Genomic DNA, 233,245 nt, shown 5'->3' on the forward strand with positions numbered 1-233,245 from the left:
CTGAAAGATACAAAACCAGATGAATCCCTGGCAGTAGAAAAGCAACTCAGAGAACATCATGTATTAAATACTCACAAAAAAAGAAGATACTCAGTATCCTTTGAAAGAAATCAGTTGCAAAATGCCTCTGAACTATTGTCACTACCAACTTCCAAGATCCATAATTTGCCTGTGAAGGTTCTGAGGTTACCATTAACCCAGTTTCAGTTACTTCTCAAGCACAGGCTGATCACCGCAAACAGCAACCAGAACAACAGATTTCTGTTGTTCGTAGAAGTAAGAAAGCATGACGTGTATGAAGTTCAAACCTATTGCCATAAATTCCTTCAATTTGAAATACTTCAGGTCTTCATCTGAACACAGGACAGTTTTTAGCAGTCTCTTCCCCTCAGTAGTTATATGACAGTTTTGTGAGCTGTAAGTGGCAAAATTTGATATGCAAAACGAAATAGTAGAATATATTCCTAAACTGTAACTTTGAAAGCATAGACTAACCAAAGCTCAAACATGAATTGCTTTAGGTAAACAATGTTGGGATGATTTTAACTTTTTGATTAAAGCTTCCTTACATCAGGTGTTTACATGAACTGTCAAGAACTGCCAAATGCCAGATAAGACAGCTTCCCTTGCCTACGGAAACAGCACTCACATAGAGATACATATATCTAGTATATATACAATGTCAAACAAAACAGTTACAACAATGAACAAACTATTTTATTTTTGTTGATAGATAAGAACATCCCATTGGAAATAAAGAATAAAAAATATATTCTGCTACAACACTGAACACTTGAATCTCACACTACAGCACACTGTGAAATCCAGGCACTGCAACATCACAGTAATCCCTGTGCATATGGGTGTACAGAAAGCCTTGAACAAATATTTATACTCAAAACAGTGCCATGTACAAAAATGTCATTCCATAAAGGCCAAACAGAAAATTTAAACATCTTTGTTTTTCTTATGCCAATGGCAACGTAAAAAATGAAAACTGTTTTCAGTCAATTACTTCCACTTAAATTGTGTGGGATCTTTTTACACTGAAGAACTCTGAAAATCAACATAATATAGCATGGAAGAAGTAAGGTATAGACAATACACTGAACATGTGGGGCACGATGTTTTCGTCAGCATATAACTAACTTTCATATGGTTATGCCGACAATCAAGTCAGGATTTTCCTAACAGAAAGAGAAAACATTCTGTTTCTTTAATCAATGCTCTGACCTTTTCTTACTAAAAAGGGCATGCTTGTATTATTCATCTAAGCATATATGCACCACAAAAGATACACAAAACAAATCGATATAGATAACCTTTAGTGTCAAATGATGTAATCATAAAAACAGTTCTCAAAATCCAAATGACTTGATAAATTCAAATTACAATGCAGTCACTTAAGCTAACAAAATACTTGGGACACTTACGAGCCACAAAAATTATTCTGCAGCAGTATCTCTGCTCAAACCTGAGGAATATCAGACTATTGGTAAAGCAAGGCATTTTCAGAAAAGGAATTTGTAAAAAATACTTTTATACTATATGCTTTCATATAAAAAGGCAGTAAGAAATATAATAAATCTACCATTTTAAGACTAGACCTTCCCTAGGAAATAGTTTTTATCACTCACACTATTACATACAGTACATTCAGTTTCCTACACAGAAAATATATTTTCTTGTCCCTGATGTACATTACAATCGGCAGTGACAACAAACTGCTATATTATCACCACTCATTCTTGCAGCTTATACAAACAGCACCAAATTTACCCAAAAAAGGCTTATTAGTTACATAGTAGCACTTCCTAATAGGAAATATAAGCCCAAACCACTGGAACCAAATGCCTCTTTCCAGAAATATACCAGAATATATGGCTCAGAGTTAAGGGATGAATAACCAAGAGTATTGCATAGTACAGGAATCCTGCCTGTATGAATAAAACCACCCTTTGATTGTTTGTCACCTTCTGACTCCAAGAATGAACAAAAAAAATTTAAACAGGTGCTAATGAGTATGGAAGTAGTACACAACCAAATTTACTGGTAAACAAGAAATTGTACAGTTTTCTCTGACAGAGTGCAAAGTACACATTAAAAAAACTGAATACATACATACAGTGTGTATGTATATTTATATATATAGTATATATTTCCCTGACACATACAAATGTATATATAAAGAGCATGAACACACATATCCATGCCAAACTTGGCAGAAAGATGGAATGTTTAAAATGTGGATGCGCTGTTCCAGTGAAATCAGTCTGTCCCAGAAATGGCTGGTTTAAACAGCCAATATGCCCTTTCATGAAACAAAAGTATTTATTCCCTGCATAAATTGACAATATGTTGTCCTCATAACTTAGCAAAGGACTGAGAAGCAAACTTTATAAAAGCTTATATTTGTATTAAGCCCTATCCTCCATAACCCTAACCTCCCCACACCTCCGACCCCCATGAACAAATCTTATGGCTACTTCCTTTACAGAAATCTAGGAAGAATAATCTAGAATAATATACTTGAGTCTTACACTGCTGGAGGACTAGACACAGTATTCATTACGGAGATGAGACCTTCTGTTTTAAATTTTTCCTGCAAAATAAAAGTTTATAGCCACCCTTGTAAAAACTGTTAACACCTGATGCTGGTTTGTTTTATTATTTTGCTTTGGGATTCAGCTGTTTTGGTTGTGAATACGAACACGTTGGTTGAAGTCTGTAACAGAGATCACAGGATTGGAAGAGCACTGTCACCTGGCCTGCCTGTCCCCAGTATGATCCCCTGTCCTTCCCTGCAAACCTTCTGAAGCAGTTCACAAAATACTAGTGTAATACAGATTATATCCCTCCCCAATTTATCCTGAATGTCTTATTTACATTGTGAGAGCACTTTCAAAAAATCAAGATGATTTAGATCAGCAAAATTGTTCCAATGGCTATGGCTGTAAACCTGAGAGCTTAGTGCGAAACAAACACACGTACTTGTGGTGCATCCCCACAGGCTAGTACTTTCCTTGTTTAAGTCTTTCAATGTGGTAGCACAACTTTAGGGCAGGCCCCAGCTTCAGTCCCATATATTTCATTATCATATCACTCCTCAGTAAGAGTAGTGCCTTCCCATCGATTTCCTACAGAAGGAAGAGAAGAAACACAACACACAACTACTTTAACAAGCTGCTTGGTAAAACTGGAAAGTACGTTACATTTGTTTATCCTACAGTATAAGGTTATCTACTTTATATAAAACTTTGTAACGTAGTACAATTTGATATTTAGAGGTAACCACTGAAACTGAATTCATGTTAGTATTTTTTTAATGTATGGTTGAGGTATTTGATAAGTTAGAGAACATTACAGTAGGTAAAAGAAACAGACCAAAGAGCCCTCAAAATTAGGTACTGGCTGGGAAAAAAAGTGAATGGGTCAAAGGGAAAAAAAAAAGGAAGCTGCAAAGGAAGGGCTGTGCAGTTAGTGATTAAATGATCCAAGCACTGAGGCCTTGCACTGAACCTTGAACACAGCTGTGGGAGGATTCTGGCATGCGCATGCAAACAGTCACACAGAGAAAGGGGTTACAGACCATCTAAATCTGTGAAGTAAGACAGATCTCTGTCCAGGTTAAACTAGACAGATTGTTAGGATCAAGACCAACGACAACTTAGTCAGATTTCAACAGCCGGGTTGAGAAGCTGCTGAAATGTGACAGTACTAAGCTCTTGCCAGCATTACATACTGTAGACAGGCAATTAGTTCCTTAAAACACCATAAAGAAAACCACTCTGTCTAATTTTTTTTAAACATAAACCTGACAAAACAAGTGACATTTAGTCTTGTTATACAACTAAGAATAAAACATAAGACAGGAAGCTCCATTAAAAGTTATTTTCAGTTTTCTGTCCAATCCAGCTTACCCTGAGACTTAGCTGTTAGTAGGAGCTGGTGCAGAACATGTGTGGAAAATACTAAAGAGAAAGCCAACCTCTTTTTGAGGGCTGTATATACAATCAAATAAGCAAGCAGTTTTTTGCTGAGCAACGTGCTATAGAAAAGCACGGTGAGAAGGAAGAGGAGAGACCAGTAATAGCACAGAGAAACTGACAAAGTTCATCTCTCTAAAGACAACATTTAATCTTACAAAACCCTACATACTGTTTTTCAAAACAGCTGAATTCAGCATTTCAACTGATTCTCTGAGTTCTAGTATTAGTGACCAAATGTAAAGTTAAAGAGGCATAACAGCCTCTACTTTAGGATAATCAGTCCTCAAAACAAACTGTCTTAGGTGACATCTAGGTAGGCCAAATGTCCCAAACTGTACATGAGAATGCCATCTCCTCTAGAGGTACCAGGGATGACAGGGGCACTATGGATGCTGGTCATTAGAACTTGGATGCTTCTAGTATCAGTGTTACTCCACAGAAACTGGAAAGCAGTGGATATTTAGTGTAACAAGATAGGAGCACAGAGAAGATATACTGCAGGAGGAGTTTCAGATGGAAAAATAATTTTCAGCCTCCCTCTAATATATGAGTAGAGTCTATTCTACCTTCAATTGCAAATAGAGTGATAGAGATGGAAGCTGTATTTTAGGAGATTAATGTGACACACAATCTACTAGAACAGAATGGATATGCATCATACATGTCTCCTAAAGAGTTCTGCATGTGGAGCTAGTGCCTGTGGATCAGCTTCTTTCACAAAACGCATTACTTCTTCTATTGACCAGGTGGAAGGATCCTTATTCAATATTCTTGAAGGTTCCCTTTTTAGTGAATTCAAATCTGGCCCAGTTGTGGAACTTGCAGCTTTTAGTATAAAAATATTGTGAAAAGAAGAAGTATCACTAGTCTATACAGGGATAATACATTTCACTTTACATAAGACATTCTTAATATTAACATGTGGCTTTTATTATGCATTCTTTGTAGTATATAAAAATGAAAGATGTTTTATTTTCCCCCAAACAACATTGAGCTGTTCCATTTCTCTTTAAATGCCTTATATAAATACACATATTTACAGCAGCATAAACATTAGCACTATGACACACCTAGAGGAATTAGTTTGAGTTATACTTGGCTCCTGGGTCCCAAGATGCCATTAACTGGGAACATAGCAAAGGCAAGTTAAGCTGTGCAGACAGAGGGAAGGACAGGAGGAAACCCTCTCCCCATATTTCAACAACACAGAAATCGGCAACAAGATGCTCAGGAAGTGAGCTGCATATAGCTGGTCCTCTCCAGTTTGCCTTGCTGCAGGGGCCATAACAGCAGTGAGAGGAAGGTGCAGCAGGCAAGACCCCTCACACCAGCTTGCACTGCAGTGTTAGTTCTAACAGTCTTCAGTTCTGTATTTGCAGTTACATTACCAAGCCTGACATGCTTGGCAATAGCACATTTCATTCCATATGCAAGCTTTTTTATGGCAAAGAGCTTCTTTATTCATAACTCACAGACTTTGTATGTTAACAAAACCATTTACGTATTTAGGAAAATTTAGTTATATAGCATACCTTCAATCCGCCTCTGCATTCGATTCCTACTAACTTCATAGTAACCGCTGCTCCCAGCAGAGCTCAAGGACAGCCTGCGCAGGACTGGGGCTGAATTGGAGGTAGCATTCACTGACTGATGGGAATTTCTGTAATATGGTGCACCTCCTGAAGCACGATACTCTGTAGAATTTTGACAGGTTGGGCTTGAAGGATTTACAGAATTGTGTGCAGAGTCCAGAGAGTCCTCAGAAAATCGGTGTTCTTTGGAAGTGCTGTTTTCCTCTATAGGCAATGTTTCTGCTACGCAAAAAACAAGTATGTGTATGTTCAAAGTGATGGACATTATATCATTGTTATTGAACCCCTTACTATATTCTCTTAAAGATACTGACAGATTGTAAGCCTGTTAACAAATCTCCTGTGAGGACATTACTGTTGCTGAATGTTTGCTCCTTTTCCTCTACTAATCACCGAGCTCTTCCTGTATCTTTAAAACCTTTTTTTTCAGCAGAAGATTTAATATGTCAAGTTTGTGACGGTCTTCCATAAATAATTCCAGTTGTATTTGTTAAATACTATGAACAGCGAAGTGACAGGAATTTTTTTTTTAGGTAAAACTGTCCAACATTAAAATTGATACATCAAACAATTTTAGTCAAGCATTTTCATTATCTTTTTTTTACACTATTCTCAAAAAGCTAAGCATTAAGAATGTGTTACATTTATCTTGCAAGAAATCTTTATTATAAATAAAAGCTCATGCTAACTAACAATCGTTTAATTTGTTCCAGACAGCAGAGGGAGTCACTAACTTCATAAACAAGTGGACAGTTATCTTCTATAGATCCCAATGCATTCAGACACAGAGGCCATCATTAAAAACTGAATAGGTTAGAGACAAAACCATTACAACTACAGCACTCTAACATAACAAGTTTTGACTAAAACCCTTTCTCTACATACAGTTAGTTCTTGGCACAGGGCAGGGTCTCTGAGCACAGACTCTGGAAAGCTAAAAAGATACATGCGAATTACTGAATCCACTAAGCAAGTTAAAAAAAAAAAACAAGCCAAAAACCCCCACATAAACCAGGTCTCCGAAGGAAGTATAACAACATTCCCGTTTTTAGTTCCTAGCACTTCTCAGCTGATTTCTACTCTGCAGAACACAAACAACACCCACTTAGAAGACTCATGAATTTTTAGAGCCTGTCAATACAGTTTCTAAGCCAGATGAGCAGAGTTCAGCTGGTCCCTTTCCCTGTGCCATGAGACATGAGGCAGGTTTGCTTGATTACTGAAAATTCCGCTCTCAGTCAACCAAATTCGGGTCTGACTGGGAGAAACATGCTATAAGAGGAATAAACCCAAACCCAAACAGATCAGAACACCACTCTCTTCTCTAGCAATCATATATATTCTACTCCAGGCCAATACCTAGCCCAAAAAAAAGTTGGAACCATGATGTATAAATCTGTACGAAACAAATGTTGCTTTGGCAGGAGACTTAAGAGCTGGAAAAAACAGCTAACAGGTTCACATAAGTGTTAACCCCACACTACCATCTTGAAAATTACTCTAGTGAAGTTATAAAACATATGCTAGCGAAGCAGCATACTCTGGCATAAGAGCTGGCATGTTCTGCAAAACAAATTCCTGAAATGAGCTTTTTACTACTCTTCTTATATGATAAAGTTCAATCATTTTTTGGGCCAATTAAACCTAAAGGAAGAGTATTTTCCTAAAAAACCCTGTGAGGTTCTCAAGCATGTTTTCAACTTGCCTCATGAGGTCTTAAGTTCTCTGAGTGAAGAACTGTTAAGCACATTCTGATCTTCAGACAGCATAATCCTGAAAGGCAACCAAGGGCACTCAGAGCCAGCTCCCTACTTAGTGAATGTTAAGTAAGTGAAAGATGATGGAATCACAGAACAGAATCACAGAATCATTTAGGTTGGAGAGGACCTTTCATTAAGTCCAACCATTAACAACCACTGCAAAACTTTCTAGGCTGTTAGATCTGAATCCCAAAAGCAAAGCACTGAAGTTTTCAAAGAAAACAAACAAGAAAACTAACTTTTCTACATTTGTCAGCTTGAAGCAGTTGCAGCAACTTATCAAAATGAAAAGAAAACCCCATCATTCTATAGAATTTCAGAAAACTTTAGGAGATGTAGCCCATGATATGCATTATAAAATTAAAGGGTAGCCAACCAAGGGACAATTAGAGCCATAGAGAATGAAATCAGTAACAGAAATCTCAGTCCAAGACCAAAGGCGGAGGTGATAACTTTAAATAGTTACAACAAAGCTATATAAAAGAGCCTAACACTTAACTCAACCTGCAAACTCAGATTTCTGAAGTCATGAATGCTAGGATGAAACAGTGGAGACAATACTCACCAGCAGAAAATTTCAACTAGGGTATTTAAGCATGTACCAGCCAACTCCATGTAATGTAGTTATTAAAAAAAATACAAACAACTTCTTGTAGTTTTAATAGTAAAGAAGCAGAGGTCCCAAATATAGGTGTTTTTTTTTAATAATTGTTTTACACAATCCTTGTCAAGATTTCAGAAGACAAAAAGATTTTTAAAACTGACTGTATTACAAAAGAATTTCATTTTTTTATTCCAGTTATATCCCAGATTTCTCTATAAAGTTATACATCCTAAATTAAACAGTAGTAAATAGGGCTGGGAAAGATCAACTCTGCATTTTTCCCCAAGATACAAGCATTTGAATTTATCCTACTGTAAATTCTCATTTCACATACACAAGGTGGAAAAGCGGGCATAATTCCTATCATCTTTTTGAGAAGGTGTTTCTGTTCAGCAACTATACCGTCCAGTCCACTTTCCACCCATTTAGCTTCTCTTCTAACACAATGCAGCTGCAATCTGATGAAAAAGTGGTCAACTGGTATGACAGCTGATTCAAAATTGGCAGCTAGCAAATGGAGCTTCGCAATGCATGGAGCAATGAATGACACGCTTCTCCTGCCTTGACATTTTGAGCAGTTGTGAGCTATAGTGGTATGGAAAGACATGGGAGGTTCCTCTGCAGCATGCCTGATCTCTGGGCAGATTAATAAAAGGCCAATAAAAGGCCTTATGTTTCAAATGTAAGGATGACAACAGACTGTTTAAACACAGACGTTTTTGTTTTCTCAGAGCTCTTCTGGGAATTAGAACCCAGTTGTTCTGCCTCATACATGAGGGGAATGATGTAATCGGCCGCAGTAGTAAGAACACTCTGTTTTCAGGGGGAGGGAGACCGAATAATTCCCACCCAACCACCCTTTATTTTTCATAACTTAAAGAAGAAACTGTCAGTGAGCAAGAAACACAGCAAAATCTGCAAAACGTATCCCTGAGCACATCAGAAGGAAAATGAGCTGTTTAAAAGACCCTTTCCCACAATTATTCCATTTTGCCTTCAAATGATACTTCAAAACTATTTCAAAACAACTGTGTCTCAGTGGAACCAGAACTTTTTTGGGGCGGATCTTCTCTCTAACCAACCCGTGACTGACCACTACAAAAATTACCTCCAGATTTTTAGCAGAGGACCTTACCCTAATGGGAAACACACAACACTGGAGAACACTTGGCCCCTGAAACGCACAGAGTACAAATTCAAGCCTCTGAAACCCCAACAAAACACTTAATTATCTTTTTTATTATGCACTTTATAATGAACTATTGATCTTAAAATGTATTTTAAGGAGTACACTGTCTTCATCCATAAAAGGGATCCATTAGCAAACACAGATTAAAAAGCAGTATGTGCATACATGTTCACTCTGAGGAAGATTTCTTACGAGATAATGCAGATCTACACCAACATTTGTTTTGCTCCAACTGAAACAACTTCATTTTAGTATAATTCAGTGTTCTACACTTACTAAGTTACCTATAAGAAATATATGACTCAGGTGTACAATATATCTGTGGAGTTAAGCAAGTACTTCTTTTGGAAAGACACAGAAATCAATAATCAACGCAGAACTGTATTTTCTGAGGCTGTTATTATATACAAAGAAGTGAATACCCTACATATATATCTATAAAGTAATAAGATGTACCATTTTAAATAAGCTATCTTTTTGAACATTTTAATTTTATACCCTTTTCTGCTCTAACTGTACTCCTATGAGTTTTTAATCTGCACAGAAGAGATCATCACTCTGCCCCCACTGGTCCTGACAGACACAAAATGACACCAGGATCTCAGAAAAGAAGAAAAAAAAATGAGGAAAGAAATAACTAACTGCCATCATATTAAAAAAAAAAAACAAAAAAACACAAAATAATAAAAAATAAAATAAAAAAAAAAGCCGTTGGAAGCGCTGTGCAAGTATCTTGCAGCAAGGGAAAGTATGTATCAGACGTATCAGATGGGATGAGTCAACACCAACAAGTTACCCTGGTTTAACCAGTTAAGTAGCAAATGCAGAGTAAAAAACCCCACATTTTCCTAAGTCTCTCTTGTTGAGGCTTAAACCTAGATGCTTTATGTTATCTGTGAGGCAGCCTAAGACTAGATACATGTTCAGTTACTGCAGCTGAGCCGCAGCACAGGAAAAGATGCTATTCATCAGTGAGCTAAATCGATCTACAGCTACCCTGGCCACGGCTGCATTTTATTCAACCCTTTCCTGTGCTCATGCAAGTGCACAGTGAATCAGTCCAGAAAAGGAAACTGCAAATGACTCTTCCCTTCACCAAAATTATGTAGCAAATAGAACACAGACTAGGGACAATGTGGGCCCTCTCCGGAAGCTATCAGAACTGGCTACCCTGGATTTGGGGTAGGTTCTGAATGACGTCTTTCCCTCAGTCTTCACTAGCAAATGTTCCAACCCACCACCCAAGTCTTGGACGGGAGATGCAGGGACTGTGAGAATTAAGACCTTAGGCCCACTGTAGGAGAGGATCAGGTTTGAGATCATCTTAGGAACCTGAATGTGCACAAGTCCATGGGACCTGATGAAATCCATCCATGCAGCCTGAAGGAGTTGGCAAATGAAGTTGCTAAGCCACTGGCCATCATATTTGAAAAATCATGGCAGTCAGGTGAAGTTCCCATTGACTGGAGAAAGGGAAATATAACCCCCATTTTCAAGAAGGCGAAAATGGATGACCCAGGGAATTACAGACCAGTCAGTCTCACCTCTGTGCCTGGCAAAATCTTGGAGCAGATTCTCCTAGAAGGCATGCTAAGGCACATGAAAAACAACAAGGTGCTTGGTGACAGCCAGCATGGCTTCACTAAGGGGAAATCCTGCCTGACCAATTTGGTGGCCTTCTATGATGGGGCTACAGAACTGATGGACAGGGGTAGAGCAATTGATGTCATCTACCTGGACTTGTGTAAAGCGTTCGACACTGTCCCACACGACATCCTTGTCTCTAAATTGGAGAGACATCAATTTGATGGATGGACCACTCGGTGGATAAAGAACTGGCTGGATGGCCGCACGCAAAGAGTTGTGGTCAACGGCTCAATGTCTGGCTGGAGACCAGTAACGAGTGGTGTCCCTCAGGGATCGGTGTTGGGACCGGTCTTGTTCAACATCTTCGTCGCTGACATGGACAGTGGGATTGAGTGCGCCCTCAGCAAGTTTGCCGATGACACCAAGCTGTGTGGTTTGGTTGATACCCTGGAGGGAAGGAATGCCATCCAGAGGGACCTCGACACGCTTGTGAGGTGGGCTGATGCCAACCTCATGAAGTTTAACCGTGCCAAGTGCAAGGTCCTACACGTGTGTTGGAGCAATCCCAGGCACAGCTACAGGTTGGGCAGAGAAGAGATTCAGAGCAGCCCTGTGCAGAAGGACTTGGGGGTGTTGGTTGATGAGAAACTGAACATGAGCTGGCTTCAGTGTCCAGTCGCAGCCCAGAAAGCCAACCGTATCCTGGGCTGCATCAAACGTAGAGCGACCAGCAGGTTGAAGGAGGCGATTCTGCCCCTCTGCTCTGCTCTTGTGAGACCTCACCTGGAGTATTGTGTTCAGTTCTGGTGTCCTCAACATAAAAAGGACATGGAACTGTTGGAACAAGTCCAGAGAGGGCCACGAGGATGATCAGGGGACTGGAGCACCTCCCGTATGAAGACGGGCTGAGAAAGTTGGGGCTGTTCAGCCTGGAGAAGAGAAGGCTGCATGGAGACCTCATAGCAGCCTTCCAATATCTGAAGGGACATATAAGGATGGTGGGGAGGACTTTTCATTAGGGACTCTAGTGACAGGACAAGGGGTAATGGGTTCAAACTTAAGCAGGGGAAGTTTAGATTGGATATAAGGAAGAAGTTCTTTACTGTGAAGGTGATGAGGCACTGAAATGGGATGCCCAAGGAAGTTGTGAATGCTCTATCCCTGGCGGTGTTCAAGGCTGGGCTGGACAGAACCTTGGATGACATGGTTTAGTGTGAGGTGTCCCTGCCCATGGCAGGGGGGTTGGAACTAGATGATCTTAAGGTCCTTTCCAACCCTAACTATTCTATGATTCTATGAAAATGTTTTCTGTGATTCTGCTCACTGGTGCAGCTCACCACTCAGCCGGAGGGGCTGTTACCCACTGCAGAGACAAAGAGGCAAGGAAAGCAGAAGCAGAACAACTTTTCACTGGCAGCTAGCCATAAACTCAGCTGAATTGTATCATCAAGCTACACCCTTACTCACTTAATGGCCCCAGCCTAGAGTTATTAAGAATTGCTTCCAATTTATCTCCTAACTCATTTTGGCACAATTGGTTTTCTGCTAAATTGTCATATATGAAGCAGGAGGCTTCATCTGTCACCTATCTGCCTGAGCCCCTTCACAAAAAAAGACTAGCAGGTTTAGGAGGAGGACTGCTGGAACTCACACTAGATCTTTCCTAAGTGCAAAATCTGCACCAGTGATCAATAATTAACATGCTTTCACTCTGACCTGTCAAAGACTAGAGACAAACCAGACACATATGTTGTACTTGGTCCTCTTTGATTGGAAATGCTGAAACCATAAATAATCCTCATATATAATCCCGACATAATGTAATTACCTTCAGATGGATGAGCATCATTTCTGGGAAGCTTAGGGGAAAGAGGAGCACTATACGGTGGAGAGTCCTGGGAGTATCGTTTAGCAATCCTGTTTTCAGGCATTTCTTCTTTTGCTATGAAGAGGAAAGTCACCAGCTATTATTCTAGCATAAAGCTGCTCATGGAGAAAGTTAGGGGACAAAGACAAAGACACACATCAGCCATTCATCACATTACAGTTCAGCTTCTTGGGTCACACAGACTCAAGTCATTTTGATACAAACTTCCAAAGCAGAAATACAGCTTAGTCTGTACTGTCATCACCCAAATTACCTTGACCCTAGCTACTTTTCTAAGAAAATAAAAAAATAAAGAAATAAAACTAATGACCTTCACATGACAGAATTAGAAACATAATTTCCCTCTTGAAAAGGCAGTGGTGGGGAATTCTACAGTAGCACCCAGAAGACAGACTCGGCTATCAGACAGCTATGAGGAAGCTTCACACCCAATATGAGTCTTCTGGTATTGCTCTGATGTTAAGGTTTTCTTAGTTATGGCTCCTGGTAACCCCCAGGCTGGAGCTTGCGATACCAGGCCTGGCAAACAACCTGATGAGAGATCTTGCACCAGCCACTTCATTTTGCCCTCACTCTATGCTCCTGGTGCAGCAGACAGTTATTGGCCTCATACGAAGTATCAAAAGCAGCCACCTAAAAAACCCACCTTTTCTACTAGAATGCTGGACTGTACACAGTAGAATGTAAACAGTTTGGAGCCACCACTGAGTAAGGTGAATGAAGAGGGAAGAAACGTCCTTTTTTTGGTGTGGGAAGGGCCAGACTGAATACTCTTTCAGGGGAAGGCCCTTCTCATAAGGCAGTAAATATCTTTTTGTAAGTTTATTTTATGATCTGAACATAAATTTAACAAATGAAATGTGAAGTTTTGAGCTTGTCCTTTTAGTAGTATCACAGTGATACATGTTTCCTGGCTTGGCTACAAGGAGGGGCTTGCTGAACAAAATGATTTTTGCACATGTGGTATAAGCTATCCCATCCTGTAAAAGCACTGTGACGCTGGAACCAATTCACTAAGAACTGAAGCATATTCATTTCAATCAACTCACGTCATAGAAAGACAGATTAAAAAGTTACATGTGACGAAGTCGCCACATTTCTCAAAAATATCAGCACTTGAAAATAACAGTTGTTTTAACAGTACCTGGTTTGTTCCTATCATACTCCATAGGACTATGTGCACATCCCATGTAAGGGCTGAAGGGCTGGCTACTAAAGAGATTATCACACTGCAGGCTGTGGCAGAGTTTCTCCAAGAAGCGCAGGACAAACGATGCGCTGTTTACAGAAGGAAGATTGATGGCGTGCTTTTCCCCATCAAAGGAAGCTGTGAATAAGAAGATGATGTCAAACACCCTCCAAGCATCATGAAGTATGGTAAAACACCATTATTAACTTAAAGGAGAAGACATGCAGATTTGATTTAAACTACACAAGACAGGAGAGGCGTAAGCAATCATTCTGGTAGTTTAACAAATTTACATCCAAAGGACAGATTTTACCTTCCATGCCAGTTTAAATTTGCTCTATGGGAACTTTTTTTTATAATTTTTTTAATTGAAATAATTTTGGATTCACACACCAGCATAACAAAACTTGCAACTATTCCCTCATCACCAAAACCTTATGAGTAATTTCTGTTGGTTGCTTATAAAACAGCAAGTTCTCCACCACCTACTTGCAGGAGATAACACCAAAAAGATGCTTTGCAGTACTTGCTAAAAAAGTAATACAAAAAAAGGGGGGTGGGGGAAGGAAGCAAACAACTTTTTAGATTTTTTTTTCTTTCCTCAGTTTCTAACTGAACTGAGCACACTTGTGGTGACATGCTGGAATCCATTACCATTGAAATTCTGATTACAGAAACTGTTTTGCCATTTGCTACTTTATCACTAGAGAAATCTATCCTGCTGTCAACACTACAGTGGTCAAGCTCCCATTTATTTCAACAGGAGCTAGGTGTGAGAGATACCACAACAGCCACAAATGGATCTTGTGTCTTTTAAAGTGAGTGATTACAAAGAGCCTGGACATGTGCGTATGTCTTTTGCTTGTTGACCTCCTTCCTTTTCCTCCCAGAGTGTTGCAACTGACCACATTTTCCTTTATTTTTTTTTTTTGTGGAGATTAGTAAGACTTTGAAAGACTCACTACTACCAATATATGGACAAATAGTTACATTAATTTCATTAATTACACTAATTAATTACATTAGCTGAAACTTTTAGTTACTTCTGATTAGAAAGACATTACAACAAAGCAGGAACAAACTTGTTACTTAATCTCAGGGCTAGAAAGAAGTGGCATAAACACCAGGTTTATGCATCAATTTGTCTTCTTGATTTTCAGCTTGTCATGCAGCTTTCTGTTGTTAATGTAAGTTTCCAAATGATAAGCAGAGCTTTAAAGGATCACATCTCGTTGGTAGCAGATGCATTTAAAAAAAAAAAAAAGGAAGAAAAAGAAACACAAAAAAAAAAATCCAAACCAGAAATGACAAGAAAGCCTTTATTCACAGATCTGAATTAAGGAACACTTTCATATTGTGTTACAAAAGAGACACATAATATACACAAAACTGAAGAAAATGCTGAAGTTTAGCATATTTTAGGCTTCCTGATGAAATCATAAGTGTCAATTACTTACACCACTGATGTAAGGAAGCTTCTGATTAGAGTTAATGAAAGTTAACCAGCTACAATCAACAGCAACATGGTACCTCTCTCATCTGCTTTCACGACAGACTGACCCACTGCAAGCGCTTAAAGTTTAAGAGTTAATACTACAGGGACAAATCCCAGACCAATGAGTTTCCATGGCCCATTCGGTTTTTCCAGGCTCCAATATTCAAATGAAATACCAATGATTCACAGTCCCATATGTGGCTCAGATACAAGGCCCTCTACCTCCTGTTTGGCAAAGGGGTCTCTAAAGGCAAATTTTTGCTTGGAACTCAACCAGTTCTGGAGAGCAAATGGGCTGTGAGACCTAGCACAGCCTGATCTCCTGACAAATTTACTGCAAGGTAGTAGGCAGCTTCAGCAAAAATTTAAAATGCTTTATAATAGCTTTATGGATCTTCTTATATGACCTTGGGGAAATCACTTATTCTCCATGCCTTAATTTCTCATTTTGAAAAGAAGCACTGAAAAGAAAAATATTATCTTAGAGCTGTCAGGAGGGTAAAGTAAGGAACAGCTGAGGCAATGAGACTGCCCCAGCAAGACATGCCATGGGAAAAATCCACAAATAAAGGTTCAGTGCAAACACAGCTCCCTTGTACTCTGAACACCTAGGGGCAACCATGTGAACTCCAGCCAAGGGTGTGAGATACAGATCCATATGCTCAACTATCTGCTTTGCTTGGGGACAACTTAAACCTCTTGCACCCAGACAAATGCTAAGGGAAAAAATTAAAAGGAGTACTTCAGAGGTGTAGTAACCTCAGCCTTCAATGACAAGTAAACAGGGAATGGACCTCGCATATACAATCCCAGCCCCCAGGATGAAGAGTCTTCTTATTTCTTCACCTTTCATTGTGTAAGTATGTTTTAAATACCAGGTTCAGGACAGGAGAAAGGCTGAGAGCTAAACTATCAGAGAAATGTGTGTGTCTGACAGTGAAGAAACTCACCCAAGAGTCTGATTTTAATGTTCTGCTTGAGAAGATTTATCTGAGCCTCAGTCTATTCCATCCCACCAAACGCCATAGTCTGCACTACAAGGAGAAAAAAAGGGGCTGACACCACCACTATTAGTGGGCTTGCTAATCAAGCCTTCAATTTCCTTTCAGTTATATTTGCCTGAATCGAAATCTTACGCATCAAGCAAAAATACAACGGTTTGTGCTTTTGTTTGAGTAAGAAAAGATGGAAAAATCCTAAATTCAATTCTATTCAAAACAATTATTTTCTTTGGCAGCTGAACCAAAAGAACCTGCTAATTATTGACATGTATTCTAGCAAGATTATTTTATCCATGTTCTCATCAGCATACAGTTTCCTCCTACTGCAGGTATAATACTCATCATGAAAGTATCAGTCCACAAAAGGTTTAGATTTCTTTGCTTATTCTCTGTTGCAAAAATTTTTTTCTTGCCAGTCAAAAAAAAAATAACAACCCAAACAACTGCACAAATCACACTCCAAAACCAATTACAAACAAAAGCTCCACAAGAAAACACTCTCACAATTTCATTGTATAATTCCTCTTTTTATTCTGCTGAAGCTTTCCTTCCTTACTGTTCACATGCACAGCTGGTTGTCATGTGCTACATTAACCTAAGTCACATTTTATGCTTCTCAAAATAAAACATACACAAATTTTTGATAAAATAACAGGGAGCATTTGGTCACCCACTTCTCAGCAACCTGTTTGACAAGCTGATGAAAAGGCAGGGACTTAAGAATATTGGAAACCTTGTGGGGTCTTGTGCCTCACTACCACCTGGACCAGGACTCTGCTTCAGGAGCAGTCCACAGCACTAAGTTCCTCAACTCCAGGGCTACAAAGCCAGTTGCTCTGAACCAAGGCCTTTCGGTGAAGCCAGGTGCAGAACAGTAATTCCTTTTCATACAGATTTTTTGAATGTAAGCAAAATACAAATGCATTAAGATTCTGAAATTTCTCTCTCCTCTGTGAAAGAATTATTTTCAACTACTCAGTCACAGACCAGATATGCCACTGACCTACAATTTAGTCCTTCATAATAAATAAATAATACAGGAAACACACATCTCTGAGCATTTTGTTCTAGAAAAATTACTACTCTGAATTTGGTACAGCAAGGAACTTTCATGTATCTTGCAAAAATAAAGCAATATAGGTTTCAAAACCAAACATATGCAATGCCATTAAACCTTTACCACACAGCAGAGAAGCTGCATCCATTTTGTAAACAAACTCATGGGGACACATAAGCAAGGCTTACTGTAATTCTGCTGCATGTGGGTCAGGGTGCTGCTTTTTAAATATTGTTAGACAGCAACATCTTTTTGAGTATTTAACTGAACTTGTAATCTACTAATCATGTTTCACATCTGGTGTTAATATAAGAAGATTAAAAGTAACACAGTCTTTCTATCACCAGTGATGGAATTATGAATCGATGTGCTAACTGCTATAGCCTAGAAGGAAAAAGAAATGTGAAGAAGCAGCTATTCACTTTGAGATGTAGAAATAATTTATATTTCCACAAATTTTATAATTTGTAGACCTGCCATTAATATGTAATAGAAATAAACCTATTCCATAATAGTGGACATAGGTGGATGGACAGTGACCCAAGATACTGCTACAATTCTGGGGTACGCAGGAAGGGAAGAAGCAGCAACTTTAACATGTGGAATTACTTGCCTGGAAGCTAAACAGATTAGTTTGAAACTTGTCACCCACTTGGCTAGGGCATTAAGAATACAAACACTATGTATGGGTAAGATTATGCAAATGACTTGAATTAATAAAGCTGATTATTTCACTCATACTGAGTTTACTTGACATATGTTTGGCTACAGCTGCTAAATGAGGTGCACAAGCTCTACTTAGTACAAGAATCTAAGTGCACTGTGTATATCATATATGTAATTGTATATGTAACTGTGTGTATCATCATAAGTTACTTAACACTGCTATTACTAAATTCTAATTTAAAGAATTGTTGAAATCATTCTGGTCCCAGAGTAAGATAAATCACACAACACCAATACTCTCTTAGTAAAGGAGTTCACAAGTATATGTTCTTGACTGTTCTTAAATAGTTACAGAAGTGATAAAAACTCATTGCAGCTACTTCAGTTGTTCTGCCCTATCTCAAGTTCGCAACTAACTGAAGAAACAAAGCATCTTCACATACCAGTTATCATTTCCCCTCCGTGATGGCCAGATTTCAGAAATCCAAAGACTGTTTTGGATTGATAGGCACAATCCACACAAGCCTGTACTGCCTGCTGAAGTACCACGTTGACAGGACCTGGTCCAAAGTGATCTGGAAGCTGCTGAACCTTCTTCTTATCCAGGTGAGGCCCAGAATTTCCATGCTTGTTGACATAAACACACACTGAAAAATAACAAGACGTATTTATTGCCAAGGAACCATCTTTTTAGTTTTAACCTTGAGGAAAAGATGTACTGGACAACTCAAGAAGCTGAACATGCATACATACTTCCAGAGCATGCAAAAAGTGCTCTCTCTGTCTTCTACCAAGGTTCTCCTGCCTGAGTCTTAAAACACTCTGCTCTTTAAAGCCCTTTTCAAACCACTAATGTAACAAAGATGTCATAAACTGTGCTTATCTTTTGTTTTGACTAACCCCGGTTCATATACTAGTTCAGATAAAGTAAGAATTACTGGCAGGTACTGTAAACTAACAAGATGTGATTCTAAAAAAGGTGGCCTTACCAAGTTACTGCTCTATTTTTTCTCCTGTTTGAGAAGCTGCAACCCTATGGTATATATCTATCACTGATGCTCATCCTGAAGCACCCATGTAGTAGTAACCTGCGCATGTTTTATTGTCCTGTGTGCATGTATAATGGTTACTGAAAGTCCATACCTTAAGAAGCACTGAAGCACCCATGTATGATTTCCACGCTGCAACTTGGCCTTCTCCGCTAAACAAACACTTTTCTAGAAACACTGTAAGGTGGTTTAAACCTTAGCACAAACCAGTCAAACAGGACTTCTGAAATTAGTTTTATAGAGACTACGCAAAACTCTCCTTCGAAAGGGACTGCAAGGCAGAAAAAGGGACTGCAAGGGGAAAAAAAGTTGTAACTGAAAACAGATTACCATACTTTCTATCCTGCGGTATTACTTGGGCTTAGTTAAAACCCTGGATTTTTAAAAATGAAATACTTCTGTGTTTTAATGATCTTATGTCTTCACGTGTATCTGCTCTCTCTGACATCTGCAAATGGGAGGAAGCCTATGTGTACAAATAACCAAAGATACAAATCAGCACAAATAGTTTCCATTCATTTTTTCTCTGGGCTCAACAACATCTATGGCCTGAAAGGTTTATATTCTTAGGAAACGCACACATATTTTTCCCTCGTCCATGACCGAAGTCAAGAGTGAGAAGAGCTTGTAAAAAACAGTTTTTAAATGCAAAAAAGCACCCCAAACAAAATGATCATAACTTATGGAGGTTTTACAAAGTTACGAGATTTCAGTTAACAACATACAAATTGTTTCACTACGGGGTTACAAGTTACTAAATGAGTTAGTTCATTTGATAGATTATTTCTCTTTCGCCAACCCTTTTCAAGACACATTTCATTATCTTTCAAAAAAAAGCAAACATTAAGAGGAAAGAGGAATTTATTTCCTCTGATTGCCTTTACTTGGTTTAAACAGTCTTGATTTTTTCTTTTAATGTAAGGATATTCAGAGATAAAAATCTCCATTTTGTTATATTACACTACAGCCTCCATGATATCAGAATATCATATGGGGTTTTAGCTGCATCTATTCCCTTTTCATATATTAAGGAGCGGGACAGACATGAAGTAACTGTAGTTTCCTTCAGGCAGGAACAAACTGCCCGGTCGATCAGACCTATCACAAGTCCCTGTGCTCCAGCACTTCTTGCTATAACAGAGGCATCAAAATAGTAGTTCCACTAAGTAATACTGGCACCTACAAATGTCTTTAAAAAATAAGGTAGCTAGATAGTGATTTACAGTAAGAACTTTCAGCACATTCACTTGCTTGAAAGGGATGCCATTTAACACTAAAAATATCATAATGTTTTTTCCTTTGTCTTTTACCTGTGGATATAACTGCTGCAGTTGCACCAGACAAACTAACTCCATCTTTAAGTATCTGTGTAGTGCCACCGTCCCTCTCAGGAGAGGAATGAGGAGAAGGAGATGCAGGAGTCAATTGTTCTGGCAAGATTTTTTTCTGTTTAGAGGGAAAAAAAACAAACCAAAACCAACCCAAAATCAAAACACTGAATGCATTTTAAGGAGTCTGCAAAACCTTTCTGCTATCAGTTACCATCTTACTGAATGCAGGTGGTTCATTATTACAAAAATACTACACACAGCAGATAAAAGTCCAGGAAAGGAAGATCAGAAAATGTCAGTTTGCATTTACAGCTACTTAAGTAAGACAGCAGAACACAAATTACTTAAAAAGGAACCCACTTCTGAAAAGTGGGAAAAGAATGAGCTTTATATACTAATTCATGACTCTCCTAAATCTCACAAAGCACCAGAGGTGTTTTGGATTATTTTCCTGTCCATACCCTTCCAATCATCTGGTTTTATCACAGCTCAAAGCAGTTAGCTGGACTACGTGTATATTCCCATGTAGAACTTGAGTCACATCTAGGTGTGAACTACAGTGCACTTAGATTTTCCCTCAGCTTGTTTCAAAGGGGCTGAAATTTTCAAATAATCACTTTCAGGAACTGGTGCTTTACACAAGATATTAAATAAACCAGTAGTTATAATGAAGTCAAGTGAGTCCCAAAAATCTTTTCCTTTCCAAAACTAAACTTATTTGCAACTTATCATGTAACAACCAGATTAAGAAATTGGTCAGTGCATTATTTTTCACCTGAGGAGGAAAGAATTTTATTGTAACATTGTTTGGACTGGGGTTTAGAAAAGAGACATGCACAAAGAAGGTGTTTCTAATGCGTTTTAAGGTGCTACATATGGAAATAAAAGAAATAATGAATTAGAAAGCAGTTCATCACCTCACCCTTCACCATTTATTCTTGTATGGGAACAGATTATGTTCTCATTCTCTTATCTACCAAAAATAAATTAAAAAAAAAAAAAAAAGGAATCCAAGAGATTACCCAAGGTCTTGACACTGCTGAAGACTGCAGACACTTTACTACTCACATGGTAAGGGTTTACTGGTAAAATTAATCTACAGTGGAGTGAAAATTCAGTCAAGTTTCTAAGGAAGGCTAAGCCCTCTTCCATTTAGCAGTAGTCATCCTTTACCTTTTTAGAAACAGCAGATTTCCCAAATATTATGTTAAATGACATGTAGAAAGCAAACAAAATTTACACCTTCCTAAAAGCAGCAGTGCCTAACTTCTTCATAACACCTAAAAAAAACACTTAAAAAGAATAAATTAGCTTTCTTCTGGAATCCAGGAAAGTTTAAAGAAAATTTCTGTGCCCCTTCTTACAGTTCAGAGAAGACAAGTTTGGCTGGAGAAGCTACTTGACAATATGGCACTGGGTGGAATTGCCATAACTGCCAAGGCTTGGCATTGCATTGTGAATGAGATGAGGTGGCTCAGGTCAGACACTGAACTAAGCAGTGATGTATTATTCATCAGGAATTGCCTATGTATCTTAACACTGGATTAAGAAAGGTTTCTCTCCATCCTTAATACTGAGAGCCAAAATGCACTTGGGAAGACTGAGCTTTTGATCTGAAGTCAGACATTCCTGAAAACCCAGGAAACTTTTGGCTTGGGGGCAGTTGTCTGTCACCATGCTGCAAAATATGGGTGGTTGAGTTGAGGGGAAGAGGAAGAAACGGAAGAAATGTAAGCGTGAAAACAAAATACAAACACTGAACTGACGGAGGAACTAGCTGCCCTCCACACTAACACATGAGGGTGGTGAGGCTAGACAGCCATTTCCTACCTCCTCCTTCAGAAGGAGAGCATGCATTTTGGAAATACAGCACATTATGCTTACTCAGCTGAGGTTCCCATTTTGCAACCCCAAACGGAAGAGCAGCAAACTACCACCCCAAAGCCATGCTGCTTGACAAGGTAGGTCGTGTTCTTGGCAGGTCTCATGCATATTTGCTTAGTCAGGGTGTTGCTGGCTGGTCCCTGCAAGCTGGGAGGGTATACAAGCTCAGTTTGCCTGCAGAGAGCACGGCTCACAGCCTGGCACCACATGGCCAACTTCACAGGCTTCCCCTTCACGTGTAGAAAGTCTCCTCTTGTGGGATCGAATTTAGGGCTATGATCCACACTCAGACCAAAGCACTTCCTCAAGAAATTCTGGAAGGAATTCTGTGTTGTTATGCAAAGTGTACTTTTAAAAATAGTGAAAGAGATATAAAGAGATTTCTTCTTCATTATGACAGAATAAAAACATACAGTGCAAACACGGGGAGGGAGACACAAAACAAAACCTGACATGCAACTCACACTGCCAGAGAAGCTTAGAAAACTTCAGTAAAGGAGAAGGATGACTCAACAGCTCAGTATTCCTAGCTGTATAACAAAAATTAATACATGCACAATGATAAACATTGCAGCATAACAAGCATAAAAGGACAAGGAAAGTCAAACATCTCTACAGAGTATCAGGTATAGACCAATCTCCCTAAACACAGAGTTTTTTAACTACCACATAGCCACCTAACACTTCGAAGCACAATTACTTAGTGTGAAAGCTGGAAGGGAGTTTTTTGATCAGTCTTGGGAGGGAAAAAAGCACTTTCAAATTTCTACGCATATACCACTTCCATAGTATTTATCACAGAATCATAGAATGGTTTGGGTTGGAAGGGACCCTAAAGCTCATCTAGTTCAAATCCCCTGCCATGGGCAGGGACAACTTCCACTGGACCAGGTTGCTCAAAGCCCCATCCAACCTGGCCTTGAACACTGCCAGGGATGGGGCAGCCACAGCTTCTCTGGACAACAGGCTGTATGGCATTCCATCTGACACTCGCTTTTGTGCAGAACTCCCACAAAGCTCCACCTCCTCTCTTATGCAAACAGGTGTAACAGTCCAAAGATTTTGCACGTTACGTATAACATCTCAGCAATTTAACCACGTACCAAAGCAGTAACAACCATCCATGGATTCTCAACAAGAGCTAATTTTTAAAGCTTTTACTGCAAAGGTCAATGGAGTAAAACTCCCGAGTTAGATATATCAAACTTAGATTCTACAAAACCTAACTCTTGTTTGCCATGTCCCACAGAGGACATCCTGCGTGCATACAGGTACCTCAGATGCACCGCCTCAAGATAAGGGACTGTCAGCAGTAAACCCTTAAAATACAGATGTCCTGTGTTCTCCTTTAAAGCCCCCCCTGATTTCTGGAGAACACCCCATCCACCAGATGAGTCTGGATGGGAGCACCTTTCTCCTCTTTAATTCATGTCTCTCTGATACACATCAAGCAAGAGAGCTGGAGACCATTTACACCAGTAGCCTACCAATGTGGATGTCTGACTGGAAGGGGCAGGTAGTAGAGACAGCACTTGGTTTTCAATTTCTGGTCCCCAGAAACATTTCTTACCTTGTGGTCATCATTTCAACAAAGTGCCTGCTCCCAGTTTTGTGCTACAGCCTTCTGGGTATGCCCTAATAATGCCCTATTAAAAGAGGGCCACTAATCTACCCCTTTCCACACATAATTAGCAATAGATCCCACACGAAAAACTTCCAAAATACAACTTTTTGAAATCTGAGACAGGGAGGGAGAAAAAAAAGCAATCCAAACCAAAACAAAACCCTAACTCAAAACAAACTCGGAAAACACAATGCCCCCATTGGTGCTAATGCAAAGGAGGGAGGACCATAAGGAACTTGATGATCTTAAGGTCCTTTCCAACCCTAACTATTCCATGATTCTATGACAGACAAATCATTTAGGGAAGGACATTGCAGGATTGTTACTCCTCTTTGGCAGCCTGCAGTGGGTGAGAAGCCTCAGAAAAAAGACTGTACTTCCACAGCAATTCAAACCACCCTAAATCTGCCCTGCTGTGATCCTATCTTTCCTTGCTGCAGATGTAGCTTTTGTGCTTTTTTGGGGTGGAGCAGGCAAAGAAGATAATAAGAGGTATGGATGCTGGGTCAGTTGTCTACCAGTTTAGCTCCCTTAAGTAGCTCATTCTGGGATTATACAGCCACCAGTGCTGGTGTCACATGGGATTGGGAAGGGGGGCTTATAGCAGTGCTCATTTTTACCTTATCAAACAATTCCAGAGGAGCTGAAGCTGAAGCTGCCAGCACTCTAGATCTGATGCAGCTTGGCAGGCAGAAAGGCAGAAAGTCATCTTGTCTTTCAGACCAGGGCAGAATTAGGCCCACACCTGGAGAAATGTATTGCCTGGAAAGAAGCTTCTTGCTTCATGCTAGTAACTTCACAATTAGAGATTCAGTTGGCAAATTCAGCTGTATGCTTAAAATGCCTAAATTCTGCAACAAATCCCTCACTGTTCTTAATCCCTTGTTTCCAAACATGAAACAAACAAAAAAAAAAAAAGAAAAATATTCAAACTATATATATGATTCAGTACCAAAATAACCCAGACTAAAAAGTCTGAAGGCTCTCCTGGCTCTTGTAATTTTACTGGAAATGGCTATTCCAGGATATTAAACACCAGCAACTCACCCATCAACAAATCAGTAATCTTGCTCTGGAATGAAATAATCCATAGTTTATACCGACATATTCCAGAATAGCTATTCTAGACTTTTCTTGTAATCAGTTGCTGAAAACAGTAAAGCCCTGAAGGCTGAAGAGAAGACAGAAAATTAAATGGTAACAAAAAAAAAAAAAAAGTCTCACTACAAAATTTTTCAGTAAAAAGTAAAGTAGTAGATAAGGACTAACCTTTTTTCCAGGTTTTAAACTTTTTTTCCTTGTTTTAAGATTTTCAGTATGAGAGATGCTTTTTGTCAGGGGAATATTTTTAGGAGACCTGCCCTTCTTGGGAACTGCAGACTGTCCAGGGGGTTTGCCCCGACCTGGTTTCCTGCCCCGTTGCGCTGGTACCGGAGCAGATTTCTGTGGAGACTGCATTGAACGCCGGGTCACTTTGGAAGGGGAAGATTGGATTTTTGCACTGCTCTTTGTAATGGAAACTGAGGAAAAACAAAAACAAAAGGGAAAGGGGGGAAAACCTCAAAATGAATGATGGAAAGAAACTTTTCTAACAAAAGTTTAAAAAGAAATAAAATGTAGTGCACAATTTACAATGTAAAATAAATATACTTGGATATTTTGAACTTAAGTGGCTGGCATGTAACTACAGAACTTTATTAAAGCCAAAGACAGAGCTCTTTATACCTGTTCTTTTAGAGGGACTGTTTAGAGGAAAAAACATTCAAACAAAAAATAATTAATCCACTCACCTTATAAATGCTTCCTATAATTTAACTACAATATTTATAAAGTGCCATTCATCAAGAAGGCCTTCAAAATACTTCAGAAATTATAGAGCTCATAATATATCTATTCTCTAAGAGCAGTTTCCACAATTACAAGACATGCCAACTACTTCTAGGGAGCTAAAAAAAAAAAGCAAAGAAAATCATCCCACTAATGAGGAGAAACTAATGATAGGAAATGTATCATGAATGAGTATTTATCTAAGATGCCTGTTTAGAAACTTAAATTCACATAACTATACCCAGATTTTTCTACCTGGAGCTACTGAGACTTAAAATTTTATTTGCAAGAAGGACTTCCAAAAATCAAACACAAAGTATCATTTTAATTCAGTCTTAACACTAAACCAGTTCTCTGTTGAATCTCCTATCGCAATACAAAATTGATCCAATATGTATATGATGTGACTGTATTATAACCTGGTATAAAGCTGCAAGACATAATCAGAATTCATTGCATAGAACTTCCTAGTTAGGAATGTTTACCACACAACACACTATTCTCTGAAGTAATAATGATGATTTTGTTTTAATAATTCCCTTCACAATGGAGAGATTAAAACACCAGAAGGATGTCAAACAGAACCCACAGATAAGGACAAATCCTCAATGCAGAGATGTACGACACCATGCTACAGCAGCACCTGCGGCCAACGAAACACAATTACTAAGTCCAAAAATACGACAAATATTGTGTTTTGTTGATCTGTTTGCTGGCAAGCAGATCAACTGAGGAAGAGGTAAGTTGAAAATGAAAACCAGAGATGTGACAGCAAACCATCCTTGTGACAGCTATAGGAAAGGATCACACAACAGGGTTGAGATAATCTGAAACCTTTAGACTATGATCAGATGGCTTTCTAGTTTCACACTGCCCCCACTACAGACTTTTGTATCTCCCTGATGATGAAACTCCCATGATTCTCCCTAACCCTAGGTACTAGAACTTAATGTGACACAACTCAGAAGTGTTGCAAGTGAGGGCTCAAGTGGGCTTTCACTGTATCATTCACCAGTGCCTGATCCAAAGCACTACTGCAGACTGAAAGTGAAGCACAGGGGGCTGCCAATAATTAATTTCCAGGATTTCTGTGAATTTGGAATATTTCTTCTCCTAAAATATTAGTATGTTGAGGCTTTCTGGTAGGCAAATAAAACATGAAATAAAACTCAAAGACACATTTGAAATGAGATCTTGAGAAAAGAACATAGTTACAGATTGAGTATCAGTTTTAACGTCTAGCTCTATGAGTGATATTCGCCTTAACAGCCCAGAAGCCAGCTTTACAACTGTTCCTTTAACTTTGAATTTTTATTCAGGAGTTCACTGTTATTAAGTATTTGCAACAGAGAATGTCACAGTAAGATGAAATACACACTGCATACAGACTTCTAACAAAATACACGTACTACTGATACACATTTTAAAAGCTGTAGGAGCATTCACATACATTGCTATTTGATTCTGTTACTAATCTAATATTTCTGACAGCAGTTCAGAAAAAAAATCTCTTCATTATAACCGCCTGCAATCGTAATACATCAAATACAGACATGATATCCCTAGGTATCTGAGAAGGACCACCTCCTGGATGTGCAAAGTGATCACTTCCATTTTATTTATGTATGCCAAAACTTGCTCTCATATGCACTGACAGCTTAAAACAAGATGAACAGGATTTTAACCAAATGCTGGCATAACATTACTCAGAGATCTCTGAATTGCTGAATGACACCTCGCATTAAGCCATACATCTGGAAAGCAAAACACTACCAACTGAATGCTGTACAATTCAGTACTACATATTGCGTCCTGTATAACGCTTGCACTAATGTAAAATGAAGCTATTTTTATTTGCGCTACACAACTATGCATTTAGCAAAACAATCATGACCTCCAAAAGAAACGTTTCACAAATTCTTTGTGCCCCTGCCTATGCTGAAATCTAATACATGCATTTCTGTTCTCACACAGTAAAGACAGAGCTAAGGTTAAATACACAGCTAATTGCAATGTCAACAGGTTCTAGGAACACAGGTATGAGTTTCAGGACACTGGGTAATCCCTACTGCCTTCCCGAAGGACATTTACCGGACAAAGAGTAACAATGAAAACAGCTCCAACCACTTCAGGCTGCCCTCTTGAACCACACACATCAAGTACCCTTATCTCAGTATCTTCCTACCTGCATACTCCAGAGAACCAAATATTAGCAGCATTAACCATTAAGGGGGGGAATCAGGTCCCATTTGATATTCTTTCTTCTGCCTAGGGCTGAAGCTGCTTTTTTCAATAGGCAGGACTGCAACAAAGCCCATGCTGTCTGGGCAGCCTCCCAGAGATAGCAGCAAATGAGGAGGCTGATATTTGCATTTGTTGATTTAAGAGAGGATGGGGGGAGCACAAGGGAGTGGGAGACTGCTAAAGTAATTCCCATATTGTCTGCAGGCTGTATTGACAGTAATCATCAGTCACCTGCTCATACTTTCTTCAACCCAGCCTTCAGAGGGAGACCAAAGGTTACGCTGGGTCACAGGATCTGAAGGGAAATGAAAAGACATGCAAAAATCGAGCTGCCAACCCACTGCATCTGTAGGCAGAGTTATTCCCACTAGGCCACATGTTCCAAAAACTAAGATGTTTTAATAGTCTCATGAGAACTTGTTAAAATACAACGATGAAAAGAATAGAGAGGAAAAATGCCAAGCTCTGCTTGCAATTACTGCAGTATTTAGCTGGGATATTTACAACCAAAAAAGCACATTTGCCTTTTCAGGCTGCTGCTTTGCATCACAAAGACCTTCTCATTTGCACAAACAAAATCAAGCATTTGTGTCATGTTGCTCTTCTACACAAATTTCCACTGCTCCAGTTTCAAGAGAGGGATGCATTGCATGGCATTCTTTCCCAAGTCTCTTATTTACACCCTAAACCTACTGGCATCCTCAATAACTGAGGAACAGACATCTTGCTACACAAACATACTTTACCATTGCAATGTTAGCAACTAAACAGCATTTTCAACTACACACAGCTCCAGTTATACTGTCATGTTGGTGAGGGCTATAGGTGACTACCTTCTCACAACACACAAACAGCTTCAATACTTTCAATCACTGCTCATTCAAAACCTTCTAATTTTCTCCCCAAAACTATTCGGTGAGAACCCCAACACCTATAAACTTTGTATCTAACATATGTGAGAGAAACCCCAAATCCACTATCTTGGAACTCACAGCTTAAAGATGCATTGCCACAAGTCAGTTCTCATTCACACAAGCAGATCATCCACTGGAGCCAACCAAACTCATTTGCATGAGAAGCACATGAAAGATTAGACTTTAGATGAGGGCCAAATTCTGCTGGTAGAAGCAGAAAACCTGCCCAGACACATGCAGGACTACAAAATTTGACCCCAGAATGTTATCCCAAAGATCTCTATCTAGAATAAGTCAGATATTTAAGACAACTGTGAAATCCGAAGCTACTGAAAGCTCCAGCACCTGGGAAGGGGATGGGGCAGATGACAGCTTTGAAGCCTGAATTCTCATGCAATTTTAATTAGTAAAATTCCCTCAAATAATCCACAGTTATGTTTTCACTCCATGCTTTTATGCAAAGCAAAGGGAAAAAAGGTTCAGGCTAGTAGTAATATTTAAACATTAGAAATCTACTATTCAGTTAGTGTCACAGAACAGCAATTACAAGACAAGACTTTAAAAAGCTTTAGTTGAAATGACACAAAACAATACAGGGGCCCATTCTGCTGTACATTCTGTGAATACAGCATTGCTACCTTAGGTGAAGGTGCCGATTAGGACTGTAAAAATAGTAAATCACTGTTTAAATCAGCATTTCTTTCAAGACAGAAAGAATTCATTTGTACTGAAGTATTGTTCCTATGCCCCCACTGAGACACAAGCCAAATGTTCTTCTGAGAACCTAAAAGCCCAGCCCTTCTCTCATCTATAGATAAAAAAAATGAGGTGAAGAGATTTAGCAGATTACCCTAAATCCATGTGAGCATTTCACAGCAGAAGTAATGGAAACATCCCTCCTCAGTTCTAGATGGGGATTTTAACTATAAAATTAACCTTCTTTAATGCAGTAGGTTATTATCATGATAGTTTTGACAACTGGCAAAGGAGGTGGAAAAGATTAGCAATTTTTCTAAACAGCTTACTGTCAAGGATTATAAAAACTTATGTCCTTATGTCTCAACTGAACAAGAAAGCCATACAAAAGCATAAATATCTGTAATACATGACACCTCTTTCTATCTGTGTTTGGATTACTTCTGGTTAAGAGGTAGCTGTGAGATACTAATTGATATGTTGCTATGATACAAAGTCATCATTTTGGATCTAAAAAGCAACAGCGCATTTGGAAACTTCACCATCCACCTTGGCAAGACATGGACATTATGGCTTGCAATTTTCTTTGTTCTGGATTTTAGTTTCTGCTACCTGCATAACAAAAGAAAAGGAAAAAAACCCCAACAACAAAACCCAAACAAAACTAACCACCAAACAAATTACAAAAAACCACCAAACAAAACAAACCCAAACAAAAACACAGAAGACTCCTGCCATATCTTCTTTAAAAAATCCTAGCCTTCCTTTCACAGGCCTGAAAGGTGAAATTGTGAAAGGTGAAATGGGTAAAAAGGAGAGCTCTAAGTGACATAAAACAAAATTAGAGAAGGGCCACAAAGATAATCAGGGGTCTGGAGCATCTCTCCTATGAGGAGAAATTGCAGGAGCTGGGCCTGTTTAGTCTAAAGAGGAGTGAAGACTGAGAGGGGATCTCATTATTGAATGCAAGTATCTCAAAGGTGAATGCCAGGAGGATGGCACCAGACTCTTTTCAGTAGTGCTCAGAAACAACATGAGGAGCAATGGCCATAAGCTAAAACACAAGAAGTTTCACCTTAACATGAGGAAGAACTCTTTTATGTTGAGGGTGGCAGAGAACTGGAACAGGCTGCCCAGGGAGGTTGTGGGGTCTTTCCCTTTCTGGAGACATTCAAAACCCACCTGGATATGTGTAACCTGCTCTAGGTGGCCCCGCCTTGGCAGGAGGGTTCGACTAGATAATCTCCAGAGGTCCCCTGCAACCCTAACAATTCTGTGAAAGGAAAGCATTTCTTTTATAATGACTTCCCCAGGCAGTACTGTAGCACCTTCCCACATTTTCAAGCACTAGGCAAACCAGCACTTACAAAACAGTCCTGTGAAAATACTGATCAAGCTCCATTAAAATTCACTGCTAATCACACACACACACACACACACACATTACTTCCAAATAGAAACTTTTAATAGCCTGGCTGGGGCAGGGGTTGCGCAGAGTGGGGACTATAAGCAAAACAGAAGAAAGGCTCTTGAAAAGATCTCTCCAGTTGATCTCCAGAAACCAAGAACTGTGAAAAGCCAGCTTCTAGTGTCACCCCTCAATAAAACATTGCTACTGTAATTACATTAACAAAAAAACAAAAACCCAACCCCCCTCCAAAAAAAACCAAGAAACACCCCCCCCCAAAAAAACCACAAAACCCCAAAACAAACAAACAAACAAACAAAACCCACAACAAAAAACCACAAAAGAAACCAAACTGAAATTAAAAAAACCCTGTATTTTGTTGATAAACTGAGAAGGAAGAGAGCAAGTAACTACCAAATAAACTATCAAAGCAGCAGAAACTTGAGTTACCTGAAAATAATTTAGGTGTGCTGATGATGAATCTGTCAATAAGCCTGCCAAAGCCTAGCTCTATACATCAGGCAAGAGTTTTAACATCCTGATTCTTCACCCCTTCATTACTAGTTTTGCACAGGTTTTGCTATTATTTTTCCCCAAACAGCATCAGCATCAGGATGAAAGATAGGCCCAAAATGAAACAACAAAATGCAACAAGCCTCAGGGGAAGAAAAAAATAAACACTGAGTGTGGCTAGTGCAAACCACAATTTGTTTTGCCTCTATATCTGAATGGCAGCACTGATATTCTTAACATAGCTTATAGGTACTAATATAGGTTTGGAGAAAATCCACTCAATCCCATCCACTGGTTGAGGAACACAACCACTGTTGACATTAGCACCCTCAAGACCTGAACAAGAGCAAATAAAAAAAAAAAAGTATTTTCTATGTATCAGTCAAAAATACATGTGTTGGAATATTTCCAATTCAAAAGAAAATTACAACTACCTTATAAATAAACATGGTAAAGATGGTGAGGAAATCAGATTGACAATAAGCACACAGCTTTGGGAAAGGCAAAACCTTTATTTTTTCATTAGTGATTACTGCCCTGTAGCAGCACCATCCAGGCCTTACTGCAAGATGCCAAGAAACATTAATACCAAATAAAAAAAGCTTAACATGTGAGAGAATGTGGCAAATCAGACTTTAGCCTGAAGCACTGAAGAGTTTTTCATGTACAGTTCTGAAGACAGCATAAATCTGCTTACTGTATGTGCCTGATTTAACTACTGTGACCTGCTTGTGAAAAGAAGCTGGCTGCACTGAAATTGAAACCTCCAGCAGTATGAAATTGTACCATTTCAGCATTTGGTTTTTCCTTTAATGAAACTTAAGATTACCATGCTTATCTGACTTTGGTTTTGGCTACTTTAAATGAAGCAGAGTCTTTTCACAGATCTAACTGTAGCTCTGTCTAAAGTTTCAACAATTCTTTTGTTTCATATGCAAACATACAGAGTAGTACTTAAATTTATATTGGTGTTGCACATTTGTGTACAACTCAGCTGAATATACAGTGCACCTATTTTGACATAATTTCATTATCAATAACAGAGAAGTGCATCTCCAGTAGCTAGTTTAGAAAAATATGCATAAACAAAGCAATGAAAACACATCTGAAAAATAAAAGAAAACCAAACTAAAAAAATCACAAGACAGACAAATAAGATACTTTTTAATATCTGCTTGAGCCTGTACTGCTGTTACTGCTGCAGACAGCTTTTGAGGGAGATCTTTAATATCACAGGCTGATTAGCGTAATGAAAGAAGATTGCTCTCACTGACAATAAATGCACTGAATTGTGAGAAAAGCGATGAGGGAACAGACGATGAGGGAGGGGAGAAGGGAAGAGAGGCTGGCTAAAGATTAAAGCTACAGTGTATCACTGTTTTTATTTATATTACTACATCATCTTCCTTTAGTCTCTCCTGTACAGTGCAGAGAGTAATTCCTCCTTCATTAGTTCTTGCGTCACCTTTTTCAGTCAAAGATCTGGCTTCGTAAGACCATAGGATCAAGGGTATATAGCAGATGCTGTTCACATCTAAATGATGGATACGACGTTAGACTGAAATCAATCTTTGCAGATGAAACTACTTGTCATTTCCCACATGGCTTGTCCCCACTTGTTCTTTTGTTTTCTTTCTTTTCTGGAAAACGTTTTATAAATAAAAAGGTGGGCTGCCTTAGTAACTGCTATTTCCATTTAAAGACTAAACACCAAAATTATTTTATATAGAAACAGCAAAAAGAAACTGCTCTGACAATTTTCAGTCATCTGCCATCTACTTCAATCATAAGCCTCAGCTACAACTAACTACAGTGCAATACAAGAATATTCTTAGGCATAGTAACAGTTTTTGGATAATTCCAATTGAGTAAAATTAAAATTACAGTCTATGGTGGGTAAACAGAAATGCATAATATGTTTGGCCTAGAAAAAGGGTGAACAGAAAACATCAAAAAGATATCAAACATAAAAAGCCTTTTTTAGATAATACTAAAGCAATAGGGCTGAATGTTTGTTTGCATTTATACTGACTCCAAGGAAACTCATCACGTCAATTCCCGTATCAGCACCCCTCTTCGTAAGGGCCAGAAACAAGTTCTCTGACATGAAGTACCAGCAGCAGAGGCCAGAAAACTAAGACAAAAGAAGCAGTAGAGTGTTGGCAGAACATACAGCACTTAGGAGACTTAGGGAAGCCAAAAGATGAAATGCCCAACCTACCGATGGTGCTGTGCAAGTTTGTCCTTAAAATTGTCTCAAGTTCAGAGACCTAAAAAGGTGCTTAATGCAATGCCAACACTTTAATGGCAAGGTGTAGAGAGAACACCTGATGTTAGTACTGGCAAAGTTGCTAGAAACTCTTGTACAGAACAGAGGTAGCAAACCCAAAAAGAAATGCAACGTGTTGGATTGGAAGAACCAATCACAGCTTTTGTAGGGAAACATCACATCTCACTGAAACCATTTCACTATTTTTTTAAGGAGTCAGTAAGCAAGCAAGACAATGGAAAGTTAATTAATGTAGTCTGTGGATTTGCATTTGACAAGATTTCACACCATAGCCTCTCTCAAAACAATGCTTAGCTGACACTGAGTAAGAGGGAAGATCCTCATGATCCTTCTAAAGAATTTCATGGAAAATACCTAACAGCAGCCAGGAATAAACAGACATGTTTCCACAGTCGAGAGAAGACTCTAGAGATTTCTGATGAGATTTCTGCTTGGGCTTGTATCATTTGATTCATATATGGAATCAAATGGTAAACAGTAAAGCATGAAATGGCAACAGTTGTTAAAAAATTATTTGAGTCAGTAAAGTTATGTAAGAAGATCTTGTAAAGCTGAGCAGTTGCTCCATAGAGGAAGTGACAGATGAAACACAATGTCAAGAGATTAAAAATAATACAGCTTCCATGATCAGTGTTGGGCTATTAACCCAATTCTAAGATTTACAAAAATGGTATCATAGAATTGAAATAAATATTTCTATGACAGTATTAGTTCATTGCTTGATAGGTAGTCCAATAATCCAAAATCCCAATTCATGAATCACAGAAGGAAGAGAAAACAACACAGAAACCACCACTATGCCACTACGTCTTAAATACTTTGTGCACTTCTGGTTCCAGTGGCTTAAAAATGCCTTAACTTCAATGGAAACAGTACAGAAAGACAAGGCATTAAAGTGATCCCATAACAATGCAAAATGAAACAGAACAGGATTTTACAAGTTTGGAGTAGAGTTAGCTGACAGAAGCTAGAATCTAGGTCTACAAAATCACAATGGATATGAAGAAGACAATTAGGGAATGACTATTTACTGTCACTTCCTGTACAAGCACTGGAAGTACAAGAAGCTATTTCGGTACAAGAACATGAGGACAAGAAATGAAGCTACCATCAAGAAAAAGCATACCACCTTTTCCAGAGGACATATACTCAAGTACAGAACTCCTAAGTACAGGATGTTGTAGGTGATGAAAGTGCAGACTGCTCCAAAATATAACTGAACAAAATAGATTGAGCTCCTCCAGAGGTACTCAGCATAAAGTGTTATTCTGGGCTCAGGAGGTGCTGGGTTGTAGACAGACAGATATTAGGAATACTCCTGCAAGCCTCTCTCCTATGTGCCACTGCTGGGAAAAAGCCTGCTAGAGCAGACGATCCTTCAGATTGATCCAGCATAGACACTATCATGCCGACTTCCTTCACCAGCTATAGCTCACAATGATGTTCTGAGTGACAAGTCATCTCTAAAAGCACTTAAGTGACCAGGAGACAAAGAAAACAGTCTACTGCATCTGTAAAATATTAACCGTGGGCCAGCAGGCCAAGCCAACATAAAGCACTGTTGTCAAACCATACATAACAAAAATTATCAGAGATATTTCTAAGGAAATAAACTACAACATTGGCTAAGCACAGCTTCTGCTAATATAAATATTGAACACTACATTTCATACCACTGTATGCATACCCTGGCACTCAGCCAGGTCCACTTACGTCACATCTTCTGATAAGGATTAAAGACAAAACATCAACATGAAGATTAAGGCTTGAATGCTCAAAACAGTTAGTGCAAAACAACTTTTCATCTACCTTCTTCATTTTATCTTCTATTAATTGCATCTTAGTTCCTGATCTTATCTGTCTTAAACCAATGCAAATTACAGAGATATGACTATAAAGACTAAATATATCACATAATCTGGTGTAAAGAAATTTATTCATATCTAAGAAGACTGTGTTTAAACTGTTCTTCAAAACCTCCCATGACGGACTTCCTACATTCTCTCTGGACATCCTAAATGGCTAAGACAGTAAACAGCTGAATTAAACTCTTCCCTAATTTTCATATTGTCTCCCTTACTGCATTTCATCTCTCTTTCAAAAAGCTAAATTAGACCTTAAAATGCATGTCTCATGGCATGAAATTGTGATAGGTATGGATCCTTTATTGCTTTCATACTCTACTGGAGGGTATTGGTTTTCCTTGTTCACTAGAACCTGAGAGGTTTTTTTCTGTGCTTTAACCAGTGTTAAATGCTTTCAAGAAAAATAGCTACAAAATCCAAGAATACTTCTCATTATATTCACTGTGATCTAAACTACACTTGATTATTTTCACTTTCTGTTGTGGAAATCCAAGGCAGAAATACTAAACTCACTGGAAAGAAGTCCAGGCCAGAATACTGCTATAATATTTCAAGTGAATCTCTACAATATACCATCTGCCATACTTTCTTCCTTAACAGGAGTAGTCAACATAAATGTGACTTACTGAAGAATCCTGACAACATTATCATATTTCTGAATTGAAATGACTTGATTACACTCTCCTTGAAGCTATTATTTACATCTTAATAAAGAATTATCATTACAGTTCTTTAATGGTTCAAAAGCAATCAAATAACAGTGAAAAACATAACCTGAGAGCAAAAAAAATTTCACCTAGTTATGTAGATTTGATAAGTGTGTTTAGCGTGAATAGCTCATAAAAAAATGAGCACATGAAGCAAAACTGAAAGAAAATTATTTATGCTCAGAACGAGGAAAAAAGGAGCACACAATTTTAATAAAAATACGGTTAACTTTGGGTCCACTGTCAGAATTAAAAATAACGAAATCCACAGCCTGCACCTCCCTGCCCTCAGCTTCTATAACATGTCCAAAATTCTTAGTTTTGACTGCAAATCTTTAAGGACCTTGTTTCAGGTTTTATTAATTCCCAAAGTGTTAATTATTTTTCAGCTCTGTTCCCAGGCCAAAAGTCAAAACACAGCACTGCACCAGCTACCAAGAAGAAGAAAAATGACTGCTACTGCTGAACCCAGGACACAAAAGCAATAGAATCCCTAAGAATACCTGGCTATTTCTAGCCTTCAGCAGATTTGAACATACTCAATTCTGTTTGTTTCATTACATGAACAACTGGAATATATAATAAACTTTAATAACTGTTAAAGAACTCTTAGATCTCTATCAAGCAAGAAAAATTCTGTACATATTATCTCAAAATATTGCTAGTTTTGCAGCAGTGAAAGTGAAGCAGACTAAACAAGTTAATAATACTTCTATTCAGAGGATGCAATTGGACTCAGGATTCTAAACAAGAATATCTTCTAAAAATTTTACACCACTTATTTATACCACCCCTTTAAGATAAAGCCATTTTATGTTATCACAATTAACGTAATTAACTTACCATAATTACACATCTTATTCATGATTTCTCAGGACAAGGTCAACCTTCTGAAGAAGGTAAGAAAGACACTTTACAGACTAGGAGCACAAAACCACTACAACCGAGGTCAGCAGGATACCTATTAGATGACTTCTGCTAAATGTAGTTTGTCCACACCTGACTTCCCCCTGCCTTCTCACTGCAGGTTTGTACCGGCAGATCATCCTGGACCTATCCGTAGAGCTACACACATAGTTCATCACTTGCTGGAACCTGCTAAAGTGGAATAAACTAGATTATGGGTACTATGACCATCTGCAGTAACTGCAGACAGTAACTACAAACAGGCAGGTGAGAGCAAGGATGCAGAGGTACCCTTAATTGATTTCAGTTATTTTTTTCATACAGTTCTTGACTTGCTGGCAAAAGAGTGAGAGAAAAAATTGGGATGGAGAGGGCAGGAAACACGACTGCTTTCTTCCCCTCTTGCTTCTGTCCCTTTGGTACTTTCAGTGAGAGTTCTGTGATATCAGTCTACTTGTTTTTACTCACTTAACAACAGCTGTGAAAATGCACATCATAAGAACAAATTATTCTGGTTAACAATATTGAAGTAATTAATTAAAATATGGTTCCCCTCTTTAAAAAGCTCTTTTCGTGTGAAATTTGTATGGAGTGACAGCAAATCTAGTTTAAGTCCAAGACTCTTCATAAGCACATGAAAATGGAAGATTATCAGAAGCTCTCCTAACAGTATTAAATAAAACACATTCTCAGAGTTAGTATGAACCAACAAAAATTGTTTCCCAGAAGGTATCCTATTAACTTGAAACCACATAAACAAAATTTGACAACATTTCATCATCAGCAGCTACTCACAAATCAAATCTTCAGTCTTATCTGCATACAGCCAGCTGGTTTTAAAATTCTGCTGTAATTGAGGGGGAAAATAATTAAGCAATATTATTAGTCATCTTACCATTGTTCCCTGGTGGTTGTAATGCATCTCCTGTCAAGCTACACCATCCGACTGGGAAAATATCTCGAGAATCACATCTGCACCAATAGTCAAATGCTCCTCTCCAGCCATCAAATGTAACAAAAACTTCATCTCCTTTAACATCTCCTATGGTTGCTGGGCAAATCAAGTATGGGTTCTTTCTATCTATAGCTTCAAGTTTCATTCCAACTTTAAAGCAGTTTGGCACAGGTTTTGGTGGTTCCTACAAAAGAAAGAGCGACAGAATATTTGCATTTCTATGGCCTCTTAAAAAAAAATAATCACAAAAAAGAAAACCATCTATTTTTCCTCAACATCCTTACCTCTTACACTCACTACTCTCAAAAAGTTATGGCAGACATTCAAGAAAACTTACTTGTATTTCAAATGTGCTTCTGCTTTTCTGTATTATAAAAATCTAGATTCTGTTCCCACAGACACAGCTGGGATAATTAGCAAAATTCTCCATGACAGAAAGACCCTGCTAGAAATATTTACATAAGCAATAGGTTGCACCCAATACATTATGTCTGGGCAGCAAGACAGCAAAGACACTAAAAGGAAATTATTACATGCTAATAAAGAGGAAGAGATTTGCAGGGAATGAATATTTCTGGGGACTGATAACTGTCTGGTAAAAGCTTCACCTCTCAATCCATGAAAAATTCATTAGCATTGGACATTATTTATAAGCCTCAGTTAGTTCAGTTGGCCTCATACCAATTCCAAGTGGACACAAAAAAAAAAAACAAAAACCAAGTCAATGTGATGAGACTAAGTGTACCCCCACAACAGGAGTTGTGACCCAATGTGTCCTGGGTTCAGCAGTAGCAGTCATTTTTCTCCTCCTTGGTAGCTGGTGCAGTGCAGTGTTTTGACTTTCAGCTCGGGAATTGAGCCGGTAACAATGATGTTTTGGTTTGGCCAAGGACTTTGTGAGCCTCATGCTCTGCCAGGGAGGAGGGGAAGCTGGGAGGAAGCAGAGACAGGACACCTGACCCAAACTGACCAAAGAGGTATTCCATACCATAGCACGTCATGCCCAGGAGGTAACTGGGAGTTACCCGGAAGGGCTGGGGGACTGCAGAGTTGGAGGAGGTATCAGTGAGAGCTTGGTCAGGCTGGGGGGGTGAGTTATCGGTCGACTGGTGGTGAAGTGATGTATTCTCTTCCCTTGTTATTTTCTTTATCATTATTATTACTGGTGGTAGCAGTAGTGATCTGTGTTATACCTTAGTTACTAAACTGTTCTTATCTCTACCCGTGGGAGTTGCATTCGATTATCCTCTCCATCCCTCTGGGAGTAGGGGAAGGGCAAGAACGGGGAGAAGTGAGTGAACAAGCTGTCTGGCTGGGTTTAAACCACGACACAATGGAACCTGAATTACGACCTCAGCCTCAGTAACCTCATTATCCAAAAGCCATCTCAGATGTGCTGGTAGGTTAGCACAGGGAAACATGGCTCCTCACGCCTCAGGAAATCTATACAATCTTTTATTAAAAAAAAAAATTACTTAATTATATAAAGGTAACAGGCAAATGATGTGATTGCAGGTCTGAACCCAACTGTTGGATTTGCTGACATACTTGTCAATGTCTCTCTCAGTATCAAAAATGAAGTCACTCAATGTGACAGCAAGGTTTTACCACCTCGACAAAAGATTAAACCAACAAGTCATTTCAATATTACTGCTGGGGTTATATCATTTTTTTAATTTACTCAAGGCATGTTTAAAAAAAATGAGCAACTGCTTCTGCTATTTTCAACTATGTTCTCACTACAGTTAAACTGATGAAAATGTTTAACAAAACCTTTCCAAGCACCACTGTATTCCAATGACTTATTCCCCATTGTTGTATTTTTTCCTTCTCCTGTGCACAATCACATTAATATGGTGCTGTTAAGAAATGTGATATGTATTGTACTGACACAAAAAATGAGCTAACACAATTTTTCTAAATAATACACCATACTTCAAAAATCTCAATTCAGGAACAGACATGCCCATCTCAATTGACTAGAAGCAGATCACTTCCTGTAGCTTGCCAATCCAGTTCAAAGTAATTTTAAATAGTCTTCCCTTGCCATGCTGCAGACAACAGGAAAATATCTTGGCATCCTCATTTAAAAAATGGATTCATGGGCCAATTGATAAAAAGTTGTTTATTAGCAGTCCCTTTCTTCTTACCTTCTTAAAGAATGTTGCCGGTGCCATTTCAGCTCCATTGAGGGTTCTTAAGAGAAACATTGGCCAAGAAGATGCATTCATCTGGAACCCTGAGTAACAAAGAAAAAATAGGCCTACTTTTAGTTTGTAAAATGAAATAGAAGGATATAAAGTCGGCTTACTAATGCCTCATTGCCTCTGTTTTCGATTTGGCCAAAATAAAAGTAGCCAAGAAGGAACAAACAGGGTCACTGTAGGTGCAGAAACCCCTGCAGTGCATTTCCATTCCGATTGACTTGCCTGCAGAATCACTCATCATAATTTTTGACACTACAGAGAAACATCTAGGACTTATTGACATGCAGGCTCTAGTACAGGAGATCATAAGGTTGTCACCCACAGTCCTGGGTCCAGTGGAACTTTCCCAGCACTTGTGCCTAGCTAACTTTTCAGGTCTGCTTTTTGCTTACATTCTAAAACAACGGAATCACAGAACCATAGAACAGTTGGGGTTGGAAAGGCCCTTAAGATCATTTGGCTCCTGCTCCAGCTCCTCTCATTTGAGATACGTTTTTATGTTCAAGACTCTTGTAATTCTTTCACCAGGCCACAGACAAAAAAAGAACAATCGGTTTCTTCCCCCTCCCCTATTAAGATAAATAAATAGCCCTAAACCCCAAAGAAATCATAAGAGGAAAGAACAAATACACAATTATTTTTACAAATGCATATATAATATTGGAAAACAAACTGGAAGAGGTTTCTACTTCAATATTCTTCAATAACAAGAAAGTAAAAAGCACAAAAAAGAATCACATTTGTTTAGATGAACTACCTTATTCAAGCAGAACAAAGGTTTGGCTGAAAACATTCTCATGCCAGATAATTTTCCCCCAGAAGCAACTACTTTCCAGTTAAAAAATAAAACAAAACAAAAATCCTTTTGCTTTCTGTGCTTTCCAAATGGATGTTTCAAAGTAATAAGTAAGATAACAGAGATAGTGGACATTTTCTTCTGTGTCTTTAGCAGTTATATGTCTGGCACAGTTCTACAGAAAATAGACATAATAGAGCAAATTGGAAAATTTTCCACAAAGCAAACAGTAAAAGAATCTGCCAGGAACTGATGAGCTCTCTTGCAACTGAGCCTTGACAATTCTCTTAAAAGAATGAACTAGAAAGGTGGAACATATCTGCTATTCTCAATCAGTTAAATCATTAAGTCATCTAAAATTGGATTATATACTATAATGGTTCTTTAACTAGTAGCTTACGCTATCTTGATTTGAATAAACAGTTTTCAAGTTGGAACTACCTATGCAACACCTACATGAATACAAAGCTCCTATTTGATAAATGGTGTTGTAATTTGAGGACTGCTGAGCTGATTATCAGTTCTGGTTTGATACCAGAGTCTATACAACCTAAGCATGTCTGATTACTGAAACACAATATTCCTAACCAGGTAGCGCAGAAAAGATATATATAGGAATGTCAGCTAAACAATAGTTTCAGTTAATTTCATTTGGCCTTTAATTCATCCTGGTAAAACAAGAGAAAATGTTATCCTCAATGTAATTTGTTGAGAACATTAAGCTCTCTACAATAAAAAAAAGTAAAAAAAAAAAAAAATCACCTGGCTGGATCAGGAATGCTTTGCTATATTAATCGCTTTCTCAAAACCCTTATGTAACATGCATAATTATACCTATATAAAAATCAAGTAGGAGGGACTATTTTAGCTAGTTATTATGAACAGAAGCAGAGCATTAGTATCCAGAAGGTTCCATAGCACTCAGGAAAAAAAAAATTAATCAGTTGCTTAAATGTCTAACAGGAGGTAATTATACACCCAATTAGCTCCCAGCTTTGCCCAGGAACAGGATGCTGTAGAACTGCCAAAGAGGATTTTTCAAAAATTTATCTAGGTATGCCAGAACATTTTATTGCTGGAATTTAGCCTATCTCTAGAAATATCTAGGGCAGAAGGGACAAAATAATGGCACTCGCATTCTTTTCTGAATAACCAGCAATTGTTCGGAGGGCAGGTAAACTTACACGCCTAGGTACAGGGAACAGCTGGTTGTTTGGTGCTGCACTACCAGCAGCCTGACCAAATAGGAGGAACAAACAGTACTGCTTCTGCTGATGATCATGGAAAGTTTCTCTTCTTAAGAGATCAATTGCCTCCATTATACATAACCAGAGTTGCTTTATTCATCAGACTGGTTTAGAAACACGTTTGAAAAAGCACTATGCTCCTCAACAGAAGCCATATATTTAGCATGGTACATATGTGCAGCTGAAGGAATAGGTGTACTTTTCTCTATTACAATCCTGTTTCATACTCATATCACTGCTTTCACTCTACAAGGTTATACCAAGAACTTCAGAGAAGTTAAACTGAGTTACTTCTCAGAAGTGACACACCCAGGGGTCAAGAGCTTCTAGGGCTTTCATTCAAAACCTCTATACTCCAGAGAAAAGAAGGAAAAAAGCCCTTCCGGGTTCAAACTTTATCTATTCTATGATTCTATGATTCTATTTATCTATCTACTTATCCATCCCAAATGATATTTTTCTAAAAGACACTCTGGTGGCATTGCTTTTTCTTGTGTTTCTAAAGCAGCACAACAAAACAAAAACCTACCATTATAATTTCTGTAAAGTGTCATAATGGTTATGTCAACTGCTCCTATGTCTGTTTGCCTTTGTATATGCAAATCAAGTTTCATACCGTAGTGAAACGATACTTTTCACTTCGTGTTAACAAATTGGGATGACAAGCTTCTGAGAGGCTACTAAGAGAAAGCATACCTACCTTACGAAATCTCTGATGAGAAATCTGTATACTTACTAATGACACCAAACCAGATGTAGGTTCATAACTATAAGATGGGAAAACAGCAGTAACATTTAATTTCTTATATTAAGAATGTTATTTCTTGCATCTTCTAAAAATTACAGGTCAACAGGGGAGGAGATGTTGCTGTTGTGGAGGCTTTGGGGGTGTGTTAAGATAAATTCTGGTCATTACTTTTCCTTCTTTTTAAAAGCTGAACTACTTTCAGACCAATGTGAAAAATGTGTTTCTTTAAAGACTTCCACACCTACAAGTTCAAGCTATAACAAATATGGCACAAGAAAGAAGATCTAAGTATACAGGTTTATCACAGCAAAGAAAGGTGATATCCCAGTTTACCACCCCTAGCAGTTAGTCAAAGTTACCTCTGACTATTCACCACATAGCAAGGAATTCCTTTGTACAGTTCCCTATTTAAAAAAACTTCCTCAGTAAGACTAAGCCCCTCAGTTTGGGGAGATACATAATGTTGTCACCCATATTGCTTATGGAAGGCAAAAAAAATTCTGCATACTATTTCTAAGCACATGAAAGCTACCTCTTGTTCCCAAGCATTTGTTGTGATCACAAACCAGCCATGCCAAACTGCAGATGTCCCACAACATGAGTTGGTTTGAGGAGAATCACGTATAATATAAGCTTGCAGTCTGGTGAAGCTCTGGAGTGCTCTTTTTCCTGCCGCAGAACAGAATGCTGCAATACTGCCGTTAACCCACCCTTTGCTGCCTTTCCCAGACCACAAACCAATTTGCTCAGTGCCCGTGAAAACACTCAGGCCGCCCTGAGCTGCTGCACCTCCTGCAGCCCTGCTAGGCGCTTCACAGGTCGGTTAACAGCCAGCGCCTTCTAGTGGACTGCTCTGATTTACTGGGTAGAAGAAAGGCAAGTCAGCTTTCCCCGCTTTTTACGAAGGTCTGACTAAAAGAAGTACACACAGCATCAAGCAAGAAAACGTTGTAGCCATACACACTAGAATGGGCACATGGCAGCGTATCTCATCATTAAGTGTAAAATAGTCCCATTTATTACTAAGGGATTATTTTAAAAGAATTGAAAACAACAGAACTCAAGCTAATTATTCATTCTGCTCATTCTTACGTCAAAAGAATCCAAAAAGAACAAAAAGCCACAATTCACCTTACCTGAATTAGCTTGCTTACCTCTTTTTCAATTAAATAATAGTTTGGTGAAATGTTAGTACCACTGAATTTGCCAAGGCTCAAATCAACTTCATGAAAGCAATATTCCCATGCTTTAGTTGAGAAGCTTTGTTTCTTACCAAGTGGAGGCTGGAGCATGCCCCCTTTCTTTTCACAGGTTCCGATGGGCTGTATGTCTGAGGAATCCACAAGCCTCCAAAAATCATTTTTGTTGTCACTTCCATCCAGACGCAACCTCAGCCTGGCACCAGTAATTCCAATTACTGTAGCTATACAAACTGAGGTAACATTGCGAGGATCACGGGCTTCCAGTTTCATCCCAACTTTGAAATCGTTCGTAGGTGGAATTCTAGACTACAATAAAAGGTAAAAGGCTTTTTCTTACTGTTGTTAGTATGGCTAAATTTACCAGCCAGTTCAATATGCAGCTTTCATGCACCCAAACATATCATATAAACGGTAGATACTAAAAAAGCCTTTGAACTTTGAGTGTTCAGCAGCAGGTCGGAAAAGGCAGTCGGATAACCTACCAACAGCAACTGGTTTAGATACTTGATGTTCCTACTGCATAAACATGTCTGATTTCTAAGAAGATAAGCACGCCAAGAAGGGTAAACAAGGGAATCCTGATGAAGATATGAACATAAAGGTCCAATGATTAATACTTGAAAGGAATGGAAAACAACGACATTGGGAAACATGACATTCAACTAAAAAAAAACAAAACCCTAAATCACTCAACCAAAACAAAGCACCCCACAAACCAACCTACAAAAAAAAAAAAAAACCAAAATTCACAAGCTTTCAATTGAAAAGCAATAATTATTATAGTAATATCTGGGAAACTTAAACCAAATCTGGACCCTACACACTAAGCACTACGAAAGTTCAAGGCAAGAAAGAGTTTCTGAATCAAAAAAATACGCCAATACAGACAACAGAAAAGGGAGTTAGTGTTAACTGCGTTAACAGAAAGAAAACAGACAGTCCTAAAGTCACATAAAACTTTAAAGTTCTAAGACAGAAATTGCACCTGTTGCTTATTCATAGAGAACTGAATATATCCATACACATACAATGCAATGCCAATTTAATGATCACAGGGAAAAGAAACGTGATGAATGCGACTCGGTCTTTGAGCAGAACTTTTTGTCCCAAGCTAAACGAAAGATAAGGAGAGTATATTTTACTCATGTGTCAACATATTTCTGGCTGGATCTCATTCTGATACTGTAATACTGTAGGCAGCAATATCATCTAATGGTGTTCAAAACTTCATATTGACATTAACTGGGACTGAATGCTTCTCACTATTCTCTTCAGATGACTCCTCGTTTCCAGCTTAAATTTATGAATGGCAATTTTTGCCAACACTGTAATTTAACTTAAATTCTTCTTGCACCTTTGCAAATAACAGCCTACAGTGTATTTACAGAAGGCCCTTTTCCAGTACTCTTTCAACAAATTAAATAAGCCAAACACTGAAGTTTCTCTTATAAGAGGATGACTATTCTTCTATCATCCTGGAAGTCCTTTACTGCAACTCTTCCAGTACAAATCTGGTCTTGAACACAGACGCTGACAACTACAGCCAGCCTTCCCCATGACATTTATACCCAGTACCTATCGCATGTAAACACATGGGAACACAATCTGAATCCTAACATGGGAGGCAGGTAGAAAAAACAAAACCATGGGCATTCACACTCACAAGATTCGTATGACCCCTCTCCTGCCTGCCTGACCAGTCCAGGTGAGGATCCCACAGTAAGCAGAGAAACTGCACGTCTCTATCAGGGTACACAGGAAAAGGCTGAAGAAATATGCTACTTCAAAAAGTGTTAGTGGTATTTTCCCCTCCACCACACTTAATTTTTTTATTAATACAATTTATTAATAAATACATCTTGCTCTGCTTGCTATGGTGTGCAGGTGCACTATCTACAACACATCCTAGATAAACACCAGGAGGCCTGGTGGAGCCCAAGCCCAAAAAGCAGAGGCACTCAATATTCAGTGAACACTGAGTGTAGCATCTGCTAATGTTGCATTTAGACAACAGGCTGTCTGAAAGGGGAGCTTTAGCATATTAAATTTAAAGGGCAATTCAATTTCAGGATATTGCTTGTCCAGCTGTTATGTTCTACAACCATGAAAAGCAACTGAAATGGAGAAATTGAGGTGATTGATTGTTTGTAGAAAAGGTGAATTGCTTAAATACCAACAACTCCAGGCATTCTATTAAAAAGGTAACTCCTCCATGCCACTCTGTCCTTACAGCAAAGTAACAAAACCTATTTCGTAAGGGCCTCTTTCTAAGCTCTGTTTAAACCACACGGGACTGAGCTTTTTTCATTTAAAGTTTTCAACTACTTGGAAAAAAGTTTCAGGGCATGAGAAAGGGATGTGGAATGCTTCAAAATTTTAAGTAGCAATTATAAACAACTTAGAGCAAAAGATAAAATACCTTCTAAATTAAGATAAATACTTTAATAAATTTCCATTAGCAGTCTGTGCCTGTATCTTAATTTATGATACAGGCTTTAATTTATTGCTCCCTGGGTCATTTTTAATTACTACAAAATTTAAACTTTGTAGAATTCCCACAGGTCACAAACTCTAGATATAATTCTCAAATAAAGCTTTTCTCTGCTACTTGTTTTCTGGTTAGCCACAGCAGTGTATTCCCTTGCATTACACAGGGTGATAAAGACACGTACAATTCATGTGTAACCCAATAAAGTCAAATTAGTCCCACACAAAGCTCAAGCACTGTAATTTCTAAAATCTGGGAACATTCTGCAGTGAGAGGAGCTAGCTCTGTACTAATTAACATTGCATATCACTTTCTTCTTAAAAGGTCAATTCTTAGAAAAACTGAGTCTGCACATGTAAATTGTTTCAAAATTTGTTATGCACAGAAATTAAAGCTCTTCTTTCCAACCCACACACTCCTTAAGCAATACAGGTCACCAGGATTTATCTATCTTGGTCAATTCACACCACTTAAGCATCTTTATTTAAGGTGTTACTTTGTTGTTCAGTTTGGACCTCCTGACCATTAGCAGGGAAGAGGAAGATGTAGGAAAGGAAAGGCTTCTGAGCAGCTTTCTGCAGTAGCTACACCTCTCAGCAGTGTACACTCTGGTCATGGCAGTCTACCATCTGAGTATGGCAGTAACATCAAAATGATCCAGTAATATGCTATTGCCCTCTGTCTCTACGTAAGCCATGTTTGAAGTCTTTGCCTTGAGCTGGTATTCACTGTGAAAAACACACACTGTAGAATTAACCTCTGAAGCTCCACTCACAGCTACAGACACTGCTATTCTTAGCTATCTCTCACTGAAAGCAGCATGTAAGGGGCTCTTTGTCCTTTCATCTGCAAAAAGCAAGATGAGATTCAAGATCTAATACAAGGAAATGCTACCACCTGCACTTCTCGCTCCCTGTTATCCATACCCGCAACTACTTCAGATTCACCAAATAATGGTTCCGCTTCACCTCAATGACATTCTTGTTGCGTTTTGTCTGACCCCGACTAGAGGCCAGTATTACTTACAGTACCATCAGACTACCAACAGACCCTACAAGATACCTTTCTGAACATGCTCTGTCTGCTGAACTAGACATGCTCCACCTGTCACACCTATTACAGTTCTATTAACCTAAACTATCCAGTTCCTTCAGCATCTATCTTCCTAACGCAGTGAAAGCATACAGGTCAAAACTCATCCTATTTAACTTTACACAGCTAAGATACTCCTCAGCTTGGGAAAATACCAACTCCAGCTTCCTCTACTGAGAGAAAGATACCTGCAGAGGTCAACTCAGTCTCCAGAGGGCTGGAGTCATTAGTTCACACAAGATGGCAAATTTAAACTCCATCTGCAAATACATACTAAACCATCTGGCAGTGGGGAATCAAACTTGTAGGGCACAGTGCAAAACATAAAACAATACATTAAACACCTTTCACTATAAATCCAGTGTTTCCTTTGTATTCCCATATATTCCCCTTGATTTTTTTTTTCTAAACTTCAATATCTGTTACTACTTAGCAAAAGCAGTCTGCTCAGAACCTATTTGAGAGATACAGAAAAGAAGTGGTGAACAAACTCTACTACACACACAGACACACACATCTTGTAGCTAGCCATTTTTGAAAGGACTCTTTAAACAAGGCAGGAGAAAGGCTCCTCTGATCATCAGCCATATTTTAATTCTCACTAAAACCACGGTACCTCTAAGATTACTGAAAAAAAATTAGAAAATATTTTTGAACTCTGATAAGACTGTTTTCATTAACTAGTCAATTTTAAAAGGAAGAGTCCAAAGCTACAATTTTAATGAAACCCTCAAAGTTTGGCTTGAGGCAGAAAGCAAGAATGAAAAACTTCAGTAGCTCGGATCTGCCAAAACTGTAAGCTACTGATAACTAGAGATCAAAAGGAATCGAATGGGAAGTTTGCGAGCAATCTAAACATAGAAGTTGCTCTAGAATCATCACCCTGTAACATGCATAAATACATACACACTTGCAAAATAGTATCTGGCATACCTGTCTGAAACAATGCAGAGGGGCAGCTACTGTTTCAGTCTCTTTCAGATAATCATCCCAATTAAACTGCTCTGGAAGACACAAGATAAAAAAACACCATACAGACACTTTTTAAAGGGAACTTAAATTAAAAAGGAGGGGTGAGGAAAGAAAGGGTCAGAAAAACTCAACTACCTTGTAGATTTTTTTTTTTCAAGAACAGGATTACTCTCAAACAGAAACTCCAGCTTTGAAAAAACAAACAACTCTTGAAAGAGCTTTAAGAGTACTGTTAATGCATAGGGGGATCACACAATAGACAAAATCAATATAAACCTTCCCCTGCATACAAAGATACAAGTCAGGCTTTCTAGATTCAATTTTCTGCATAAGGACCTCCCAAGCATCCTTGTACAAATCATGTTAGCGTTTCTGTATCTTAGTTCCCCTGTCAGCAGCACTTACATGATAACCTCGTAAGAGTGCTGACATGATGCATGCTGAAAAAGCACAAACACATAGATTCTGTTGAAATATATGTTGAGAATACTACCCCCAGTCCACTAGAAAGGAAAAGGATTAGCACAGCCTTCCAACTGCATCTTGCTTCTTTTCATCTGAAGTCTGATAAAGATTTCTCTTTGCAGGGTAAACATTATTATGGCAATGTTCAGCAACAGCATCATAGTATGCTTTCCAGTGCTGACATTGGTACTGTTTACATGCATGCGTGACTGTAGTCTGCATTTGATTTAATCAGTGTTATCAGTTTTGCACAAATGCAACAGTATGAAGTACTAACATATAAGACATAAGCAAGCATTACTTAAATTAATATAATGGCAAAAGCTAATGCTTTTGTTCTTCAATTATCTAAGTGAGCAATTTTGCTTATTTTTCTTGTTTGGGCAGCTGGCATCTTTCCGATGTTCCTGAAGAGTAAATCACCCATGAACCCCAAAATGACGCACTGATGCCACCCAGTGGCTCAGCAACGGCCATTCACACAGCCTATAGCAAAAATCCCTGGTGACAATGGAGAGACTACACTGGCTTTATACTAATCTTCCCCAAAACACCACCAGGCACAGTTAAACACACCTCTGCAACATTAAGGAGAGAGGAGACGCAAATAAATAATCTGAATATGGCAGCATTTTCCAGCACTCTCACATGGCTTCTCTGAAGGATGCACAGTGGCTCAAACAGAGTCTGCCTGCATTAGCACACCATTTAGTTGAAAGTATACAGTGCTGCAAGTAGAAGAGAACTACCCTCCTGGCCTGCCAAGACCCTTTTTGGCATAACAAACTCAAAAGTGTACAAGTGATTTGTCCCTGGCACTGCAGAGGCCATGTGGTTGTTAGCTATGTAACAAGTCAGTAAAATCTCAAAAGATGTTCATTTGGTGGTCTGGACTGTATGTAGGCCAGTAACAAAGATGTTTCCATGCAACATCTTAAAAGTCTGCTTATTTTGGAATGAAAATTTCCATCACAAATTTATACCATTACATCATTTTTGTATTACTGACAAAAGTCAGGGTACATTAACTTAAGCGTATGTTAGGTATTTGTATTTCAGGAAGGCATGCTCAGGAAATGGCACTTCAGAGCTTTCTCCAGAAAGTAGCCTCCAAATCCATTGCTCTTTTCACTGACAGGCCAAGGACACTGCAAAAATTAACTATGATGAACTGCTATAGAAGCTTCATTAATAATAAAGTTGTTGCTTACGTTTGACTTCTGATTTAAAAATAAATATATAAAAAGTTATTTTAATCAGAGTTTACCTTAGTAAACTTTAAAGTACCAAATTCAGTAAAATTAAATGTACCAAAAAGAAAATGTTAGCTATATCCCAGCTATCTCTGATGTAAAATGATGTAAAACATGATGTAAAAGCTGTAATTATGAATCAGAGCCTCAAGATGTTAAGGGCCGTATAAAAGTAGATATTTTAGACACAGCACCTTTCACTAGGATTAACCTCCAAAATAATTACCTGTATATACCATCACTTCCCAAATGATCTCAATTTTTTTAACAGGACTGTAAATTTGGTGGCATGACCAAAAATCAGAGCAGAAATAAACAGATTTTTTTTTTTTCCAAGGGAATATTCACTAGAAAGACACATAAGGTAACATAAGCACCCAGCTGCAGATAAAGCCAAGAGGAAAACAATGTTGCCTCACTCTTTGCTTTAACTCCTGGCTATCAAAACCTCTTTCATCAAGCACAAATGACCTGAAATTTAAATTAGAACCTCTCCACCTGTGAAAATACGCTGTATTAAATTAAAACCAAGCTCTCAGAGATGGTGCTAATTATCATTTAATTACTGCACTCATAGAAACAGGAGATGAATGTATGCTTGCAACATGTAAGATGCATGTCTAGGAAGATAATCACATTGAAAAAAAAAAATCTCTGCGCAAAAAGCTTCTCTGTATTCTCAGTGTCCACAGGTAAAGAAGTAGTTGTTTTATATATATTTCTAATTCTAAAGCCTTTGAAAACATGCAACTTCTGAAAAATAGAAAACCTTAAGAAAATTAGCTCTCACTAAATGACTCGCATTTCTCTTCCCACTCAAATCCGCAGGCTGAATTAAAAGGCTTAAGAAAAAACCATTATGCAACAAGCACAACTTTATAACCCATCAGCAAAGTGAAAACTAGGGAGAAAGGAATTTTAAGGCTGAAGAACATGCCAGCATATACTGGAAGCAGGAAATATGTTATACCACAATGAAAACAAGACCTTTTGTAAACAAAACGAACTAACAAACCCCAGTTTTTATCAACACAGGACTGAGACTCTAGAACAGTGATCCAAGACAATCAGCATGGGCAAACAGCCTAATTTGAAAATGGAGGAAATAAGTTTATGCCATAGTTGCCAGCATTCCTGGCAACAACCCATGGGTCAATGACCCTTGATGCTCTCTGCAGTTCTGTATCAATACCCTATCATTTCCTGTCAAACCTGCCAATCACAAAGTAACTCAAGCTAAAAGGGACCCCAGGAGGTCTCTAGCTCAGTCTCCTGTTCCTCCAGGGTTCCATCACCCTCAATGTGTTTTTTATTTCCATCAAGGAGGAATTTTTCATGCTGCAGCCACTGTTTGTTACTTCCCATCCTTCCACTGTGCCTGTGAGGGAATCACAGAATGGTTTGAGTTGTAACAGACCTTAAAGATAACCTAGTTCCAACCCCCCTGCCATGAGTTCCAACCTTCCACTAGACAAGGTGGCTTAAAGCCCCATCCAGCCTGGCCTTGAACACTTCCAGGCATTGGGCAGCCTCAACTTTCCTGGGCAAAGCCTGGCTCTGACCCCCTGCACCCACCTGTCAGGTAACTGAAGACAGCAAGCCCATCTTCCATAAGCTTTCTCTTCTGGTTGAAGAAACCATTTTTCTGGTTTCAGTACCAGTTTTCTGCTTACATCTTCATTTCAATTCCTTCATCTATTTTGCTGGACTGCCAGCCAGCTTGCTCCAGTATAGAACAGTCTTCCTTGTACTGGGGAGCTCAGAGTCAGCTGAGACACACCTGTACAACACAGCACTGCAGAGATAGTCTCACAAATATCAAAAAGCAGCAAATCCCTTCTCTCAGCCTGCTGCCTACAGTTTTGCTGTTAGGACTCGATTTGCAGTTAAAATCTTTCGCCACAAGAGTACACTGCCGGCTCACACGCAGCTTGCTGCCTGCCAGCATTCCAGTGCTTTCCCTGCAGAAATGCTTGCCAGCCAGCCAGCTTCCCGACTGTGCTGCTGCAGGACTCGAGTCTGCCCCGAGGCATGAGGAACCCTCCATCTGCCTTTGACTCTTAACTGGGTTCCTGTCAGAACAATTCTCTAGGATGGCGATGTCCATCTGAAGAGCAGCCCTGCCTTCCAGCCCACTAGATAGTTCCCCAGTTAGATGCTGCCTACAAACTAGCTGACAGCATGCTGTCCAATCGTCCCTGTCTCTCGGTAAGGCATAAATAGCATCAGCCATACTACTGACCTCTGAGAAACGCCACTAGGTACCAGCAGATAGGTAGACCTTGTACTGTCTGGCAGTCAGTCAATTTTCCATCCACCTATCCAAACCACACCATACCAGTTTTGCTGAAAGGACACTACAGACACCCTACAGAAAGCCTTGCTAAAGTCAAGACAAACAACACCCACTACTCTCTCCTTGTTTACACGATCACTTACGACAGAAGGCAGTCAGTTACACATGGCTCACACTTGGCAAATCCATACCAGCTGTTCCTAACCTCATTTTTGTCCTTAATTTGCTTGTAAATGACTTCCAGGAAGAGTTTTCTCCATAGTCTTCCTGAAGGCTGAAGTCAGGCAGGCCAGGCTGTAATTCCCCAGGTGATCCCTTCTTGTGCTTCTTGATGCTGAGCATACTCTTCATTCTCCTCCAGTAATCATGAAACTCCCCCAATCACTATGACCTCTCCAAAATGAGAAAGAAGTCTCACAGTGACATTGGTCATCTATCTCAGCACCCTTGGAGACATCCCATCTGCTCCCAGGAATAGGGGAATGCCCAGTTTGCTAAAGTGCTCACTGTCATCTTCTACTGTACATAATGCTTCAGTTTAGTTTAAGCCAAAGTTTCATAAAATTTAAATTGAAAATTTAAACTACGAGTTAAATGTCACTTCTACATAGGTAAAATTTAAGATCCTGGTTTATTTAGGTTACAATACAGTATCACCATAGCCTAAATACTGTTTAAGCAGACTGAGCACCTCGTGTCCTCTGATCTCATCCTTAGGTTCCCTTGGCACACATGTATCTGAGACTTTTGACACAGAGAGAGGAGATTTAGATAAGATATTACAAAAAAATTATTCACTGTAAGGGTGATGAGGCACTGGCACAGGCTGCCCAGAGAAGCTGTGGGTGCCCCATCCCTGGAAGTGTTCAAGGCCAGGTTGGACAGGGCTTTGAGCAACCTGGTCTGATGGAAGTTGTCCCTGCCCATTGCAGGGAGGTTGGCACTTCCAACCCAAGGGACCACTTAAGGTCCCTTCCAACCCAAACCATTCTATGACTGTATGACCACTTCAGCCTTCATCCCACAGTCCCTCTTTGTCAAAAATGAGGCCTCCTTTTAAGTTTTCTTTGCATACTCTTTCAAACATATTAGTTTAAGTGTCAGGGTATTTCATACCCTGCTTTATACCTTGAACCTCCTATATGCTGTGATCATTCCATTAGACTCTTTCTCCTCCTCCTGTTGTCTACCTACTTTAGACTGTTTTTTCACCAGTTTGTACATCTCTGTATTTCGATCCTTTTCAGCTTTTCTTATCACACATCCCCCTGGTAACTCCAGGATTTCCTGGATGCTAGCCCAGAGCATTGTAAGACATCTTTCTTCATCCAACTTCAAGAGGCTCTTTCCTCTTCCTTGCCACCAACAAGTAACAGCACAGGATTAAAAATAAATAAATAAATAAATCAGAGATCTTCCATGATCTTGAGCAAGGCACTCATCTCTAAGTGTTTGACACAGCTGAGTCTAGACTTCACAAGTAAATGCAGTGCTCAGACACTAGATTAACAGCGTAGTCTTGATTGGAAGAATACAGATGACAGAATAAGTCTCGCCTGCTTAGCACTACTTCTCCACAAAGCTTTTTCAACACCTTGCAGAAGGAAGCAGTGACGTTTTCCAGTGACTCATGAAATACAGTTATCTTATCCACAGCACTTTGCTGGGGGGGGGGGGTGGTGGTGATCTATGGGGCTCCCTCTGTTATGTCAGACAACATTATTTTAAAACGCAGACATGCTATCCGACTCCAGTTTGGCTGGAGCTCCTCTTACACTGCATAAGAGGGAAAACAAGACACAAACATGCTTCCTTTTCTGTCCCAAAGAAACAGGGAAGAATAACAAAGATGGCTACTAGGACTCCAAGAAACTGAAGAATTAAGTCTGGCAAATGTAACAGCAGAAAGCTGTACTATGGCTGGTGGTAATAAGGTATCATTTCTTACTGCCACATATTCAAGCAATGTACATGAAAATATGAAAGGTATATAAGGATGCTGCTGCCCTCTCGATGCAGCCACAAAAGATAAACTGTCAGCAATCCCATGTATATGCTGTTCCATGGCACCTGTGGAGGATGGCAGAGGCTGTCTTAGTTTGATAAGAAGCTGGATCATTTCTGGCAAGTGTGTAGTTTATTATAAAAACACATTTATTTGTGTTTCAAAATTTATTTGAAAACAATTTGCTTTAAGTAAAATTAGAATCTCAGGCAATTTAATCCAGTTAGCAATCCCAAAAACTCAAGGGTATTAAACTGAAAATCCTTTCTTTGGCATGAGCAAACACATTAAGGAAAGAGAAAATAGCTGCAGCACCAAAGTCATGAAACTGTGAAATACAGGATGAGAAGAAAAAATACCAGTAATCATCTAAGAAAATTATTGCTTACACAATATCTTTGATTATATATACAAAGAGTACTTTGTCTTGGCTAGTAAAACTATCAGGCTTAAGTCAAGCAGTTTCAAACATAATTTTCGATACCAAAACATACTTTTATAACAGAGTTAGATAAAAGCAATGGTATGTTTTTAACTACCCACCAGTAATAGCTAAAGTGATTGCAAAAAAAAGCCTCAGAATATAGTACAATCCAAATATACGTTTTTCCTTTTACAGTACTTCAACCAATAGCCTGACAGCTGCAATACCTACCACATTTTAAAGACGGGTTGTTTGCCTGCTGATTCTTTCCATCTTTCTCTTTTTTAATATTCTTTGAATCTAAAAGACAAGATTCCATTACATAATAAATGCAACATTCACATCGTAACGATGTCCAGCATAACACAGAATGTTTTCATTCAATACAGAATATCTTGTTCCAAATATTGATTTCCTTTACTCATTTCAGTGCATAATCAAAAAGGTACTTGTACTATAAACTGAATCACTGCAGTACTATTTATGACTACTTTATATGACATTATCAGAATAAATCTAGTTGCAGAAAATGGTAGTGTTAGCCTCAGAAAGAACAACCTTATCCTAATTTTTTAACAGCTTTACTCAAGCTACACACAATTTGAGATCCTCAGAATCACTGGTTATCTTTTTAAATCTTACCTAGACCACCATGTACTGAAAACCAAGAAAAAACAAACTCACCCTAAAAGCATATTTCCAAGTTAAAGATTGCATTCTATATTTAAATTCTTGAATATTCACATGCAAGCAGTTATCTCAGTGCACACATCAGTTATTAAAAAAAAATAATTCATAAGAATCTACCTTCTCTATCACTCATCTCTGACACATACAGCAAGGAGTCTGCAATATTTCATTCCGGGGGGATTTAAGTATGTATGAGAGACCCAGGGGACTGGGAAGGTACAAAGGAGAAGACTGAGGCAGCTCCACTCATTCCTTTCAGTCTTTAAAATACTGGTTTGATGACCTGCTTTGGACACTCATAGACTCAAGCGCAATTCAAATACAACACTGAGTTGGCAACCAAAGTGCAAGTACATTTTCAGATCTAAAAAGTTGATCAAGCTCTGTGTAGCAGAATAACTGGCTTGGTTTGTAAACACCTCAGCACTATGAATGGGACCGCTTGTCTGGGAAAGCACATGCCTTAGCTCACGCCTTGGGCCATCCTAGTTAGCCCAAACTAACAGGTGAAGAGATGACTCACTTGAGACTCTGTTGGTAGCGATTCTTGTATTCATTCACACTTATGTCTTTCACTATTGACTGGTATGTGAAATAAAAAACACTTCTAACGTAGAATAAGTAGCATTTGGTGACCAGAAACACATGAGATCCAGGTTGTTCTGCAGCAAATATTAAGCCCTAATAGTGTTCCCAAAGAAAAATCCTTAAGTAGGTCAACTTTAGATGGACCTGCTGAAATGCTTCTGGATGAGGCCCACAGAGTTCTAACCCCAGTACTTCATCAGGAAGGGTGTTAAGCCACACAAGTGGACACCCTATGTCCCGACAACAAATAACAGTGGGAATCTGAATGGGGCTAGCGTTATAGATAGTTCAGAAAAAATTACTAGACACAAAGCTAACATTCCCTTCCAACCCTAATGATTCTGTGATCCACCTCCTCCCTTCTACAGACCAAAATACATTTCATCCAGCCTCTTCAGGATGAACTGAATCCAGCTAGTTTTCTACTGGCGGTGGCAGTCTCTACCAGCAGAGCCTTTTGCCATGTTCTTCAAGCTAAATTAGTCAGGTTTTCCCCAAAACTATCATAAGACTATTGCAGACATCAGACTGACAGCTTACAGAATGGATAACTTCCAATTGGCTTATTTCCGAAAAGGAAATCCAACAGAGTCCCACATAAGAGACTTACTGAAGAAAAGAATTAATAACTGCTTCCTGTGAACACCCAAAGCTTGAAAGGGTACAGTCATGAAAGAGTATCTACCCAACAGTGCCAGATTTCAAACAACATGACAGCCTTTCGTGGTGAGAGACATCAAGAACAGGTGAAGGAATGAAAAACCACAGCCTGGACACCAGATGAGTTTCACTGACAACCACCACCCAAATTATTTATTTCATTTGCCACTTAGGTTTAGTGCCTACCTCACAAATATCACAGCTAATACAAATGCTGAAATGGAACACTTGGCAACACATTTTTCTTATCATCAGCCATTATAAAACTACAAGAATAAGAAGAGGTAATGACATTAATTAATGAGAAGAAATGGATTCCTCACTAGCACTTTAAACATCTGTTTCATTTGAGGTGGAGGTATCTTCATTCATAATAAGCCCAAAGCATCATTAATATCACTTGGTTTTGATGGCCAGAAATCAGAAATTTACATTATAAAACACCAAGGTAAAACTCACCTAGCACATGCAGAAGCATCCAAAAGTAAGTCTGAATAAAACTAAGATCAAAAAGATCACTGAAAACAAAGCTAAGACATGGAAGACTATTGAATCACTGGGCTTAGGAAGATGACTCCCTCAGCATATGACCCTCAGCTTGGTCAAACTTTGAGGTCAAACTTCAAAAATTACGTTATGAACGAAGGAAATGCATCTGCAGGTACAAAGGGTATTTTCTTTTCATCTCCTTCACCTAGCCACAGTGAAACCTGAGAAATGGACTTGAAGATAGGCACTTTATTCATACACTGGAGACAGAACAAACATCAGTTTTAGAGTCTTGAAGCTCATGGTGACATAAAAAAAGGTCATTATATATTTTCCTCTATTCATAAAGTTCATTTTCAAAGAGACAAGCTTCAGTCTAGTTTCCAATATAAAACACAGTATATGTGTTAGACCATTTTGTCAAAGCACAAACAAAAATGAAATACTGCTGCTGTGGGCTTCATCACATGCTACTTGGCTCAGACGAAAGAACAGTATCCCATTTTCAAAGAAAGTTAAAAAAAAAGTTATACATACAAGTATATAGAATTTTTACATTCACTATGTAAATATATATACATTTAGCCTATAATACTAATACAAGCTAAATACTTATTTTCAAAACCCCATGAAAGATTATTTTCTTTTAGGTAGTGATATTAGAATACAGCATATACTAAAATTACAAAAGTAGCATGTTCTATAGTTCACCAACTACCTGTTTTTCTGTGGTGCACTTCATAAACTAAAGCTGTAAATACAAAACATAGTGAGAGATCATTTAAAACAGTGTTTTCTGCTTCCCAATTCAAAACTTCATGTGTTTACATTACTCCCACCCTATCTGTAACCACAGAATTCTGCTGATAAGATTACTCAGCAGAAGACAGGCAGAACCACATCTATCATGCAAGAAATTAGAGACGAGGAAGAAAAGAAAAAAGCTATCTTAACTGAGTTTGAATGCAAAAAAAAAAAAAATGCTCTTTTAGTATATAAGGTCTGGTAAAGATAATCCTGGTGACCAATGTATAGTTCCTCTTATAAACTCCCATGTTGAACTCCAGCTTCTCATCTGAGATGCTTTAAAAATCCACAACACTTCTTTCTGGGAAAAATTAACCTTTCAACAAGCAAGATGACATCTTCTGACAGCATTAGTTTTTACCAGAGGATGGTGTACTACATGAAGAAGCATATATGTGTTATCTTCTAAGACTTGCTATTTGCTTGCTGTCCAACGTAGGCAAAAAGCAGTTTACTGTCATGCTTCTGAGATTTTCACAGCTATTTCTTAGCCACCTTAAAATCTTCAACTCTGATGGATGTTCAAAGCATGGCAGGAGACCACTTTTCTCAAAGAAACCCCTCGTCTCTTCCTGAAGGATGTGAAATGCTTTGGGGTGACTGAGACATTTGCTCTTTCATGCCACATAGCTACCCACCATCAGATGAAATTTACTAAGACTTACCACTGCTCAGGAGGAGGCCTTCTTCACTCCCTTCCACCCAGGGTTGTGAGCTAAACCTACCCTTTGCTAAGCCTCAGTGCACACAGTTGAAGATATATAGACCAAGTTAATAAGAAATGTCTCCTTTCCCTTCTTTTTGCACTTCCTTAGTGGGTTTCTTATCTTATCTGCCCGGAACAGTGTCTCTTTTAGTGTATTTAGACAACAGCCATACAGAAAACCTACAAGAGAAGGGGACAGACTTCCTCCATAAACTCTTGGTGCAACAATTAAACAGATAACTCCTGCCATTACAGAAAATCTATTATAACAAAAGCAATTATTTACCAAGGGAGCATGCAAGCACATAAAGCAGCTTGGGCTGAAGATGGAAAGCTCAAGAAAAATACAAGTGTTAGCAGCCTTTTCTGGGGGAGGACTAACCGTCTGAAAGCTTTGAAAAGCAGCAGCAACCTGGTTTCAGTGTGTCTTTTTTCACATTCTCTTTGTTTCACTAACCCAAACACCCTTGTTTTTTCTTAAGCTTCACTCTTTATTTTAGCAGTTATTTCATGATTAACTTTGGCAGACCTGACACTGCAGAAATCACACCTTTGTAATACGCTGTGCATTCATGGAGAAATTTCTTTAAAAATGCACATTTTGTCTTTAAGAGACAGCTGCTAATGCCATTCATGGTGGTAAAATGTTATTCCTTTTACTACTAAGTTATTGTCTTACTGAATTATATGCAACTACAGAATGAAACACTACATTTTATTTAATATCACACCCAGACACATTCTTCAATTTTAAAGTAGTATAATGGCTTCAAAGATGTCACAGGAAAAAAAATGCTTTGGTTGGACTTGTAAAACTCCACGATAAGCCAAATTTAGCATATTTACTCTAAAACAATATGAAGTTTGAACTTAACCTGTATTCAGTACATATCATAAACTGTCTTCTTTATTCTAACAGTATAGTAATATTCAAGTAATATCCCACCCACCTTTAAAATGAGAATTCAGCAGGTTCCTCATTTTCCTTCCTCTTGGAAAAAAGCTACCAAGCCTTACCTTTAGCTGCTGTTCTCCCCATGGTAACACTTCTGTGATCTCCCCTCTCACAATAAAAAGGCTGAAGTTGAAAGACCAGTTAATTCTTCCTTTCAGCACAACAGTTTCCTGTGGAGTAGTAATACAACAAGTTAGGGGGGAGGTTGTTGTTGGGGTTTGGGTTTTTTTTTTTTTTGAAAGGAGGATTTTATTTTTGTATTGGTGTATAATTATCTTGCTGGTACTAAGTTGCAAATGTTTAACAAACTATGTGTAGAACAGCATGTAAACAATGGACATAGCAAACTAGCAAGGGTACAGAACCCAAACTTTTATTTCATTGTTTTAGACCATTCATTGTATAATAATTTGCATTTTCCTGTGGATTTCTAATACAAAGATACAAAGCATGCTTTATCCCTTTCTTCACCAACAAACATTACTTGAAAAATGAGTGAAAGACTTCTATATACAACCCACTCATCCTGCCTCACTTGTTAAACAATTATCAACTTAAACACCTTTAGGTAAAACACAGAGTCTTGCACAACTATGGTAAAAGTGGGAACAAAACACTGATGTAAGAGATCTACACAAAAGCCCAAGTGCTCACTGATACCCCTGCCCACTATGACTTGTAATAGAGCAGAAAGAACCTGGTAGGGAAACGGTTACTGCAGATGAAAGTAGCAAGCCACATTACTGTAATGTTTAGAAACTAGAAGGGCCAGATTAAACTATTGCAAAAGAGCAAAACCAACCTTTAATTTTGTGTGTGTGCACGTCATTACTGTGATTAGTTTGTAATGTACATTACATTACAAACTCCAGCACCTAGTTTTTGAACTCTGTGTTCAAGTCCCATGGCTAAAGCTAATTAAATATGGCTTTAAAAATGCCATTGACTGAAGAATTCATTTTTTGTGTGTGTGAACATGGTAGACCATTATTAGAAATATTCTCAAGATTGAGACTTGAAAGCAGTTATAAATAAAACTGAATCCTACCATAAAATAAGCAGGTTTTGCTACACAATCTCATTCATAGCATAAGTGGTCATCAGGATTAAGACCAGAAATCCTTTTAAGCCACAAGATAGATTTGAAATACTTGATACTTTCATAAACTCCCCCAAAAATTCAAAGCTTTTCCACTGCAAGTAATAAATCGTGAAAGGTGATGCAGAGTCAAAGTAACTGTTTTTACAGATTACTTTAAAAGAGTGCATGGTTTTTATCTTTTTGTTCCAAGTACCAGATTGCACTTGGTGCAGTAATAAAGATTCCAGCCCCGCAGTGATAGTCATCAAGTTTAGCACAACCGGAGCGTCTGTCAGAACATAAAAAGGATTCCAGCTTTTCATTAGCTTGTATTGTACCAGATAGGCCGTTTTACAGCATGCCCACCAGCCTGTTAAAAATATAAGATAACTGAAGTTTTGAAAGTGCTGCCTGAAATGCGGCAAATCCAACTGCAGAAATAAAATACACCACTGTTTCAGAGAGGTGCTACTTAAAACCCAGTTACACCTAAGTATTCAATTTAAAGCTGCTATTAAATTAGCTTGTAGATAGCGCTGTTTATCACAGAAAACATTCAAGAACAGTATTTCTGAGCCTCTGTTTAACAACTGCTCATGCTGCTGAATTAGAGCAAAATGAAAACCAGTTACCTCCAACACAGAGCAGGGTCAGTCTGAAACAAAGCATAACCTCTTTTGCAAGGGAAGACCTAGAACATCTTTCCATCACCTCACATAATTAAGCAGCAAACCATAAGGAAGGCAGTTACGTCCTTTGCTAACCAAGACAGAGATCTCTTACGCTGCACTCACCATCACCAGCCTTGCTCAACTCACAGTACACCCACCATAGGAGAGAACTGCCAGCAAATACAAGAGAGAAACTTCCAGGGAGTTTGGGCAAAATTACGTAGCAAGGACAGAACTTGTGGCACTCTTGTATGTGCACCTCGGCAAGCAAGCTGAATGATACAGAAAGCTGGGGTTAAGAAATTAATCTAGCAGCTTCTAGAAACTTTCTAGAAATGAAAGGGAAAAAGCGCAAGAAAACCAGGTCAGGAATATACCAGCAAATAAATGTGATGCAAGGCTGAAGCATTATGGCATTAGGGTGTGCAAAGCAGCAGAATGAAAATCGAAGTTACAGGGATCAAGTTAAGCATAGTGATCATCAGAAAATGGTCAAACACCAAAAAGACATGAACCTAGGATAACACAGCATTCATCATCAAAACATCTCCAATTTAAAGAGTAGTGGAGGATCTCCACACTCATGAAGTGTATTATTTACACAATTTACATCTCAATTCATCCTGTAAACTGAGGTGTTTTTTTTATCTCCGATTAGCATCCCTTACATCAGTTACTTTTCAAAAAAATCAAGATAGAAAGCATTCATCTGCCCTTAATCCCTCACTGAAGTTTTTATTGTTAATCCCCAAATCACTTCCACTAGCCACCTCCCACTGTGCAAGCCCTTTGTCAGAAAGCAGTATATTAGTAGACAAGCTGATGCTTTCACCTTCTCCTCGTTGCTACTGCATAATGCTAGGTGTCAGACAACAGGATGGAAAACATTTTTCCTCTCTAACTTTGCTCTTCTGATTTTGAAAGAATTACTCAAAGGACATGCATGGCTGCATTTCAGAGAAGCTAGTGTTCCAGAGATGTCAAAAACATTCTCTGTTTTGCCTGCAAGATCTCTCCATTATCCTTCTCACTGTAAGACAGGCACTCAAGTAATCTGAAAGTCCTCAAAAAAATCATGCCTATTTAAGACTTCCCAGTTTATAGCACGCCTGCTCATAAAAAATACAAAGCACAGAATTACAGAGATAAACACAACATTTTTAAAAAGCCTAAGTGACCAGCAGATTGTTGGTTTAGTCCCCATCAAAAAGATTAAAGGTTTTTCCGTCAATGACTGTATCTCATTCTTGGAGGTAAAAGAGAGACACTAATTTCAGAGACAGTTAGCTTTTTGACTCTACTGGTGGTATAAGTGCAATAACTCAGACCTCATCACTGCCATCCTCCAGGGATGAAGGGACAGCTGTCAATGTGCAGCCCCCACTGGATAAGGACTGAGGCTATTCTTTTACATAGATACACAGCACAGAAGAGAATCCAACAAAACATCCACTCTGAAACATAGATTAAGTTCTCCTTAATCTTAGCTTGAAATACAGGCAGACATTTTTCAGGCTAAGTCTGAACAAGAAGTTTTAGTTGCCCCTCTCTTCTGCCTTTTTTTTTTCTTTTACAAATGTTTCCAGATCAAATTTCCATACACAAGGAGGGGAAAGGGGAAACACACAGTTTGAACAGCAAAATCAGCCAGAGACAGAGAACAGGCACAACGTAAGCAAAAAAAATTATTCTCCCCAAACTCTTTTGTACGTACAAGTACTACATTTGCTTTCACCACCAGCATTCACATGCTGTCAGCTTTAGAAACACAAGAGGCACCATTTACAACCACTGGCCAGTATCATCATGCTCCCATTGCTGTAACTGCTCCTCACCTCATTCTTGCTATTTGTTACGGCCAATACATCAGAGTATTTCCTCAAGAAAAGGACCTGCACAGCCTCCTCCATGGACCAAAACACAGACCAGCAGCTGCAGATCCCTCTCCAGCTTCCACACACAGGTAACATGTACCTAACAGGCACCACTCACTTCTCGAACACATGTGACTTGACTGCACTCCTTGAAAGTTATCCTTCATGAGTCTGGAATACATTTTTTTAAACCTAATCATCTACTGACCAGTTATCTCTTGAATAAAAACCCTACTTCATACTATTTTCACAATTCCCTAAGGAGGTTTAAAGAGGCAAATAAAGAGAGTAAGACTCAAAAGGAGTATTTCTATAACATGCAATACTTTCAAATTTCCAGTACTTGAAAATTTACTTTCCAGCAAATTATCCAATGTGTAGACTCACTGAGTACACTTCAAAACACAACAGCATGTACTTCCTCATTTCTGTAATAAAAATAATTGGCACCTTTTAGAGCATACTGTGGCATCATCATAGAAAAGGAAGATCTCAAAGACTAAAAGAAAAAAAACTTACACAAATGTATCAGAAGCTTATAAAATGTAACACAAGCTATATAGTTCTTTCAAGGAAAGCAAATTAAACTTTCATGTTTTCATAAAGCAGAACTTGCAATGAACTGATGTATCTGAACAGACCTAAGAGAGACAGGCTTTTGTCAAATTTACAGGCTCTCAAAAGAATAACTATTAGCTAGCTATATGTATTATTACAACAACTAAGTTGAAGTATTTCTTAAGTTGTTAAAGGAAGAAAGTGGGTACTTGGTGCTTTACAAGTATCATTTTATAATGTCACTTGCCTTAACATCAAGAAGAGAGTTTCTACACTTGCAAAATTCCTCAGAAAGTCACCAGTAGTGTACTGCTCACTATTTACAAAGTGATTAGCATAAACAAACTTTTAAGATGTCAGCAGTAAAATATTGCCTGTAACTGTTCAGCCCTCTCTCCAGGTAAGTTTATGATCTACTTTAGAATACGAGCAACTGTAATTACAGTAAGTCATACATTTCAAGACTACAAAAGCCTCTCTAAACTCTGAAACCATACTAAGTGTATTATTCAGTACAGAGCAAGGCACTGTGTATTTTAAAAAGCAACGCAAATAGGTTTTAGACCAAAGATGCATCCCAAAAATTCCTGAAACAAGAAATACTTATAAATGAGAAGAGAGGAAAAGTAAAGCCTCCAAACTAAACAGCATAGCTTTTAGTGTGTATCAACACACAACAGAAACAATTTATGTCATGTAGATTCAACAATTACAGATTTCACAGTAACTTTACAAATTAAAGTTTAAAGCTGCTCTATGGCTACCAGTGGAAAATAAGAATAGCTTTTCTCTTTCCCTCTCTCCCCATCCTGCTTTAAAAGTCAGAAGATGCAGGGTTGTAAAACCTGAAAAAGGAAATGGTATGTGTGAAGTCAGCAGTTCAGCAAAGCGGCTGACCAGCCATTAACAGCTTTAAATATTCTTAAAATGCCAGTCTTCCCACATGAAGGGGTATTTTAATGTTATAGTCAAATAAATCAAAAATACAGCTCACAAAGCTTATATTTCTATTTTAAGCTAAACTGCCCATTTTAAGTAGTTTACTAGTACTTATTTACAGTAGCACAAGAGTTTGACAAATTGCTTAAACATTTTGGTGAATTGAGCTCACTGAAACCTCTGTGCTGTTTTCCACTTCCCCGTTCAAGCCTGAAGTACTGTTCCTGAAAACATTCATCATCATTATTCAGCATGGCTTTGTTCAAGCTGCCTTATCTCAAATTTCGTTCATAAAGCAAACAAATTTATGCACAAAAAAACACAACAATTTTGTATCATTAGCACTAACTAAGAGCTACATACCTGCATGAAATTCTCTCTACACCCCAAAACATATCCTCTGCCTTCAGCTCAGCCTCCCCTGACAGAGAAGAGAGCTCTCAAATTATTTGTTCTGTGAGGCACCAAGCATACTTCTAGCACAGTGTAAATACAGCAGGTAAGGGAGAAAAAAAAAATGCTGTTGCAAACATAGTAAGAGATTCCCAGGTGCTAGAGATCCCTATAGAGCTTTTCTGCGCTTGTCTTTGGAGAACAAGCAATTGCACTGGCTTTAAAAGCGGCAGTCAGAGAGAGTATATGTACATAAGTGGACAAGGGGGAGGAAGACAAGCAGAGGAGGGATGGTGGAAAAGGGATTTTACAACCTCTTAGGCAATTCTGCCTTCCTCCCATCTACATTGCCTCCAAACTTAAAAAGGGCTGTGGAAGCTCAGTTCAGATATTATCTAGAAGATGTCTACCCACATACTATGCAGCTGGCAAGCCCACCTCTGTGGTCCAGATTCTTTATTCATCCAACAGATTATCTAGAGAAACACCTTTAGTCTGGTGCAGAAATCTATGAACATCAAATAGCATGCACAATTTCTTCTTCTCTTTTTTTTCATTGAAGGCATGGAGAACAGCCTTTGGACGTTCCTGCACAGGATCAGTCTGTTGCCAGCACCCCAGTGGAGTTAGCTTGTTTCAGAGCAACACACTTGCCTCCCTTTGCTCATTCTCAATGCCAGCAGCAACATACTTCTGCTACCATCCTCTTCCAGTGCTTAAAGTATCTGTTTCTCTCTCCCTACTTGAGAATCTAAACAACATAATGCTAGCTGGGACTCCTGCCACTCTACACTAACAAAGACAGAACCCTCCTCACCACATCTGCTGCTGAAATGCTCAGTGGTGTACCCTGGCTTATGTAATGGGACAACTACATTGGTCCCACATCCTGATGTCTAGTAAGGGCACAAAACCAAACCAACCAGAACCAAATAAACCTTGAAGCAATTTCCCGGTAACTCCCCCTTCCAAAGGTGGTTTCTAAAGGGAAAACCCCAAAGAGCTGCTTGCAGTCTCCAGGCTGACCCACATTCCTGCCCTAGGCTCACCTGTGCTGCAGGTACCAATGGCTGTGCTGTTTCCCCAGCTTCTTATTTCTCAAACTAAAAAAGGAAATCCTTCTTTAATCCCCTCACACAAAGGAGGGAATTCATCCTGCATGCAGATGCCACCAAAAACATCTGTCCATTTGGACAAACATTCCTAAGCAACATTCAGTGCTGCTGAACATTTCTGCAGCTAACAAAGGGCTGACAGGTCAGAAGACAACTCCTAAGTGCTCAAGGGACTTGACTGCTGCCAATACTCAGCTGCAGTATTTATTTGTAGTATCTTCCATCTTCAAAAATGGAAGAAGATGAAAGACCCAAAGCATCAGTAACATCCACAGCAAATCCATCTCTTTTTTTACCACTTAGCAGGACAACATTTCTGATTATTAATTAAAAAAGCAGGCTATAAGAAGGCAACCTCCTCCACCTCTTCCTCAGCATGGCTGCACAGCTTTCACTGGTTGCATGCAGCTCCAGCCCAGGACAGAGGCAGAGCATCTCCCTTTCTTTCTGGAGATCTCCCCTCACTCCATCACGCAGCGCTCACACCACTGAGCACTGGAGAATATTCAGACAAGGACCTATGTAGGTCCTTCCTACAACAATCTGGAAAAAGAAGATACACACAACATACAAAGTTTTTCCACTAATTACAACACTGTTTATTTTGTTATTAAACCCAGTACAAGTCTTCCGAACTTTCCAGAAAAGCACTATCTGCCTCTTTATAACACCCCAGTGCAGGGTACACATACAAGAGATACGGTATGAGAAGTGCCATCAAACATGCTAGAGCCCTTTTAATCTCTGAGCCCCTGACAGATGATAGTGACAATAAGGAGTTTCACCAAATTTAGCAGCTCTGATACCCTTTCACATTCCTTCATGTATAAGACTCACTTTTACAAACTCTGCTTTCTAATGGGCTTTTAAAAGTGCCCCAAGAATGGCACTCCTTGCACTGAACCTTCCTGCATTAATCTCTGATGGATTCCATACAGTACATAAATAACGGTTCATGCTTCATTTTAGGTATGCACCTCATTAAAATGGTGCTACCCTCTTGTAAGTTTTATAAACTTCAGATGCTCCCTAAGCTAATGTATGCTAGAGATGATGAAAGGCTCAACCTGGTCTTTGCCCTGCACTAAAAGGGATATCATATTACCTTGAGAAGACAACAGATTTCCATCAAAGAAGTTCATCCCTTTCATGAAAGGCTGAATTCCCTTGATATCTTAAATAGAATTTGACCTGATTTGTGACCACCTAGAGTCAAATTATTTAAGCAGGACATCTACCTTTAATGCAATGTCTTGCTTAGTTTTAGATGACAACATACAAATGGGGAGCTGTGCAGAAAATATATCGTTTAAGGGTAAAGAAATACCAAACCACCATTCATACTTAAGCTGCACAGAGCATTATGCTAACAAATCAATAAAAGAAAAAGTACTTTAGGATTATTTTGGACATAAGCTATCTAGACAGCAGCTTCCCTGGGGAGCAGAAGGGTTACCTCCCTGCTGAAACAAATGGAAGAGCATTAACATTCTGTTAAAGGTTTCAGTATTTCAGAAAGGCTTTGATATTAGACTAAGTAATTCAGAAAGGCACAAAGAAAGCACATGGAAAACCCACAATAAGCACACACTTAGTACTGGAGCAATTTGAGGCAACATGATCAATCACTACTCAAAAGCAGGCACCTTTATTGAAGTCCAGAACTACGAATGAGTCTTGAATCTACACTGCTAAAAGAGACACATAACTTGCCATTGCAAAGAAGTGTATACTTCTTCAATTTCATTAGGTCTAATATAAGACAACACTGGGGGTTTGGTACTATTCCAAGGGAACAGAAACTAAACTCATTACTTTTTGTGACAGGGATCTTGGGAGGAGAGTCGCTAAGAGCAGGAAACAGTACACCCCCTCTGCCACAAATGGTCCAGTTGTATGTACCTGTGCCCAATGCCTACTGCATACAAGATAAATTACCAGAGCAAGCCTGAATAAAAGAGATAAGGCAGCTTGTAAAGACAGTTGCTACCTTCTGAAAGGCTGTCATGCAGCTCTGACTCTCCTATATCGTTGCTGACCAAGCGAAAACACTACAAGGAAGGAATACGAGTGCCTCTTAGGGTCATCACCACCATTTATGCATTGGTTACTCTTTGTCTATATACCTGCTACAGATAAAAGGGGAGTCTGCTCAGTGTTGGATAAGCTACTTGAAGCCAGCCATCCACTCCTGCAAGCTCCCCCTGCCCATCCCAAAAGACAATAGGCAGATATGCTCAAAGAAATCAGACATGCGATGCAAATTTTGGGCAATGTGCAGAGTTTACACACACAACCACACGCGGTCTGAGCCGACCGCTCACCAAATCCTCTCTCACTGCTTCCACGAGCAACAGGCAGCGCTGCTGCAGGGGTGAGAAGTCGTAGGAGCTGGGCACACACCCTCAGGGCTCATTGCCTGTGCAGGCCAAGTCAGCTAGCAAGTGAAAGAAGGTACAATGGTATTCACACAGAAATATACTCTTAAAATAAACAATTCCCTTAAGGACTTCACTGTTTCACTTCTTATAGGCTTTACCTCAAGCAAATGAATCATCTCTCCACTTAGAGATGGAAAGTAAAACTGTTCACACGTGCACCTCACCATTATCACTTTGCTACAATGCGAGAACAATCTTAACCGCATATAACTAATATTAAAGGTTCCTACAACTACATCATGTTATCACCAAATTATAGGACACTTGGACCTTAAAAGGAGTCTCCACAGAAGCTGTACAAATTGTACTGAAAAAAACACTTCAATACACCAAAACACAAATCACAGTGAAAAAAAAAAAAATAGAATCATATAGCAAATCATATCAGAATATTAACAGATTATTAACTTCAAATTACATTGAGCCAAACTGCAAATCAGAAGTATTTGCAAAAATACCAGGGCTACCACATGTAATGAAAACACCTGTAACATTCAAGTACAAATAATTTTCTATTTAACATTTCCATTGTTTTATATTTACAAATTGCTCTATTAAGCCTCAACAACTTTTAACAGATTTTCTAGCTCTTTCCACAGGCTAGAAAACTCTCGGACTTCTGGGCTATTTATGTTTCATGTCTTACACTTTGAAGAACACAAAGGTTATTGTCTTTTCATTAAGATTTTAATCTCTGGAAGAAGCAATCAGCACTGAGGCTGGGTGCCTAAGGCTATTTCTTTCAAATGGGAATGAAGAGAACTCTAAATGCCCTGCAGATGCGGAGGTCAAGAAGTTGGTTAACAACCTCCCTTGCGTAGGCTCCTGGAAGCAGTGTCCTGGTCTCTACCTGTAATTCGTTCTATATTTAGAAAATACAATAGATTGTCAATGACAAATGTTATTTCCTGTTAGCGATGCTATTTAGTTCCAAGGGATAGTTACTGAGGACTTGATTTCTCCCCGTACATCCACTCCATTATGGATTGACTACAACAGGAATGGGAGTAAACAAGGCTCACTCACGCTCTGAAAAGCTACTGTCGTATCTACTGTCTATGTTTTTTGTTCTACTCTCTAAGCCGGGCTACATTAGTTAGAATATATATGAGGCACATGTAAGATTTATACTATTAGAACTCACTAATATAACAGTATTTCACCTCTTCATTAAACTTTTAAGGCTTTAAAATTATTTCTAGCTATCTCCTACAGCCTAATTAATCAGGTGAAAATCAAAAGTAACTGTTTCGGGTAAAGGCTTCAGCTTTAACTGCAGTAAGCAACTAGTTAAAGATGTTTAAAAACGCTTAAAGCATCTCTCCTAAAGAATAACTGAGCACAAAATTTAACTTGAATATTATTAAATATTAATTTAACTACTAAAGCACTGCAATCTCCTTCACAGTTTGTCCCAGCCGCTACAGACAACGCTGATGCACAATACAGTCAGAACAGAACTTTTCGTACTGTAACAACTTTCTCTGGGCCATCCCACATTAATGGAAAACAACGATCCCCATGCAAGACACCCACTTTAATTCAGCAATCAACGCATGCCACACGCACCGTTCAACTGTTCAAGAACCAGGAGCGGTGCCGCCGCACGCTGTCAGCCAACCAGTGCCCCCCCCCCCCCCACTGCCACTGACTGGCCCCCTTCGGCCGCGCAGTCTCCGGCCCCTACCCAACACAAGTGCTCGCTCCCAGTCACGTAAGTCCTAACGCGCATCCACTTTTATGAGTTAACGACCGCTCCCCAGGACCGCGCCACCCTCGGCGCTGGCCGGGGAGGAGCGGGGCAGGAGCAGCCCCAGCCAAGAGGGCGCGGAGCCGCCGCCGCCGAGTTGGGAGGGGGGGCCGCTTCGGCCAGGAGAGGCGTGTCCTCCTGGCGCTGCTGTCAAACGCCGCCGGCCCCGCCGCTCCGGCGGGCGGCAGGCACTGACGCTCCCCGGGATCTCCCGTGCTGCACTCACCCGTCGGGGCTCCTGCTGCCTGGCAGCCGCGACCACCCCGTACACACAGACACAAAGTCCCTCCGAAAAGGAGCTCTGTTGGTGCAGGGAAGGAGAGCCGCCCCGCTCCTCTCGCCCAGGGAACAGATCCCGCTGCCCGCTCTTGCAGCTGCGCCCCTGACCCAGCCATCAGCGGTTTTTCACCGCCGCGCCGGGCGCTCAGCCCGCCCAGGAGGGGAGCGGGCAGCTCCGGGAGGCCGGGATGCAATGTCTAAGCATGGGGCAGCCCTGTCCTGACCCGCTGCCGCCTTCACCGAGGCGGGGCTGGCGAGGGGTGGCAAGTGGAGGCACCACAGAGAGGAATGCGGGGGACAGGAACGAGGGAACTGGGCCGCTATTTTCCTTTCCCCACGGCGCCCGGCGCGGCTTCGGCGGGCGGAGGTCACGGTGGGCGCCCAGGGAAGGAACACGACCCCCGCCTCAACTCCCTTTACTCTCCCGCTCCTCCCTGCCTCCCTCTCTCTTGCCGCCCGCCACTGCAGGAGGGCCGCCGCCACTCACCGAGCGGGCGGGAAGCGGGTCCGTTCAGGCTCACGCGCCTGTCAAGCAGCTCCTGCCGTCGCCCGCCTCACGCCGCCGCCATGTTCCGGGGGCACCGCGCATGCCCGGCAGCTGCACCGGGGGCGCGGGCCTCCCTCCTGCCGACCACCTTCCGCCCGCAGCGGAGGAAGGCGGCAGCGGAGCCGAGGGCGGCTGGGGCTGTGCAGCCTACGCCGGGAGCAGCGCGCTTCGCGGGGGTCGGGGCTGCCGGCATGCTTGCACTTTCGCCCCTACCTGCGGGGGGCGGCCTTGCTTGAGCCGGCACTGTACGAGTCGAGCTGCCCCGTCCGGGGGGCCGTGAGGCAGCGCCGAGCGCAGCGCGTCCGGCGGCTCAGCGGCCATTCGCGTCTGCAGTCCTCCCACGTTCAGACCCGATACCGGACCCTCGTGGAGCTGGGGGGAGCCTGGCACCCCGCTGCCCCGGAGCCATCTTGCGGCGGGGCAGGAGGCGCCGCGCTCCCCTTCGCTTCCTGTCGCAGGGAGCGCTTTGTGAGGGGGGGAAGGTGACACTATGGCAGGTGTTTCTGTCGGAGACCTCCGTGTGAGCGGTTAACGTCTGGAAAATATGTGAGGAACTAAAGGCAAGGCTTTCAGCAGAGAAACTCGAGGGAAGCGCAGCGGTGCGCTGAGGGCACACCTGGCCTGCCGGTGGTCACCCTCGTGCGGTGCATGCACCGGCTCCGCGTTGGACATGCACGGGGATTACAGAGTTGTGCACGTCTTCTTGAGATCTCATACACCGTTATTTTACCGAGATCCGTGCTTAAAAATAACTGCATAACTGTTGAAAAGTACGTCCTTGAAATTTTAGGGGGGTACGTTCCTGTGTTATAAGCAGTGGGTGCTAAGAGGCATATATATCCGCAGAGATATCCATAGGGATATCTGGTGAGAAACAGCCTCTTAAATACTCTCAACTTTGGGGCATTTCATGCCCAAGTTTCATTTTCACTATTTACATCACTGGAAAGTGAAATCTTAAGCTCAAAACTGCTAAGGTCATGAGAGGGATTCTAGGATGGTTTTCAATGAAAAAAAAAATTTAAAAGAAAAAAAAAAAAAGGAAATCCAAATACATGCTTGAAACCCCCTCAAACTCTTCTATGTGAAAGTGAAATTCATACACCCAACTTTTGTATCTTGCACATATTGCAAGTTACTACTACCAATTTATTTTATGCACTCTCATAAGCAGTAAATGGTTTTCTTCAGAAACAAAGAAAACTAGTCCTTGCCATAAATGATTTAGTATTTAGATAACATGGGAGAAATAAAAATATGCTAATTTGGGTGATTAAAAATATACAAGAGAAAGACAAATACTGAAGCATGCTTACAGAAAATCTTTATAGCAAAGTACGGTATGCTCATAACCAATGCAGATGGATGCTGCTTAATTTGAAATATTTTCCCCTTTCTGTCATACTGAACTTTTGCAGGAATACGAGAGATTATGCTCATTATGAACGCAGAAATGTGCCAAGCATCACAGAATAAGTCCTTGTGGGAGACAGAAACAAAAAAATATTTTAAAGATATCCTTTGTCAGTGACTGATACAACATCTGAGGAACTTGTTCCCTGTGAGCCAGCGGGATGATGTGAATTGGCACAGTTCTCTACCTGCTCAGAATTTTCTTGAGAGGCTGAAATCAGGAAGCAAGTCCAACATTAATCCTATTTCTTAAGCCACTGGTGCGGTGAAACAGAGAATAAACAATAGATGTAAGAATAAATGCCTATAAGATCACAGGTACATCTCTAATCCAAGAGCCAGATGGGTCCATTCCATCTTCACATGTTCTCCACCTGTGAGCTATAGCTGATGTAAAGAAAAAAAATTCCTTACAGGATTATTAGAAAAGGAGTAAGTAGTCCTGCCTGCTTCCATTCTCCATCAGAATGATGAACTTTTTTTCCCGTGACACACCCATCATCTTTCATTTTCTATTATAGGTATTAAACTGAATCATTTGGGTCAGAAAAGCCAGGCAATTTTTAAATTCTCAGTGTTTTTTTTACAAAGAGGGAGAGAGAAGTGTATGCATGTATATGTATATCTCTCTATATACAAGCGTATACACAGTACATGTACATACACTCTGGCTTCACAGGTTTTTTTATAGGGTGATTCCATAATTTTAGAAAGAACCAACAATACCAAAACAAAACTGAAATATTTCATGGAGGTAGACTGCAATGACATTGTACAACCAGTCAATATAATGTTATGGAGCAAGTAAACAGGATACTTTTAAGCAGTTAAAACACAATGAGCAACAGCCAACACAGGTTTGTCAAGAACAGCAGATGTCAAACAAATCTCATCCCTCTTACAACAAAGTAGGAGGAATTGTCAGTGGAGGAGAAACATTGGATGTCATGTTGGATGTCACTTTAGTTAGATTTTTGACATGGTTTCATGTGATATTATTTAAGTAAACAAGAGAATGAGGATGAAGGTATTTAGGGAGCTGATGCGAGCAGCTCATTGTCAGAAGGATGTTAATGAACTTGGGAATGGTACAGAAAACATGTTTACATAACTGTAGATCATACCAAATTGAGGGGCTTTAGCATGCTGGAGAACAAATGTACGATTTAGAAGGATTTTCACACACTAGAGATTGGGTCTGAGAAAAGGAGGGTACTATTCAACAGATACAGCAGATATGATCAGCTGTACAAATGGAAAGGGGGAATTATCAGGTGTTCTGCAGGGAAAAAAACTTCAATTATGTGAAAAAGTAAAAAAAAAAAAAGAAAGACCTGTAGTTCTTTGAATCACAATCTGTACGAAAGGGACAGTGTCAGGGACCTGCAGTGAGAAAGTCAAATCACATAAAACAATACAAAAAGAAGCACACTTCACTTTGTGAAACAGCCTCATTTACATGGCTTTAGATAAGCTCAGTAGCTGTGGTCTGGCTTCAGTAAATATGTAGCTCACTAAAAGTGTAAGAAAGAACAACCTAAATGATAGGACAGCTATAAAATATGCCCTATAAGGAAATTCTAAAAAAAAAAAATCAAAAAAAAAAAACCAAAAAACAAACAAAAACAAAAAACAAAAACAAAAAACAAAAACAAAAAAACAAAACAAACAAACAAACAAAAAAACAAACAAAAAATTAAAAAAAAAAAACAACTAACCCCAAACTCAAAAGGTATTTATGTCGAAGGGGGAAAAGTGGAAGAAGGGAAAATAACATACGTAGCTATACAATACAGATATGAGTGTATATCCAATATATGAAAGATTGCTGTAAAGGGAAAAGGATGGATTTGTTCTCCAGTTCCACAGGTCAAGAGAGAACAGGTTTAAAACACAGCAAGGGAGATTAGAAAATAAACATAAGTTCAGGGAAGAAGATCATATGGGTGGTTCTGGAGCCTCTAGCTTCGGACTCCCTAAAAAGAGCTGGGGACCACTGCTCATAGCTGGCACAGGTAGAATGGTCCTCAAGCACAGGGTGGACTCAATCCCCTTGCATGGTCCTTGCCAGAAACATGAGTCAATGAACATAAGCTTTCTTTAAGACTACTGGTAAGTGCCAGCTTCCTCAGGAAGAGGATTTTATTGTTTCTGCAATGAGCATGCCACTAGCTTCCAAAAATAAATTGTTTCAATAAGAATTTTAAACTGGCTGTCTATTTTCTGAGTCCTCCTTCATTCAAGCTGTCACAGTGTGATTGTCCTATGTAGCAAAGTACATGACAGATACACGCGAGGATGCACAGTTTCATTACCTGAAGAGAGACATAATTTAGACATAAATAGGTCTGCATTCTACTCACAGTTATATGAATTCAACAGATATTATAGATTTTTATCTGACAGCAAGTTTAAAGTTTGTGCTTTGCCAAGAATGAAGCCTCAAAAGTCCTTCAAGGCATATGAACTGTGACAATGACATTCTTTTAATAACATCTTTTTTTTCTTTTTTTTTTTTTTCTTTTCTGCTTGCTTGTAGAAAATGCCACCACCACCTTCACACCTTTTAAACTGTGTAGATTAAGAACAGGAAGAATTACAGATGACAAGTGTAAAGAACACTCACCACGACTATATTAAGTAAAAATATTCAGACATTCTAAAGCAGTTTCATCTAATGCTGTAATGTTACAGTCTATGCATAAGGTGTTTAAAGATGTGTGTACGAACTGGTAACACTGAAAGAAAAGGAGTTATTTTTCATTTGCATGGCTGCAAACCTGAAAATAACTTCTCTGAGGTAAAGGATGCTCACAGCAATAAGTGGGAATAGAGTTTTGGCCACACAGCTGTTAAAATATTTGCCTGTAATAGGTAGAAATTGATTTGTAGGGGAAAAGCAGCGAGGAGCCAATTTCAGGTAAGATAGAATTCAGCTGTGGATAATCTTTTGCCATTGGATGGATAGTGATAAAAATTGCCCCATCAAGGGAAAGCAGATTGGTTTGGTTTTGTGTTACCTAAACAAGTGCTTCCTGCACAGTGACAAGCAAAAAGAAGAAAAAAGCTCTGCCTCCCAAATTGTTGTGGACAAAATACTGCAATAGATTTGTATTACCAAAAAAAGATAAAATTTGAAATGATGAGGAGACTTTTTTCCTAACATTTATCAAGTCCTTCAGGCTGTGTGTTGGTTGGATAAATTATATGCAGGGCTGGACAGAAAGTTGATATTCCCTCCATATGAATTTTCCATTTCTATTGTATATTTTTCCATAGCTGAAACATCAAAATCCTGACACATGATCACAGGCTGTCAAGAGTTAAACTGTTTCAGTAAATGGCAATGGTTTGTTTCAGTATTTCTAAATCCCCCATTTTCACCCTTTGTTTCTTTCTTTTCACATAAATTGCATTCTATTTGAATTGAAACAATTCAATGATCTTGAAACAGATGTTGTCAGAACTTTTAGCTCTATCCTTTCTGAGAGTTAAAATACCCAGCCTTAGCTTGTTTTTTCTGTTTTGTCTGTTGTTTTGTTGCTGTTTGGATCTAGGAATGGCAGAAAAATTATCCCTTTACGGAAATTTCAGTGAAGCATAACTACTTGTGTAAATGTAGTAGGAAGCTTTCCAGCTAGTCTAAAAGTTGTGAATAAATGAGAGAAAACATTGTATGGAATCAAAATAAACATGGGATTTGAAGTAGAGCAGCAGCACCAGGAAACCTTCTGGATCAATAATAGTTCAAATCAGTGATTTGTATTAGGGGGCCAAACTCAAAAGCTATAATACCAACCCTAAATAATCAGTCCTGGTGCATCAATAAATATTTTAGCTATGGAAACAGCATGGAAGGTGGCATAATTTATCCTGTTTTCTCTTAATGCAGTTCTTTTCTCTGCATGTCTGAGTAAGATTGAATCTCTTCAAGGGGTACCACAAGCATCATCCAACACAAGTGGTTGAGCTCTTTAGTTAGAATTGTAAAATCGTAGAATAGTTGGATGGAGTACCTCTTCTATGAGGAAAGGCTGAGAGAGTTGGGGTTGTTCAGCCTGGAGAAGACTCCATGAGGACCTTATTGTGGCCTTTCAGTACTTAAAAAGGGTCTATAAGAAAGATGAAGACAAACTTTTTCTCAGGTCCTGTTGCAACAGGACCAAGGGGTAATGGTTTTAAACTAAAAGAGGGGAGATTTAGGCTGGATGTGAGGAAGAAATGTTTTACAATAAGGGTGGTAAAATACTGGAGCAAGTTGCCTGGAGAGGTGGCAGATGTGCCACCCCTGGGGACATTCAAGGCCAGGCTGGATGTGGCCTGGGCAACCTGATGCAGTTGAAGATGTCCCTGCTCATTGCAGGGGGTTTGGACTAGATGACCTTTGAAGGTCCCTTCCACCCCAAACTATTCTGTGATTCTAACCACAGAGGAACCGTTCTGGCTGCAGGTTCACATTTGAGCAAACAAAAGTAAACTCTCCTTTAGCATACTAACATTTTTCCTTCAGGTGCTCTTTAAAATTGAAAATGAAATTCAAGTAACATAGAGCACCCACTTCCCTAAGAGAGAGAGCGCAAACAAGATGCAGTGCTAATAATCCTTGGTTTTGAATTCAGCGGTTGGTGCTAACGCTGCCATGTCCACCTGTCTGGGGGGATCACTGCCCAACCAAGTCCCAGGTGTGCGGCAGGAGGTCTGTCTGGGAAGATTTGACAGCTTTCTGGGTGGTTAACAAAAAATAAACCTCCAGCTCATCAGACTATAGGAAACTTTGAGAAAATTAACAAATTTAAGCAAATGTACTGTTTTCTGCCAATATGTTTAGGTAATCTGACATGTCATAAAGATACATGTGAGGGGTGATCTCTCTCATATACAGCCTGCGGACTTCATGATCCCACAGCTTCCATATCCAGTACAGTTTCTGTGATGCCACCTAACCAAGCACTTTTGCCATGAGATTTGCCAGATTTGCAGATAGCTCCCTGACATTTTCTTTTGTCTCCTCAACTCCTTTGGTCCCCCAGCTCTGCTGGTACACCAGGAGGCAGAAGGGAGCCAAGACCCAAGGTATCAAGGGGTAGCCCAGCTGGCAACTGGGGATGGGGGAGTGAGCCAGAAGTGCAAGCTGGCCACCGCCTGGGCTGCCTTTGGGCCTGGGCAGCAGTTCAGACCTGGGGGAGCCATGAAAAGCACATGCTCCAGTTGGCAATGGGATCCCAAATTCGCCATCAAATGAATCAGGCCTCTATTGTGGTTGTGCAAGTCCTGCTCTTGCTATACCCCTTGGTGAACGTGCCCTGGCTGAAATGCAGGTGATAGGGAGTGCATAGGGTGGGTGAGGGGCTAACTGTTAAATCAATGGGCTGCATGAGAATAAACCCAAAATTGTGCTTTTCTTGAAGCCAGGGATATCATGATGTTTGAGCTGGGTTGCTATCTCATTCAGTTAATACCCTGAGACCAAAAGAAGAATTAACTGATAATAATACCATTAAAGCACTCCTGAAAATTTAGTTTCAAGTCAAACATTGTTTGGCATGATGAGGCCAACCACATACACTCTGAGAGGCCACCACAGGCATGAATAATATGATAAATGCCATTCTTCGTGCAAACAACACTTATTCCCATTTCAGTGCAATGAAACCTGAGATGCCAAAGTGACTAATCTTGTTTAGTGCTATGATCAAGTCAGAGATCAGTCAGTGTTGTGTTTTCAAATGATGACAGACATGCAGTTCTTGGCTTGCAAGCTCACAAACACCAGTGACTTTTGCTTTTCTTAAAATGCTGTTCTTTGTAAATAGAATGGCTTAGTTTAAATAAAAAACATGAAGTGCTGTTTTATTTATTCAGCTTCTCAATCATTTATTTATTAATTTATTTATAGTTTCATTTATTCAGCTTTACTAGGAATAGCTGCTTCTGCCCATGAGGGTGCTCAACACTGATCTTTGGTAGTGATGTGCGTACCGGTGGTGTGCAGGGTCTCTGGCAGGCACATGCCAGGCACAGCCTTTGTCAGCTGTTTGTGAATGGAGCCCCACCATGTGGAGAAGACCCTGGGGTGTACCCTTGCTGCTGGAGAATGTGGAGGGAGAGCAAAAGGGCAGTTAACTGGGGAAAGGGGGTAGGTCAAAGGCAGGGAGCAAAAGAAGCAGCGGCCAGCCCCTCTTTTTCCCTTTCTGCACGATGAGAGTTGTTGTCTCCTGCCACCCATCCCTGTCCTCCTTTGGGTCTGCACCTCATTTGCAGAGCAACGAGAGCGAGCAAGGGAAGGACAGGGAATGTCTCAAGCTGTGGAGAAGCGTAACAGTGCAAATGGAATGTTCTTGTTAATATTCATAAGTAAGGATAATTTTTCCCAAGGCAACTGTTTGAATTAATAATAGACAACCCCAAATCAGCAGTACATAGAGGTAATGGGGTTTTCTTCTCTCTGTGTCAAAGCACGACTATTAAATACTTTGAGTAAATACATAGTTAAGTTTGTTAGTATAAGAAATGATGTTACAGCAGTTTTTCTTATAAAGATACAGAAATGATGTGCTTTTACGTGCTCATCTGTATATATATCACCTTCAGCTTTCAGCATTTGTGTGAAGAAAATGAAGTATTTCAACTATTTTAGCTAGCTTTGAATTTTAGGAAGATCTTTCTTTGTGTTACATACTCAAAAAAAAAAAAAAGATTATGGAAATGTTCTTTGTTAAAAATATGAGAATATGGGTAGATAAAGTTTTGGTGTGAAGGAGGGTAGAAACAGTGACAATGTCAGAATAGCCCAACAGTATTTCTGTTCTACCTTCTGGTAGTAAAGACAAAGATTGAGGAATTGGAGGGAGAGGTGTTGAAACAGCAGGATACAGTTAAGGACAAGTCCTCAGGGTTAAATGGTACATTCAGACAGTTTTGAAATAAATGGTGGAACTGCTAATATAAGATGCACTCACTCTTAGGCAAAACAAAGAGATACTTCTCAAGAACTTGTTAGGAAGACTTTCTTTGCCTAAGGTATTCTTTTCAAATATTTCCCAGCAAAGGGTCAAAGATGCTAATGGTCCCTAAGGCAAATCCTTCTACACTTTGGAAGTGTCTGCATAAAGTTATAATTATCAAGAAAGGCCTATAAGCAACATTGAAAATAACACTGAAATTATACAAGCATTATTTAAATCAGAGGTGTTCTTTCTATTGTGGTTAGTTTGATTCTATCCATCTCAATACAATGCAAATAAATTTATTTCAAAAATAGATGATAAAGCAAATCAGAAATTCTGTTGAGACTTTTATATAAGGAGAGACCATATACATGGGGCTTAATGTAGAGATGAATGAGAGGCAATAAATATTCTTAAAAAAGAAAAAATACATAGAATGTAAACTTACATAGTCTTTTATTCCAAACATAAGAACATACACTGAACTTGAATATCAGGAAATGTGAATACTTAAAATAGAGTAATCTATGAAACCCCTTACCACAATACAACATTGCTGTCAAGAGTTAAGAGGATATCACAAAAGAATAGACCTGTACATGTTAAAATAGGCCTGACCATCTTATGATGATAATAACAGAAATAATTTTAAATAGGGAGTGTCCCTTCAGGTTTTTCTTTTGCAGCTGACAGCTGCTAAGGGTGACAAAGAAAATTCTTTTTTTGCCTGTATAATTGCTTGTACTTTTTTTGCAGTCAGTTGGGTTGTCATTGTCAGAGGGAAGTCATGGGGTTGCACAAACCTCTGATCTTAACAAGTACAAAAATGCCTTTGTTCTTAAAGATGAAAAACTGTCATGACCAAAATACCAGCTGAACAGGAGGCAGGGGTGGAGAATCATATTTCTAACGGAAACACCAGGGATGTAAAGAAAATGAGTTGCGTAAGAATTAAGATATCAAATATCTGAATTATCAGAACACAGTGTTTTTCTTTCTAGCAGTTCTTTTTTGTGCGTGTAAGTTCTTACATACTTGGTGTTAACACCTTTTTCTTTATTCCTTCACTATCTATGTCTTTATTCTTGTGCTATGTCTTTATTTTTGTTCAGTTGCTTGTGAAGTTATTCCCAAAATAACTTCACAAAGTAAGCTCTAATGGAAGAATTCTCATGCATTCAAAATAAAAGAGGATACTAGCACAGAGACAGAGCCAAAACCTTTTCAAATGAAGCCCTTGGTGCTTGCACCCAGTTGTTGGTGCAGAGGCTGATGATCCCATCACAAGTGGAGTGTTCTATACATGCAGCAAGGATACTTTTTGTGTCACTACTGACTTAACATGCTTGGGTGGAGAATTCTTTACAATAGGATACCTCTGCTGCCTGGGACAGCAACGGTGCTATATAGATATGTACGTATCAGTACATACAGTGCTATATATATAGTATTTTATATATGTAATTTAAAGTTGGAGAGAGCTGGGACAGATCAGAATTGCAAATGGCTGGAAGGAGGAATGGAAACTGAGAAATGGAAGAAAATACGGTATGAGTACACTATATGACCATGTAAGCTGACACAAAATAAGATGCAATGCTAGTTTTGCAGTGCCAAATCTGTGCTCCACTCCTGGTGGCATTACCTGGTGTGTGTAGCCCACTGGTGACTGTTAGCCAGTCTTGTCAGTTACAGCAGTTGGTATGAGCTATATAAGTAGTCAAAGCACCCCTGAACTGTAACTACCTACTGGTCAGTGCTCTCCTCTACAGATGTGAAGCTCCAGCAAGGATTTGGGCCCACTGATCTGGCATTTCTTTGTGTATAGAAGAGGGATTTGCCCATTACCTTTTTAAAGGACCCCAGCCTCTTAGAAGGAATGTGAAGTATTAGCCCCTTGGCCGCAAACTGGTCAGAAATGCATCAGTCCCATCAGTCTTGCCAGCCATCTGCGTGAATCTGTCTTAGTGGGAGCTGAGCATGTCTGAACAGAGTTTGGACATTTTTGTGCTAGGAATTGTCTAATCCAGTCAAGAGGCAGTGTACTGAAGGGGTTCCAGCTAAGTGAAGTGGCAGGTGCGATGCTATAGCTGTTATAGATGTTTTCCTGCCTCTGTGGAACACACAGAGTTAATTTCTGGACATCTTCTTTCTCAGATTAAAGATGCCAGTAGCTAAGGAAAGAAAAATGATTTACCTTCAAATAGTTCAGCTGACCTTACACATTTGTCACTTTACAGGATTTCATTTTTCAATGGAGTCTATTGTTTCAACACCATTAACTCCACTTTTAGCAGACAATTACAGGGCATTTATTTATACACCAGAGACACATTGCTTAGATTTTTACATTCTTTTCACTTGAAATAGTTCTGTCACAAAACGGTTGTTTGTCTCAAGCAAATATTATTTCTCTCAAAGTTCTACTTAGAAATACTCAAATGTCTTTTTATTTGCACAAGACAAAGACCTTTTTCACTACCTGTGACAAGTGAAGAACAAGTTGGGGTAATACACTGACAAGACATGGATTATTTAGCTAATGTCATACCATTTCATGAACAGACTTTGAAGGTTTGGGGTTTTTTTCCTCTCTTAGTTGGACTAAAAATTATCTTTATACCAGACAACTCATGTAAACAAATAGCAATTTTCTAAAGTCCTACTTACAACTACTTTGTCACAATGAAAAATACAGTTATTTTGGATTTTCAAAAGATTTTACAAAACTCTTCGCTCCTCCCCAGCCCCCTGCACCAGCCCTGTGAGAACTAGTGAATGTGTATGGTCACCTAAATCATTTAAAGATTTTAAAAACCCCGCTTTTTTCTTTGCTTTTTATTTACAAACTGTCATGTTTCCGTGTGTGGAATAAAGTCTCTTATGCCTGTCACTTTTTGTTCACAGTGAACTATTGAATTTCATGGCACCGTTGCTGTTTCATGCCATCTGCCACTCACTTGGCCATAGCCAGCAAGCTTTGGTGATGCTCTGGTTAGACACACCACAGCAGCAGCGTAATTACAGTACCCTCTTAATTCATAGTGGCTGGCTGAAAGCTGTCCCTTAAATACATTTATAATATCCTACATGTACTGGAAGCATGCCAGAGAATTAGCCCATAGGAATCATTTGAACTGTGATCATTCTTTTTCTTGTAGACCCAGGCTCACATTTTAGGGTGTTTCATGCTTCCAGCTGAAAAAAGCCCACCATGGAATAGCATATAGCTGTGATTTATCTGGTTCACTTTACTCATCTGAGCTAATGTAGATATCTAAAGGAGGGATTTTGAAGGAACAAGAGAATGCTGTAGTGCTCAAGTACTTCTGAGATCAAGGGATGGGAAAAAGGTAATGCCACGACACTGTACCCATCCATGTTATCACTACTTTATCCAGTCCTGGTCACAGGAAAATCCCTTTGAAAGTAGAAAGCTTTCACTACCAAAGAGACTGCAAACTCAGTTTATTTTAATACACAAAATCAGGAACCTTTATTTTTGATGTTTCTTGTTGCTAACTCAGAAATAAAACATCCTTTGGAAAATGGTGCCCTTGAATTCTTTGTTGAGACAAGTTTAATAAATTGATGTTCCAAGATGCCTGAGGCATTTGGAGAAATTACTGCTACACAGAGATGCCACAAAAAAGGGACATTTTCTCTTCCTTTAGGTATAATTAAGCTCATGTGCTGCCCTTTGATGAAATGTGCCCTTTTGTGCACATTTTCAGTGCTTTGGCAGCTTTAGGAAACAAGGATCTAAACAAAATACAGGAGCAGGACATAAACTTGCCTTACTCCAAAAAGCCAAAGTAGCTACGCAGAAAACAGGAAGGTAAACACTGAACCTGAAGATTGGACTAAAAGCTCTTGTCAGATGGTTTATGCTTCAGCAGAAGGAAAAAGCAGCATACAGAACAGCATCAAAAGGAGCTGCTGTTTTCATTTTGCAGCTTTGGAAAGCCACCACTCTAGCTTAGCACATGTTAAAAATAAAAAGAAGAGGTAAACTAGGACTGCATTGAGAATCAGATACTGAATTTGGTCAAAAAGATGCATATATTCTGACAAAGATATATTCACAGGGAGAATAATAGGATCCAGCCCAAATTAATTTTCCCTCTCTTGTGAGTCAGGGTTATGGTAACATGGGCTCAGATAACACCAAAACTGAATCATGTTGCTCTGAACAACTCCCATGTAGTATCAGCCCTGACATGCATGATGTTACAGGTCGTGGTGACCCCACCTTCAGTCTGAGTACAAGCAAACCTATAAAAAAGGGTAGATTAATATATGGTTTTGTTTGGCTGTGTACTTTTTGCCTTTAGCTGCATTTGAAGTTTATGAATAGTAGATTTTCGTATACATCAACACTTTTATTATCAAGACACTTCCTTACATATTCTGTGTACAATCATGTGTGCACTCATTCTTAGGGTTGAAAAATTACTATACTGACCCTTAAAATACATGGCTAGCTAGTGTTTGGGGCTTTGTTGGGTATTTCTACTAGGAAGATAGTTAATTACTTTGATTACATGAGTATTTCTGTGTTGCTATCTTTCCTGTGCTTTACAGAGACTTTTGCATATCCCTGTTGCCCTAACCAGGGGAGGAGTCTAAAAGAAGGAAGCTGGTCTCCACAGTTCCAAACTTGCCTTTTCCAAAAGCAACCTGATGAGGCTTTTTGGCTCTATCGCATACAGGTGTTGTTGGGTTTTTTTTGCTGCCCCCTATTTCTACATGGACTTTTTAGCTGCCATTACCAGAGTCTCAGCAGAAGACAGTACCTTATTTTTGGCTTTGTCCCTCAGCAGTGGCTCCATTTCTGAAGCTGCTGTTAAGCAAATGTTTTTCTTTCAACAAAGAAAGAGCATCATAGCCAGCATAGTCAAATAAATCTGGAAACCCCAGATAAAGAAATTCCTGTTCAGAACTATTCATGTTGCATATAATCGACAATTCTTATCAATGACTTTAAATACAGCATTGTGCAGATTAAGTGGGACGTTTATTACTACAGGCCAGCTGACTCCCATGTGTTCAGCACCTGTTCACACAGCAATACAGAATACAAATTCTTAATATTTTAGCATATACTTGATTTGCCTGCTGTAGTTTTCCAGGAGTCAACAATTTGAAAATGCTCAAAAAGCTACTAAAAAAAATATTAATTTTGGACAACCTTAACGGCATTTAGACTGTTTTTCTACATCACTGAAAAATCCCGCTGGAGTACAAGAAGCTAATGTGAAACAAATGTTCCGTTGAAGGTGCAATTACAATTACTAAAAGCAAAGCAAGAAAGAAAGCATCAGAAACATCAATCAATGTATGACTGAAGTAAAATAGAATGAAATTGTCCTATTACAGTGTGGGGAAAAAATGGCAGACATAAAATGAAAATTTCTCCTCATTTACTGTGCTGAACAGACAAGAAAGCTTTAAAACTGTAATACAATGATGACAAAAATAATAGCAGGGATTTAAGGTGCTAAAAAGTCCTTAGCAAAGATACAACATTATTTAGAAACATTGTGACCTCGTTAAAATTACCAGGAGCAAAGATTTTAATTTAAACAATCATAACGCAACTGTGGCAGTAAATTTTAATTTTTTAGGTAAAGAAAAATAGTTGGGAGACTCAAACAAGCCATATTTCAGAGGCCAGTTCTGCATAAAGGAGTCACCATGGCAGATGTTTCAATAGCCACTGCCTTTAGGCACAGGTGCAAATGTCCAAAATACAAGACAACATATAGTGCAAAATCCTGTTGAGCAAATGCTTAAGAAGGGTGTTTCAGGTATGACTTGGATGAAAACTTTCACAGCTGTACACATTGAGGCAGACTAAAGCTGGATCTTCCATGAAATGAGCACACTATATAAGAATATGAATCAGGATGATTTTGTTTGTAAGGTTAGTAAGCATTTTCAAAGTGCTGTATGCAGTCATTCAGCAAAACAATGGAAACCCAGAAAACCCAGGAAGATGCATATGATAATGTTACGAGCAACAAAAAATATGAGCAAATAAATAAGGTGCAATCTGTGCAGAGCTAACAGCTTCATCCAACACATAATTTTCCATGAGAAAGGCACCATTGAAAGTGACTCTTAAGATCTTTTTTTTTCATATGACTCCATATGAAGAAAAGCAAAACAAAGAGAGGGTAGCCTTATAAAAACTATCCTGATTCAACAACACTTCTGTTTTCCTGCAGTCAAGGACAAGATGGCTCAGAAACATTCATCGACCAGCATCAGTTTGGCATTCCTCCCAGAACTGTCCACTTGGCAGAAAATATGTAGCTGAATAATTTTAGTGTTCTCAACATCTCTTAGCCCGTGCTTCACAGTCATCTTCCTGGAAGCTCTACTTAAGCTGAAGGTGTGTGACCATCAGCAACCTCCGTATTTCAGCTTCCTCCGTGATGAGGAGTCACTGACAGCCTCTGGGTCTATTTCTTTACACTGCAGGCTAAGCTAAGTGTCAGATAGCCTGAATCATGCATGTGTGGGTGCAGAAAGGTTACAGATATGTCAGACCAGAGGCAGCAACTCCGATCACTTGGCATTGATAGTCAGTTCTAGAGATGGTTATGATCAATACAAACACTACCAAGAACAGAGAGAACTCCTGAAATAATAGGTCATGATAAGAAGTGTCAGTATAATTTGCAAAGTCCATCATACCTAAATGAATTTACTGATCTTAGAGCAACACGCAGCCAGTACTCAGGACCAATACGATCTTCTGTAGCAAAGCCAAAACTGACTTGAAATATAGCCCAACTGTAGATGAGGTCAAATGCCTCAGGAACAAAGGAGCCCTCCCCAGTCTGTCTGAAAATGAGCATGTGGAGAGTGAAGGGTGGCTGGTGAGGACCCGTCGGAGTTTTTTCATAAAAGGTGTCACTCCTCCTTCCTTGAGCAAGGTATGACAGCAGGCATGACAGCAGTGAGACAAGGCCAGACTTGGCACTACTGTCATGCCTTGCTAACTGGCACAGTGGTAACATGCCAGGGTTTGAACTAGGAAATCCAGAATACCCAAAATATCTTCATCAGAGATCAAATTAAACCCAAGATGTCTGTTGTGACTTTTGGCTTCTCATAATAACCAGCTAAATTAGTCCATACTTTATATTTCCTCAGTCCTTTCTGCTGTTTGATCTCTGTATGCTGTTCATTGAGATGTAGGCCCTTTCTGTGCTGCTTGTTTGTGTAATTTTCTGTTTTCTCTCCGTTGCACAAAATCTCTTTCTTTACTGCTTTTCGCCCAAGAGAATATCCTCACCTTGTTCACACTGAAGAGAACCCTTGCTCTGGCTTAGGTGGTGTGCATTCCCCAGCATGGGACCAGGTCCCACATGTGCAGAAATCTGCACTGGGATTCTCCTCAGGAGTGTTGGATTAGGCCTTTGTCCTGTACGCCTTCCCCCTTCACACCTCAGCCAAGGTTTATAAAATGGCATTTCAGCAGCTTCTGCTTCTCTGAGTATTCTTTTCCTCATCTTTCCATATAGCCTGCTTAGGGGATAAAGTATTTAAGCTATTCAATTTAGAAAGTCTTCTTTCTCAAAATTAAGGATAGCTATAGCACAGAAAGTCCCTGTGTGACTGCTGGGGTATGTGTCAAATAATCATATTGTGACCAGTACCTTGGGCATATCCAGACTACCTCCAGAACTAGTTTATGAGAAAGTCAAGTCTCAGAAGATGCCCATATGCTCAGTGGAGTAAATTTTAAACTGAGTTTGCTTCCATTGTGCCATTCTCTATGATTAAATAATACAATTTAAAAAAGAAAATAATGGTTACAAAAAGAAAATACAGACTTTAGGAAAATAGGAAAATTGAGCAAAGAGGAACCTAAAGGAAATGTTCTAAGAACCATTTAAGTCTGTATATATTGGCTTCTGTAGAGACCATGCTCATACAACAATTTCAAAGCTGAAAAAAAACCCAACCTTTGCAGGCCTCACTGTAAATACCTAAATAACTAGATAAATATCATGGCAGTGCTCCTCTTTTTCATAATAGTTTGGAAGCTCTAGTCATCAGTAGAAGGACAACAGAACTGTGCTGTTGTTCAACATACACACATTACCTGAAGAGCTGATCATTCCATACTGGGTGTGACCCACTGGCCAGTCATGGTTAATTCATATGACAACGTTTATTTCCACATTTAGCTGTTCAGACAGAGGGTTTGCATGTTTTTATTTCTTTCCATACCTTTTCACCTCCTCACTGCCAATTTTGGAGCTGTTAGTCTCAGTTCATAGTAATTGTGAGAAAAAAAAATTCCATCTGTTTCTGCCAGGAAAAGGAAAGATAGGGAAGGTAATGAGAGAACCAACAGAAAATTCCACTTGCTAGACACCCTTTGCTGCTAGCTATTACTGATCTAAAGGATACCTTGCTCAGTTGTATTGCACAAAGTACCTAGCATTTAGCATAGGCACGGTATTCTAATTTTCTAAGTCCTTAAATTCAGCACTTCCAAGAATACCATGCCAAGCACTGTTCTTCTACTGTTCATCTAAATCCATAAATATGACTCCCATGTGCAGATAGTGCCCTACAGAATGATTTAACCAATAAGCAGCCTGAAGCCCATTTTTCCCTCGCCAGTTTTTTCAGCTCCAGATATATTTTTAACAGGAATGCGTAGGAACTCATGCCAGAGTTGTTGAGCATAATAGCAAAATTCAGGCTTCTGTCTTTGCAATCTGTCTTTCCAATAGCTTTGGAATGGCTTAAAGGTGAACAAATAATGAGGAAGAGAGGCAGAGAAGGGGAGAGAGACACACAGACAGAAGCAGAGATAGATTTAGGCTAAAAAAACATTAAGAGTTAAATGGTCTGTAAAGAGGAAAGCCTTGAAATTTAATTTCCATACATATCAAATAGGAGATTTAAAAGTGGTATGTTAGAAGAGACTCCTTTCATGAAAATGCAAACAGTGGCAAGCTGTTTTAATTATAGGCTATAAGTGTTGCATGCTGGGAGATCTGAAAAAATGTAGAAGAGAGCAGAACCATAAAACTTTCCCAACAGTATTTTCAGATCTTTTTCAAACAACAGTAATCTCAATCGAGCAACATTTTGCAGCTACATTATGCTTTTTTTCTAGCTCATTAATAGTTCGGCACATTCATACACTAATGGGATTTCTTCTGCTTGGAGTTTTCCCTTCAAGGAGGGTCTTGCAATTAAAAGGACAAGATGCTATCTGCTTCAGAAAGGTGGAGGTGCATGAATCCCACTTTCCTTCTGATCCAAATACCTGCAACCACTGCTGCCAGCAGTCCCCTGGAAGAAAGAGATGGAAGTATCCAGGTGGGATGGCTACATCCCACAAACCTTCTCCAGCAAGCAAGGCAGATCTTCTCTACAAGCAGTTGTACATAACACAAGTCATTAATCAACAAAAACAGGGGTTTAGTTTCATATCCAATATAAAACAGTGCTTGCTGGCAAGAAGAGGATGTGAAGAAACCCATCATCAAATATGCTCTACCTAAGTGTAATACAGATACAAGCAGTTCACCTTAACAGCAGAACTGACAACTCTCCTTGTCCTTTCCAGCTTTTCCCACCCACTGAGGTACACAGGCAGCAGCCAGCTCTGTCTGAACACCTTGTATACTTGCTAGACCTCTAAATTCTAACCTCTCTCCTCCTTCAGCAAGAAAAAACATTCCTTCACTTCCATTTTCAAATGGAGAACGAACTAAAACTAAAACTCAGTCTCTCAGGAATTAAATATTTGCATGCAAAACGAATTATTAGTAAAGCATGTGTTTTTTTAAAGTCTGGAAACACTGTGATGGTGGGTGCTGAGTAAAAGATAATGATAGCTCTGAAATAGTCAAAGTGAAAAAATTTAAGCCCCTCAGAATTTAAAAATACATTCAAGCTTTGATGACTGCATTATATTTAAGAGAGGCCTACGCTGTTTTCCTAAGGCTTTTTTCTCTTTCCTTCAGTAGATGTCACTGTAGTACAGGATTAGTGCTTCCAACCCAGCTTTGGGTAAAGGGATAATGCTGTTTTCACCAGGGAGTGGTCCACAATGGAGAACTGAAGCCTTACGCGTTTGGATTTTCAGCAGCTCTGAGTGTCAGTCCTCGTATCCAATTTTTTTTTTTTTCCTTATGCTTTTGTTTCTTGGTTGGGACCAAACACAAGAAATTATTCACTGTCATGGTTGAATGCAGCTGAAATCACATCAGGGAAGCTAATCGGGGACAACCATCATTCTGAACCAAAGCCAGCTTTCAGACGCTTTGTTCATTTTGTTTTGAGGACTCAAATCACAACCTTCTTTCTGAGGCAGCCTCTAGTCAAGTCCTTAATCCCACATATGCATTATTCTGATCAAGATTTGGACTATTCTCTCTGCATTTCTTCTGTAACTTCACAGCAAAATGTCTACCAGATTAGTTTTTAATTTTTTTGATTTAATGTATTCCACTTTTACAATGGCTTGGCTGCTCATACAGTAAAATAAAATGTTGCAGGGTCAAGCGGTTTTACTTAAAACAAGAAATCTTCAGATGCTGGCTAACAATGAAAATATTTGAAAGGAATATGTTTACTAAGATGAAAAAATCCATTTTAAAATACTCCTGAAAATGACTGTATGACAAACATGGAAGGACTGAAGCTAAAAAAGTAAAATAACAGAATGCGTGTTAGAAGCAACATCAGAAACTGAGGAGGGTTTTACAAGATTAAAACCATACTTTCAGCAAGTTCATGTACAGTTAAAGAAATGCGGTTGCTAACAAAGTCATCAGAATTTAGTCAGATCATAGAAACTCCTCCTCTCTTAGTCATTCCTAGAAAACAAACCAGAACTGCAGTCTGCTGTGGCTCCCTGAGCCTAACGACCAAATCCCTTTTCAAAAACAGGAAGGAGAAAGCTTATCTTGGAAACAGGCTTTATAGCTTCAGGCTCTTTTGTAGACATAATGACTGAAATACTAATGCTGGTCAAGAGCACCTTGGTGAGCACGCAGGATAGGAGATCAGCAGACCTTTCCCCCGTGTAGGAGAGAGCAGAACCCCTTCACCTGAAGAACCCCACTTGCTGAGCTATTAAAAGGAGCGAGCGGTGTATTTGAGCAAGATCGATCCCTTCCCAAAGCTTTGCAGTGCACATAAAAAAAACGCACTTTGAATTCCAGAGGAGCCAAGGCTGCCTGCTGGAAATGTTAGAAGGAACTCAGCCGGTGGGCATTCTGTGCTCATGTGGGGAAACTCCCTTTTGATGTCTGGGCATGGTTTTATGGGGTGCTCTCTGCAGAAACCCAAACTCCAGGTGACAGAAGCACGGAGAAGCATCAAGGCCCACAGCCAACACAAAAAAAAAAAATCCACTTCCAAGCAAAGCTCACACTGAAAGAAGTTTTCGTGGCTGTTGCTAATTTGCAGAAGCAGCTGGAGAAACGGGAAAGTCCCTAACATAGAAGCCAAGCCTATTATCAAGCAGCATATCCCTCCAGTGCAGACTGCTGAAATAAACCTGGTCTCAGCCATTTAGGTTGCATTCAACCTGAAGATCATATTAAGCATTAGTATGGATATCATCCAAACAGTCCTGCCAAATGTGATGAAACAGAAAGATCTAAATTTGTTTAGGAATGACTCTGCTAACATCTATGCCTTCTCTCAGCTAAATCAATCCCTGCTACTTTGTAAAATGTGGTTTCTATCAGCCTTCCCACCAGCTTAATGAACACACTGAACAGGAGAGAGTAGGAATCAGTAGTTCATTTCCCTCTGTCTTCCCCAGAGGAAAGCCCACACATCTGAGCAACTATTTGCAATGAGCTCTGGAAAGCAAAATGTTTTGAGGGACTATGCTTTAAAGCCACTTTCTACTGAGATGGCTAAACAGAATTTAGAACCAGTATTTTTACTATCCAAGTTTGAAAATTGTCTTGCCTTATGCAAGACAATTACTTTCCTACTGCTTCTACCTGTCTTGTTTCATTGCTTCAAATTTCACACCCACGCCCTTCTTTCCTCCCACTTTCTTTGTCTCTGTAAAAAACCCCTGTCATCCATGACTTCTTCATATGTCACTCCCTTCAGCCTCACCAAGACCTGGATCCTTTTGTTTCTCTTTCCTCTCTTTCAGAGGCTTCTCTCTTCCACACATTCTACCCATAGCTTCATTTATAGCAGTCACACCAGGCTTCTGCTTTCTCCCTGCCTATTCTCCCTGGCTACATCCCTTATACTATTTCTTCATTTTAGCAGCATTAAATATGACCCTTCTCCACTTTTCCCTATCATTTTCTTGCTGTCTGCTCTCCATGCAGAAGTTCTTTTCAGTTTTGTTCTTTGATTTCAGCTCAGGGCATTCTTGTATTTTCACCATATCCCATGTATGTCTTTGCTGATCCATCCAACCCCTTTGCTGAAGAGTCCCACATCTCCCTTCTGTGCTCAGCTGGTGTTCCTTCTTCAGCTCACCCTGTACCTAAGCTTACTGTCTTGCACTGATTTTCATCAGCCATATTCTCAGATCTCTGATGCTGTGTTCCTCCCTTTTAAACAATGATCAGATATCTTTCAGCTTCATACATAGGGTCTTCTTCTCCCTCATGCTTTGCCACTCAATCTTTCCACAATTTCCAGGTATTTATGAGTGTCTCCCCTCTCTTTTCCCACATTTCTTCTTTCATTTCTCATTCTATATCAAGGATTGCTGTTAATTTTCTACCTGCTTCACTCCTCACCCTTTTTACCCAGGAGCGCTTTCCCCACCACAAGTTTGTTTTATCCATCTTCAGCTCTTCCAGTTTCCTAGTTAAGTAATTCTCCATTCTCCAGCTGGAGAACATCTGTCATCTCAAGCAGGCTTTTTGCTACCCTGAGTTAACCTTCCTTTTACCCTGCTCCTGCATCTCCTTCACTCTCCACATTGGGATTTCACCAATGTCTTCTGCATGAAAACATCTGCTTTCCACCACTTCTCCTTCTGCAACTCCTTTCTTTCTTTCTTTCATGTCACATATGAAGAATTCCTCTTTTCCAACTCCTCTGTTTGCCTCAGTTCTTCCATCCTGAGCAAACTGTTGTTCACTCCTCCTTCAGTTCTCGTGCTCCCACCAAAAACATTGTTTTTCTGATCTGCTTTTCTCGCCAGCTACAGATTGCTCTCTTCCTCTTTCCCATCTCCAAGCTTACTGAACATACCTCTTCTCCATCCCAAAACCTCTGTAAACTAGTCTTCTCCCCTTAGGCACAACATAATCTGCTTTTACCTATGTCTCTCATTGGTTTTGAACTGAACCAAAGCTGAAAAATAATAACACGTCTTGAAACCTTGTCCTCCTTAAGTTTCCATGACTCTCGGTTTTTGTTTTCCCTCTGTGCATCTGTCCATTACCACTTCATGTCATCTGGAGTTCTTTCAAGACCCACCTCCAGCATTTATGATGATCTAACCTTACGATGGGTTAGTTATTATTTTGACTAGTCATCTTTTTGCTCCAGATTTCTCCGTTTTTATTCACAGGAAAGTCTCAAGGAGTCTGGCTCAGATTTGTCCTTCAGAGACATAACCCCAAGATCAGTATGTTTAAAAAAACATTTTCAGTTGTGTCTCCTTTGTAGTCACCATGACAGATAATAACTAGCCTGCCACTTATCTGTACTTCCCACCTCCATCTTTTTTCTCATAGCCAAATGATGCCATAATCCTAACAAGACTTTCTTCTAACATTTCTAGTAGAAGGCTTTCTGCATTCATCTGCATACTAAAAACTCATGCAAATTTTCATTATGCCACACACTGATTGCCACAACATCTGTTTCCTTACCCTTGCCGTGCACTACCTTAATAATTTATCATTATTCAGAGAGAAGGTAAGTTCTAAATCTTCCTTTTTTACAATCCTTTCTTTGTTCTCTTCATCTTTACAGCATCAGTGTATGCTGTCTTCATTTTCACTTCTACTTGCAATCTATCCCCATCATACCGTCTCTCAAGCTCTTACATCCACCTACCCAAGATGATGGTTATCATATGCTTGTTAAAATTCAAGGTATGCACGCATCCATGTTATCTCCCATATGGCTCCCATGTGCTCTTGCTGGATTTCTCACAAATATCAACAAAGCCACTTCAGTATTTTCCTTTAAAAAGCTCTATTTGAAATTCACCTCTGCCATGATGCTACAGATTTGGGTAAGTCTAGCTAACCATCTATCATGCTGTGTGAACTACTTTATGCTTTCCCAGTACTTTCTCATCTGCCACCTCTCAAATTATAAGGTTTTGGGGGCAGGGATCATCTTTTAATTTTGTTTGTATGATACTTGCTCCACCTAAATAAGAATTCTGTCCAAAAGCAGGACTCTTAAGCAGGACTCTTTAAGTACAGTAGTGATAATACATTTAACAATAGGTAGAAATGGTAACACCTCAACTGTGTTGATAATGTTGTGCTACCTCCCTGTCTCTGCTATATTTAAATGCATATTTTAGAACATAATCTTCTGTATGCTGGGCTACAAAAAATATACACATCTTTTCTCTTGTTAGTAATACATCAAAACCAAGTTACATCTTTGATTTAATTCTATATTACCTTTACTGGGACAACGTTGTCCTAGATGCATTTTTTTCATACATTACTGTTTCATACATAAAGTTTTGGGATTCTGTATACAGATACTAAGTGTAGCAGTATGGGCTCTTCATTAGGCTCAGCTTAGTAAGACAGTTGAGAAAGTCTAATTCTTCTTGAGAGAAAGGGTCATTTTTCTTCCCTGTGGAAACCTATTATCTTAGAAAACAGGTCAAAAGAGCCCCAGATGGGGGATACTGCCGGTATAGGTGAAAAAATAGTAACTAAGTAAAGTTTAAACGCAACCAAGAAAGAAGAGTTTGAGGAAGAAGGAAAACAGAGTATTTAAATATAATGAGAAGGGCCTGCTTTGAGAAACTGTTTATGGAAAATTACAATGCTTTGAAAACAAAACTGATCCTAAGAAAATAATCACTGGAAAAATATGTGAGCTGCCCTGTCTAATCTGTTTTCATTCTGACATCGTTGTTAGGGACACCAGAGCTCCATGGGGGAAAAAAAAGAGGTGGAAGACAATGTGATCTGTGGGACTGTAATGATGTATGTCAATACAATTATTCTGAGGTGAGCTGAGGGCTGCAGCGTTGATGGGTCTAGATGTACAGGAATTGCCCTCTTGCCGAGCTTAAGGAACCAATTATTGCAACAGAAAGCCACCCTGTAATCATGTCGTCTTTCCTCCTGCCTTGTTCCAACCAAATGCTGACATAAAACTGTGAATTATATTCAAATACCTCATGGGCAAAGCTACCTACATGCACATTGAAGGTGCCTATCGTGCACAGGAAGAGATACTAGGATGAATTAAATCCATTAATTGGTTATTATTATTGAGACAAAGATGTATAGTTCTTTGAAATGTCAGATTGTCTAAATTACGGTAGTCTTGAAAGAAGTATTATTTCAGTAGATTCTGTGTACTATTTTCTTGTAATGAAGAAGCTAGAGAAACACACTGACTTCAGAATCATAAAAGAACAACAGAAGTGGTTTTACTTTGCTAGAAGTCAATGTACTTCATCAGAAAATACAGTGCAAATGATGGCTTGCATGCATAGGTCATTTTCATAAGGTATCAGCACTGTCATAAACACAATAAATTACAGTAAAAAGTGGACCAAACTTGGAATATCTGAACAAATTAAATGCCAACATCTCAATTATTCATCTTGGCTTCTGCATGTCAAAACAGTCGCATTCTGATCGTGCAGGTTATAATTAGGCTGAGTCCTGGCTCTGTAAAAGCAGAATGTGTATCTTGAAATCTCTACCCACGTATGTTTAGGAAGCCAGAAGAAAGGGCAATGGTAATGCATAAGAGGAGAATACAGCAGGTGGCTAAGCAGCACAGAAAACCTATTTTTAAACTAAGAGGCAGAGAGTAGGTAAGTTCTAGATCACTGGTACTTTTCTTAGCCTAAGCAAGTCTTGTTAAATAAGACAGTTAAAACTACTTCTTACAGACGAAGCATTACTTCCCGCCCCCTCCTGGAAGTGCTCTGTTTGGCTTAGAAGTGCTGGGGAGATCAGCTAGCAGTTCTGTGGTGGGGATGCACAGAAAAGCTTCATCCTTATTGAATCCCCACAAATTCCTGTGCCAGCCAAATCTTGTGGAGTGAACCACTTGCCATTTCAGTGAAGGATGGTGGCAGCACCCACCAAATGGAGGAGTTAAAAATCGGCTTGTAGCCCTTGCATGGAAATGATTGCAGAGGAGGGAACAAAGCCGTAACTATTGGATCATGAGCCCAATCTTCAAAATAAAATTATACCATTCAAGAACAAAACTTGCAAATTACACACTTTAAAATAAACATTTTAAGAAAAGCTGTGTGAAAGGATGTCAGTGTTGTTATAGCAAACCCTACCACCTGAGTATTGTGACTGTCAGCCTTTATTGCATGCATTAAATATGCAATGCTGTATAGGAAATACACGATAAAATTCTTTATAAATTGCAGCTTGCTCAGCTGAGAGCTTGGTTCCTGGGAAAACAACAGCCAGTTTGTACAGAATAACAATAAAACCAGCATTACTCCCAGCATTACTCCCTTTTGTTGCATTGTTTTCTCTCAAGACCCTAAGACAGAAACAATATCTATTCACTTCTCCATGGTTTTTATTTCTTCTGTATGTAATGAAATGTCCCTGCAAGAAAGAATAAATGAATAATCTGCTCCTATCCATGTGCCAATTTCTGCACTTTTCAGCTAGGCAAAACTCCTGATGATTTTTGCCTGTTTAAAGGTTCTTTTAAAAAGGTTGTGACAGTATCTTTCCTATGTATTACATGTATACCTGTATAAACTGTATGGGTAATGCTTCTTACTCAGTATCCTCTTGCCATCCACTTCTACTGATGTTTACATCAAACTTATTCCTACTTGGCTTTTTGCATCAGTGGCTTGATTGGGACACGGTGGGTAAGCCGCTCTTCCCTACCGAGGCTGTATTACATTGGTTAGCCATGAAACCAGTAGCTCTCTGTGGGCCCAGCTGATACAGTGACTCACAGGCGCTCCCAAAGAAGACGTGTAGGACTTGGCACTTCACACCATTTCCAGCAGAACAGATCAGACTGCTCCAATCTGCACTGAAGGGCCCGCCTGACACCGAGCCAGCCAGTTTGTGGGACCAAAAAAAGAAGCCAAGACAATCTGTCTGCCTTCAAGTGTTTGTCTCCAGCCTGGATCACTCCACAAGCCCCTCAGGAATCCCTGGGGAAAAAAACATTTAGATGGCTGAAGCTTAGGCATTCCCCCCCTTTTTATGTGAAAAATCTCTAAAAATGGTATCTTGTTATGAATGAGACCTGCTGCTTATTTGTATTCAGTCACATATGCTTGTTTTACCTGGTAAATTGTATTTTTTCCTGTATTTTATTTTAGTGACTTGGTGGAGTCTAGTCTAGCTTCTCAAAACAAAACCTCTAGTATAGACCATGATGTGCATGTCAGAAAAAAGGGCTTGGCCTCGGCATCCATGCCTCATTTGCAAGATTTCACATTAGAAAATTCCATCTTTTTAGTTGAGTGAAATTAGCCTTAAACATTTGAATGTAGTAAACAAAAATCTGTTGTACTCTGTTACAACCACAGGATGAGGGAGGAAAATATGATGAACACTGAAGAAACACAGAAGACAAGTGAGCTACGATGTTTAATTTCAGGCATGTAAAATTATGGACTGCTATCCTTACTGAAGCAAAGCTCAAGATTAAAGTTGATATAGTGTTCTGTCTTCTCTATCACATACTGTACTATGGGAAACACCCAAAAGGTGGCAGGTCTCAGTAGAAAGAGTAACTACATCATGTTAAGTGCATGAAACTGGTTACTTGTGAGAAGCACTGTAGGAAAAGGAAATTGATTTTGTGTGGGTTATAACAAAAATCCACAGCTCTCTGCTCAGATTTTGCCACAGCAATAGTTCTATCTAAGCCTTCTCATAAAAATTCGACATGTATTACACCACTTGCAATCTGGCCTCATATTAAAATGACAAGATACACTGATAGAAAAATATTATTTTAATTGCTAGCATATGTTCCTGGAAATTCATGTAGTTATTTTTAAGCATTAAAGCATACTCAGTCATTTATCTTAATTTTTACTTTGTAGCACCACTGCCTTCTATCCTAGACTCAGTTAGAGGCATAGGGGGATAATTAAGGACCACAAAAGCCATTGACAGTATCTTAAGTAGCAACATTGATACCACATTCTCTACCCTTTAGACAATAGTAACACATCTTGAACTTTAGTTCAAGTTACCCTTATAGTTATGGATGATGTGCTGTACTCCTGACATAACAGTATATCCATATACAAACTGCAAGTTCTGGCAGATTTTTAAGCATCAAAGTTTCAGAAGATCAGTTTGATGGCCTGCCATGAACCATGAAGCAGGTCGTTCAGATGTTACAGAAATTCCCTGGGACCTTCCTTCTGAACTACAAAGCTCCAAGTCTTTGACTACACTGACAAGTACCAAGGCCTAAGAGAATATGTCTGTAGAGTGGAAGAGTGGGTGCTGAGGGCCTGATTTTCAAGCTATATATATTTCAGGGATTCCTATGTTTGACTAGTTCCGTTTGAGTTAAACTAAGCAGTCATTTGTGGCTGGAATGCATTAGGTACACTCCTGGAGTACCTCTGCCAGTTTAGCTTCATCCAAAAGGGATCCAGTTCATGCACTCCAACACCACTGCATGCTGTGAATCAAAGCACTGCAAGTAGAGATGATGATGGCATTTACTTCAAAAGTGCATCCCTGGTTCAAACTAAAACACTTAAGTGCCCCAAGGCTCATGAAGCAGTTTGTGTGGAACAACAAACCAAAATGAGAAGCCTGGTGTTTATATACTGCAGCGCCTTAAATTCTATTATCTGTCAGTGCAGATTTTTTTAAAGTTCAAATACATAAAAAATGAAGTATAGTTTTGGTTAGTGTTAGATTAGCAATGCTGGACCATTGCAGATTCCTATGGCATGTTATGTCCAGTGGGCTTCATAACATTTTTCTAATTTAAATAACCATTGAAGCATACCAAGAAAACGGGAGCCAAGTTCAAGCATCCACAACTTGCAGAACTGCATTTTGCCTTTGTGCATCTGAGAGCTGGTGTTTGCCTGGAAGTGGCAGCTGAAAGTGGCTTTAGTTTTAAATTCCACTTTATTTAATTTTGTTTAACTAAATTTTAGTTAATTTTACACTGATTTTTGTGAGCAAAGCTGATAAGTGCAAGCCATACAGGTGGCAGCAACAGAATTTGAAAGCTGAAATTAGGGTTTCATACAGGTTGGAGAAACGCTTCAGTGCTGGAGTCATTTTCACCACTTCAGGCGCTGATCTGAGGGAAAAAAAGGAGATACTGATTTTTAACATCCCTGCTGCCCTTCCCTCCATCCAGCTCCAGGACCAACAGCAGCTCCTGCAGCCCTTTTCCACCCCCTGACCTCCCGGTTCCGCTCGCGGTAACTAACGGCTCTGCGTGCCGGGGGCGTGGGTCAGTTTCCATGCCAAATATAAAGGATAAAAGAGGAAAAAGCGCCCATCCGTGAGGCCAATCCCTCCCCACCCGACAAGACACCTGCCCCACTCCCTGCCCAGGAGGGAGGGCCACGTTCTTCACGGCCCTGACCCACTGCCAGCGACTGACCCCCGCACCCCCACCAGCCCGCAGCGGAGGCACCACCCATGGCTCCTGCAGCCCCTCCTCCAGCCGGCTCCAACCACGGCTGCCACCTGCACCCTGGCAGGACCCCCATGCCCCACCACAGACACCGCCCCACACCCGTTCCCCAGCAGCTAGGATCCAACCGACCCTGCCGCGAGGGCGGGCCGTACTCAAGCTAGGGGCGGTGCCAGGGAGGGAGGAGGAGGGGAAGGATTATGGTTAGCGCCTATTGGTCTATAGGGAGCAGGGGCGTAGCCTTGGCACCCCGAGCTCTCCTAGTATTGGTGAAAGGAAGTGTCAGTGCGGGCTTGGAGGCGGGCTTGGGCGGTTGGTGGTGTCGGTTGAGCGCTGCACTAGGGTGGGATTGCGGCGGGCGGGGGAGCGGGGTGAGGGGGTGGCGGCGAGCCGGCGAGTGAGCGGTCGGGCGCCGCCGGGTATAACGAGAGCGGCGGCAGCGCCGGAACGGAGGTAGGGGAGCTGCGCCGCGCGTGCAACGGAAGGCCACCCCCTGCCCTCCGCCGCCCTCACCTGTCACCTCCCGGGCTCCTGCTGCTGCGGCGAGGCAGCCCTGCGCCTCGCCCCCTTCCCTCAACTCGGTTCCTCCACCCCCACAGCACTGGCCAGCCGCGCACCGCTCAGCACCGCACCGCCGTTGGGCGGCCGCGGCCCGCCCGTTTCCCCCCACCCACCTCATCCCGTCGGGGGCCGTTTCCTGGCCCTGCCGCGGGGCCGGCGGGTGTCTCCGCCGGCGGGTAGAGCTGCTGGGCGCCGCGCCCCGCAGCCCAGGTGCGCCCGTCCAGCATGGGGTGAGGTGGCAATGTCCTCCCGCCCCCCCCTCGGGACTGGGCAGAGCCCGCGGGAGCGGCTGTCTCAGTCCCCCTGGTCCGGGATTCACTGAGGTCCCCCCCGGGAGGTGGGGAGGGAGGCGGCCGCCTGTGGGATTCCGCCCGTATACCGTGTCTTGCGCTGGCTCTCCCCTCTTCCTCCCTAATGCCGTCCTCCCTCTGGTTGGAAGGGCTCATGGCTTCTTCTATAAAAGATACTCCTTAGATTGTAATGATTTGGTGGAGGGAGTGTTTCTCTGAATTATTTGCGTGTGTTATTTAATCGGCTGCGCTATTGCTGGGCTTGTGCATTTTCTGTGCCAGTTAGGAGAAAATACACTAGTTGTTATCAGGTAGGTAGGTGGTGATGGAGAGCATCAGAGGGGCCAACACCCAGGAGAGAGAAGGCAGTTCCTCAATTGGAGCCGCTAGGAAAGAAAAGGAATGCCGGGATTCCCAATGCTGGGCTATTCCTTGATTCTGCTCTCGGGTTTCATCTTTTGTGTTGGTCGGTGAGCAGGGAAAAGTCGGTTGCTATCCCTGGACTAGAGCGCAGAGCACATGGAAAGGAAAAGGATTTTTCTTTAAGCAGGGTTTAGCTGTGAGTTTGTAGCAATGCTTCTTCCTGGGCTGGAGGAGCAAGAAGCTCTGTTCCTATTCCATTCTCTTTAGTGTGTGTGAGGGCTCTGCGTGCTGTTGCTATTGCTGAACTACTCCAGCCTCGCTCTCGGAGATCCTCCTTCTGTCTGCATCGTGTACTGCCTGCCATTGCTGCGGCAGGTAGCTGTCTGAAACAGCAACAGTGTGAAACTGCCATAGTGAAATTAGTAATGATCATGCAAATTCCTGTGTGCTGTGCCTTGGCTGTGGGAAGCTATTGCCTGACTGACTTGGTAGACTTGTCAAGGTGGTAATACATTAGTTGCAGTCATATCTGGAAGAGTTCTTACTTATTGCAGATACATATTTATTTAGCAAAGCTTCAGAATGTCTCAAATAGGCTGCAAGAGAGTATAAGACAGAAGAGGGCTAGGAAAATCCATTGGCATACTGATAGATGCAGGTCATGAATGGCCTTCAGGTTCTGCAATATTGAAGGAGAGGAGTTTTAAATCGTCCTGTTAGTTTCTTTTTGTTGTCATTATGCCTTATTTTTTTTCCAGAAAGGTGTTGCGCACTGCCAGCTTCCAGTGTAATGAATGATCGGGTTATATACTGCCAGCTGATAATGGTTTCTTGGCTAGGGCAACCCACAATTCCTACTTCATTTTACTATCTATGAGAACATAAATTTTACCTATGAGAACACTATTTTTTTTTTTTCCCCTGGATCTCAGTGTAAGGATATCAAATCTAATATTTCAAATAGTCTGTTGCATTTACTGAAAGCAACATAATCTTTTTAGATTTTTCTTGTCGCTGTGTGTGCTGACTTAATAGCAAAAGAGATCTGCAGCTGAAAAAAAAAAAAACATGAAAGCTTTTTATAAGATATACCTGCCTGTATTAGAAACATGAGGCACCAATAGTTGGATTGAATAATAGAAGTATTGGCTTTTTCTATCGTACAGTCTTAAGAACTACCTCTAGTTGTGTGGGTGTTTGAGATTTCTCTCATTTTTGCTCATTTGGCAATAGGAAGGAAAATCTTCCCCCTTTGTACTTTTGGCACAATATTCTGCAAGGAGAGAGCTCTCTGCCTAAAGAAGCTTCCACATTGAATCGCTCTCAGGAGTATGGTCTTGCTGGTCAGTATTTAACTAAAACTGCAATATTTAGGAATTTAAATCAAAATTGCATCAAGAGCTTTGTTGCCTTGTTTTAGGGTTAGATTTTTCTGCCATGCAGAAAACCAGGATGATATATTACTGTGGGGTCAAAGACCATAGTTGATAAGAAATGGGAGAATTCTAAAGCTGTAACAACTGAGTGCTGCAAGGAGCAAGTACTATACCATATTTTGGAACTAGATCTTTTGGATTTATTTCAGCTAGTACTTTGACCTGCAGGTGAAAGTAATTATCATTCAAAACCACACATGTAAAAAATACTTGCATTTTGCCTGATTTTTAACTTTAATTAAATGATGACATTTTTTAATGAATCTGATTTATAACCCGTTGTTTTACACTAGAGATTTTTTCTTTTTTTTTTTAATGTAGGAGATCTAAACTTCACGGAAGCAGAAACTAGAAATTTGTTTTGATTCCCTTTGTCTAACTTTAAAATGAGTTTTGTAACAAACCTGTTAGTGTTGCAGCTGGTCTGCTCTGGCTTAGTTTTCAGAACTTGAACTATTGAAACAAATAAATTGCAGATCCATTTAAATGTTTTCATAGCTTCTTTCTGTTTAATTTAATAGTGATGAGGAAAAAATACTTTGAGATAAAAATACTGAAATGTTTACTGTAGCTCTATAGTCCTAATAAAACTCTTGACAGTATCAGTTTCATAAGCGTTTTTTACTAGTGAAATAACTACAGGAAAATGTAAAAAGTTGTGTGGTCAGTGTAGAGAGAACATTTTTGTAAAGAAGTTTGGGCTAGTTTGTTGGAAGTTATTACTGGAGCACTCCTACAGTTAATACCATGTTCCAGTGTTTAAAGGGTCAAGACAAGGCAAAGACGAGGGGTAGTGGGCACAAGTTACTCCTATTTGGACATGAGAGGAAAATTTTTTTGCAGTGAGAACAATCAGCTACTGAAATAATCTCCCCAGGGAAGTGGTGGATTCCCCAAAGTTGGACACTTGTAAGATTTGCCTGGACAGGATGCTGGGACATCTACTCTAGACCATGTTTGGTCCATAAAGGTTGGACCAAACGATTCTTGAGGTCCCTTCTAAGCTGGTATGCTATGATTCTGTGAACTATAGTGCCAATGTAGTTTGACGCTAGCAGGGGCTAGGGGGTTGTATGGAGGAGGGCCATGTGAGCAGGAGGAGAGCTAAGATTGCAAGTACAAGGTAGAATAAGAGAATAATTTCTGCATATAGAGAACACCCTCTCTCTATAATGAAAAGCCACTTCAGTACTGTTATAAAAATAGCTATTTATAATACTGACTATATATGGATGCTCTTGAAAACTGTTCACATATAAGCATTAGCTTTCTCTTAAACACAGAACACTCACCAGTACGAATTTGGAAAGAAAAAAACTAACTAGCGGTTTTACTAAATATTATTTAGGCTGTGGATAAAATGTGAGTTCTTATCTAGGAATATTTTCTTGAGCTTACATGCTTACTCTGAGCAGAGCATTAACAGTGTCATGAAACAGTAACGAGAGGGAGCAACCCCAAAAATATTTTGACATGGAGGATAAATGAAGTCATTGTGAACTGTGTGCTGCTCATGGGAAAAGGACAAAATTGGATTCTATTTGTCATAACTTCTATTTGAGATTTTTAAGGAATTTTAGCACTATTCATGAGCTAGACCTGCCAACTCTAGATTTTTATCTTTTACATCAGAACCTCAAGGCACAAGAATGATCAGTGACTTGCTATCACTAAAGAATGTATGTTACTAGTGAGGAATAGAGTTTATTTCCTGGTTCCATATTCTGTATTATAACTATAATGCTTTGGTATCTAAATGGAGATTTGTTTGTGAAGGTAATACCAGCTTTCTGCATGAAAAGAAGCAAGAATTAATTTCATAATATAAATTGAGCATTAAAACAATATATAAGTAAACTGAGGAAATTACTGTTCCAACATCGGCTCTCTTGATGAGTCTGTGCACCTTCATAATACATATGGATGAAGGAAAAATGTTAAACTTCTCAATGTTCACAACACTAATGTATTCAGCTTTTAAGAATAAGGGGTTTTATTTAGAATGTGATAATATATTTCTTTGTCACTGTATTAAATATGATATTTTTGCATACCAGAAATAATTGTGCTAAAAATCTTGAAAATGCATTGAAAGAACAAAATAAATTTAAAAGGATCTACTTGTCTTAAACTCTGTTGCTATAGAAATATTGAACACACACACACACACATATATATACATACACGCACGCATGCACACACTTTTTTCCTCCCTTCTCAGAGGCAACCAAGAGAATTTCATAGGAATAGGCTAGCCTTCAGAGAACTTCCAAGCCCATTCTTTTTAGGCAAAATAACTTCTGGAAAATAACGCATGGGCTCACAAGTTAAGAGTTCTGTTCTGCTTTTCTGCCAGTATGAAGGTTGATACTTAAGTTACATTTAGTTGCTGTGGAGTCAACATAATCCATTGCTGTGTCTTAAAATGAGGAAAATCTCTATGGAGTAAGTAGTTAATATATGTTATGACTTTCTATGGTACTTGTCAGTGATACTGAAATGTTTAGGTCTCCAGAATCTTTACTGGAGTCGAATTATTTTTTCTGCAATTACTGCAGAAGAGATGCTGGTGTGTTCCAGTTCAGCTTCAAATTTATATTCCTAATCCAGTGGTTAAACTTTCTAGTGTTGGAATTGTCTGTTAATGTCGTGAAAATTAATCCTTTATTCTATTATTTTGATTATTAGGATAACATAATGTAACACTTGTTTTGGAAAAAGAAGATAATCTTGTTGGGGGTGGCATTCATGACAAATACATGCCTGGCAAGATTTCAAAAAAAGGTGGGGGAGGAAACCCCCAAACAAAAACCTCTCAAATTTCTTCTCTGGAAACAAACAAACAAAAAAACCAAACCAAAAAGCAAAAAAAAAAGAAAAACAAAACAAACCAAAATGCGAATCAGTTCTTAGCTGAATGCTCATTATGCCAGCCACAGAGAGCTCCATTATTTTGGTGAATTGTATCACTGTCTCATGTTAACCTTTTCTTACAGATGACTACAGAAATACAGATCTTGATGGTAACACACTGCTTCCTTCAACTGAAGGAAAGTGAGAATGTGGCTGTAAGGTTCAATAGGTTCAAATATTTATTCAACTATTAAGTATACGAAAAATTATAATTCTTGGAGCTTGAATATGACAATAACATTTTTTCCGTAATTGTCAGTCATCATGCATTGTAGGAACTGTACATTTCTTAGTGAATTCAGAGAAATGGTTAACACAATGATTTCTTTTTAGCGGAGAATTCTTATTTAGCTTGGTTCCTTAGAACTATGTTTTGGTTGATCTCATCTAGCAATTAACTGTGAAGCCCTTGTGTTTGTGGGGAAGCCCTTAGTTTTCAAGCTCGGAAGTTGTTGTGATCTTGGAATGGATTACTTAAAGTTTTTATTGAATTGATAATTAACTGAGGTAACTGTTTGACATACAATCACTCTGAGTTTTTCAGTACATTTGGTTTACTTTGAATGAGCTTAGCGCTTATGAAGTACTCCCATTTACATCTGAAGTGAGTGAATAGCTACTTGAATGTACATCATTTCAGTGCTTTACAGACTCATCCCTTTCTGACCTTGAGAAGGTAGATCTCTGTTTGGCCTGTATGTTATAGACTGGGTGACATTTTAACTTGTTAGGACAATCTGATTTCATGACCACAGGATAACTCCCATCTGGTAACTTTTTTAAGCTTTGTACTAGTAAGTGGGACTTTATACTTAAAAATTTAAAGCATAGAAACTTTTGAATTAAACTTGAGAACACAGTAAATTTGTGTTTATAAGCTTCCTACTTGTTGCTACATTTCCTAATCTTAAGAAGGTATTCGTATTTTTTCTAATTTATTTATTTATTTTTTTTTAATAATTCACATCTAACCGTCTCGCTGTGTTTGCATACACATGCACCAGCACTGTGGCTGATGTTGGTAGAGCAGAAGGTGCTTGGTGGTGTGCACTGCTCTTTTTCTCTCCCTTTTCATCTGGACAATATTTCTAGATGATGGTGAAGAAACTGTGTTCTGATGGGAGTCTTGTAGTAGATAAGCTTCAGGGATTTGGATATTAGTCTCTGCTGGCTCTAATGCCAAATTTTAGTGTGCCTGGTAAGAGTAACTTGCATGCTGCAGCATATTAAGATAATTGCAGGTTCATCAGAGCAGTTTTCCATGAATAAATATAATGCGGTTTGATTGTTCTGCATTTTCAAGATGGTGTTGTTTGTGGGTTGTTGGGTTTTGGTTTTTTGGGGGGTTTTGTGAGTTTTTTGTTCTGTTGTATTTTTAAGATTGTATTTTTGCTTATATGAAATACTAATAGCAAAACTGAAGTGCGTGGAAGATGGGGATATGTCATAGTCAGCTTTTTATAAAGCTCTTCTTGTCAGAGCCATTGATGGCCTGGCTTCTCAAGCGAAGATTTGGGAAGGGCTTTAACCACGCTTACTACAAGCATGATGACCAAGGGCATGTGGGATATGCAAATCTGGTTGGAAAAAAGGGTGCTTAGGCAATCACGAAGTGTCCAACCAGGATTGTCATCTCCTGAGTGATCTCGACCTACCCATGCGCTGGTCCGCCCGCATGCAAGGTTGGATCTGCAGCTTCCCATGCACCTTGTCACCTACCATTTTGACCCTTGCCTGTCCATACAGACAAGTGAGAGTAAGCCCTTCCAGCCTGTGCAGTGGATTTTTTTTAGATGAGGTGCAGCTTGCAGAACTGGCCCCACCCTTTACACCTGAGGTTTAACTAGCTAGGACAGTGACAGCAAAGTCCACAGGTTGTAGGTTTTGTAAGTGTCCTTCTCTACAATGGAAGACCATATGAGGCTAGATGAGCTCTATCAGCCTGGGTTTGAAGATAGGAGTTTTCCTTCTTCTGTGAGAAAGGCCTGTCGTCGCTAACAAAGATTCGGGAAAACCTTTACCCATGCATTCTGAACAAGATTGTCATCTCCTGGGTCAGTCACAAGCGACCGATGACACAATAGCACAACATCAAGCATCTAGGCGGGATTCTTAGAGGCATCAGTCATAAGCCCTCGGATGCTAGCCTTGCGCCAGTGGCTCCTCAGCCAAGCACACACACCAGGAGTCTGAACCTGCGGTTCCTCTCGTACTGAGCAGGATTACTATTGCAACAACACATCATCAGTAGGGTAAAACTAACCTGTCTCATGACGGTCTAACCCCAGCTTACGTTCCCTATTAGTGGGTGAACAATCCAACGCTTGGTGAATTCTGCTTCACAGTGATAGGAAGAGCTGACATCAAAGGATCAAAAAGCGACATTGCTATGAATGCTTGGCCGCCACAAGCCAGTTACCCCTGTGGTAATTTTTCTGACACCTCCTGCTTAAAACCCAAAAAGCCAGAAGGGCTTGTTCTAAATTCCTATTAACCTGCTGTGTTCAGCAAAAACTTCACAGTAGCTGAAAACAAATTGCAGGAAAAGTTTCCTCTTCTGTTTTTTTGTTTTGAACACTTGGCAGCATTTTGTTTATTCCCTGGAGTCACTGAAGCCCTCTCTACAAATATTTGTGTACATGTAATAAGTTAAACATATGTTTAACTTCAGTTACATTGCTTACGGAGGAGCGTATGCAGGATTGGGACCCATCTGACTTCAATTTTTATGTAACCCCCTTCATAGGTGAAGAAATATTGAAACCATCAAAACATACAGCACTTCATATAGTAGATGGAACTGGTTTTAATCTCACATCTTAATTGCTATTTCAAATTTATGTTGTTCAAAATCATTGGTAGATATACTGGCAGCTCTTAAGAGTTGATTTTTGTGTTGTTAGAATATAGTTTTGGGAATGCAAAATAGGGGATGGGCATAGTTTTATGATAATTTGGAACAAGTTTGCTTTTTATGTTATGTACCATTTGAGATAAAGTTTAATTTGCTTATGGGTGGGTTACTTATAGAATGATTTATCCAAAATTTACAGCTGTTTTTGTCAAAGAGTAGGCGATTGTTGTAGCAGTGACAATAAATGTTAATAATGTTCAGTTGTGAACCTTGGAACATAAAAAAATTATATTTTTTTTTACTGTAAGATGGGTGTTCACTGAAGTGAATCTGAATTTATTAACGAATATAGAATACCTTCTTCCCAAGTTTCTGCTGCTGTTTTTAGTAGGATTGTTTAGGATATTTTGAAGCGACAATTAACATCAGGGATGGATGAGGGACTTCAGGGGGGTGTCTAGTTAGACCTTCTGCTCAAAAGCAGTATTTCCTAAAATATTATTCCTAAAATGTCACTAGGAAGAAGTTGCGCAAAATTAAACTGCCATTCTCTTTCCAGGACAGTTCCCCACCCCCCCACCCCCTTCCCCCACATATTCTATGTTCAACTCATTTTAATGACACCGATACGTTACCTTCTTTAGAGCACTTGAAAGGTAATTCTGGCTAAAAGGAAGCAAAGTTTTTGGCGCAGTCAGGTTTTGGGTTTTTTATTCCTTTTGACTAGGAGCTCCCCTTTTTTTAGTTTGTTGCTACTCTTAATCTGCCACATCAACTATGTTGCTATCTGGTTAGTTTAACCTGCAAAAGTGTTTCCACTCTTTTTGCCTTGCTTGTCAGGCTGGCATGGAGTTCCATTATCCATGAATCCACCACTGCAGACATGCATGCATAGCATGCTGCCGTCTACCTACATTTATCAGCTTTAAAAAAAACCTTAAAGAAATCCCCCAAATTCCTCACCCTAACTAATCCTTGTATGAAAACACCTACAATGAGTCTGTGTTCACTTCAGAAGTTTCGTGCTTTAGAAACTTGGGTCTAGCTTATGGACCTCTTCACACTTTCCTGATCCATCTGTTCATCTAGCACAGCTTCTTCTCTATCCCTTCACACAGTCTTAGGCTGTTGAAATGCAAGACGCCTTTGCAGATCCTTTAATTGGTAGTAGTCTTTATTTTATCTACATGTTTTTGTATTTCTTAGTGAGGAAAAAAAAAATCAAAACCACCAAAAAAAAACAAAAAAAAACCCAAAAAACCAAAACCAAAAAAAAAACCAAAAAACCACAGACACCAAAAACAGCCCAAAAAAACCACCCCAAAATCCTGTTTTCAATTCTCCTTTTTTTTTGTTTGCACTATTTTTAAAGGATATTTTAAATTACATGCCGTTATAATGTTTTTATGCAACCATTCTTTCTCTACTTAACTGTGAAATCTTGTTTGGGTACAGCTTGTGTCGAAAGGCAGTTATTTGTGGAATGCTTTAGCTGTATATCGTGATGTAGAGTCAGTAATGTGTTGATCTAGTAAGTCTACAGGCTAAAGCTACTACTTCATGCAGTATAGTGTCTTATAAAACAGAAAACCTTGAAGTGGGGAGTGTCTAGTGCTGTTGAAATGTTTTGTGGAACAGGTGGACTTCAAGGTTCTATTTTGGTTTGAGGGAAGGTTGCTTATGCAATTGTTCCATATGTCCTTCCATCTGTCCATTAGCCTGTCCTCCCACCCTGCCAGGAACTTCTGAACCACTCGCTCAGTTCCCAGTCAACTTTGGCAGAGGGGCAGCTCTGTTGCAGACATCCAGGTCTCACAGAAACAGGCAGATGGTTAGAGAAAAAACTGGATAAGAAAATGTGGGGACTCTGTTTTGTGTCTCTGTGGTCAGCCTGTCAACCTATCATGGAATTTGCTGCCTTTTGCCAAACTAGGGTGCAAGGTAAGGGTAGTACAGAAAGTGAGAGAGACATGAAGCTGATGTGATGGGTTACTGCATTGTGCATAATGGAGGGAATGTCATGGGGCAATAGTTTGTGGATATTATTCTAAGAGGGAAGTAAGGGTATTCTTATGGGTGGACATAGGACCCAGAGTTACTGTGGAGACCTGTTTGACAGTCCCTGACGTAGGTTATGCAGAAGTGCAACTTACATTTTTAAAGAATTCCTTATCTTTAAAGGAACTGGGGGAAGAGCTGCTCATTTTAAACCTGTCATAAAGAGCAAGGAAGAAGGAGAGAATTGTAGGTGGAATAGAAAACATGTCATCTGATGTACGTGGGTAAGAGGTTGTGCATATCCTACAAAGTCAGTGACAGAAATACGAACTTGATGCAGGAAGAACAGTGACAGCCAACCAGGAAGAACTTCAAACATAGAATCTCATATATAGAACAGAAGGGGATCAGGGAGAAAAGAGGTGCTGCAGCACAGCAAACTGAATCGAAATTACTGACATATTTCTTGAAAAACTTGGAAGGCTGAAATGTTGTGTTCAGTTTAGGATTTCAAGAATTCTGCAATTTCCAACACAACAAATGGGTTTCTTGACTTTCTTGAAAAACTGTGCTACTGCTATGAATAAAACCAGATTTTGGTGTGAAGGTGACAGTGCAGGATGCCCACAGCAATACTAAAAAAAAACAGTGTTTTCAGAAGGTGAACCTTGACTCTGATTTTCCTGACCAAATAGCTATTGCTGTCATTAGCAGATCATTAATTCCGTTTCAGTAAATTCAATGCACATTGACATTTTAGTTGCCTCAAGCTCTGTGAGGGAACAGCATATTTGGAAAAAAAAAACAAACAACAAAAACCAGTCATGGCCTTACTTCTGTTAACAGAGTTTTTCAGTTGATTCAGCTGACTCAAATTATCTGATACAACTCACCAAAAAAAAAAAATCCATGTATACTTGTAATTAAAGTATTTGAAACATAAGGCTGTTTTAACTATAAGTTTGGATACTAGGAGGTGTGTTGTTTTTCTTCTGGGGTAAATCAAATTTGTTTATACAAGTCATCATAAAATATGGTGACTAAAATGCTGTTGCAAATGATGGGTATGGATAAGCGGAGATGGGAAGATATTTGTGTTAAGGCCGAAGTCTGCTTGCCTTTGATCATACAAAGTACTGAACAGCCCTGGGAGGCTAGGAGGCCTATCCTGTATTTTTCCACGCCAGTAAAATGGGTGACCTTTTGTTTGACTGTTCCAGTTATACTCACTTAAAATAAAATTTGAGCTATTGTTGGCCATTTCAGTGAAAGTGGAATGGCAGATCAAGCTTGTTAGCTTGCTGCTCTTCAAAGAAATTAACAAAGAGGAAGTATGCTGTCCTTTTAAATAGGCTACATGAAGCTTCAATGCTAGTGAGAAAAGATTGTTCAGTCATAGAAAATACAAATGAAAAGTTTTATTCTGGTAAATTTACTTTCCGACTCCAGAATCAATGGGTTGGTTGTTTGTTTTTTAAAATTAGTTCTGACACTTTTTAAGTATCTTGGTGTTTAAAAGAATTTATTAGCAGTGATTGTAACTTTCATGTTGTGACTGTCAGACTATTTTCTGGATTTTGCTCCATTGCCTATGGTTTAATATAACTTCTTGCTCACTTCGTGCTCTTGATCATTAGTTTTATTTTTGATCTCTTTACCTCGTGAAGTACAGCAATAGTTGGAACAGAATGGTCCCGACTGAAGTACGACAAGCATGAGCCTTTACCATCCAACAGACATACATGCCCGCAGATCTGGGGAATGACTTGTAGTGTAAAAAGTACAAGGGTGATGTTGTAGGGCATGTAGTGCCTGAAAATAAGAGTATGGGGATTTTATACTGTCAAATCTTGAGTATAGGGGCTGGGCTGTATGATGGCACCCCCATCCTAATTTGTGGTTATGGAAGTTGCTGTACAGATAAATGAGTGCTTTCAGTTTCCCCCATCTGCGGTGAGCATAACTACTCCTATCCTTAAAGCTGGTTTTGTGTATAATGCTGAGAATGAAATAGTGGGAACTGGGTTGCAGTAGTGGAATAGAGATAGGGATGAAAATGAGCATATTTTACAGACTTTTCATCTGCTGTGGAGCTGTGACATTGGGAGACCTGTACACTGGGTCTCACAGAATACTGTGTGCCTTACTCTGGGCTGCGGGACTGAGAAGGGTCTGGTGCAAGGCTGGGGTGAGAGGTTGCCCATGTGGATAGGACTCCTACTAGACTTGAGCCTTCCTGCTTGAGGTGAAACACTGCCTGGACAGGATGTACTGCCCAAGTACAGTGTTATTCAGTGGACAGCAGTCCTTTTGCTCTGCTGCTAATGTCTGAGAGGTTATGTCATGCTAAAGGTTTAAACTGAGGGTCTGGGTTCAGTTTAGTGTTCTAAGTGTGGGATTTGACAGTTCTATATGTAGCATATATATTTGTGCGATGTTAATTTGTGGGCTTTTTTATCATTTCATGTTCATTCATATCTCTCAGGATGAAAATCCAGCCCACCTGGGAAGCTGAAATAATTGAATTTTATTTCAGGTGCAATGATAGATGAAGATGAAAATGGACCTTTAAAATCAATTACATTTGCGAGATGGATGGTGAATTTTCTCTAACTTCCTTTTCCTTTTCTGATAGACTCTACCAATTTACTGAGAAACTGCAGGACAGATTAAAAGAAATTGCAGGCTTTCATATTCAGTAGGTATGGCAGACTGGTGGTGAAATTCCTCTGCTGAAAACCAGAAATAAATTTAAATGTCATGTGAATTGCTTGATGTCTGCCAATACCTGGTAGTTACATAAAACGGATTTTTCATCATGATACCACAGCAGAAGTGGCATTATAGTACATTTTTACTTAGAGTTTAAATCTAAAAATAAAATAGCAAAAGCTAAGATTGTTTTTAACATGTAATAACAGTTGTATGAAATTACTTTTGTCTAATTGCATTGTACAAGTATATTACGGGAGCATAGTATGTCCTTATGGTTCTATAGGGTTATAGTTGAACAGCAAATGTTGCTGGGCACGTGTTTGTAGGCTAGAGAATTTCCTGTGATGGTTGCTGAAGATTGACTCTAAGAGTACACAAATGTACAAAATATACTGTTAATGCTCTACAGTTTTATTATAAATCAAACTGTTAAATTGTTACAAAATCAGATTTTAAATTAAAAAGCCTGATTTTATGCTGTATTTAATATAGTTTGGCTAAAAAATAGTCTTCTGCTGTTTGTGGTATTACGGTGTGACATTGATTCTCATATGGACCACTTTTGTTGTTATTTATGATCCTTCATGGGGCACTGCCAATGATGCTTTATTGATATTGGGGAAATATTGGTGTCCCTGCCCATGGCAAGGGTGTTGGAACTAGATGATCTTGAGGTCCTTTCCAACCCTAACTATTCTATGATTCTATGAAATACTGGATTTTACTTTTTTTTAATAAGGAATATATTTTGTTTCTTTGTGGGATATTTAAGTAACAAAGAAAATAATGCTATGCTAAGAGCTTATTATATTGAATTTTTTGTCTTTTAAATATGCCTCCAAAATACATGACCTGAAAAGAAATTATTCAAAAGGTATATGGAATGCTGGATTATGAAGGGAGGTGGTTTAAAGTAATTTTTAAGGAAGTATTTTTCTGGAATATGTGCATATTATTTTTTCTACCAACTTGTTCAGTTTAATTAGTCTTTTCCCATTTTCTGTGATTAAATGAAGACAAGTAGACATTCTCTTTTGAGCATTGTTCCTTAACAATACAGAATAAAGTAATGTATGTTGTGCTTGTCAGTTTTATAGCCATTATAACTCATTAAGATGCTTTCTAATAATTCCACCTGAGGAAAATAATATTGCCATTTAATTAACAGATGGAAAAAAAATCATTGGAGGAGAAGAATCTTTGTTCAAATTAATATAAAGAAAAATGAAAGCAAGTATTGAGAAAGTTCACTGCAATGTTTACGAGAAATGTAATTCTCTTGAAGGAGAAACATACAAAATAGGTTTCCAAATAGATTTTGAGTTAAGATATCAGTAGTAGGGTGAGAGAATACTGTACATGTGCCTGTGCTAGATATATATGGTACAGTTGTGATTGGAATGCTAAAAAATGTGGAATATAAGTCAAGGTAGTAACTGGATTTAATTCTAAATGAATAGGAGTTCTAGTGTGCAGCCACTGACTAGCTTTTATTATGGTTCAGTACTGTGCTTCTAAAGTATTGTGAACGTGTCATACCTGAATCAAAGTCTAAACACTATTAAACGTATGTCCTTAAGTCACTTCCCTTTCAGAACAAAGGGATTAGGCGAAAACAGGACTTGGTCTTTGAGTAGTGTGAAACAGATAGTTAAATTTCCAGATGATTAAGAATTACTTACCTACATTTGTTAGAAGAGATACAGCCTTCAACATTTTCAACTCTTTGGAGAGTCAGTTTTTGCAATCAAGTAGTCTGAGGTTTTGTTTGAACATCTACCAAAATTATGGGACACCAAGTAAGGATAATATGCATGGTTTTTAATTGCCCTCCTGCCTTCAAGGATTTTAGATAATAAAGTATTGTGTGCCATGATGTAAATTACTATAACCAGTTATTCAAAGATAGTGAGTGGACTAAATAAATAAAATTTTGAAAGAGTGGACAAATAGATGTGGTTTAAAAATCTTTGCTGCCTGAGGTGTTGTGCTGAGGATGACCTTAAACAATACTGTTGAGTTCTGTCAATGGGCCTATTTTATTGCCTTGTTTTGTGTGTCTTTAAGGTTTGTTAAATGAGTTGGAGAAATACAAATTGGAGAAACTTTGAGAAAACGGAAATCTATAGCATGTGTATGCCTTTTGGTAGAAACTGAACATTCTGGGCTGTATGTGAAATTGTGATGTTGTTTTTGCCTTTGTTGCTTGGCTCTGTTCAGGATGTGCACTTTTCTTTTATGTGCCACTAGTCATACGCCGTTTATACAATTTTAAGGTAGAAAAGCAGTGAGTGTTTTCTTTGACACTTACTTGGTTGAAGAGTATAATAATCAAGTAGCCCTTTTGCAAAATAATGAACATGATTTCTAGCCCTCTCTAATTATATGGTAATACTGTAAGCTCTCCCTGTATTCTATTCCCTGCAGCAGAAGCATTAAATGAATTGGAGCTGGCAGATGTGACCAGCAAAAGTTTTCATCTTTTGTGCTTAATAAGCCTGAAGGTAGAAGTTAAGTGGAAGTGAAGTTGGTGGTGGATATACTGAGAAGGCATTTCAGGTAGATTTTGCAGCTTTGTCTATGGCATGAGATGGGGTGTTCTGAGCAGACTTTGGAGTGTCACTGCTCCTGTCTCTCTCTGTGTAGGAAGTTGTCTGGAACTTCAGTTTTCTTCTTTTGAATTACAGGATTATAGAGATTTTAGAATTTTTGGCTCAGCAGTTGAGATTACTGAATAGGAACCAAACCAAAAAAGACTCCCTAAGTTGTAGACTGCTTTTAAGGTAGGCTATTGAAGTGTGCTGAGCTCTTTTATTCAGTAATAATTGTCATTTCCCCCTAGAAGTTCCAGTAATACATCCTTAACCGTTTTGTCCATTTGTATTAAAGAGATGGAAGGTTAGGATGGTGCTTCAGTGGTTTTGCTTGTGATTGGTGTAGGGTTTAAGTTGGTTTGCATTTTTTTGTTCTCTGTTGCGATTTCACGGAATTTCGCAGGCTCTTTGTTCTTGTTGGGAAATATTGCTCAAATTATGAATGGCTAACTGCTTAGTGATGCATTTCAATCAAGTTTACCACTTTATTGTGATCTGCTTTGAACAAATTTGCTTTTTTTTTTTGAGGACCTTGCTGTATCTTTCTGCAAATCTCTGGAAGGCATGATGAAGATCAGTGGTAGAAATGATCCTGTTTTTGTGCCATGGGTCAATTTTAGAATTGCTGCCATGGAGGGCAGGTGTTAAATAGGGTATGTGTAGGAAGTGAATGAGGATTGTTCTATCTATTAACAATTTTTTTTAATGTAAGAATGAAGATGTTACTTGCCCCTTTTTTAATGGCTGTCTACTTTTTAGTAGCTTAACTGTTGATGTCTAGAAATGATTAAGACTAAATGCATATAGTGTCCAAAGTGTTTATCTGGAGTTTAATTTGCAATACTCTGATCTTCTAAAGAGGTAAAGTATTTCTTTTGTGACTCTGTAGTTTAGTAATATAGTTGCTTCATGTGGTTTGTTGTTAAATCAAGCAATGTTTGGTTTAACATCAAACCAAGATCTTAAAAGCAAGATGTTAGTTTTGGACTACTGTGAGCACCTCAGAATCTGAGCTACCTTATATATAATTTGGGCAAAGTCAAAAGTTGGTTATTTAGTAAGGGTTGCTTGACTACATGATGCATTTTTTGGTCATACAGTTAACAGTTTTGTTGTTCTAATTAGGACATGAAACTGTACTATGAACTTGATAATATTTTTATCTTGAAGACTAAAGGTCTAGTAGTAATTGTTATTACACAAACTACATTTTTAGCTTTGCAGTCCAACTGAACTCTTTTATATAAGAAAATAAAACAAATGAAGTTAAAGAGTATATCTTCTTTATAAAATATTCAGGTAGTGTATATTAGGTTTCATAGAGCAGTTGAATGGTTTGGGTCGGAAGGGACCTTAAAGATCATATAGTTCCAACCCTCCTACCATAGGCAGGGACACCTTCCACTAGACCAGGTTGCTGAAGAGCCCATTCAGCCAGGCCTTGAACACCTTCAGGAATGGGGCATCCACAGCTTCTCTCAGCAACCTGTTCTAGTGTCTTGACACCCTAACAGTAAATAATAGCTTTCTAATATGTGAACTCTATCTCCCCGCTGTCAGCCTAAAGCCATTCCTCCTTGTTGTGTCACTACATGCCCTTGAAAAAAGTCCCTCTCCAAATTTCTTGTAGGCCCCTTTACGTACTGGAAGGCTTTAGGTACTCTAAGGTCTCCCCAGAGCCTTCTATTCTCCAGGCTGAATAAGTGCAACTCTCTCAACCTGTCTTCGTAAGAGAGGTGCTCCAGCTCTCTTCATGGTGCTCCTTTGGACTCACTCCAACAGGTCCATATGTTCTATTGGGAGCCACGGAGCTGAATGCAGTACTCCAAGTGGGGTAGAGGGGAAGAATCCCCTCCCTTGTTCTGCTAGTCATGTTCCTTTTGACGCAGCCCAGCATACGGTTGGCTTTCTGGACTTGTGAGTGCACACTGCCAGATCATGTTGAGCTTCTTGTCAACCAGCACTTCCAAGTCCTTTTCCTCAGGGCTACTCTCAACCTGGTCTCTGCCCAGCCTGTAGTTGTGCTTGTGATTACCCCAACCCAATAATTTGGTTTAAGCAATAATTAATGAATAAAGTGATAGAACGTGGAAGTACCAGGAGGGGAAGCATTGCTTGTGAGATTGGGGGAGAAGGGGGAAGTGTTTTGCTTTAGTACAGCTATAAAGACATTTTACAAATACTGTAATATGGGAGCAGCCTTTCAGGAAAGCCGTTTTGCTTTTTCAACTGTGGGAAATACATCTTCAGTGAAATCTGCTCTTACACTCTGTTTTACAGGCAGCTTAATCTCTGCAGTTCTTGTGTTCTCCAGTATGGGCTCTTCTGTTTGGTAGGCTTCTACATATCCAAAGTTTTTTTTGGGGCTTACACAGATGTTTCAGTAAATTAGGGAGAGGAAGAAAAAAGTCTTGGTCGAGAAAAAATTCCGGTGAAATATCAAGCTCAACACTTGTGTGTTTACATTAGTAATAAAATTAGAGAGCTTTAGGCTCAGATGCCAGTTGTGTGCTGTGTCAAGTTGAAATGGAAAAAAAAGTCAGTCTGTGCTGCCCATACATGCATTTTCACTAGATCAAAAAATAGGTGTGTAAATTCGATTCAATCTTTTTCTTTCTCTCTGAAGTCTGAAGTTCTCTGTCACTGTTAAGTCTATCCTTTTTTAACCCATAAATAGAATTGCATTGAATTTTGTAATACATAGTAGCAAATTAGATCAGATGTTTACATTCTTAAAAATAGCCCACTTTGCACACAAAGAGTTGTCGTCAATGGCTCAATGTCCGGCTGGAGACCAGTAACGAGTGGTGTCCCTCAGGGATCGGTGTTGGGACCGGTCTTGTTCAACATCTTCATCGCTGACATGGACAGTGGGATTGAGTACGCCCTCAGCAAGTTTGCCGATGACACCAAGCTGTGTGGTTCGGTTGATACCCTGGAGGGAAGGAATGCCATCCAGAGGGACCTTGACATGCTTGTGAGGTGGGCTGATGCCAACCTCGTGAAGTTTAACCATGCCAAGTGCAAGGTCCTACACCTGGGTCGGAGCAATCTCAGGCACAGCTACAGGTTGGGCAGAGAAGAGATTCAGAGCAGCCCTGCAGAGAAGGACTTGGGGGTGTTGGTTGATGAGAAAATGAACATGAGCCGGCTTCAGTGTGCGCTTGCAGCCCAGAAAGCCAACCGTATCCTGGGCTGCATCAAAAGGAGCGTGACCTGCAGGTCAAAGGAGGTGATCTTGCCCCTCTCCTCTGCAATCATGAGACCTCACCTGGGGTTTTGTGTGCAGTTCTGGTGTCCTCAGCATAAAAAGGACATGGAACTGTTGGAACAAGTCCAGAGGAGGGCCACGAGGATGATCAGGGGACTGGAGCGCTTCCCGTATGAAGAGAGGCTGAGGAAGTTGGGCCTGTTCAGCCTGGAGAAGAGAAGGCTGCTTGGAGACCTCATAGCAGCCTTCCAGTATCTGAAGGGGGCCTATAGGGATGCTGGGGAGGGACTCTTCATTAGGGACTGTAGTGACAGGACAAGGGGTAACAGGAAACAGGGGAAGTTTAGGTTGGATATAAGAAGGAAATTCTTTCCTGTTAGGGTGGTGAGGCACTGGAATGGGTTGCCCAGGGAGGTTGTGAATGCTCCATCCCTGGCAGTGTTCAAGGCCAGATTGGACAAGGCCTTGGGTGATATGATTTAGCGTAAGGTGTCCCTGCCCATGGCAGGGGGGTTGGAACTAGGTCCTTTCCAACCCTAACGATTCTATGATTCTATATGATGCAGAAATACTATGTGTATCGTTTATATGCAAAATGATCTTATTAATGAAATAAGTCTTTTGTATGGTATGTGTGTTTTCAATATTTTTTGACTTTTTTCTTTTTTCTTATATTGCCCACTTTTCTCCCCCAAGTATGGTTTTGAAGCTCTTGAATTGTAATATTAATGTGTTTTGTGAAAATTATGTTTTATAAATTGAATTAAAAAAGGGGGGGGGGGAATTGAAACTATTTAGCTAATCGTCTCTTATTCCTGCTGTTTTCTTGACAGTTACCTTCAGATGTTTATAAATCACTGACAGATTTTTAAGAAAAAACAACTCTAGCCTTACTATTTTTGTTTGAAGACATAGCTATGATAGCTTATCCGTAGTGGCAACAGTAATAAAATGAAATACTGAACTTGAACTATTCCCTAAAGTCTTATTTACTGTCAGATATTCCAGCAAAACACAGTCTGATGCAAGGTGTTGTAAAGGTAAATCCTGTTATGCGCACAGGAAAATTAACAGGCAAAGCTGATGTTCATTTTCTTATTTCAGATAAGACAAAAATGCATTGATCAGGCACTTTGAAAGAAGTCAACATGCAAGTATTCATTCACCTCTAGAAGACTGATACATACACATAAAATTAACACTACTTAATAGGCTCTGTTAGTGGGTATTAGGTGTAGCAAATTCTATTTTATTAGTGATCTACATATGGAAGCTGTACTGTTGTTCTGCCATACTTTCCTGCAGCTAAAATTTTAATACATGGTGATATGAATGTGATTACTACCAGCAGCCTTTAAAATTTTCAACTCTGATTTTTGACAACGTGTATTTTATAGCTGGAACTCTTACACATGTGAACTCCTATTTTCTATTAGTATTACTTGCGTGAGAGTAAAAATTCACTGTTACTGCCTATAGCTTTTGCTTTACAGCATAAGATTGTGTGGCAGTGTCTTAATGTTGGTTCTTTATCAATGTTTTTCTCCTACTGGATCTGTACAATACTTGTTCACTCCACATATTCATGGGAGATACAAGATGTAGTAAAGGAAGTGTTCATTGTTTAGGATCAACTTTCTAGGAGGCATAGATGGTTTATTTCGTAGTGAGTATAGGATTCTGTTGTTAACATCACATGTTTGTGTGTGCTAATCAGTGGAAATATATTGAAGGAGATAAGAAGATATTGAGAGTGGTAACTCCATACTCTTCTATGAATTTGTATCAGTTAAAGAATCATTTTTAAACCATAAAGTACAAATGTGTCTTCCTTTTCAGGAAGATCTTCATATGTTTTGCTTTCTAAATATAAAACATTATTTTTAAAAATATAAATAAAAGCAGTTTAGTTACAGCTGTTAATGAGTGTTGAGATGATTGAATCAAATAATCTGGACTTCTTGAAGTACTGAAAACACACCCTATTCAGTTTCCATTCTAATTCCATTTGAATTGATCAGTTAAATGGAGAGGCAAAGAAGAAGAAATAGGACTGCTGCTGTGTACTAACTTGACGTTAGTGGTCAGGGTTCCTTATTTAAGTCGAATATCACACTTGGTAGCTCTTAAATCAGTATGACACTAGTGTATTTCAAAGGACAAAGGTAAAAAGGTAGTTTCTCTTGTGTGGGTGTTACAAATCTGCAAAAAACTGAAGGGTCAAAAGAACCCTTTACAGACAAGCAAATGAGCAAATTCTGTTTCTTCTGGTAAACTTAAATGAGAATTTCACAGGATTGAAATCTGATGAATTTTGGAACAATTAAGAGGAAGAAAGGGAATTCTTTTTGACTTGAAACAGCGTTCAACAAAAGCATGCAATAAGCATGATATTTACTCTTCTGTCTCTGCCCTGCCCAGCTCCCTTTTTGGAGTAAATTTCTAAGTTATCATTACACCTGAATTTCTACACTTAATGGCACTAACATTGATAAATGAAAAAATGAGAATAATCACTCATTATGACTAAATGCAGTCATAAGAACACAGATAAACTGACTTCAGCTGTAACTTCTGAAGTTTCTAGGTTTCTGTGTTTTTTTTCAGGCAGATAGCACTATTTTCAATATTCAGTGAAAGCGATCTGAAGACATGGTAGAACTGGGGTGCTGTAATTGTTCTGCCCTTCATGTGAGCTATTGTAGGTGAAAAATCCTATCGCCCTTAGTTAGTTTCTCTGGGATCCCAACCTTTTTTGTTGACATTTGGGTATAATCAGTCTAGATTCTTCAAAGAACCTGCATGCTATATGCCTTTTAATAATGAATGTGAAATATTTATTAAAAAATATTTGGAACATATGGCTGAATTATCACTCAGTCTTTTTGGATTAAGTGGTGTGACTCTTAGTTAGCTAAGGCAGTTTGGTTTTTAGCTTGCTCTGTTCCATAGAACTGTATTCTTTCTACCTCAAGGTAAGGTTGTTAGGTTTTAAGTCCTGGAATAACTACTGTAATCACCTGCCTTATCTTCTACAAACCAATTTATAAAACTCCATCCAGTAATTTGTGTGTAAGGACGATAACATCAAGATTGAGCTAAACTAGTCTTTACTTGCTAATCCATATTTGGTAAATTATTCTTGTATTAAATTGCTGTTCTTAAAACTGTCTTATTATCAATATGGCATGAAATGATGCCCTTTTTAGCTTTGGGGCTTTGTCGTTTAACAAGTATTGTTTTGGTGAAGTGCACAGAACAGGGCTGTACTGAAATCTAGATCTGAGGAAGAGCTTATCTGACTTCAACATGATGAGGACAATAAGGTTTTGGGGGTCTGTGTCTCTGTGGGGCAGAGCCTTTGGGAGAATATTCAGGGTTGTCTTTATATGCTTGTAGCATTCCTATGCTATATTCTCCATTCTTTTCTGGCTGTTACAAACCAGATGCTGGATTGGGTAGACCTGTGGTCAAATGAGTGTAACTATTTTAATGCTCTTGAAAGCTTGGATCTTAGTAAAGGATTTTTTGTTTGTTTGTTTGTTTTGTTTCTTTGGCAGATGACAATCATAGAATTAACTAGACCAGAGAAGACCTTTAAGATCATCAAATGCAACCCTTACCCCAGCACTGCCAAGGCCACCAGTAAGCCAGGTCACTAAGGGCCACATCTACACATTTGTTTTGAACACTTCCAGGGATGGTGATTCCACCATTTCCCTGCACAGTCTGTTCCAATACCCGACTACCTTTTCAGATATTTCCTAATATGCAGTCTAAACCTCCCGGGGTGCAGCTTGAGACTGTTACCTGTTGTCCTATCCCTTGTCACTTGGAAGAAGAGACCAGCCACCTCCTTTATACCTCATATTCCATTATGCTTCATATAGATTCATACTATTTCATCAGTTCCACAAATCTTTGAAATACCTATAGTCTGCAGGTCTTACTTGTGTTACTGATCTGCTTCTGGTTTTAAAAGTATAAACTCTAGGAGCATCTGAAGGTATCTAGCCTCCACTGAGTTTTTTAAAGGTACACATTCTAAGCTTGTGAACAGTAACACTTTCAGTTTTTTGTCTTTTTTTAAGATGCCACCGGTATTCTTTCTGGCTTTCCTTAAGCTTCAGATCTTATGCTTGGCTATTCACTGTGTGAATTAGTGGTTTATGACAGCTTTATATTAAGTAGGAAGATCTGGGTGTTTGTGCCCAAATACTTGAATTATTGAGTGTAATAGCAAGACATTTTCCATTTTCTGATGGTGAGAAGTAGTGTATCTGCCTTCAAAAAAAATTCAAGTAATTCTAGATAAGGAATTACCTAACTGAAGTAGTTTAGCTCTTAAATGAGTTCTTTTCTTTTTTTTTTTTTTTTGGTTTTGCATACCACAGCTGTATTTATAACATGGAATAAAGCAATGTGTTTTGGAGAGATTAATAAATTGTGGGCAAATGATCATGTGAGGAGATTGTTATTGATGCTTCCACCTGCTCTTGCATGATTTTATATTGTTCTCAGGACCAGGGTGCACTAAAATCATTTATATAAAAATATTCTCTTTCCATCAATGTTCTGTCAGTATTTGGAGGCTGTCATCAGCAGATCACATTTTATTGTGAACAGGATGGAGAAATTTGAGGCTACTGAAAACTTTGGGAGCTCTGAGAAAGAGAGAGACTTTTTTAATCCGTTATGACGGATTAAACCATCATGATGGAAGAGCCGTAAGCAGGTCAGAGGTGAGGGTTTCAGTGCCGGAGAGAGTCAAACTATGTACTTGGGAAAAGGATCGTAAATAGTATCTCTTTTTCCTGGTTTATATTGGTTTATTTGGTGTAGTATTAAATTTTATAATAGGCGAATGGTGCCTGTGAATGAACATTTACTTGGGCTTTTTCCTCCCTTAGTACCCCTCTGTAGGGAAGAGAAGTTGGGTGCAATTTGGTAGCGTTTGAATTGCATCTTGGCATTCTAATTGTAAAATGCAAATAGTGCAGACATCCGTTTCAGAGGTAAAGCACATACAGTCTATTTTTTTAGAGCTGGGCCTTTCACTGAGTGCTAGGCTGGCTGTCCCCATATGCTGAAATGGGAGAGGGATATTGGAGATAAGGGACCTTGTAAGCTAAGAGTTTTCTCTATCTTGCTTAGCATGGCGAGTTGGAGAGACAACAGAAGCCAGTCTTTGTTCCTTGATTATAGAATCTTAGAATAGTTAGGGTTGGAAAGGACCTTAAGATCATCTAGTTCCAACCCCCCGCCTTTATCCTAATTTGAGCAGCTATTGCTTAGTCAGAATGGGTACACTACAGAGAAATCCTGACTACGCTTAGAGTTAAGCAAGCAATGGAAAGACAAAACATTGTTGTCCTTGTGGGAATGAAAATACGTACGCTGGTCCCTATCAGTAACTTCACACTGAAACCTTTTGTCCCCTGCAGTGTTCTAAGTAGTAAGCTTTTCTCCATTGTTCTGCATCTCCCCAGCAAATTAAGAAGACTAAAATCCCAAGGAGAACATGAGACAGTGATGTGTTTTTACATGTTTGGTTCACGGTTTGATTTATGTCCTGCTTGTAGGTCTGAGGTTTTATAGCATTATATATCATAGTATTCTCCAAGTTATTCTTCACAGTGTTCTGTCATGGCTTTTTAGACTTGACAGTCTTCTCTTTGTAATAAAAGTACAGAATTTAAGCAGCTAATAAGTCATTTGCTATACAATTACAATCACAAAGCTGAGATAATCCACTGGTGAGGCAAACACTAGTAACCTAGAATGTCTTGAAACGTCATTTCAGTCTGTATGAAGCGTCTTTGAGGGAAGTTTCAGTTCATCTTGTATCTCTGTTTTATTTTATGGTACTGAGGGAAGATGGCAGGGCTCCTATTGCTTCTTCCAGTGTAGGAAGTTAGCCTCTGGTAAGGATTGTAACTGAATAATCTATTGCCTTAGTATTGTTAGCATTTTGATGATAGGTCATTGAAACTGTTTAAAAACAGAAGTTGCAATTGGTGATCTGTCTCTGAAATCCACAGGCATTTGTGAGTTTCTGTTTGCCAAAGTAACTATTTCTGCTCTGGTATGCACAGCAGTATCAACCGCCCTTTACTACACAACAGAACAAATTGGTTTATTGAAGGAAGATATGGGGAATAAAGAAGCAAAGCTACTTGGTTTTTTTTTTTTTTGTTCAGGTTTTTTTGTTTGTTAACAGGAAGAGATAAAGACATCATCTGAAAATTCAGGGGACACTTCACTTTGTATTGAAAGACAGAACAGGCAATTCGCCTTTGGCAGAATAGGTATTTGAGCCAAGATTAACAATGCAAAGTTTAAGAACTATCTTAATTCAGACACATCTGAAGGGACTGTGGCATTTAGAAAACTGCTAGCTGCCTTGAAATGTGGGCAGGAGCCAAGGGATTCTTGGAGCTAAGGAGGGTTATGGCAAATTAAAAGTAGGAATTAACCATGGACACTACAGAAAAAGAGGTAACATGAAGTTCTGCACTCCTGTTGAATTTGGGAAATGCCTTCCTATTATCATGTAATACCCTCAGGCACATCATAGAATCATGGAATAGTTAGGGCTGGAAAGGACCTTAAGACTATCTAGTTTAACCCCCCTGCCATGGGCAGGGATGCCTCACCCTAGACCATGTCACCAAAGGCTCTGTCTAACCTGGCCTTGAGCACCACCAGGGATGGAGCATTCACAACTTCCCCTGGGCAGCCCATTCCACTGCCTCACCACCCTCACAGTAAAGAACTTCCTCCTTATATCCAATCTACACTTCCCCTGTTTAAGTTTTAACCTGTTACCCCTTGTCCTATCACTACAGTCCCTAGTGAAGAGCTCCTCCCCAGCATCCCTATAGGCCCCCTTCAGATACTGGAAGGCTGCTATGAGGTCTCCATGCAGCCTTCTCTTCTCCAGGCTGAACAGCCCCAACTTCATGCACTGTAGCTTGAGATAACTCCAAAAGTGTCAAAGAATCAGAGTAATTGAGGCTGGAAAGTACATCTGGAAACTCAAACCTTTAAATCCAAACACTTAAACGTTGGTAAGATCCCCCTCTAGATCCCCCCATGCAAAGTCTGTGGCACCCTCGTATAGGTATAGAGAGAAGCAATGCCTGACTCATAAAACTACCCTGAGAGCTGAGCATTCCTAGAGGTTTTTTTGCACCATCTCAAGCTCAGGGCTTGTGTTGTTGAGATTTGTACTGCATCTTCAGTTTTTGCTTCAAATCTTTGACAGTTGGACTTCTAGAGCAATAATAAATAAAATTGTGTTTATGGATCTTTACTAAGAAGAGGTATTTTTGAAAGTGAAAGTTCAAGATTAATCCTATTTATGAAAATAGCATATGAACTGTTCACAAAATACTGTAACTTTCTCCAAGTGACCTTGAAAAGTGATGTGCATCTATGCATCACTGAACTGGTTGCTATACTTCTTTCTTTATAAAGAAAAAAAAAAAATCTGTTCTCCAACTTTGAGATGAACCCTGCTAATTCTGCAAGTGCTTTGAATGACTGAGGGGAATGTCAATCATTTATTTATTTAATTTTCCCCCCTCTGACAGCTATCAGAAGTTCACAGATCTTACTTAATGCAGTTACAAACAATGTTGCTCAGCAGCTTGTAATCTGGCCACAAGACACTACCATATCCTTTTCGGTCTCAGAAAAAGAACATTCAACCTGCAGCTGGGTAATTCTTTCTGAAGCAGTTCTTCTCTAATTCATTGGTAAACTCTCTTTTTTTTATTTCCATGGATTAAGCTTCTGAGTTAAAATAAGAGGAACATCACAATCTTACTGATACGATTGTGATGATGAAAGCAAAAGGGTTAGCCCATAGCAGCATGCTCTTTCTTCATACTGATTTTTCAACTCAGAGGAGTGAGTGAGTTGCTGAAGATTCTAAGTTATGAGCAAGTAATGCTTTTTGTTTGTTTGTTTGTTTTTTGTGAGATTGCCACAGTGGTCAGGTAGGTTGTGTCTTGCTGATACCATTCTACTGTTTTTAAAACTGCAAGGGGCAGAGCACAGTAGCCATAGTGTTAATCTGCCAGCGTGAAAGTGGCTAACTAAGGCTTGCTAGCATATTTGAGTTTGTGCAGTGTCCTTAGTTTGTAGGTTTGGTGGGGGGTGTCTGAATAATAAGGTAAACACAATGGTCTTCTGCAGGTGTCTTGTCTTTTAAATCACAGGACTTTCCAGCCATTGCTGGAATTGTCAGGTTTCTAAGTAAGTCTTTTTCATCAGTTGAGCTTTTCAGGCATTTCTACTATGCCTCCTAAATGCAGACAAACTAGGTAGCATGAATGTAACATGAGGAAAAAGTCTTCAGTTGAGGTTTTTAAAATGATTTTCTTCTATTTCTACTGCAATTGGCCCAAGAATGTTTTATGCTGTTATTGCAATTTGCTTGTTATTATTGAGGCTGACTTGCAAGTCATTATGTTTATCCCTACAAACCACAGTGTATTTGCAGTGTTATTGTGGGATAGTATAGATTAAACCAATACTCTGTTTATCAGTTGCTGTTGGTACAGAAGTAACTCCTAATATTCTGACTGCATTATTTCATTAAAAATCTGTTTAGATGTCTATTTATTCTTGCAATGTTCTGCTGTGTAATCCCTGAAGTAGTTTTAAAGATGTATGGAACTGGATCATACAGAAGGAAGTTTAATATAGCAAAAGTGCTTAATATATATAGGAGCAATGAATTAGAATTAAGTAAGGCTGTGCTAAAGCTGTTGCAGGGAATAATATTATATGTATTATGAAGTGTGTTGTGTTGTTTTGTATAGACAAGTTGCGAACCTGTGCTAGGGACATAAGTCTTTTAAGAGTGGTTTGGTATCCAAATTAACAAGATCATAGTGTCTTCTCTCAGAAGTTTACAGTTTGGCCTGTAAAATGAGTAGGTACAGTAATGACATCGATGAGGTGATTCAGTATTCTTATCTACTGTGTTTTAAAGGTGAACATCATGCCAGAGTGGGACAATTTGTACTTATTTTGGAGAAGATAGATGATTATTTGGATTCCTCTTCCCCCCTTCCCCTAGTAAAGCGGTGTAGAGAAAAACAAATGCTGAAGGATCTTCTATAAAAGCTAGTAACTAGATGGAATGCAGGCTTAGTGCCCTGCTTGTGTGCTCCGATACAAACCAACTTGCCTACCAAATTGTAGTGGCTCAAGGAAATAAGAACTAAGAGATACCAGTGCAGTATAGTTTGAGACAGAAATGAAAGTCAGGATTTTGCTGCAATTTGGGTTCATAGAAAACATGCCAGCAGTTAACTGGTATATATGATCAAATATCTTTTGCTTTTCTCTAAGGCTTCCATTTCTAGTTTCAGTTTAACTAAGCTGCAGAACAGGTTCCATGTTCTATATTTAAACAGTATTTAACTGCTGAGGACATTAGTCCCAAATTACCATTCTTTAGCTGGTTGTTTATCATTTCCCTCTTCACAGGAGCACAAAGGTAGTTTCAAAATTGAATCTGGTAACTTCGGGATTTATTATTACAAGCAGAGTTCTGAATTCTATTAGGAAAATGTGTTGCCACAATTAAACATTTCTTTAACTTGTTCATTTACTGTAGCGATGCTCTTATGTGATCCCTACTGATGCATGCATGCTGTCAGCGATGCTAAGCTTTAAGAGAAATAAGTATTGTGAGTGAACAGTGAATCACGATTCTTGGCAGATATGTAGATCAAATTATGCAGTGTTCATTCAGGAAGCAGAATTTGTTAATGCTTTTCATGGTAGTGGCAGGACAACATCACTGAGAAATGAATTTTGAAGGCTCTGGTGAGAGTATACTGAGTCTCTACTTAGTACAAAACAGCATTAAACACTTAAGATGTTTCTTCTGAAGCTGCAGAGTTTTATTTTTTCATTGTTGTGGCAGAAAAAAAAGACTCCTATAAACCATTTTAGAAAACCCAAGTGGTAAGAAGCTGTGATAAAAATGGATATAGAAGGCTAGGATTTGAGGGGGTTATCCCAGTTATCATTCTAGAAAATGCCAGTTTTACTAATGAAGCTTCTGCTCACTTCAGGTAATCCTGAAATTGTCTTACTGAGAAAGCAACTGGCGGTCTTCAACTTAAATTACATTCACATCTGTTTTAAGGCTGTATCAGTTTGCTGATCTAAGTTTTGTGGTAAAGAAATTATACCCATGCAGTATCTAATGAACTGCAGTACTTTAGAAGGGAGTGGTTCCCCCTCCCATATGTAGGATTTGACACCTTGGGTAATGCATTTTATTTTGTAGCCCATTATCTTCCCCTCTTTTTCTGTTGTATTGAGCTTTTGTTTTGTTACAATTCTCTATTTCAGCCTTCCATGTTTCACCAGTAGCAACCCATCTGTTCGTGATTACAGGTCTCTCTCCTTTTTAGATCTGGAAGTCTAATGTACCCATGACTTTGCATTAACTGTTCTTTCAATTTAACCCCCATTTTATTTAATTTTGCTAAGTGAAACTTCTGAAGAAGTTGTATTATACAGGAAAGAAATGCTTAGGTAACCAATACGGGCTTCTTAATATGGTCTTAAATTTACAGCAGAACAGAACACAGTGTAAGGGATTAAAACAACAAAAACTCAAACAAAAACACTGCATCCTTGTTCAGTGCTTGTGCAAAGTTGTGGGGCATTTTAATTCTTTGGTTTTGAGACCACTGGCTGCTCTGTTTATGATTTACAATCCTTGACCTCATGCTAAAAACTTGCTCTAAGGTTCAAAGCATGTATGTTTAAAACACACTTTTGTTTATCTTGCAGTCAGTCTTATTTGTCACTAAGGGAACAACCAGTTCCCACACTATATCATGCTGAATCCATTCCTTTCTCTTTGTCTCAGATCTCTGCTCTAAATAGAACAAAGTCTTCATCAGTATCCTGGTTGTCAGCTTGAAATTTGTAAATTTGGTAATTGAATACTGTAACAATACTCATATCCTGTGATGTATGCAGATTGGAGGTAAAATGTGAGCTCTATTAGTTTAGAATAGATGAAAAGATGTTGATATATATGGCAGTTTCTAAGCTTACTAAGAAAAATAATTTGTTTCTTTACTAAATGTGCAAAAAGAGGAAATTGGAACATGAGTCTTACTAGCTGTTTGGTGATTTTTGGGCTGCATTTTTTTTTTTTTTTTAAGTAGGTAGGTCTGGAACTTCTATCTATAATTAAGGTTCCCAAAGCTTCCCCTTTAAGACCCAACTTCTGAATTGCTTACAACTTCTGCCAAATGTGCCTGGCTGACTGTTTTTTTTTTTGGTCTTCTCTCCACCCTCACTATCCTGGATGGCTGCCTCAGCCTGATTATTTTATGGATTTGCATGTGGTTTGGCTCGGACTCTTATTTAATTCAAGCCAAAATTGTTAATTGTTGAGAAAGAAGCTACTTCAGAATTAAAAATTAAAAGGTTTGTTTAAAACACCTTTGGTGCTGTTACAGTATTTAATAAGAGTGGAAGGGTCATCTTGTCATATGCATTTGGTCAAGATTTCACAAATAATGGTAAAAACCTAGCAGGTTTCATACACTTAGAGTATATCTATAAAAAAATCCTGTTTGAATGTGCTTATTGCTGCTTGGAATTTAACACTTCCCTGCATCCAAAGATAAAAAGCCTGAGGAATTAGAAAACTGATTGAACTTGATATGGGAGACAGAGCATAAGGTATAGGATAATGGTGTGGGGAGGGGAAGCAGAAGGTATTTGAGGACGAGGTAGATACATGATTAATAATAGGGATGGAAGAGCAGAAAGCTGGGAGGAAAGGATAGTAATTGGAGTCTCCTGGAAGACCAGATTTTGGAAGGGAGTCTGTTCAGTTTCCCTCTGCTGTGAAGCCCAGTGGCAAGGTATGTCTCTTATCCCTTTCTAGTCCTGTTTCTTCACAGAATTGCAGACTGATTAGGTTGGAAGGGAATTCAGGATGTGATCTGTCTCAACCCCGCTGCTCAAGCAGAGCCATCTAGAGTCAGTTGCTCAGGACTGTGTCCAAGTGGCTTTTGAGTATCTTCAGGGGTGGACACTCCAAACCTCGCTGGGTAATCTGTGCCAGGGCTGGTCCCCCTCACAGTGATGAAGTGTTTCCTGATGTGCAGAAGGCATCTGGTCCTGCAACTGGGCATCACTGAAAAGCATCTTGTGAAAACTTGCTTTTCAGCAGGAGCAATGATTGGTTGAAGGACAGTGATATGTCTGGGGCAGTCACAGGTTCTGACTAGCCTTTGGACTATCTACAAGGATCATGCAAAATTACTTAATCTGCACTTCGAGTGTGTACACACCATCTGGAGAACCTACATAGAGGTGTATGTGTGTGTACATAGGCAAATTTTTTAAAATATGAGAATAGCAAAATAGAATTCACATAATAAATGAGAAAAGAAACTTGCCTGTGGCTTCTTAATTTGTGGCCTAACTACGTTTGCTTTTCACACTGAACAGAAGTTAACCAGTTATTGAACATTGCATGTTTTTAGATGAACATTGCACATTGTGCAGAGTGAACAAAATGATAAAGAAAACAGTACTTACAGTCTTTGAACACTCATAGGAAATTGAAGTTGTTGGCTTTCTCATAGGCTCTGAGTGGTTTGATCACTGTATGGTATGAGCACTTGGTGCGATTCTCTGAGTTTGTGTTATACTTGGAATGGTGAGGCCTCCTGTTTGACCAGACTTGAGTGGGCACAAAGTTTAAAATATTTCTTAGTATTTTGTATCTTATTTTAGATATGTTAAATTTTAGCATTGCATGTGGTGTTTCCTTTGTTTTTACTCTTACCTGCTTAAGCTATCAAGATGGGAATCCAGGGAAGAATGGCAGAAGAGTTTTTCCATGCTGCACAGATTGTTTGTTTGTTTGTTTTGTTGGGATTTTTTTTTTTTAGTTTTGTTTTTTGTTTGGTTTGGTTTTTTCTTTTTTGTTTTTCTGGGTTTTTTTTTGTGACATTTGTTTTATATCGTTTCAGTGTAGTCCATTTGGAAATAATTAAATTTATTGACTTACCTGTCATGTGCTAGAGCTTCTTAAACTTAATTCCAGATACTTCCTGGCCATCTAACTGGCAATTAGTGCTGTGTTTCTTTGCTTATTACAGGGTACAGTTAATTAGTGGGAGGGTGAAGATAATTTAATTTTTCTTAGATGGTCTTCAGAAAATTTGGCTCTTCCTTAATAGCTTGCCTCTCTACTGGGGTAATTTGCAGGTCCCAGTACAGGGTTTTCAGGTGTTTAAATAATTTGCTATGATTAAAGAAAAAATAAACTTCCACTTTTTTGAATCCTGCAGAGTTTTTAAGAAAAAATGTATCTATTTTCTCAGGTTGATGCATTATGCGTCAGTGTATTTATACCATCCTATGAGTTTTAAATATTAACATAAGAATATTTTACCTCAAGTATTAGTATAATGTTATCCTTTACACTAAGACGGGAGGGATGGATACTGAATCTTCATGATACTTATGTTGTAGGCATGTCATCCCCATAGATTTATGGGGAGGCTAATAAATTGTTATGCTTTATTTTAGCTTGCTCCAGTTCCCTCATCACTGTACCTCAATGATCTACATTCAGTATCTGTAGGCATTGAATTAAACAGTAGAGGGTAATAATATACCCAGATTTAAGTATGTGGCATGACAAACACATCTGTAGCTGTTAAAACCAGGTGCATTTATTGCTTTTTAAAAGTACTTCTGTCTTAATCTTTGTTCAAGCTAAGCAGTGTTGAATTGGAACACAAACGTTCAATTATTTCTAAACAGCTATGATTTTTACTATTGCAATTGTCATGCTACTAAAAAAACCCTGTCATGTTACTAATACATTAATGATGCAGTGGAGACTTAAGACCATCTTGAATGAATTTGTATTGTTGAAATACTAAATGTTAACCTAGGCTGGGGTAAGGGGAGGTGTGTGAAAATCCATGTATTCTAGGTAGCCTGATCAGTGAAATGTCTTTTGTGACATGAGGCTGGGATTGTCATCTAGTAAGAGAAGAGAGTGGCAAGGTTCTGTAAAAGCTTTGATCTCTCTTCATGGAGTCATTGTATGAAAGAGCATTATTAATCTGGCAATATGGAATCCAGATGGCAAAGCTATTCCTGAGTGTCCCCTTGAGCCTATTCTGCTGGAGGCCTAAAGGGAGAGCAAAACGTAGGGGCGGGGACAAATCTTCTCACTATCTTCATTGTATAAAATCCTCTAGCCTAAAAAGTAAAATAAAATTATAGTAGGTTTATTACAAAGGCTGTTTAAAATAGTATCTAATTTAAAAGAAAGCCTCATAAGTGTATGTGGATTTCTTCCTTTTTTAATATGTAATTATAAATGTTAAATATTACTATAAAACCTTAAATGAGAAGAACTGCACTTCATACCTGGAGTTGTAGAAATACGATTTGCAATGAGCAATAGATACTTGGATTTGCTGACAATTTTATATTAATCGGTAGCAGCTAGAATTAAGTATCTGATTGTATCCTAAAACATTTTACTGTTGTCTTGCAAATATTTGTGGACACTTTTATTTGTATTAGTTTTGCTTTTCACTTCTATGGCCTTCTAGAAACTCAAACAAAAAAGTCTAGTGTACTGTACAGGCTTCTATAGCACTTACTAATGAAAACACAAATCCCTGCTCAAACAGCATAAAACAACATTAGGGTGTTTTGCTTTTTCAAACACATGCTGGGCTTACCATAGTAAAGACTGGTTTTAATGGTGAGGCCTTGGCCAACTTCTGTTATCTTCACTCTGGGCAGGCTGACAAGCAAGTACTGCTTTTACAAAGGAACAAACTCAGTTTTCTGTGTCTGCAAGGTTCATAAATTTTGCGTTAGATTTTCTTCTTTGAATTGGGATGAGGGCTTTTTAGATAGGGATTTTTATTTTTTTTTCCCTTTAAGGAATAGATAATGTAGTCCTATGGGTTATTTCTGATGAATACATGGAAGTTTTCATATAGTAGAGCTTGAAGTACTTTAATGGGAAAGTATGTTAGGGAAAGGGGAGAGCAAAAATCAAAGGTGAAGACATGGAAGTAAACTATACCAAATTTACATAGACAATACTTAACAGTTTTTTCAGGGGAGGTTATTTGTGTTAACTGAGAATTAATGCTAACTAATTCTAATAAATAAACTTTGAAATACCCTTGACATTACTGGAGATTTGTGGATTTGAATCAAAATTGGCTTAAACTGAAATCTGTGGGGAGTAACCAGTAGGGGATATGTTCCTTCAGATGTTTTCTCATCTCAACAAATAGAAAATTAAAAATTCTAAGATCTTGAAACCCTTCTTGGTTAGAAGTCAAGAAGGATATATTGAAATCCAGATGGAATCTGTTGCTGATACTATTTTACGCCTTTTTGTCTGCACTGTACTGGCCTGACAGTCATTATAGCAATCCAAAGCTAGTTATCTCTTGCTGTTTCATATATAATGAGATTTTTTGGAGATTTGATTGAAAAAATAATAGATACTCAAAAAATGGTGTGTGTTTGCATATGGCTTTTTTTTTTTTTTCCCTTCTGTGTTTCAATTCAGTATTGCTTTTTTTTGTGAAGACTTGTCATTTTTTAAAAGGTACTTTGCATACCTCTATGTATACTGAATACTTCTATGTGCAGTATGTTAATGATTTGAAAAATATAGTCAAACCTTTTGTAACAGCAAAAATAAATGTTAAACTGTAGAAAATTGATATCAACAAAGCACATCCACATAAAATGCTGTGCTATTTTCAAGAAAAAATAAAATATGTAGTATTATTGTATGACTAACGTCTAAAAATAAATACCATATGCCTTGCAAATATCATCTGTTCTGTTGATAAGAAAATTTGTCAATGCCTTTTCCCTACTGTGTCTATTTAATTTAGTTGCCTGTAGTCCCTCATTACAGTCTTTTTTCTGGCTACTGATGAAGTTATTTTAGAGCACAATTTTTGGTTATTTTTGCCTACTTAAAAAAACTTACCTTCCAAAAAAATGGCACTTTTTTTTTCTTTTTTTTTTTAATTGAACAATATGAAAATGATAAAGGCAGATTATTTTTCTTGGTCGTAGAGAAAGTACAGGCTTTATAAAATCTTGCATGGTGAATTTCCAGTCGTCCATTTCTGGTATGGCTGATTCAGATGGATTGAGCTGTGAGTTCTGTGGAAAACATGCTAGCACTGGAGGAACACCTGAGAAAGCCCCCCACAATCTCAGTTGATCTTGTTTGATTATTCAACTCATCTGGGCCCTAGCTTCTCCTTCTGAAACGTTGGCTGTGTACTGAACTCATTTAAACAGGAGAAACTGAGTAAGCACAGGGCTTTTCAAAATGATCATTTTGGGGATTGACAAGCACTTTTCCTTTCTCCGTCTTGATTTGCAGGCTTAGAGGGGTTCCCATTCTCTTACTGAGGTCTTACCATGCAAAAAACCCAAAAGAATGCCACTAAACAAAAAAGATGAGATAGCATTTTAATTTGCAGCAGAAAAGTAAAACTTGATTTTTTTTTAATTTTTTTTTTTCTTTAGAGATTTTTTTCAATCTCTGGGTGCCATAGGGAAGCTATTAGGAGGAGGTGATGGAATGAAACTTAGAAGTACTTTCATAGACTTCAGTTTCCTTAGCATAGACATAATACAAGTTGGTGTGACACTGGGAGATAATGCCAACAGTTAACACACACACAAAAACAAAAACCCCAAACAGCAAAGACACAACAAACTTTGGGCAGATGAATGAGCTTTTTGTTAAATGTAAATCTGTGAATACTAGAGTGTTCAGTACAGAAGCTTCCTTCAGACTGAATAATTACCTGCTCATCCTTGGATTCTTAAATTTGTCAATTTGGTTTGGGTTTTGTGTGGATTGTTTTCTTGTCGTTATTGATGTGGCTGTAAATGTGATACAGGATTTTTATTTTTATTTTTTTTCAGATACTACAATCAAAGCACTTCTGTCATCATGTTACTCTTGCTTGTCTTGTTAGAAATGCTGTGCAGTCTTAATAAGGATTATAGACTGATTGGATGCCTTTGCCCTGCTTGGAACAAGAGCAGAACAGGCATCTCCTTCAGTCCCTTCCAGACAGAATTAATCTGAGATTCTAATCTGGTGCACCTCATTCTTCCTAGCTCTGCTGCTCACTTCTGGAAAACAGTTTATTTCACAGGGAGGTGTAGTTACTGTTATGCCAACCAGACATTCTCAAACACAAATGCTTCTTTAAATTTTATACCCTATTATTTTTCCTTGTAAGTATGTATAATATATATTGTATGTATGCATTTTTATAAATATGTGTGTATACAAAAATATATACTGTATATATATGACAAATGCTGTCTTTCTGGATGCTGACACTTGGCTGATGTATCTAGAGCTTCTTGCATTTTTGCTTCCACTGTCTGACAAGTTGTGGTGTCAAAGAGTTGATTATATGAAAGCTGGTACTTGCAGCTTCAATTATGCACGTTTAGAAGTTGGTTAGTAAATTGGTGAGTGCTTTCCAGTGAATTAAATTGCATGTTACAAAGGTGAGCATTCTTAATTAAGATAGTATATTTGAGTGTAGCTGGTTTACACACTGATGCCAAACAACTTGAGTGTTGAAAAGCATGCTGATCTAAGTTACTTAGAGCTCCTCAGTGTAGGTGTAGCTTGCTGGAAGCCAAGCCTTTAGCAAATGTTGATTCCTTCCTTCCAGCTGTAAAAACTCTTATCTGAGTTTTCAACTCTTCAGATCCAGTGAGCTACTGAAACCGATTATCACGGTTACAGGCAAGAGCGTAGATACTTGTTTTAATTCTACTGAAGATGTCCTTGGCAGATTGACATTTCTCTGGTGTGTTCTCACTGCTGCTGTTTTAATTTTCTTGTTATCTATGTGTGGACAAAACTAGAAACACCTTTCAGATTTGCTGTGTGGAAAAAGTGTGTGGCTATCTTACTGGAATGATGGATTGTTATGTGTTCTGCTCTAATGACGTGCGATTAAATTGGATGGTATCTCTAAAGGCACTGTAAAACTACTACTGTTGTACTTCCATCACCCCAAATCTCTGTTTATAGTTCACTTTTAAAGTAACTTACTTAGGGAATATTAAGATTATATGGCTCCTCAGAGCTAGGTTTCTGAAGCTGATTTCTCCTTACAGCAGCAAATCCTTTTTGATAAAGGAGGTTAGAGCTCCAGCAGGCTGCTGGGACTGAGACCCTGTCTGCCTAATGAAGAACACAGAGGAGAGGACTAGAGCCTTGTGCTCTTGTTTCCTGTTGTCTTGAGTTGCTATGTGAAAGTTAATTGGTTGGTGTTAACTGAAGACTTGTCAAGGTTTTGGCTTCATATCCATGTAGAATTTAATAGACATTAGAGCCTCTGGTGACATGGCTGTGCTTTGCTCTTCAGTTCACCAAGTAATCTTGGTGGTTTGTGTTGGGGGGTTTTGTTTGTTTGTGGGGTTTTTTCATTTGTACTTGGAGTTCTTAGTGAGGAGAAATGGTGTTCCAAAATCAACACAGTCATGCACTTTGGCAGGGCATGGGGTCCTTACTCTTGTTAATATCTAGCTTGCTGCTAAGAATAGTGAATGCTGTAGTTCTATGCCTGTGAATGAACGGGAGCACAATACCAGTGGCTGATGCTTTGTATTGTAGTGTCTTTGGTTTGTAGATGTTTCCTAAGTAGTTTACATAATCTTACTATAAGGAATATTTTCAGTACTAGACAGATTTGACTTTTCACAGTAGTAGATTTTCTTTTAAAATATTCTTGGTACCTTTAAATTTTGTATGAATGTTATTGGGGGAAATCTTGATTTTTGGTTTAGTGTAAATCTACTATCTCAAAACTTATTTTTGACTAATTAGTTGGAGATGAAAATAAATCAGGCTTTATGTATTAAAAACATGCTTTTCCCTGCCAAATTCTAACTGGCATATTCTGTGTCCAAATAGTTTACATAAGCTGAGCTCAGGCAAAGAACTACTAAAAGGCCATCAATTAAATTAGCTCTGGGGTTTTGTATGGATTACATTAGCTTAATGAGCACTTGACAGTACCTCTGTTACAACCAAGATAAGTGTTGTATTATGCCTAAACTTTCAGTCTCTAGAGTTCTTGAACTTTGAAATTTTAATGGTATGCCACTTAATTGGATGCTTGAGACAGGGTTAAATATTATTTTTCCTTTTTATCTTTACTAAACAGTCATTTCAGCATGTTTGAGGAAGTAGACAAACAGCTTTGAGGAGAACTTGCCTGTGTACAGTGTGTCTGGGATGGGGATTTCCCTTTTCTGCTTACAAATGAAGAGGATGCAAAATTTTTGATGGCATGGAGCATTTAAAAAGTGGGTGAAGATAAATCCTTTAAATCTGCTTTTGGACTCAAGTATTGCAAGATCTTAATCCTCTGGGGTTTTGGGTGCAAATATATTTGTCTTCTAATAATGACATTTGACATGTTTTTTTCGTGTTCAGTATAATGCTTTATTAATTAAGATAACCTTACTAAGAAAAACTCCATCAGCGCTTCTTTCAGCAGATTTAAAATACTTGCTTTTGTTTGCCATATGAATATCTGTGAATCTTGGATTAAATATTTTGCTAACATTTTTCTTGTGTGATGGATGTATGTGTTAGTGGGTGCTGGGGAGTCTTTCAGAATGCCTTATGTTAACCACGGTCCGTGCTCTATTTCTAGTGTTACTTTGCTGCTGCTTACAGGCTGAATTAGAAGAAAGTTTATTCCATTCCATCACCACTGGTGCTAAGGGTACAAAATTATTTAAGTTCTCAGTTGGGCAGGTTCTCAGCTTGCCAAGAAACAAGTCTCTAATAGCTGGAAAATGTGCTGATGGATTCCTCCCCTCCTACCCCCAATTAATTGAACTTCAAGAGCTAGAATATATTTCTGAAGTGAATTGAGAGCTTATTATTGGAGCAGATTCAAGTACTATAAGGAGAAGTTCTTTGAAGGGAAGGAGGAAAAAAAAAAAAAGGCTTACTTTTACATAAGTAGAAGAGAAGGGCTGATACCTCCTCCTCACACCCCCAAAAGAGATGAGAATGGTATTAGATTTTACATCTCTGTTTTTAATTGCAAATTAATAAAAATGGCAGTATAATCTGCATTGACATCTCAAGGCAATAATGACAGACTTCATATTTTGAGAAATTGTCTCCAGCACTAAAAGAGGCAGTGTACGTTTTCCTTAGTTGTCTCCATTAAAGTGAATATTGTTCTCCAGTATGCTGGGCCTATCCCTCTCCTGCAACTCAGATGCTAGCAGATCATAGTGTCATTCACCTATCTGTTATACCCTCATGCACGTGCAGTTCCTTTGTTAATTCATAAGAAGCTATCTTTACAGGTCTGTAAAAGTATAATGTCTTCAGTCCGAAGCGTTGCTTTATTTTACAAGTGTTTTCTACATAGAGGTTTCAGAAAAGCACTATCTGAATCAGTCTTCCAGTCCCCAGGTGTGTGTGTGATCTGGCTTTCTCTTGGTTTTCTGAGTACTTTTTCTGCATAGAGAAAGTGTCCTTTACGACTGTACCGGCTTAGCCTTTTATAGCAGATCATCCAACCATGGAGAAAGATATCCATCAGACCCTTTCAAGGAGGAATGGCTTTAAGCTGACACAGGGTACATTTAGATTAGATGTTAGAAGATACTCTTCAGTATGAGGGTGAGACACTGGCAGAGGTTGCCCAGAGAACCTGTGGCTGCCCCATCCCTGGAAATGTTCAAGGCCAGGTTGGATGGGGCTTGAAGCAACCCAGTATAGTGGAAGGTGTCCCTGCCCATGGCAGGGTGGTTGGAACTGGATGATCTTTAAGGTCCCTTCCAACACAAACCATTCTATGAATCTATGAAAATAATTTAACTGGAAGGAGGAATTTGTCCCCTGTCATTAGAATTAGGTGCATTCACACGTACATATCTCTGTGTGAGATACATATATGTAGATATAAAAAACCCCATTAACTTTGTATGTCTGTAGAGCTACTTGTGGGTGTATTTGTGAGGCATATTGGCCATTGGTTTGCAAGAGAACCAGTTACAAAACTTGCTGGGCATATTTCTAGGTACAGATTACCCAAGCCCTCATTTTGTCAAGCTGAGCAAAGTGTAATCGTATTTTCAATCAAAAAAGTAAATGCCCCAACATAAGTACAATGTACTCTTCTAGGGAGGTGGAGGGTCTCATGGATTTTAAGCAAGGGGGCAAAGCAAATGAAAGAAAAGCGTATTTACATCAGACCATCGTTCGGGCTAAAAGACCCATGATGATGAGATGTCACATGATAATTTTTTCTTATTGAATTTTTTAAAGAAGGCAAAGCTATTCCATACTCCCCCCAATGACAGCAGTGACAGACTTCAAAAGTTACTCTATAAGCTAGTTGATAATTTTTCTTCCCCCTTACCCTCTCCACCCCTCCACCCCCACCCCCCCCCCAGTTAAATTAGGATGTTGGTCTGTTTTATCCTCCTCCTTGTGAAGTTAACAATTAGGTTTTCTTCTAGATGAAGGCTTTTAAAGGTTTTGTTGTAAATTCTCCTGCAAGCAGGTTAAGGGAGAAGAATTGCACTAATCAGGTAACACATGGTCAGAATTTTGAAATTTTACGAAGTATGAAACCTGGCATTACTGCTTATATTTTTTCTGTATACTGGCTTTCTGAAACAGCAAACAAATAAATAACGCAACAAAAACAAAACTCACAAACCCCCTAGATCTGTAACATGACAATAATGAATTTTATGTCTATTTTACATTGCAGGCAGCTAATTAGATTTAGTCTTTTAAAACAATAAGAAAGCAGGCAGCGAATATAGCCTATTTTTTACCATTAGTCAGTATTAACAATGGAGAAGAGAAGGTGGCTTCTAAAGCTGGGTACTTAATGCAAATTCATTCTCTTGCATAAGCTGCAGAGCAATAGAACATAACACTCATTAAAACTGACTCATAGCATTCAACAGAAGGTGTGTTTCAAGCTTTAAAAGTGCTGAGAGAATTACTGCAGCCTAGTAAATACCTTGCAGTGGGAAAAATAGCTGAATTTTGTTGCAAAATGCTGTTGTGCAAATTGTCTTGAAAGTTTCTTTTTTAAAGAATCTTAGCATGCAAGCAGAGAAATAGAGCTTTTTAATCAGTTGAATAGATGCCAATGAACTATGAAAGGCATTTAACATCCATGTTTGAAATTGCAGCTCAGGATGGAGACTCTTACATTACTTGATTGTCTTTTAGTTCTGTTCATTGGTGTGGGGGTGGCAACATCTATACATTACAAAATTCTCTCTCTAGCAGTAGGTATTCAGCTCGGTATATTGGTGTTTTTGTTGGGCTGGGGTTTCTTGAGATATATGTAGATGGAATAGGAAATGTGTATCTAACACCATGAGAGACATAAGTGTTAAACTTGTTGGTTTAGTATGCAGTAAAGTTTTAGCAACAAAGAAAGCTGTATAACCCAAAGATTACAAGAATTATTGCTTTTTATCTGACTAAAGTGTGTTACCCTTATCCTCTGTAACCCATCCTAGGTTACAAAGGAAATTGGAGATTACACTTCCAAGGTTAGAAAGGCACAAAGAGAACACTAATGGAAAGAAACAATATAGTGTGTTTAAAACTAATTTTGCATGTTGTCTCCCTGTCTGTTGGGTGCTGGCTTCTTTGGTTATGTATGCTGTGTTAGGGATGAGGTCAGTGTGCTTCTGATTCATGATTATTGCCTGTGGTGGGTGATGAAATGTGTTGATATCCACTCATTCAGTTAACTTTCTTGATGACCAGTATGAAGCCTGTCATTATATGTCGATAGTTTTGTACAGCTTGTACAACAAGGATCAGCTGTTTCATTTTCTTGATTTGAAGTCTTTCACCTCAGAAGCTCCCTAGCAGTTTCATCACTAGGTATAATTGAACTTTGGGAAGTTTGTTTTGATCTTCTGAGATATGGTATGCCCTATACTGTTGCCAGCCCTTCTTTTCTTAGATTTTTAACTTTCCTTTTACCAGAAGTAAATAATAATGATTTGCTGGGATTAGACTTCTGTGTTCAGATCTCCAAATTGCTTCCAGTTCCCTTAATGTTAGAAGACTATTTGTACAAGAAGTAACTAGATTAGAAACAGGAAAGTCAGTTATGCAAATATTGACTTTTGAGTGCTGCAAGTCTGTTTTTTTGTGAGCTAATATAAATCTCAAATCTCATGATGAACTCATTGCTTATGCCTGAAGCATCTTCTCCTTAGATTTTTTTGTTTTCCTCTTTATTTTTTTTTCTTTCATTCCAGAACTTTCCCATATGCCAGCCTTTTGCTGCCTTTCTCCATGACTCTCTGGAGTAGATTTCTTTCCCATCCTCCCTTAACAGCCTTTCTTTGCTGCAGGCATTGCCTTCCCTTCCTTTTTTTTTCCATTCTCCTTCCCCCACACTCCCCACTCTATATACTTAGAAGACTCAAAGGATAAGGAAATTCATAAGGAATGAAAATCAGGATTATGAGCTGCTTTAATACATTTGGTAGGCTTGCCAACATTGTTTACTGTTTAGATGCATCTCCCTTTTCTCAAGACCTGTTTTTCAGGTCCTCTTTGGGTCACTTACATATCCAGACATGCTAAAACTGCCATGGGAATCTCCAATGCAAGAAGCCTTCAGCATACCAGAGAGAAGCTCTACTGACACTTGTGAAGCAGTCTGCTTGGGGAAAAAGGCCACACACCTGACATTTTCTACTTACACTTGAATATTTTTTTATTTGATATATCAACTTCTTCATTTTAGATTATAGTGCCCGCTATGTAAATACTAGTCTTTCCTCTTTTCTTTTTGAGGTAGCTTTTCAGTAGAAAACTCTTCATTTAGTTTAGAGACATTTTTGCCAGAATAATGATGTTGACTAGGGCTGTGGAATTCTTTCATTGAGCTTTTATTTTAAACACTAAACTTTTTGACAAACGTACTAGTTAAGCACGGTTCATCGGATATGTGTGTTTTGCTAGTATATTGATGGTGGTGGATGAAAGTATAGAACAAATATAGGCTGCATTTTTGTTAAGAGAATTTGCCTGAACATTCGTAGTTTTGATTATGAGGATAGTTTTCAATGTTATGTGAGATTTAAAATAACTCCCCCCCCCCCCCCCCCCCCCCTTTTAACTATTAGATAGAAACCACTAGGCTGAAATTATAAGAGAGGAGATTTTATTTTCAAGTCATTATGGAGGCTGGCATTGAAACGGCATTGTTTATTATAAAAAATAAAAATTATTACCACGTCCTGTTTCCAGAGATGAATCAATGTTGCCTCCTAATGGTTTTGAAGTTTTTTCCTGAGTCATCTGGTGAGACTCTCATTTACCTCAAGATTCATCTTTTACCACAGCAATTCTGTTTATGCAAAGAACCAGTACCATAGCATGGTTTCAAATATTTCATCTTTGTAACAACACCCAGATGCCTTCAATATAGCAAAAGAGCTTCGTTGCCAAAGAGCTTAACATCTAATTAAAGAGAAGACCTAAGAGTGCATCTAACAGTTGAGATAAATACAAGAGGAAAAGTGGATGTTGTAACTAATCAAATGTCATTGCAATTAGGTTTCTGTGGTGGGTTGACCCTGGCTGGATGCCAGGTGCCCACCAAAGCTGAACATGGGAGAGAAAATTTCACAAAAGGCTCATGGGTTGAGATAAGGACAGGGAGATCACTTACTGGTTACTGTCATGGGCAAAACAGACGCAGCTTGAGGAAAATTAATTTAATTTATTACCAATGAAATAAGAGTAGGATAATAAGAAATAAAACCAGAACATAAAACACCTTCCCCCCACCATTCCCTTCTTACTGGGCTCAACTTTGCTCTCTAATTCTCTACCTCCTCCCCTCCAGAGGCGCAGGGGATGAGGCTTGTGGTCAGTTCATCACACGTTGTCTCTGCTGCTCCTTCCTCCTCAGAGGAGGACTTCTCACAATCTCCCTCAGCTCCAGCATAGAGTCCTTCCCATGGGAAACAGTCCTCCGTGAACTGCTCCAACCTGAGTCCTTGCCATAGGTTGCAGATCTTCATGGCCTGCTCCAGCTTGGCTCCCTTCCATGGGGTGCAGTCCTTCAGGAACAGACTGCTCCAGCATGGGTCCCTTCCATGGGGTCACAAGTCCTGCAGCAAACCTGCTCCAGCGTGTGCTCCCCTCCGTGGAACCACAGGTCCTGCCAGGAGCCTCCTCCTCCAGTGTGGGCTTCCCACAAGGTCTCAGATTACTTTGGGCATCCTCCTGCTGCAGTGTGTGGTTCTCCATGGGATGCATGGGGACAGCATGCCTCACCATGGTCTTCAACATGGGCTGCAGGGGAATTTCTGCTCTGGTGCCTGGAGCACCACCTCACCTTCTGCAGTGACCTTGGAGTCTGCGAGGCTGTTGCCCTCATAGTCTCTCTCGCTCCTCTCTTCAGCTTTAGTTGCTGTTATGCAGTAGCTTCTTCCCCCTTCTTAAAGCTGCTGCCATCGCTGATAGTGCCTTGGCCAGCAACAGGTCCATCTTGGAGATGGCTGGCATTGGCTCTGTTGGACATAGAGGAAGCTTCTGGCAGCTTCTCACAGAAGCCACTCCTGTAGCCTACCACCACCAAAACCTTGCCATGCAAACCAATACAGTTTCATAATAGCAGTTTTGGAGTCCTCTAAGTTTGAGAAATTAAATAATAATCAGACTTTACCTGTTCTAATATAAAATCAGACATAGCAAGTTTAGAAATTGCAAATACTTTTTCAACTGTAGCTTAAATTCACAGTGCAAGAGGAAGGCTATACAGGGGGATGTATTCTATGAATTTAAGTAGTTGTATCAAATAGCCTCTTTAAGGAAATAAATCTCTCCACTGCTTCAAGCCTGGTTGCAATGTTCACATTTCAGTCTTGCTGTAATCTACCTCAATCCTTGGATAGTGTGTACAGGATGGCAGTCTGTCAGCTTTTATGTTACTAGTTTCTCAGTTTCCTTTCATCTTTTTGAAGGTAGTTCTTCTACCTCTTGTAGCAGAACTGCCCCTGCCTTGTAATGTACTAATACAAGTAGGTGCATTTCAACTGGGAGTTCACTAGCAACTTTGCGATTTGAATCACGATGGTGGTTCACTTTTATTTCTTTCTGGATAACAACTGCTTTAGCTAATGCTCTAGTTGTTTTAAATTCTATCTTGGGCTGCATCCAAAGGAGCATGGTCAAGGGAGGCGACTCTTCACTCTGGTGAGACTACATCTGGAGTACTGCTTCCAGCTGTGGAGTCCTCAGTGCAGGAAAGGCATGGACCTGTTGGCGATGGTCCAGAGTAGGACCACAAAAAATGATCAGAGGACTGGAGCACCTCCCCTGTGAGGAAAGGCTGAGAGGGTTGGGGTTATCCATCCTGGAGAAAAGACTCAAGGGGGGACCTTACTGCAGCCTTTCAGTTCTTAAAAGGGGCCTACAAGAAAGATATGGAGAGACTTTTCAGCAGGGCTTGTTGGCGATAGGATGAGGGTTTTAAACTAAAAGAGGGGAGATTCAGACTGAACTTGAGGAAGAAATGTCATACAACGAGGGTAGTAAAATACTGGTGCAGGTTGCCCAGATACTCAAGGCCAGGCTGGATGTGATTCTGAGCAACCTGATCTAGTTGAAGATGTCCCTGTTCATTGCAGGGGGTTTGGATCAGATGACCTTCGAAGGTTCCTTCCAACCCAAACTATTCTATGATTCTATGAAATCCACAACAACTAGATGTTAAAATTTTTAAGCTGCCAAGCTATCAGCTATCCTGATTGTCGTAGTTTTATTTCATGCTGTATGAGAGGAAACTGGATCTTTTGATCATTGGAGAGATTTTTGAGTACAAATATTGAAAAGCAGATAAAAATCACAACACCCTATTTTCCCTACCACCATCCAGTTTCACTAGAATTTCAATAGAACTTAAATTTTGTGTTTAGGTAAAACAAATGGTACATGAATGAATCTGAGTAAGCGTTGCTCCCAGCATGGTTTTTTTCTTGTATACAGCTGAACTCTTCATTAGTATCCATTCACTGATGCAGTCAGTGGTGGAGACAAGCATACGATCTTGTGAAAAAGATAATATTCTGGTTCTTTGTTGCTTTTGCCTGGCTCTTTTCAAGTTGATTTTTTACTGCTTTTAGATGATCACTAAATTGAATTTTTGGGTTTGTTGCTGTGGGGGTTTTCTCTGCTGGAAAGCTGTTCATGCATTTTGCAAATTGACTTGGTCAACTTAATATATCTTCCATATGTGCTTGCAGTAATTTTATGTAACAAACTGAAGTTTCCTTTCCTGAAGGTGCTTTAGGTGGCTCAGCATGAGGGCATCTGTAGAAACAGCACAAGTTGATTGCTGTGGTGCTGTACTTTCTGCAGTGGATTTGCACTGAACACAAAGTTCATTTAAGGGCTCTCAATTTAATGTTCCGAGTGCTCCCTAGAACTGCCCTTGGTACACAGCACTGCTGCTGCTTCTGCGGTGCTGCATTCCAGAAGACTCAAAGCTTCCATCCTCTGTTTCAAGGAAGCTCTTTTAACTGAGAGGAATTGTTGGGATTTTTTTGTTTGTTTGTTTGTTTGTATTTATTTTTTCTTCTTTATCTGGAATCTGAATAGTTTTTTATTGAATATCAGCATGTTATAATGGTCATAAGGTCTTAATGCAGTCTGAGCCACTTTGGAGATCAGTCATCTTGACTTGGGTTTCACTTAATTGCTTTATTCACTTGTGTAAATTTAACAGATTTGGTTTTTTTTTCTAACTAGAAAGTATAGCAAAACTCACCCTTTATTTAACATGGTTAACATGCTTTACATAACTCTGATAATAGATATTGTAACACTTCACAGATTTTATTTTTTTCATTAAAATAAGCACATTCAGATATGTTCAGTACTACTTTTACTTGCTGTTATCTCTGAAATCTGTAAAATTGGAGCTAATATCTTGTAATATACTTTCACGCACTGAAACAGTAGCAGTATGTTCAAATTCAGATGAAACGTACGGAGAGATGTTTCTATAGTCTTCAATTTCTTTGGGTTTTTTGAAAGAAGCTGCTTGGAGTTTTATGAAGTTAAGAGAGTCTGTGATAAAAGAAGAAAAAAAGCAAACCCAAACAAAACAAAAAAAACCCTAGTGCACCTCCTGGCCCTTCCCTGAATCCATTCTGCACCATTTGCCCTCCTTGTGGTTTAATCACTTGCAATGACTTTAGTGAAAGACAAACCAATAATGAAAACCCTGTGAGTTGTTTCTTTAAATATGTTTCCTGCACATGTGCTTGCATACTAATGTGGATTTATTCTTGAAATGACCTTTGAGTATTATGACAGTTAGTAATTGAGTGGCTTCTTGCTGTTCTTTATTGAAAGCCTTTGGATGGCGTTCCTTGCAAGGTTAACTTTGTAAAAGATAGGTCAGTAGTGTTTAAAGAAAATGCCTCTGCTTGGAAAACACATCACAAATAAATGATAAATATTTTTTAGGTAATTAGAATGTAATTCTGGTCATTAATTATGTTTTGTTATTAATTTAGTATTAAACTTCGGGGGGCTCCCCCCTCATATTTTTATGCTTGTTCTGTATATTTACTATGCTCTTTTAAAGGAAAAAAGAGATTTCTTGGGTTTTTTTCTCTTCAGATAGTAAACCAGTAATCTTTATTTAATGGCATGTTTAAAGATTACAAGGAAGAGTAGTCGTTGCGTTATTTTGATCAGCATTAGAATTTACTTTCTGCATGTATTTGCTATTTATAAATACTTTATATTCACCTGAACTTTTCTGTTCTCTTATGAGGAAGCTCCCAGCCAAAGCCAGGACAGAGAGGAACATCTGACTTTTATAATGTGAACGGGAGTTATTTTTAAAACAATGAAAGCAAAACTGGGTTGGTAGGAGGCAGAACGTTAGGAGACAGGCTTTTTAAGTCACCGGTATGCTTTCTGTGCGCAGGTATGAAAGATTCAGTAGTTGAACCAGTTAGAAATGCATCAAAGGACTTTCTTCCTAAGCAGCCAAGTTCTTTTACGGCTGCTGTTTTGTCTGCTGACAGCATGGTGGTGCGGGATTGCTGATGCACAGTTAGCGGCTCCTGCTGTTTTTGAGAGGAACCTAGCAGTGTGCTTTTTGACAGTAGGTTGCCACGGATTGGAGAGACCAAAGAGCATGATGGAAGAACTTGAGAGGCCCTTTCCACAGATACCCTGCTGAGCTCAAACTTTAGAGCAGTCCTTCAGTTGACTGGCTGCTCAGTGCCTCTAATGTGTTCCCTTGAAGATAATGTATTGTACTTTTCTTGGACAGGAACTCCCTTTGCTCAGGACTTTGAATGTGATTTTTTTGTGAGTGGTGTGTGGTAAAGGAGGAAGACTTTCATTCTTAACCCTTTTTTTTTTTCTTTTTTTTTATTCTTCTTTCTCTGAGCATGAATCTTCAAACACAAATGTGGGAATTGAGTCACAAAGTGAGTCCTAATGTGTAACTCTTTGAAAATAGTAGCTTTTCTTGGTAATTATTAGAGATGAAAAAGCTATCCTTCTAATACTATTTTATAGCCTGGGGATTTGAAGTTCATGGCAGATTGTCAAAGATAATATAGAACTAAATAGTAAGCAACGTGACAAATGAATACAGGATATTGCTGAAGACTGGTGTTCCAAGGAGAGAGAAGGAAAGCTTAAAATGAAAGAACCACCTTCTAAGGAGACTGCTACAAATACTGTGTCAGATAAAGACATACTAGCTTCTTCCACAGGAGGTACTCTGTAATAAAATAAGACCTTCTCCTGTCTGGGGAAAAAAAAAAAAACAAACAACCTTGCCCCCCCTTCCCCCTTGCCTAACCGTATCTTGGTATGCAGAAATGTGCTTTTATTTCAGCTATAGATGTTGGCATTTCTGTTTGATGGAAGCAAATGTGTGTCAGGCTCCTTGTGTCAGATGAAACTGCAAAGGGATTTAACAGGTTGTTGTTGAGAGTGTTATCCTCTGAACACTGGGGTTTTTAATTCGGAGCTGCTACAGGTATGGCAAGGACCGCCCAGCATGCATAAGGACCAGCATAAACTGTGGAAGAAGCTGTCACACCCACAATAGACATATTTAAGGTTCTTACTGGAGAGGAAGACTAAAATGGAAGCAAAAATTGTCTTTCCTGTCCTCCTGTTATGACTCATGGGAGCTGCTTTTGTGCTCAGTGCTTTGATAATCTGTCTGCTTATTTGTCAGTGTGGTCTTAGAAGCATCCTGCTAAGCACCCACTCTTTTTGAGTTGGCCACAGCTGTTAAAGAAGCTCATGAATCCTGCATTATAACTCTGAGAAGTGAATTTAGTTCATATATTCAGGATGAGCTGAATTTATTTTTCAATCTGTACTTGCATACAAAAGGAAGAGCACTCACTGAACAAGATAAACTGAACCAAATCATTATTGCCACCCTGCTCTTCAAGCTCAGTTTTCCTTTCAGAATTTAACCAAATGGGTATCTTTAATAGCTGAGAGCTGATTCAACCCTTTCCTAGTTGTGTGCTTGCTGCTGGATGGAAACTTTGTTCAGGTTCTTCCCCTGCACCCTTGGCCCTGCTGCCATGGTGGCATGCTGCCTTTTAGGCCAGTTATGTGATGATGACTTCTCTTGATGTATAACTCGTTCAGATGAGTTTTAAGATTTCAATATATCACCAGCTATTAAAAAAAAGTTAATGTCAAAACAACTCCACTGAACTCCACTGAGTCAAGTCAGCTTCCAGTGATGGTATTAGCGATGTCAATAAAAGCTTGCTGGAGTTGAATTTTAAAGCATGCAAACAACCTTGGTGTTTTGCTTTTACATAATTTGTTGGGCAGTTTTCTAATTTTTGTATTTACTTTCACTGTCCTCTTCATTCCTTTTTTTTTTTTTAATGAGCAGAAGGGGATTGATTGAAGTTTAGGGTGTGCAAAATGGCTTGCTGTATTGCAGTTCTCATTGCTTTTTATCTCTTCTTCAGCTTTTTCATTTTTCAACTTCTACATTGTAGGTTTCTTCATATCATGAGATCTTTTTGGCTCTTTCTCCAGAACCTTGCCCAGTTAGAAGGTCTACTGTCCTTCCATATTATGGAAAAAACAGCAAGTGGTAGCTTTTTTCCAAATGCAGGGGTGAGACTGGAAAATTCACTAGAAATATGCTGGTTTGGTTTCATGGTGGTTTTGGTTTTGTTTTTTTGTGGTTTTTTTGGTTTGGTTTGGTTTTTGTGTTTGTTTTTTTTTTTTTCCCCTCTCCATTCTTAAAGTCAGAATATTCCTACTAGCTTTCTCCTTACAGCTGCTCAAATACTGAATTTGTTCTTCCTAATCTGTAATTCCTCATAATACTCCTGGAGCTTTCTTCTGGGTCAATGAATCCAGAAAAAAACTTCTCTAACTGTTTTCCAACTATTATCACCACTATTTTTAGTAGTAATACATCATGACTAATAGAGGTAGTTCATGGTTTCACATATGTGCCTTTTACAACAGAAGGCATACAAGGGTTTGGATTAACGTATAACCAGCAAAGACAGATACTTACATGACATAAGCTCTTTACACCTATTTACTGACCTGCTATTTTGTTAGTGATCAGATGACTTTGAAGTCAGTTAGAAGTTTGTAACTGACTTCAGCAGGGTGCAAATAGCATTTTTTCTGCCTTAATATGTGAAATATTAACTATATACTCAATGTCCAATACACTGACATACAAACCTGTGTATTTCTAGCACAGTTTTATTTCTCCAAATTTTGTGAAGACAAATGTTACCTCAAGTTTATGATTATCGCTAAACGTTTCTACTAAAATCTAATTATGTAAAAAGTGCTTGCCCCTCATCCAGCTATTGATGATTATGAAACAATGAAGAGCATTTTTATTTAGGATTGAGGCCTTGGAGTACGTGATTAAGTTGAATGCTTTTGAATGATGTTCTAGAATTCTTAATGGCTGTGAAGGAAAAAGGAATTGGGGAAGAGGTAGGCTTTTTCCCCGTTGTTTTAATTTAAATGCAAATGATCAGGTACCACAATGCTGTATTAGGCTGTCTGTTCCTTCCCAGTACATTTATACAGTTTTTAGTTTTTAGATATAAGGCTTACATGCTATTGCAAAACAACTATATTTGTATTAAAATCTGACACTGCTATAGCTCCGGATTAAGTACAATTATTTTGTTCTTGTTCATTTCATGATGTTTTATTTTGCTGAATTTGCTCTGTTTTGTAGACTGCCATGGTAACACTGAGACCATCTCAAAGGTCTGTTGGTTTAATTCTTAAGTTGTGCTGTGAACCTGGCTGCCTCAGGGGTGTTAGGAGAATGAGAGCTATTTCCCTACTGAGAGGTGAAGAATGGCCTTATTTCCTTTTCTGCAAGTGTTATCATTGTAGCTGGCAGGCAGCTTATTAAAACAGTTCTATACGGTACTCAGTACAAAGAATGAAATTGTGGTTGCTATTAATAAGGTTTTCCTTTCTATTTCCAGCCTGAAAGAATCCAACCTATCTTCACTAAATTACAGAATGTTGTAATTCTTGCTATCAATAATTTCCTTGATATTTTTCTTTTTGTTAAAAGTTTAGTCTTTATTTTTATTTTATTATTACAATTACTCTGCTATTCACTCTGAGTCATTCATTGAGATTGAGTTCATGTTACCAGATTTCCTGTAAAAATCAGTGATTTTAAAAACAGTCTTAACAAAGCCAGTGCCTTTTGAAAAGCAGAAAAGCACACAAAGTTCAGTGGGTGCTGCCACTGAACAAGTATTTTTAGCAGTTTCTTCTCAAACTTTCATGAGCTTTTGGAGGCAAAGATCTCAAACAAGCATGTATGATTTTGTGTAGTGGTTAGATGGATTTAGCTAGTCTTGAGTTCACTAATGTTGCAGAAGAGAACTAGTTTGAATTACTGCCCTGCTTGAAGAGATACGGCAAGAGAGCTGGGCAAAAATTGTTTGGGTAATGTGTCCATACTGCTGCTACACAACACTTTTCATCTTCTCATAAGCTCTCCTCATTTCAAGATCAGGTTCTTATAGAGTGCTCTGAGCAGAGTTGTGCACAGAGATGATGCTGAAGTCAGCACAGAAGAGGTGCTCAGGTGCAGTTTTCTCTTAGAGTCCCCTTGTATGTGCATCTATATTACCTTTGCTGTCAGTCATGATGCACTTAAGGGAGAATTCAAGAAGCTGGTTTGTGTGTTTCTTTGGGCCAGTTGAAGTGTATGACTCATGGTGAATTGACAGGCTTTTACTTTTAAGGAGTTACATGTGGATGCTGCTCTATGTGACATGTGTCCAGGAGCAACCGTGTAACAAATGGATCAGCTTTCTGTGACTCTTACTTTTAATGAACTAAAGGGGAAAACTGCGTGATTGGTGGGAAGAGGAAGGTGTGTAGTACCAAATTTCAGGAAATAAGCTTAGCTGCTTGCATATCTAACCTTTATTCCAGTGGAAAAATACGATGCATACTGAATACACTTTCAGAAGTCTTTGTTTTTTTTTTGTTTTTGTTTTGTTGTTTAGTGGATCACAAGCTGCAGGTCTGTATAGCTTTAAGTAGTTTCAGAAATTTAGAAATACTAAATGAGGGACAGAGGAAACTGCATCTAAATGTCTTGAGCTTTTGATACATTATCTCATAAGCTTCTTCACTGTTTTGTCACAGATCCAAAAAGTATTGTGTACACTGTAAAGCAGAAAGACAATGTATGGTAATAACATTAGCTGATAAGTGATGAATGTTATCACAAACTAATTTCTAGAAAGACTTGATGAATAATAGAGAATTTGGTGATGTTATTGAATAGTGCTAATAGAAAACAGATGTTTTCTAACTGTTCCTTTCTTTCTGGGAAGTTTTTTTTTCTGTTCTGAACGTGGCTGACTTGTTTTCTTGTGTCTTGCTTATGTTACAGCATTAATGGTTCTTTCATGATCTGTTTAGCAGCATTTCTGTCACTCAGCTGCAGCATAGAACAGCCAGCTGCACCATGCGCCTGGCACTAGCCTGTTTCCATAGAGAGCTGAAGCAGCCCCATGCAGGCTCTGTTCTCCTGTTGGTGGGTGTATCTGAGCAGATGCGCCTGCTTTTCCAGGAGCTCATGCTTTCAGTTTGTTACTGTAACCAGAAAGCCTGGACAAACAGCGCAAAGGCTTTTGGGAGAAGGAGATGCCAAATGAGAAAGGAAAGGGTATTTTCTAAAATTCACAAGTGAAAAAAAAGAAAAAAAAGATTAATTGAAACAGTAAATTAAACAGCTGATATAATCCATTATGGAGTGGGTAGCTTTTTTGAAAACAACTTTAACCCCTCCTCCCCCCCCCCCAAAAAAAAAAAACCAACACTAACCACCATCCCTTTAATGCAGAAGTCACCGCTTTATTTTCAGCGTTTGCTTGCTAGATACTGTGGATGATTAACTCTGAAGTTGCTGACACACACACGTGAACACCCCAAATGTTCTCCCTGTGTCTTACTGAGGCTAGTGTGATTGTGATTTTCTTCTACCCTTGAGTTGTCGGGTTTGTTTTTTTTTTTATGTTTGACTTAGTCAAAGCAGAGCTTTTGGCCAGCACCCATAGCTTCTAGTGAAATCCTGTCTGTGTGAGCGGAACCTGATATTATCAGGTCACATTCACCCATTACACATAATTAAATGGATTCATTTCTACCCTACCATCTTGTTCCTCATGAGTTGTCCTGTTATTGGAGCACTGAACTGTGGAAATTACCTATTTCCAATTTATGGTGAAGTTATTTTAGCTCTTTCCCATTTTTGACTGCGAGATGTATGCCTTTAGCGTTAAAAATGCAGTCTGAGTTAGCAAAACCAGACTTCAGTGTATTTCGTTTATCAGACTTCTAAGATTATAGCAGAGATGTGGTGAACCTGAAACAGACAGACACAAAAACCTTTGTTCTTTAATCTGTGTATAGTTGCTTGATTTACAAATTACTTCAGTTATTGAGAAACAGAAAAAAACCTATGAAAACGTTTTTTGCTATTCATTACATTTCTACCAAATAAGCTGATATGGAAATAATTTTCTACATCTGATTGCTAGTCAGTCTAATAAGGGTTTTTTTTGTTTGTTTGTTTGTTTTTTTCACAATCACAGAAAATAGCAGTAGACGAATATTTTCTATCACTTAGTGTTCTTTCTACCTTATCCTTTTTTTTTCATTACGGTGGGCAAATAATAAATCAAGTAAACACAATTTTTTTTTACCTAGCTGTCAACATACTTATGTTCTCAGTTTGGTGTAATTATGGGTGTATTTTTGCTCACTGAGATAGTTCCTATCAACATTTTTGCTTGTTTCTGTCCTGTAGAAAGTAAGTTAGCTATTAGCATAATAGACACCCGAAGTATGGGATTACAAGACCAGCTGTTCTGTCAGATATATGTTCTCAATAGGTTCTGTCCATTGTACTGCTGCTAAGCGTTCTTCATCATAAAATGTAGAAGTAAATTAATAGTCTGTTAAAATTGTTAGACAATATTGGTGTGAAATAAACCGAAGTACTAATTACATTCTTTTTTCTTCTTTCCCCAGGAAGACATCGACAGCCTAGAAATTAAGAAAGGGTTCTGAGAAGTCTGGTGGATCAAGGTGGAATTTTTTTCCCAACAGCCTTTTCAAAATCGCCTCTTGCAAAACCTTTGGGCGTTCCCCGTTGTGCCATGTTTTGTGGCTTCCACTGTAGGAGGAGTTTGTCTTGATGAAGATTCCTAACATTGGTAATGTGATGAATAAATTTGAGATCCTTGGGGTTGTAGGTGAAGGTAAGTAGTATCTTACTAAAAAATTAATTAGGATTTTATATAGGCTTGACTTAGTTTTCCTGACGGTAATCAGTTTTCATGTGCAAAATACTGCTGTGTTCAGATTTTAAGACACATCGGTTTATTCCATATAGTTTCTTCTAATTCCATTCTTAGATGGAAGGAGAAGTTTGGAAGATAAAAGAAAAGGAAGAGAAATGGGACTGTGTTGTGTTGTGTGGTTTTTGTTGTTTTTTTTCTTTTTTTTGTTTGTTTAAGTTTACTATATTAATTTCTTTTTAATGATACAAGGGACATGCAGGTTATCAAGCTGCTCTTCGAGTATGTTTAAAGGAAGTATTTTCAGCATTTTGAAATTTACTTTGAAGCAATTTTTATGAAATTGTTTCAGTGCACATAACTTCAGTACAGTATCGATGCAAGTTCTGGATAATTAATACTGGAACAGCATTATTTCTATAACCAGAAGGTGACTGAAGACTCATCTTGCCACTTCTTTATTTTCTGCTTTGACATGGTTTATCTCTTTTCTTCTTTGTTTCAGGTGCCTATGGCGTTGTACTTAAATGCAGACACAAGGTAAGTAAATTGCTTTAAGTTAAATGCTGGTATTTTTTGACAATGACTTGTGATGAGAACTGAGATAGTATTACGTATAAGATTTCTTAAAGAAAAAAAAGTTGTTTTGCAATGCCGTTTATGCTCAAGCAGTCTCAATTAGAATGTCGAATTAGTTGCTAAATACTGCTGTATAACCACTACCTATCTTGGGGCAGGGGAACGGAATGCGATCCATATGGAATTTCTGCAGCTGTTGGACAATGAAAGTGCGTTACAAAAGCACTGACTTCCATGCTTATTGATTTTAATTTGGAAGAAGTAGTAAAAAGCAAAAACTGTTTCAGACAAAAATGACATCTGGCAACTTGTCTATACTATTTTAACTACTGTGTAAGTTGGATAAACCTGAACTTGCTGCTCATCAGCAAGGAACTGACATGAACTACTTTGCTGTCTTTGGAGCAGCAATATAGTCATATAACAAAATAACTTCTCTTTCTGTGAAGCCAAACTTTTGAGAATCATAGAATTATTCATGTGTAGTGATCCAGGAACAGTTTGGGGTTTTTTTTGTTTGGTTTTGTTTCATTTTTTATGTAGCTCACACCTTTTACTAGGAAAACGTTATCGCACTGGAGCAAGCCTACCTTCCTGCAGTGGCTTTTAGCATGTACACAGAAGGGCTTCCGCAGAGGACGTATGTATTTGGAGTGACTTATGCTATTATATTGACTTCAAGTTAAAGAAGGGGGAAAAAAAAGAGAGTTTGGAAAGATCCTATCTCAAGTTGAAGCCTTCTCAGGCTTCAGGGAGACTAACACTCAGTAGAATGGCTTTGGTATTTTTGGATAGTTACAGAATTATGATTCAGGGTGAATAGTTTGAAAGCACCTTGGTAGTAACAATACAGTTTATATTAGGCAGCTCTCTTTATGAAGACTTCAGAAATTTCTAGGATTTCCTGCATTGCTCAGTGAAATTTCATGTCTGCATGTCTTTAGTCACGTCCTCATCTGAAAGAATTTAGAACTCTACGAGCATAGTGTAATGCCAGGGTAGCCTGTTGTCAGTTCCTGTAAGAATATTTTACAGTACACCAGATGACTAGAAAGGAAAGCTTTCCTTTAGCACAGGGAGGTGTTTCTTCCTACAGCCTATGCAAGAATCTGAACTTTTAGGTAGTCACACCACTTTTTTTCCTCGGCTTGAAAATTAATTGAACCAACTGTATTGAAGTTCTAAAACAAAGTTGTAATTGTTAAAGCCACTAGCAAGTGGATTTAATAAAATCTAGGGTTTCCAGTATTTGGAGATCTGAAGAAAAGGCAAGGTATGTTGCTATTTTAAACTTACAGATTTATGATTCTCACTCACTTAAAACAAGCTGCACCCAATGTCTAGGCCAGATGACTTTAGGGGCTATCTGGTTTGCAAAAAAAAAAACAACCCAACCAGAACTATCTAGAAGTTAAACTTTGGCATGTATCTTTTTTCCCTATCCTTCACCCGCTATTTGTCATCTTAACTTTTCCCTTGTATGCCTTGGAAAATATGTTGAGAGGGACCTGTCCCCAGTTCTTTTGCAAGATGCTGCATAGATTCAGAGCAGGCATGTCCTGCTTGTTTCCTATCTAGGCGAGGTTTTTTAAACATTTAATAATTGCCACAAGAATTTAGTTTATGTTTAATTGTAGGCATCATAATAAATAGAATTATTTCCTAGTTCCTACATTTTTGATGCGTTTTATTCATTTTTACTTTGCTTGTTCCTTCTAAACATGGAGGAAAAGTGTCTGTAAAGTTGGAGGAACAGTATAAATTGGAGCTTGAAGATGTGGAAAGGTGCTGCCTGTTTTTTACAGATTTTTGCTACCTTAAGACAGAAAAGATCTAAATTATAGACAGAAATTTTAAGGCTATGATATTAATCATTGACTGGAATGGACATGGTAGAAGTTGTAACGTTGTAAAGAAACACCTTTCTAATGGGGAAGGAAAGGGAAAAAGAAAAGGGGAGAAGATTCTAATTCCTGTGAGATCAAAGATGTTCTAAACTAAAGGGGTGGAGTTCAGGCAAGGCTTAAAAACAGTCACTAAATGGCACAAAATGGGAATTTCTCCCAAACCGTAATAATAAAAAAAAATAAATTGTTCATTAAGAAAACTTACTTGCATTCTAAGGAGGAAAAAAACCTATTGCAGGATGGTATATGTGATTTTCCTCTTTGATCAAGAAAGGTTTGTTTTTTTTTTAATATAACTTCCCTACTTTTGTCAGAAAACAAAGATTTAATTAACTTTCATGAAGTTTTAGCAGAATTACCTTGAAATGCAAGGGTATGTGGCTTGGTTTGGCTTTGGTTGTTGTGGTTTGGTTGGGTTTTTTTTTACTGTTTGGCTGCTGATGGCCATACTTTTTTTAGTATGGATGAAGAAAGTAGGAAATTCTTCCACATGATTTACCTGCAGGTAGCACTAATGAACATTGAGTACATTACATAGGAAGTCTATTTGGCACCACGTAAGAAGTCCAGAAGCAGCATAAAAATGAGAATGCTGCAGTATTTTTAATGTATGTATGATATATACCACACCATCCTTGGTCATGTTCCCTCAGCATGTGCTAATTTTCATTATGTACCAATAGCAATTATGTCTAAGAATTTAAATATAGAAGTATTTATATTCATATTTATAAACAGTGGGAACATGCCAGGATCAAATTCTCAGCTCTTGTAAGTCAATTTATCTCCATTTTATTGGTGAGAGAGTAAATTTTGTGTGAAATGTGGAGCTCACCCATAATTGCAACAATTGCAATGTATAATCCCTAGTGTTTCAATAAATATATATCTTTATGCCCCAGTGAGTTTCATAGTCATGTGTATATGGATTTAAATTGGAGAGAATGGCATAAGGAACAAATACCTTGTCATTATTATGTGCTTTTATTTTGCTAAGGGAACGTTATCAGAAAAGCTGAAGTAGCTCCTCTAAATGACTGTGTTTACATTATTATACAGCATGTTTTAATGTTTTTATTGCAAATCCTTTATTGCCAATTGTGGTTCGAGCATAAAGATTACTTTATCTGGTTTATCCGGTTGTTTGGGGGTTTATTTGGTGATTTTGTTTGTTGGTTTGGGATTTTTTTTTTTTCTGATGTGAATTCAATACAAATAATATTGATACAGCAGAACTGATTTCTGAAAAGCTTTTTTCTCCCCTTCTTTTAATGAGAGGACTTTTCGTAAGGAAATATACTGGAGTGCATTGTGATAATACTAGAAATACATTTTTATATTCCCAAACTATTAAAACAGGTTTTCTTGGCTTATTTACTGGATCTTGGCTGTTTACTGAAAATAAAAACCACTTGAACAGTTCAGCAGTGTCAGACATCATGGCTGAGGAAAAGAATTTTTGCTTATGTTTAAGACTTGTCAAATATTTGCCTTTAAATAAAACCACTATCCCCTTTACTTTGCAACTTGGGCTTGCAGCTTCATGCAGTTATCCTTTGCTAATAGAGACTTAGGCGCAAGTATTAGGATGCTGGCACTGGATACAAAGCCAATAGGACAACGTTGTGACTGAAAATCAATAAAATTATAGAAAGATGCTGTAGGAAAGCCATAGGTGTCCAAAGACAGGCACACTAAAGAAAGAAGCCTAGAGGCAAAACTTAAGCTGAAAGTTCCTGTAAATGTTTCAGTATACTTTGACACAATATACAGGCAGAACATTTGGTATACTTTGACACTGTGTATTTCCTTATTCAAGCTATTACAGGATTTTCCTACAAGAAAAGGCAAGGCCTTACATTACCTGTGATGTAATAGTGGTTGTTGAGTGGGAGCAGCCTGCTGGCTGCTCTGTTGCAAGAGCTGGCAGGGTTTATCCTGCAGACAAGGGGTTTGTGCAGCGCAGGCCTGTGCCTCCTTGGGGGAGCTCTGTGTGGATCACTAACTCCTTGATGCACAATGGTCTCTCTGATCAGGGTGACTAAACATTGTCACTGCCTCTTAGTTTGTCAGCTACCTTCACATTCCTATCAGTTCATTGGTCAGTTTTGTCAAGAAATTGCCTTCTGCATTTTCCAGAATATGTTCTGTCTCCACCAGGCTGTATTGTCGTTGCAGCAGATGTTGAAGTGCTCCAAGTCCTCTGTAAAAGCTGGACTTAATTTTTTATCTTTATTATCTATTTATCTATTTTGCTGTCTTGATCAGGTGCTTTGAAGCAGGTACTTGCTCTAATGCCACCTGGGTTGTTCTGTCTTCTAACCTTCATGCAAAACCTAGACTTCTTTCTTACTTATTTCTAAGAAAAAGTCCATGCCTGCAAGCTTCCTTTCCCTTTGCAAGAATCTCCTTGCCTTCTTAGCTTGTCCTTCTCAAAATATCTTCAGTCTGTTCATGGCAGTGCTGTGGTCATGCAAGCACATTTTCTGTGATCCTATTGAGGGATTTCATCATCTAGGAGGACAGGTAGTTCAAATAATGCACATTTCTCTAACTGTGCGCTGACACCTAGTTCCTCTTGTTTGTTTCTCATTACACTTGCGTTTTGTGTACAGCCATCTGGGACCTGGTTGTGTTGCTTTCAAAGAGGGAATGGGAGCTTCATACTCATAGAAAATTTGTGGTCTGCCTGGTGTTATAAAAACGTAGTTCCAAATTTGCCTGGGAAATGGAGAAGTGATTCTAACAACTCATGTATCTGCTGATGTTATTAAGCTTGTCTTACTGCTCTTACTGGGTCCCTAGAGACCCTTCTTTTAGTGTTGTTGCTTAACTCTTAAATGTTAAATGTTTAACCCTTCTTATGTTTATGAGTTTCTCTTACATGTCAAAATTAAAAGGTAAGTGTAATTGTTTGTGAAAGTAGTGTTTATCTTCAGTATGCTGTGCTTTCAGATGTTCTTGCTTTAGATCTGGCTTTCCAGGTTTCTTAACTCTCCAGCTTGTCTTAAGCCAAGTGCTTGGACTGAAGAATAAATTCTTCATTTCATTTTATCTTCAACTTCTTCCTGAAAGGGATACAGCTCTTTTGTTTTTTGGTTTTTGATTTTTTTTCCCCTTATACTTTGGATTTGATTGATTTGACAGTAGTTCCTGTTTGGATGACTGAGAAATGAAATGATGAGTAGAAGTAAAATCTGAGTTTCCAAAATGAGCACATATTGCTGCCTGCATTTTTTCCACTCAGTGTTAATATCTTTTGTATGGTAAATGTAGTATGAGCTGATTTCAGATTTTGACTTTGGCTGCTCAGCTTAGAGAATAAACTAGCACTGCCTGATGCTTAAACCCCAGAATACTAGCTGTGCTGATTCAGAAGTTTCTGGTTCTTGGTGTTTGTATTTCACTAAACACTTTGTAATAATGCAAGGAAAGTTATTTCTGTCTGCTTTTGACAAGTAGATAGCTACTTGGTACAGTACTGCTGTTGAACATTTTAATGACTAATCTGAAGGTAAATATGAAAGTACAGCTGTTAAAAGTTGTGGAAAACAGGCTGCAGTGGTAAGCAATAGAAGATGATGATGCTGAGCATTTAGCGTTATGCGTCAAGTCATTCAATTCAGGGAAAGCATACATTAAATATTTGTATTTCTTTCTATACAATTGAATTTCAGGTTAAAACCTTCCGGCAAAAATTGAATTATGTTAGGAGCATTTTAAGCAATTAGGTTTATCATTTCAGAGTAAAGCTGAGTCATCCACAGACATTTTCCAATCTACTACCCTGATATACACCAGAATGGTCATTTTGCATCAGATGAGTTCAGCTAGCTCAGTACCTTAAAAGTGACTTTGTTAGAGGTAAACAACAGAGGAAGAACAGGGCAGGCACGTTGTGATACTCCCCAAAGTATTCAGTGTCTCTAATTGATACAGTTCTACTGGGAAGTCATTATCACCAGAATATTCTAGCACAGATTACGCCAGCAGTGTATTTATTTTTTTTATTACTTTATCCTGTGCTTAAAGCCATCTGCCCTTTAAGTGTTCTCTTTGCCTGTGCATACTGTTTAAAGCATTAACTGATATTTCTGTATACTGTGTAAAATACTCTGTCCTTATGCTTTTTTGGTTTTACATACCATCAATTTACATATAACTGCCCTTTCACCGAAAACTAGGTAAAAAGTACAGTGCCAAATCCTACTTACTGATTAATGTCTAAGAAGTCACATATTCTCTCGTTGTTACTCTTGCCATCTTGCTGCTGCCTCTATTTGGTTACAACCTCAAATTTTTTGCTGATCTTTCTTTGATTTATGTATGTAATTAAAACCAGCATTGCTAATTTGGTCTTCTAAGCAAATGTGTTTTGGCAAGATTTTTGGTTTTAATCATGGCTGAGAGCAAATCTCTGTGCAGCATACCGTTTTCTTTCAGTAACGGCAGCTTACCTAGGGAGGATTATTGCACTTAGTGCTGTTGTTCCTAAGGCTAAAACACCCACTCACTGGTGTGTTTTTGTGCCAAAACTTGCGTGAAATACATACAGTGAACATGAGACCTTTACTAAGCTTCTGAAGTAGACAGTGTGCCAGTAGTAAATGTTTGCAGCAGTCAGAGTTGAGATCTGTCTTGAGTATTATGTGGGGAAAATAGAGCTATTGGGCAAGCTGTAGTGCTGAAAATCATATTAACTCCTTAATAACCTTTTTCTTTAACTTCATCATTAGGCAATGAATAACCTTTTGACTTCCTTACAGAATTCTCCTTTGAAATATTAGGTGTATAGTATTTCTTTCATGGGCTTCTATACTGTGCTTCCGTGTCAGTGTGAGGTAAGCTAAACTAATGCTAATTCGCCTCAGTTATCACTCTCCTATATGTATAGGTAAATGACATACAATAATCAACTGTAACTACTTGCTATGCAGGGTAGATGCTAATGTGGTACTGGAAATTTCTAAAGCTTTCAGTATTCATTTATGCATTGTGACATTTTGTCTGTGTGTGAACCTGGGCCTCTTCCATAGTCCTCTCAGTTCCCTGTGGTAGGGGGAAACAATCAGATTAGCATTTTATTAACGTGTTTTAAATATCAGCGAAGTCCTGATTTAGATTAAAGTGGAAGATTCATATGTGTACGGTTATTGCTCAAAAGATCAGATAGTTGTGTGGAATGGAGGGTAGAAATTAAGTTGCTGAAATCACACAGGTTGGGAAGACATCTGACTCTTTGGTCTTTCCTCACCTCCCGTCCCCAAGGTGGGCTATAATATTCTCTGATTGCCACCTTTTATGTGTTTTCCTCAAAGACTTATTCTTTCTCTGCAATTTTTTAAAAAGAGTTGTTTCATAAAATAATAAAAACCATTAAAGCACTGATTTTGAGAAAGCTAAAATTATTAGCCTGCTCCAGTGGGGGAGGGAAAAAAAATCGTATCTCTGGTTGGTGGTGTTCCAGTTTCCTAAAAGCCTGTTTTCTAGGATTAACTGAAGTAAACATTTGGTTTTCATAGTTTTAAGGCTGTGTAGGATGAGAGGATAAAGTAAGGTAGTCCCAGGTCTCCATTTGATTGCTTTTGTTAGATTACATTGTCTTTGTGTTAGATTTTGTTGTCTTCTATGTTACTTCTGCTATAGATTGCCAAAGTATGCTTTATTTCAAAGAATTTTAAATTTATGCTTATGTGAACCCTTGCTGTCTTTTTCAATCACACACAATGATTTCTTTAACAGGACCTGGCCAGGCTGAACAAAGCAGTCACAAAAAGAAATGCATTAAATGTAATGCATTTATTATTTACGTTGCTCTGGCTGTAGTTTGTCCTGCAGCCAAGGGTTTTGAAAATCTGTACTTGTGGTGTTTCCCTTTGAGTCTTTTATGACAATCCAGACTGCTATATGAAAGGTCCCTTGTAGGATACTCCATTCCCTTACCTCCTTCTGTGTACTTGACATGTTATGAGCCCTGCTCAAATGTGGGCAGTATTCAGCATTCAAAATTGGCATTCCCTCCCTCTCTTCTCCCCAGAGGCTAATTTACAAATAGAAGGTGCAGGGGAAAGATGAGAGAGCTTTCAGAGGGGAGAAACTAAAATGTTGTGAAAAGATACCAAGGTATTTATTTTTTTTCAGCTGTGTTGAATTTAAAGTGGTACAATATGAGGGTGTTACTTTCAGTGCCACAAATTAGGATGGCTTAAGTTCGCTTGGCAATTATAACATGGGGCAATGGAATTTCATGCAGCACAAAGCTGGGATGTAAAAAACCTGATGCTGCAGATCATCAAAACATGAAGGGGGAGGGAGAGAAACAGGTGATCACTCATACTCCAGTAATGAAGGTAGCTGAAGGAGGCATAGAAGCCTCAGTTTAAAATAACAGGAGTATTTCATCTCACCTTGGGAAGGTTATAGGAAATGTATTTCTGGTGGCTTTCATTTTAAATTGAGTCAAGGATAAGTAATTTGTTGCAGTCACAGTGTCTCAGATCAGTATTTCTTTTAGTCACACAGCTGTTTCCAGTTTCACACTAATGGCTCTAGATTAACCAGGCATCTGTTACACTTTGTTTCTTAAAGAAATTGTGTGTCTTTCTGATCATCTTTTACATAATATGTTGCATGAATTCCTGCGATTGGTACTGGTTTGACTAAGTGAAAGGTTACTGCTTCTGCCACAAACAATGCTTTTCATTGGAAATAAATAAATAAATAAATAAATAGGCACGCTCCTTAGTAGTTGCTGCATGCTCCCATCTGCAAAGGGATTATATATCATTACACTTGTAGTAATAGAGGAATCGTATTCAGGCCTGCAGCAGTGTGTTCTGTGGCTGCCCCTAATGGCTCTTAATTGCAAACAGCTTGTAGTGCTCTATCTCATTCTAATGCACTTGTAAGTGAAACCTTATTTTTAACTGTAGATGTGATGAGCACGCAGAGCAAGACTATCCATATAAATGAGTCTTTCTTGCAAAAAGTTGAAAATGTTATGCTGAAAATTAAACTTTAAGAACATGACTGCAGTATTTCTTAGAAGCAGCAGAAGAAATTGACACAGATGAAGATTTGAGACCTCATGTAGGGTCTTGGGTCATTAGGAAAGTAGTGGTGCAGGCTAGGGAATGCACATTAATATATGGGAGAAGGAACAACATATGGCTAATAATAGGACTACATCTGTAGTAGTATGAACTTGCTTGAATACTGGATTACAGTCTAGTCTTGTCATCAAATTGCAAATTACTGAGTAGCATAATTGTATTTCTAAATTTTAGACTAATTGTTTTCCTGGAGGGAATTCTTGTAGACTTCTTAAACTTTTGTAGGACATGTGAACAGCTCTAAGAGCACTAGGTTAATCACGGATCTCTGGATGCTCCATGTATTTAAATAAAGGAGTAAAATAGAGCATAATTCAGTGTTTGAGAAGAACATTAATGTAGACTATTAAATGTACCATGGTAAAAAACAGATCTGGATGGCTTTCAAAATTATTTGTAGAAGTCAAGTTAATCTAAAATGTTACTATGCTAAAGTGTCTTGAATATGCAAATGACATTAACTTGTGTGTGTGTGTGAATTTAAAGCCTTTTTGTTTTAAGCCAGGAGTCCTAGGAAAGGAATACTTGACAGTGTAGGGAAAATATTGACAACAATAGTAATAACTTTCCTAGCTTTTCTCTTTATCTGAAAGCTATAGGCTCTTCTTGGCACATGTTTTTTTTTTTCCATCAGTAAGTAGTACAGTGCCTTTTTAAATAGTAAGTTGTCCTTCTGAATGTTCTAGCTAAAGTAATTTAATTTTCCATGATTACTCAGTTCTGTGTAACTCCTAATTGGTGGAATACCCTCCTGAAAATATAGAAAATTTTCTGTTCTCCTTGAACAAAAAATTCTGGAATATGTAACTTCAGGTACAGTGGTGTTTATTTCTTGTTCAAAGCCTGGATAGCAATAAACAGGGGAAAAAAGGAAAGTAGTTTCCAGTTATAACATTACATATGATTTAAATGTGTACAAATATAGAATTTCATGCACGGCACTTAGTGTATGTAGTGTTTGATCTCAGCTAAACAGGACTAGACAGGCCTGGCATCACAGAATGGCTATCAAGAACTTTTGTATACAGTGGGAGGCCAGCTGAGCTCTAGAACAGAAGCTATTTTGTTAAGATTGCATAGTGCTCAGTCTTTCTTCGATGCTAGCTGTTGTTGCAGGTTTGCACAGAACTGGAAGCATTCTTTATCCTAAGTGTCCCTTATACATGTATTACAATTATGAAACTCTGCAGAACACATGCTTCTGGTTTCCTATACTTAGCTGCACCTGGACAATAAAGCTTTGATGAGTCTGCTGCTTGCTTTTGGTAAAGAACAGTCCAGTTGCCAGTTTCATAGGAAAACCAAAACACCCTCCGGATTTGGAAAGTATTTGCTTTTTTATTATATTATTTCTGATTTATTTTAGCTTAGATTGCTAAATTAGACCAATCTTCGTTCAAGTCCTTTTAAATCCTAACCCTTTAATGTAATGGCTTAACTTTACCCGTTGTGAAAAATCACCCACTTTATGAAATTCTGTTACCATTTTTCCGGATGTGTAGCAAAGTGAGGATTTGTGCCTGAGTAGCGCAGGTAATACTCTGTTGGAAGCACATATGCCAGCATTGCTCTCAGGTTTATAGTTGCTTGCTCCTTAAAAACTTTGATAAAGCATCTTCCATTTATTCATCTATGTGAACTGTAGAGAACCACAGCATAGAAAGGTTAGTATAACAAAACTCAATGTAAATCTTACAGAAGGGAAAAGTGAATATTTGCAGGATGCTGAGGTAGAATGAGTTTTCCCCATTCTTTCATGATTTTATTTACTGGTACACTTATACCCATACTCTTAGAAGTATAAAGGTGTAGGTGTGTGCCGACATGGCCAGTATCTAATTTGGGCAGTATCAATGTGCAGGGTGGACTATGAGTGTAAGTAGCTGTCAAGTCCCATTACTTCTCTGGGGTTTCTTTCGATGGTGACAGCAAACTAGTTCTTACATCTTTTGTATATATTTTATGCTTAGAAGTTGTCTGTTGCAATGGAATTGGCCTTAGCCTCAATCTTGCTTGCTTCAGCTTCCATGATTCTGTTATCCTTGTTTGGAACTTGTTTAAAATGTATGTCTAGAATCTGTTTCCGTGTTGAACTAACGGGAGAGAGGCTGGTATATGTTATAAGCCGCAACCTTGAAGCTGTCCTGCTGTTGTTAGGGTGCAGGATCTGCTTGTGAGTCAGCTGCGCTGCAAGCTTCTGGGTTTCACATGATGTTTTACTCAATTGTACTGGAGCACCATCCTGGGAACAGTTTTCTCCATTATCAATAAAAATTATTCTTGAAACCTTTTTGTGCAGTTTTGTCTTATACTTGTGCACGCTTGTGTGTGTACTCTCTCAGTGTCTCTCCTATTATCCTATTCATACTTTTCATACTTAGCCTGATCTGTTACATACTTCTGCAGAAGAAACAAGGTGTACAAATGTGCATGTTCTCTTATTCTGTTCTTAATTTTTTGTATAAAAACGTGCTGCCTTATTGAGCAACTAAGTATCAGTTGACCATAAAATGTTTTGAGAGAAAGAAAGCTTAGTTTGGGTGCTGCTGCATCTCCTAATCTTTCAGTCTGCAAACAGTCTTTATAGTGTTGAGAAGAACTCCTTTCCAGATCTGTTATGAGGCATATTTTTACATAAAGTTCTAATAACAGAAGATTACCACAGATTCCAGTGTGGTGAAAATTGCGGTTTTCTTAGACTCAACCTTGGCTGAATAAGGTTACTGTTACTATCCAGTTTCCTTTTGGCTTTAGAGAGATGTTTTTTAGTAACTATGAGGTTTTCAAGTATAAGAGAGGTAGGTGACATTTGTAAGTGTAATCATGCGCTGAGGTGTAGAAAGATTAAATTCTATAGGACCAAAAAAATGTGGTTGACTGGTTACACCTACCTCTTCTTTTGACAGTACATATCTTGACCAGGAGGCAAGCTATCTTCTTGAAATCAATTAACATTTTCAACAGAGGTGTTGTAATGCCATGTTTATGCACAGAAATATGTTACAGGCAATGCCATCTGCGGAGTAAAGCTGACTAGCTGCTGCTTCTGCAGGATCAAATTTCCTGTGACTGTGTGTGAGAATAATCCATCCAAGTGGTGCATTTCCCCCCCCCCCACCCCAGTAATAAAGTATCAGCTACTGAAGAATGGTGTCAAGATGTGTATACAAGATAGTATCTGGTGGAATTGCAGCCTGGGCTCTGAACCTGCTCTAATTTTGTCTTTCATGCTTCCACTGCTATAAACATTGCTGTAGTGGTAAGGAATTGGAACTGTTTGGGGAGCAAAAGAGAATCAGTAGGAACTTCACTAGTGACCTTTAGGAAGGCTTAAGAGATGGCAAACAACATCTATGCCATGGACTCTACCAGGTTTAATTTATATATATATATATATATATATACACAAAAATAGGAAATTCTACTTAGAGACTAGGGGATGTAATGGCCTCCTCATCCAGGTTCTCCAGGTTACATAAAACAGAGACTGCAAACCAAATCTCTCAGATGCTGTTAGTATCAGTGAAGCAAATCAACAGGATCAGCCTGTCTGTAATATTTCTCACTTCCTCTTCACTATAGTTCTCAATGAAATTGGTAATTTTTTATTTATGTTACTGAAGATTTTCTTTTGTTGCTTGACCAACATCCTTTTGGTTTCTAATGCATACGACAGGGGTTTATAACCAGGTGATCTTTAAGGTGCCTTCCAACTCAAACCATCCTATGATTCTATGTAGAGAGCCATGCACAAGTGTATACACACAGACACACACACACAGAGGCATATGCTTGTTTAGATGATGGGTTACGGCAAGTGGTCTCTTTTGGTTAGTTTTAGAAACTGATACTAACCCATTCCTTCTGTTGCCTCTTGCCGATTTTTATATGTACTAGCATATAAACAGTTTAGCAAACTGTTATGTGAGTCCTTTTTATTTTCATGAATATGAGAACTGAGCATTTGTGCCTCAATATGAAATATGAATGATAGTGATTCTGTTGTTTTATCAAAGTATTCAGCAGAAGTATAAAAGTCTTTAATCAAAATCTGAATAGTAACTTTACAACTGAAGTCTCATGATTATATTTTCTCAGCTTTCAGTCATCTGTTTATCTAAAAATTATGTTTCAGGAGCTTTCTGAAAAATTATCCTGGTTGCCAAAGCACCTTCTGCTTTTTCCCTAAACATGTTTGCATGAAGGAAAGCAATTTTTACTATTTCTGAGCTATTAGAAAAAAAAAAGTCAATTTTGATAGCTCTAGGAAATGATAAGTCCCAGAGTCTTTCAACTAATCATGCCTTTTGTCAAAATATCTGCTTAGAAATTAAATTATTTCTTGTAAAGAATAAATCAGTGGAAAGATGAAAGTAAGGGTAAAATTAGGTCCAGGGATCTTTTGTCCATGGATTTGTTTGGATTTTTGGGTTAGGGTGTGTGAACAAATAACATTCTACAAGGCTACTTTTATCTTTTTGAAGAAGTGGTGACAGTTGACTCTTTAGACTGGGCTACCTGAATGAAAGATGCGTGAGGAAGACTGAGTTTTTTTTTTAATGCAGATTTCCACTGGCTTTACAGTAATTAATGATTCAGTTGTTAATGTTCTTTTATATTACTCATCATACCCAGAGCTTTGTCTATATATCTTACATTGTAATGTTGCTTAAAGTAAAAATTAAAAAAACCTCACATCCAGAATCGTGTTGTAATGAAACCAAGTCAGGTTTAGTACACTCAAATACAAGCGCTTGTCAACAGACTGCTGTTAGAACTATTGTTTATGCTCTGTACCAGCGGAACGCTTGCTGTGGTATCAGTTTACAAGGGACAGAAGGCAGCCTTCCTATGAAGAAACTTTGTTTTTTATATCTGCACCTAGTTTAGACTAAGTACTGTCATGAAGATCCAAGCTTACTTCTGCAGTTTTAGCTTTTGGATTTTTTTCAGTAATCTTTCTTTTGTGTCCCCTTAATAAAATCTGAAGTAATAGTGTTATTATTAAATATAAATGAAAAATTTTATTAAGTAAAAAATTTGAAACCTTTACTGCACAAAGAACCCTAAAGCTTCTCCAGTGGTTGCTTTATTTTTTTCCCCTACTTCTCTATAAATGACTCTTTAAAGTGCCTTGGAACTGAGAGAAATACAGCTTTAGGAAATCAATATATAACACATTCTAAATGTATATTTTTCTTATGACAGCCTCTCATGTTAACCTTTGTGCTCTTAAGCAAAGATCTTGTCTGAAACGTTCTCCTGGGAGCTGTGCGTAAGGAAAGGAGCTATTTCTAATGGGGCAGTGTTTGTAAGTTTTTTTAAGGCTTTATTGATCCAGGTAGTACCTTCAGTTGTACCAGGGAAAGAAAATGCAAAGCTTATAGCAGAGATATGTATAGCTTCATGAAGGTAGTCACCAGAGAACATTTTATCTAATGTGCAGGCTAAAGAAGAAAGATGAGCTTCAGAAATTCTAGTCTTACTGCTAGCTATGCCAGATTGCTTTGTGGGATGTGAGAATTGATGCTGCACAGTTACATTGGCAATGTAGAGGTTCTTACTTCAGTAGCACACTTGGGAAGACTTTATTTGTATTTCTAGCATGTGTATTGCAAACACAATCCAGTGGACTAAGATGTTATTAATTTAGCAACAGAACTCAAAAAATGCTGATACAGAGAAGGTAATACCTCTGAAGTTACTAGTGTTGATAACTATTTCCGAAATGTACCTTACAACCATATGTTTGCATGTAAGTTTGTGCATACGTGAGAAAGAAAACAGAAAAAACCCCAAACCAGACAGAAGGTTTGCAAAGTCAAATAACTTGTGTGGAATTAATTTCACCCACTGTTTCAGTGTGTAAGCCTTGTGTAACCTATCTCCCTAGTTTATATAAGTTGAGAGAGTCCAACATTCAAAAAGCAGTTCTTACCATCTGGAAATGATTAAAATCAGTAACCATCTGACTGAATCTTCTCTCCTTGCCCTGCTTTTACTAGCTGTGGGGAAAGCTTTGACAATGCACATTGGATATATAACTCTTAGCTGGCTAAAGCTAAATGAGATGGACTCAATTGTAGGAAATATTTGAGGTTTTCTGTGGATTTATTGAGTTTTTTAAACACAGAATATATTTGTTCTCAGTTTAAATTTAGCTTTAGAGATTGCTATTTCTATTTTAGACCTGGAAAAGGGTTTCAGTTTCTTTTGTGTGCACCAGTAGTTCTAATAAAAGAATGCTACTTTTTCCCCTCAAATAATGCCATCCTTATATATAAACTTACTTTTCTGCACATAATTTTCCAGACTTCTCAAACACAAAATTCATCATATAACACCATATGGATACCCACGCAGTTGTCACACAGCTGTCAGTTTCTCGTATTTGAGATGGTGTAACTAGTAACCTGTTGCCTTCATCCCCCGTGCATACCAGAACTCTGTGGAATGAGACTTACATGTGGTTTTAGTGGGTTTGCAGCCATTTCTGAATTTTTACCATTCCTCTGCTTTTAGTAAAATTAGGTTCCAGTAAAATTTAGAGCTCACATTCATTTATTTGTTATGCAGGCTTTAATACTAATTTCTGAGTCCAGGTGCCTTATCCTAGTTCCCCCTTCCAGTCTGTTTTCAGCCTGCATTTGTGTGCCTTCTTTTCCTTGCCTCTTTAGGTTCTTTTATTCCTTGACACTCAGCTCATCATTCTGCACTTTTTTTTGTATCCCCTCTCCCCACATTTCCAGTGCTTGGGACAATAAAATTGGTGAGATTGACACTATTTTCCTTCTTTTCCCAAGAAATACTCATTTTTCATGTTCAGACAAACTTTCCAGAATTCTGTGTATCTTTTTTTTTCTGGCTTAAAAGCACATGTGCATGTGCATGATCTGAAAGTGGGATGTGTTAGATAATCTGATCAGTAGGGGCAAGTTTTGTTAGAATGGGCTTTTTTTAAATCTTCCTGGAACTTCTGTGATGTTTAGCCTTTTTTCTTCTTTTTGAGATATAAGAAAAAATACACCCATCTAGTCATGAGACTTTGGATGCTGCAGAAACTTCCTGAAATAAGTCTACAAACTCTCTTTCTCAATTTAGCTCCAAAACTGAAATTTAATCTGTAGAAATGCTGGTTTTTTTGAAGACTTAGCTGACATTTCTTCATCATCTATTAGCAGTAACAGAAGTCTCCCTTGTGTGTGGATTCCTTTATTTCCTCATGTACATTGTGCTTCTCAAATTAACTGATTTACCATGCAACTTGTATAGAGGTAGCCCTCCTGTTCCTCTGTCCTCTGCAACAGTGAGCAGTAAAACCTGTACGTGTTTGAGGAATGAATCCTGCCTGCTGTCTCTTTTAAAGCAGTTTGGATTGAATTTTAATACTTAAAGTTATTTTATGAAGAAAAGAAAAATCTGTAAAACGAATGCAACTTTGAGTGCTTGACAGAGCAAAGTGGCAGTCGTATTAAGACATTCTTCTAAAGAATGTACTGTCTGTGTAATCCTAGAGGAAAAAAAAACCTTGCCTTCTCTGCAAATCTGCATGTAGAAATTTTGAGAAGAAATTAAGCTGTCCACTGAAGCCCATATCAATATTCAGACTAGAAATAAAAAAACCTTAAACCCCCAAACAGCTAAATTGAAAGGGAAGTAGGAAAGAACATTGGTCTGTAGAACATCCATTGGACTGGTAGGGAAAAAGAGAGAACTGAATGTCAGGAAAAATTATCTTGGTTTATTATAATGCTAAAAGAATTAAAAAATTGAGGACAAGAAGATAGTACCAACTTGCATTTACAGAGCTTTCCCTGTTATAAATTTGCTTTAGAATTTTGCTTTCATAAGAGCATCATGTCAGCAAAAATATCTCTTGATTGAGGGGAAAAAAAACCCAAACAACTGAAGAGCAAAAAGATGTCTTCTTGTAAATGCCATTAAATCCTTAAGGAAAAAAAAAAAAAACAAACATTCTTTGAGGGTACTGTTGTCTATTGGAATACGTAGCCAAAGAGCTGAGGACAGAAAATATAGGTGGAATTTTTCTGTTTAAATTTATCATCCCTTCCCTATAGCACAGCACAAAAATGTTATTGTTAAAGATCTAAAAGAAGTGAAAGGGGTGTTTGTGAGCCTTAATGCTTCTTGAGGAGAAAGGAGATAGTGTATGAGAGAGAGGAAATGGAACAGCACATTCTTAGGGTTAATGTAGAAATTTATTAAATGTTTCACAGCCAAACCTGTCAACAAGCTGAGACCAGATTACCAAAGGTGCTAGTTGCATTAAGTAACACCTTTTACCTACTAAATTGCATGGGCAAGATGACATGAACAAAATAGAAAAAAAAAACAAAAAAAAAAAACAACCAACCAAACACCCCCCCCCCCCAGTTTTCAGTGTAAAACTTTTTTTTTTTAACCCTTAATTGGAAAAACTGAACAAAAAATTTCTCATCTTTGGGATTATAGACAAAACTAACATCGTAGCTTGGGCTTTCTCCCAGATATGGAAAGCTTATCATTACAAACATTTACGCTCTTTCAAATTAATGTATTAAACCCCAAAATAATGTCAACCATGTCTCTTGCTTCTGTTCCAGAGCAGATCTGGAATGGCTGCTTTGTATCTGAATAAATGGTTACCACCTCTTGTGGTTTGATGCCCACTCCAGAATACAGAGGAGTTGTTGCTGCCATTTGTGCATGAGAGGGGAAGTTGAAGTTAGGGCAAACCTTGTGTATGTCTGCAGCATGGAAATTACAGTAGCTGCTGCTGGTTTTATTGTGGTTTTTTTTTTTCCTCAGCACCAAGATAGACAATTTTTCTTTTGAAGATGGTGGTAAAGGGAACAAACTAAGCTAGGCTGTGCTCTAAACCAAAAGTTTGCTTAATATTTGAAATAGTAAAAATTGAATTCATGCTGGGTGTTTATGATGAATGGATACAAGTGCTTTAGCTCAAGAGACAAAGTGGGGTGAGGTTTCCCTTTGTGTGAAGGATTGTCTCAGGCTATGGAGATCTTTTCTGGGATAGGTGACAGTGTGGTTGAGAGCCTGTGGTTCAGAATCAGAGGTTAAACCAGAAATTGTGGAATTGCATCAGGATTTTGTTGCTACTGGATCCCTGTGTTTAGGCTACTCCACCATGTCTTGAGTGTCTGGTCCACTTAGAGCTCCAGCTCTGCTTGTTGTAGTAGAAGCTTGAAGACAGAACTTACATGTAGGTATTTGAATTTACATATCTTACTCTCAAAATTGAATTCCACTTGAAGAGTTTCAGCCTCAGGAACCTGCTTGACAAGTTTCCTTTGGTTTATAGTAGGTCTTCTTTTACAGATTAAAGAAAATTCCTATTGTGCTGTCAATAAGAAAAATGACAACAATTTTAAATGTAAAAGTATCAGAAAAAAAAATAAAAATAAAAATTGGAACAATCGCAAAAGTAAAGACTTAAAAATAAAAGCTGATGAACTTCAGAAGTTTAGCCAATCATGCTGAGACAATTTTGACGCTCGAAGTTGAAATAATAGAAAAAAAATCAAATAGAACTGGAAGAGGACTGAGGTCTGAAATTAAAATTACTGTTATTGACATTTCAGTATCAGAGAAAAATTATAACCATTTACTGAAATTGGGTACAGTTTTACATCTAGTGTTGGATTAAACAATATTGCCAAATGGTAAAATTATATAGATCAGTGCTACAAGGGGATGAAATAAAGGCCAGGTTATTTAAAAAAAAAAAAAAAAAAAAAAGAAGCTACAGTACTGCTAGTTTACCATGAAAAGCCAGAATAGCTGTATTTATAGTATATAAAAGCTGCTGTTTATTCCAGATCTTTTTCATTACACTAGTGTACAAATTCTTTGGGAATACAAATTTACTTTCTTGCTTGGAAAAAAGATTGCAAATAAATACAAAAAATCCATTGGAGGAATGAAAGTTTCAATGCTAACCACTATCATCAGCCTAGCAGTTGGTAGAAAATACTGAAAGGGTTCAGTTCCTTCGAGTGTTCTTTTCAGGGTAGTGTTTTAAGGTTGCAAGACTGTTTAAATGCTAATGTTATAGCCTTGGGTTAAAGAAATGCTAATTGCTATTGTTTATGAAGAGCTGCCATTCAGCATAATGCAAAAGAGGAGGCTGGGAGAATTTGCACAGAACTAACTTCAGTCTAGAAAGATAAGCTCCACCCCAGCATTACTTGGGAGTCTAGGAAAGTAATTTCCTCCCATTTATGCGGAGGTGACTGAGAGAACCTTTAGTCCTGCTCTGAATCACTCCATGCCCCTCTGCCGATCTTAAATGAAAGTGGGACGGTCTTGCCTGCATGTCTGAGATTAGTTTACAATTTATGTGGAAAATAGAAGAAAAAAAACCCACCGAAACATCAAGTTTTTGAAGACTATAAGATGCACATGTTGTAATGCACTCCTCAGGATTCAGGTATGCCTCCTAATAGCTGCTCAAAGCAGAATCAGCTACAGCAAGTTGCTTCAAGTCTTGTCCTGGTTGAGTTTGAATATCTCTAAGTCTATTCAGAATATCTTCATGGATGGGGACACTGAAGGTTGGTTGAGAGGTGCCTTCCAGCCCCAACTGCCCTGCAAGCCTGTAAACTTACTGCAGTCTGGTGAGCTTCTGCCACCAGCAGAGGCCGGGACCCTTTGGTCTCTCTCAAGCCTGCTACAGGGGCTGGGGCAGTTCAAAGGGCCCCAGTCTGTGAGCCTGAAACACATGGGCCACGCGTATGGCTTACAGATTTCTCCCACAGTTGGGTGAGAAATGCTTGCTGTTTATGATTCCCTTAAATTACACTTGATTTAAACCAGACAAGTGAAACTTGTCATGCAAACATTTACGTGTAACGTCTGGACAGACGACACAGTTGTTGCAAGTGTTTATGAAAGACAGATAAAGAAATCAGAGAAGCTGTTGCAATCTGCTTGCATTTTTTTTTAAAAGTCTCTTTCCATTGTTGCACACACTTGCTGGTTATTTCCTGACAAACCGGTAGCTAAAGGTTTCAGACTTTTCTTATCCTTTTTTTCTCAGTGGAATAGCTAAGCTTTTATAGCTGTTCCTCCTCAGAAATCTTCTAGCGGATCCAGAGTGGTTTAGGCTTTGTCTAGTCCTCCTCTTGTTCTTGCTCAACTAGGAGACAGTGTAGCCGTCTTCTTTAAAATGGGTATGTGAAGTATATAAATCTATTCTGTTAAGAGTCTTCTGCTCTTAGCTGGTTAGTAAATAACATTCTGCTTTCAAGAGATATGAAATTGATTTGTTGTGATTCATTCTGGATGTTTCTTCTCAAGTAAACTAACAGGTATGTGTTGGAAAAATTCTAATCCATTTTCCAGTAAATAGAGGCATTGTGATAGCTCAGACATACTGTTCTGTTAGTATTTACCAGAGGCTCTGTCTCTTCCTAAAAATAATTAGGACTTCTGGATTAGGAAGCAATTTCCTGAAAGTTCTGCTATGCTAAGAGTGGTATTTCATAGCCAACCAAGTGTGGGATTTAACTGAAAAATAGGAGATTTACAGTTTTCTCAAGGTAGAAATACTGGATTAAAACAGAGAAATGCCTCTTGATGGAAATTTCCTGACATATTTTAGGTGTACAAGAATACACGGTGCTATAACTTATACTTTCCAATGTCAAACTCTTTGAAAAAAGAAATCCATCATTTTGCACATTTTTTTTTTCTACAGAGAATATTCTAAAATACTCCACTAGCTTTTGAAAGTAATGTTACAAAATTGCCAATACCTAATATTAGAAGTCTTGAGAAGACAGGAAGCTGTCTTCTTATCTGTTAGTACTGTCCAAAGGTAGCAGTGTTTTAAGGCAGAATGCAAATAGACTCAGGACAGCATCTGGACAATATTTTAAGGATCTGATTTACATGGAGGTAATGATGCCTGTTACCTCTCAGAACCTGCATTGCAAGGTAGCTTGACATAAGTTTAAAGTCTTATCTAATGACATATGTTACATTTATACGTTAGCATAGATTGATACATTAATTGGTACTGACTAAAGTATTAATATTTTCTGTTCTTGTTGTGAGATAACTTTGAAAAAATGAATTTACTTGTTTTTAAAAAATGCATTTTAAGCAACTCATGAAAAATAAATGCTTTGCTATTTTGTAATGGTTTCATGGGCTTCTGTTGCCTCACTGGTGATTGCTTAATGTTCTGTGATTTTTTTCTGGAATCAAGATTATTGAAAGATTGATTCTAAACACTTAAATGTTGAAAAGCATAATAATGCTTATGCAAGTTGAAGAAAAACTGTACTACTTTGTTCAGAAAAGGCACTAGCCATAGGATATGTTTGGCTGAATTTTGTTGACTTTTTTTTTAATGTGTCAAACTAAGTTTATGGTTATAATTATGGTTTGGTGAGGCTCAAATCACAATTTGTTACTTGCTTCTAAATTATTTTTATAAAATGTAAATATCTGTAATTACAGAATATGATCAATTTAACATTTTCTAGCAGACTGTAAGCATGCATTTTATCTTTGGGCCTTGTAGCCTCATACTTGTACAGACAGAAAACGTGAGCCAATCACAGAACACACCAGACCACATCTTAATATGGCACTTAATATATCAGGATAAAACCCTGATATATTGCACTAGATATTGCTTGTGCAGCACCGCATGAGTTAAAGCAGCCACATGCTGCTTGACCATGGGACATGCTCAGTATCAGCTGTTGTCATCTCTGCTCATGATTGTTGATTTTTATACACTATTCTTTTGGTTGCTTAAAAAAAACATGCTTGAGAAATTCCTGTAATCATATAGGGTGAGACGGTAAATTATAACTGAATGATGTTACTTTCTGAAGGACATAATCTTATCTATTTTTCAAGAATCATTTTATATACCTATGCTTTGTGTCAATTTTTCCATGATTTGCAAAAGAAAAAGGAAAAACAGTCCTAACAGAAACCTTTGAGGCAAAATAGAGACAAACATTTGAAGAGATTTTATTTTTTAAATTTTTTTTTTTTTGGTCACATGATGTTTTCAAGAGCAGCATATAGTTTGGCAGGATGTATTTCTCTTTCTAGGAAAGAACAGTTACAGTTCTGAGATCTTGAGTTTTGCTGAGAAGCACCTTTGTCCTTGAGTATTCACGTCATTAACATCAAGGATCTTTCTAGAAAACAACAGAGATGCAGAGTGCTCTAGAAAAGCACTGTTATGTCATATGTATTATGTAGACATAATGGAAAAATAGGGAACCTCTATCCTTTAAAAGAGATAAAATGAAATGCTTTCAAATCAGGGAACTCTTCTAGTGTGATACTGCTGACGGAAACATCAGGTGCTACAATCTTGTGAGGAAACCTGGGAGAGAAATCTCTTGGTGGCTAGCAGAAGAGCTGTAAGAACTGCCCAGCTCCCACATGGATACCCACCTCTCATTTGTGGCTGGCTAAGTAGACAGACAGTAAGTCACATGTTTTCTCCAGGTGCAGTTCCCATGCATATTTTGCGGTAAAGGACTGAGATCTAACATGAAGTCATTCCCATCCCCAAGACTGCAGATATGCTTTTACTGTGAATGAGTATCTCCTTTGTCCTCTCTCTATATATATGTATATATAAAACAAATAGAAGAGACATGGATTAAGAAATTTTTGGTTTACCCTTATTATATGGTATTAACAGGTTTGTACATGGAGACAAGAGATATTTTGCCCCATTTTAGACACATGTAATGACAGTCTGAATAATCAGTTTGTGTACATCCTTTTACACGAAGTTTTTTCAGTAACATCTGTTGTATACTTCACTGTAAAACAGCGCTTTTCCTATAGTTTTATAACATAAAATGTTTATAATATATGTGCTCAATAAGCAGAGGTAATACCAGTGCTAAGAGAATTGACTTGTGCTTTTGCAAATTTGCTGTTGCCTCAGAATCTGAAGTGAAACACTGAGGCCAGAATTTTTTAGTAGAGCAAGATAATGAGATGCTTAGTAATAAATGTACATCATGATATATAAGCTAGTTGTAGGAAGTAGTAGAGATCAGAAAGAGTATTCTGTGTTCTATGAAAAGCACAGAATATTAAGTATTTCTAGAGCGTTTTTCTTTCCTTGATGTTCATTGAGGTCTCAAACATTCAACCAACTAGTAACAGCTTATCTACCATGATGACACATTAATTGGATATAAGAATTTTCCATGCTTGCAGTTAGATATTGAGCTATCGTCTAAGAAGGTTTCCACATGTCTAAGGAGGTTTTCACAGTCAGACTGAACATTATTTTCAGTAATGTCCTGTCTCAGGCAGGATTTTTTCTGTCTTAAAAAAAAACTTTTTTGGAAAAAAAGCTGTTTTAGAGAATGACAGTTCTATTTTGGAGAATTGCAGTTTGGCCTGTTTTGGAAGAGCAGAGAGCCAGATCCACAGAAGACCTCAGATCTCGAGGAGGACTTTCAGTAACAAAGTCTAAATTTGATCAGTAAAGAACCTTTCAGGTTCTCACAGGTGTGTGAATTTTCACTGTTGAATTCCCTCAGTGCTCACAGCTCTGCTTTTCTTTTTGTCTCTGTTTGGGTCCATCTTCTTAGGTCTTAGAAATGTGATGTCTGTTGCTTTTCATCTCAGTACTTGTTTGAAACTTCAGGTTTGGCCTGAACCCAGGACATGTGCACAGTAATATTTAGTGTCCTTTTATCCATTTTAGCTTTGGCTTCACTGCTTCACTAGTAGCTCATGCCTAGAGAATACCATTTAGATAGGATGAGGTCCTCCAAGTAAACCGAGACAAGAATGTCCCTCCCTAAGGAGAAACAAAATGTGACTACTGCAGCTCCTCAAAGCACCTATTGTCTAGACTCTTTTTTGGTGGTGTTTCACTTTGTGTAATTTGAATACGTTATTTCTTGGGTTTTGTTTTTTTGTTTTTTTTTTAAGATAGGTAATACGTCATGTATAAATTCTTGGTTGCTTAATTATGACACCATTAATTATTTTAATGAGGAAATGCAAGTGAACTCTTTGGGTAACCTTTTCTTCCATGTGTGTTGGTAAAGTCTTTCTGTTCCTATTCTTCATAGAGACATTTGTGTTTTAAATACTACATTCATTCAAAATTCTATAGGACATTTGATAGCGTATCTTATATCCGTCTTTCCAAGACTGTGACCCAAGAGACTTTAAAATTTAATTTCCAAAGCAGTCACATTCACTGTACACACCAGGGACAGCAGCATATGGCAGAAAAGCCACATGAACTGCATTTCTTGAATGGTACAGAATTGCTCTCTGTGTGAGGCAACAGCTCTTAACTGCTACATTTCTTTCAGTGTACTTAGCCATTACTTTGAGATTGAAAATACAACCTTTTGATGGTTGCTGAAACATCTACAGATTTTTCTTTTTCTTCATGTGAAATAAGAATGTAAAGCTAATGGATAACTTCAGCTCATCTGCAAACTGGTATTGTGCATGCTGTCTAAACATAGGCATATTACAGTTAGCAGAGGCTTTTGAGGGGAATTGCTGTGTTCCTTTTCTGAAAAACCTTTCAAAAGCTTAATTAGCCAAAGCACCTAACACTAGATACCAGAAGTCAAATAAGCTAAATTTACTACCCTCTTAGCACTGTTCTTTCATAGTGCTAGTGACTATTGCTATCATTACTATCGTTAGAGTTAATAATTATAATAACTTATTAGTAACAATATCATAGAATCATAGAATGGTTTGAGTTGGAAGGGACCTTAAGGACCACCCAGTTCCAATTTTCTGCCATGAACAGGGGCACCTTCCACTAGACCAGGCTGATCAAAGCCCCATCCAGCCTGTCCTTGAATGCTTCCAGGGATAAGGCATTTGTAACTTCCCTGGACAACCTGTTCCAGGACCTTGCAGCCTTCATAGTAAAGAATATTTTCCTAATATCTAAGTCTACCCTATTTCAGCTTAAAGCCATTACCATTTGTCCTATCACCCATGTAAGAAGTCCCTCCCCGGATTTCTTGTAAGCCCTCTTTAGATACTGGGCTGCTCCAAGGTCTACCTGGAACCTTGTCTTCTCCAGGCTGAACAACCCCAGGTCTTTCCGCCTGCCTTCATAGCAGAGGTGCTTCAGCCCTCAGGCCATCCTTGTGGCCTCCTCTGGACCTGCTCAAGTAGGTCTGTATCCCTCTTGTGTTGGGGGCCCCGTATCCCTCTTGTATTGGGGGCCCCAGAGCTGAATGCAGTACTCCAAGTAAGGTCTCATGAGAGCAGAGCAGAGGGAGAGAATCACATCCCTCGAACTGCTGGTCACACTTCTCTTGACGTAGCCCAGGATATGGTTGGCTTTCTGGGATGCAAGAGCACACTACTGGCTCATGTTGAGCTTCTCATCAATGAACACTCCCAAGTCATTCTCCACAGGGCTGCTCTGAACCTGTTCTCTGCCCAGCCTGTATTTGTGCTTGGCATTGACCTGACCCAGGTGCAGGACCTTGAACTTTTACTATAATTAGTAAAATAGAATCATAGAATAGTTAGGGTTGGAAAGGACCTTAAGATCATCTAGTTCCAACCCCCTGCCATGGGCAGGGACACCTCACACTAAACCATGTCACCCAAGTCTTCGTCCAACCTGGCCTTGAACACCGCCAGGGATGGAGCATTCACAACCTCCCTGGGCAACCCATTCCAGTGCCTCACCATCCTAACAGGAAAGAACTTCTTCCTTAGATCCCATCTAAACTTCCCCTGTTTAAGTTTTAACCCATTACCCCTTGTTCTGTCACTACAGTCTCTAATGAAGAGTCCCTCCCCAGCATCCTCATAGGCCCCCTTCAGATACTGGAAGGCTGCTATGAGGTCTCCACGCAGCCTTCTCTTCTCCAGGCTGAACAGCCCCAACTTTCTCAGCCTATCTTCATACGGGAAGTGCTCCAGTCCCCTGATTATCCTCGTGGTCCTCCTCTGGACTTGTTCCAACAGTTCCATGTCCTTTTTATGTTGAGGACACGAGAACTGCACACAATACTCGAAGTGAGGTCTCACAAGAGCAGAGTAGAGGGGCAGGATCACCTCCTTGAACCTGCTGGTCACGCTCCTTTTGATGCAGCCCAGGATACAGTTGGCTTTCTGGGCTGCAAGCACACATTGAAGCCGGCTCATGTTCATTTTTTATCAACCAACACCCCCAAGTCCTTCTGCACAGGGCTTCTCTGAATCTCTGCTTTGTCCAACCTGTAGCTGTGCCTGGGATTGCTCCGACCCAGGTGTAGGACCTTGCACTTGGCATGGTTAAACTTCATGAGGTTGGCATCAGCCCACCTCACAAGCGTGTCAAGGTTCCTCTGGATGGCATTCTTTTCCTCCAGGGTATCAACCGAACCACACAGCTTGGTGTCATCAGCAAACTTGCTGAGGGTGCACTCAATCCCACTGTCCATGTCACCGACAAAGGTGTTGAACAAGACCAGTCCCAACACCAGTCCCTGAGGGACACCACTCATTACTGGTCTCCAGCCGGACATTGAGCCATTGATGACAACTCTTTGTGTGCGGCCATCCAGCCAGTTCTTTATCCACCGAGTGGTCCATCCATCAAATTGATGTCTCTCCAATTTAGAGACAAGGATGTGGCAAACGCTTTGCACAAGTCCAGGTAGATGACATCAACTGCTCTACCCCTGTCCATCAGTTCCGTAGCCCCATCATAGAAGGCCAGGATTTCCTCTTAGTGAAGCCATGCTGGCTGTCACCAAGCACCTTGTTGATTTTCATGTGCCTTAGCATGCCTTCCAGGAGAATCTGCTCCAAGATTTTGCCAGGCACAGAGGTGAGACTGACTGGTGTGTAATTCCCTGGGTCATCCATTTTCCCCTTCTTGAAAATGGGGGTTATATTTCCCTTTCTCCAGTCAATGGGAACTTCACCTGACTGCCATGATTTTTCAAATATGATGGACAGTGGCTTAGCAACTTCATTCACCAGCTACTTCAGGACCCACAGATGGATTTCATCAGGTCCCATAGACTTGTGCACGTTCAGGTCCTTAAGATGGTCTCGAACCGAATCCTCTCCTACAGTGGGCCCAAGGTCTTCATTCTCACAGTCCCTGCATCTGCCTTCCAAGACTTGGGTGGTGTGGTCAGAGCCTTTGCCAGGGAAGACTGAGGCAAAGAAGTAATTGAGAACCTCAGCCTTCTCCAAATCCAGGGTAGCCAGTTCTCCCAGTAGCTTCCAGAGTGGGCCTACATTGTCGCTAGTCTGTTTTTTATTCGCTACTTACCTATAGAATCCCTTCCTGTCATCCTTGAACAGTCTGTTCAGTTTAGTTTAGACCACTCCGTTTGTAAGCTTCCCAAAACAAAAATCTTTAGGAACTATATTTGACATAAAAGGTGTAGGCAAGCATTTCAAAATCACTCTGAACCTAAAAGCATATTATCTCCTCAGTTCTGACATCCCTTTCATTGCTGTTCTGTAAATTGGTTGAGCAAATGGTGATGCTTCGAGGTTTGTATTATCTCAGCTGAATTTATACAATCTACCAGCCTTCAGATTAGACCAGTGTATATGATAGGTAGTTTTTAGTGGCAGAAAAACAACGTAACGCTTCTAAGTTCTTCTCATAGGTGTTATGAGTTATGATAAAAGGATTTTTTTTTAAATGTGCAAACTACACACACATATATATTCTTACATTTGTTTGCAAACTCAGTTTTATTGATTTTTAATTTTTGTTCATAGTAGTATTGATTTTCATTTAAAGGCCTTAAAAGGCGTTATTCACTATCTGCTTTCCAAGTCTTTCCAAATGCTTTGCTTTTAAATGGGATCAGGTGTTTCATGTGTTATGATGATTTGAAATGAAAAATGGAGTAAATTATTGTGTTATTCAGTACTTGGTTACACACATGCCTTCAGGTATTCCAGAAAGGTTTTGCTTTTTTATTGCTGTTCTCCAATCCAGACTTTGTATGCTATTAATGGGGGGATATTGTTGGTTGGAGGGGTTTTTAGCTGTGATGTTTGGAACAGATGTGTAAGCCTGATCCAGCTTGACAAGTAACCCAGATATCCTACTGCCTGTCTGCTCACACAGCCTTACTTTGTGACCTTAAAGCTTCTTCCCCACCACATAACTAAAATTCAGGTGCTGCATCATTGTATGAACAGACCTGCACTAGTCATGTCATGTTGGCTATATTTTGGCCATGTGCTAAATATATTTTTTCTGCTCACAGAAGAGAAAAATGTGACCTATGGTGATGAGGTTTGGTGAGAATGGAGAATACTAGAGGAATGCAAAGGCAGGCAGGCATTTAGAAGTTACCACGTGTGACCACAAAGTAAGCGCAGATTAACACTTTCAAACACAATTAGTGATTCTGGGTAGGCTTCCCTTAAGACAGCAGCTTTTTTTTTTTAAGAAGGCACAGAGACTTTGCTTTCCTAAAATCATGTTCTTTGTGGATATTTGAACTTTGAAACCCCAAAACTTTTGGCAACCAAAATTACAGGTCTCGTTGTAAGCATTAGTACAGTACTTTCACTTCAGCTCCTAGAGGTAAGCACCCACATTCATACTTTGGTCAGATGAAGCATTGTCCATCATCAGTATTTCAGAACAACTAAGCAACAAGAGTCAGAGGAACAACTCTTTTGAAAATTTAATTGATATCTGGTACAAGGCAGATATGATTTTTTGGTTTTCACTTTGTTTTTTTCACAATGGGGTTCCTAATTGTGACGTATCTGCAACATGTGGTTTTGCATTGCATTTGGCCTGATCAGTGAGGTATTTACCAGATTTTTAATTCATTTTGTTTCACATTGTGAAATTTCTCTGGATGCTTTTTTTTTTTTTTTTCCCTTTGTCAGATGCTCAGGGAACAAAAAAAAAAAAACAACAAGCAAGAGAAAACAGCAAATCTTGCTCATTTCTCTTTCTTTGCTTTTGTTTTACAGGAGACACATGAAATTGTGGCTATCAAGAAATTCAAAGACAGCGAAGGTAACCTTTTCTGCTGCCTCATCTTTCATGAAGATAACTACATTGTTAATATCTCTCCAGTTAAAATAAGAAGTCTCATATATCAAGACGTGATTTAAAGATGATAATAATTTATTAGCTCTGTGACTATTCAAGGCACTTGACCCTTCATACCTGCCAGGGGACTGCATTGCACACTCCAACTAGATAACTACCTTTCTTTCTTGATCCGTCTATCTTAATATGGCTGAGATTGCAGTGTCATACACAGTAGTAAGATCTACCACTTGGAGAGTGGATGTGATCAGAAAATGGCAAAAAACCCTTGTCGTAGGGCTTGCAGAGTCTTTGGGCTTTATCACCCTTCCTCCATGGGAAGGGACCTAAATATTAGGGGAAATTGAGGGGGTAAATGAAGGAGACTGAGAGAAGTCACTGAGAAGTTCAGCGGCATAAATTGGAATCAGGGAGCTCTCAGGAATCTGTGGGAAGATATGAGGGAGCTGGGTGGTGAGGCAGAGGCTCTGTCCTGCCTTCAGCAGATTGTACTTTTCACAGGAAATTTGCTCTTTACTCCCTCACAGCACCTTCTGTAAACCCTTCACTATTGCTGAGTTTGCTGAGAGTGGGGAAGAGCCATCTCCTGCAAGGCTTACTGTTGTTGGCAAAGTGGATGGCACAAAGCAGGACACATAGAAATTATTTCAGGGCTGCACACACTTATTCCTCAGCAGCAATAATAAACCCAAAGATTTGTATACGGCAATACTGGCTCTCTAACCTGAGCATTTTAGAGGACAGTAAATCCTAGTATCCTATCATAGGCAAAATCGGCAATCACCCATGAAAGCAACTGCCTACCTTGCATACAGCAGAAGTTAATCCTGATCCCTAATGGCCTAGCAAAAACAGAAAGAGAAGCCAAGTATGAAGTAATATGAGGATTCATCCCAGTCTAAGGCAATGCAGCTATGATTTGCCATATACCAAGGCTTTAGCTGAAAGCTAGTGATGTGGTTTAAGGAAACAGCAGTCACTTTATTTTAGCAAACCTTTATTTTTTCTTATTGTTATAGGATTGCTGTTGGCCATGGAGGTATGGTTGGTTACAAGGACTGTAAATTTCAGAGTCAGTTAGACACAGCAAAGTTCGATTTGTACCTGTTGATTTATGCAGTGCAAACTCTATGCTTTGCAGCTGATTTTGCCAGACGCTTGAAGAGTGCATTTGATGAAATCTTTAGCTCCGCTAGTCAGAAATCTTTTTTAAATCCCTGCCAAAGAGTGTAGATGTTCAATTAATTGTGGTGACCCTTTTGACCAGCTCATGTGAGTACTTCAGAATTGCTTTTTGGAACTCAATATGGCTATTTAGTATAGATCCTAGGCAATGAATCTCAATATTAAGCCCTAATAAGGATTATTTTATTAGACTATCTACCAGAAAATGAAAATGAAAAATGCAGCATTGCCATTAGGAGCTATCCAAGAGTATTACATAATACTAGTTAACATGACTGATGAATGCTCTTCAGAGTGGTAGGTAGTTGTTTACAAGTTTCTGGAAATATGATAGTTCTTTTGATGGATTTGATTCAGCCGATTTTACATCTGTCTTGTCAATATAGTAGTTCATTAGAAATCTGAATATAATGTAACTGTTTCTATTGCCATTTTTATGTCACTGAATTTTTGCTGCTGTCTGACATAGGCGTGCTAAATGCTCTGGAAAACGGTGTCTCTAGTTATATATGATATTATGTAATCAAGCTGATGCAAGCCAACAACAAGCACTCAGTCTTAAAATAAAATGATTTAGATTGTCCTAAATTATATACTTTTAATCAAAACATTTGTGGTGATATTATTTTGTTTTCTTTCCCCCCTGCTACATGTCACTTTTTTTTTTTTCCCTCTCTCTCTTCTGATGATGATTATATGCATTTGTATGACCTCTGTTATTCTCTCTCCATTGCAAACCTGGTTTTGCATTCTACTTGCTTGGAAAAACAATTTCTGTTCCTTGTTTCTTCTTTCTCTGTCTCTGTCTTTGTGGTACCTGATCTGCAAATATTATTTAGCTTTGAATTTATGCAATCATATCCTATTTAATATCCCTCTGTTGTGGATAACAGATCTAAGAGATTAAGAAGCCTGCTTTTACATGTGTATGGGCAAATTTACTGAATTAATGGATTTCATTTTGTGAAATTAAAAATAAAACCTAATATAATCTGATTTACTTGATATTTTATTGGTAGCATCCTTTAGAGCCCAGTAAGTTCAGAGGCCTTGATAATAGGCAGTGTACAAAGCTTTAGGTAAACCACTCCTCTTGAACAGTGTTCAGACTAGATTATCAAAACAATAGCTAAATTTCTTGACTCCTCAGAATCAGATTCAAGGCTTTGTTGAGTCAGTGCTTGCTCTGCCGCTCTCTGTGGCTGCTACAGTGGCTTGCATTGCTTAATTTCCATCAAAAGCCTCATGGGGAAACTTGCAGGACTTACAAATCTATGCTTTGATCTTTAAGTTTCTCATGGCTTTTGGAGAAAGGTTTTCAGACTCAAATATATTTCTTTGACATTGTTCAAACATGAGCTTTACATTCCAGTGTTTCTGCTGAGGACATCCTAACCTTGCCAGTGCTTAATGTGTGTGACATGTTTGTGGGGTAGAAGATGTCTGTACACATACATGCATATTTTTGAAGCATTTTAGTGCTCTTCATAATGAAAAAGATAGAAATGCAAATTATTTGTTTCTTACAACATTTTCTGCCACTGAAAACCTAGAATGTAGTGATGGGAAGTCTGTGAGAGTTGTATAGTGACAGCAGTCACCAGTTACCTCTCTTTCAGTGCAGAAGCATCCAGGCAGCAGACGTCATTCTAGAAAATCAGCCTTTTTCTCTGTAGTATCTAGAAACAGAACCGGGGTTCAAAATGAAGTTTTGTAACACTTGTTACTTGGGATTTTGTTTTGTTTTTTAGTAAGTTTTACTGTGTCACTTTTACTTTGCACTCTAGAAAATGAAGAAGTCAAAGAAACCACTTTACGAGAGCTTAAAATGCTTCGCACTTTGAAGCAGGAGAACATAGTGGAGCTGAAGGAAGCCTTCAGAAGAAGAGGAAAATTATACTTAGTTTTTGAATATGTGGAAAAAGTGAGTTGGGTTTTACTGTCCTTGCCACAGTTATATCGTCAGTTTGCTGGAAAAGTCTTTAAAATTACTTTTAAAAATTAAGCTATTCTAATCTGTAAAAGGAGCAGCAGAAACTTTAATACAATCTGAATTGCTGCAATTAGACGTTTATGTGAGAAAGCGACACTGATAACTTTACTATTGTTTTCACTTCATGTGTTCAGATAAAAAAAATGTTCTTGCATGTATGAAAGTAAACATGTTCAAATTATGTAGACTGGAATATATATCACATGAAAAAAAATACCTATCCAAACTATTTAGTCCTGTTTAATTGTAAAGCTGATTAACTGTCCTGCGTTATGTTGTGTAATGAATCTTGATGTAGTCTTTCAAAGCAAGATCATAGACTTTCGACCTTGGAATCTGTTTCAACTTTCTCTACCTTTCCCTGTTAAAAATAAGACTTGTGTGTGTTTCTGTAACAAGGCCACTATCAATAGTTGCTTAGAGGGATTTGGCAAAGATTACTGTCATTATCTCCAATCCTGACCTCATTTGAAGCAATTCCAAAATTTCCTTCGATTGGCCTACTACCAGACACCCTTGTCTGTTTCCAGGGAGAAACAACCTAGAACAGATTGGTTTGTTGGTTTTTTGTAGTTGTTATTTTTGTCGTTGTTTTTTTTTTTTGGGGGGGGGGTGGTGTTTTTTTTTGTTGTTGTTGTTTGTTTTTTTTTTTTTATTTTTGCAACTTTTGTGACGAAGGCAGGCCTTCCCTCTGTATTCTAAGCAATTAACATTTCTTCATGGAAAGAAACAGACGATATTCAGATACACACAGTAAAAATAAGCACAAACTTAAATATATGGGTCTCTGTATCTTTCATAAGATATTGCTCCCTTGACTGAAATTTTCATTTAATATCTGCCAGTGTGATGTTTCAGTTTAGCCGAGCGCTAGTCCTCTTCAGTCAATTCTTTCTTGTTTAAAGATTCTTCACCCTAAATACTGTGTCTCCTTTATGCAATTCTCAATTTATTATGTGATACAACTTTATTGCATAATGTGCGGAGACCAGTATTAGCCCACAGTTTGGCTGAAATCAGTTTTGTTTTTTACCAGCAGCTCAGCACCTTCTGATGTGGTGGATCGTAGCTCTAACATCCAAAACTTGGCTTGTTCTACCTGTGTTCCTTGTAACTATTCCAGACACGTGGAACGTCTTTCATCACACACCAATTTAGAACATGCATTTAATTTTCTATTATAGTTGACTTGTCTAAGCTGTCCATAGCGGTGGGTTGGAAGACCAGAATAAGTAAAAGACATTGAATTGATCAGATAAAGAGTTTACTTCAAATATAGTTAATATTGGTAAGAACAGCAGGCTGCAATATCTTAACATTATTTGCATCAGAATAAAATAATGATAAAGGTGGAAATCATGTATAGTCTGTGCCTCATGTAATGGTTGCATTTGTTTTCACTTAAACATCACCGTCCATGAACATTTCTCATTTTCAGATATGTCAAATAGTTTCTTTGAAGACCTGGATGATTTCTGTATTTTTGGATGAGGGGAGAGTAGGAGAAATTAAATAAAATGTGCTATAGTAAGCTAATTTTTATTTTAGCTGGTGATGAGCACCTTGTGTCCTTTAGGGAATCTTAGCTCTGCAAAACTCAAATCCAGATTACTTAAATTCACCTTTATTCTAATCTCCTTTATTCATCATCTCCTTAGTTAATGTCTTTATATAGGATTATGTCTTGCCATGATGCTACTATTTTGGTTCCTGTTTGTAACACTAACTTCTTGACTTACTTATCCAGATCCACAGGCTCTATGTGGACAAGAGTCTAACTAAAATCAATGTGATTCCTAAACAGATTTTTTTTTTACTCAGATCTGAAATGTATTTCTAAGGAAATTTATGCTTGAGCACGTGTTCCCGTATTTGTTCACAGATTTTAAAACTTAGAGGTGGTGGGGTTTTTTGATTGTTTTTTTGTGGTTTTTTTTTTTTTTCCCAAATATTGTAAGTCTCCATTTGTTTTGTCATATATGTGGGTTTGTTAAAATATTTTGCAAGAGAAACCTCAAAAGAATGTACTCTACAGCTAAAGAAAATGTTTGTCAAAGACAAGGTAAATATATTTTAAATGAAAAATCTACAGATGCTCAAATCCATAATTAAATTAGTTGTGTACGGCAGCATAGCCAAAATACTTACCTGTATTTCGGTGTGCAGTAAATAAGATTTTCCTCTTTTCAAGTGGGCTGCTGCTGCTTGTTATTCATTCAGGATTCAGAGTGAAAGATACCCTGTACTTATACTTGTGCAGAATTGGAGGCATTTGCTAGCATAATGGGAATCTAAGTGTCCTTTTTCAAAGAGGAAATTTATTAGTATCAGCAATCAATCTATTTGCTTCCCTAGGTTTATCATAAAACAGTTAATATGGCCATAGCTAGTGTAGTGCAAATATGTCTAAGATTAGTATTGCTGTTACATAGCTACAGGATATGGCCTAGGTTTCTATTTTTGCACCTATGAGATGTTTTATATCTGTTACTTCATTTTCACTAAAAGGCTTGTGTTGCTTTAACTATACCCATTCACGTACAGACATGGTTTGTGATTAATCATGGCCCGGTCAATGCAGTAAACTAGCTTCACAATGAAGAAAAGTGTATTAAAGCACCATTGGATATTTACAAAATTCTGTGCTCCACTAAAATTTTCATATAACCACACCGTCCTGGTGGTTCTGTTTGAGCAAATTTTTGTAACAAAGAGGACTTTTTAGAAATTTTAGCATGAGTGGTCCTTTAAGGACTTGTGTTATAGTTGTGGTTCACCTTTAAGGATTATTGTCTTCACAAGTGCTTTCTCTAGAATGAGATCAGGTAGTAGTATGCTTACGATTAAAATACACTCCTTTAGTGTGTAACTATTGATTTTTGCACAGCCAGGTTCAGTGGCCTAAGTACGTTGCATCATAATGCTGAAAGTATGCTATTTTCTAGCAACTAGCGTGCAACTTCATATTAAATAATGTGTGTTTTTAACATTTAGAATATGCTTGAATTGCTAGAAGAAATGCCAAATGGAGTTCCACCAGAAAAAGTGAAAAGCTATATCTACCAGCTAATTAAAGCAATTCATTGGTGCCATAAGAATGATATTGTTCATAGAGGTAAGTGTGTAGTTCTCTGCATAGAAACAAGCCTAGGTAGGAATTTGCTTTCTAAAGGGAAAGATGTTACAGCTTGATGTAATTTGCATTTGACGTAAATATAAGCAATTGCTTTATATCAACAGAAAAAAAAGCGCTGTAAATTTGGCTGGCTCTTAAGTCTGTTGCATGACTTCAGATCATTTTAAAACTCAGTTCATCTACATGTAAAGCTTGCTGTCCAGTCTTTAGGATATGGTATAAATGTTTTATCATATGCACAGTGAAGTAAAACTGCAGTACCGACATTACCAAAGGAATAGGAATTTTTTTAAACATTTCATGATGCTTAGTCATTTCACTTTTGAATGTGATAGTAGAATATTAGGAGGAAAATAACCCAAAACTTAAAAGCTTGGTCCACCCTGTGTTTTACTTCTTAAGGCAGTTCCTCCCAGTTTCCATGAGTTCAGCTGTGTATATTTACTTTCTCCTCTAAGCTTCAAGCACTTAGAGTGTACATATCTTGATGTGTGACTTTATCTAGTTTTATGTGGTTTATTTAATAAAATTGTATTTGCTTTGTGGCCTTCCAAGAGTAACATTTCTAATTCATGTTTCCAATAAATTAAATTTCCCATACAATATGCTATTTATATTTGAGACTGATCAAGCATAAGCAAGAGTCTGAAAATGTTTTGTAAAATATACTGGAAAAATACAGCATAAATGAATACCACAATATCCATACAGGAATAAAAAAAAAGGGGGGGGGGGCTTAAAGCTAGACAGTGCATTTTTGTAAACAACGGACAAGAGATGATCAAGATCATCATAACTGAAAATGTTGAGCACAGCACGTGTTTGATTGGTTAAGTGGGTGATTAAATGTCAGTTCTTTGTAGTATTTTGCAATATGCAGTATTCTGTATATTGGTTTGCTGCCCAGGAATATCTGTAAGCACCTTTTATCTTCCAATATTTTGTTGGGAAACAGTTAAAAAGACTTCAAAGGAAGAAAATTAATTCTGCATGTTCACAAACTGAATAGCTGGAAGCTGTTTCAGCAGTTGCTCTTGTAATGCTTCATTTATGATTGCATGAATAACTCTAAATACATTATAATGAAATAATATTTGTTGACAAAGTTCAAAATTAAAAAGAGAAGTTAATGGCTTTTTTTTTCTTTTTTCGTCCCACTCTGATACTCCAGATATCAAGCCAGAGAATCTCTTAATAAGCCACAATGATGTGCTGAAGTTGTGTGACTTTGGTAAGTTCAATAGATACTTGCTTCTTAACCTCTTTAAAGAAAATCTCTTGCAATGGAGTTTTGCCTTATCCTCATAGGAGTTCTATGTATGTACATAAATATGTACAGTTTAAAACCTTTTTAGTGGTCAGAATTGGTTGCTTCTTCAGGTTGGTGGCTAGTTCTTTAATTCAAAAGACCTGTGGGCCTAATTTTCATGCCCTGTTAAACACCTGTATTAAAATGCAGATAGAAATGCTGCATTTATCTTTTCTTAAATTTGACAAGGCTTTTACTAGCAGTGTTTCTGGCACCCAGCTGAAAAAAATGCAAATGACAAGCTGATTAGGAGGCTACCAAAACTGTATGTGTATCTGTCCGGTATATTTAAAAGATAATTTTTCCTTGTTTAGTAAAGATACAGTAAATTTGCAGGTTTTGTTTTTTCAACCACTGGCTTTCAAGGACTGTTATGTGTGTAGTTATGGGTAAAAATTTGTGGTTACATTAATGAAAGAATAGCATGTCCACATATGATTAATGATTGAATGGTTGGAGCTTAGAGTTAGAGTTGTGTATGTAACGTTAACTCTGGTGTTTCCTGACCTATAACTACCTGTTTAATGTCAGATTTATGGCTTTGAAGAATCAGCACACAAGCACAAGGCGAACTTTGCCCATGTGAGTAATCCCCAGAAGACAGCAGAGCAGAGTGTACGCTGTTCCAACAATCTATTTTTATTCTGAGTGCTACATAAACACAGAACAAAGTATTTTTCCCTCTAAAAAGCTTACAATTTGGCTTGGTAAATAAAAAAAAAAAACATTCCATAGTGCTACCCAAGGGCACTTTTCATGAGTGGTTTGTAAGCTGTCATTTCAAACCTCTGCAATTTTGAATGAAAAGAAGAACTGCAAAAAAAAAAAAGAAAAGGAAAAAAGATTGAAACAGGTTTTTTAGGAGCACAAAAAAGGCATTTTTCATTTGCAGTGCTGCTTATTTCTTTTAATCCTGAAAGCATTTTTGGTTAAGCATTCTGAAACAATAAACATTCTAGGAAAACCCTCAGAAGATTTTGTCTGTGTGAGTACTTTGAATTAAGGGCAATTTATTCTGCATTTTAAGGAACTTCACAGCTCTGACAGAGCACCATGGTAGAGTGTGTGGTGCCCTCAGTACCTTTGCCTTTTTGGTGCCTTTGTCTTTTTGGTATCGAGAGACATCCTGTCTGGTGGTGCCTTTGTCTTTTGGTATCAACAGACCTCCTGTCGGCAGTGCTGTGGCCACCCTTCCCTGGCAGCTCTATGCCCAGGCTACCCTGGCACCATTGCACAGAGCAGGTGGGCAGGATTTTTCTCTTACCCTACACTCATTTTCAGGGCCTTGCCCCCCCTTGCAAAGGAAACCCCTCTGGGGTTGGCAAGTTGAGGCTCTCCCACTCGGGCTGGTGTAGCATACACCTTGCTTCCTCTCTGCGCTAGCTTTGCGCAGTTAGTGAGCACAGGACCCAATCACTGCCTTTCACAGAGTTTAACAACCAATCAGCAGGCAACACCTGCCCTTGACCAATGTCTGCTCCAATCAGAGCTAACGGCATCACAAGCAAGAACACCCAATGAGGTCCTCATGGGAACTGTTCAGCCTCAGCTCCTTCCCTGTCCATATGAAAGAGCCTTCCCTGGCCCTTGCCCTCCCTCCCTCAAGTAACATTCACCGTTAGTGTGAACTCATGTCAACATCCTCTGTGCAACAGTATTACAGGAAAATATAAAGCTGAACAAATGGTACAATTGTGTCCTGGATATCAGTTTTCTCACTAGATGATGTGAATTCTACTAGCAGTGACATTTGTGGTCCATTGCTTTGCTCATGCTGTATGCTACAGCCATATTTTCCTTCTGCTGTTGGAAAATACATGCAATCAGAATGTACTCATGGTGCTCAGCACAGTCTCAGGGAAAGAAGACTAAATTGTGGGAATTTCTGTTTTTCTTACTGTTTACACGTGTTAGTGTGAATTTTGATCAATATTTTCGATTTAGTTGAATTTAAATTTCCAAGTAACTCTTATAATTTGGAATCAGTTTTAATTTTTTAGTCTCATGGCTAATTGACATTATTGCTGGTAGCTCAAGCTATTACTGTAAAATGTCTGTCAGAACAATATTAGCCACAAGTGTTTCCTGAACATGTACAGATTAGGAGATAAGAATTCACTTTATAAAATGTCTGTGTACCTAACTTAATTCTTATTTTGTAACACAAGTACTTGTCACATACAGTGCCACATTCCTTATACGACAGCAGACGCAAAGAAGAGGTTTATGCATCCATCCCAATGTGTATATAGAAGTAATTAGAGGTTTCTGAATAGCACACTGGACAAAACAATCTGAATAGAAAAGTTCATTAATTTTTAACAAAATAGTTCTTCATAATCTTTGTGCAGTGTGTTCTGTACATATTGTGCTAGATAAAAATGAGAGTGAATGTGGTGCTTGCCTGGACACATGTTGTGTGGGTGTCCTTTCTGCCAATAGGAGTGGAAAAAAGAAAACAGTACAAAATGCCGATTACAGCAGATGCATCTGACTGTTGGGAATAGGTTTTCTGATTAATGCGTTTGCTGTTTCAATACCATGGTTTCAGAAATACTTGTTTTAGCAATCTCTTAATCTCTGTCCGATGCGTAAGCATAGAAATCATGAAACACAGGACTGGAAAAGACCTCAAGAAATTCTCTAGTTCTTCCACCTACTCAAATAAAGGACTAAGCATGTCTGTGTCATTCTTGACAGGTGTTCACTTAGCTTTCTCTTGAAATTCAGAATAATGGTGGTTACCTAGTGTTTCTAAGCATCTATTAGAATCACAGAATCATAGAATGGTTTGGGTTAGAAAGGACCTTAAGATCACCTAGTTCCAACCCCCTGCCATGGGCAGGGACACCTCACACTAGACCATCTCACCCAAGGCTCTGTCCAACCTGGCCTTCAACACTACCAGGGATGAAGCATTCACAACTTCCCTGGGCAACCCATTCCAGTGCCTCACCACCCTAACAGGAAAGAACTTCTTCCTTAGATCCAATCTAAACTTCCCCTGTTTAAGTTTTAACCCATTACCCCTTGTTCTGTCACTACAGTCCCTAATGAAGAGTCCATCCCCAGCATCCCTATAGGCCCCCTTCAGGTACTGGAAGGCTGCTAGGAGGTCTCCACGCAGCCTTCTCTTCTCCAGGCTGAACAGCCCCAACTTCCTCAGCCTGTCTTCATACGGGAGGTGCTCCAGTCCCCTGATCATCCTCGTGGCCCTCCTCTGGACTTGTTCCAACAGTTCCATGTCCTTTTTATGTTGAGTACATTAAAATACTTACATGTCATTAAAGTGTTAGAATGTTTTACTTTATGTCTAAATTTAAATTTACCTCATTTTCTCTATGAATTTTCTCTGTAAGAAATTCAGTCTTCTCCTTTTTTCCTTACACCTTTTTCTTGACATCTCTCTTACTGTGGTCTGAGTAGTTTAAAGTCTGTCCTTGAAAATTCTTATCTTGCTTGTTCTCTCTTAATACATCATCATTCATTATTTGCAAGTGCTATGGCTTTCATTCTTGCTCTCACCCAAATAATCTTCTGTCTTGATCTTCTAATCTGTTCCTTCTCACTGTTTAGAGTTGGGTCTAATCTTCTCCGTAGTTACCTTCTCTTATTTTGTATCAAAAAATTGTTCCTGATACCTTAGCACAGTTTGGAAGAAGAAACAATATCCTAACTCCACCACAACAACAACAACGACAAAAAAGTCCTTAGAAAATATTATGCTTTTTGAATTCTCTTGTCCATCACCTTTCAGCATGGTATCATAGAGTCAGTGTAGTAGTGAATCCATAGAATGGTTTCTTACCATCACCCAACACTGAAGCCCATGACAGTAATATTCCTTTGTCTTGCCACATCAAATCTAGCCTGTAAAATTGAGGGCTGATTTTTCAGACTATGTTAGCTGCTGGTGGTTTCTGGAGTGTGACAAGATTCCAATAAACTGGCTAGGAGGGAGGAGGATGCATCCTGGACTTGTTAATTTTTCTGGTGCACATGAGGTGGTGGGCTTTCAGGCTCATGCGTTATATTAGCACATGAGTTTATTTGTATCATGTCACACCTTTCCTTATTTCCTACCGCCCTCCAGTTTGGAGCTTCCCACTGTTCATTTTGGCAGTCCCAGTTCTTCAGTGTAGCTCCTGGTTATCTTCTCTCTCTTCTTTAAATACATGAATGAAAGATTTTTCATGGACAAGATTAATCAGATAGGTCATGTAATTTGAAACAGAAACAGGGCTGCCTAACCAGTTCTAAATATAGTAATGTTTAGAAATTTACTCAATCCCAGTGTTACAAGTAATAAAAAATTCCTCTCCAGCAGTATCAGTAATGTTCATTAGACTTCATGGGAACAAAACAGAATTGTTATTATTTTGGGGCAACTTTAAAATATCTGTTCCTCATCATACATGCATTTTAATTTGCTAACTCTTGAAGATAGAGCTGTCTTGACAAAAACAACAGCTGTAACCTATGCCATTAACACATTTATCATTGTTTTCTCAAATCAATACTATAATAGTAATAATGGCTGGGCTCCCTCACAGAAAGCTGCCAAATGAGATAGACTTTCAGAATTAAAAAATAAATAAATAAAAAAAAAATTGCAACCTTACAACCAAACTTGTGAGGGAAAAAAGATTTTGGCAGCTTCTGTGTAAGAACTCAGATATAAAGAAAAATGAATTTTGCATTGAAGTAGCACTTACTGGCTCTGAAAATTAAATTATACCCTATACCTCTGTAACACTTCGGAATTTTTATTCTTTCTTCATCACTCATGCAATGAGGGAAAGACTTATTGGGATTTCACTGAAGGGAATTTTGGACCAAGTTTTAATACCACATCCAAACTACAGGTCAGTCAGTCTCACCCTCAGGGAGGGAGTGTCCTTAGATGAGAATAATACATAGTTTCTTGACCAATTTAAAAATTTGAATGCAGTGAGACTGTAATAGTTAGGATCCATGACTGGAAGAGCATTGTTTCTAATGTTATGAATTCTGCAAGCAGCATCTCGGTGACATTTAGTGGCAATAGTTCAATAACTTGCACGCCATACTAACAGGTAACTTTTATCGATCTGTTTTGATTGTGGCAAAGCACCATAAGTAATAGCAAAACCCCACAGACTTCTGAGGAGAGTACACAAATAAGGTAGTCATTAAAACAGACACGCGCACTTTCACTGTTTTACCAATAAAAGCTTGCAATTCCACAGACAAGCAATTGTTGCAGAAATTGTTCTCTGCTAGGAGTTGTAAACAATTCACTTCTATCTAAATAGGTGTGATCTCTTAACTGCCAAAATCCACAGTGTTAAGCATGTTGTATTTAAAATAGGATATAATCTTTTACACTGTTTCATTGACAGGCTTTGCTCGTAATCTCTCTGAAGGAAGCAATGCTAACTATACAGAATATGTGGCTACCAGATGGTACCGCTCACCTGAACTCTTGCTTGGGTAAGTACAATTTGCAGAACTATGATGATAAGTCTTGACTGATTCTTTATATTTTTTTTTCAAGCACCTTTTGTAAGATTTACACTGTTGAGAGCTGTTGTTGATTTAAAGAGAATATTTCAAGAGGCTTTCACATTTTCATTAAGTTTTTCTGTTTCCAAGTAAGTCAGTATGAATCATTGACATGTTGATCTGTCTTGAGCTGAGCACTGTTTAACTGATTAAAATATAAAGCTGAATTTATAACAGTTGTAGTTCAGATTCCTGCCTGCCCATCCTCTTTATAAGAGGTTTCCATGGTAGTCCTGTAGTTTAAGATATTCCATGAGCCTTGTGATAGATGTTACATAGCAATGGTAGTGCACCTTTCACCACACTACGCTCCTCTTCATCCTTTCAGTCAAAACTATAATTTGGTTTTCATTTCCAGTTACCCTTTACCAGCACTGCTGAAGTGCTGGTAAAGGCTCAGAAGGATGATGCTAGCTTTTTACTAGACAGGAAGAATTTATTGAAGGACATCATAAGGAAGGAGCAAAGGGAACAGATTTAGCATAGGATTTGTCACCTCCAACACTTGGTGCTGTCTTATTCCAGAAATAGGCAAGCCAGCTGTAACTGAAAAATATCTTGAAACAGAGGTTGAGTTGTTGGATTACAAGTTTCAAAAAGACAGTGAGATATGGTTTCAGTTCAATCTTTGTTCCAGTCTTTATTCTTTTTATATGCTTTTTCTTTTACATGAGAAGGGTTCTCCAGTCATTCTGCTCAAAACCTAAAAATCCAACAGAGATTCTTGGAATAAGTTGGATGTTTACGAAATTTTTTACAAATTCAACAAGCAAGAACTCAAGCATACAGAAAAGGAGTTGCATCAATCTGTAGTAGGAACAATGAACAACCACAAGTATGTAATGCATTACCTGTTGTACAGTTGAGGTAGGCAGCTAAACAAACTTGCCGAGTAACAGAATCTTAGAGTGAAAATCATGAACTGTCATAGAATCATAGAATAGTTAGGGTTGGAAAGGACCTTAAGATCATCTAGTTCCAATCCCCTTGCCATGGGCAGGGACACCTCACCCTAGACCATATCACCAAAGGCTCTGTCCAACCTGGCCTTGAACACTGCCAGGGATGGAGCATTTACCACTTCTTTGGGCAACCCATTCCAGTTCCTCACCACCCTACAGTAACGAACTTCTTCCTTGTATCTAACCTGAACTTCCCCTGTTCAAATTTAAACTTACTCCCCCTTGTCCTGTCGCTACAGCCTCTGATGAAGAGTTGCTGTCCGGTGATTCTCTACTTCTTCAATGTTTGTGACTTTAGAAGGAATGTCACAGAAGTCTACAACTCTCTTCACACAAACTTCCATTCTCTACATTCCAATTTTGTCCTACATGTCTTACAAACCATTTTCAAGTCTATAGTTTCTCCTGACTAGAGTATCCATGTTGCCTCTTCTGTTAAGTACCTTTATTGCTGACCTGGTATCTTTTGTTACTAGTAGTTTAGAATACAAGGCACCATCTTCCTTACCACACAACATTGCTTGTGCACGCAGACTACACATCAGAACTCCTCCCCAAACCCCCTCCTGTGATTTTGCTCCAAAACAGGAATTACCTATTTTATGATGCTTTCACTGCTGCCTCACCTGTGTTTTTTAAGAAATAGTTTTCAGGGACATTCTGTTTTCTCTCTAATTAAAAATTCCACTGTGTGAATGCTGCAATGAAGATTTTATGTTATTTCTGTTCTTACAGTGGCCAAACCCAGGATGCCTATCCACCTGTTAAGCATAATGGAAAAAGAAATGTAATGCAGAAATAGAGCAGAGTCATTAACCCCTTGGAGAGCAGAGAAGTTAATGGTAGTTTAACTGGGAATGGTAACTGCTTCACAGTCAGAAGACTATTCCTGTACATAAGATTTTTCACAAAGGTAGCCAGATCGCTTGGGGTACTTGGGAATTCTGCTCCTGCTGACTCACGCAGTGATATGTCAGGCAATCCATGGCAGAAACAGAGGGCTTGGTATTTGAGGTAGTTTCTTTAATATGAAAGTCTATTTTTTCTGTGTTGTAAGGAAGCAGGCCATGGGAAATATGGCCTGTAAATTGAAACAGCTCAGTAAGAAGACAGTGTCAGTTAGTGAAAGACGACATTGTGTGTTCGCTTTACAGAGCCCCTTATGGAAAGGCTGTGGATATGTGGTCTGTAGGCTGTATCCTGGGAGAGCTGAGTGATGGGCAGCCCTTGTTTCCTGGTGAGAGTGAGATTGACCAACTCTTTACCATTCAGAAGGTGTTAGGCCCACTGCCAGCCGAGCAGATGAAGCTCTTCTATAGCAACCCACGCTTCCATGGCTTGCGGGTAAGAGAAAGCTTTGTTCTTTTTTTTGTTATTTTGTTTACTCACACAGTATTGACAGTATTGTCATTCTTGCTGTGAAAGTTCTTTTCATTTACATTGTGCATTATGTATCGCATGTGTTTCTGTGTACGTATAGGATATTTAGACTATAAGCATTCATAATTTAAAGTAAAATTCTGATCACACCAGTACTGAGTTTATAAATGTGTTATTTCTACTGCTTAAAGTTGAATAAAAATTTTTCTTTCATTTCTTTCACTTTTTTGACATGCAAGTTAGCATTTATACGCAGCTTAGCATTACCCTGCAAATGTGAAATTTAGTGGCATAACTCTGTCAGTTCAAGGTATGGAAAATGCATGACTGCTATCTTCAGGCTACTGTGTTGGAATAATCTAAGCCACAGATGCTGCTGGCAGAAGACCATTTTGCCTTTTGACTTATAGTTGTGGAGAGTTGATGTAAGCCACATGAGTAAAAAAGCTCTTCTTAATGTTAGCATTGTTCCCCTTCCAGGGATTTGCTAATAACATGTAATGACAGACACACTAGTGTGAAGAAGCTGCTCAAGCTGGTATGTGCAATATGGCAAAATCCCAGAAGCAATATACATAAGTAATAGCTTTGTTATCTTTACAATCACTGACCAGGTATTGTTACTCATGTTTCCTTATAACTCAGTTTTGGTTGGCATTTTTTATTCATGAATGTTGCTTAGAAAGGTGAATCTTTGTTCTTGACAAATGGCCTGATATCATTAGTGTAAAAACCCATAAAAAGGAGTAGAAGACCTAATCTGTGCTAAAGACTCAAGATTTGAGTTTTACCCTGTAAAAGAGAAAATTTAGAGAATGAGAGGGAAAGAGAGGGGACCTCGTTGTGTTAAAGCGTCTTAAAAGTTGTTATTGATTGGGTTTAGCTGTTGATGATAAGAAAATAAATACTTGGGTTAAGGTGTTATGATAATTATTTAGGTATTAGGATAGCTATTTCCTAAGAGTTTTTGTTGAAGTTTGTAGATCTCCATTGGTGAAGGGTTTAAAACAATTACTAGATGAGCATTTCTCGCAAGTTCCTATTTATATTTGATCCCGTCTAGAACAGTGGACTGGATAGGATTTCCTGTTTAAAAAATTTATAACCCCTTATCAGGAAAGCAGTGCTTTAAAAGTTGTAAGCAAAATAAATTACTGCTTCTTCAACTGTTTTACAGCAGTTTTAGTTGTGCAGTGTAATCTGATTTGGATAAATGCTCTGTAATGTCTTAGGATGAGATTGAAGTATCTTTGTTTTGTAGCTTTAAAATACAGTAATTCAAGAAGAGAGCATGGACTTAACGTGATTAACACAAGGTTGAGAGTTACGAGTCTCTGCTCTCATCCTGGATCAGTGGTTTATTACTAGCCCTCAAACGTGTTGCTGCCTTCTTAGCTCCATCTGTAAAGTCAGGATACTAGTGATGATGACAGTGACATGTGCCTTCTAATAAAAAGCATTTTTTAAACACTTAAGTAAAATCTGATTAATGGCTTAAAGATGAAAATACTGAAAAAAATTGTTTCTGAATGTGATATTCAATAGTTACATCATGGGATTCATGCTATAAGACAACCTTAAAAGTACATTTTTCTGAATGTAGCATAATGTTTAGCAGTGGAAGATTTTCTATTGCAGAGTAGATAGAGGGTAAGCTGTAATCATGCAAATTATTATTTACAAGCTGGATCTGGCTCTGGGTATTCACAAGATTGAAGCTAGCCATGCTGTGGAATTGTTTATCCATATGTTTAGGTTTTGTGAATTTCTACATAACTGTAACTGTGAGTACTGCCATACTATAGCATGGGATTTTTAAAATCCTAATACGAACACTCCAGCACCACATGCACTTGTATACAGATTTATATTTACATTCTGTCTTTTCTGCTCATTTCCTCCAAGAATATATATATATGTACACAGTTTTCCTCAGTTCTGAGGTTTAGGGGGTATTAGTAATCTCTTTTCAGTCCTTCTGAGGGAGAAATATCCATGGAATGTTGAATGCCTAAAGAAAATAAAATAAAATGGGATCATAAAGTACCAATAGGCTCATGCCTTTGTGGAATGTGAGTGATAATGTAGAGCTGTAAATATTGTTCTGCAAATAAATCATAAATTGGAGAATCTGAACAATTCCAGTGAATAGCCATCTCTTATTACTGCTTTGCATGGCTTTGGCACATTTTCATGTTTCCTTGATCATTCCAGATGTAAAATCTTCTTTATGATAGTCATTCTTCATGAAAACAAGTATGTTTTGCCATTTGGTTCATATAAAAAGTGGAGAAAGCATGGAAGCCATGATTCATCTAAATTGATATCTAAGATGAACACAGCAGACTTGGACTTAAAAATTCTCAATCATTAGCAAGCCATTTCAAAAGAAAGCAGAGTAAAGAGAAAATTATAGGACTTACAGAGAATTATAGAGAATATTTAGGAACAAAAACATGTAAACTAACGTTCTTTCATTTTCCTTCAAAGCTCACATAATGTAATTTATGAAAAATAATGCTAGTACAAGCAATTGGCAGCAATTCATAGTGGTCTAACACATGTATACAGTGCACATGCAATGCAGTTTACTTCCAAATAAAATGCATTTTTGGAAATGAATGTTAATTCTGGGTTGCTCTTTAAAGTGTAGGTTTGATGGTATATTTAATCTGAGGAAGGTGATCATGTAAATATAGGCAAGCCCTAGATGCGAGAGCTGAAAAATGCAAAAGTGAAAGTAAAGGAATGAAAGTCTTCAGTACCTCTGCTCATTGGCATTTTTAGACCAAACATATAGTTCTCATCTGTTTTAATACCATAGCAAACACCCATGTAAAAATTTTATCTTCATCTTTGTGGATGTTTTGGTTTTGTTGTGTTTGTCTTAATCACTGACTTGAATTTTATTGCTTTCTTGTATTTCCAGTGATTTTTAACCATAACTCAGTATTTTATGTGGGTATATTTTATGTATGACTTGAGTCCATTTGAACATACAATGATGGCTTTCCTGTACCTGTAGGCAAGAACACTATGTCCTTCCTATTGTCAGTATTCTTGCTTTGATGTCTTAGCTTAAGATGACTTTTTAGAAAATACTTAGGATGTGGATGGGATCAAGCCAGGCTGCAACTGAAACACTTTCATAGTATTAGGCAAATTCCACAACTCTCTGAACTGCTAACAAAGAGTCTGGATCTCAGTTGCATAGCTATGGATAAACGGTGATTAATGCAATTGGCTGGCTGATTGCTGGTTTGGTTTGTCTGTTTTCCAGTCTTCTCTGGTATTCAAATGCGTATTTCTCTAAAATCAGCATAAGTTAGATCCATGAGGGTTTTTATGCCTCTGTTGGAAATCCAGCCTTAATTTCTAATTCTGGAAACACTGGCATATATGTTTAGGTTTTAAATTTTAACTTACAGCACTGAAATGAGTTTATCTGATGTTTGTTGTCAGGTCAATGCAGTCAAGAAATGGATCTTTATCTGTTTCTTTTCAGCACATTGTACTTGATGGTACATTATAGCAGTGAAATAGCAACTTTCATTTGATAAGAAGAAAAATTCTGTCTGTTTTACTTTTGCTTTGCTAACAAAGCAAGCAAAAAAAAATTAAATAATCTGTGCTTTATTTTTTCTTTCTTCAAACGGTTTGTGCTTCTCCTGTTCTTTCTAGACAGGGTTAGAGTCAAATACTGCCTTCATGAGGTTTTGTCCAGACTCTAGTTGACAAAAGGTGCCCTCCAGCAGCATGTACTACTTCTCATGGTGTTGCCAGTTCTTACTGCAGCACGACCACAGGAGTAATCCTGAGTCTTAAACCTTTGGGGTTTTGATACTTTTCGCTCAAACCTTGATGGAAATATCTGTTAATCATTAGCATTTATTTAATACTGTATTTACTCTCTCAAATTTTCTCAAAGCTATTTTTAATCTTTAAAAGTATGTATTACTTAGGTTATTTCTGAATCTAACCTCCCACCTTTTGTTAATCGTAATGCTACAAACACATTTATAAAACTAAATTGATTATTTCTTATTTGAGAGAGGTTCCTTGACTGCGCTGCTGATCAAGAATTCTTTCTTTGGTTGAGCAAATGCACGTTATACATGAACAGTTATTTGTTTTCATTATAATGTTATTTTATTGTTTCATGAATCAGTAACTTTTTCAGTGCCAATGATTCCCATTAATTACATGCCTTGATTCATTATGTAGTTTCTGGTTTTGTAGTACCGTATTCATGTATACCTTGTTTACATTGCCAGTATATTTATGCTATATTATTTTTACAGTTTCCAGCAGTCAATCATCCACAGTCTTTAGAGAGAAGATACTTGGGAATTTTAAGTGGTGTAATGCTTGATCTTATGAAGGTAGGAAAATGTGTTTTATTTTCTGTCTGTAATATGTAGAGAAAGATGAGACTTTCTGTATTTGTTTCCCAGTATAATACATCTTAAAAGTACTTGTGAGCTTCCTTTGAGATATTTTGATACCACCATTGTTTGTAGCAAGGCTTGATGTTTCCTAGGAATAAGGAAGAAACACCCCTTGCAAATGCCAGGAGAGTGTTCAAGTTGGACTGATTTGATAAACAATATATAATGCAGAAAAAAGAATCACTATCATTTGCAGCAATACGCATTCACACTGACATACATTCAGATGCACAGGTTACCTTAGTAATGCTGGAGTATGAGCTCTCAACCAGTAAAAAATTTAGGTAAATCTACAGAGTATTTAGGCTAATCTGAGTTGATCATTTGTTGTTGGAATAGCATGAGGATGTGGACAGTTGTCAAAGACAAATTTGAAGCACAGTATTTTTTTTTTAATCTAAGCCCTTAATCTGCCTGCCTTCCTTCACCTCTACACAATGTGTATGCTAAATTACTCTTCAGTCCTGTTTTGGAACAAGTCAGCTAGTTACCCATGGCCAAACTAGGACATGGTCCTGAGAGAGTTTCTTACAGGGGATTAGAGTAAAGTAGCTGCCCTCAAAATGGCCAAACATCATAAACCATAGCACTATATATTTGTGCCATGTTTCTGGGTATGCAACATGTATTATTGTTTTTATTATTATACTATAAAAACATCGCATGGTAGGCTGCAGTACAACCCTCCCTTTATTTCATCCACCGTAAGCTGAAAAAAGAAGTTATAATGTCAAAAATTAGGTTTAGAATCACAAGGGTACCACCTAAGAATTAAAGGCAATCTGGGACAAGCATGAAGTGTGGCTATGGCTAATCAATTCTAAACTAAATGAGTGGTCCCAAGCCCATCTGTGCCAGTTGTCTTGGAAACCAAAGGTCAGCTGCTTTGGGGTATACTTGTGTGTTTACTTGCTTTTAGCAGTACTGATGCAACCAGCAGAAATACACCAAATTTGCTCTACTCTTTTCTTCAACACAACTGGTTCAAATTGCTTTCATTTAATCTCCCTGCCTTGTGAAAAGAGTCAGCATAGCTTTTATCTTGGTTTCATGGAGTCTGCAAAATGAGGTACCTCAAAACCTGCTGGTTTTGATATTGTACCTTCTCTTCTATTTTTTAATTCACAGAAACTTTTTTCTGGAGTCATGGTTAGCTGTAGCTCGAGCTGTAGTAGCAGGTATTGCAGAACAGCAATTTCAACATCATTCTTCAGACAACTGTTACACATGCTGGTGTGAGATTTATTTTAATTTTATCCTAATTTTTATGTTTTATCTCAGTGTCTTCTGGGTTCTTTTGGTGTGATTTAAAAGTTACAAAGTTGTCAAATGAAGCACTGGAATTTTAGGGAAGCAAGTTTTCTGTCCGTATTTCTCCCTATGAGGTGGGAAAGGTGAGGGATTCTGTACAGGGGATACTTTGTGTTTGACCTACATTACGTACTTCAGGACTTGGAACGTTTGAAAGAATAAGCAAAAGACTACAAGGAACAGAAGAGACTTGTGGTTAAGCAGCTACAAATGCTGCAAATACTTTGCTATATGTCTGTCTCTTCTCCAGACACTGGACAGTCTGGCACATGTCTGCGCTTGGTGTGTTTCTCATTATCTACATTCCCAGGGATACCTCAGATCTGATTACTAGATTACTCAATAACCTACACTTCAATTTATGCAAGCTGAAGTAAGGAGTTATTGATGTATCTCTGTTTAGAGAGCATTTCTGGGCTAGATTAATGAAGAGACACGCATCTGGCCCTGTTGGTTTCTTACTCCTTCCATCTTCTTCACAAATCATGCTGTTTTTCAAGAATGTATTTTGGGGTTGGGAGCATGTGATGACTTGGGCAAAAAGGCATTGAGTATTTCAGTCTTTTTTTAATATCATCTGTCATCCAGTTGTCTCCCATATTCAGCTGCAGACATGCATTTACTCTGAGTAGTTGACTACTACAATATTTGTAGAACCTCTTCTTTCTACCCTTGGTGTTCTTCATTTGCCTTACCTCCAACTGGACTCGAGCCTTTGAAAGCGGCCTAACCTTTGTGCTAACACAGTGCTTTTATAATCTTCACCTTTGTATCTTGTCCTTGATTCTAGTTCTAATACACTCCTGTTTTGCATTTTTGTTCAGTAAGAAACTCCCTGTTTAGCCAGTCTGACCTTATGCAAATTTTTGAGATCTTCTGTACAATTAGATGATTTGTTACTGAACTCTCAAAAAATTTCTTCAAAAATCAAGTGGCTTTCTTGCATGCCTTTGATCTAATGGCAGTTTTTCAAGAGCTTTTGCACAGTTATTCCTTATAGAAGATTAAGTTTGCTATCCTGGCTCCCATCCCTGATGCTTCTCTTCCCATCCTTCCTTTGACTCCTAACTGTAATCATCTCATGGTTACTACAGACTGTCTTCTCTGATTTGTCACCAGTACTTTACTGTTGGTGAGCAGCAGGCAAGTGGAGTCAAGTTTTACCCTTGGCTGATTTGCTTCTCCAGAAGTTCCACTAGGAAATTGCCGCCAAGATAGTTTAGAAATCTTGGTCTGTACTCACTAATCACTGTAGTGATTATCAGTCACCAAGGAGGAAAGAGAAGTTAATCGTTCAGTACAGTTTGCCCCTTGAGAAAGGAAGATGCTGCATATCGTATGTCCAAACTACACAGGAATGTAGCTTGCCACTTGCTTTATTTCCTGAGCATTTTTCATTTTGAAGTGCCTAGATCCTGTGAAGGGAAAGACTGTGGGCAAGTAGCCGAATACGATGTTAATGCATATACAGATATGCATAGCACATGTGTATACACATGCACGTATACACAGTGTTGCTCTCTAGTCAACCTATATAACCCTTAAAAAATAGTTATTCTTTTTACTTAATAGCCATTCAGACTTTTATCCTTGCTGACAGTAGTGTATGTTCAAATATTCTAAAATAAGTTTTGTATTGCCCTGTTCCTGTAAGAAACATTTCAGACTTCTCAGAATAGTTTTACCAGGTGTACTTGAACCCTAGAAATAAAAATCAGAACTCTTACATTTGTATTTTTTAAAAAATACTAACTTTAACAGATTATTTTTGTTTGGATAAGAATGTTACCATATGCTTGTTCTGCTTGTTAAGCCTGTTTCATTGTAGCATTTGTTACTGGTAAATTTAATAATTTTCATTCTAAAAAACATTTTTGCAAGGTGTATCTTGAAAAATATGTTTAAAATATATATGATTAAAACATGTATAGGTATATACATAAAACATTTTAAATTTTTAGCTATTTTTGTATTCTAAACATTTTAAGCACATATATATAACTGTATGTATGCATACTTACATTCATTATATACATATATATGTTTCATTATAAGCAAGGCTGAGAGCTTCCATCTCTTAAGTAGAACATAGGGGGGTTTTAAGTGTTTATCTTGTAGCCTGTGTAGTTTAATGCAAAATGAAATTAGTTTAGCAGTTGCATCTAATCACAGAAACTCTGTAGATTAAAAAACTATCCCAACAATGTTCTGAATTTTGTTATATTTTTTGCTGATGCAAATACAGATACTAACATTTAAACTTCGGGATTTGTTTTCCAAAGAACTTACTGAAGTTAGATCCAGCAGACAGATATTTGACAGAACAGTGTTTGAACCATCCTTCATTTCAAACCCAAAGACTTTTGGATCGCTGTGGGAGCTCACCTTCACGGTCAGCTAAAAGAAAACCGTACCACGCGGACAGCAACACATTATCTAACAGGTAAACATAGTCATTTCACTGTCATCACTGACATTTGGTCTGCCAATGAGTTGCTATCATGCTTACATAAACCATCGTCTACAAGAAAAGTAGTCATTTGACAGTTTAGGCATATTAAGACATATATACATGTTGACTGTCTGAATGAAGGAAATAGACACAGTTTTACTGTATCATAGCTACTCAATCTGAAATTTTTGTTAACTTTTTTGCATCAGGCTGAATGCTTTCTGTAAAAAATAAAAAAAATAATAAAAAAAGACAACATTCAAGCCATTTCTGCATATGACAAGGAAAATTAAGTCGGTTTACCTGTCTTAAAAACATGTTAGCCTTTTTCTTAAACAACACTGGCAATTTTGTGGCTTGGAGGGTTCCTGAGATTCCAAAGGAATGCTCTTTTCTTTGGAACGCTACCATTATTGTACATGTGCAAATCTGTCCAAGGTTTTGATATTTTAAAGTTCAAAATTTGCACAGATTTTTAGCAGCTAAGTGTCCTGAAAACTGTGTGCATTGGTCATGCTCCAGATTGTGGATGAACAGACTTTTTCTGTTGTGAATCAAGTGTAGTCTACTTGAACTTAACTCAGGGTGTATTTGCTCAGCAACTCCCTTGTTGGACCCACATAGCTTGAGAGAAGCCAAGTGGTTTTAATACATGAAGGAACCAGGTTTACTGGTGGATAGAGACTTCAGTACAAAAAGCCTCATGGTATTCCTCTGACAAAAGCTTTTATAAAGGCCACCCTCTGAAGTATAGTAGAATAATAGTGGATTGTAATTCTAGGCATGTTTTTTGATGGTTCTTCCTGTGAGATTAAAAAAAAAAATTACCCTTTTTAAGATTTGGGATGATGGAATATACACTCTATACTTTTTCAGAGATAAATACCAAAAAAGCTTTAGATAGGAGATATCTTCTTAGGAGAGAAGTTTTACCATTAGAGATGTGGTGTCAGAAAGAGGCCGCATCGAAACGTAGATCCCTGGGGAACTTCCTGCCTAAAAGGCTTGCCCAGCAGCTTGATTTAAAACTACTATATTCCTTATATTTCTAAGTTAAAAAAAAACCAAACAACTTCATTTTAACTAAAAAATATTTTAAACTGTCATTAAAATTGCTAAATTTTTATAAACTGTAATAGAGTGTAATACAAAAATTCTAGGTATATAAATGGCTAGCATTATCCACTTATAATTATCAACAAGATCAACAAAGGTACAAACTCATCTGTATAGTGAGCTTTCGCTTTAACACCCAGTAATATCTCTGAGTTACATTATCATAGATTTGATACAGAAATAAGTCAACTGTAAGTTAAGTTAACCTGGCATGCTAACAAGTACCGCTACAGCGTTGTTCAGACATGGCTAGCTTGCAATGCCGGAGTAAGTTCAGAAGCAGAACTGGTTTTATGCCAGAAAACCTGAGATAATAAATCCTGTTCAAATAAATTCAGTCTGAGTGTTTGCACAACTAACTCATATCTCAGTCCCATAATCCCAAAACCGAGAGCTGGGAAGTAGAGTAGAGGTTAAGGACATCACTAAGTAGCTCTGGACCAAGTCAGTCTGATTGCTGAACATCTTGGATGCAGCTTTGGAGATGAGCTAGTGTGCCAAGAACTGGGATAGTGCCAAGTTCAAAAAAAAGCTGGCGTTCCTGTGGTAGACATGGGTTTAGGTTTGATGTTGCAGGGCTTGCTCTGCTGATCTGAGATGAGGCTTACTCTATCTGGATGTCTTTACCAGCACAATAACCTCTTTTCCCCTCCCCCTCCAAATCAGACATACATTAGATGGCCTGGAGCATTGACTGTATCGAGTTTTTTTGACACTGCTGACGTATTTTATTGTCCTACCTTCACTTTGATATGCCAGGTGTATTTAAGATTTTTTTTTAATGAATATACAGCTAATTTTCATAATGTGGTGCTTACATATTGATGTGCACATATATTACTCACATGCTAAGTGTGTAAATATATGTTGGAATTTCTATGATTGGATTTTATATCCTCCTATTTTTCTTTGTCAGCAAAATCCATTAACCAAAGCTGAGTTTTTTTCCATCAGGGTATAACCAGAAAGAAACAACAGTGTACTACCACTTGCAAATCTGTTATTTGAGTGGAGCTTCTGATGCCTAGTTGGCAGTATTTGATCTTATTGCAGTTAAATTTTGTGGTTTTAAATGGCAACTCCTTTCTGAAATTAGTATACTTTTGTTGAAATTATTATATTATGAATATGTAATATGGTATATTAATGCTTCTTTATGCATTTTAATGTAGAAATCAAGCCAGCAAAAGTTCTGCTTTGCAGTCACACCACAGATCAAACAGCAAGGATATACAGGCGCTAGGTGCTGGTGGGCCAAGAGAAGAGGGTCTTCCAGCAAATGAAAGCTTTCTAAATGGAAGCCTTTCTGGAGCCGCACATAGTCCAATGCATGCAAAAAAATCAAGCAACACACCTGGATCTGGCAACAAGGATCTAGCCAATAATAACATGCCGCATCTTCTCAGCCCAAAGGAAACAAAGGCAAAAACAGAATTTGATTTTAATGTGGACCCAAAAACTCCTGATGGTTCAGGCTCAAAATACCTGAAGTCTAACACCAGATCTCAGCAGAACCGGCACTCATTTATGGAAACTTCTCAAAGCAAAACGGGGACACTGCAACCTGGTGATAAGCACAGTCGCCACAGCTATATTGATACTATCCCACAGTCTTCTAAGAGTCCTTCATATCGGACAAAGTCAAAGAGCCATGGGGTTCTGACAGACTCAAAATCTGTGGGCAACCTCTCTGAGGCCAGAGCCCAAGCTGCAGAACCAAACAGCAGTAGGTATTTTCCATCCAGCTGCATGGACCTGAACTCTCCTACCAGTCCAACTGCTCCTCGACACAGTGATAACAGAACTATGCTCAGTCCATCCGGAAGGAATAACCGCAGCGAAGGTACCCTGGACACCAGAAGACCACCAACAAGACACTCCAAAACAATGGAGGAGTTAAAACTGCCAGATCACATGGATGGAAGCCATTCCCACTCTCTATCTGCTCCACATGAATCTTTTTCCTATGGTCTAGGTTATACCAGTCCTTTTTCTTCACAGCAGCGCCCTCATAGACACTCTATGTATGTGAGCCGGGACAGAGTGAGGTCAAAGGGCTCAGAGGGTGGCTTAAGCATAGGGCAAGGGATGGCAGCCAGAGCAAACAGCCTGCAACTGTTATCTCCACAGGTGCAGCATAAGTCACTCACAAGATCTGTTGGCTCATCACGAGAAGACTGTACGGATGATACTAATAGGGTTAGTTCAAAATGTTGCCTATTATGGAAGGCTTACCTTCCTCTCTGTAGTTCATGTGGGACAGTGTCCTGCTTTCTGTCTTCTGTTTGCAATTATTTGTTTATTTGTCATGATGTAAGGAAGGGGATGTTGGGGTTTTTCTGAAGGGCTAAGTATTTCAAGTGCAAAATGAGAGGCTGTTTTATAAAAATGGTCTATGAATACCATTCTACTTCATTAGCAGTTCCTAGTCTTTACCTAGAATGTCTGATGTAATTTTTATCATACTGTTTTGCTTAATTAACCTTATTTGTGTTTTTATTTAGCTTTTCTCGTATGTGTTTGTTTGCATGTATTTCTGTTATGAATGCTAATGTTAATTTTTGAAGTGATATTTTCATGCACTTATAGCAGGAAGCTATTGCTGAAATGCCATAGAGGAATATCAAAACTTGCAGTGTCTGTTTTGCTTAGTATGATAAATAACTGGGTTAGCCTAGAGGTCTTATGTTGGAGAAGCCACTAGTAAATTGATCCCTTACAGGGATTACTGTCACTAGGTATCGTGTTATGTTTTACTGTGAATATTGTTTAATGAGTAGAGGAGGGGCTAGTTCTTCTATTGACTTACATTCCTTACACAGCACTTCTGAATTATCTGATGCTTTACACACCAGATATGTAAAGATGACTGCATTTGTCCACAGATCTTTAAATTGCTCTAATATTGACCAAAATTGGAGCAAAATAGTGCAGACAGAAGTACAAAAATGTTTAGTTCTGTATACGTACATCTGTGACTTCTAAGGAGAAAACACCTAGTACAGATTTGTTGACAAATTGGAAGAAGTCAAAGAGCTGCAAGTATTATTTAAGGTCTAAAATAATTCTTTATTATGAGAAACTAAAAAACCCTGCCTACTTAGTTTATGTATAGCTGACTTGATAGTGGTCTATAAATACCATTAAAAAGTTTTCAGATAGCAGTTGCCTCTTCATTCCAAGAGGGAAAAAAAAGATGTGATATGTTTTTTCATACTTACCACATCTCCTCCATTCAGGACCATGTGTATTCACACACAAGAAAAGATCTCATTAAAATAGGAGAAAATACAACAACAAAAAAAAAGAAAAAAAGGAAAGAAAACGCTACTTAGAAAGGATTACAGCAGCTCCGTTTCAAAACTTTTTTTGTGTGTGTGTAGTCATTTCTCATTTCAGTCAGGTTAAATGTTACATATTCTTTAGGATGTTACTGTAAAAAGGCAATAGTACCAACATTTTGATGTTTGATTTGCTTAAGGTTTTGATTATAAAAGCTCATGCTACCTTGTATACTTCAATGCATTAGGATCTTTTTCTGCATGATGGAGCAGATATTAATTTGATAAGTAATTTAGATTTAATTTCATTTTATGCAGAGGCAGATTGTTTTTATCGGATCATTATTTGGTTTTTGATAATTGACGAAATTTAATGAGAGAAATTGATGTGTATTTAATTGCTTCAGTTTTTGTTCATTTTCATTTGCTTTGGAATACCTGATCATCTGCAAAGAACTTACCTTTATCTTTATAGTCAGTATTTTTAAAATTAAGCCTTAAGTCTGTATTTCAACCATCAGAAGTCTGAAAGGAGAAATACTCTTCTGAAAAGGATGGCAAGTCTGTAAATTTGTCTGGTTTTGTTTGTTTATTCTACTTTCAATAACAAATCAGGGTTAAGTTGTCAATCTTCTTATGACTTGTAAAGGCATTTTCACAAAGAAGGCATTCTTTGGTTTTCCCTACCCTCCCCCCCTTTTTTTCCTTCTGCATTCTGCATTAGAAATCAGAGAACTTCGGTTCCCTCAGGATTACTGAACTAAAAAATCAGAATAACATCAGTGTTCTCAAAGATTCTACACTGGTTCCCTATTATATTTTTTTTTTCTAGTCAGGTCTGCTGGTTCTCTCTCTCTTTCTCTGCTCATATTTTGTGAAGATCCTTCTCATCCATGTTTCGAGTTTCTCACTGGTTTCTCTTTTAGCGCTACCAAGTCCTTTTAAAGAAAAACTTTGTTTGCTACATATTACTTAAAAAAAAAACCCATAACAAACAAACACATACAAAGCAGACTTGCATTCCGTATTACTTTTAGGGCTTTTCAAGTGTCAGTACAACAATTGCTTAAAGGGTTCTTTTTAGTTTTAATTTAAATGTACACAAAAGGGGGCAAGCAGAAGAAAATCAAGCACAAGTTGCTATTGCTGCCTTATAATTGTAACACCTGCTGACAAAGAAGAGATGTCTTACATGAGTAGTAATCTAATCAAATGCTTCAACCTCTTGTAAATTTTAGAAGTATTAAACTGTGTTTTAAATCAGTGCTGTAGCTGCACTTCTCATCTTGGCACAGTTTCTAGGGTTGCGTTAACTGTGACAGTGAGACCAGATCTTCATTAACAAAAGGCAAAATAGATTTTGTGAGTCCCTTGTAAAGTGAATTGAAATAACAATTTTTAATTCTGGTTGGGCTTTTTTTGTGGATTTGTTTTGTTAACATTTTTCTTGGACATTGTAGATATAAATTCTTACAGGGGTTTCAGTACAGTTTCCTGTGGGTTCTTGCAGAGAGCATTGAGTTTTATGTGGTTGGTCCATACCGCAGCATTTAAGAGTGGGGTTAAATCATATTTCCTGGCAAATTACATACATACGGATGTTTCTAAGGGCTTACTTAAGCTTTTGCTTCAAGTACTTCCAGGAGGTACTGCATTCAGTAGAGTAAGTTAGAGGTTATGATATTCTTTTTGCTATCCTGTCTGACTTAATTATTTAGCTTATAGATTTCTTAGTTCAGGAACACGTCTTATTTTGCATTAAGTAGAATTTGTGACTGTTGGTACCTCTGGGTACTACTGTGTAACAGGTGATAAGAGAAAGTGCTTTAGTGTTGCAGTTGTCACAAATTATATACATTTCCTGTTTGCGTTTTAAAGATTACCAGTAGCAGAGTGACCAGATTCTATCAGAAATTAATTTAGCAAGGCCTCCAGTAAAAGCTTCCTCCAGAGATGTTACAGCTGTCTTTCATTCACGGCAAAAATCTGAGGGTCTGAATCATGCTTGGGACTATAAAATTACAAGTAGGAGGGAAAATTTTGTCAATGCCATTTTGGAAAAAGCAAGCAAGCAGCAAAACCAGATAATTGTTGATTACATAGTCTCTGAGTTGATATTGACAGTTGTTAATACCATGAAAGGAAAATCATATGTGGTTAAGTTTGGGGTTTCTTGCTTATGTATGTCGGTTAAAAACTGCGAATCAGTTTGTAATCCTTCATTTTAAAGAGTTGATCCTTCTTTTGTTTAGGGTGGGGCATATCATGATCCACACTCAGAAGATGGAGCATCTACTAAGGAGAATAGAATTCTGTATAATGACCCTGTTCCGAGAAGAGTTGGCAGCTTTTACAGAGGTAATTTTATGGTGGATCTTTGAAAATTAATCAGGAATTTTAACATGGAATGTAATGTAAGTAGTAGTAATTGATACAGTGAAGTATCATGAACAACTAAAAAAATTCATTGGAAAAAGAATTGTTACCTCACTTTCAGAGACTTGAGTTGACCTGCTAGGTTTTATGCAGTAGCTGTACTGGTATCATATTATTTCTTTCCAACTGATAACTTACTTTGATTGAAAAGTATATCCAGTGCAGTAGCTTGTCAAGCAAAAGGTAATTTATCAGGGGAAGTTGAACAAAATAAATTAGTATTACCAGAGTAAGCAGTTCATTAATGTTTTTCATTCATATTTTACATTCTTATTAACACTATATCTAACACATTTTTACTTGTAACACATTGACATACTTACTGATCTATTTCAGATTCTGTGGTGCATGGAACTGTAATGCTAGGTTTTAACTGCTCAAAACCTAGGCTCATTTATTTTGTTCAACTTACTAAAGATCAGGGTTTCCTACGAGTAAAAGCACACATATAATCCCAGTTAAGGATAAATAATAAAACAGGACCATGCATGTGCATATATATTTTTGTGTATGTGTATGTATATAAATACAAATAGATATTAATCATAGAATCATAGGCTGGTTTGGGTTGGAAGGGACCTTAAAGCTCATCTAGTTCCACCCCCCTGCCATGGGCAGTGTCACTTTCCAGGTTGCTCAGATCAGGTTGCTCAGAGCCCCATCCAGCCTGGCCTGAAGAGTGCCAGGGATGGGGCAGCCACAGCTTCTCTGGGCAACCTGTGCCAAGGCCTCACAACCCTCACAGTAAAAAACAGTGATTTCTGTTATGGTACTCAAAAGATGGTGATTCCTGAGCAGCTGCCTCATGGCTAAACCTGGGTAATCCTCTTGAAAAAGACAAGGCTGGTAAGAAGCTAATTACTGCCCTGCAAGTGTTATGAGGCTTGTGGGACTCCCCTGAACCTTAAGAAGTCCCAAACAGCTACAATTCGATTATGAGTCGCCTAATAACCTCAAGTAGAGACATAAATCTCCCACTGATCCTCTTCAGGTTGATCGGTTTGCTGTTGACGTGATTTAGACACGTTAAAATCTGCAAGTCTTCACAAGTGTCCTACTGCAATCTTAAAACCCGTGTGCAATATTAAAGATTGTACTTTTTTAATGCTTTTGAGTATAAGGTTTTACAGCATATGCAACAGAGAATCCTTAAAGATCCTCAATCCTAATTGCTTTTCTTAATTTTTAAAATATACTTCTAAAATTGGACATGGATTATCCTTCTTTTTTATACATAGCAAAACAAGTTCCAAGGAAGAATGACTTTCCATAATTCATGTGTTGAGGGAACTCTAGGTCTGAGGTTTATTCAGTTGCTTTTTATGAACTAAGGGTTTCTTCATCTTTAACTGTATCTATGAAACAAATACATTTTAGTTTTAAGACTTAATTATTGGTTTTGAAAAATGATACTGTATTTAAATAATACATTGATAACAGTATATGCAAAAGCTATGGAAAGAAAAAGTCATTATGAAACTTGAACAAAATCTTACAGATTCAATTTTGATAGCTAATGTAGTGTGATGCTGCAGTAATGCTACAGCTAGTGTCTGATCAATTTTTAATCCAATGCAGGTATTTCTGGTGATATTCATAATTCTAATAAATTTATGTTGTGGGTATGTGTAACCTGCTTTGAAAAATATATAGTACCTGATTTTAATTATTCCATTTTTAGTGAGTAATTCTTAATCCTAGTTATGTTAAAATCCAAAGTATTTTTTTTCAGGATGGGTACTATTTTATTTTTAGTGTCTAAGTGAAGACAAAGTGTAAACTGTAGTATTTTGTGTCTTTAATAACAGCATTCCAGTGTTTTATTCTATTTCCTGTTTTTAAATATCGGTTGCACTTCTGGTTCCCTACAGATAGAAATGTTCTCAAATCTACTAACAACTTCCCCAGGTTCTGATGATGGTCTCATTTTACACCTTATGCTATGTTGCAAGTATCATAAAGCAACAGCTTTCCAAATTGCAAAAACAGTGTGGGGTTTTTTTCAGTCATACATAAAGTGCAACTGTGTCTTCACTCTCTTGTTTCTGTAAAAGAGGTATAAAAGAAGCAGACAACTGCAAGATGGGATTTTTGGCAAAGCTCAGGATATATTGTTTGTTATTTCCCTGTTCAGTTCCATCTCCACGTCCAGAGAGCACATACATAGAGAATAATGTGTCAAACAGAACCTCTGTGTTACCAGCAGACACCAGCACGGTGGGAAACCACTCAAAGAGACAAACCACCTTTGATACTTGGTGAGTTGTTACTTACACAGATGTGTAGAGAATGGCAGGAAAAAAAAACCAGGATTTTTAACAGGAGGGAAAAAAACACGTTTTTCTCAAAGTTTGCAATTACCTATACATGCTTAGCTGCTTCCTCTGACTATGCTGATATAGCATTGCATGTTTTCTGTCCCCCTTTGAGCAACAAGAAATACTTCATTGCACCATCACACTTGAGGCATTAAAGATTATATACTTTTGTCCAGTCTTTCCTGAATTTTTTCACGATTAATCTTTGATTAAAGATAATAGAAGGTGCTTGTTTTGCATATAGTATGGATAGCAATGCTGTAGCTTCATCTGTGATTCCAGAAGCATGAATTGTCAGATAAATGGAAAAGATATCAAAATGCATGTTTCCCTATCTAAAATAGAACTGTATTAACGAAGAATATAATATTCACCCTACAATGGGGACTGCTGCTCTTTTTGCTTACACACCACAGAAGGAAATCTGTACATTCTATGGAAAAATGGAAGTTGCATCTTACTGGCATATATTGAATTTAAAAGATCAAAAGTATCACATGGTTCCATTATATAACATAGAACACTTAACCATAATTATGCTAATAGTATGACAGTATATGCATATCTTTACAGGACTTGAAGGGAAATCTCTTAATTCTGTTGCTCTGAGAGCTGTTCAGCTCTAAAACATTTTTAATCTTCTACTTTGTTCAATCACAGCAAAGCACACTGAATAAAAATAAGCAAATGGAGTTTCGAAGAATTGGTAGGAGGAATGTATGCATTTGTGTGGTTCAACTATGCTTTGTACCACTATCTGAAACACTGATCTCTGAAAGTGCAATAAGATCATGTTATCTAAAGAACTGTTCCTGTGGTTTGTTGACTTAATGTGTTTTCAGATGAACAACCTGTGAATTACCTGCTTAAGAAGTGGGTGCAGGGTGGGGAAGGGAAACAAATGTTTCAGCTTGTGTTCAGGTTATATGCCATGTAATGGAAGATGTTTACTCCAGAACCCTTGTCACCTGCTCTGATTCACTAGAGTCTGCTTCCTATCCTTCAGTAGCTCTACCTACATCCATTTTGTGGAAGTTAGCTGAGGAATCCGATCATTTATGTAAAAAGGTGGTACTTATGTTGTGACTTACGTGGCTAAAGAAGGTATTTATTCCTGCTGTTGAACCCTTTTACATATTTTGTTGTCCTTACTGAATCTTTCTATCTTGCATATAAAATAAGCCAGCTGGAATCTTGTTTTGCTTTATATATCATTCAGCAATATATTATCTTTTATTATGTGGTCAGTGGAAAGAAACATGTAATGTTATTTTAACTCTGAACTAATAGCATGTGTTATAGAGCTGGTTGGGAATTTTTGAACTAAGTATTTTTCTTTGCTTACAATGCCAAATTACTGAAACAAAAACTTTTCAAAGGAACAGACTGAAATCCACTAACCTTTCATTGGGAAGATTCTTCAGCTCCAAGGTGGAATTGCCTGTCAAAACCAGGGATACACTCAAAATAACAAATATTCTGAGGTCAGCATTATTTTTTGGAATGTGAGGAACTCGAGTGCAGGGCCTTTGTTCTTCATTAAGTAAACCAGAAACTTGAACCTAGATCTTAGATCTAACAAGTGAACGCTCTCAAGCAGAAGTTGGAGATTATTCTGGAGCACATTCTCTGTTTCCCTCAGTATATTCTCTTGAAGCTGTTTCATCTTGTTGAAATAGTGAGAGGACCACAGAGATGCTGAATATGGCCTAGTGAATAAAGCCCTTCATTAACTTTTAGAGAGTTAGGTTCCAGTCCTTGATCCACTTAATGTATTCAAATATTTTCACAAAGTGGAACAGCTCCTTTGAGAGAAGAACCCACAGAAGATTAAGCATTTCTTCTCATGAAATGGGAGGAATAGCAGTGCCCGCAACACCAAGTTACTGCTATTTTGGCATACCTTTAGCTTTCTCTTTGCTTTTCCTACTCCCTATTTTCCTGAAGTGTTTCCTGCCCAGCTCTACATGTTAACTCTGTGCAAGTTGTCCAGGCAATGGTCTAATGTTGTTGCAAAATCGTTCTGTGCCATAAATGCAGCTTAATCAGAATCCTGAGTGATGTAGAGTCTATGTTCCTCTACTTAATTTTCTGTATAGAAGTTGTGTAAATGCTTATGAAAATGTTGAAAGCTCTAATGGAATGTGATCCTGCTTACATCAATTTTATGATGAAGTAAATATTTGATGTTTGACTGACATACGTAACTGGTACATGACAATTCATCTGGAATTATGAGTGACATGTATTCCACCTGGACCTGCCACTACTGTAAAATATTGCTTCTCTCATACTATTGCTCTGTGTTGCCTTTCTTCTGTCAAAGATTTTGTGAATGTTTGCTAGACTGAATTGTCACAGATGTTCCCTTGTCTTTGTGCGCATTTCTTTGCTCTGTCCCTGCTGTCCTACCTCTTTAAAATAAAGATGTTATAAACTCAACTTTTGTCAGCAGGTTTTACTCTTAGATTAGGAGATCATTTCTGAACTTTAGACAACTTGATTTGAAAAAAGACAAACTTATCATCCTTCTAGAATTATTTTTTTTTGCCAGAGTTCAATTTTCTGTAAATGATATTGAACTTGCTCCATTTTTCCTTTTTGATGCAAGAGTAGATGTTTTATTTACTTTCGCTTTTATGAGCTTTTTCTTGACCTGGCAAAATCAGTAGGTATAGGTAAGATGCTTATCCTTGTTCTGCCAGTGTGCCAAAATGCTAGCCTGAATTCTTTTTACCATTGTTGTAGTTCTAAATATCTCCTTGACATAAACATGCAGTACTTCATCTCACGTGTTAGAAGTGTTTGCATTGGTTGCTTACAAGATACTTGGTGGCTTCTGGAAAGCTTTGTTGTTTAGACCTTTTATGTCCATATAAGCATACGTATTCTATGATAAACAGCTTGTCATATCTTCACTAGCATTTGCCATACCTTCCCGCAAAAATAATAAAAATGGAAAATATATATATTTATTATTATAGTCTATATGTATGTAATGCTTACAAACGCACGTAAACTTTGTCATTCGAGAAACATTCTGTTTTGGTATCAGTGTAACAATATTGTCACACTTAATGTTCCTGAAACCAGTATCTGAGCAAGCTAGTTTAAAGCTTGTTCAGCTGTGTCTGCAGTACAACTGTTGCTGCATTGTAAATACTTACCAGTTCTTTTATAGGATTCTTGAATTTGCAAAAAATATCAGGAAATTGCAAATTTGTAACTTACAAGCCTAAAAATCACCTCTGTGTGTTACGCTGGTTAAGCCTTTAGGAATCTGCTCAGCATAGTATGGAGATGTTCACCTTCCCAATAGTATGGCTTTCCCTCTGACATATCCTGCAGAAGACACTTGCATATGCATTGTCATCCAGTATGCTTGCTTTATTCATCTATTTGGCAACACCTAAGCCTCCCTACCTGCCTCTTCTTGTAACCAGTGCCTGTACCATGACCCTTTGCCTATCATCAGTCTCTTTGTTTTATACTAACAATTAGGCGATGCCCTCCTGTGTTGTTTGCAAGGAAGCTTTCCAGAATTTGTAGTCATCAATATTCTGTCCAAAAAAAATAAGCCTAGTGAAGAATATGCTTTATAAGTTTTCAGAACCAACCACTTCAAAATTTTTATGGTTACTTACATTGAACAATTCTAGGCCAGGTGGGGGGGCGGGGAGAGAGGAGGCCGGTAAAACATTTATGTTTAAATACATGTATATGTATACTTTTTTTAGTGATGCAGTAACCTCAGGTGATCTACTGGCTTTAGTGGCTTCTGGATGGTATTCTGTATATAAGACAGTAGGTCCGGGTTTATTCCAGTTAATAAATGTTCCTTATTTAAGGAAGGGGGGGGGGGGAGCAGAAATGAGCTCCAAGCAAAGTTCAGGTTTGATCTCTGATTTTTAAGCTTTCAATGCCAGGCTTTTAGACCAAGAATTTCTACTATGGCTTCAGCTTGTGGGATTGATATTCTTACCTTAAGTAAATCATCTGTTTGAGGTGCTTCATTAGCTTCTGACACATCCTTGCCTTCATTTATGGTAACTATAACTGCTAATGGTTTTACTTTAAGCACAAAGGAAAGCTAGCTTGGAGAATTAGCAGCTGTTCATTTATCTTCCAAAGAAGACTTCAGGCTGAGTTTCAGTAACTCCTCCGTTAGACCAAAATCTTATATATGTCATTATGAGCGGTTCAGTAAAGGGAGTAGTATACTGGCAGTTAAAGAGGATTTCCAAGCCAGGCTGCCTGCTGAGATTAGGGTTGCTGAAGAATAACTGAAATAAGCATGAGGAACTGCCTCCCAAGAAGAACTCTCTGCAATACAAATCTGTCTATAGGCAGCATGAATACAACATGCTTCCTATTTATTCTACTTGGTTAATGTTAAAGCACATCACCTTGCTTGCTCTGTGTATGTTTACTGCTACACCTCATTGTACCTGCATGAAGTTGGATACCTTCACTGCCAGGGGCAATAAACGCTAGTGATAATCACAGAATCTGTGTTTATACCTATGCCTTCTCCAAGTGTCTCAGACCAGAAAAAACAATGTGATCTACGTTATACATCTTAAACATGCAAAAGGCACACAAAGATAAAATAACAAAGGACAGAATGTTTTGCCTTTGGTTTCTGCTTGAGGGTGAGCTGTCAGAGTGGGGACTCTTTTCAACAACTAGTCTTACTTGCTAATAAAAGAGACAGCATGTAACAGATTCTGATGTGACAATTTGCTTGCAGTTATATTGTAAGGGTTTAGTGTTGAGTGATTCAATCACACATATTTTTTCCTGATAATCCTAATTTTTTTCCTATACTGTCCATTGTGTGAAAATCATCTTTTGGGATGCTTAAAATATCCCAGTGTTTCATCTCATCAATCAAAATGTTCTGCTCTATTTTTACTCAGTACAAAATCCTGGTGTTGAAGCTTCCTGCTATAATGCTATATATGTTCACTCTCTTCACATAATGAGCATATGTTTTGAAGCAGTTGCTTTTCAAGGTCAGTGTTTTTTCAGACAACTGTACTGCAATATGAGTCATAGGAGGTAATGACATAAACCAGTTGGTGTAAAAATACTGGCTTTTGGGTAAGCACCTACTGAAACTGAGCAGAGTTCTCAGCCCCTTGTTTTCCTCCTCTGGTCACAGTAGTCATTAGAGGATATGATGATCCAGAATTTTACTTCTCTCCTCTCTGCTCATCTGCTGTAGGAAGCAGTTTTCTCACCCAGGTTCAGCAGGCCAAAGGAAAGAATCACACTTGAGTGAATCTCTGTCTGAAAGTATGGCAAAAATTGTCCTCAAGCTGTATTCTGAAGATTACTTCACCTTTAAAAATATAGTGTCTCCATTTTGGAATAGGCTTTGGAACAGAAAGTCCATAGCAAGACATACAAAAATTTTAAAGAACAGTTTAGAGTAAGCAAAGAGGACTTCCTCATGATCTGACACTGATTCTTCAGTGGACAACATAGTCACTGGGTTGGTAATTTGCACTGGGGCTGTGGTTTAGGGCTTGTTTGCAGATGTGGATGCACAGCAGCTTTGGGGAAAGGCTCAGAAGATTCTCAGCCCCGTTCACATGACTTTCAGAAGACAAGCAGAATACTTGGGATGCATGCTGTCCTCCAGCTTTTGTAACAAATTAAGTAAAAAACATTTAGTAAATAACTTGGTGTTTTGTCTGTGTTAAGTCAGTCTTGTGAGTTCACTGAGTCTGTAAAGCTGTCAATAGTCTTGGTGCTTTAAGTAACTAATACAGGACTGCTGTACTGCTGCCTACACAGTGGTACCAAATACAGGAACATGACAGAAACAGGAATCCTTAGCAATCCAGTATATTTGAAGTATGTGTTATAAATCTAATAATTATATTAAACTAGAGATTTTTCCAGTAGTGTTGCAACTTCCATGTTAAATCAATGTTGTGCACCTGAATGTGTTTCCTGGATCTCTATGTAAATTTAAAAAAATCTAAATTAGGGAAATTTCCACCGTTCTCTCTGCCTGTGCATCTTTCCTCTAAGCCTATTCTTTTACTCAACAATTGCACTTCATTACAGTGTTAAACATAGCATGCATTTATATTTAGAACCAGGTAGCATTTCAAGCTCAAGGTGCTTTTGTGTAGAAACTGAAGAACTGATTAAACCACCTATCAGAGTGAAGATATTGTTATCGATGAGGACTCCAGTGATTCCTACCCCAATTATGTTTCACATTTGCTTAGAAAAAAATGTCAGCTTGGCATGTAGTAGCAGCTGAATCACCAGCTGATAGCATAGCATTGAAAGCCAGAATTAGAAGCTATAACTATAGGAGACAGCTAAGTGTTGCTACATTACAGTTACTCCAAGACAAGCTGCTTCTGTTTGTCATCCTGAGCCCTTGGAACTGTGGCTTTCCTTTAGATTTTCTATTATTAAATCACCCAGTATGATTTTCTGTATGTTAGTTCCCATTAAATGTCACACGTTCTCTAGGGTCCAGGCCTGGTAGCATACCTGAGTAATGTGTGTCTCAGAAGAGTATGAGGTCCTGATCTAAAATGTCAAAGATGGAAATCCACTTCTTCACTGAAGAGTCTGTTTCGCTGGTTAATGATTCTTATTTGTTAAAATCAGTGCCTTGTTTCTAATGCAACTTCTATGGCTTCATCATCCACCTGCTTGTCCTTGTTATGTCTTTGTCTTTGCCCTTTACTTTAAAGATCTTCTAGTATTCTGTAATTTCTTCATGGATAAGTACTTCTGCGCCGCAATCAATGAAATGAAATATTGGGGCTGGTTTGGCTGTGTTTTTTAACATACTAGAGAGATAGAAATCTCTCACTCTTGTAGAGTTTTGCCTCTGAAATTATTTTTGTGGTGCTTTCCTGCACCATTTCCAATTTTCAAACTATTTTACACTACAACTGCATTCAACACTTGTAAGACTTGTTATATCAAGTGTTCTGCAAAAATAATCTTTTTAACCCATACCGGTACGTTTACTGTGTATACTTAAAGTAACGTATTATTTATCAGCTGCAGTTAATTCAGCCCTGTAGATAAGCTAAAAAGTGCAAATTCAGTCTTCAGGCAAGTCACCTGTTCCACTTTCGGGTCATCTTTTTTTCCCAGCACTGTCTCACCCACACATAACAAACTAACTTAAGTTTTTAAGTTGAAGTGAACAACAGTAGATCCCCAGCTTCCCCAGTGATAAATTTGGAACCATGTCAGCAAAGGTCAGGAAGTTCAGTTGAAATTGGGTCTCTTGTGAACTTTGCAACTCCTGGCCCTCCAACAAGCAGTAGATAAACTGGACCTGTGCTTTTATCCCTCATCACTATTTGTATGTTCTCTCAGATACAATTTTCAGTTTTCTAAAAGACCTTGTGTGTGATATTTTTCTTTGTATATTAAATTCTGGGGTTTATGTGTATATATATTAAAAAAAAAGACATGCATGCTTTCCCTTTCCCTATATAACTATTCACTGGTTTAAGCTAATAATTTTTCCTAACACCGTGTTCCTCCTATCCCATCTAATAAGACTATCCAGTATTTTTATAGTAACCCTTGAGCCAGTGAATGCTAAAACTTTAAGAATCTTTTTGTTTAATCAATACTTTGCATTCTTTGGCTTCAGATCTCATTATTACACAGAATTTGCATGATATCAAAATAAAATATCTCTTACGATACCTTGTTTCATGTTTAGGAAAAGTCCTGAAAACCTTAACAGTCACTCAGAGCTCAAGGAGAAAGAAAAGCAGGGGTTTTTCAGGGCAATAAAAAAGAAAAAGAAGAAATCTCAAACTGTAAGTATACAGTGTTTCTAACAGAAAATATGTTTATCAGTTTTTAATTGTATCATTTTAATATACTAGATTAGTACAGTACCTTTGTATTATTTACGACCATACCCACATGTATCTATTCGTTCTTTTATTTTGTCTCTTCACTATATGAAAATCAAATTCTTTTACTGTTAAGGGTTTATTTAAGAGTGCCTTTTTCAAATATTTCTTCACCTACTAGTCCAGTGCATCTTTGTTTACATTCAGAGTCTTCGAGAGCCATTTTTGATGCAAGTTTAAAGCTGATGTTGTGGTAAATTCTTTTGCAGGATATGGTGATACCATTCCAAGAATAACAAATGCAGTATCATGTGTCCCCAGAGCTTGAATAATTTTAGATACCCATTGGGAGGAGATCAAACAGTTATAAATGAAAATTCTTTCTAGTCTTTTTCATGGCAGTGTCTTGATAACAGCCTCCATCTTCCTGCTGTACCCCATGGCTGGAATAAGGAAGATACATCTTAACCATTCTTAATGTTTCATGATTTTGGGGGGGAATGGATTGTGGCTTTTGCTATTTGGTATAAGCCTTTGGTGTCTTTTATATGTTTCTACATTTTCATCTAGTTTTGGGGGAGAAAGAAAGGTCTTTCTTTTATTGGAGAGCAGAGCAGTGTTGTGTTAACATTTCACGAAGTTTTATGTCTCCCTAAGAACTGAAGTAACCTAAACATCTCATCTCATCCTCAAATTACAGTCCTGGAAACAGTAAATCATTTAAAATTTCATTTACATGAGGATGCAATGTTTCCGTAAGTGTAACTGCAGTTACAGTTTTGAAGGTACTCAGAATGGAGTAAATCACACTCACTCCTAACAAAAGGGGGTAACTAAATCAAAATACCTACTGTCACAGAGTGAGGTGGCATGACTCTGGTGGGTGTTGGTGGAGGGCTGACCTATTGAAAATTGTGAGAGAGGAGTGATTATCAGGCTCTTGTATGGAACATGTGCATAGTAACTCCACTCAAAAATGCAGCTTGCCTTCCTTATGGGCAAGTTTTAGAGCAGTGGCACCTACCTTGCCTTCTGAACTTGTTCATCCTGATACCGGTATGCAGTTCAAATATGATCATCTGCATTACCCAACTAAGCAAAACACCTAGATTGTAACTCTGGCATTACTTGATGTCAAAATGTCCATGAAAGGAAAGCACACCAAGGCCATTGGTTCCAGTGATACCTTAAAAAAGAAAAAATTAAAAAAAAAAGTTAAATTTTCACTGTTTTAGTCTGCTCTGATCCCAGCCATTCAGTTGGGATGGCAGGGAACACTTCAAAAGCCCAGCTGATACATGGTGTGTCAAACTGTTTCCAGATTAAACTGTGTGAAGGAAATACAGATTGGGTAGTGTTGCATCTCAAAATCCGGCACTTTCCAAAACATTTTAATCACAAGTACATTTATCTAAAGCTAAAGGGAATCACTAAAAACTATCACTAAAACTAAAGCCATCACACAAAACTGAAACTCTCACTGGTTATAGCGCAGGACAGATTTCTATATAATCCTTATTCCTGTTTTTTCTTAATCTGAAGAAGAGAGGGAGAGGGAGGGAGAGAGGTTTTGCATAAGGAAAAATTATGTTGGCCAGTTAGGGCTAGTATCTTACAGAAAGATGAATAAATTAGTGAAATAAGATAGTAATAAAATTCTTCCATCCTCAGCTAGAAACTTGCTGCCATCAACTTGATTTTTTGACCTAACAGAGACTGAAAAACCTCTTTTCGTTTCTGCTTGAAGCTGTTTAATGGGACAGTGTCTAGGGATAGACTGTATCCAGTGATGTGCGTAAAAGGTTCTGGTTCAGAAACTCTTCTTTGTTCTTCTTCATGTGTTAGTTGAGGAACTCTACCTCACAAAAATTGGGGTGTTTGTTAGGATCTTCTATCACAAACAAAAATTACTACCTTAAGTTCAGCACCAAGTTTGACTTCAGTAGTAGCAGCACTGTAATATTGGCTTTTCATCTACATGGCTAATGTTTGCTATGAATTCATGTTAAAAATCCAACAGATAGCTTGTAACTACTGAAGATTTTTCTGAAGTTTGTAATTCTTAGACTCCTAGAAGTATGACATTTGACACGGCTTTCTGCAGCAAAAAATAAAGTGGGTCTGAGAACTGTCAAAGTACTGAAAAGCACATCATAGCTAGCTAGAATTTATTTCTGATCTCCTTTGGCAAGTCTCATTTTGCTGGTGATTCTGAGAGCTGTAAAAGATACATGAAATTGGATTGAAGGCATCTTCTTAATAATGTAATTCTCAAAACCTCTAATAGCCCAGAACTGATCCCAAATCCTGACATTACCTCCTGCAGTAGTTTTTGTTAATCATTCTCCCTAGAGTTCTCCAGGTGCAGTTCCTCATGGGATAATAATTGTTACTTCCTCCTTTGGGAATTCTTTGCAATATTGTTTTTGCTGAGCTATTCTTATCCCTTCTTCCCTTCATTTTGTTTGGAGTCTTTTAGTAACATAGCAAAAGATTTTGAGGACTGCTAGAGTCACTGTTTTTTTCTGTTATCCTGTCATCTGCCACCAAACAATTTGATATCCATGAGGGTTGTGCTCAGTGTCAACAGGCACTATCTTCAGAGGAGCCTGCATTTTGCAGATTTTGGCACATGTTGTAAGATATAAGTCTGAAGAGATTATCTGCTTTGAAAAAAATAGGTTATAGGTGAGTGTTTCTCCTAGAGATACTTTGATTCCTTTTTATTTTACTGAACTTGAAACGGGAAATTCTTCTGACTATAAAGTTCCTAAGCGACCTATACAAATTAGTGACACTATTTCATTAACTTGGATGGAACCTAGAAGCTGAGAAAGCTGTTCAAAAGCCATTGCTTTTGGTAGGGCACCCACCAGTCCCTTTAGTCATATAATCATTATATTGCTATTATTGTTAGTGCTACTATTGTTATTTAGTTAGTAATTGTTTTATTTATATTTATTTATAATTATTTTATTATTTGTATAAAAATAAGAGATGTCATACTGCTTTAGGTCATTATCATAAGTAAAAAATGATGGCCAGAATTAGAGAATTTGATCCAAAGCTTGGTAAAGTCAACAAGACCTATCAGCCATTTCCAAAAGGCTTTGAAACGCACTCTGCATTCCTAGGAAACATAGGTGTAAGAATAGGCGTACTGATCTCTTTTTACATGCTGTATATGCATTGAGTTCCTTGAATTTGTTCCATATGCTTTTTTAATTCAATCGCTATTGTATGTTCCCAAAGCAAATTATAGGATTGATACCATATATTGTCAGAATTTCCCAGAAAAAGAATTAATATAGTAAGGACAGATCTCTTGAATTGAAATACTATGCATTTAGGTTTTGTATCTTATATTGCAGACAGACTCAACCAACGGGGAGAATCCAAGCATCAAGAAATCCCTCTTTCCTCTTTTTAATGCAAAGAATAATTTAAAACATAGTTCTTCCTTGAAAAAGCTTCCTGTAGTCACTCTACCCATGGTATTAATTTTTAAGTACAGTAGCACTGTAAAATGCTCCAGTAAACTTGTTTTACTGACTACAGCAGCATGTGTTTTATTTTCATGGGATCACTTTCTCTTCATGCTGGTTAAGTATCTTGGGCCAGTTCAATAAATTCAAGTAAAATTGGCAGTTCTGTTGAACTAGATTGCACCTAATCTCTTATTTTTTTTCATATTTGATACACTGAAAATACAGAGTTCCAGAGACAATGAACCCTGGGACCAAGATTAAAGGAGGAAAATAGTTCTGAAATCGTGTATGTTTTAAATTAAACTGTCTTATTCTGTTTCAATCAGGAAAAAAAATAACCTGGCTTGGTTTACAGCTATATTGGAAATATACCATTTAATGCAAACAGCTCCTTTATGTATAAATTAAATACATCAAATATTAATGACAGATTATCTGAAAACTAAATTTTAGCTCATGCCTCTGCTGTATTTTTGGTTTTCCTGATTGTTCATGAGAAAAGATAGTTTGCATCAAAAAAGCTTACATTTCAACTGTCCTTTTTTTGCCCAGAATTCTTGGTATGAGATCAAACTCTCCATGTAAGTTTTAAATTATCCTTCTGCCATAAATTTTGTTGGATTTGCAGCTTGAGTAGGGAGTTTCTCAATTTTTGCTCCAGTCTGGGCTGTTTGTGGAGGAGGGGAAAGATGCAAAAGAAAAAGGTCATGGTTTTGTGATGGCAAAATCAGCCAGACATCAGTTTGGGGAGATTTTGGTCTGCTTCACTCAGGAGCAAATTTATGGAACTGAGCCATGGTCTTAACTGCAGTATGGAATGCTTTTAAATGAAGATGAGGCTCAACTTTTTTTATTTTTTTATTTTATTTTTGAAGCCTTGTTTAATTGCTCTCTCTTACAGCAAGTAACACTAACAGCATGTGAATGCTTTAAGGGCTAAGGGTATAGCAAATCTGCATGATTTCCACAGCCACTTGCTCTTACTATGGGGAAAACTATTGAAAGGTCAGTACAATTCTGCTGCAGTAATGGGCTTCACTTGTGTTCTGCAATTAACTGGGGGAAATGCTTTACAGCTACACTTAAGAATATATTAGGAGACCAGTATTTAATATTTTGTTGCAGATGCCTAGCAGTGATGGTCAGGATCTCTTGGCATTACAGAAAGCCATTCATACTTCTAATCACCAGAGCAGCAGGCAGAAAGATTGGCATCCTGAGAAGATGACAGAAATCCAGCCTCATGTAAGTAGCATTCTCAATTCCCTGTATTTCAACATCACTGAGGTATCTTGACAGCTTTTTTTTTCAGTGAATAGAAAAATTGTATTTGATGTTAATTCCCAACCTTCCTATTCCCCCTTCATTAAATATAAAAAAATGTGTGCCTGCAGTCCTGCATAATTCTTTGAAAATCTAGATATGAATGACAAGGAAAAGAAGAGAGACTAAATGTCCCTATGTCAGTCTTTGAGCCTTTCAAAATATTGATTATGTTTCTATATTGCAGCCAAGCAACATTACAGGTTGTGTCTATGGTAGCTATGCAGTGCTGTAGAAAATCCCTCAAGTCAGCTCTGCAAACTATGGTGAAGGCTGAGGGCACACTGCTACTTGACACAGTGATACTGGATGGGGTCACCAGAGCATCGTGAGCATGTTACGGTGCAGCGGTGCCTCAGGTGGCACAAACTGTGATTTAAGCAGGCCGCGTTATTGGAGCATAGCAGTGCACTAAAGCAACTTTATTTTCTCCCGTTCAAAAGCCAGCTTGGGGGGAATGGTTTGAGAGGGAGCTTCAGTGCCATGCTCTGTTGCCATTACAACATGGAAAACTGAAGAAGAGGGTTTATTGCAGCTGCAGTGTTTGAAGAAGCTACTTTTTCTGTGAGCTGTGGAATTTAATAAGGTTATTTTCATACCAGTTTGTATACCCATACTCAGGCTTCCCCAGACTCTTTTCAGTGACCCCATGCCTCCATTTTCCTTCAACCTGCTCACCATTAAAGAAGCTGTGAGTGACTAGAGCAGCTTATCACCCAGCTGCCAGCAAACAAAATATCCCACTGCTGAGTTCTGCCAGCCCTTATTTCGGTGCAGATGATTACTCAAGACTCTCTCTAACCTCTAACCGAGGTTTACAAATTTTTTAGGAACTGTATTTCTGATATCTGCGGCTTATAAAATGTGGCTGAGGTTCTAAAGTTAATAGCAGGAATAGTGACAGAGGGACAGGTAATGCAACTATGTCTCTGTTTTCATAGGAAACAAGGTTAAAATAATTGAAGGGAACAACATTTTTTTTCTGATGTAGACAAGGTTCCATCTTTTCAGGTAGCTAATAGGTTGAATCATAATGAGAAGAGATTTTCTCAGGTGTGTACTCATAGGTTGGAATGAAATTCCAAATGAATACAAATTTAAGTGAAGAAGTCCTGTGAAGTTCAAGGTGTTCAGTTTAGGATATGACAGTTTTGCTATAGGAAGTATGATGTGATGAAGAACAGGTGGTCAAGTGCTTTTCCCCATGTCTTTCAGACCCAGCCACTAAAATCTCTTCGAAAGCTCTTACACCTCTCCACTTCAAATCATCCTGTCCCTGCTGAGCCTCGCTTCCAGCCCTTACCAAGTCAGCCAGCCAAAGCTGCGTTTTCTGAAGTGCGAATTCACCCCATGAGTCAAAGCTCCAGCAGTGGCAGCAGCAATGTGAGACAAGAGCCTCAGCCGAAAAGCAGGCCAACACTGCAGATACCAAGTCAGCTGGAACCTACCTGGCACGTCTCCCCAGTAAACAGGGGCGCGAGTGATGGGCCTCCCTACTCAGATCAGCTGCCTTCTAAGAGCGGACAGAATGGGCACACGTATAACCGAACAAACCGATCGCGAATGCCAAATCTGAATGATTTAAAAGAGACAGCCTTGTAATTGCACTCCAGAAAACAGGCTGGGTCAGGGGGAGATGAGCGTAGGGGAGTGGTGGTGGTTCTGGTGATGGTAAGACTGCATTTCAGCTTTATAAAGGTGTGCAATATGTACATGTGGAGCTATGCTGTTCGGCACCACAGTGAGAGTCAGGGATTATACAGTGAAACAAGTTGAATTCTGAATTACCAGTCATCAGAAATGTCGCTGGATGCCAGGCAGAGTGTGCCGGTCAGGGAGAAAAATGCATTTGTGTTTTCTCTCACTTACATTCCAGCTTTAGTGCACATCTCTGTCTGAAAGCTGGGAGACTTCTGGTATGTATTGGCACTTATAAGGGTGAAAACATTCATGTCTAGACCTATGCCCTTACTACATTTTTTGCTGCCTAGTTAAAACAGTGGGGTTTATGTGATGAAAGTGTATCCCTATTAAGGGTTTAAAGTTAAACTGTATGTCTTAAATTTTGTTTTTTAAACTTCCATATTTGATAGGATTTGTAATATTTATTTATGATGACCTAATATCGTACTGTTATAATCATATCTTTTATGTTATAATGTAAAGTTATTTTGAGCTGTTTGAAACATTGTGAAGCAGTGCAACAGCTACAGTAGTTTCTATAAAAAACTAACAGTAACATTTATATATTGCATCAGGAGTATTTTATTCTATATATAAATATATATATAAATGGAAAATAACTGTCTGTTTTTTAAATATATTCATTTAAAAGAAAAGTATTGTTATGACACTATCTGCCATATTTTTATACATTTGTGATATAAAGTGCAGTATTATACTTCTAATAAAAGGAAGTTGAATGTGGATATACATGTGACTGTAACAGTATGAATCTTGCTCAGCTATGGGAGCCCGGTATTATAGGCATTACTGGTAACAAACAAAAGAAAATATTCGATTCCGAGCTTTATTATGGGCTATTTAGTTGAAAGTATTGGCCTCACGTAAGAGACTGCAGAACTGTACAATAATCTGAATGAGGTATGTTCTCCCCTGTGTCCTTAGCTTTCCTAGTAATATTAATGGGATTTCTGCACCAAGAGCACAGATCCCCAGTATCAAATGTTAGTGTTCTCTAAAGTGCCCCATGACTACAAGCTAAAGCAGGTGCTCTTCCACTTAACAGCAGGGGTGAAAACCAAAGAAACATAGCATGAGTTGCAAGTGAAATGCCAAACTTTGACACTTACGCATAGCATGGCACTGCAGATCATAGTATAAACTTTTACACATATGTGTATTTTACATCTTGTTTAGCAAACTGTTAACTAATAAGGTATACACTGTATTTAAATTTAAACTACTCTTGCACTTTTGTTATATTTCAGGATATATTTAAAGCTACAAATCTGATATTT

General features: G+C 38.4%; 2 protein-coding genes across 3 annotated transcripts; one reads left to right on the forward strand and one right to left on the reverse strand.

The window, feature by feature from the left end:
• Window positions 1-695: 695 nt before the first annotated feature.
• Window positions 696-71,852, reverse strand: SCML2 (Scm polycomb group protein like 2). Its single transcript, XM_061453198.1, is given in 17 exon segments — window positions 696-3,137; window positions 4,651-4,814; window positions 5,522-5,803; window positions 12,550-12,663; window positions 13,754-13,936; window positions 18,461-18,664; window positions 20,377-20,512; window positions 25,175-25,425; window positions 38,171-38,414; window positions 40,381-40,469; window positions 44,502-44,736; window positions 48,944-49,014; window positions 54,209-54,232; window positions 54,235-54,351; window positions 55,657-55,725; window positions 60,383-60,490; window positions 71,080-71,852. Coding segments are annotated over 16 exon segments (2,331 nt in total). The 5' UTR covers window positions 60,405-60,490; window positions 71,080-71,852; the 3' UTR covers window positions 696-3,011.
• Window positions 71,853-100,538: 28,686 nt separating this feature from the next.
• On the forward strand, window positions 100,539-232,697 carry CDKL5 (cyclin dependent kinase like 5). Of its 2 annotated transcripts, XM_061453201.1 has the most exons (18): window positions 100,539-100,599; window positions 154,807-155,036; window positions 155,581-155,615; window positions 184,642-184,687; window positions 187,696-187,832; window positions 190,896-191,016; window positions 192,209-192,268; window positions 197,728-197,818; window positions 200,007-200,196; window positions 204,534-204,614; window positions 208,274-208,434; window positions 210,732-211,758; window positions 215,093-215,198; window positions 217,411-217,534; window positions 225,315-225,414; window positions 228,825-228,947; window positions 230,067-230,186; window positions 231,480-232,697. In XM_061453201.1, the coding sequence occupies exons 2-18, from the start codon at window positions 154,973-154,975 to the stop codon at window positions 231,864-231,866; spliced, it is 2,973 nt and encodes a 990-aa protein (XP_061309185.1). In that variant the 5' UTR covers window positions 100,539-100,599; window positions 154,807-154,972; the 3' UTR covers window positions 231,867-232,697. The 2 variants fall into 2 exon arrangements, with proteins under 2 accessions (XP_061309185.1, XP_061309186.1); XM_061453202.1 differs by lacking the exon at window positions 228,825-228,947.
• Window positions 232,698-233,245: the final 548 nt, after the last annotated feature.

This window comes from Pezoporus flaviventris, unplaced genomic scaffold, assembly GCF_033815535.1.
Source record: "Pezoporus flaviventris isolate CSIRO_AGI_PZ_B2104156 unplaced genomic scaffold, CSIRO_AGI_Pfla_v1 ptg000015l, whole genome shotgun sequence".
Classification (NCBI taxonomy): domain Eukaryota; kingdom Metazoa; phylum Chordata; class Aves; order Psittaciformes; family Psittacidae; genus Pezoporus; species Pezoporus flaviventris.

What these genes read in the sequence shown, in the direction of transcription:
- CDKL5 (XM_061453201.1), top strand. Translation starts at nt 154,973, where the DNA reads ATGAAGATTCCTAACATTGGTAATGTGATGAATAAATTTGAGATCCTT. An exon ending in CACGCTTCCATGGCTTGCGG is followed by an intron (nt 200,197 to 204,533) that starts GTAAGAGAAAGC and finishes TTATTTTTACAG; the next exon opens with TTTCCAGCAGTCAATCATCC. An exon ending in TAATGCTTGATCTTATGAAG is followed by an intron (nt 204,615 to 208,273) that starts GTAGGAAAATGT and finishes TGTTTTCCAAAG; the next exon opens with AACTTACTGAAGTTAGATCC.